Source organism: Capricornis sumatraensis, chromosome 14, assembly GCF_032405125.1.
Source record: "Capricornis sumatraensis isolate serow.1 chromosome 14, serow.2, whole genome shotgun sequence".
Lineage (NCBI taxonomy): Eukaryota > Metazoa > Chordata > Mammalia > Artiodactyla > Bovidae > Capricornis > Capricornis sumatraensis.
The window spans coordinates 1548207-1826453 of NC_091082.1; positions in this window are offsets into that span (position 1 = coordinate 1548207).

Consider the following 278247-nt stretch of genomic DNA (forward strand, 5'->3'; position numbering starts at 1 on the left):
AACTTCAGGGCTCCTCCTGCGGTTGCTTGACCGACCAGACTCTGTACAGCACGGAGAGCACAAGGCTCACAGGGCCCCTGGCTGGGGTCTGCAGCCCCACACAAGCGGAGGCTGACTCGGTGAGCGCCCAGAAGGTGCCTGACAGACGTCATTTCCCTAGTGCTCTCCTCCCCAGCAGAGACGTGTGCAGGTGGTTTGGGCCTGCCCCTGCGTGTCTGGGCTCCCGACCACAGCCCCAGCTCAGGGAAGCAGCTCCTCAGCCAAGACCTGTAGGAGGCGCGGGGCGCCCCCGCCTGGAAGCCTAGTGCACAGCATGCGGGAAGCGAGCCTCCTTGGGAGAGGTGGAGGCATCCCAGACCCGTGAGGCTGCAATCACTCCTTGGGCGGAGCCGAGTGCGCTTCCACTACGTCAGAGTTCCAGCTCTGCTCAGAGGCCCGATCTGGCAGAGTGCTTGCGTGAGGCTGCTCTGCTCTCAGCGAGCCTTGCCCAGACTTGCCTCGCGGCTAGGCTTCCAGTCCAGAACGGAGCGGGCTGCGTGAGACTGGGAGATGCTACTGGCGCCTTCCTGGCCTCAGCTCCACTCCTGCCTTGCCTTTGCACGTAGTCCCCAGGCATTCTTGTGGAGGGCTTAGTTGCCGGTGGGTTGCACACTGCCAAGCGCTCCAGCTTGAGGGCTCTATTAGAGGCAAAGTGAGGGCAACTGGAAGTCTATTCTTACGGTTGCTTGACCGCCCAGACTCAGCACAGCACGGAGAGCACAAGGCTCACATGGCCCCTGGCTGGGGTCTGCAGCCCCACACACCGGAGGGGAATTCCGGGAGCGCCCAGAAGGTGCCAGACAGACGTCATTTTCCTAGTGCTCTCCTCCCCAGCAGAGACGTGTGCAGGTGGTTGGGGCCTGCCCTTGAGTTTCTGGACTCCCTTCCACAGCCCCAGTTCAGGGAAGCAGTTCCTCAGCTAAGACCTGTAGGAGGCGCGGGGCGCCCCCGCCGGGAAGCCTAGTTTACAGCATGCCGGAAGCGAGCCTCCTCAGTACAAGAGAAGGCAGCCCAGCTGCGTGCGATTGCAATCAGTACTTTGGCGGAGCCGAGTGCCCCTCCAGTACGGCAGAGCTCCAGCTCTGTTCAAAGGTCCGATCTCTCATAGTTGCTGGCGTGAGCCTCCTGTGCCCTGGGCGAGCCTTGCCCAGACTTGCCTCGCGTAGGCTTCCTGTCCAGAAAGGAGCGGGCTGCGCGAGACTGGGAGATGCTACTGGCGCCTTCCTGGCTTCAGCTCCACTCCTGCCTTGCCTTTGCAGCTAGTCCCCAGGCGTTCTTGTGGAGGGCTTAGTTGCCGGTGGGTTGCACACTGCCAAGCGCTCCAGCAGTGAGGCCTCCATTAGAGGCAATGGGAAGGCAACTGCAGGGCTCCTCCAGCGGTTGCTTGACCGCCCAGACTCAGCACAGCACGGAGAGCACAAGGCTCTCAGGGCCCCTGGCTGGGGTCTACAGCCCCACACACGCGGAGGCTGACTCGGTGAGTGCCAAGAAAGTGCCTGACAGACATCATTTCCCTAGTGCTCTCCTCCCCAGCAGAGACGTTTGCAGGTGTTTGGGGCCTGCCCCTGTGTGTCTGGGCTCACGTCCACAGCCCCAGCTCAGGGAAGCAGCTCCTGAGCCAAGACCTGTGGGAGGTGCAGGGGGCCCCGCCTGGAAGCCTAGTTTACAGCATGCGGGAAGCGAGTCTCCTCGGGAGAAGAGGAGCCAGCCCAGCTGCGTGCGGCTGCAATCACTGCTTTGGCGGAGCCGAGTGCCCCTCCAGTACGGCAGAGCTCCAGCTCTGCTCAGAGGCCCGATCTGGCAGAGTTGCTCGCGTGAGGCTGCTCTGCCCAGGGCGAGCTTTGCCCAGACTTGCCTCGCGGCTAGGCTTCCAGTCCAGGAAGGAGCAGGCTGCGCGAGACTGGGAGATGCTACTGGCGCCTTCCTGGCCTCAGCTCCACTCCTGCCTTTCCTTTGCACCTAGTCCCCAGGCGTTCTTGTGGAGGGCTTAGTTGCCGGTGGGTTGCACACTGCCAAGCGCTCCAGCCGTGAGGGCTCTATTAGAGGCAAAGGGAGGGCTACTGCAAGTCGCCTCTTGCGTTTGCTTGACCGCCCAGACTCAGCACAGCACGGAAAGTACAAGGCTCACAGGGCCCCTGGCTGGGGTCTGCAGCCCCACACACCGGAGGGGAACTCCGGGAGCGCCCAGAAGGTGCCTGACAGACGTCATTTCCCTAGTGCTCTCCTCCCCAGCAGAGACGTGTGCAGGTGGTTGGGGCCTGCCCTTGAGTGTCTGGACTCCCTTCCACAGCCCCAGCTCAGGGAAGCAGCTCCTCAGCTAAGACCTGTAGGAGGTGCGGGGAGCCCCCGCCGGGAAGCCTAGTTTACAGCATGCCGGAAGCGAGCCTCCTCAGTACAAGAGAAGGCAGCCCAGGTGCGTGTGGCTGCAATAAGTACTTTGATGGAGCCGAGTGCCCCTCCAGTATGGCAGAGCTCCAGCTCTGCTCAAAGGCCCGATCTCTCAGAGTTGCTGGCGTGAGGCTGCTGTGCCCTGGGCGAGCCTTGCCCTGACTTGCCTCGCGTTAGGCTTCCAGTCCAGAAAGGACCGGGCTGCGCGAGACTGGGAGATGCTACTGGCGCCTTCCTGGCCTCAGCTCCACTCCTGCCTTGCCTCTGCACCTAGTCCCCAGGCGTTCTTGTGGAGGGGTTAGTTGCCAGTGGGTTGCACACTGACAAGCGCTCCAGCAGTGAGGGCTCTAGTAGAGGCAATGGGAGGGCAACTTCAGGGCTCCTCCAGCGGTGGCTTGACCGCCCAGACTCAGCACAGCACGGAGAGCACAAGGCTCACAGGGCCCCTGGCTGTGGTCTGCAGTCCAACACACGCGGAGGCTGACTCGGTGAGCGCCCAGAAGGTGCCTGACAGACGTCATTTCCCTAGTGCTCTCCTCCCCAGCAGAGACGTGTGCAGGTGGTTGGGGCCTGCCCTTGAGTGTCTGGACTCCCTTCCACAGCCCCAGCTCAGGGAAGCAGCTCCTCAGCTAAGACCTGTAGGAGGCGCGGGGCGCCCCCGCCGGGAAGCCTAGTTTACAGCATGCCGGATGCGAGCCTCCTCAGTACAAGAGAAGGCAGCCCAGGTGCGTGCGGCTGCAATCAGTACTTTGGCGGAGCCGAGTGCCCCTCCAGTATGGCAGAGCTCCAGCTCTGCTCAAAGGCCCGATCTCTCAGAGTTGCTGGCGTGAGGCTGCTGTGCCCTGGGCGAGCCTTGCCCAGACTTGCCTCGCGTTAGGCTTCCAGTCCAGAAAGGAGCAGGCTCCGCGAGACTGGGAGATGCTACTGGCGCCTTCCTGGCCTCAGCTCCACTCCTGCCTTTCATTTGCACCTAGTCCCCAGGCGTTCTTGTGGAGGGCTTAGTTGCCAGTGGGTTGCACACTGCCAAGGGCTCCAGCAGTGAGGGCTCTATTAGAGGCAATGGGAGGGCAACTGCAGGGCTCCTCCAGCGGTTGCTTGACCGCCCAGACTCAGCACAGCACGGAGAGCACAAGGCTCACAGGGCCCCTGGCTGGGGTCTGCAGCCCCACACACCGGAGGTGAACTCCGGGAGCGCCCAGAAGGTGCCTGAGTGCTGTCATTTCCCTAGTGCTCTCCTCCCAGGCAGAGACTTGTGCAGGTGGTTGGGGCCTGCCCCTGCGTGTCTGAGCTCCCGTCCACAGCCCCAGCTCAGGGAAGCAGCTCCTGAGCCAAGACCTGTGGGAGGCGCAGGGGGCCCCGCCTGGAAGCCTAGTTTACAGCATGCGGGAAGCGAGTCTCCTCGGGAGAAGAGGAGCCAGCCCAGCTGCGTGCGGCTACAATCACTGCTTTGGCGGAGCCGAGTGCCCCTCCAGTACGGCAGAGCTCCAGCTCTGCTCAGAGGCCCGATCTGGCAGAGTTGAAGGCGTGAGGCTGCTCTGCCCAGGGCGAGCTTTGCCCAGACTTGCCTCGCGGCTAGGCTTCCAGTCCAGGAAGGAGCAGGCTGCGCGAGACTGGGAGATGCTACTGGCGCCTTCCTGGCCTCAGCTCCACTCCTGCCTTGCATTTGCACCTAGTCCCCAGGCGTTCTTGTGAAAGGCTTAGTTGCCGGTGGGTTGCACACTGCCAAGCGCTCCAGCCGTGAGAGCTCTATTAGAGGCAAAGGGAGGGCTACTGCAAGTCGCCTCTTGCGTTTGCTTGACCGCCCAGACTCAGCACAGCACGGAAAGTACAAGGCTCACAGGGCCCCTGGCTGGGGTCTGCAGCCCCACACACCGGAGGTGAACTCCGGGAGTGCCCAGAAGGTGCCTGACAGACGTCATTTCCCTAGTGCTCTCCTCCCCAGCAGAGACGTGCGCAGGTGGTTGGGGCCTGCCCCTGCGTGTCTGGGCTTCCGTCCACAGCCCCAGCTCAGGGAAGCAGCTCCTGAGCCAAGACCTGTGGGCGGCGCAGGGGGCCCCGCCTGGAAGCCTAGTTTACAGCATGCGGGAAGCGAGCCTCCTAGGGAGAAGAGAAAACAGCCCTGCTGTGTGCGGCTGCATTCACTGCTTTTGCGGAGCCGATTGCGCCTCCAGTACGGCAGAGCTCCAGCTCTGCTCAAGGCCAGATCTGGCAGAGCTGCTGGCGTGAGGCTGCTCTGCCCTGGGCGAACCTTGCCCAGACTTGCCTCGCGGCTAGGCTTCCAGTCCAGGAAGGAGCAGGCTGCGCGAGACTGGGAGATGCTACTGGCGCCTTCTTGGCCTCAGCTCCACTCCTGCCTTGCCTTTGCACCTAGTCCCCAGGCGTTCTTGTGGAGGGCTTAGTTGCCGGTGGGTTGCACACTGACAAGCGCTCCAGCAGTGAGGGCTCTATAGAGGCAATGGGAGGGCAACTGCAGGGCTCCTGCAGCGGTTGCTTGACCGCCCAGACTCAGCACAGCACGGAGAGCCCAAGGCTCACAGGGCCCCTGGCTGGGGTCTGCAGCCCCACACACCGGAGGGGAATTCCAGGAGCGCCCAGAAGGTGCCAGACAGACGTCATTTTCCTAGTGCTCTCCTCCCCAGCAGAGACGTGTGCAGGTGGTTGGGGCCTGCCCTTGAGTGTCTGGACTCCCTTCCACAGCCGCAGCTCAGGGAAGCACCTCCTCAGCTAAGACCTGTAGGAGGCGCGGGGCGCCCCCGCCCGGAAGCCTAGTTTACAGCATGACAGAAGCGAGCCTCCTCAGTACAAGAGAAGGCAGCCCAGCTGCGTGCGGCTGCAATCAGTACTTTGGCGGAGCCGAGTGCCCCTCCAGTACGGCAGAGTTCCAGCTCTGCTCAAAGGCCCGATCTCTCAGAGTTGCTTTCGTGAGGCTGCTGTGCCCTGGGCGAGCCTTGCCCAGACTTGCCTCGCGTTAGGCTTCCAGTCCAGGAAGGAGCGGGTTGCGCGAGACTGGGAGATGCTACTGGCGCCTTCCTGGCCTCAGCTCCTCTCCTGCCTTGCCTTTGCACCTAGTCCCCAGGCGTTCGTGTGGAGGGCTTAGTTGCCTTTGGGTTGCAAACTGCCAAGCGCTCCAGCAGTGAGGGCTCTATTAGTCGTAATGGGAGGGCAACTGCACGGCTCCTCCAGCGGTTGCTTGACCGCCCAGACTCAGCACAGCACGGAAAGCACAAGGCTCACAGGGCCACTGGCTGGGGTCTGCAGCCCCACACACGTGGAGGCTGACTCGGTGAGTGCCCAGAAGTTGCCTGACAGACGTCATTTCCCTCGTGCTCTCCTCCCCAGCAGATACGTGTGCAGGTGGTTTCTTCCTGACCCTGCGTGTCTGGGCTCCCGTCCACAGCCCCAGCTCAGGGAAGCAGCTCCTCAGACAAGACCTGTAGGAGGCGCGGGGCGCCCCCGCCTGGAAGCCTAGTGCACAGCATGTGGGAAGAGAGCCTCCTGGGGATAAGAGGAGGCAGCCCAAATGCGTGCGGCTGCAATCACTGCTTTGGTGGAGCCGAGTGCACCTCCAGTACGGCAGAGCTCCAGTTCTGCTCAGAGGCCCGATCTGGCAGAGTGCTGGCGTGAGGCTGCTCTGCCCTGGGCGAGCCTTGCCCAGACTTGCCTCGCGGCTAGGCTTCTAGTCCAGAAAGGAGCGGGCTGTGCGAGACTGGGAGATGCTACTGGCGCCTTCCTGGCCTCAGCTCCACTCCTGCCTTGCCTTTGCATCTAGTCCCCAGGAGTTCTTGTGGAGGGTTTAGTTGCAAGTGGGTTGCACACTGCCAAGCGCTCCAGCTTGAGGGCTCTATTAGAGGCAAAATGAGGGCAACTGGAAGTCTATTCTTACGGTTACTTGACCGCCCAGACTCAGCACAGCTCGGAGAGCACAAGGCTCACAGGGACCCTGGCTGGGGTCTGCAGCCCCACACACCGGAGTTGAACTCCGGGAGCGCCCAGAAGGTGCCTGACAGACGTCATTTCCCTAGTGCTCTCCTCCCCAGCAGAGACGTGTGCAGGTGGTTGGGGCCTGCCCCTGCGTGTCTGGGCTCCCGTCCACAGCCCCAGCTCAGGGAAGCAGCTCCTGAGCCAAGAACTGTGGGAGGCGCAGGGGGCCCCGCCTGGAAGCCTAGTTTACAGCATGCGGGAAGCGAGCCTCCTCGGGAGAAGAGAAAGCAGCCCTGCTGTGTGCGGCTGCATTCACTGCTTTGGCGGAGCCGAGTGCGCCTCCAGTACGGCAGATCTCCAGCTCTGCTCAAGGCCAGATCTGGCAGAGCTGCTGGCGTGAGGCTGCTCTGCCCTGCCCGAGCCTTGCCCAGATTTGCCTCGCGGCTAGGCTTCCAGTCCAGGAAGGAGCAGGCTGCGCGAGACTGGGAGATGCTACTGGCGCCTTCCTGGCCTCAGCTCCACTCCTGCCTTTCCTTTGCACCTAGTCCCCAGGCGTTCTTGTGGAGGGCTTAGTTGCCGGTGGGTTGCACACTGCCAAGCGCTCCAGCCATGAGGGCTCTATTAGAGGCAAAGGGAGGGCTACTGCAAGTCGCCTCTTGCGTTTGCTTGACCGCCCAGACTCAGCACAGCACGGAAAGTACAAGGCTCACAGGGCCCCTGGCTGGGGTCTGCAGCCCCACACACCGGAGAGGAACTCTGGGAGCGCCCAGAAGGTGCCTGACAGACGTCATTTCCCTAGTGCTCTCCTCCCCAGCAGAGACGTGTGCAGGTGGTTGGGGCCTGCCCTTGAGTGTCTGGACTCCCTTCCACAGCCCCAGCTCAGGGAAGCAGCTCTTCAGCTAAGACCTGTAGGAGGCGCGGGGAGCCCCCGCCGGGAAGCCTAGTTTACAGCATGCCGGAAGCGAGCCTCCTCAGTACAAGAGAAGGCAGCCCAGGTGCGTGTGGCTGCAATAAGTACTTTGATGGAGCCGAGTGCCCCTCCAGTATGGCAGAGCTCCAGCTCTGCTCAGAGGCCCGATCTCTCAGAGTTGCTGGCGTGAGGCTGCTGTGCCCTGGGCGAGCCTTGCCCTGACTTGCCTCGCGTTAGGCTTCCAGTCCAGAATGGAGCAGGCTCCGCGAGACTGGGAGATGCTACTGGCGCCTTCCTGGCCTCAGCTCCACTCCTGCCTTGCATTTGCACCTAGTCCCCAGGCGTTCTTTTGGAGGGGTTAGTTGCCAGTGGGTTGCACACTGCCAAGCGCTCCTGCAGTGAGGGCTCTATTAGAGGCAATGGGAGGGCAACTGCAGGGCTCCTCCAGCGGCTGCTTGACCGCCCAGACTCAGCACAGCACGGAGAGCAGAAGGCTCACAGGGCCCCTGGCTCTGGTCTGCAGTCCAACACACGGGGAGGCTGACACGGTGAGCGCCCAGAAGGTGCCTGACAGACGTCATTTCCCTAGTGCTCTCCTCCCCAGCAGAGACATGTGCAGGTGGTTGTGGCCTGGCCCTGCGTGTCTGGGCTCCCGTCCACAGCCCCACCTCAGGGAAGCAGCTCCTCAGCCAAGACCTGTGGGAGGCGCAGGGGCCCCGCCTGGAAGCCCAGTTTACAGCATGCGGGAAGCGAGCGTCCTTGGGAGAAGGGGAGGCAGCACAGCTGCGTGCGGCTGCAATCACTTCTTTGGCGGAGCCGAGTGCCCCTCCAGTACGGCAGAGCTCCAGCTCTGCTCAGAGGCCCGATCTGGCAGAGTTGCAGGCGTGAGGCTGCTCTGCCCTTGGCGAGCCTTGCCCAGACTTGCCGCACGTTAGGCTTCCAGTCCAGAAAGGAGCGGGCTGCGTGAGACCTGGAGATGCTACTGGCGCCTTCCTGGCCTCAGCTCCACTCCTGCCTTGCCTTTGCACCTAGTCCCCAGGTGTTCTTGTGGAGGGCTTAGTTGCCGGTGGGTTGCACACTGCCAAGCGCTCCAGAAGTGAGGGCTCTATTAGAGGCAATGGGAGGGCAACTGCAGGGCTCCTCCAGCGGTTGCTTGACCGCCCAGACTCAGCACAACACGGAGAGCAAAACGCTCACAGGGCCCCTGGCTGGGGTCTGCAGCCCCACACTCCGGAGGTGAACTCCGGGAGAGCCCAGAAGGTGCCTGAGAGACGTCATTTCCCTAGTGCTCTCCTCCCCCGCAGAGACGTGTGCCGGTGCTTGGGGCCTGCCCCTGCGTGTCTGGGCTCCCGTCCACAGCCCCAGCTCAGGGAAGCAGCTCCTGAGCCAAGACCTGTGGGAGGCGCAGGGGGCCCCGCCTGGAAGCCTAGTTTAAAGCATGCGGGAAGTGAGCCTCCTCGGGAGAAGAGAAGGCAGCCCTGCTGTGTGGGGCTGCATTCACTGCTTTGGCGGAGCCGAGTGCGCCTCCAGTACGGCAGAGCTCCAGCTCTGCTCAGAGACCCGATCTGGCAGAGCTGCTGGCGTGAGGCTGCTCTGCCCTGGGCGAGCCTTGCCCAGACTTGCCTCGCGGCTAGGCTTCCAGTCCAGGAAGGAGCAGGCTGCGCGAGATTTGGAGATGCTGCTGGCGCCTTCCTGGCCTCAGCTCCACTCCTGCCTTGCCTTTGCACCTAGTCCCCAGGCGTTCTTGTGGAGGGCTTAGTTGCCGGTGGGTTGCACACTGCCAAGCGCTCCAACAGTGAGGGTCCTATTAGAGGCAAAGGGAGGGCTACTGCAAGTAGCCTCTTGCGTTTTCTTGACCGACCAGACTCAGCACAGCACGGAAAGTACAAGGCTCACAGGGCTCCTGGCTGAGGTCTGCAGCCCCACACACTGGATGTGAACTCCGGATGCGCCCAGAAGGTGCCTGACAGACGTCATTTCCCTAGTGTTCTCCTTCCCTGCAGAGACGTGGGAAGGTGGTTGGGGCCTGCCCCTGCGTGTCTGGGCTCCCGTCCACAGCCTCAGCTCAGGGAAGCAGCTCCTGAGTCAAGACCTGTGGGAGGCGCGGAGGGGCCCACCTGGAAGCCTAGTTTACAGCATGTGGGAAGCGAGCCTCCTCGGGAGAAGAGAAGGCAGCCTGGCTGCGTGCGGCTGCATTCACTGCTTTGGTGGAGCCGAGTGCGCCTCCAGTTCGGCAGAGCTCCAGCTCTGCTCAGAGTCCCGATCTGGCAGAGTTGCTGGCGTTAGGCTGCTCTGTCCTGGGCGAGCCTGGCCCAGACTTGCCTCGCACATAGGCTTCCAGTCCAGGAAGGAGCGGGCTGCGCAAGACTGGGAGATGCTACTGGCGCCTTTCTGGCCTCAGCTCCACTCCTGCCTTGCCTTTGCACCTAGTCCCCAGGCGTTCTTGTGGAGTGCTTAGTTGCCGGTGGGTTGCACACTGCCAAGCACTCCAGCAGTGAGGGCTCTATTAGAGGCAAAGGGAGGGCAACTGCAGGGCTCCTCAAGCGATTGCTTGACCGCCCAGACTCAGCACAGCACGGAGAGCACAAGGCTCACAGGACCCCTGGCTGGGGTCTGCAGCCCCACACACGCGGAGGCTGACTCGGTGAGCGCCTAGAAGGTGCCTGACAGACGTCATTTCCCTAGAGCTCTCCTCCCCAGCAGAGACGTGTGCAGGTGGTTAGGGCCTGCCCCTGCGTTTCTGGGCTCCCGTCCACAGCCCCAGCTCAGGGAAGCAGCTCCTCAGCCAAGACCTGTGGGAGGCGCAGGGGGCCCCGCCTGGAAGCCTAGTTTACAGCATGCGGGAAGCGAGTCTCCTCGGGAGAAGAGGAGCCAGCCCAGCTGGGTGCGGTTGCAATCACTGCTTTGGCGGAGCCGAGTGCTCCTCCAGTACGGCAGAGCTCCAGCTCTGCTCAGAGGCCCGATCTGGCAGAGTTGCTGGCGTGAGGCTGCTCTGCCCAGGGCGAGATTTGCCCAGACTTGCCTCGCGGCTAGGCTTCCAGTCCAGGAAGGAGCAGGCTGCGCGAGACTGGGAGATGCTACTGGCACCTTCCTGGCCTCAGCTCCACTCCTGCCTTGCCTTTGCACCTAGACCCCAGGCGTTCTTGTGAAAGGCTTAGTTGCCGGTGGGTTGCACACTGCCAAGCGCTCCAGCCATGAGGGCTCTATTAGAGGCAAAGGGAGGGCTACTGCAAGTCGCCTCTTGCGTTTGCTTGACCGCCCAGACTCAGCACAGCACGGAAAGTACAAGGCTCACAGGTCCCCTGGCTGGGATCTGCAGCCCCACACACCGGAGGGGAACTCCGGGAGTGCCCAGAAGGTGCCTGACATACGTCATTTCCCCAGTGCTCTCCTCCCCAGCAGAGACGTGTGCAGGTGGTTGGGGCCTGCCCTTGAGTGTCTGGACCTCCTTCCACAGCCCCAGCTCAGGGAAGCAGCTCCTCAGCTAAGACCTGTAGGAGGCGCGGGGCGCCCCCGCCGGGAAGCCTAGTTTACAGCATGCCGGATGCGAGCCTCCTCAGTACAAGAGAAGGCAGCCCAGGTGCGTGTGGCTGCAATAAGTACTTTGATGGAGCCGAGTGCCCCTCCAGTATGGCAGAGCTCCAGCTCTGCTCAAAGGCCCGATCTCTCAGAGTTGCTGGCGTGAGGCTGCTGTGCCCTGGGCGAGCCTTGCCCTGACTTGCCTCGCGTTAGGCTTCCAGTCCAGAAAGGACCGGGCTGCGCGAGACTGGGAGATGCTACTGGCGCCTTCCTGGCCTCAGCTCCACTCCTGCCTTGCCTCTGCACCTAGTCCCCAGGCGTTCTTGTGGAGGGGTTAGTTGCCAGTGGGTTGCACACTGACAAGCGCTCCAGCAGTGAGGGCTCTAGTAGAGGCAATGGGAGGGCAACTTCAGGGCTCCTCCAGCGGTGGCTTGACCGCCCAGACTCAGCACAGCACGGAGAGCACAAGGCTCACAGGGCCCCTGGCTGTGGTCTGCAGTCCAACACACGCGGAGGCTGACTCGGTGAGCGCCCAGAAGGTGCCTGACAGACGTCATTTCCCTAGTGCTCTCCTCCCCAGCAGAGACGTGTGCAGGTGGTTGGGGCCTGCCCTTGAGTGTCTGGACTCCCTTCCACAGCCCCAGCTCAGGGAAGCAGCTCCTCAGCTAAGACCTGTAGGAGGCGCGGGGCGCCCCCGCCGGGAAGCCTAGTTTACAGCATGCCGGATGCGAGCCTCCTCAGTACAAGAGAAGGCAGCCCAGGTGCGTGCGGCTGCAATCAGTACTTTGGCGGAGCCGAGTGCCCCTCCAGTATGGCAGAGCTCCAGCTCTGCTCAAAGGCCCGATCTCTCAGAGTTGCTGGCGTGAGGCTGCTGTGCCCTGGGCGAGCCTTGCCCAGACTTGCCTCGCGTTAGGCTTCCAGTCCAGAAAGGAGCAGGCTCCGCGAGACTGGGAGATGCTACTGGCGCCTTCCTGGCCTCAGCTCCACTCCTGCCTTTCATTTGCACCTAGTCCCCAGGCGTTCTTGTGGAGGGCTTAGTTGCCAGTGGGTTGCACACTGCCAAGGGCTCCAGCAGTGAGGGCTCTATTAGAGGCAATGGGAGGGCAACTGCAGGGCTCCTCCAGCGGTTGCTTGACCGCCCAGACTCAGCACAGCACGGAGAGCACAAGGCTCACAGGGCCCCTGGCTGGGGTCTGCAGCCCCACACACCGGAGGTGAACTCCGGGAGCGCCCAGAAGGTGCCTGAGTGCTGTCATTTCCCTAGTGCTCTCCTCCCAGGCAGAGACTTGTGCAGGTGGTTGGGGCCTGCCCCTGCGTGTCTGAGCTCCCGTCCACAGCCCCAGCTCAGGGAAGCAGCTCCTGAGCCAAGACCTGTGGGAGGCGCAGGGGGCCCCGCCTGGAAGCCTAGTTTACAGCATGCGGGAAGCGAGTCTCCTCGGGAGAAGAGGAGCCAGCCCAGCTGCGTGCGGCTACAATCACTGCTTTGGCGGAGCCGAGTGCCCCTCCAGTACGGCAGAGCTCCAGCTCTGCTCAGAGGCCCGATCTGGCAGAGTTGAAGGCGTGAGGCTGCTCTGCCCAGGGCGAGCTTTGCCCAGACTTGCCTCGCGGCTAGGCTTCCAGTCCAGGAAGGAGCAGGCTGCGCGAGACTGGGAGATGCTACTGGCGCCTTCCTGGCCTCAGCTCCACTCCTGCCTTGCATTTGCACCTAGTCCCCAGGCGTTCTTGTGAAAGGCTTAGTTGCCGGTGGGTTGCACACTGCCAAGCGCTCCAGCCGTGAGAGCTCTATTAGAGGCAAAGGGAGGGCTACTGCAAGTCGCCTCTTGCGTTTGCTTGACCGCCCAGACTCAGCACAGCACGGAAAGTACAAGGCTCACAGGGCCCCTGGCTGGGGTCTGCAGCCCCACACACCGGAGGTGAACTCCGGGAGTGCCCAGAAGGTGCCTGACAGACGTCATTTCCCTAGTGCTCTCCTCCCCAGCAGAGACGTGCGCAGGTGGTTGGGGCCTGCCCCTGCGTGTCTGGGCTTCCGTCCACAGCCCCAGCTCAGGGAAGCAGCTCCTGAGCCAAGACCTGTGGGCGGCGCAGGGGGCCCCGCCTGGAAGCCTAGTTTACAGCATGCGGGAAGCGAGCCTCCTAGGGAGAAGAGAAAACAGCCCTGCTGTGTGCGGCTGCATTCACTGCTTTTGCGGAGCCGATTGCGCCTCCAGTACGGCAGAGCTCCAGCTCTGCTCAAGGCCAGATCTGGCAGAGCTGCTGGCGTGAGGCTGCTCTGCCCTGGGCGAACCTTGCCCAGACTTGCCTCGCGGCTAGGCTTCCAGTCCAGGAAGGAGCAGGCTGCGCGAGACTGGGAGATGCTACTGGCGCCTTCTTGGCCTCAGCTCCACTCCTGCCTTGCCTTTGCACCTAGTCCCCAGGCGTTCTTGTGGAGGGCTTAGTTGCCGGTGGGTTGCACACTGACAAGCGCTCCAGCAGTGAGGGCTCTATAGAGGCAATGGGAGGGCAACTGCAGGGCTCCTGCAGCGGTTGCTTGACCGCCCAGACTCAGCACAGCACGGAGAGCCCAAGGCTCACAGGGCCCCTGGCTGGGGTCTGCAGCCCCACACACCGGAGGGGAATTCCAGGAGCGCCCAGAAGGTGCCAGACAGACGTCATTTTCCTAGTGCTCTCCTCCCCAGCAGAGACGTGTGCAGGTGGTTGGGGCCTGCCCTTGAGTGTCTGGACTCCCTTCCACAGCCGCAGCTCAGGGAAGCACCTCCTCAGCTAAGACCTGTAGGAGGCGCGGGGCGCCCCCGCCCGGAAGCCTAGTTTACAGCATGACAGAAGCGAGCCTCCTCAGTACAAGAGAAGGCAGCCCAGCTGCGTGCGGCTGCAATCAGTACTTTGGCGGAGCCGAGTGCCCCTTCAGTACGGCAGAGTTCCAGCTCTGCTCAAAGGCCCGATCTCTCAGAGTTGCTTTCGTGAGGCTGCTGTGCCCTGGGCGAGCCTTGCCCAGACTTGCCTCGCGTTAGGCTTCCAGTCCAGGAAGGAGCGGGTTGCGCGAGACTGGGAGATGCTACTGGCGCCTTCCTGGCCTCAGCTCCTCTCCTGCCTTGCCTTTGCACCTAGTCCCCAGGCGTTCGTGTGGAGGGCTTAGTTGCCTTTGGGTTGCAAACTGCCAAGCGCTCCAGCAGTGAGGGCTCTATTAGTCGTAATGGGAGGGCAACTGCACGGCTCCTCCAGCGGTTGCTTGACCGCCCAGACTCAGCACAGCACGGAAAGCACAAGGCTCACAGGGCCACTGGCTGGGGTCTGCAGCCCCACACACGTGGAGGCTGACTCGGTGAGTGCCCAGAAGTTGCCTGACAGACGTCATTTCCCTCGTGCTCTCCTCCCCAGCAGATACGTGTGCAGGTGGTTTCTTCCTGACCCTGCGTGTCTGGGCTCCCGTCCACAGCCCCAGCTCAGGGAAGCAGCTCCTCAGACAAGACCTGTAGGAGGCGCGGGGCGCCCCCGCCTGGAAGCCTAGTGCACAGCATGTGGGAAGAGAGCCTCCTGGGGATAAGAGGAGGCAGCCCAAATGCGTGCGGCTGCAATCACTGCTTTGGTGGAGCCGAGTGCACCTCCAGTACGGCAGAGCTCCAGTTCTGCTCAGAGGCCCGATCTGGCAGAGTGCTGGCGTGAGGCTGCTCTGCCCTGGGCGAGCCTTGCCCAGACTTGCCTCGCGGCTAGGCTTCTAGTCCAGAAAGGAGCGGGCTGTGCGAGACTGGGAGATGCTACTGGCGCCTTCCTGGCCTCAGCTCCACTCCTGCCTTGCCTTTGCATCTAGTCCCCAGGAGTTCTTGTGGAGGGTTTAGTTGCAAGTGGGTTGCACACTGCCAAGCGCTCCAGCTTGAGGGCTCTATTAGAGGCAAAATGAGGGCAACTGGAAGTCTATTCTTACGGTTACTTGACCGCCCAGACTCAGCACAGCTCGGAGAGCACAAGGCTCACAGGGACCCTGGCTGGGGTCTGCAGCCCCACACACCGGAGTTGAACTCCGGGAGCGCCCAGAAGGTGCCTGACAGACGTCATTTCCCTAGTGCTCTCCTCCCCAGCAGAGACGTGTGCAGGTGGTTGGGGCCTGCCCCTGCGTGTCTGGGCTCCCGTCCACAGCCCCAGCTCAGGGAAGCAGCTCCTGAGCCAAGAACTGTGGGAGGCGCAGGGGGCCCCGCCTGGAAGCCTAGTTTACAGCATGCGGGAAGCGAGCCTCCTCGGGAGAAGAGAAAGCAGCCCTGCTGTGTGCGGCTGCATTCACTGCTTTGGCGGAGCCGAGTGCGCCTCCAGTACGGCAGATCTCCAGCTCTGCTCAAGGCCAGATCTGGCAGAGCTGCTGGCGTGAGGCTGCTCTGCCCTGCCCGAGCCTTGCCCAGATTTGCCTCGCGGCTAGGCTTCCAGTCCAGGAAGGAGCAGGCTGCGCGAGACTGGGAGATGCTACTGGCGCCTTCCTGGCCTCAGCTCCACTCCTGCCTTGCCTTTGCACATAGTCCCCAGGCGTTCTTGTGGAGGGCTTAGTTGCCGGTGGGTTGCACACTGCCAAGGGCTCCAGCTTGAGGGCTCTATTAGAGGCAAAGTGAGGGCAACTGGAAGTCTATTCTTACGGTTGCTTGAACGTCCAGACTCAGCACAGCACGGAGAGCACAAGGCTCTCAGGGCCCCTGGCTGGTGTCTACAGCCCCACACACGCGGAGTCTGACTCGGTGAGTGCCCAGAAAGTGCCTGACAGACGTCATTTCCCTAGTGCTCTCCTCCCCAGCAGAGACGTGTGCAGGTGGTTGGGGCCTGCCCCTGTGTGTCTGGCTCCCGTCCACAGCCCAAGCTCAGGGAAGCAGCTCCTGAGCCAAGACCTGTGGGAGGTGCAGGGGGCCCCGCCTGGAAGCCTAGTTTACAGCATGAGGGACGCGAGTCTCCTCGGGAGAAGAGGAGCAGCCCAGCTGCGTGCTGCTGCAATCACTGCTTTGGCGGAGCCGAGTGCCCCTCCAGTACGGCAGAGCTCCAGCTCTGCTCAGAGGCCCGATCTGGCAGAGTTGCTCGCGTGAGGCTGCTCTGCCCAGGGCGAGCTTTGCCCAGACTTGCCTCGCGGCTAGGCTTCCAGTCCAGGAAGGAGCAGGCTGCGCGAGACTGGGAGATGCTACTGGCGCCTTCCTGGCCTCAGCTCCACTCCTGCCTTTCCTTTGCACCTAGTCCCCAGGCGTTCTTGTGGAGGGCTTAGTTGCCGGTGGGTTGCACACTGCCAAGCGCTCCAGCCATGAGGGCTCTATTAGAGGCAAAGGGAGGGCTACTGCAAGTCGCCTCTTGCGTTTGCTTGACCGCCCAGACTCAGCACAGCACGAAAAGTACAAGGCTCACAGGGCCCCTGGCTGGGGTCTGCAGCCCCACACACCGGAGAGGAACTCCGGGAGCGCCCAGAAGGTGCCTGACAGACGTCATTTCCCTAGTGCTCTCCTCCCCAGCAGAGACGTGTGCAGGTGGTTGGGGCCTGCCCTTGAGTGTCTGGACTCCCTTCCACAGCCCCAGCTCAGGGAAGCAGCTCCTCAGCTAAGACCTGTAGGAGGCGCGGGGAGCCCCCGCCGGGAAGCCTAGTTTACAGCATGCCGGAAGCGAGCCTCCTCAGTACAAGAGAAGGCAGCCCAGGTGCGTGTGGCTGCAATAAGTACTTTGATGGAGCCGAGTGCCCCTCCAGTATGGCAGAGCTCCAGCTCTGCTCAGAGGCCCGATCTCTCAGAGTTGCTGGCGTGAGGCTGCTGTGCCCTGGGCGAGCCTTGCCCTGACTTGCCTCGCGTTAGGCTTCCAGTCCAGAAAGGAGCGGGCTGCGCGAGACTGGGAGATGCTACTGGCGCCTTCCTGGCCTCAGCTCCACTCCTGCCTAGCCTCTGCACCTAGTCCCCAGGCGTTCTTGTGGAGGGGTTAGTTGCCAGTGGGTTGCACACTGACAAGCGCTCCAGCAGTGAGGGCTCTAGTAGAGGCAATGGGAGGGCAACTTCAGGGCTCCTCCAGCGGTGGCTTGACCGCCCAGACTCAGCACAGCTCGGAGAGCACAAGGCTCACAGGGCCCCTGGCTGTGGTCTGCAGTCCAACACACGCGGAGGCTGACTCGGTGAGCGCCCAGAAGGTGCCTGACAGACGTCATTTCCCTAGTGCTCTCCTCCCCAGCAGAGACGTGTGCAGGTGGTTGGGGCCTGCCCTTGAGTGTCTGGACTCCCTTCCACAGCCCCAGCTCAGGGAAGCAGCTCCTCAGCTAAGACCTGTAGGAGGCGCAGGGAGCCCCCACCGGGAAGCCTAGTTTACAGCATACCGGAAGCGAGCCTCCTCAGTACAAGAGAAGGCAGCCCAGCTGCGTGCGGCTGTAATCAGTACTTTGGCAGAGCCGAGTGCCCCTCCAGTATGGCAGAGCTCCAGCTCTGCTCAAAGGCCCGATCTCTCAGAGTTGCTTGCGTGAGGCTGCTGTGCCCTGGGGGAGCCTTGCCCAGACTTGCCTCGCGTTAGGCTTCCAGTCCAGAATGGAGCAGGCTCCGCGAGACTGGGAGATGCTACTGGCGCCTTCCTGGCCTCAGCTCCACTCCTGCCTTGCATTTGCACCTAGTCCCCAGGCGTTCTTTTGGAGGGGTTAGTTGCCAGTGGGTTGCACACTGCCAAGCGCTCCTGCAGTGAGGGCTCTATTAGAGGCAATGGGAGGGCAACTGCAGGGCTCCTCCAGCGGCTGCTTGACCGCCCAGACTCAGCACAGCACGGAGAGCAGAAGGCTCACAGGGCCCCTGGCTCTGGTCTGCAGTCCAACACACGGGGAGGCTGACACGGTGAGCGCCCAGAAGGTGCCTGACAGACGTCATTTCCCTAGTGCTCTCCTCCCCAGCAGAGACATGTGCAGGTGGTTGTGGCCTGGCCCTGCGTGTCTGGGCTCCCGTCCACAGCCCCACCTCAGGGAAGCAGCTCCTCAGCCAAGACCTGTGGGAGGCGCAGGGGCCCCGCCTGGAAGCCCAGTTTACAGCATGCGGGAAGCGAGCGTCCTTGGGAGAAGGGGAGGCAGCACAGCTGCGTGCGGCTGCAATCACTTCTTTGGCGGAGCCGAGTGCCCCTCCAGTACGGCAGAGCTCCAGCTCTGCTCAGAGGCCCGATCTGGCAGAGTTGCAGGCGTGAGGCTGCTCTGCCCTTGGCGAGCCTTGCCCAGACTTGCCGCACGTTAGGCTTCCAGTCCAGAAAGGAGCGGGCTGCGTGAGACCTGGAGATGCTACTGGCGCCTTCCTGGCCTCAGCTCCACTCCTGCCTTGCCTTTGCACCTAGTCCCCAGGTGTTCTTGTGGAGGGCTTAGTTGCCGGTGGGTTGCACACTGCCAAGCGCTCCAGAAGTGAGGGCTCTATTAGAGGCAATGGGAGGGCAACTGCAGGGCTCCTCCAGCGGTTGCTTGACCGCCCAGACTCAGCACAACACGGAGAGCAAAACGCTCACAGGGCCCCTGGCTGGGGTCTGCAGCCCCACACTCCGGAGGTGAACTCCGGGAGAGCCCAGAAGGTGCCTGAGAGACGTCATTTCCCTAGTGCTCTCCTCCCCCGCAGAGACGTGTGCCGGTGCTTGGGGCCTGCCCCTGCGTGTCTGGGCTCCCGTCCACAGCCCCAGCTCAGGGAAGCAGCTCCTGAGCCAAGACCTGTGGGAGGCGCAGGGGGCCCCGCCTGGAAGCCTAGTTTAAAGCATGCGGGAAGTGAGCCTCCTCGGGAGAAGAGAAGGCAGCCCTGCTGTGTGGGGCTGCATTCACTGCTTTGGCGGAGCCGAGTGCGCCTCCAGTACGGCAGAGCTCCAGCTCTGCTCAGAGACCCGATCTGGCAGAGCTGCTGGCGTGAGGCTGCTCTGCCCTGGGCGAGCCTTGCCCAGACTTGCCTCGCGGCTAGGCTTCCAGTCCAGGAAGGAGCAGGCTGCGCGAGATTTGGAGATGCTGCTGGCGCCTTCCTGGCCTCAGCTCCACTCCTGCCTTGCCTTTGCACCTAGTCCCCAGGCGTTCTTGTGGAGGGCTTAGTTGCCGGTGGGTTGCACACTGCCAAGCGCTCCAACAGTGAGGGTCCTATTAGAGGCAAAGGGAGGGCTACTGCAAGTAGCCTCTTGCGTTTTCTTGACCGACCAGACTCAGCACAGCACGGAAAGTACAAGGCTCACAGGGCCCCTGGCTGAGGTCTGCAGCCCCACACACCGGATGTGAACTCCGGGAGCGCCCAGAAGGTGCCTGACAGACGTCATTTCCGTAGTGCTCTCCTCCCCAGCAGAGACGTGTGCAGGTGCTTGGGGCCTGCCCCTGCGTTTCAGGGCTCCCGTCCAAAGCCCCAGCTCAGGGAAGCAGCTCCTGAGCCAAGACCTGTGGGAGGCGCAGGGGGCCCCGCCTGGAGGCCTAGTTTACAGCATGCGGGAAGCGAGCCTCCTTGGGAGAAGGGGAGCCAGCCCAGCTGCGTGCGGCTGCAATCACTGCTTTGGCGGAGTCGAGTGCCCCTCCATTACGGCAGAGCTCCAGCTCTGCTCAGAGGCCTGATATGGCAGAGTTGCTGGCGTGAGGCTGCTATGCCCTGGGCGAGCCTTGCCCAGACTTGCCGCACGTTAGGCTTCCAGTCCCGAAAGGAGCGGGCTGCATGAGACTGGGAGATGCTACTGGCGCCTTCCTGGCCTCAGCTCCACTCCTGCCTTGCCTTTGCACCTAGTCCCCAGGCGTTCTTGTGGAGGGCTTAGTTGCCGGTGGGTTGCACACTGCCAAGCGCTCCAGCAGTGTGGGCTCTATTAGAGGCAATGGGAGGGCAACTGCAGGACTCCTCCAGCGGTTGCTTGACCGCCCAGACTCAGCACAACACGGAGAGCACAAGGCTCACAGGACCCCTGGCTGGGGTCTGCGGCCCCACACACCTGAGGTGAACTCCGGGAGCGCCCAGAAGGTGCCTGAGTGCCGGCATTTCCCTAGTGCTCTCCTCCCAGGCAGAGACGTATGCAGGTGGTTGGGGCCTGCCCCTGCGTGTCTGATCTCCTGTCCACAGCCCCAGCTCAGGGAAGCAGCTCCTGAGCCAAGACCTGTGGGAGGCGCAAGTGGCCCCGCCTGGAAGCCTAGTTTACAGCATGCGGGAAGCGAGCCTCCTCCGGAGAAGAGAAGGCAGCCCTGCTGTGTGTGGCTGCATTCACTGCTTTGGCGCAGCCGAGTGTGCCTCCAGCACGGCAGAGCTCCAGCTCTGCTCAGAGGCCCGATCTGACAGAGTTGCTGGCGTTAGGCTGCTCTGTCCTGGGCGAGCCTTGCCCAGACTTGCTTCACACATAGGCTTCCAGTCCAGGAAGGAGCGGGCTGCGCGAGACTGTGAGATGCTCCTGGCGCCTTCCTGGCCTCAGCTCCACTCCTGCCTTGCCTTTGCACCTAGTCCCCAGGCGTTCTTGTGGAGGGCTTAGTTGCCGGTGGGTTGCACACTGCCAAGCGCTCCAGCAGTGAGGGCTCTATTAGAGGCAATGGGAGGGCAACTGCAGGGCTCCTCCAGCGGTTGCTTGACCGCCCAGACTCAGCACAGCACGGAGAGCACAAGGTTCACAGGGCCCCTGGCTGGGGTCTGCAGCCCCACATACGCGGAAACTGACTCGGTGAGGGCCCAGAAGGTGCCTGACAGACGTCATTTCCCTAGTGATCTCCTCCCCAGCAGAGACGTGTGCAGGTGCTTGGGGCCTGCCCCTGCGTGTCTGGGCTCCCATCCACAGCCCCAGCTCAGTGTAGCAGCTCCTGAGCCAAGACATGTGGGCGGCGAGGGGGGCCCCGCCTGGAAGGCTAGTTTACAGCATGCGGGAAGCGAGCCTCCTCGGGAGAAGAGAAGGCAGCCCTGCTGTGTGCGGCTGCATTCACTGCTTGGGCGGAGCCGAGGGTGCCTCCAGTACGGCAGAGCTCCAGCTCTGCTCAGAGGCCCGATCTGGCATAGTTGCTGGCGTGAGGCTGCTCTGCCCTGGGCGAGCCTTGCCCAGACTTGCCGCACGTTAGGCTTCCAGTCCAGATAGGAGCGGGCTGCTTGAGACTGGGAGATGCTACTGGCGCCTTCTTGTCCTCAGCTCCACTCCTGCCTTGCCTTTGCACCTAGTCCCCAGGCGTTCTTGTGAAAGGCGTAGTTGCCAGTGGGTTGCACACTGCCAAGCGCTCCAGCAGTGAGGGCTCTATTAGAGGCAATGGGAGGGCAACTGCAGGGCTCCTCCAGCGGTTGCTTGACCGCCCAGACTCAGCACAGCACGGAGAGCACAAGGCTCACAGGGCCCCTGGCTGGGGTCTGCAGCCCCACACACGCGAAAGCTGACTCGGTGAGCGCCCAGAAGGTGCATGACAGACGTCATTTCCCTATTGCTCTCCTCCCCAGCAGAGACGTGTGCAGGTTGTTTGGGCCTGCCCCTGCGGGTCTGGACTCACGTCCACAGCCCCAGCTCAGGGAAGCAGCTCCTGAGCCAAGACATGTGGGAGGCGCAGGTGGCCCCGCCTGGAAGCCTAGTTTACAGCATGCGGGAAGCGAGCCTCCTCGGGAGAAGAGAAGGCAGCCCTGCTGTGTGCGGCTGCAATCACTGCTTTGGCAGAGCCGAGTGCGCCTCCAGTACGGCAGAGCTCCAGCTCTGCTCAGAGGCCTGATCTGGCAGAGTTGCTGGCGTGAGGCTGCTCTGCCCTGGGCGAGCATTTCCCAGACTTGCCTCTCGGCTAGGCTTCCAGTCCAGGAAGGAGCAGGCTGCGCGAGACTGGGAGATGCTACTGGCGCCTTCCTGGCCTAAGCTCCACTCCTGCCTTGCCTTTGCACCTAGATCCCATGCGTTCTTGTGGAGGGCTTAGTTGCCGGTGGGTTGCACACTGCCAAGGGCTCCAGCAGTGACGGCTCTATTAGAGGCAATGGGAGGGCAACTGGAAGTCAATTCTTACGGTTGCTTGAACGCCGAGACTCAGCACAGCACGGAGAGCACAAGGATCACAGGGCCACTGGCTGGGGTCTGCAGCCCCACACACGCGGAAGCTGACTCGGTGAGCGCCCAGAAGGTGCCTGACAGACGTCATTTTCCTAGTGCTCTCCTCCCCAGCAGAGACGTGTGCAGGTGGTTAGGGCCTGCCCCTGCGTTTCTGGGCTCCCGTCCAAAGCCCCAGCTCAGGGAAGCAGCTCCTGAGCCAAGACCTGTGGGAGGCACAAGGGGGCCCTGCCTGGAAGCCTAGTTTACAGCATGCGGGAAGCGAGCCTCCTTGGGAGAAGGGGAGCCAGCCCAGCTGCGTGCGGCTGCAATCACTGCTTTGGCGGAGTCGAGTGCCCCTCCATTACGGCAGATCTCCAGCTCTGCTCAGAGGCCTGATATGGCAGAGTTGCTGGCGTGAGGCTGCTCTGCCCTGGGCGAGCCTTGCCCAGACTTGCCGCACGTTAGGCTTCCAGTCCCGAAAGTAGCGGGCTGCGTGAGACTGGGAGATGCTACTGGCGCCTTCCTGGCCTCAGCTCCACTCCTGCCTTGCCTTTGCACCTAGACCCCAGGCGTTCTTGTGGTGGGCTTAGTTGCCGGTGGGTTGCACACTTCCAAGAGCTCCAGCTTGAGGGCTCTATTAGAGGCAAAGTGAGGGCAAGTGGAAGTCTATTCTTACGGTTGCTTAACCGCCCAGACTCAGCACAGCACGGAGAGCACAAGGCTCACAGGGTCCCTGGATGGGGTCTGCAGCCCCACACACACGAAGGCTGCCTCGGTGAGCGACCAGAAGGTGCCTGACAGACGTCATTTCTCTAGTGCTCTCCTCCCCAGCAGAGACGTGTGCAGGTGGTTTGGGCCTGCCCCTGCGTGTCTGGGCTCCCGTCCACAGCCCCAGCTCAGGGAAGCAGCTCCTCAGCCAAGACCTGTGGTAGGCGCAGGGGACCCCGCCTGGAAGCCTAGTTTACAGCATGCGGGAAGCGAGCCTCCACAGGAGAAGAGAAGGCAGCCCTGCTGTGTGCGGCTGCATTCACTGCTTTGGCGGAGCTGAGTGCGCCTTCAGTACGGCAGAGCTCCAGCTCTGCTCTGAGTCCCAATCTGGCAGAGTTCCTGGCGTGAAGCTGCTCTGCCCTGGGCGAGCCATGCCCAGACTTGCCTCGCGTCTAGGTTTCCAGGCCAGGAAGGAGCAGGATGCGCGAGACTGGGAGATGCTACTGGCGCCTTCCTGGCCTCAGTTCCACTCCTGCCTTGCCTTTGCACCTAGTCCCCAGGCGTTCTTCTGGAGGGCTTAGTTGCCAGATGGTTGCACACTTCAAAGCGCTCCAGCAGTGAGGGCTCTATTAGAGGCAATTAGATGGCAACTGCAGGGCTCCTCCAGCTGTTGCTTGACCGCCCAGACTCAGCACAGCACGGAGAGCACAAGGCTCACAGGGCCCCTGGCTGTGGTCTGCAGCACCACACACCGGAGGTGAACTCGGGGGGGGCCCAGAAGGTGCCTGAGTGCCGGCATTTCCCTAGTGCTCTCCTCCCAGGCAGAGACGAGTGCAGGTGGTTGGGGCCTGCCCCTGCGTGTCTGATCTCCCGTCCACAGCCTCAGCTCAGGGAAGCAGCTCCTGAGCCAAGACCTGTGGGAGGCGCAGGGGGCCCAGTCTGGAAGCCTAGTTTACAGCATGCAGGAAGCGAGCCTCCTCCGGAGAAGAGAAGGCAGCACTGCTGTGTGCGGCTGCATTCACTGCTTTGGCGGAGCCGAGTGCGCCTCCAGTACGGCAGAGCTCCAGCTCTGCTCAGAGTCCCGATCTGACAGAGTTGCTGGCGTTAGGCTGCTCTGTCCTGGGCGAGCCTTGCCCAGACTTGCCTCACACATAGGCTTCCAGTCCAGGATGGAGCGGGGTTCGCGAGACTGGGAGATGCTACTGGCGCCTTCCTGGCCTCAGCTCCACTCCTGCTTTGCCTTTGCACCTAGTCCCCAGGCGTTCTTGTGGAGGGCTTAGTTGCCGGTGGGTTGCACACTGCCAAGCGCTCCAGCAGTGAAGGCTCTATTAGAGGCAATGGGAGGGCAACTGCAGGGCTCCTCCAGCGGTTGCTTGACTGACCAGACTCAGCACAGCACGGAGAACACAAGGCTCACAGGGCCCCTGGCTGGGGTCTTCAGCCCCACACACCGGATGTGAACTCCGGGAGCGCCCAGAAGGTGCCTGAGAGACGTCATTTCCCTAGTGCTCTTCTTCCCAGCAGAGACGAATGCAGGTGGTTGGGGCCTGATCCTGCGTGTCTGGGCTCCCGTCCACAGCTCCAGCTCAGGGAAGCAGCTCCTGAGCCAAGACCTGAGGGATGCGCAGGGGGCCCTGCCTGGAAGCCTAGTTTACAGCATGCGGGAAGCGAGACTCCTCGGGAGAAGAGGAGCCAGCCCAGCTGCGTGCGGCTGCAATCAATACTTTGGCGGAGCCGAGTGCCCCTCCAGTACGACAGTGCTCCAGCTCTGCTCAGAAGCCCGCTCTGGCAGAGTTGCTTGCATGAGTCTGTTCTGCCCTGGGCGAGCCTTGCCCAGACTTGCCGCACGTTAGGCTTCCAGTCCAGATAGTAGCGGGCTGCGTGAGACTGGGGATGCTACTGGCGCCTTCCTGGCCTCAGCTTCACTCCTGCATTGCCTTTGCACCTAGTCCCCAGGCGTTCTTGTGAAAGGCTTAGTTGCCGGTGGGTTGCACACTGCTAAGCGCTCCAGCCGTGAGGGCTCTATTAGAGGCAAAGGGAGGGCTACTGCAAGTCGCCTCTTGCGTTTGCTTGACCGCCCAAAATCTGCACAGCACGGAAAGCACAAGGCTCACAGGGACCCTGGCTGGGGTCTGCAGCCCCACACACCGGTGGGGAACTCCGGGAGCGCCCAGAAGGTGCCTGACAGACGTCATTTCCCTAGTGCTCTCCTCCCCAGCAGAGACGTGTGCAGGTGGTTGGGGCCTGCCCTTGAGTGTCTGGACTCCCTTCCACAGCCCCAGCTCAGGGAAGCAGCTCCTCAGCTAAGACCTGTAGGATGCGCGGGGCGCCCCCGCCTGGAAGCCTAGTTTACAGCATGCCGGAAGCGAGCCTCCTCAGTACAAGAGCAGGCAGCCCAGCTGCGTGCGGCGGCAATCACTACTTTGGCAGAGCCGAGTGCCCCTCCAGTACGGCAGAGCTCAAGCTCTGCTCAAAGGCCCGATCTCTCAGAGTTGCTGGCGTGAGGCTGCTGTGCCCTGGGCGAGCCTTGCCCAGACTTGCCGCACGTTAGGTTTCCAGTCCAGAAAGGAGCGGCCTGGGCGAGACTGGGAGATGCTACTGGCGCCTTCCTGGCCTCAGCTCCACTCCTGCCTTGCCTTTGCACCTAGTCCCCAAGCGTTCTTGTGGAGGGCTTAGTTGCCGGTGGGTTGCACACTGCCAAGCGCTCCAGCAGTGACGGCTCTATTAGAGGCAATGGGAGGGCAACTGGAAGTCAATTCTTACGGTTCCTTGAACGCCGAACTCAGCACAGCACGGAGAGCACAAGGATCACAGGGCCACTGGCTGGGGTCTGCAGCCCCACACACGCGGAGGCTGACTCGGTGAGCGCCCAGAAGGTGCCTGACAGACGTCATTTTCCTAGTTCTCTCCTCCCGAGCAGAGACGTGTGCAGGTGGTTAGGGCCTGCCCCTGCGTTTCAGGGCTCCCGTCCAAAGCCCCAGCTCAGGGAAGCAGCTCCTGAGCCAAGACCTGTGGGAGGCGCAGGGGGCCCCGCCTGGAGGCCTAGTTTGCAGCATGCGGGAAGCGAGCCTCCTTGGGAGAAGGGGAGCCAGCCCAGCTGCGTGCGGCTGCAATCACTGCTTTGGCGGAGTCGAGTGCCCCTCCATTACGGCAGAGCTCCAGCTCTGCTCAGAGGCCTGATATGGCAGAGTTGCTGGCGTGAGGCTGCTATGCCCTGGGCGAGCCTTGCCCAGACTTGCCGCACGTTAGGCTTCCAGTCCCGAAAGGAGCGGGCTGCATGAGACTGGGAGATGCTACTGGCGCCTTCCTGGCCTCAGCTCCACTCCTGCCTTGCCTTTGCACCTAGTCCCCAGGCGTTCTTGTGGAGGGCTTAGTTGCCGGTGGGTTGCACACTGCCAAGCGCTCCAGCAGTGTGGGCTCTATTAGAGGCAATGGGAGGGCAACTGCAGGACTCCTCCAGCGGTTGCTTGACCGCCCAGACTCAGCACAACACGGAGAGCACAAGGCTCACAGGACCCCTGGCTGGGGTCTGCGGCCCCACACACCTGAGGTGAACTCCGGGAGCGCCCAGAAGGTGCCTGAGTGCCGGCATTTCCCTAGTGCTCTCCTCCCAGGCAGAGACGTATGCAGGTGGTTGGGGCCTGCCCCTGCGTGTCTGATCTCCTGTCCACAGCCCCAGCTCAGGGAAGCAGCTCCTGAGCCAAGACCTGTGGGAGGCGCAAGTGGCCCCGCCTGGAAGCCTAGTTTACAGCATGCGGGAAGCGAGCCTCCTCCGGAGAAGAGAAGGCAGCCCTGCTGTGTGTGGCTGCATTCACTGCTTTGGCGCAGCCGAGTGTGCCTCCAGCACGGCAGAGCTCCAGCTCTGCTCAGAGGCCCGATCTGACAGAGTTGCTGGCGTTAGGCTGCTCTGTCCTGGGCGAGCCTTGCCCAGACTTGCTTCACACATAGGCTTCCAGTCCAGGAAGGAGCGGGCTGCGCGAGACTGTGAGATGCTCCTGGCGCCTTCCTGGCCTCAGCTCCACTCCTGCCTTGCCTTTGCACCTAGTCCCCAGGCGTTCTTGTGGAGGGCTTAGTTGCCGGTGGGTTGCACACTGCCAAGCGCTCCAGCAGTGAGGGCTCTATTAGAGGCAATGGGAGGGCAACTGCAGGGCTCCTCCAGCGGTTGCTTGACCGCCCAGACTCAGCACAGCACGGAGAGCACAAGGTTCACAGGGCCCCTGGCTGGGGTCTGCAGCCCCACATACGCGGAAACTGACTCGGTGAGGGCCCAGAAGGTGCCTGACAGACGTCATTTCCCTAGTGATCTCCTCCCCAGCAGAGACGTGTGCAGGTGCTTGGGGCCTGCCCCTGCGTGTCTGGGCTCCCATCCACAGCCCCAGCTCAGTGTAGCAGCTCCTGAGCCAAGACATGTGGGCGGCGAGGGGGGCCCCGCCTGGAAGGCTAGTTTACAGCATGCGGGAAGCGAGCCTCCTCGGGAGAAGAGAAGGCAGCCCTGCTGTGTGCGGCTGCATTCACTGCTTGGGCGGAGCCGAGGGTGCCTCCAGTACGGCAGAGCTCCAGCTCTGCTCAGAGGCCCGATCTGGCATAGTTGCTGGCGTGAGGCTGCTCTGCCCTGGGCGAGCCTTGCCCAGACTTGCCGCACGTTAGGCTTCCAGTCCAGATAGGAGCGGGCTGCTTGAGACTGGGAGATGCTACTGGCGCCTTCTTGTCCTCAGCTCCACTCCTGCCTTGCCTTTGCACCTAGTCCCCAGGCGTTCTTGTGAAAGGCGTAGTTGCCAGTGGGTTGCACACTGCCAAGCGCTCCAGCAGTGAGGGCTCTATTAGAGGCAATGGGAGGGCAACTGCAGGGCTCCTCCAGCGGTTGCTTGACCGCCCAGACTCAGCACAGCACGGAGAGCACAAGGCTCACAGGGCCCCTGGCTGGGGTCTGCAGCCCCACACACGCGAAAGCTGACTCGGTGAGCGCCCAGAAGGTGCATGACAGACGTCATTTCCCTATTGCTCTCCTCCCCAGCAGAGACGTGTGCAGGTTGTTTGGGCCTGCCCCTGCGGGTCTGGACTCACGTCCACAGCCCCAGCTCAGGGAAGCAGCTCCTGAGCCAAGACATGTGGGAGGCGCAGGTGGCCCCGCCTGGAAGCCTAGTTTACAGCATGCGGGAAGCGAGCCTCCTCGGGAGAAGAGAAGGCAGCCCTGCTGTGTGCGGCTGCAATCACTGCTTTGGCAGAGCCGAGTGCGCCTCCAGTACGGCAGAGCTCCAGCTCTGCTCAGAGGCCTGATCTGGCAGAGTTGCTGGCGTGAGGCTGCTCTGCCCTGGGCGAGCATTTCCCAGACTTGCCTCTCGGCTAGGCTTCCAGTCCAGGAAGGAGCAGGCTGCGCGAGACTGGGAGATGCTACTGGCGCCTTCCTGGCCTAAGCTCCACTCCTGCCTTGCCTTTGCACCTAGATCCCATGCGTTCTTGTGGAGGGCTTAGTTGCCGGTGGGTTGCACACTGCCAAGGGCTCCAGCAGTGACGGCTCTATTAGAGGCAATGGGAGGGCAACTGGAAGTCAATTCTTACGGTTGCTTGAACGCCGAGACTCAGCACAGCACGGAGAGCACAAGGATCACAGGGCCACTGGCTGGGGTCTGCAGCCCCACACACGCGGAAGCTGACTCGGTGAGCGCCCAGAAGGTGCCTGACAGACGTCATTTTCCTAGTGCTCTCCTCCCCAGCAGAGACGTGTGCAGGTGGTTAGGGCCTGCCCCTGCGTTTCTGGGCTCCCGTCCAAAGCCCCAGCTCAGGGAAGCAGCTCCTGAGCCAAGACCTGTGGGAGGCACAAGGGGGCCCTGCCTGGAAGCCTAGTTTACAGCATGCGGGAAGCGAGCCTCCTTGGGAGAAGGGGAGCCAGCCCAGCTGCGTGCGGCTGCAATCACTGCTTTGGCGGAGTCGAGTGCCCCTCCATTACGGCAGATCTCCAGCTCTGCTCAGAGGCCTGATATGGCAGAGTTGCTGGCGTGAGGCTGCTCTGCCCTGGGCGAGCCTTGCCCAGACTTGCCGCACGTTAGGCTTCCAGTCCCGAAAGTAGCGGGCTGCGTGAGACTGGGAGATGCTACTGGCGCCTTCCTGGCCTCAGCTCCACTCCTGCCTTGCCTTTGCACCTAGACCCCAGGCGTTCTTGTGGTGGGCTTAGTTGCCGGTGGGTTGCACACTTCCAAGAGCTCCAGCTTGAGGGCTCTATTAGAGGCAAAGTGAGGGCAAGTGGAAGTCTATTCTTACGGTTGCTTAACCGCCCAGACTCAGCACAGCACGGAGAGCACAAGGCTCACAGGGTCCCTGGATGGGGTCTGCAGCCCCACACACACGAAGGCTGCCTCGGTGAGCGACCAGAAGGTGCCTGACAGACGTCATTTCTCTAGTGCTCTCCTCCCCAGCAGAGACGTGTGCAGGTGGTTTGGGCCTGCCCCTGCGTGTCTGGGCTCCCGTCCACAGCCCCAGCTCAGGGAAGCAGCTCCTCAGCCAAGACCTGTGGTAGGCGCAGGGGACCCCGCCTGGAAGCCTAGTTTACAGCATGCGGGAAGCGAGCCTCCACAGGAGAAGAGAAGGCAGCCCTGCTGTGTGCGGCTGCATTCACTGCTTTGGCGGAGCTGAGTGCGCCTTCAGTACGGCAGAGCTCCAGCTCTGCTCTGAGTCCCAATCTGGCAGAGTTCCTGGCGTGAAGCTGCTCTGCCCTGGGCGAGCCATGCCCAGACTTGCCTCGCGTCTAGGTTTCCAGGCCAGGAAGGAGCAGGATGCGCGAGACTGGGAGATGCTACTGGCGCCTTCCTGGCCTCAGTTCCACTCCTGCCTTGCCTTTGCACCTAGTCCCCAGGCGTTCTTCTGGAGGGCTTAGTTGCCAGATGGTTGCACACTTCAAAGCGCTCCAGCAGTGAGGGCTCTATTAGAGGCAATTAGATGGCAACTGCAGGGCTCCTCCAGCTGTTGCTTGACCGCCCAGACTCAGCACAGCACGGAGAGCACAAGGCTCACAGGGCCCCTGGCTGTGGTCTGCAGCACCACACACCGGAGGTGAACTCGGGGGGGGCCCAGAAGGTGCCTGAGTGCCGGCATTTCCCTAGTGCTCTCCTCCCAGGCAGAGACGAGTGCAGGTGGTTGGGGCCTGCCCCTGCGTGTCTGATCTCCCGTCCACAGCCTCAGCTCAGGGAAGCAGCTCCTGAGCCAAGACCTGTGGGAGGCGCAGGGGGCCCAGTCTGGAAGCCTAGTTTACAGCATGCAGGAAGCGAGCCTCCTCCGGAGAAGAGAAGGCAGCACTGCTGTGTGCGGCTGCATTCACTGCTTTGGCGGAGCCGAGTGCGCCTCCAGTACGGCAGAGCTCCAGCTCTGCTCAGAGTCCCGATCTGACAGAGTTGCTGGCGTTAGGCTGCTCTGTCCTGGGCGAGCCTTGCCCAGACTTGCCTCACACATAGGCTTCCAGTCCAGGATGGAGCGGGGTTCGCGAGACTGGGAGATGCTACTGGCGCCTTCCTGGCCTCAGCTCCACTCCTGCTTTGCCTTTGCACCTAGTCCCCAGGCGTTCTTGTGGAGGGCTTAGTTGCCGGTGGGTTGCCACACTGCCAAGCGCTCCAGCAGTGAAGGCTCTATTAGAGGCAATGGAGGGCAACTGCAGGGCTCCTCCAGCGGTTGCTTGACTGACCAGACTCAGCACAGCACGGAGAACACAAGGCTCACAGGGCCCCTGGCTGGGGTCTTCAGCCCCACACACCGGATGTGAACTCCGGGAGCGCCCAGAAGGTGCCTGAGAGACGTCATTTCCCTAGTGCTCTTCTTCCCAGCAGAGACGAATGCAGGTGGTTGGGGCCTGATCCTGCGTGTCTGGGCTCCCGTCCACAGCTCCAGCTCAGGGAAGCAGCTCCTGAGCCAAGACCTGAGGGATGCGCAGGGGGCCCTGCCTGGAAGCCTAGTTTACAGCATGCGGGAAGCGAGACTCCTCGGGAGAAGAGGAGCCAGCCCAGCTGCGTGCGGCTGCAATCAATACTTTGGCGGAGCCGAGTGCCCCTCCAGTACGACAGTGCTCCAGCTCTGCTCAGAAGCCCGCTCTGGCAGAGTTGCTTGCATGAGTCTGTTCTGCCCTGGGCGAGCCTTGCCCAGACTTGCCGCACGTTAGGCTTCCAGTCCAGATAGTAGCGGGCTGCGTGAGACTGGGGATGCTACTGGCGCCTTCCTGGCCTCAGCTTCACTCCTGCATTGCCTTTGCACCTAGTCCCCAGGCGTTCTTGTGAAAGGCTTAGTTGCCGGTGGGTTGCACACTGCTAAGCGCTCCAGCCGTGAGGGCTCTATTAGAGGCAAAGGGAGGGCTACTGCAAGTCGCCTCTTGCGTTTGCTTGACCGCCCAAAATCTGCACAGCACGGAAAGCACAAGGCTCACAGGGACCCTGGCTGGGGTCTGCAGCCCCACACACCGGTGGGGAACTCCGGGAGCGCCCAGAAGGTGCCTGACAGACGTCATTTCCCTAGTGCTCTCCTCCCCAGCAGAGACGTGTGCAGGTGGTTGGGGCCTGCCCTTGAGTGTCTGGACTCCCTTCCACAGCCCCAGCTCAGGGAAGCAGCTCCTCAGCTAAGACCTGTAGGATGCGCGGGGCGCCCCCGCCTGGAAGCCTAGTTTACAGCATGCCGGAAGCGAGCCTCCTCAGTACAAGAGCAGGCAGCCCAGCTGCGTGCGGCGGCAATCACTACTTTGGCAGAGCCGAGTGCCCCTCCAGTACGGCAGAGCTCAAGCTCTGCTCAAAGGCCCGATCTCTCAGAGTTGCTGGCGTGAGGCTGCTGTGCCCTGGGCGAGCCTTGCCCAGACTTGCCGCACGTTAGGTTTCCAGTCCAGAAAGGAGCGGCCTGGGCGAGACTGGGAGATGCTACTGGCGCCTTCCTGGCCTCAGCTCCACTCCTGCCTTGCCTTTGCACCTAGTCCCCAAGCGTTCTTGTGGAGGGCTTAGTTGCCGGTGGGTTGCACACTGCCAAGCGCTCCAGCAGTGACGGCTCTATTAGAGGCAATGGGAGGGCAACTGGAAGTCAATTCTTACGGTTCCTTGAACGCCGAACTCAGCACAGCACGGAGAGCACAAGGATCACAGGGCCACTGGCTGGGGTCTGCAGCCCCACACACGCGGAGGCTGACTCGGTGAGCGCCCAGAAGGTGCCTGACAGACGTCATTTTCCTAGTTCTCTCCTCCCGAGCAGAGACGTGTGCAGGTGGTTAGGGCCTGCCCCTGCGTTCAGGGCTCCCGTCCAAAGCCCCAGCTCAGGGAAGCAGCTCCTGAGCCAAGACCTGTGGGAGGCGCAGGGGGCCCCGCCTGGAGGCCTAGTTTACAGCATGCGGGAAGCGAGCCTCCTTGGGAGAAGGGGAGCCAGCCCAGCTGCGTGCGGCTGCAATCACTGCTTTGGCGGAGTCGAGTGCCCCTCCATTACGGCAGAGCTCCAGCTCTGCTCAGAGGCCTGATATGGCAGAGTTGCTGGCGTGAGGCTGCTATGCCCTGGGCGAGCCTTGCCCAGACTTGCCGCACGTTAGGCTTCCAGTCCCGAAAGGAGCGGGCTGCATGAGACTGGGAGATGCTACTGGCGCCTTCCTGGCCTCAGCTCCACTCCTGCCTTGCCTTTGCACCTAGTCCCCAGGCGTTCTTGTGGAGGGCTTAGTTGCCGGTGGGTTGCACACTGCCAAGCGCTCCAGCAGTGTGGGCTCTATTAGAGGCAATGGGAGGGCAACTGCAGGACTCCTCCAGCGGTTGCTTGACCGCCCAGACTCAGCACAACACGGAGAGCACAAGGCTCACAGGACCCCTGGCTGGGGTCTGCGGCCCCACACACCTGAGGTGAACTCCGGGAGCGCCCAGAAGGTGCCTGAGTGCCGGCATTTCCCTAGTGCTCTCCTCCCAGGCAGAGACGTATGCAGGTGGTTGGGGCCTGCCCCTGCGTGTCTGATCTCCTGTCCACAGCCCCAGCTCAGGGAAGCAGCTCCTGAGCCAAGACCTGTGGGAGGCGCAAGTGGCCCCGCCTGGAAGCCTAGTTTACAGCATGCGGGAAGCGAGCCTCCTCCGGAGAAGAGAAGGCAGCCCTGCTGTGTGTGGCTGCATTCACTGCTTTGGCGCAGCCGAGTGTGCCTCCAGCACGGCAGAGCTCCAGCTCTGCTCAGAGGCCCGATCTGACAGAGTTGCTGGCGTTAGGCTGCTCTGTCCTGGGCGAGCCTTGCCCAGACTTGCTTCACACATAGGCTTCCAGTCCAGGAAGGAGCGGGCTGCGCGAGACTGTGAGATGCTCCTGGCGCCTTCCTGGCCTCAGCTCCACTCCTGCCTTGCCTTTGCACCTAGTCCCCAGGCGTTCTTGTGGAGGGCTTAGTTGCCGGTGGGTTGCACACTGCCAAGCGCTCCAGCAGTGAGGGCTCTATTAGAGGCAATGGGAGGGCAACTGCAGGGCTCCTCCAGCGGTTGCTTGACCGCCCAGACTCAGCACAGCACGGAGAGCACAAGGTTCACAGGGCCCCTGGCTGGGGTCTGCAGCCCCACATACGCGGAAACTGACTCGGTGAGGGCCCAGAAGGTGCCTGACAGACGTCATTTCCCTAGTGATCTCCTCCCCAGCAGAGACGTGTGCAGGTGCTTGGGGCCTGCCCCTGCGTGTCTGGGCTCCCATCCACAGCCCCAGCTCAGTGTAGCAGCTCCTGAGCCAAGACATGTGGGCGGCGAGGGGGGCCCCGCCTGGAAGGCTAGTTTACAGCATGCGGGAAGCGAGCCTCCTCGGGAGAAGAGAAGGCAGCCCTGCTGTGTGCGGCTGCATTCACTGCTTGGGCGGAGCCGAGGGTGCCTCCAGTACGGCAGAGCTCCAGCTCTGCTCAGAGGCCCGATCTGGCATAGTTGCTGGCGTGAGGCTGCTCTGCCCTGGGCGAGCCTTGCCCAGACTTGCCGCACGTTAGGCTTCCAGTCCAGATAGGAGCGGGCTGCTTGAGACTGGGAGATGCTACTGGCGCCTTCTTGTCCTCAGCTCCACTCCTGCCTTGCCTTTGCACCTAGTCCCCAGGCGTTCTTGTGAAAGGCGTAGTTGCCAGTGGGTTGCACACTGCCAAGCGCTCCAGCAGTGAGGGCTCTATTAGAGGCAATGGGAGGGCAACTGCAGGGCTCCTCCAGCGGTTGCTTGACCGCCCAGACTCAGCACAGCACGGAGAGCACAAGGCTCACAGGGCCCCTGGCTGGGGTCTGCAGCCCCACACACGCGAAAGCTGACTCGGTGAGCGCCCAGAAGGTGCATGACAGACGTCATTTCCCTATTGCTCTCCTCCCCAGCAGAGACGTGTGCAGGTTGTTTGGGCCTGCCCCTGCGGGTCTGGACTCACGTCCACAGCCCCAGCTCAGGGAAGCAGCTCCTGAGCCAAGACATGTGGGAGGCGCAGGTGGCCCCGCCTGGAAGCCTAGTTTACAGCATGCGGGAAGCGAGCCTCCTCGGGAGAAGAGAAGGCAGCCCTGCTGTGTGCGGCTGCAATCACTGCTTTGGCAGAGCCGAGTGCGCCTCCAGTACGGCAGAGCTCCAGCTCTGCTCAGAGGCCTGATCTGGCAGAGTTGCTGGCGTGAGGCTGCTCTGCCCTGGGCGAGCATTTCCCAGACTTGCCTCTCGGCTAGGCTTCCAGTCCAGGAAGGAGCAGGCTGCGCGAGACTGGGAGATGCTACTGGCGCCTTCCTGGCCTAAGCTCCACTCCTGCCTTGCCTTTGCACCTAGATCCATGCGTTCTTGTGGAGGGCTTAGTTGCCGGTGGGTTGCACACTGCCAAGGGCTCCAGCAGTGACGGCTCTATTAGAGGCAATGGGAGGGCAACTGGAAGTCAATTCTTACGGTTGCTTGAACGCCGAGACTCAGCACAGCACGGAGAGCACAAGGATCACAGGGCCACTGGCTGGGGTCTGCAGCCCACACACGCGGAAGCTGACTCGGTGAGCGCCCAGAAGGTGCCTGACAGACGTCATTTTCCTAGTGCTCTCCTCCCCAGCAGAGACGTGTGCAGGTGGTTAGGGCCTGCCCCTGCGTTTCTGGGCTCCCGTCCAAAGCCCCAGCTCAGGGAAGCAGCTCCTGAGCCAAGACCTGTGGGAGGCACAAGGGGGCCCTGCCTGGAAGCCTAGTTTACAGCATGCGGGAAGCGAGCCTCCTTGGGAGAAGGGGAGCCAGCCCAGCTGCGTGCGGCTGCAATCACTGCTTTGGCGGAGTCGAGTGCCCCTCCATTACGGCAGATCTCCAGCTCTGCTCAGAGGCCTGATATGGCAGAGTTGCTGGCGTGAGGCTGCTCTGCCCTGGGCGAGCCTTGCCCAGACTTGCCGCACGTTAGGCTTCCAGTCCCGAAAGTAGCGGGCTGCGTGAGACTGGGAGATGCTACTGGCGCCTTCCTGCCTCAGCTCCACTCCTGCCTTGCCTTTGCACCTAGACCCCAGGCGTTCTTGTGGTGGCTTAGTTGCCGGTGGGTTGCACACTTCCAAGAGCTCCAGCTTGAGGGCTCTATTAGAGGCAAAGTGAGGGCAAGTGGAAGTCTATTCTTACGGTTGCTTAACCGCCCAGACTCAGCACAGCACGGAGAGCACAAGGCTCACAGGGTCCCTGGATGGGGTCTGCAGCCCCACACACACGAAGGCTGCCTCGGTGAGCGACCAGAAGGTGCCTGACAGACGTCATTTCTCTAGTGCTCTCCTCCCCAGCAGAGACGTGTGCAGGTGGTTTGGGCCTGCCCCTGCGTGTCTGGGCTCCCGTCCACAGCCCCAGCTCAGGGAAGCAGCTCCTCAGCCAAGACCTGTGGTAGGCGCAGGGGACCCCGCCTGGAAGCCTAGTTTACAGCATGCGGGAAGCGAGCCTCCACAGGAGAAGAGAAGGCAGCCCTGCTGTGTGCGGCTGCATTCACTGCTTTGGCGGAGCTGAGTGCGCCTTCAGTACGGCAGAGCTCCAGCTCTGCTCTGAGTCCCAATCTGGCAGAGTTCCTGGCGTGAAGCTGCTCTGCCCTGGGCGAGCCATGCCCAGACTTGCCTCGCGTCTAGGTTTCCAGGCCAGGAAGGAGCAGGATGCGCGAGACTGGGAGATGCTACTGGCGCCTTCCTGGCCTCAGTTCCACTCCTGCCTTGCCTTTGCACCTAGTCCCCAGGCGTTCTTCTGGAGGGCTTAGTTGCCAGATGGTTGCACACTTCAAAGCGCTCCAGCAGTGAGGGCTCTATTAGAGGCAATTAGATGGCAACTGCAGGGCTCCTCCAGCTGTTGCTTGACCGCCCAGACTCAGCACAGCACGGAGAGCACAAGGCTCACAGGGCCCCTGGCTGTGGTCTGCAGCACCACACACCGGAGGTGAACTCGGGGGGGGCCCAGAAGGTGCCTGAGTGCCGGCATTTCCCTAGTGCTCTCCTCCCAGGCAGAGACGAGTGCAGGTGGTTGGGGCCTGCCCCTGCGTGTCTGATCTCCCGTCCACAGCCTCAGCTCAGGGAAGCAGCTCCTGAGCCAAGACCTGTGGGAGGCGCAGGGGGCCCAGTCTGGAAGCCTAGTTTACAGCATGCAGGAAGCGAGCCTCCTCCGGAGAAGAGAAGGCAGCACTGCTGTGTGCGGCTGCATTCACTGCTTTGGCGGAGCCGAGTGCGCCTCCAGTACGGCAGAGCTCCAGCTCTGCTCAGAGTCCCGATCTGACAGAGTTGCTGGCGTTAGGCTGCTCTGTCCTGGGCGAGCCTTGCCCAGACTTGCCTCACACATAGGCTTCCAGTCCAGGATGGAGCGGGGTTCGCGAGACTGGGAGATGCTACTGGCGCCTTCCTGGCCTCAGCTCCACTCCTGCTTTGCCTTTGCACCTAGTCCCCAGGCGTTCTTGTGGAGGGCTTAGTTGCCGGTGGGTTGCACACTGCCAAGCGCTCCAGCAGTGAAGGCTCTATTAGAGGCAATGGGAGGGCAACTGCAGGGCTCCTCCAGCGGTTGCTTGACTGACCAGACTCAGCACAGCACGGAGAACACAAGGCTCACAGGGCCCCTGGCTGGGGTCTTCAGCCCCACACACCGGATGTGAACTCCGGGAGCGCCCAGAAGGTGCCTGAGAGACGTCATTTCCCTAGTGCTCTTCTTCCCAGCAGAGACGAATGCAGGTGGTTGGGGCCTGATCCTGCGTGTCTGGGCTCCCGTCCACAGCTCCAGCTCAGGGAAGCAGCTCCTGAGCCAAGACCTGAGGGATGCGCAGGGGGCCCTGCCTGGAAGCCTAGTTTACAGCATGCGGGAAGCGAGACTCCTCGGGAGAAGAGGAGCCAGCCCAGCTGCGTGCGGCTGCAATCAATACTTTGGCGGAGCCGAGTGCCCCTCCAGTACGACAGTGCTCCAGCTCTGCTCAGAGGCCCGCTCTGGCAGAGTTGCTTGCATGAGTCTGTTCTGCCCTGGGCGAGCCTTGCCCAGACTTGCCGCACGTTAGGCTTCCAGTCCAGATAGGAGCGGGCTGCGTGAGACTGGGGATGCTACTGGCGCCTTCCTGGCCTCAGCTTCACTCCTGCATTGCCTTTGCACCTAGTCCCCAGGCGTTCTTGTGAAAGGCTTAGTTGCCGGTGGGTTGCACACTGCTAAGCGCTCCAGCCGTGAGGGCTCTATTAGAGGCAAAGGGAGGGCTACTGCAAGTCGCCTCTTGCGTTTGCTTGACCGCCCAAAATCTGCACAGCACGGAAAGCACAAGGCTCACAGGGACCCTGGCTGGGGTCTGCAGCCCCACACACCGGTGGGGAACTCCGGGAGCGCCCAGAAGGTGCCTGACAGACGTCATTTCCCTAGTGCTCTCCTCCCCAGCAGAGACGTGTGCAGGTGGTTGGGGCCTGCCCTTGAGTGTCTGGACTCCCTTCCACAGCCCCAGCTCAGGGAAGCAGCTCCTCAGCTAAGACCTGTAGGATGCGCGGGGCGCCCCCGCCTGGAAGCCTAGTTTACAGCATGCCGGAAGCGAGCCTCCTCAGTACAAGAGCAGGCAGCCCAGCTGCGTGCGGCGGCAATCACTACTTTGGCAGAGCCGAGTGCCCCTCCAGTACGGCAGAGCTCAAGCTCTGCTCAAAGGCCCGATCTCTCAGAGTTGCTGGCGTGAGGCTGCTGTGCCCTGGGCGAGCCTTGCCCAGACTTGCCGCACGTTAGGTTTCCAGTCCAGAAAGGAGCGGCCTGGGCGAGACTGGGAGATGCTACTGGCGCCTTCCTGGCCTCAGCTCCACTCCTGCCTTGCCTTTGCACCTAGTCCCCAAGCGTTCTTGTGGAGGGCTTAGTTGCCGGTGGGTTGCACACTGCCAAGCGCTCCAGCAGTGACGGCTCTATTAGAGGCAATGGGAGGGCAACTGGAAGTCAATTCTTACGGTTCCTTGAACGCCGAACTCAGCACAGCACGGAGAGCACAAGGATCACAGGGCCACTGGCTGGGGTCTGCAGCCCCACACACGCGGAGGCTGACTCGGTGAGCGCCCAGAAGGTGCCTGACAGACGTCATTTTCCTAGTTCTCTCCTCCCGAGCAGAGACGTGTGCAGGTGGTTAGGGCCTGCCCCTGCGTTTCAGGGCTCCCGTCCAAAGCCCCAGCTCAGGGAAGCAGCTCCTGAGCCAAGACCTGTGGGAGGCGCAGGGGGCCCCGCCTGGAGGCCTAGTTTACAGCATGCGGGAAGCGAGCCTCCTTGGGAGAAGGGGAGCCAGCCCAGCTGCGTGCGGCTGCAATCACTGCTTTGGCGGAGTCGAGTGCCCCTCCATTACGGCAGAGCTCCAGCTCTGCTCAGAGGCCTGATATGGCAGAGTTGCTGGCGTGAGGCTGCTATGCCCTGGGCGAGCCTTGCCCAGACTTGCCGCACGTTAGGCTTCCAGTCCCGAAAGGAGCGGGCTGCATGAGACTGGGAGATGCTACTGGCGCCTTCCTGGCCTCAGCTCCACTCCTGCCTTGCCTTTGCACCTAGTCCCCAGGCGTTCTTGTGGAGGGCTTAGTTGCCGGTGGGTTGCACACTGCCAAGCGCTCCAGCAGTGTGGGCTCTATTAGAGGCAATGGGAGGGCAACTGCAGGACTCCTCCAGCGGTTGCTTGACCGCCCAGACTCAGCACAACACGGAGAGCACAAGGCTCACAGGACCCCTGGCTGGGGTCTGCGGCCCCACACACCTGAGGTGAACTCCGGGAGCGCCCAGAAGGTGCCTGAGTGCCGGCATTTCCCTAGTGCTCTCCTCCCAGGCAGAGACGTATGCAGGTGGTTGGGGCCTGCCCCTGCGTGTCTGATCTCCTGTCCACAGCCCCAGCTCAGGGAAGCAGCTCCTGAGCCAAGACCTGTGGGAGGCGCAAGTGGCCCCGCCTGGAAGCCTAGTTTACAGCATGCGGGAAGCGAGCCTCCTCCGGAGAAGAGAAGGCAGCCCTGCTGTGTGTGGCTGCATTCACTGCTTTGGCGCAGCCGAGTGTGCCTCCAGCACGGCAGAGCTCCAGCTCTGCTCAGAGGCCCGATCTGACAGAGTTGCTGGCGTTAGGCTGCTCTGTCCTGGGCGAGCCTTGCCCAGACTTGCTTCACACATAGGCTTCCAGTCCAGGAAGGAGCGGGCTGCGCGAGACTGTGAGATGCTCCTGGCGCCTTCCTGGCCTCAGCTCCACTCCTGCCTTGCCTTTGCACCTAGTCCCCAGGCGTTCTTGTGGAGGGCTTAGTTGCCGGTGGGTTGCACACTGCCAAGCGCTCCAGCAGTGAGGGCTCTATTAGAGGCAATGGGAGGGCAACTGCAGGGCTCCTCCAGCGGTTGCTTGACCGCCCAGACTCAGCACAGCACGGAGAGCACAAGGTTCACAGGGCCCCTGGCTGGGGTCTGCAGCCCCACATACGCGGAAACTGACTCGGTGAGGGCCCAGAAGGTGCCTGACAGACGTCATTTCCCTAGTGATCTCCTCCCCAGCAGAGACGTGTGCAGGTGCTTGGGGCCTGCCCCTGCGTGTCTGGGCTCCCATCCACAGCCCCAGCTCAGTGTAGCAGCTCCTGAGCCAAGACATGTGGGCGGCGAGGGGGGCCCCGCCTGGAAGGCTAGTTTACAGCATGCGGGAAGCGAGCCTCCTCGGGAGAAGAGAAGGCAGCCCTGCTGTGTGCGGCTGCATTCACTGCTTGGGCGGAGCCGAGGGTGCCTCCAGTACGGCAGAGCTCCAGCTCTGCTCAGAGGCCCGATCTGGCATAGTTGCTGGCGTGAGGCTGCTCTGCCCTGGGCGAGCCTTGCCCAGACTTGCCGCACGTTAGGCTTCCAGTCCAGATAGGAGCGGGCTGCTTGAGACTGGGAGATGCTACTGGCGCCTTCTTGTCCTCAGCTCCACTCCTGCCTTGCCTTTGCACCTAGTCCCCAGGCGTTCTTGTGAAAGGCGTAGTTGCCAGTGGGTTGCACACTGCCAAGCGCTCCAGCAGTGAGGGCTCTATTAGAGGCAATGGGAGGGCAACTGCAGGGCTCCTCCAGCGGTTGCTTGACCGCCCAGACTCAGCACAGCACGGAGAGCACAAGGCTCACAGGGCCCCTGGCTGGGGTCTGCAGCCCCACACACGCGAAAGCTGACTCGGTGAGCGCCCAGAAGGTGCATGACAGACGTCATTTCCCTATTGCTCTCCTCCCCAGCAGAGACGTGTGCAGGTTGTTTGGGCCTGCCCCTGCGGGTCTGGACTCACGTCCACAGCCCCAGCTCAGGGAAGCAGCTCCTGAGCCAAGACATGTGGGAGGCGCAGGTGGCCCCGCCTGGAAGCCTAGTTTACAGCATGCGGGAAGCGAGCCTCCTCGGGAGAAGAGAAGGCAGCCCTGCTGTGTGCGGCTGCAATCACTGCTTTGGCAGAGCCGAGTGCGCCTCCAGTACGGCAGAGCTCCAGCTCTGCTCAGAGGCCTGATCTGGCAGAGTTGCTGGCGTGAGGCTGCTCTGCCCTGGGCGAGCATTTCCCAGACTTGCCTCTCGGCTAGGCTTCCAGTCCAGGAAGGAGCAGGCTGCGCGAGACTGGGAGATGCTACTGGCGCCTTCCTGGCCTAAGCTCCACTCCTGCCTTGCCTTTGCACCTAGATCCCATGCGTTCTTGTGGAGGGCTTAGTTGCCGGTGGGTTGCACACTGCCAAGGGCTCCAGCAGTGACGGCTCTATTAGAGGCAATGGGAGGGCAACTGGAAGTCAATTCTTACGGTTGCTTGAACGCCGAGACTCAGCACAGCACGGAGAGCACAAGGATCACAGGGCCACTGGCTGGGGTCTGCAGCCCCACACACGCGGAAGCTGACTCGGTGAGCGCCCAGAAGGTGCCTGACAGACGTCATTTTCCTAGTGCTCTCCTCCCCAGCAGAGACGTGTGCAGGTGGTTAGGGCCTGCCCCTGCGTTTCTGGGCTCCCGTCCAAAGCCCCAGCTCAGGGAAGCAGCTCCTGAGCCAAGACCTGTGGGAGGCACAAGGGGGCCCTGCCTGGAAGCCTAGTTTACAGCATGCGGGAAGCGAGCCTCCTTGGGAGAAGGGGAGCCAGCCCAGCTGCGTGCGGCTGCAATCACTGCTTTGGCGGAGTCGAGTGCCCCTCCATTACGGCAGATCTCCAGCTCTGCTCAGAGGCCTGATATGGCAGAGTTGCTGGCGTGAGGCTGCTCTGCCCTGGGCGAGCCTTGCCCAGACTTGCCGCACGTTAGGCTTCCAGTCCCGAAAGTAGCGGGCTGCGTGAGACTGGGAGATGCTACTGGCGCCTTCCTGGCCTCAGCTCCACTCCTGCCTTGCCTTTGCACCTAGACCCCAGGCGTTCTTGTGGTGGGCTTAGTTGCCGGTGGGTTGCACACTTCCAAGAGCTCCAGCTTGAGGGCTCTATTAGAGGCAAAGTGAGGGCAAGTGGAAGTCTATTCTTACGGTTGCTTAACCGCCCAGACTCAGCACAGCACGGAGAGCACAAGGCTCACAGGGTCCCTGGATGGGGTCTGCAGCCCCACACACACGAAGGCTGCCTCGGTGAGCGACCAGAAGGTGCCTGACAGACGTCATTTCTCTAGTGCTCTCCTCCCCAGCAGAGACGTGTGCAGGTGGTTTGGGCCTGCCCCTGCGTGTCTGGGCTCCCGTCCACAGCCCCAGCTCAGGGAAGCAGCTCCTCAGCCAAGACCTGTGGTAGGCGCAGGGGACCCCGCCTGGAAGCCTAGTTTACAGCATGCGGGAAGCGAGCCTCCACAGGAGAAGAGAAGGCAGCCCTGCTGTGTGCGGCTGCATTCACTGCTTTGGCGGAGCTGAGTGCGCCTTCAGTACGGCAGAGCTCCAGCTCTGCTCTGAGTCCCAATCTGGCAGAGTTCCTGGCGTGAAGCTGCTCTGCCCTGGGCGAGCCATGCCCAGACTTGCCTCGCGTCTAGGTTTCCAGGCCAGGAAGGAGCAGGATGCGCGAGACTGGGAGATGCTACTGGCGCCTTCCTGGCCTCAGTTCCACTCCTGCCTTGCCTTTGCACCTAGTCCCCAGGCGTTCTTCTGGAGGGCTTAGTTGCCAGATGGTTGCACACTTCAAAGCGCTCCAGCAGTGAGGGCTCTATTAGAGGCAATTAGATGGCAACTGCAGGGCTCCTCCAGCTGTTGCTTGACCGCCCAGACTCAGCACAGCACGGAGAGCACAAGGCTCACAGGGCCCCTGGCTGTGGTCTGCAGCACCACACACCGGAGGTGAACTCGGGGGGGGCCCAGAAGGTGCCTGAGTGCCGGCATTTCCCTAGTGCTCTCCTCCCAGGCAGAGACGAGTGCAGGTGGTTGGGGCCTGCCCCTGCGTGTCTGATCTCCCGTCCACAGCCTCAGCTCAGGGAAGCAGCTCCTGAGCCAAGACCTGTGGGAGGCGCAGGGGGCCCAGTCTGGAAGCCTAGTTTACAGCATGCAGGAAGCGAGCCTCCTCCGGAGAAGAGAAGGCAGCACTGCTGTGTGCGGCTGCATTCACTGCTTTGGCGGAGCCGAGTGCGCCTCCAGTACGGCAGAGCTCCAGCTCTGCTCAGAGTCCCGATCTGACAGAGTTGCTGGCGTTAGGCTGCTCTGTCCTGGGCGAGCCTTGCCCAGACTTGCCTCACACATAGGCTTCCAGTCCAGGATGGAGCGGGGTTCGCGAGACTGGGAGATGCTACTGGCGCCTTCCTGGCCTCAGCTCCACTCCTGCTTTGCCTTTGCACCTAGTCCCCAGGCGTTCTTGTGGAGGGCTTAGTTGCCGGTGGGTTGCACACTGCCAAGCGCTCCAGCAGTGAAGGCTCTATTAGAGGCAATGGGAGGGCAACTGCAGGGCTCCTCCAGCGGTTGCTTGACTGACCAGACTCAGCACAGCACGGAGAACACAAGGCTCACAGGGCCCCTGGCTGGGGTCTTCAGCCCCACACACCGGATGTGAACTCCGGGAGCGCCCAGAAGGTGCCTGAGAGACGTCATTTCCCTAGTGCTCTTCTTCCCAGCAGAGACGAATGCAGGTGGTTGGGGCCTGATCCTGCGTGTCTGGGCTCCCGTCCACAGCTCCAGCTCAGGGAAGCAGCTCCTGAGCCAAGACCTGAGGGATGCGCAGGGGGCCCTGCCTGGAAGCCTAGTTTACAGCATGCGGGAAGCGAGACTCCTCGGGAGAAGAGGAGCCAGCCCAGCTGCGTGCGGCTGCAATCAATACTTTGGCGGAGCCGAGTGCCCCTCCAGTACGACAGTGCTCCAGCTCTGCTCAGAAGCCCGCTCTGGCAGAGTTGCTTGCATGAGTCTGTTCTGCCCTGGGCGAGCCTTGCCCAGACTTGCCGCACGTTAGGCTTCCAGTCCAGATAGTAGCGGGCTGCGTGAGACTGGGGATGCTACTGGCGCCTTCCTGGCCTCAGCTTCACTCCTGCATTGCCTTTGCACCTAGTCCCCAGGCGTTCTTGTGAAAGGCTTAGTTGCCGGTGGGTTGCACACTGCTAAGCGCTCCAGCCGTGAGGGCTCTATTAGAGGCAAAGGGAGGGCTACTGCAAGTCGCCTCTTGCGTTTGCTTGACCGCCCAAAATCTGCACAGCACGGAAAGCACAAGGCTCACAGGGACCCTGGCTGGGGTCTGCAGCCCCACACACCGGTGGGGAACTCCGGGAGCGCCCAGAAGGTGCCTGACAGACGTCATTTCCCTAGTGCTCTCCTCCCCAGCAGAGACGTGTGCAGGTGGTTGGGGCCTGCCCTTGAGTGTCTGGACTCCCTTCCACAGCCCCAGCTCAGGGAAGCAGCTCCTCAGCTAAGACCTGTAGGATGCGCGGGGCGCCCCCGCCTGGAAGCCTAGTTTACAGCATGCCGGAAGCGAGCCTCCTCAGTACAAGAGCAGGCAGCCCAGCTGCGTGCGGCGGCAATCACTACTTTGGCAGAGCCGAGTGCCCCTCCAGTACGGCAGAGCTCAAGCTCTGCTCAAAGGCCCGATCTCTCAGAGTTGCTGGCGTGAGGCTGCTGTGCCCTGGGCGAGCCTTGCCCAGACTTGCCGCACGTTAGGTTTCCAGTCCAGAAAGGAGCGGCCTGGGCGAGACTGGGAGATGCTACTGGCGCCTTCCTGGCCTCAGCTCCACTCCTGCCTTGCCTTTGCACCTAGTCCCCAAGCGTTCTTGTGGAGGGCTTAGTTGCCGGTGGGTTGCACACTGCCAAGCGCTCCAGCAGTGACGGCTCTATTAGAGGCAATGGGAGGGCAACTGGAAGTCAATTCTTACGGTTCCTTGAACGCCGAACTCAGCACAGCACGGAGAGCACAAGGATCACAGGGCCACTGGCTGGGGTCTGCAGCCCCACACACGCGGAGGCTGACTCGGTGAGCGCCCAGAAGGTGCCTGACAGACGTCATTTTCCTAGTTCTCTCCTCCCGAGCAGAGACGTGTGCAGGTGGTTAGGGCCTGCCCCTGCGTTTCAGGGCTCCCGTCCAAAGCCCCAGCTCAGGGAAGCAGCTCCTGAGCCAAGACCTGTGGGAGGCGCAGGGGGCCCCGCCTGGAGGCCTAGTTTACAGCATGCGGGAAGCGAGCCTCCTTGGGAGAAGGGGAGCCAGCCCAGCTGCGTGCGGCTGCAATCACTGCTTTGGCGGAGTCGAGTGCCCCTCCATTACGGCAGAGCTCCAGCTCTGCTCAGAGGCCTGATATGGCAGAGTTGCTGGCGTGAGGCTGCTATGCCCTGGGCGAGCCTTGCCCAGACTTGCCGCACGTTAGGCTTCCAGTCCCGAAAGGAGCGGGCTGCATGAGACTGGGAGATGCTACTGGCGCCTTCCTGGCCTCAGCTCCACTCCTGCCTTGCCTTTGCACCTAGTCCCCAGGCGTTCTTGTGGAGGGCTTAGTTGCCGGTGGGTTGCACACTGCCAAGCGCTCCAGCAGTGTGGGCTCTATTAGAGGCAATGGGAGGGCAACTGCAGGACTCCTCCAGCGGTTGCTTGACCGCCCAGACTCAGCACAACACGGAGAGCACAAGGCTCACAGGACCCCTGGCTGGGGTCTGCGGCCCCACACACCTGAGGTGAACTCCGGGAGCGCCCAGAAGGTGCCTGAGTGCCGGCATTTCCCTAGTGCTCTCCTCCCAGGCAGAGACGTATGCAGGTGGTTGGGGCCTGCCCCTGCGTGTCTGATCTCCTGTCCACAGCCCCAGCTCAGGGAAGCAGCTCCTGAGCCAAGACCTGTGGGAGGCGCAAGTGGCCCCGCCTGGAAGCCTAGTTTACAGCATGCGGGAAGCGAGCCTCCTCCGGAGAAGAGAAGGCAGCCCTGCTGTGTGTGGCTGCATTCACTGCTTTGGCGCAGCCGAGTGTGCCTCCAGCACGGCAGAGCTCCAGCTCTGCTCAGAGGCCCGATCTGACAGAGTTGCTGGCGTTAGGCTGCTCTGTCCTGGGCGAGCCTTGCCCAGACTTGCTTCACACATAGGCTTCCAGTCCAGGAAGGAGCGGGCTGCGCGAGACTGTGAGATGCTCCTGGCGCCTTCCTGGCCTCAGCTCCACTCCTGCCTTGCCTTTGCACCTAGTCCCCAGGCGTTCTTGTGGAGGGCTTAGTTGCCGGTGGGTTGCACACTGCCAAGCGCTCCAGCAGTGAGGGCTCTATTAGAGGCAATGGGAGGGCAACTGCAGGGCTCCTCCAGCGGTTGCTTGACCGCCCAGACTCAGCACAGCACGGAGAGCACAAGGTTCACAGGGCCCCTGGCTGGGGTCTGCAGCCCCACATACGCGGAAACTGACTCGGTGAGGGCCCAGAAGGTGCCTGACAGACGTCATTTCCCTAGTGATCTCCTCCCCAGCAGAGACGTGTGCAGGTGCTTGGGGCCTGCCCCTGCGTGTCTGGGCTCCCATCCACAGCCCCAGCTCAGTGTAGCAGCTCCTGAGCCAAGACATGTGGGCGGCGAGGGGGGCCCCGCCTGGAAGGCTAGTTTACAGCATGCGGGAAGCGAGCCTCCTCGGGAGAAGAGAAGGCAGCCCTGCTGTGTGCGGCTGCATTCACTGCTTGGGCGGAGCCGAGGGTGCCTCCAGTACGGCAGAGCTCCAGCTCTGCTCAGAGGCCCGATCTGGCATAGTTGCTGGCGTGAGGCTGCTCTGCCCTGGGCGAGCCTTGCCCAGACTTGCCGCACGTTAGGCTTCCAGTCCAGATAGGAGCGGGCTGCTTGAGACTGGGAGATGCTACTGGCGCCTTCTTGTCCTCAGCTCCACTCCTGCCTTGCCTTTGCACCTAGTCCCCAGGCGTTCTTGTGAAAGGCGTAGTTGCCAGTGGGTTGCACACTGCCAAGCGCTCCAGCAGTGAGGGCTCTATTAGAGGCAATGGGAGGGCAACTGCAGGGCTCCTCCAGCGGTTGCTTGACCGCCCAGACTCAGCACAGCACGGAGAGCACAAGGCTCACAGGGCCCCTGGCTGGGGTCTGCAGCCCCACACACGCGAAAGCTGACTCGGTGAGCGCCCAGAAGGTGCATGACAGACGTCATTTCCCTATTGCTCTCCTCCCCAGCAGAGACGTGTGCAGGTTGTTTGGGCCTGCCCCTGCGGGTCTGGACTCACGTCCACAGCCCCAGCTCAGGGAAGCAGCTCCTGAGCCAAGACATGTGGGAGGCGCAGGTGGCCCCGCCTGGAAGCCTAGTTTACAGCATGCGGGAAGCGAGCCTCCTCGGGAGAAGAGAAGGCAGCCCTGCTGTGTGCGGCTGCAATCACTGCTTTGGCAGAGCCGAGTGCGCCTCCAGTACGGCAGAGCTCCAGCTCTGCTCAGAGGCCTGATCTGGCAGAGTTGCTGGCGTGAGGCTGCTCTGCCCTGGGCGAGCATTTCCCAGACTTGCCTCTCGGCTAGGCTTCCAGTCCAGGAAGGAGCAGGCTGCGCGAGACTGGGAGATGCTACTGGCGCCTTCCTGGCCTAAGCTCCACTCCTGCCTTGCCTTTGCACCTAGATCCCATGCGTTCTTGTGGAGGGCTTAGTTGCCGGTGGGTTGCACACTGCCAAGGGCTCCAGCAGTGACGGCTCTATTAGAGGCAATGGGAGGGCAACTGGAAGTCAATTCTTACGGTTGCTTGAACGCCGAGACTCAGCACAGCACGGAGAGCACAAGGATCACAGGGCCACTGGCTGGGGTCTGCAGCCCCACACACGCGGAAGCTGACTCGGTGAGCGCCCAGAAGGTGCCTGACAGACGTCATTTTCCTAGTGCTCTCCTCCCCAGCAGAGACGTGTGCAGGTGGTTAGGGCCTGCCCCTGCGTTTCTGGGCTCCCGTCCAAAGCCCCAGCTCAGGGAAGCAGCTCCTGAGCCAAGACCTGTGGGAGGCACAAGGGGGCCCTGCCTGGAAGCCTAGTTTACAGCATGCGGGAAGCGAGCCTCCTTGGGAGAAGGGGAGCCAGCCCAGCTGCGTGCGGCTGCAATCACTGCTTTGGCGGAGTCGAGTGCCCCTCCATTACGGCAGATCTCCAGCTCTGCTCAGAGGCCTGATATGGCAGAGTTGCTGGCGTGAGGCTGCTCTGCCCTGGGCGAGCCTTGCCCAGACTTGCCGCACGTTAGGCTTCCAGTCCCGAAAGTAGCGGGCTGCGTGAGACTGGGAGATGCTACTGGCGCCTTCCTGGCCTCAGCTCCACTCCTGCCTTGCCTTTGCACCTAGACCCCAGGCGTTCTTGTGGTGGGCTTAGTTGCCGGTGGGTTGCACACTTCCAAGAGCTCCAGCTTGAGGGCTCTATTAGAGGCAAAGTGAGGGCAAGTGGAAGTCTATTCTTACGGTTGCTTAACCGCCCAGACTCAGCACAGCACGGAGAGCACAAGGCTCACAGGGTCCCTGGATGGGGTCTGCAGCCCCACACACACGAAGGCTGCCTCGGTGAGCGACCAGAAGGTGCCTGACAGACGTCATTTCTCTAGTGCTCTCCTCCCCAGCAGAGACGTGTGCAGGTGGTTTGGGCCTGCCCCTGCGTGTCTGGGCTCCCGTCCACAGCCCCAGCTCAGGGAAGCAGCTCCTCAGCCAAGACCTGTGGTAGGCGCAGGGGACCCCGCCTGGAAGCCTAGTTTACAGCATGCGGGAAGCGAGCCTCCACAGGAGAAGAGAAGGCAGCCCTGCTGTGTGCGGCTGCATTCACTGCTTTGGCGGAGCTGAGTGCGCCTTCAGTACGGCAGAGCTCCAGCTCTGCTCTGAGTCCCAATCTGGCAGAGTTCCTGGCGTGAAGCTGCTCTGCCCTGGGCGAGCCATGCCCAGACTTGCCTCGCGTCTAGGTTTCCAGGCCAGGAAGGAGCAGGATGCGCGAGACTGGGAGATGCTACTGGCGCCTTCCTGGCCTCAGTTCCACTCCTGCCTTGCCTTTGCACCTAGTCCCCAGGCGTTCTTCTGGAGGGCTTAGTTGCCAGATGGTTGCACACTTCAAAGCGCTCCAGCAGTGAGGGCTCTATTAGAGGCAATTAGATGGCAACTGCAGGGCTCCTCCAGCTGTTGCTTGACCGCCCAGACTCAGCACAGCACGGAGAGCACAAGGCTCACAGGGCCCCTGGCTGTGGTCTGCAGCACCACACACCGGAGGTGAACTCGGGGGGGGCCCAGAAGGTGCCTGAGTGCCGGCATTTCCCTAGTGCTCTCCTCCCAGGCAGAGACGAGTGCAGGTGGTTGGGGCCTGCCCCTGCGTGTCTGATCTCCCGTCCACAGCCTCAGCTCAGGGAAGCAGCTCCTGAGCCAAGACCTGTGGGAGGCGCAGGGGGCCCAGTCTGGAAGCCTAGTTTACAGCATGCAGGAAGCGAGCCTCCTCCGGAGAAGAGAAGGCAGCACTGCTGTGTGCGGCTGCATTCACTGCTTTGGCGGAGCCGAGTGCGCCTCCAGTACGGCAGAGCTCCAGCTCTGCTCAGAGTCCCGATCTGACAGAGTTGCTGGCGTTAGGCTGCTCTGTCCTGGGCGAGCCTTGCCCAGACTTGCCTCACACATAGGCTTCCAGTCCAGGATGGAGCGGGGTTCGCGAGACTGGGAGATGCTACTGGCGCCTTCCTGGCCTCAGCTCCACTCCTGCTTTGCCTTTGCACCTAGTCCCCAGGCGTTCTTGTGGAGGGCTTAGTTGCCGGTGGGTTGCACACTGCCAAGCGCTCCAGCAGTGAAGGCTCTATTAGAGGCAATGGGAGGGCAACTGCAGGGCTCCTCCAGCGGTTGCTTGACTGACCAGACTCAGCACAGCACGGAGAACACAAGGCTCACAGGGCCCCTGGCTGGGGTCTTCAGCCCCACACACCGGATGTGAACTCCGGGAGCGCCCAGAAGGTGCCTGAGAGACGTCATTTCCCTAGTGCTCTTCTTCCCAGCAGAGACGAATGCAGGTGGTTGGGGCCTGATCCTGCGTGTCTGGGCTCCCGTCCACAGCTCCAGCTCAGGGAAGCAGCTCCTGAGCCAAGACCTGAGGGATGCGCAGGGGGCCCTGCCTGGAAGCCTAGTTTACAGCATGCGGGAAGCGAGACTCCTCGGGAGAAGAGGAGCCAGCCCAGCTGCGTGCGGCTGCAATCAATACTTTGGCGGAGCCGAGTGCCCCTCCAGTACGACAGTGCTCCAGCTCTGCTCAGAGGCCCGCTCTGGCAGAGTTGCTTGCATGAGTCTGTTCTGCCCTGGGCGAGCCTTGCCCAGACTTGCCGCACGTTAGGCTTCCAGTCCAGATAGGAGCGGGCTGCGTGAGACTGGGGATGCTACTGGCGCCTTCCTGGCCTCAGCTTCACTCCTGCATTGCCTTTGCACCTAGTCCCCAGGCGTTCTTGTGAAAGGCTTAGTTGCCGGTGGGTTGCACACTGCTAAGCGCTCCAGCCGTGAGGGCTCTATTAGAGGCAAAGGGAGGGCTACTGCAAGTCGCCTCTTGCGTTTGCTTGACCGCCCAAAATCTGCACAGCACGGAAAGCACAAGGCTCACAGGGACCCTGGCTGGGGTCTGCAGCCCCACACACCGGTGGGGAACTCCGGGAGCGCCCAGAAGGTGCCTGACAGACGTCATTTCCCTAGTGCTCTCCTCCCCAGCAGAGACGTGTGCAGGTGGTTGGGGCCTGCCCTTGAGTGTCTGGACTCCCTTCCACAGCCCCAGCTCAGGGAAGCAGCTCCTCAGCTAAGACCTGTAGGATGCGCGGGGCGCCCCCGCCTGGAAGCCTAGTTTACAGCATGCCGGAAGCGAGCCTCCTCAGTACAAGAGCAGGCAGCCCAGCTGCGTGCGGCGGCAATCACTACTTTGGCAGAGCCGAGTGCCCCTCCAGTACGGCAGAGCTCAAGCTCTGCTCAAAGGCCCGATCTCTCAGAGTTGCTGGCGTGAGGCTGCTGTGCCCTGGGCGAGCCTTGCCCAGACTTGCCGCACGTTAGGTTTCCAGTCCAGAAAGGAGCGGCCTGGGCGAGACTGGGAGATGCTACTGGCGCCTTCCTGGCCTCAGCTCCACTCCTGCCTTGCCTTTGCACCTAGTCCCCAAGCGTTCTTGTGGAGGGCTTAGTTGCCGGTGGGTTGCACACTGCCAAGCGCTCCAGCAGTGACGGCTCTATTAGAGGCAATGGGAGGGCAACTGGAAGTCAATTCTTACGGTTCCTTGAACGCCGAACTCAGCACAGCACGGAGAGCACAAGGATCACAGGGCCACTGGCTGGGGTCTGCAGCCCCACACACGCGGAGGCTGACTCGGTGAGCGCCCAGAAGGTGCCTGACAGACGTCATTTTCCTAGTTCTCTCCTCCCGAGCAGAGACGTGTGCAGGTGGTTAGGGCCTGCCCCTGCGTTTCAGGGCTCCCGTCCAAAGCCCCAGCTCAGGGAAGCAGCTCCTGAGCCAAGACCTGTGGGAGGCGCAGGGGGCCCCGCCTGGAGGCCTAGTTTACAGCATGCGGGAAGCGAGCCTCCTTGGGAGAAGGGGAGCCAGCCCAGCTGCGTGCGGCTGCAATCACTGCTTTGGCGGAGTCGAGTGCCCCTCCATTACGGCAGAGCTCCAGCTCTGCTCAGAGGCCTGATATGGCAGAGTTGCTGGCGTGAGGCTGCTATGCCCTGGGCGAGCCTTGCCCAGACTTGCCGCACGTTAGGCTTCCAGTCCCGAAAGGAGCGGGCTGCATGAGACTGGGAGATGCTACTGGCGCCTTCCTGGCCTCAGCTCCACTCCTGCCTTGCCTTTGCACCTAGTCCCCAGGCGTTCTTGTGGAGGGCTTAGTTGCCGGTGGGTTGCACACTGCCAAGCGCTCCAGCAGTGTGGGCTCTATTAGAGGCAATGGGAGGGCAACTGCAGGACTCCTCCAGCGGTTGCTTGACCGCCCAGACTCAGCACAACACGGAGAGCACAAGGCTCACAGGACCCCTGGCTGGGGTCTGCGGCCCCACACACCTGAGGTGAACTCCGGGAGCGCCCAGAAGGTGCCTGAGTGCCGGCATTTCCCTAGTGCTCTCCTCCCAGGCAGAGACGTATGCAGGTGGTTGGGGCCTGCCCCTGCGTGTCTGATCTCCTGTCCACAGCCCCAGCTCAGGGAAGCAGCTCCTGAGCCAAGACCTGTGGGAGGCGCAAGTGGCCCCGCCTGGAAGCCTAGTTTACAGCATGCGGGAAGCGAGCCTCCTCCGGAGAAGAGAAGGCAGCCCTGCTGTGTGTGGCTGCATTCACTGCTTTGGCGCAGCCGAGTGTGCCTCCAGCACGGCAGAGCTCCAGCTCTGCTCAGAGGCCCGATCTGACAGAGTTGCTGGCGTTAGGCTGCTCTGTCCTGGGCGAGCCTTGCCCAGACTTGCTTCACACATAGGCTTCCAGTCCAGGAAGGAGCGGGCTGCGCGAGACTGTGAGATGCTCCTGGCGCCTTCCTGGCCTCAGCTCCACTCCTGCCTTGCCTTTGCACCTAGTCCCCAGGCGTTCTTGTGGAGGGCTTAGTTGCCGGTGGGTTGCACACTGCCAAGCGCTCCAGCAGTGAGGGCTCTATTAGAGGCAATGGGAGGGCAACTGCAGGGCTCCTCCAGCGGTTGCTTGACCGCCCAGACTCAGCACAGCACGGAGAGCACAAGGTTCACAGGGCCCCTGGCTGGGGTCTGCAGCCCCACATACGCGGAAACTGACTCGGTGAGGGCCCAGAAGGTGCCTGACAGACGTCATTTCCCTAGTGATCTCCTCCCCAGCAGAGACGTGTGCAGGTGCTTGGGGCCTGCCCCTGCGTGTCTGGGCTCCCATCCACAGCCCCAGCTCAGTGTAGCAGCTCCTGAGCCAAGACATGTGGGCGGCGAGGGGGGCCCCGCCTGGAAGGCTAGTTTACAGCATGCGGGAAGCGAGCCTCCTCGGGAGAAGAGAAGGCAGCCCTGCTGTGTGCGGCTGCATTCACTGCTTGGGCGGAGCCGAGGGTGCCTCCAGTACGGCAGAGCTCCAGCTCTGCTCAGAGGCCCGATCTGGCATAGTTGCTGGCGTGAGGCTGCTCTGCCCTGGGCGAGCCTTGCCCAGACTTGCCGCACGTTAGGCTTCCAGTCCAGATAGGAGCGGGCTGCTTGAGACTGGGAGATGCTACTGGCGCCTTCTTGTCCTCAGCTCCACTCCTGCCTTGCCTTTGCACCTAGTCCCCAGGCGTTCTTGTGAAAGGCGTAGTTGCCAGTGGGTTGCACACTGCCAAGCGCTCCAGCAGTGAGGGCTCTATTAGAGGCAATGGGAGGGCAACTGCAGGGCTCCTCCAGCGGTTGCTTGACCGCCCAGACTCAGCACAGCACGGAGAGCACAAGGCTCACAGGGCCCCTGGCTGGGGTCTGCAGCCCCACACACGCGAAAGCTGACTCGGTGAGCGCCCAGAAGGTGCATGACAGACGTCATTTCCCTATTGCTCTCCTCCCCAGCAGAGACGTGTGCAGGTTGTTTGGGCCTGCCCCTGCGGGTCTGGACTCACGTCCACAGCCCCAGCTCAGGGAAGCAGCTCCTGAGCCAAGACATGTGGGAGGCGCAGGTGGCCCCGCCTGGAAGCCTAGTTTACAGCATGCGGGAAGCGAGCCTCCTCGGGAGAAGAGAAGGCAGCCCTGCTGTGTGCGGCTGCAATCACTGCTTTGGCAGAGCCGAGTGCGCCTCCAGTACGGCAGAGCTCCAGCTCTGCTCAGAGGCCTGATCTGGCAGAGTTGCTGGCGTGAGGCTGCTCTGCCCTGGGCGAGCATTTCCCAGACTTGCCTCTCGGCTAGGCTTCCAGTCCAGGAAGGAGCAGGCTGCGCGAGACTGGGAGATGCTACTGGCGCCTTCCTGGCCTAAGCTCCACTCCTGCCTTGCCTTTGCACCTAGATCCCATGCGTTCTTGTGGAGGGCTTAGTTGCCGGTGGGTTGCACACTGCCAAGGGCTCCAGCAGTGACGGCTCTATTAGAGGCAATGGGAGGGCAACTGGAAGTCAATTCTTACGGTTGCTTGAACGCCGAGACTCAGCACAGCACGGAGAGCACAAGGATCACAGGGCCACTGGCTGGGGTCTGCAGCCCCACACACGCGGAAGCTGACTCGGTGAGCGCCCAGAAGGTGCCTGACAGACGTCATTTTCCTAGTGCTCTCCTCCCCAGCAGAGACGTGTGCAGGTGGTTAGGGCCTGCCCCTGCGTTTCTGGGCTCCCGTCCAAAGCCCCAGCTCAGGGAAGCAGCTCCTGAGCCAAGACCTGTGGGAGGCACAAGGGGGCCCTGCCTGGAAGCCTAGTTTACAGCATGCGGGAAGCGAGCCTCCTTGGGAGAAGGGGAGCCAGCCCAGCTGCGTGCGGCTGCAATCACTGCTTTGGCGGAGTCGAGTGCCCCTCCATTACGGCAGATCTCCAGCTCTGCTCAGAGGCCTGATATGGCAGAGTTGCTGGCGTGAGGCTGCTCTGCCCTGGGCGAGCCTTGCCCAGACTTGCCGCACGTTAGGCTTCCAGTCCCGAAAGTAGCGGGCTGCGTGAGACTGGGAGATGCTACTGGCGCCTTCCTGGCCTCAGCTCCACTCCTGCCTTGCCTTTGCACCTAGACCCCAGGCGTTCTTGTGGTGGGCTTAGTTGCCGGTGGGTTGCACACTTCCAAGAGCTCCAGCTTGAGGGCTCTATTAGAGGCAAAGTGAGGGCAAGTGGAAGTCTATTCTTACGGTTGCTTAACCGCCCAGACTCAGCACAGCACGGAGAGCACAAGGCTCACAGGGTCCCTGGATGGGGTCTGCAGCCCCACACACACGAAGGCTGCCTCGGTGAGCGACCAGAAGGTGCCTGACAGACGTCATTTCTCTAGTGCTCTCCTCCCCAGCAGAGACGTGTGCAGGTGGTTTGGGCCTGCCCCTGCGTGTCTGGGCTCCCGTCCACAGCCCCAGCTCAGGGAAGCAGCTCCTCAGCCAAGACCTGTGGTAGGCGCAGGGGACCCCGCCTGGAAGCCTAGTTTACAGCATGCGGGAAGCGAGCCTCCACAGGAGAAGAGAAGGCAGCCCTGCTGTGTGCGGCTGCATTCACTGCTTTGGCGGAGCTGAGTGCGCCTTCAGTACGGCAGAGCTCCAGCTCTGCTCTGAGTCCCAATCTGGCAGAGTTCCTGGCGTGAAGCTGCTCTGCCCTGGGCGAGCCATGCCCAGACTTGCCTCGCGTCTAGGTTTCCAGGCCAGGAAGGAGCAGGATGCGCGAGACTGGGAGATGCTACTGGCGCCTTCCTGGCCTCAGTTCCACTCCTGCCTTGCCTTTGCACCTAGTCCCCAGGCGTTCTTCTGGAGGGCTTAGTTGCCAGATGGTTGCACACTTCAAAGCGCTCCAGCAGTGAGGGCTCTATTAGAGGCAATTAGATGGCAACTGCAGGGCTCCTCCAGCTGTTGCTTGACCGCCCAGACTCAGCACAGCACGGAGAGCACAAGGCTCACAGGGCCCCTGGCTGTGGTCTGCAGCACCACACACCGGAGGTGAACTCGGGGGGGGCCCAGAAGGTGCCTGAGTGCCGGCATTTCCCTAGTGCTCTCCTCCCAGGCAGAGACGAGTGCAGGTGGTTGGGGCCTGCCCCTGCGTGTCTGATCTCCCGTCCACAGCCTCAGCTCAGGGAAGCAGCTCCTGAGCCAAGACCTGTGGGAGGCGCAGGGGGCCCAGTCTGGAAGCCTAGTTTACAGCATGCAGGAAGCGAGCCTCCTCCGGAGAAGAGAAGGCAGCACTGCTGTGTGCGGCTGCATTCACTGCTTTGGCGGAGCCGAGTGCGCCTCCAGTACGGCAGAGCTCCAGCTCTGCTCAGAGTCCCGATCTGACAGAGTTGCTGGCGTTAGGCTGCTCTGTCCTGGGCGAGACTTGCCCAGACTTGCCTCACACATAGGCTTCCAGTCCAGGATGGAGCGGGGTTCGCGAGACTGGGAGATGCTACTGGCGCCTTCCTGGCCTCAGCTCCACTCCTGCTTTGCCTTTGCACCTAGTCCCCAGGCGTTCTTGTGGAGGGCTTAGTTGCCGGTGGGTTGCACACTGCCAAGCGCTCCAGCAGTGAAGGCTCTATTAGAGGCAATGGGAGGGCAACTGCAGGGCTCCTCCAGCGGTTGCTTGACTGACCAGACTCAGCACAGCACGGAGAACACAAGGCTCACAGGGCCCCTGGCTGGGGTCTTCAGCCCCACACACCGGATGTGAACTCCGGGAGCGCCCAGAAGGTGCCTGAGAGACGTCATTTCCCTAGTGCTCTTCTTCCCAGCAGAGACGAATGCAGGTGGTTGGGGCCTGATCCTGCGTGTCTGGGCTCCCGTCCACAGCTCCAGCTCAGGGAAGCAGCTCCTGAGCCAAGACCTGAGGGATGCGCAGGGGGCCCTGCCTGGAAGCCTAGTTTACAGCATGCGGGAAGCGAGACTCCTCGGGAGAAGAGGAGCCAGCCCAGCTGCGTGCGGCTGCAATCAATACTTTGGCGGAGCCGAGTGCCCCTCCAGTACGACAGTGCTCCAGCTCTGCTCAGAGGCCCGCTCTGGCAGAGTTGCTTGCATGAGTCTGTTCTGCCCTGGGCGAGCCTTGCCCAGACTTGCCGCACGTTAGGCTTCCAGTCCAGATAGGAGCGGGCTGCGTGAGACTGGGGATGCTACTGGCGCCTTCCTGGCCTCAGCTTCACTCCTGCATTGCCTTTGCACCTAGTCCCCAGGCGTTCTTGTGAAAGGCTTAGTTGCCGGTGGGTTGCACACTGCTAAGCGCTCCAGCCGTGAGGGCTCTATTAGAGGCAAAGGGAGGGCTACTGCAAGTCGCCTCTTGCGTTTGCTTGACCGCCCAAAATCTGCACAGCACGGAAAGCACAAGGCTCACAGGGACCCTGGCTGGGGTCTGCAGCCCCACACACCGGTGGGGAACTCCGGGAGCGCCCAGAAGGTGCCTGACAGACGTCATTTCCCTAGTGCTCTCCTCCCCAGCAGAGACGTGTGCAGGTGGTTGGGGCCTGCCCTTGAGTGTCTGGACTCCCTTCCACAGCCCCAGCTCAGGGAAGCAGCTCCTCAGCTAAGACCTGTAGGATGCGCGGGGCGCCCCCGCCTGGAAGCCTAGTTTACAGCATGCCGGAAGCGAGCCTCCTCAGTACAAGAGCAGGCAGCCCAGCTGCGTGCGGCGGCAATCACTACTTTGGCAGAGCCGAGTGCCCCTCCAGTACGGCAGAGCTCAAGCTCTGCTCAAAGGCCCGATCTCTCAGAGTTGCTGGCGTGAGGCTGCTGTGCCCTGGGCGAGCCTTGCCCAGACTTGCCGCACGTTAGGTTTCCAGTCCAGAAAGGAGCGGCCTGGGCGAGACTGGGAGATGCTACTGGCGCCTTCCTGGCCTCAGCTCCACTCCTGCCTTGCCTTTGCACCTAGTCCCCAAGCGTTCTTGTGGAGGGCTTAGTTGCCGGTGGGTTGCACACTGCCAAGCGCTCCAGCAGTGACGGCTCTATTAGAGGCAATGGGAGGGCAACTGGAAGTCAATTCTTACGGTTCCTTGAACGCCGAACTCAGCACAGCACGGAGAGCACAAGGATCACAGGGCCACTGGCTGGGGTCTGCAGCCCCACACACGCGGAGGCTGACTCGGTGAGCGCCCAGAAGGTGCCTGACAGACGTCATTTTCCTAGTTCTCTCCTCCCGAGCAGAGACGTGTGCAGGTGGTTAGGGCCTGCCCCTGCGTTTCAGGGCTCCCGTCCAAAGCCCCAGCTCAGGGAAGCAGCTCCTGAGCCAAGACCTGTGGGAGGCGCAGGGGGCCCCGCCTGGAGGCCTAGTTTACAGCATGCGGGAAGCGAGCCTCCTTGGGAGAAGGGGAGCCAGCCCAGCTGCGTGCGGCTGCAATCACTGCTTTGGCGGAGTCGAGTGCCCCTCCATTACGGCAGAGCTCCAGCTCTGCTCAGAGGCCTGATATGGCAGAGTTGCTGGCGTGAGGCTGCTATGCCCTGGGCGAGCCTTGCCCAGACTTGCCGCACGTTAGGCTTCCAGTCCCGAAAGGAGCGGGCTGCATGAGACTGGGAGATGCTACTGGCGCCTTCCTGGCCTCAGCTCCACTCCTGCCTTGCCTTTGCACCTAGTCCCCAGGCGTTCTTGTGGAGGGCTTAGTTGCCGGTGGGTTGCACACTGCCAAGCGCTCCAGCAGTGTGGGCTCTATTAGAGGCAATGGGAGGGCAACTGCAGGACTCCTCCAGCGGTTGCTTGACCGCCCAGACTCAGCACAACACGGAGAGCACAAGGCTCACAGGACCCCTGGCTGGGGTCTGCGGCCCCACACACCTGAGGTGAACTCCGGGAGCGCCCAGAAGGTGCCTGAGTGCCGGCATTTCCCTAGTGCTCTCCTCCCAGGCAGAGACGTATGCAGGTGGTTGGGGCCTGCCCCTGCGTGTCTGATCTCCTGTCCACAGCCCCAGCTCAGGGAAGCAGCTCCTGAGCCAAGACCTGTGGGAGGCGCAAGTGGCCCCGCCTGGAAGCCTAGTTTACAGCATGCGGGAAGCGAGCCTCCTCCGGAGAAGAGAAGGCAGCCCTGCTGTGTGTGGCTGCATTCACTGCTTTGGCGCAGCCGAGTGTGCCTCCAGCACGGCAGAGCTCCAGCTCTGCTCAGAGGCCCGATCTGACAGAGTTGCTGGCGTTAGGCTGCTCTGTCCTGGGCGAGCCTTGCCCAGACTTGCTTCACACATAGGCTTCCAGTCCAGGAAGGAGCGGGCTGCGCGAGACTGTGAGATGCTCCTGGCGCCTTCCTGGCCTCAGCCCCACTCCTGCCTTGCCTTTGCACCTAGTCCCCAGGCGTTCTTGTGGAGGGCTTAGTTGCCGGTGGGTTGCACACTGCCAAGCGCTCCAGCAGTGAGGGCTCTATTAGAGGCAATGGGAGGGCAACTGCAGGGCTCCTCCAGCGGTTGCTTGACCGCCCAGACTCAGCACAGCACGGAGAGCACAAGGTTCACAGGGCCCCTGGCTGGGGTCTGCAGCCCCACATACGCGGAAACTGACTCGGTGAGGGCCCAGAAGGTGCCTGACAGACGTCATTTCCCTAGTGATCTCCTCCCCAGCAGAGACGTGTGCAGGTGCTTGGGGCCTGCCCCTGCGTGTCTGGGCTCCCATCCACAGCCCCAGCTCAGTGTAGCAGCTCCTGAGCCAAGACATGTGGGCGGCGAGGGGGGCCCCGCCTGGAAGGCTAGTTTACAGCATGCGGGAAGCGAGCCTCCTCGGGAGAAGAGAAGGCAGCCCTGCTGTGTGCGGCTGCATTCACTGCTTGGGCGGAGCCGAGGGTGCCTCCAGTACGGCAGAGCTCCAGCTCTGCTCAGAGGCCCGATCTGGCAGAGTTGCTGGCGTGAGGCTGCTCTGCCCTGGGCGAGCCTTGCCCAGACTTGCCGCACGTTAGGCTTCCAGTCCAGAAAGGAGCGGGCTGCGTGAGACAGGGAGATGCTACTGGCGCCTTCCTGGCCTCAGCTCCACTCCTGCCTTGCCTTTGCACCTAGTCTCCAGGCGTTCTTGTGGAGGGCTTAGTTGCCGGTGGGTTGCACACTGCCAAGCGCTCCAGCAGTGAGGGCTCTATTAGAGGCAATGGGAGGGCAACTGCAGGGCTCCTCCAGCGGTTGCTTGACCGACCAGACTCAGCACAGCACGGAGAGCACAAGGCTCACAGGGCCCCTGGCTGGGGTCTGCAGCCCCACACACCGGAGGTGAACTCCGGGAACGCCCAGAAGGTGACTGACAGACGTCATTTCCCTAGTGCTCTCCTCCCCAGCAGAGACGTGTGCAGGTGGTTGGGGCCTGCCCCTGCGTGTCTGGTCTCCCGTCCACAGCCCCACCTCAGGGAAGCAGCTCCTCAGCCAAGACCTGTGGGAGGCGCAGGGGGCACCACCTGGAAGCCCAGTTTACAGCATGAGGGAAGCGAGCGTCCTTGGGAGAAGGGAGGCAGCCCAGCTGCGTGCGGCTGCAATCACTGCTTTGGCGGAGCCGAGTGCCCCTCCAGTACGGCAGAGCTCCAGCTATGCTGAAGGCCAGATCTGGAAGAGCTGCTGGCGTGAGGCTGCTCTGCCCTGGGCGAACCTTGCCCAGACTTGCCTCGCGGCTAGGCTTCCAGTCCAGGAAGGAGCAGGCTGTGCGAGACTGGGACATACTACTAGCGCCTTCCTGGCCTCAGCTCCACTCCTGCCTTGCCTTTGCACCTAGTCCCCAGGCGTTCTTGTGGAGGGCTTAGTTGCCGGTGGGTTGCACACTGCCAAGCGCTCCAGAAGTGAGGGCTCTATTAGAGGCAATGGGAGGGCAACTGCAGGGCTCCTCCAGCGGTTGCTTGACCGCCCAGACTCAGCACAGCACGGAGAGCACAAGGCTCACAGGTCCCCAGACTGGGGTCTGCAGCCCCACACAGGCGGAGGCTGACTCGGTGAGCGCCCAGAAGGTGCCTGACAGACGTCATTTCCCTAGGGCTCCCCACCCCAGCAGAGAAATGTGCAGGTGGTTTGGGCCTGCCCCTGCGTGTCTGGGCTCCCGTCCACAGCCCCAGCTCAGGGAAACAGCTCCTCAGCCAAGAACTGAAGGAGGCGCGCGGCGCCCCCGCCTGGAATCCTAGTGCACAGCATGCGGGAAGCGACCCTCCTTGGGAGAAGAGGAGGCAGCCCAGATGCCTGTGGCTGCAATCACTGCTTGGGCGGAGCCGAGAGTGCTTCCTGTACGGCAGAGCTCCAGCTCTGCTCAGAGGCCCGATCTGGCAGAGTTGCTGGCGTGAGGCTGCTGTGCCCTGGGCGAGCCTTGCCCAGACTTGCCTCTCGGCTAGGCTTCCAGTGCAGGAAGGAGCAGGCTGCGCGAGATTTGGAGATGCTACTGGCGTCTTCCTGGCCTCAGCTCCACTCCTGCCTTGCCTTTGCACCTAGTCCCCTGGCGTTCTTGTGGAGGGCTTGTTGCCAGTGGGTTGCACACTGCCAAGCGCTCCAGCAGTGAGGGCTCTATTAGAGGCAATGAGAGGGCAACTGCAGGGCTCCTCCAGCGGTTGCTTGACCGCCCAGACTCAGCACAGCACGGAGAGCACAAGGCTCACAGGGCCCCTGGCTGGGGTCTGCAGCCCCACACACTCGGAGGCTGACTCGATGAGCGCCCAGAAGATGCCTGACAGACGTCATTTCCCTAGTGCTCTCCTCCCAAGCAGAGACGTGTGCAGGTGGTTGGGGCCTGCCCCTGCGTGTCTGGGCTCCCGTCCACAGCCCCAGCTCAGGGAAGCAGCTCCTGAGCCAAGACCTGTGGGAGGCGCAGGTGGCCCCGCCTGTAAGCCTAGTTTACAGCATGCGGGAAGCGAGTCTCCTCGGGAGAAGAGGAGCCAGTCCAGCTGCGTGAGGCTGCAATCACTGCTTTGGCGGAGCCGAGTGCCCCTCCAGTGCGGCAGAGGTCCAGCTCTGCTCAGAGGCCCGATCTGGCAGAGTTGCTGGCTTGAGGCTGCTCTGCCCAGGGCGAGCGTTGCCCAGACTTGCCTCGCGGCTAGGCTTCCAGTCCAGGAAGGAGCAGGCTGCGCGAGACTAGGAGATGCTACTGGCGCCTTCCTGGCCTCAGCTCCACTCCTGCCTTGCCTTTGAACCTAGTCCCCATGTGTTCTTGTGAAAGGCTTAGTTGCCGGTGGGTTGCACACTGCCAAGCGCTCCAGCCGTGAGGGCTCTATTAGAGGCAAAGGGAGGGCTACTGCAAGTCGCCTCTTGGGTTTGCTTGACCGCCCAGACTCAGCACAGCACGGAAAGTACAAGGCTCACAGGGCCCCTGGCTGGGGTCTGCAGCCCCACACACCGTAGGTGAACTCCGGGAGCGCCCAGAAGGTGCCTGACAGACGACATTTCCCTATTTCTCTCCTCTCCAGCAGAGACGTGTGCAGGTGGTTGGGGCCTGCCCCTGCGTATCTGGGCTCCCGTCCACAGCCCCAGCTCAGGGAAGCAGCTCCTGAGCCAAGACCTGTGGGAGGCGCAAGTGGCCCCTCCTGGAACCCTAGTTTACAGCATAAGGGAAGCGAGCCTCCTCGGGAGAAGAGAAGCTGCCCTGCTGTGTGCGGCTGCATTCACTGCTTTTGCGGAGCCGAGTGCGCCTCCAGTACAGCAGAGCTCCAGCTCTGCTCAGAGTCCGGATATCGCAGAGTTGCTGGCGTTAGGCTGCTCTGTCCTGGGTGAGCCTTGCCCAGACTTGCCTCGCACCTAGGCTTCCAATCCAGGAAGGAACAGGCTGCGCGAGACTGGGAGATGCTGCTGGCGCCTTCCTGGCTTCAGCTCCACTCCTGCCTTGCCTTTGCACATAGTCCCCAGGCGTTCCTGTGGAGGGCTTTGTTGCCGGTGGGTTGCACACTGCCAAGCGCTCCAGCAGTGAGGGCTCTATTAGAGGCAATGGGAGGGCAACTGCAGGGCTCCTCCAGCGGTTGCTTGACCGCCCGGACAGCACAGCACGGAGAGCCCAAGGCTCACAGGGCCCCTGCCTGGGGTCTGCAGCCCCACACACGCGGAGGCTGACTCGGTGAGCGCCCAGAAAGTTCCTGACAGACGTCATTTTCCTAGTGCTCTCCTCCCCAACAGAGACGTGTGCAGGTGGTTGGGGCCTGCCCCTGGGTGTCTGGGCTCCCGTCCACAGCCCCAGCTCAGTGTAGCAGCTCCTGAGCCAAGACCTGTGGTAGCCGCAGGGGCGCCGCCTGGAAGCCTAGTTTACAGCATGCGGGAATCGTGCCTCCTCGGGGGAAGAGGAGCCAGCCGAGCTGCGTGCGGCTGCAATCACTGCTTTGGCGGAGCCGAGTCCCCCTCCAGTACGGCAGAGCTCCAGCTCTGCTCAGAGGCCCGATCTGGCAGAGTTGCTGGCGAGAGGTTGCTCTGCCGTGGGCGAGCCTTGCCCAGACTTGCCTCGCGGCTAGGCTTCCAGTCCAGGAAGGAGGAGGCTGCGCGAGACTGGGAGATGCTACTGGCGCCTTCCTGACCTCAGCTCCACTCCTGCCTTGCCTTTGCACCTAGTCCCCAGGCGTTCTTGTGGAGGGCTTAGTTGCCGGTGGGTTGAACACTGCCAAGCGCTCCAGCAGTGAGGGCTCTATTAGAGGCAATGGGACGGCAACTGCAGGGCTCTTCCAGCGTTTGCTTTACCGCCCAGAATCAGCACAGCACGGAAAGCACAAGGCTCACAGGGCCCCTGGTTGGGGTCTGCAGCCCCACACACCGGAGGCGAACTCCGGGAGCGCCCAGAAGGTGCCTGAAAGACGTCATTTCCCTAGTGCTCTCCTCCCCTGCAGAGACGTGTGCAGGTGGTTGGGGCCTGCCCCTGCGTGTCTGGGCTTCCGTCCAAAGCCCCAGCTCAGGGACGGAGTTCCTGAGCCAAGACCTGTGGGAGGCGCATGGGGCTCCGCCTTGAAGACTAGTTTACAGCATGCGGGAAGCGAGCCTCCTCGGGAGAAGAAAGGCAGGCCGGCTGCATGCGGCTGCATTCACTGCTTGGGCGGAGCCGAGTGCGCTTCCAGTACGGCAGAGCTCCAGCACTGCTCAGAGGCCCGATCTGACAGAGTTGCTGGCGTGAGGCTGCTCTGCCCTGGGCGAGCCTTGCCCAGACTTGCCTCGCACATAGGCTTCCAGTCCAGAAAGGAGCAGGCTGCGCGAGACTAGGAGATGCTACTGGCGCCTTCCAGGCCTAAGCTCCACTCCTGCCTTGCCTTTGCACCTAGTCCCCAGGCGTTCTTGTGAAGGGCTTAGTTGCCAGTGGGTTGCACACTGCCAAGCGCTCCAGCAGTGAGGGCTCTATTAGAGGCAATGGGAGGGCAACTGCAGGGCTCCTCCAGCGGTTGCTTGAACGCACAGACTCAGCACAGCACGGAGAACACAAGGCTCACAGGGTCCCTGGTTGGGGTCTGCAGCCCCACACACGCGGAGGCTGACTCGGTGAGCGCCCAGAATGTGCCTGACAGACGTCATTTCCCTAGTGCTCTCCTCCACAGCAGAGACGTGTGCAGGTGGTTGGGGCCTGCCCCTGCGTGTCTGGGAACCCGTCCACAGCCCCAGCTCAGGGAAGCAGCTCCTCAGCCAAGACCTGTGGGAGGTGCAGGGGGCCCCGCCTGGAAGCATAGTTATAGCATGCAGGAAGCGAGTCTCCTCGGGAGAAGAGGAGTCAGCCCAGCTGCTTGTGGCTGCAATCACTGCTTTGGCGGAGCCGAGTGCCCCTCCAGTACGGCAGAGCTCCAGCTCTGCTCAGAGGCCCTATCTGGCAGAGTTGCTGGCGTGAGGCTGCTCTGCCCAGGGCGAGTTTCGCCCAATCTTGCCTCGCGGCTAGGCTTCCAGTCCAGGAAGAAGCTGGCTGCGCGAGACTGGGAGATGCTACTGGCGCCTTCCTGGCCTCAGCTCCACTCTTGCCTTGCCTTTGCACCTAGTTCCCAGGCGTTCTTGTGGAGGGCTTAGTTGCCGGTGGGTTGCACACTGCCAAGCGCTCCAGCAGTGAGGGCTCTATCAGAGGCAAAGGGAGGGCTACTGCAAGTCGCCTCTTTCGTTTGCTTGACCGCCCAGACTCAGCACAGCACGGAAAGCACAAGGCTCACAGGGCCCATGGCTGGGGTCTGCAGCCCCACACACCGAAGGCGAACTCCGGGAGCGCCCAGAAGGTGCCTGACAGACGTCATTTCCCTAGTGCTCTCCTCCCCAGCAGAGACGTGTGCAGGTGCTTGGGGCCTGCCCCTGCGTGTCTGGGCTCCTGTCCACAGCCCCTGCTCAGGGAAGCAGCTCCTGAGCCAAGACCTGTGGGAGGCGCAGGGGGCCCCGCCTGGAAGCCTAGTTTACAGCAGGGGGGAAGCGAGACTCCTCGGGAGAAGAGGAGCCAGCCCAGATGCGTGCGGCTGCAATCAATACTTTGGCGGAGCCTAGTGCCCCTCCAGTACGGCAGTGCTGCAGCTCTGCTCAGAGGCCCGATCTGGCAGAGTTGCTGGCGTGAGGCTGCTCTGCCCTGGGCGAGCCTTGCCCAGACCTGCCTCGCGGCTAGGCTTCCAGTCCAGGAAGGAGCAGGCTGCGTGAGAATGGGAGATGCTACTGGCGCCTTCCTGGCCTCAGCTCCACTCCTGCCTTGCCTTTGCACCTAGTCCCCAGGCTTTCTTGTGGAGGGCTTAGTTGCCGGTGGGTTGCACACTGCCAAGCGCTCCAGCAGTGAGGGCTCCATTAGAGGCAATGGGAGGGCAACTGCAGGGCTCCTCCAGAGGTTGCTTGACCGCCCAGACAGCACAGAACGGAGAGCCCAAGGCTCACAGGGCCCCTGGCTGGGGTCTGCAGCCCCACACACCGGAGGGGAATTCCGGGAGCGCCCAGAAGGTGCCAGACAGACGTCATTTTCCTAGTCCTCTCCTCCCCAGCAGAGACGTATGCAGGTGGTTGGGGCCTGCCCTTGAGTGTCTGAACTCCCTTCCACAGCCCCAGCTCAGGGAAGCAGCTCCTCAGCCAAGACCTGTAGAAGGCGCCGGGCGCCCCCGCCGGGAACCCTAGTTTACAGCATGCCGGAAGCGAGCCTCCTCAGTACAAGAGAAGGCAGCCCAGCTGCGTGCGGATGCAATCAGTACTTTGGCGGAGCCGAGTGCCCCTCCAGTACGGCAGAGCTCCAGCTCTGCTCAAATGCCCGATCTCTCATAGTTGCTGGCGTGAGCCTCCTGTGCCCTGGGCGAGCCTTGCCCAGACTTGCCTCGCGTTAGGCTTCCAGTCCAGAAAGGAGAGGGCTGCGCGAGACTGGGAGATGCTACTGGCGCCTTCCTGGCCTCAGCTCCACTCCTGCCTTGCCTTTGCACCTAGTCCCCAGGCGTTCTTGTGGAGGGCTTAGTTGCCGGTGGGTTGCACACTGCCAAGCGCTCCAGCAGTGAGGGCTCTATCAGAGGCAAAGGGAGGGCTACTGCAAGTCGCCTCTTTCGTTTGCTTGACCGCCCAGAATCAGCACAGCACGGAAAGCACAAGGCTCACAGGGCCCCTGGCTGGGGTCTGCAGCCCCACACACCGGAGGCGAACTCTGGGAGCGCCCAGAAGGTGCCTGAAAGACGTCATGGCCCTAGTGCTCTCCTCCAGAGCAGAGACGTGTGCAGGTGGTTGGGGTCTGCCCCTGCGTGTCTGGGCTCCCGTCCACATCCCCAGCTCAAGGAAGGAGTTCCTGAGCCAAGACCTGTGGGAGGCGCAGGGGTCCCCGCCTGCAAGCCTAGTTTACAGCATGCGGGAAGCGAGCCTCCTCGGGAGAAGTGAAGGCAGGCCGGCTGCGTGCGGCTGCATTCACTGCTTGGGCGGAGCCGAGTGCGCTTCCAGTACGGCAGAGCTCCAGCACTGCTCAGAGGCCCGATCTGGCAGAGTTGCTGGCGTGAGGCTGCTCTGCCCTGGGCGAGCCTTGCCCAGACTTGCCTCGCACATAGGCTTCCAGTCCAGAAAGGAGCAGGCTGCGCGAGACTGGGAGATGCTACTGGCGCCTTCCTGGCCTCAGCTCCACTCCTGCCTTTCCTTTGCACCTAGTCCCCAGGCGTTCTTGTGGAGGGCTTAGTTGCCGGTGGGTTGCACACTGCCAAGCGCTCCAGCAGTGAGGGCTCTATTAGAGGCAAAGTGAGGGCAACTGGAAGTCTATTCTTACGGTTGCTTGACCACCCAGACTCAGCACAGCACTTAGAGCACAAGGCTCACAGGGTCCCTGGCTGGGGTCTGCAGCCCCACACACGCGGAGGCTGACTCGGTGAGCGCCCAGAATGTGCCTGACAGACGTCATTTCCCTAGTGCTCTCCTCCACAGCAGAGACGTGTGCAGGTGGTTGGGGCCTGCCCCTGCGTGTCTGGGAACCCGTCCACAGCCCCACCTCAGGGAAGCAGCTCCTCAGCCAAGACATGTGGGAGGTGCAGGGGGCCCCGCCTGGAAGCCTAGTTTACAGCATGCAGGAAGCGAGTCTCCTCGGGAGAAGAGGAGTCAGCCCAGCTGCTTGTGGCTGCAATCACTGCTTTGGCGGAGCCGAGTGCCCCTCCAGTACGGCAGAGCTCCAGCTCTGCTCAGAGGCCCTATCTGGCAGAGTTGCTGGCGTGAGGCTGCTCTGCCCAGGGCGAGCTTGGCCCAATCTTGCCTCACGGCTAGGCTTCCAGTCCAGGAAGAAGCAGGCTGCGCGAGATTCGGAGATGCTACTGGCGCCTTCCTGGCCTCAGCTCCACTCTTGCCTTGCCTTTGCACCTAGTTCCCAGGCGTTCTTGTGGAGGGCTTAGTTGCCGGTGGGTTGCACACTGCCAAGCGCTCCATCAGTGAGGGCTCTATCAGAGGCAAAGGGAGGGCTACTGCAAGTCGCCTCTTTCGTTTGCTTGACCGCCCAGACTCAGCACAGCACGGAAAGCACAAGGCTCACAGGGCCCCTGGCTGGGGTCTGCAGCCCCACACACCGGAGGCGAACTCCGGGAGCGCCCAGAAGGTGCCTGACAGACGTCATTTCCCTAGTGCTCTCCTCCCCAGCAGAGACGTGTGCAGGTGCTTGGGGCCTGCCCCTGCGTGTCTGGGCTCCCGTCCACAGCCCCACCTCAGGGAAGCAGCTCCTCAGCCAAGACCTGTGGGAGGCGCAGGGGGCCCTTACTGGAAGCCTAGTTTACAGCATGCGGGAAGCGAGCCTACTCGGGAGAAAAGAAGGCAGCCCTGCTGCGTGTGGCTGCATTCACTGCTTTGGCGGAGCCGAGTGCGCCTCCAGTACGGCAGAGCTCCAGCTCTGCGCAGAGGCCCGATCTGGCAGAGCTGCTGGCGTGAGGCTGCTCTGCCCTGGGCGAGCCTTGCCCAGACTTGCCTCGCGGCTAGGGTTCCAGTCCAGGAAGGAGCAGGCTGTGCGAGACTGGGAGATTCTACTGGCGCCATCCTGGCCTCATCTCCACTCCTGCCTTGCCTTTGCACCTAGTCCCCAGGCGTTCTTGTGGAGGGCTTAGTTGCCGGTGGGTTGCACACTGCCAAGCGCTCCAGCAGTGAGGGCTCTATTAGAGGCAATGGGAGGGCAACTGCAGGGCTCCTCCAGCGGTTGCTTGACCGCCCAGACTCAGCACAGCACGGAGAACATAAGGTTCACAGGGCCCCTGGCTGGGGTCTGCAGCCCCACACACGCGGAGGCTAACTCAGTTAGCGCCCAGAAGGTGCCTGACAGACGTCATTTCCCTAGTGCTCTCCTCCCCAGCAGAGACGTGTGTAGGTGGTTGGGGCCTGCCCCTGCGTGTCTGGGCTCCAGTCCACAGCCCCAGCTCAGGGAAGCAGCTCCTGAGCCAAGACCTGTGGGAGGCGCAGGGGGCCCCGCCTGGAAGCCTAGTTTACAGCATGCAGGAAGCGAGTCTCCTCGGGAGAAGAGGAGTCAGCCCAGCTGCTTGTGGCTGCAATCACTGCTTTGGCGGAGCCGAGTGCGCCTCCAGGACTGCCGAGCTCCAGCACTGCTCAGAGGCCCGATCTGGCAGAGTTGCTGGCGTGAGGCTGCTCTGCCCTGGGCGAGCCTTGCCCAGACTTGCCTCGCACATAGGCTTCCAGTCCAGAAAGGAGCAGGCTGCGCGAGACTGGGAGATGCTACTGGCGCCTTCCTGGCCTCAGCTCCACTCCTGCCTTTCCTTTGCACCTAGTCCCCAGGCGTTCTTGTGGAGGGCTTAGTTGCCGGTGGGTTGCACACTGCCAAGCGCTCCAGCAGTGAGGGCTCTATTAGAGGCAAAGTGAGGGCAACTGGAAGTCTATTCTTACGGTTGCTTGACCGCCCAGACTCAGCACAGCACTTAGAGCACAAGGCTCACAGGGTCCCTGGCTGGGGTCTGCAGCCCCACACACGCGGAGGCTGACTCGGTGAGCGCCCAGAATGTGCCTGACAGACGTCATTTCCCTAGTGCTCTCCTCCACAGCAGAGACGTGTGCAGGTGGTTGGGGCCTGCCCCTGCGTGTCTGGGAACCCGTCCACAGCCCCACCTCAGGGAAGCAGCTCCTCAGCCAAGACATGTGGGAGGTGCAGGGGGCCCCGCCTGGAAGCCTAGTTTACAGCATGCAGGAAGCGAGTCTCCTCGGGAGAAGAGGAGTCAGCCCAGCTGCTTGTGGCTGCAATCACTGCTTTGGCGGAGCCGAGTGCCCCTCCAGTACGGCAGAGCTCCAGCTCTGCTCAGAGGCCCTATCTGGCAGAGTTGCTGGCGTGAGGCTGCTCTGCCCAGGGCGAGCTTGGCCCAATCTTGCCTCGCGGCTAGGCTTCCAGTCCAGGAAGAAGCAGGCTGCGCGAGATTCGGAGATGCTACTGGCGCCTTCCTGGTCTCAGCTCCACTCTTGCCTTGCCTTTGCACCTAGTTCCCAGGCGTTCTTGTGGAGGGCTTAGTTGCCGGTGGGTTGCATACTGCCAAGCGCTCCATCAGTGAGGGCTCTATCAGAGGCAAAGGGAGGGCTACTGCAAGTCGCCTCTTTCGTTTGCTTGACCGCCCAGACTCAGCACAGCACGGAAAGCACAAGGCTCACAGGGCCCCTGGCTGGGGTCTGCAGCCCCACACACCGGAGGCGAACTCCGGGAGCGCCCAGAAGGTGCCTGACAGACGTCATTTCCCTAGTGCTCTCCTCCCCAGCAGAGACGTGTGCAGGTGCTTGGGGCCTGCCCCTGCGTGTCTGGGCTCCCGTCCACAGCCCCACCTCAGGGAAGCAGCTCCTCAGCCAAGACCTGTGGGAGGCGCAGGGGGCCCTTACTGGAAGCCTAGTTTACAGCATGCGGGAAGCGAGCCTACTCGGGAGAAAAGAAGGCAGCCCTGCTGCGTGTGGCTGCATTCACTGCTTTGGCGGAGCCGAGTGCGCCTCCAGTACGGCAGAGCTCCAGCTCTGCGCAGAGGCCCGATCTGGCAGAGCTGCTGGCGTGAGGCTGCTCTGCCCTGGGCGAGCCTTGCCAAGACTTGCCTCGCGGCTAGGCTTCCAGTCCAGGAAGGAGCAGGCTGCGCGAGACTGGGAGATTCTACTGGCGCCATCCTAGCCTCAGCTCCACTCCTGCCTTGCCTTTGCACCTAGTCCCCAGGCGTTCTTGTGGAGGGCTTAGTTGCCGGTGGGTTGCACACTGCCAAGCGCTCCAGCAGTGAGGGCTCTATTAGAGGCAATGGGAGGGCAACTGCAGGGCTCCTCCAGCGGTTGCTTGACCGCCCAGACTCAGCACAGCACGGAGAGCATAAGGTTCACAGGGCCCCTGGCTGGGGTCTGCAGCCCCACACACGCGGAGGCTAACTCAGTTAGCGCCCAGAAGGTGCCTGACAGACGTCATTTCCCTAGTGCTCTCCTCCCCAGCAGAAACGTGTGTAGGTGGTTGGGGCCTGCCCCTGCGTGTCTGGGCTCCAGTCCACAGCCCCAGCTCAGGGAAGCAGCTCCTGAGCCAAGACCTGTGGGAGGCGCAGGGGGCAACGCCTGGAAGCCTAGTTTACAGCATGCCGGAAGCGAGCCTCCTCAGTACAAGAGAAGGCAGCCCAGCTGCGTGCGAAGGCAATCAGTACTTTGGCGGAGCCGAGTGCCCCTCCAGTACGGCAGAGCTCCAGCTCTGCTCAAAGTTCCGATCTCTCATAGTTGCTGGCGTGAGCCTCCTGTGCCCTGGGCGAGCCTTGCCCAGACTTGCCTCGCGTAGGCTTCCTGTCCAGAAAGCAGCGGGCTGCGCGAGACTGGGAGATGCTACTGGCGCCTTCCTGGCCTCAGTTCCACTCCTGCCTTGCATTTGCAGCTAGTCCCCAGGCGTTCTTGTGGAGGGCTTAGTTGCCGGTGGGTTGCACACTGCCAAGCGCTCCAGCAGTGAGGGCTCTATTAGAGGCAATGGGAGGGCAACTGCAGGGCTCCTGAAGCGGTTGCTTGACCGCCCAGACTCAGCACAGCACGGAGAGCACAAGGCTCACAGGGCCCCTGGCTGGGGTTTGCAGCCCCACACTCCGGAGGTGAACTCCGGGAGAGCCCAGAAGGTGCCTGAGAGACGTCATTTCCCTAGTACTCTCCTTCCCAGCAGAGACATGTGCAGGTGGTTGGGGCCTGCCCCTGCGTGTCTGGGCTCCCGTCCACAGCCCCAGCTCAGGGAAGCAGCACCTGAGTCAAGACCTTTGGGAGGCGCGGGGGGCCTCGCCTGGAAGCCTAGTTTACAGCATGCGGGAAGCGAGCCTCCTCGGGAGAACAGAAGGCAGCCCGGCTGCGTGCGGCTGCATTCACTGCTTGGGCGGAGCCGAGTGCGCTTCTAGTACGGCAGAGCTCCAGCACTGCTCAGAGGCCCGATCTGGCAGAATTGCTGGCGTGAGGCTGCTCTGCCCTGGGCGAGCCTTGCCCAGACTTGCCTCGCGTAGGCTTCCTGTCCAGAAAGGAGCGGGCTGCGCGAGACTGGGAGATGCTACTGGCGCCTTCCTGGCCTCAGCTCCACTCCTGCCTTGCCTTAGCACCTAGTCCCCAGGCATTCTTGTGGAGGGCTTAGTTGCCGGTGTGTTGCACACTGCCAAGCGCTCCAGCAGTGAGGGCTCTATTACAGGCAAAGTGTGGGCAACTGCAAGTTTCCTCTTGCGGTTGCTTGACCGCCCAGACTCAGCACAGCACGGAGAGCCCAAGGCTCACAGGGCCCCTGGCTGGGGTCTGCAGCCCCACCCACGTGGAAACTGACTCGGTGAGCGCCCAGAAGGTGCCTGACAGACGTCATTTCGCTAGTGCTCTCCTCCCCAGCAGAGACGTGTGCAGGTGCTTGGGGCCTGCCCCTGCGTGTCTGGGCTCCCGTCCACATCCCCAGCTCAGGGATGCAGCTCCTGAGCCAAGACCTGTGGGAGGCGCAGGGGGCCCTGCCTGGAAGCCTAGTTTACAGCATGCGGGAAGCGAGCCTCCTCGGGAGAAGAGAAGACAGCCCTGCTGCGTGTGGCTGCATTCACTGCTTTGGCGGAGACGAGTGCGCCTCCAGTACGGCAGAGCTCCAGCTCTGCTCAGAGGCCCGATCTGGCAGAGCTGCTGGCGTGAGGCTGCTCTGCCCTGGACGAGCCTTGCCCAGACTTGCCTCGCGGCTAGGCTTCCAGTCCAGGAAGGAGCAGGCTGCGTGAGACTGGGAGATACTACTGGCGCCGTCCTGGCCTCAGCTCCACTCCTGCCTTGCCTTTGCACCTAGTACCCAGGCGTTCTTGTGGAGGGCTTAGTTGCCGGTGGGTTGCACACTGCCAAGCGCTCCAGCAGGGAGGGCTCTATTAGAGGCAATGGGAGGGCAACTGCAGGGCTCCTCCAGCGGTTGCTTGACCGCCCAGACTCAGCACAGCACGGAGAGCACAAGGCTCACAGGGCCCCTGGCTGGGGTCTGCAGCTCCACACACGCAGAGGCTAACTCAGTTAGCGCCCAGAAGGTGCCTGACAGATGTCATTTCCCTAGTGCTCTCCTCCCCAGCAGAGACGTGTGTAGGTGGTTGGGGCCTGCCCCTGCGTGTCTGGGCTCCAGTCCACAGCCCCAGCTCAGGGAAGCAGCTCCTGGGCCAAGACATGTGGGAGGCGCAGGGGACCCCTCCTGGCAGCCTAGTTTACAGCATGCGGGAAGCCAGCCTCCTCGGGAGAAGAGAAGGCAGCCCTGCTGTGTGCGGCTGCATTCCCTGCTTTGGCGGAGCCGAGTGCGCCTCCAATACGGCAGAGCTCCAGCTCTGCTCAGAGTCCGGATCTGGCAGAGTTGCTTGAGTTAGGCTGCTCTTTCCTGGGCGAGACTTGCCCAGATTTGCCTCGCACATAGGCTTCCAGTCCAGGAAGGAGCGGGCTGCTCCAGACTGGGAGATGCTGCTGGCGCCTTCCTGGCCTCAGCTCCACTCCTGCCTTGCCTTTGCACCTAGTTCCCAGGCGTTCCTGTGGAGGGCTTAGTTGCCGGTGGGTTGCACACTGCCAAGCGCTCCAGCAGTGAGGGCTCTATTAGAGGCAATGGGAGGGCAACTGCAGGGCTCCTCCAGCGGCTGCTTGACCGCCCAGACTCAGCACAGCACGGAGAGCACAAGGCTCACAGGGCCCCTGGCTGGGGTCTGCAGCCCCACACACGCGGAGGCCGAGTCGGTGAGCGCGTAGAAGGTGCCTGACAGACGTCATTTCCCTAGTGCTCTCCTCCCCAGCAGAGACTTGTGCAGGTGGCTGGGGCCTGCCCCTGCGTGTCTGGGCTCCTGTCCACATCCCCAGCTCAGGGAAGCAGCTCCTGAGCCAAGACCTGTGGGAGGCGCAGGGGGCCCCGCCTGGAAGCCTAGTTTACAGCATGCGGGAAGCGAGACTCCTCGGGAGAAGAGGAGCCAGCCCAGCTGCGTGCGGCTGCAATCAATACTTTGGCGGAGCCGAGTGCCCCTCCAGTACGGCAGTGCTCCAGCTCTGCTCAGAGGCCCGATCTGGCAGAGTTGCTTGCGTGAGGCTGCTCTGCCCTGGGCGAGCCTTGCCCAGACTTGCCTCGCGGCTAGGCTTCCAGTCCAGGAAGGAGCAGGCTGCGTGAGACTGGGAGATGCTACTGGCGCCTTCCTGGCCTCAGCTCCACTCCTGCCTTGCCTTTGCACCTAGTCCCCAGGCATTCTTGTGGAGGGCTTAGTTGCCGGTGGGTTGCACACTGCCAAGCGCTCCCGCAGTGAGGGCTCTATTAGAGGCAATGGGAGGGCAACTGCAGGGCTCCTCCAGCGGTTGCTTGACCGCCCAGACAGCACAGCACGGAGAGCCCAAGGCTCACAGGGCCCCTGGCTGGGGTCTGCCGCCCCATACACCGGAGGGGAATTCCGGGAGCGCCCAGAAGGTGCCAGACAGACGTCATTTTCCTAGTGCTCTCCTCCCCAGCAGAGACGTGTGCAGGTGGTTGGTGCCTGCCCTTGAGTGTCTGGACTCCCTTCCACAGCCCCAGCTCAGGGAAGCAGCTCCTCAGCTAAGACCTGCAGGAGGCGCGGGGCGCCCCCGCCGGGAAGCCTAGTTTACAGCATGCCGGAAGCGAGCCTCCTCAGTACAAGAGAAGGCAGCCCAGCTGCGTGTGAAGGCAATCAGTACTTTGGCGGAGCCGAGTGCCCCTCCAGTACGGCAGAGCTCCAGCTCTGCTCAAAGGTCCGATCTCTCATAGTTGCTGGCGTGAGCCTCCTGTGCCCTGGGCGAGCCTTGCGAAGACTTGCCTCGGGTAGGCTTTCTGTCCAGAAAGGAGCGGGCTGCGCGAGACTGGGAGATGCTACTGACGCCTTCCTGGCCTCAGTTCCACTCCTGCCTTGCATTTACAGCTAGTCCCCAGGCGTTCTTGTGGAGGGCTTAGTTTTCGGTGGGTTGCACACTGCCAAGCGCTCCAGCAGTGAGGGCTCTATTAGAGGCAATGGGAGGGCAACTGCAGGGCTCCTCCAGCGGTTGCTTGACAGACCAGACTCAGCACAGCACGGAGAGCACAAGGCTCAGAGGGCCCCTGGCTGGGGTCTGCAGCCCCACACTCCGGAGGTGAACTCCGGGAGAGCCCAGAAGGTGCCTGAGAGACGTCATTTCCCTAGTACTCTCCTTCCCAGCAGAGACGTGTGCAGGTGGTTGGGGCCTGCCCCTGCGTGTCTTGGCTCCCGTCCACAGCCCCAGCTCAGGGAAGCAGCTCCTGAGTCAAGAACTTTGGGAGGCGTGGGGGGCCTCGCCTGGAAGCCTAGTTTACAGCATGCGGGAAGCGAGCCTCCTCGGGAGAAGAGAAGGCAGCCCGGCTGCGTGCGGCTGCATTCCCTGCTTGGGCGGAGCCGAGTGCGCTTCTAGTACGGCAGAGCTCCAGCACTGCTCAGAGGCCCGATCTGGCAGAGTTGCTGGCGTGAGGCTGCTGTGTCCTGGGCGAGCCTTGCCCAGACTTGCCTCGCGGCTAGTCTTCCAGTCCAGGATGGAGCAGGCTGCGCGAGACTGGGAGATGCTACTGGTGCCTTCCTGGCCTCAGCTCCACTCCTGCCTTGCCTTTGCACCTAGTCCCCAGGCGTTCTTGTGGAGGGCTTAGTTGCCGGTGGGTTGCACACTGCCAAGCGCTCCAGCAGTGAGGGCTCTATTAGAGGCAATGGGAGGGCAACTGCAGGGCTCCTCCAGCGGTTGCTTGACCGCCCAGACTCAGCACAGCACGGAAAGTACAAGGTTCACAGGGCCCCTGGCTGGGGTCTGCAGCCCCACACACGCGGAGGCTAACTCAGTTAGCGCCCAGAAGGTGCCTGACAGACGTCATTTCCCTAGTGCTCTCCTCCCCAGCAGAGACGTGTGTAGGTCGTTGGGGCCTGCCCCTGCGTGTCTGGGCTCCAGTCCACAGCCCCAGCTCAGGGAAGCAGCTCCTGAGCCAAGACCTGTGGGAGGCGCAGGGGGCCCCGCCTGGAAGCCTAGTTTACAGCATGCAGGAAGCGAGTCTCCTCGGGAGAAGAGGAGTCAGCCCAGCTGCTTGTGGCTGCAATCACTGCTTTGGCGGAGCCGAGTGCGCCTCCAGGACTGCCGAGCTCCAGCACTGCTCAGAGGCCCGATCTGGCAGAGTTGCTGGCGTGAGGCTGCTCTGCCCTGGGCGAGCCTTGCCCAGACTTGCCTCGCACATAGGCTTCCAGTCCAGAAAGGAGCAGGCTGCGCGAGACTGGGAGATGCTACTGGCGCCTTCCTGGCCTCAGCTCCACTCCTGCCTTTCCTTTGCACCTAGTCCCCAGGCGTTCTTGTGGAGGGCTTAGTTGCCGGTGGGTTGCACACTGCCAAGCGCTCCAGCAGTGAGGGCTCTATTAGAGGCAAAGTGAGGGCAACTGGAAGTCTATTCTTACGGTTGCTTGACCGCCCAGACTCAGCACAGCACTTAGAGCACAAGGCTCACAGGGTCCCTGGCTGGGGTCTGCAACCCCACACACGCGGAGGCTGACTCGGTGAGCGCCCAGAATGTGCCTGACAGACGTCATTTCCCTAGTGCTCTCCTCCACAGCAGAGACGTGTGCAGGTGGTTGGGGCCTGCCCCTGCGTGTCTGGGAACCCGTCCACAGCCCCACCTCAGGGAAGCAGCTCCTCAGCCAAGACATGTGGGAGGTGCAGGGGGCCCCGCCTGGAAGCCTAGTTTACAGCATGCAGGAAGCGAGTCTCCTCGGGAGAAGAGGAGTCAGCCCAGCTGCTTGTGGCTGCAATCACTGCTTTGGCGGAGCCGAGTGCCCCTCCAGTACGGCAGAGCTCCAGCTCTGCTCAGAGGCCCTATCTGGCAGAGTTGCTGGCGTGAGGCTGCTCTGCCCAGGGCGAGCTTGGCCCAATCTTGCCTCGCGGCTAGGCTTCCAGTCCAGGAAGAAGCAGGCTGCGCGAGATTCGGAGATGCTACTGGCGCCTTCCTGGTCTCAGCTCCACTCTTGCCTTGCCTTTGCACCTAGTTCCCAGGCGTTCTTGTGGAGGGCTTAGTTGCCGGTGGGTTGCACACTGCCAAGCGCTCCATCAGTGAGGGCTCTATCAGAGGCAAAGGGAGGGCTACTGCAAGTCGCCTCTTTCGTTTGCTTGACCGCCCAGACTCAGCACAGCACGGAAAGCACAAGGCTCACAGGGCCCCTGGCTGGGGTCTGCAGCCCCACACACCGGAGGCGAACTCCGGGAGCGCCCAGAAGGTGCCTGACAGACGTCATTTCCGTAGTGCTCTCCTCCCCAGCAGAGACGTGTGCAGGTGCTTGGGGCCTGCCCCTGCGTGTCTGGGCTCCCGTCCACAGCCCCACCTCAGGGAAGCAGCTCCTCAGCCAAGACCTGTGGGAGGCGCAGGGGGCCCTTACTGGAAGCCTACTTTACAGCATGCGGGAAGCGAGCCTACTCGGGAGAAAAGAAGGCAGCCCTGCTGCGTGTGGCTGCATTCACTGCTTTGGCGGAGCCGAGTGCGCCTCCAGTACGGCAGAGCTCCAGCTCTGCGCAGAGGCCAGATCTGGCAGAGCTGCTGGCGTGAGGCTGCTCTGCCCTGGGCGAGCCTTGCCCAGACTTGCCTCGCGGCTAGGCTTCCAGTCCAGGAAGGAGCAGGCTGCGCGAGACTGGGAGATTCTACTGGCGCCATCCTGGCCTCAGCTCCACTCCTGCCTTGCCTTTGCACCTAGTCCCCAGGCGTTCTTGTGGAGGGCTTAGTTGCCGGTGGGTTGCACACTGCCAAGCGCTCCAGCAGTGAGGGCTCTATTAGAGGCAATGGGAGGGCAACTGCAGGGCTCCTCCAGCGGTTGCTTGACCGCCCAGACTCAGCACAGCACGGAGAGCATAAGGTTCACAGGGCCCCTGGCTGGGGTCTGCAGCCCCACACACGCGGAGGCTAACTCAGTTAGCGCCCAGAAGGTGCCTGACAGACGTCATTTCCCTAGTGCTCTCCTCCCCAGCAGAGACGTGTGTAGGTGGTTGGGGCCTGCCCCTGCGTGTCTGGGCTCCCGTCCACAGCCCCAGCTCAGGGAAGCAGCTCCTGAGCCAAGACCTGTGGGAGGCGCAGGGGGCAACGCCTGGAAGCCTAGTTTACAGCATGCCGGAAGCGAGCCTCCTCAGTACAAGAGAAGGCAGCCCAGCTGCGTGCGAAGGCAATCAGTACTTTGGCGGAGCCGAGTGCCCCTCCAGTACGGCAGAGCTCCAGCTCTGCTCAAAGTTCCGATCTCTCATAGTTGCTGGCGTGAGCCTCCTGTGCCCTGGGCGAGCCTTGCCCAGACTTGCCTCGCGTAGGCTTCCTGTCCAGAAAGCAGCGGGCTGCGCGAGACTGGGAGATGCTACTGGCGCCTTCCTGGCCTCAGTTCCACTCCTGCCTTGCATTTGCAGCTAGTCCCCAGGCGTTCTTGTGGAGGGCTTAGTTGCCGGTGGGTTGCACACTGCCAAGCGCTCCAGCAGTGAGGGCTCTATTAGAGGCAATGGGAGGGCAACTGCAGGGCTCCTGAAGCGGTTGCTTGACCGCCCAGACTCAGCACAGCACGGAGAGCACAAGGCTCACAGGGCCCCTGGCTGGGGTTTGCAGCCCCACACTCCGGAGGTGAACTCCGGGAGAGCCCAGAAGGTGCCTGAGAGACGTCATTTCCCTAGTACTCTCCTTCCCAGCAGAGACATGTGCAGGTGGTTGGGGCCTGCCCCTGCGTGTCTGGGCTCCCGTCCACAGCCCCAGCTCAGGGAAGCAGCACCTGAGTCAAGACCTTTGGGAGGCGCGGGGGGCCACGCCTGGAAGCCTAGTTTACAGCATGCGGGAAGCGAGCCTCCTCGGGAGAACAGAAGGCAGCCCGGCTGCGTGCGGCTGCATTCACTGCTTGGGCGGAGCCGAGTGCGCTTCTAGTACGGCAGAGCTCCAGCACTGCTCATAGGCCCGATCTGGCAGAATTGCTGGCGTGAGGCTGCTCTGCCCTGGGCGAGCCTTGCCCAGACTTGCCTCGCGTAGGCTTCCTGTCCAGAAAGGAGCGGGCTGCGCGAGACTGGGAGATGCTACTGGCGCCTTCCTGGCCTCAGCTCCACTCCTGCCTTGCCTTAGCACCTAGTCCCCAGGCATTCTTGTGGAGGGCTTAGTTGCCGGTGTGTTGCACACTGCCAAGCGCTCCAGCAGTGAGGGCTCTATTACAGGCAAAGTGTGGGCAACTGCAAGTTTCCTCTTGCGGTTGCTTGACCGCCCAGACTCAGCACAGCACGGAGAGCCCAAGGCTCACAGGGCCCCTGGCTGGGGTCTGCAGCCCCACCCACGTGGAAACTGACTCGGTGAGCGCCCAGAAGGTGCCTGACAGACGTCATTTCACTAGTGCTCTCCTCCCCAGCAGAGACGTGTGCAGGTGCTTGGGGCCTGCCCCTGCGTGTCTGGGCTCCCGTCCACAGCCCCAGCTCAGGGATGCAGCTCCTGAGCCAAGACCTGTGGGAGGCGCAGGGGGCCCTGCCTGGAAGCCTAGTTTACAGCATGCGGGAAGCGAGCCTCCTCGGGAGAAGAGAAGACAGCCCTGCTGCGTGTGGCTGCATTCACTGCTTTGGCGGAGACGAGTGTGCCTCCAGTACGGCAGAGCTCCAGCTCTGCTCAGAGGCCCGATCTGGCAGAGCTGCTGGCGTGAGGCTGCTCTGCCCTGGACGAGCCTTGCCCAGACTTGCCTCGCGGCTAGGCTTCCAGTCCAGGAAGGAGCAGGCTGCGTGAGACTGGGAGATACTACTGGCGCCGTCCTGGCCTCAGCTCCACTCCTGCCTTGCCTTTGCACCTAGTACCCAGGCGTTCTTGTGGAGGGCTTAGTTGCCGGTGGGTTGCACACTGCCAAGCGCTCCAGCAGAGAGGGCTCTATTAGAGGCAATGGGAGGGCAACTGCAGGGCTCCTCCAGCGGTTGCTTGACCGCCCAGACTCAGCACAGCACGGAGAGCACAAGGCTCACAGGGCCCCTGGCTGGGGTCTGCAGCTCCACACACGCAGAGGCTAACTCAGTTAGCGCCCAGAAGGTGCCTGACAGATGTCATTTCCCTAGTGCTCTCCTCCCCAGCAGAGACGTGTGTAGGTGGTTGGGGCCTGCCCCTGCGTGTCTGGGCTCCAGTCCACAGCCCCAGTTCAGGGAAGCAGCTCCTGGGCCAAGACATGTGGGAGGCGCAGGGGACCCCTCCTGGCAGCCTAGTTTACAGCATGCGGGAAGCCAGCCTCCTCGGGAGAAGAGAAGGCAGCCCTGCTCTGTGCGGCTGCATTCCCTGCTTTGGCGGAGCCGAGTGCGCCTCCAATACGGCAGAGCTCCAGCTCTGCTCAGAGTCCGGATCTGGCAGAGTTGCTTGAGTTAGGCTGCTCTTTCCTGGGCGAGACTTGCCCAGACTTGCCTCGCACATAGGCTTCCAGTCCAGGAAGGAGCGGGCTGCTCCAGACTGGGAGATGCTGCTGGCGCCTTCCTGGCCTCAGCTCCACTCCTGCCTTGCCTTTGCACCTAGTTCCCAGGCGTTCCTGTGGAGGGCTTAGTTGCCGGTGGGTTGCACACTGCCAAGCGCTCCAGCAGTGAGGGCTCTATTAGAGGCAATGGGAGGGCAACTGCAGGGCTCCTCCAGCGGCTGCTTGACCGCCCAGACTCAGCACAGCACGGAGAGCACAAGGCTCACAGGGCCCCTGGCTGGGGTCTGCAGCCCCACACACGCGGAGGCCGAGTCGGTGAGCGCGTAGAAGGTGCCTGACAGACGTCATTTCCCTAGTGCTCTCCTCCCCAGCAGAGACGTGTGCAGGTGGCTGGGGCCTGCCCCTGCGTGTCTGGGCTCCTGTCCACAGCCCCAGCTCAGGGAAGCAGCTCCTGAGCCAAGACCTGTGGGAGGCGCAGGGGGCCCCGCCTGGAAGCCTAGTTTACAGCATGCGGGAAGCGAGACTCCTCGGGAGAAGAGGAGCCAGCCCAGCTGCGTGCGGCTGCAATCAATACTTTGGCGGAGCCGAGTGCCCCTCCAGTACGGCAGTGCTCCAGCTCTGCTCAGAGGCCCGATCTGGCAGAGTTGCTTGCGTGAGGCTGCTCTGCCCTGGGCGAGCCTTGCCCAGACTTGCCTCGCGGCTAGGCTTCCAGTCCAGGAAGGAGCAGGCTGCGTGAGACTGGGAGATGCTACTGGCGCCTTCCTGGCCTCAGCTCCACTCCTGCCTTGCCTTTGCACCTAGTCCCCAGGCGTTCTTGTGGAGGGCTTAGTTGCCGGTGGGTTGCACACTGCCAAGCGCTCCCGCAGTGAGGGCTCTATTAGAGGCAATGGGAGGGCAACTGCAGGGCTCCTCCAGCGGTTGCTTGACCGCCCAGACAGCACAGCACGGAGAGCCCAAGGCTCACAGGGCCCCTGGCTGGGGTCTGCCGCCCCATACACCGGAGGGGAATTCCGGGAGCGCCCAGAAGGTGCCAGACAGACGTCATTTTCCTAGTGCTCTCCTCCCCAGCAGAGACGTGTGCAGGTGGTTGGTGCCTGCCCTTGAGTGTCTGGACTCCCTTCCACAGCCCCAGCTCAGGGAAGCAGCTCCTCAGCTAAGACCTGTAGGAGGCGCGGGGCGCCCCCGCCGGGAAGCCTAGTTTACAGCATGCCGGAAGCGAGCCTCCTCAGTACAAGAGAAGGCAGGCCAGCTGCGTGCGAAGGCAATCAGTACTTTGGCGGAGCCGAGTGCCCCTCCAGTACGGCAGAGCTCCAGCTCTGCTCAAAGGTCCGATCTCTCATAGTTGCTGGCGTGAGCCTCCTGTGCCCTGGGCGAGCCTTGCCAAGACTTGCCTCGCGTAGGCTTCCTGTCCAGAAAGGAGCGGGCTGCGCGAGACTGGGAGATGCTACTGACGCCTTCCTGGCCTCAGTTCCACTCCTGCCTTGCATTTGCAGCTAGTCCCCAGGCGTTCTTGTGGAGGGCTTAGTTTCCGGTGGGTTGCACACTGCCAAGCGCTCCAGCAGTGAGGGCTCTATTAGAGGCAATGGGAGGGCAACTGCAGGGCTCCTCCAGCGGTTGCTTGACAGACCAGACTCAGCACAGCACGGAGAGCACAAGGCTCACAGGGCCCCTGGCTGGGGTCTGCAGCCCCACACTCCGGAGGTGAACTCCGGGAGAGCCCAGAAGGTGCCTGAGAGACGTCATTTCCCTAGTACTCTCCTTCCCAGTAGAGACGTGTGCAGGTGGTTGGGGCCTGCCCCTGCGTGTCTTGGCTCCCGTCCACAGCCCCAGCTCAGGGAAGCAGCTCCTGAGTCAAGACCTTTGGGAGGCGTGGGGGGCCTCGCCTGGAAGCCTAGTTTACAGCATGCGGGAAGCGAGCCTCCTCGGGAGAAGAGAAGGCAGCCCGGCTGCGTGCGGCTGCATTCCCTGCTTGGGCGGAGCCGAGTGCGCTTCTAGTACGGCAGAGCTCCAGCACTGCTCAGAGGCCCGATCTGGCAGAGTTGCTGGCGTGAGGCTGCTTTGCCCTGGGCGAGCCTTGCCCAGACTTGCCTCTCGGCTAGGCTTCCAGTCCAGGAAGGAGCAGGCTGCGCGAGACAGAGAGATGCTACTGGCGCCTTTCTGGCCTAAGCTCCACTCCTGCCTTGCCTTTGCACCTAGTCCCCAGGCGTTCTTGTGGAGGGCTTAGTTGCCGTTGGGTTGCACACTGTCAAGCCCTCCAGCAGTGAGGGCTCTATTAGTGGTAATGGGAGGGCAACTGCAGGGCTCCTCCAGCGGTTGCTTGACCGCCCTGACTCAGCACAGCACGGAGAGCACAAGGCTCACAGGGCCCCTGGCTGGGGTTTGCAGCCCTACACACGCGGAGGCTGACTCCGTGAGCGCCCAGAAGGTGCCTGACAGACGTCATTTCCCTAGTGCTCTTCTCCACAGCAGAGACGTTGCAGGTGTTTGGGGCCTGCCCCTTCGTGTCTGGGCTCCCGTCCACAGCCCCAGCTCATGAAAGCAGATCCTAAGCCAAGACCTGTGGTAGGCGCAGGGGGCCCCGCCTGGAAGCCTAGTTTACAGCTTGCGGGAAGCGAGCCTCCTTGGGAGAAGAGAAGGCAGCCTTGCTGTGCGCAGCTGCATTCACTGCTTTGGCGGAACCGAGTGCGCCTCCAGTACGGCAGAGCGCCAGCTCTGCTCAGAGGCCCGATCTGGCAGAGTTGCTGGCGTGAGGCTGCTCTGCACTGGGCGAGCCATGCCCAGAATTGCCTCGCGGCTAGGTTTCCAGTCCAGGAAGGAGCAGGATGCGCGAGACTGGGAGATGCTACTGGCGCCTTCCTGGCCTCAGTTCCACTCCTGCCTTGCCTTTGCACCTAGTCCCCAGGCGTTCTTGTGGAAGGTTTAGTTGCCAGTGGGTTGCACACTGCCAAGCGCTCCAGCAGTGAGGGCTCTATTAGAGGCAATGGGAGGGCAACTGCAGGGCTCCTCCAGCGGTTTCTTTACCGCCCAGACTCAGCACAGCACGGAGAGCACAAGGCTCACAGGGCCCCTGGCTGGGGTCTGAAGCCCCACACACACGGATTCTGACTCGGTGAGTGCCAAGAAGGTGCCTGAGAGATGTCATTTCCCTAGTGCTCTCCTCCCCAGCAGAGACGTTTACACGTGGTTTGGGCCTGCCCCTGCGTGTCTGGGCTCCCGTTCACAGCCCCAGCTCAGGGAAGCAGCTCCTGAGCCAAGACCTGTGGGAGGCACAGGGGGCCCCGACTGGAAGGCTAGTTTACAGCATGCAGGAAGCGAGCCTCCTCGGGAGAAGAGAAGGCAGCCCTGCTGTGTGCGGCTGCATTCACTGCGTTGGCGGAGCCGAGTGTGCCTCCAGTATGGCAGAGCTCCAGCTCTGCTCAGAGGCCTGATCTGGCAGAGTTGCTGGCGTGAGGCTGCTCTGCCCTGGGCGAGCCTTGCCCAGACTTGCCTCGAGGCTCGACTTCCAGTCCAGAAAGGAGCGGGCTGCGCGAGACTGGGAGATGCAACTGGCGCCTTCCTGGCCTCAGCTCCACTCCTGCCTTGCCTTTGCACCTAGTCTCCAGGCGTTCCTGTGGAGGGCTTAGTTGCTGGTGGGCTGCACAGTGCCAAGCGCTTCAGCAGTGAGGGCTCTATTAGAGGTAATGGGAGGGCAACTGCAGGGCTCCTCAAGCGGTTGCTTGACCCACCAGAGTCAGTACAGTACGTAGAGCACAAGGCTCACAGGGCCCCTGGCTGGGGTCTGCAGCCCCACACACGCGGATGCTGACTCGGTGAGCGCCCAGAAGTTGCCTGACAGACGTCATTTCCCTAGTGCTCTCCTCCCCAGCAGAGACGTGTGCAGGTGGTTGGGGCCTGCCCCTGCGTGTCTGGGCTCCCGTCCACAGCCCCAGCTCAGGGAAGCAGCTCCTCAGCCAAGACCTGTAGGAGGCGCGGGGCGCCCCCGCCTGGAAGCCTAGTGCACAGCATGCGGGAAGCGAGCCTCCTTGGGAGAAGAGAAGGCAGCCCTGCTGTGTGCAGCTGCATTCACTGCTTTGGCGGAACCGAGTGCGCCTCCAGTACTGCAGAGCTCCAGCTTTGCTCAGAGGCCCGATCTGGCAGAGTTGCTGGCGTGAGGCTGCTCTGCACTGGGCGAGCCATGCCCAGAATTGCCTCGCGGCTAGGTTTCCAGTCCAGGAAGGAGCAGGATGCGCGAGACTGGGAGATGCTACTGGCGCCTTCCTGGCCTCAGTTCCACTCTTGCCTTGCCTTTGCACCTAGTCCCCAGGCGTTCTTGTGGAGGGTTTAGTTGCCAGTGGGTTGCACACTGCCAAGCGCTCCAGCAGTGAGGGCTCTATTAGAGGCAATGCGAGGGCAACTGCAGGGCTCCTCCAGCGGTTTCTTTACCGCCCAGACTCAGCACAGCACGGAGAGCACAAGGCTCACAGGGCCCCTGGCTGGGGTCTGCAGCCCGACACAAGTGGAGGCTGACTCAGTGAGCGCCCAGAAGGTGCCTGACAGACGTCATTTCCCTAGTGCTCTCCTCCCCAGCAGAGACGTGTGCAGGTGGTTTGGGCCTGCCCCTGCGTGTCTGGGCTCCTGTCCACAGCCCCAGATCAGGGAAGCAGCTCCTCAGCCAAGAACTTTAGGAGGCGCGGCGCGCCACCGCCTGGAAGCCTAGTGCACAGCATGCGGGAAGCGAGCCTCCTCGAGAGAAGAGAAGGCAGCCCTGCTGTGTGCGGCTGCATTCACTGCTTTTGCGGAGCCGAGTGCGCCTCCAGTACGGCAGAGCTCCAGCTCTGCTCAGAGGCCTTATCTGGCGTAGTTGCTGGCGTGAGGCTGCTTTGCCCTGGGCGAGCCTTGCCCAGACTTGCCTCTCGGCTAGGCTTCCAGTCCAGGAAGGAGCAGGCTGCGCGAGACAGAGAGATGCTACTGGCGCCTTCCTGGCCTAAGCTCCACTCCTGCCTTGCCTTTGCACCTAGTCCCCAGGCGTTCTTGTGGAGGGCTTAGTTGCCGTTGGGTTGCACACTGTCAAGCCCTCCAGCAGTGAGGGCTCTATTAGTGGTAATGGGAGGGCAACTGCAGGGCTCCTCCAGCGGTTGCTTGACCGCCCAGACTCAGCACAGCACGGAGAGCACAAGGCTCACAGGGCCCCTGGCTGGGGTCTGCAGCCCTACACACGCGGAGGCTGACTCCGTGAGCGCCCAGAAGGTGCCTGACAGACGTCATTTCCCTAGTGCTCTTCTCCACAGCAGAGACGTTGCAGGTGTTTGGGGCCTGCCCCTTCGTGTCTGGGCTCCCGTCCACAGCCCCAGCTCAGGGAAGCAGATCCTAAGCCAAGACCTGTGGTAGGCGCAGGGGGCCCCGCCTGGAAGCCTAGTTTACAGCTTGCGGGAAGCGAGCCTCCTTGGGAGAAGAGAAGGCAGCCTTGCTGTGCGCAGCTGCATTCACTGCTTTGGCGGAACCGAGTGCGCCTCCAGTACGGCAGAGCGCCAGCTCTGCTCAGAGGCCCGATCTGGCAGAGTTGCTGGCGTGAGGCTGCTCTGCACTGGGCGAGCCATGCCCAGAATTGCCTCGCGGCTAGGTTTCCAGTCCAGGAAGGAGCAGGATGCGCGAGACTGGGAGATGCTACTGGCGCCTTCCTGGCCTCAGTTCCACTCCTGCCTTGCCTTTGCACCTAGTCCCCAGGCTTTCTTTTGGAGGGTTTAGTTGCCAGTGGGTTGCACACTGCCAAGCGCTCCAGCAGTGAGGGCTCTATTAGAGGCAATGGGAGGGCAACTGCAGGGCTCCTCCAGCGGTTTCTTTACCGCCCAGACTCAGCACAGCACGGAGAGCACAAGGCTCACAGGGCCCCTGGCTGGGGTCTGAAGCCCCACACACACGGATTCTGACTCGGTGAGTGCCAAGAAGGTGCCTGAGAGATGTCATTTCCCTAGTGCTCTCCTCCCCAGCAGAGACGTTTGCACGTGGTTTGGGCCTGCCCCTGCGTGTCTGGGCTCCCGTCCACAGCCCCAGCTCAGGGAAGCAGCTCCTGAGCCAAGACCTGTGGGAGGCACAGGGGGCCCCGACTGGAAGGCTAGTTTACAGCATGCAGGAAGCGAGCCTCCTCGGGAGAAGAGAAGGCAGCCCTCCTGTGTGCGGCTGCATTTACTGCGTTGGCGGAGCCGAGTGTGCCTCCAGTATGGCAGAGCTCCAGCTCTGCTCAGAGGCCTGATCTGGCAGAGTTGCTGGCGTGAGGCTGCTCTGCCCTGGGCGAGCCTTGCCCAGACTTGCCTCGAGGCTCGGCTTCCAGTCCAGAAAGGAGCGGGCTGCGCGAGACTGGGAGATGCAACTGGCGCCTTCCTGGCCTCAGCTCCACTCCTGCCTTGCCTTTGCACCTAGTCTCCAGGCGTTCTTGTGGACGGCTTAGTTGCCGGTGGGTGGCACACTGCCAAGTGCTCCTTCCGTGAGGGCTCTATTAGAGGCAATGGGAGGGCAACTGCAGGGCTCCTCCAGCGGTTGCTTGACCGCCCAGACTCAGCACAGCACGGAGAGCACAAGGCTCACAGGGCCTCTGGCTGGGGTCTGCAGCCCCACACACGCGGAGGCTGACGCGTTGAGCTCCCAGAAGGTGCCTGACAGACGTCATTTCCCGAGTGCTCTCCTCCCCAGCAGAGACGTGTGCAGGTGGTTGGGGCCGAACCCTGCGTGTCTGGGCTCCCGTCCACAGCACCAGCTCAGGGAAGCAGCTCCTCAGCCAAGACCTGTAGGAGGCGCGGGGCGCCCCCTCCTGAAGCCTAGTGCACAGCATGCGGGAAGGGAGCCTCCTTGGGAGAAGAGGAGGCAGCCCAGACGCGTTGGGCTGCAATCACTGCTTGGGCGGAGCCAAGTGCGCCTCCAGTACCGCAGAGCTCCAGCTCTGCTCAGAGGCCCGATCTGGCAGAGTGCTGGCGCAAGGCTGCTCTGCCCTTGGCGAGCCTTGCCCAGACTTGCCTCGCGGCTAGGCTTCCAGTCCAGAAAGGAGCGGGCTGCGCGAGACTGGGAGATGCTACTGGCGCCTTCCTGGCCTCAGCTCCACTCCTGCCTTGCCTTTGCACCTTGTCCCCAGGCGTTCTTGTGGAGGGCTTAGTTGCCGGTGGGTTGCACACTGCAAAGAGCTCCAGCTTGAGGGCTCTATTAGAGGCAAAGGGAGGGCTACTGCAAGTCGCCTCTTGCGTTTGCTTGACCGCCCAGAGTCAGCACAGCACGGAAAGTACAAGGCTCACAGGGCCCCTGGCTGGGGTCTGCAACCCTACACACCGGAGGGGAACTCCGGGAGCGCCCAGAAGGTGCCTGACAGACGTCATTTCCCTAGTGCTCTCCTCCCCAGCAGAGACGTGTGCAGGTGGTTTGGGCCTGCCCCTGCGTGTCTGGGCTCCCGTCCACAGCCCCAGCTCAGGGAAGCAGCTCCTCAGCCAAGACCTGTGGTAGGCACAGGGGGCCCCGCTGGGAGCCTAGTTTAGAGCATGCGGGAAGCGAGCCTCCTCAGGAGAAGAGAAGGCAGCCCTGCTGTGTGCGGCTGCATTCACTGCTTTGGCGGAACCGAGTGCGCCTCCAGTACGGCAGAGCTCCAGCTCTGCTCAGAGGCCCGATCTGGCAGAGTTGCTGGCGTGAGGCTGCTCTGCCCTGGGCGAGCCATGCCCAGAATTGCCTCGCGGCTAGGTTTCCAGTCCAGGAAGGAGCAGGATGCGCGAGACTGGGAGATGCTACTGGCGCCTTCCTGGCCTCAGTTCCACTCCTGCCTTGCCTTTGCACCTAGTCCCCAGGCTTTCTTGTGGAGGGCTTAGTTGCCGGTGGGTTGCACACTGCCAAGCGCTCCAGCAGTGAGGGCTCTATTAGAGGCAATGGGAGGGCAACTGCAGGGCTCCTCCAGCGGTTGCTTGACCGCCCAGACTCAGCACAGCACGGAGAGCACAAGGCTCACAGGGCCCCTGGCTGGGGTCTGCAGCCCCACACACCGGAGGTGAACTCCGGGAGCGCCCAGAAGGTGCCTGAGTGCCGTCATTTCCCTAGTGCTCTCCTCCCAGGCAGAGACGTGTGCAGGTGGTTGGGGCCTGCCCCTGCGTGTCTGAGCTCCCGTCCACAGCCCCAGCTCAGCGAAGCAGCTCCTGAGCCAAGACCTGTGGGAGGCGCAGGGGGCCCCGCCTGGAAGCCTAGTTTACAGCATGCGGGAAGCGAGCCTCCTCCGGAGAAGAGAAGGCAGCCCTGTTGTGTGCGGCTGCATTCACTGCTTTGGAGGAGCCGAGTGCGCCTCCAGTACGGCAGAGCTCCAGCTCTGCGCAGAGGCCCGATCTGGCAGTGTTGCTGTTGTGAGGCTGCTCTGCCCAAGGCAATTTTGCCCAGACTTGCCTTGCGGATAGGCTTCCAGTCCAGTAAGTTGCAGGCTGCGCGAGACTGGGAGATGCTACTGGCGCCTTCCTGGCCTCAGCTCCACTCCTGCCTTGCCTTTGCACCTAGTCCCCAGGCGTTCTTGTGAAAGGCTTAGTTGCCGGTGGGTTGCACACTGCCAAGCGCTCCAGCAGCGAAGGCTCTATTAGAGCAAAGGGAGGGCAACTTCAAGTTTCCTTGTGTGGTTGCTTGACCGCCCAGACTCAGCACAGCACGGAGAACACAAGGCTCACAGGGCCCCTGGCTGGGGTCTTCAGCCCCACACACCGGATGTGAACTCCGGGAGCGCCCAGAAGGTGCCTGAGAGACGTCATTTCCCTAGTGCTCTTCTTCCCAGCAGAGACGAATGCAGGTGGTTGGGGCCTGATCCTGCGTGTCTGGGCTCCCGTCCACAGCTCCAGCTCAGGGAAGCAGCTCCTGAGCCAAGACCTGTGGGATGCGCAGGGGGCCCCGCCTGGAAGCCTAGTTTACAGCATGCGGGAAGCGAGCCTCCTTGGGAGAAGGTGAGGCAGCCCAGCTGCGTGCGGCTGCAATCACTGCTTTTGCGGATACGAGTGCCCCTCCATTACGGCAGAGCTCCAGCTCTGCTCAGAGGCCCGCTCTGGCAGAGTTGCTTGCATTAGTCTGCTCTGCCCTGGGCGAGCCTTGCCCAGACTTGCCGCACGTTAGGCTTCCAGTCCAGATAGGAGCGGGCTGCGTGAGACTGGGGATGCTACTGGCGCCTTCCTGGCCTCAGCTTCACTCCTGCATTGCCTTTGCACCTAGTCCCCAGGCGTTCTTGTGAAAGGCTTAGTTGCCGGTGGGTTGCACACTGCTAAGCGCTCCAGCCGTGAGGGCTCTATTAGAGGCAAAGGGAGGGCTACTGCAAGTCGCCTCTTGCGTTTGCTTGACCGCCCAAAATCTGCACAGCACGGAAAGCACAAGGCTCACAGGGACCCTGGCTGGGGTCTGCAGCCCCACACACCGGTGGGGAACTCCGGGAGCGCCCAGAAGGTGCCTGACAGACGTCATTTCCCTAGTGCTCTCCTCCCCAGCAGAGACGTGTGCAGGTGGTTGGGGCCTGCCCTTGAGTGTCTGGACTCCCTTCCACAGCCCCAGCTCAGGGAAGCAGCTCCTCAGCTAAGACCTGTAGGATGCGCCGGGCGCCCCCGCCTGGAAGCCTAGTTTACAGCATGCCGGAAGCGAGCCTCCTCAGTACAAGAGCAGGCAGCCCAGCTGCGTGCGGCGGCAATCACTACTTTGGCAGAGCCGAGTGCCCCTCCAGTACGGCAGAGCTCAAGCTCTGCTCAAAGGCCCGATCTCTCAGAGTTGCTGGCGTGAGGCTGCTGTGCCCTGGGCGAGCCTTGCCCAGACTTGCCGCACGTTAGGTTTCCAGTCCAGAAAGGAGCGGCCTGGGCGAGACTGGGAGATGCTACTGGCGCCTTCCTGGCCTCAGCTCCACTCCTGCCTTGCCTTTGCACCTAGTCCCCAAGCGTTCTTGTGGAGGGCTTAGTTGCCGGTGGGTTGCACACTGCCAAGCGCTCCAGCAGTGACGGCTCTATTAGAGGCAATGGGAGGGCAACTGGAAGTCAATTCTTACGGTTCCTTGAACGCCGAACTCAGCACAGCACGGAGAGCACAAGGATCACAGGGCCACTGGCTGGGGTCTGCAGCCCCACACACGCGGAGGCTGACTCGGTGAGCGCCCAGAAGGTGCCTGACAGACGTCATTTTCCTAGTTCTCTCCTCCCGAGCAGAGACGTGTGCAGGTGGTTAGGGCCTGCCCCTGCGTTTCAGGGCTCCCATCCAAAGCCCCAGCTCAGGGAAGCAGCTCCTGAGCCAAGACCTGTGGGAGGTGCAGGGGGCCCCGCCTGGAGGCCTAGTTTACAGCATGCGGGAAGCGAGCCTCCTTGGGAGAAGGGGAGCCAGCCCAGCTGCGTGCGGCTGCAATCACTGCTTTGGCAGAGTCGAGTGCCCCTCCATTACGGCAGAGCTCCAGCTCTGCTCAGAGGCCTGATATGGCAGAGTTGCTGGCGTGAGGCTGCTATGCCCTGGGCGAGCCTTGCCCAGACTTGCCGCACGTTAGGCTTCCAGTCCCGAAAGGAGCGGGCTGCATGAGACTGGGAGATGCTACTGGCGCCTTCCTGGCCTCAGCTCCACTCCTGCCTTGCCTTTGCACCTAGTCCCCAGGCGTTCTTGTGGAGGGCTTAGTTGCCGGTGGGTTGCACACTGCCAAGCGCTCCAGCAGTGTGGGCTCTATTAGAGGCAATGGGAGGGCAACTGAAGGACTCCTCCAGCGGTTGCTTGACCGCCCAGACTCAGCACAACACGGAGAGCACAAGGCTCACAGGACCCCTGGCTGGGGTCTGCGGCCCCACACACCTGAGGTGAACTCCGGGAGCGCCCAGAAGGTGCCTGAGTGCCGGCATTTCCCTAGTGCTCTCCTCCCAGGCAGAGACGTATGCAGGTGGTTGAGGCCTGCCCCTGCGTGTCTGATCTCCCGTCCACAGCCCCAGCTCAGGGAAGCAGCTCCTGAGCCAAGACCTGTGGGAGGCGCAAGTGGCCCCGCCTGGAAGCTAGTTTACAGCATGCGGGAAGCGAGCCTCCTCCGGAGAAGAGAAGGCAGCCCTGCTGTGTGTGGCTGCATTCACTGCTTTGGCGCAGCCGAGTGTGCCTCCAGCACGGCAGAGCTCCAGCTCTGCTCAGAGGCCCGATCTGACAGAGTTGCTGGCGTTAGGCTGCTCTGTCCAGGGCGAGCCTTGCCCAGATTTGCTTCACACATAGGCTTCCAGTCCAGGAAGGAGCGGGCTGCGCAAGACTGTGAGATGCTCCTGGCGCCTTCCTGGCCTCAGCTCCACTCCTGCCTTGCCTTTGCACCTAGTCCCCAGGCGTTCTTGTGGAGGGCTTAGTTGCCGGTGGGTTGCACACTGCCAAGCGCTCCAGCAGTGAGGGCTCTATTAGAGGCAATGGGAGGGCAACTGCAGGGCTCCTCCAGCGGTTGCTTGACCGCCCAGACTCAGCACAGCACGGAGAGCACAAGGTTCACAGGGCCCCTGGCTGGGGTCTGCAGCCCCACATACGCGGAAACTGACTCGGTGAGGGCCCAGAAGGTGCCTGACAGACGTCATTTCCCTAGTGATCTCCTCCCCAGCAGAGACGTGTGCAGGTGCTTGGGGCCTGCCCCTGCGTGTCTGGGCTCCCGTCCACAGCCCCAGCTCAGTGTAGCAGCTCCTGAGCCAAGACCTGTGGGCGGCGAGGGGGGCCCCGCCTGGAAGGCTAGTTTACAGCATGCGGGAAGCGAGCCTCCTCGGGAGAAGAGAAGGCAGCCCTGCTGTGTGCGGCTGCATTCACTGCTTGGGCGGAGCCGAGGGTGCCTCCAGTACGGCAGAGCTCCAGCTCTGCTCAGGGGCCCGATCTGGCAGAGTTGCTGGCGTGAGGCTGCTCTGCCCTGGGCGAGCCTTGCCCAGACTTGCCGCACGTTAGGCTTCCACTCCAGAAAGGAGCGGGCTGCGTGAGACAGGGAGATGCTACTGGCGCCTTCCTGGCCTCAGCTCCACTCCTGCCTTGCCTTTGCACCTAGTCTCCAGGCGTTCTTGTGGAGGGCTTAGTTGCCGGTGGGTTGCACACTGCCAAGCGCTCCAGCAGTGAGGGCTCTATTAGAGGCAATGGGAGGGCAACTGCAGGGCTCCTCCAGCGGTTGCTTGACCGACCAGACTCAGCACAGCACGGAGAGCACAAGGCTCACAGGGCCCCTGGCTGGGGTCTGCAGCCCCACACACCGGAGGTGAACTCCGGGAACGCCCAGAAGGTGCCTGACAGACGTCATTTCCCTAGTGCTCTCCTCCCCAGCAGAGACGTGTGCAGGTGGTTGGGGCCTGCCCCTGCGTGTCTGGTCTCCCTTCCACAGCCCCACCTCAGGGAAGCAGCTCCTCAGCCAAGACCTGTGGGAGGCGCAGGGGGCCCCACCTGGAAGCCCAGTTTACAGCATGAGGGAAGCGAGCGTCCTTGGGAGAAGGGAGGCAGCCCAGCTGCGTGCGGCTGCAATCACTGCTTTGGCGGAGCCGAGTGCCCCTCCAGTACGGCAGAGCTCCAGCTATGCTGAAGGCCAGATCTGGAAGAGCTGCTGGCGTGAGGCTGCTCTGCCCTGGGCGAACCTTGCCCAGACTTGCCTCGCGGCTAGGCTTCCAGTCCAGGAAGGAGCAGGCTGTGCGAGACTGGGACATACTACTAGCGCCTTCCTGGCCTCAGCTCCACTCCTGCCTTGCCTTTCCACCTAGTCCCCAGGCGTTCTTGTGGAGGGCTTAGTTGCCGGTGGGTTGCACACTGCCAAGCGCTCCAGAAGTGAGGGCTCTATTAGAGGCAATGGGAGGGCAACTGCAGGGCTCCTTCAGCGGTTGCTTGACCGCCCAGACTCAGCACAGCACGGAGAGCACAAGGCTCACAGGGCCCCAGACTGGGGTCTGCAGCCCCACACAGGCGGAGGCTGACTCGGTGAGCGCCCAGAAGGTGCCTGACAGACGTCATTTCCCTAGGGCTCCCCACCCCAGCAGAGAAATGTGCAGGTGGTTTGGGCCTGCCCCTGCGTGTCTGGGCTCCCGTCCACAGCCCCAGCTCAGGGAAGCAGCTCCTCAGCCAAGAACTGAAGGAGGCGCGCGGCGCCCCCGCCTGGAATCCTAGTGCACAGCATGCGGGAAGCGACCCTCCTTGGGAGAAGAGGAGGCAGCCCAGATGCGTGCGGCTGCAATCACTGCTTGGGCGGAGCCGAGAGTGCTTCCTGTACGGCAGAGCTCCAGCTCTGCTCAGAGGCCCGATCTGGCAGAGTGCTGGCGTAAGGCTGCTCTGCCCTTGGCGAGCCTTGCCCAGACTTGCCTCGCGGCTAGGCTTCCAGTCCAGAAAGGAGCGGGCTGCGCGAGACTGGGAGATGCTACTGGCGCCTTCCTGGCCTCAGCTCCACTCCTGCCTTGCCTTTGCACCTAGTCCCCAGGCGTTCTTGTGGAGGGCTTAGTTGCCGGTGGGTTGCACACTGCAAAGGGCTCCAGCTTGAGGGCTCTATTAGAGGCAAAGGGAGGGCTACTGCAAGTCGCCTCTTGCGTTTGCTTGACCGCCCAGAGTCAGCACAGCACGGAAAGTACAAGGCTCACAGGGCCCCTGGCTGGGGTCTGCAGCCCTACACACCGGAGGGGAACTCCGGGAGCGCCGAGAAGGTGCCTGACAGACGTCATTTCCCTAGTGCTCTCCTCCCCAGCAGAGACGTGTGCAGGTGGTTTGGGCCTGCCCCTGCGTGTCTGGGCTCCCGTCCACAGCCCCAGCTCAGGGAAGCAGCTCCTCAGCCAAGACCTGTGGTAGGCACAGGGGGCCCCGCTGGGAGCCTAGTTTAGAGCATGCGGGAAGCGAGCCTCCTCACGAGAAGAGAAGGCAGCCCTGCTGTGTGCGGCTGCATTCACTGCTTTGGCGAAACCGAGTGCGCCTCCAGTACGGCAGAGCTCCAGCTCTTCTCAGAGGCCCGATCTGGCAGAGTTGCTGGCGTGAGGCTGCTCTGCCCTGGGCGAGCCATGCCCAGAATTGCCTCGCGGCTAGGTTTCCAGTCCAGGAAGGAGCAGGATGCGCGAGACTGGGAGATGCTACTGGCGCCTTCCTGGCCTCAGTTCCACTCCTGCCTTGCCTTTGCACCTAGTCCCCAGGCTTTCTTGTGGAGGGCTTAGTTGCCGGTGGGTTGCACACTGCCAAGCGCTCCAGCAGTGAGGGCTCTATTAGAGGCAATGGGAGGGCAACTGCAGGGCTCCTCCAGCGGTTGCTTGACCGCCCAGACTCAGCACAGCACGGAGAGCACAAGGCTCACAGGGCCCCTGGCTGGGGTCTGCAGCCCCACACACCGGAGGTGAACTCCGGGAGCGCCCAGAAGGTGCCTGAGTGCCGTTATTTCCCTAGTGCTCTCCTCCCAGGCAGAGACGTGTGCAGGTGGTTGGGGCCTGCCCCTGCGTGTCTGAGCTCCCGTCCACAGCCCCAGCTCAGGGAAGCAGCTCCTGAGCCAAGACCTGTGGGAGGCGCAGGGGGCCCCGCCTGGAAGCCTAGTTTACAGCATGCGGGAAGCGAGCCTCCTCCGGAGAAGAGAAGGCAGCCCTGTTGTGTGCGGCTGCATTCACTGCTTTGGCGGAGCCGAGTGCGCCTCCAGTACGACAGAGCTCCAGCTCTGCTCAGAGGCCCGATCTGGCAGAGTTGCTGGCGTGAGGCTGCTCTGCCCAGGGCAATTTTGCCCAGACTTGCCTTGCGGCTAGGCTTCCAGTCCAGGAAGGAGCAGGCTGCGCGAGACTGGGAGATGCTACTGGCGCCTTCATGGCCTCAGCTCCATTCCTGCCTTGCCTTTGCACCTTGTCCCCAGGCGTTCTTGTGAAAGGCTTAGTTGCCGGTGGGTTGCACACTGCCAAGCGCTCCAGCAGTGAAGGCTCTATTAGAGGCAAAGGGAGGGCAACCTCAAGTTTCCTTGTGCTGTTGCTTGACCGCCCAGACTCAGCACAGCACGGAGAGGACAAGGCTCACAGGACCCCTGGCTGGGGTCTGCAGCCCCAAACACCGGAGGCGAACTCCGGGAGCGCCCAGAAGGTGCCTGACAGACGTCATTTCCCTAGTGCTCTCCTTCCCTGCAGAGACGTGGGCAGGTGGTTGGGGCCTGCCCCTGCGTGTCTGGGCTCCCGTCCACAGCCTCAGCTCAGGGAAGCAGCTCCTGTGTCAAGACCTGTGGGAGGCGCGGAGGCCCCCACCTGGATGCCTAGTTTACAGCATGCGGGAGGCGAGCCTCCTCGGGAGAAGAGAAGGCAGCCCTGCTGTGTGCGGCTGCATTCACGGCTTTGGCGGAGCCGAGTGTGCCTCCAGTACGGCAGAGCTCCAGCTCTGCTCAGAGGCCCGATCTGGCAGAGTGCAGGCGTGAGGCTGCTCTGCCCTGGGCGAGCCTTGCCCAGACTTGCCTCGAGGCTCGGCTTCCAGTCCAGAAAGGAGCGGGCTGCGCGAGACTGGGAGATGCTACTGGCGCCTTCCTGGCCTCAGCTCCACTCCTGCCTTGCCTTTGCACCTAGTCCCCAGGCGTTCTTGTGGAGGGCTTAGTTGCCGGTGGGTTGCACACTGCCAAGGGCTCCAGCTTGAGGGCTCTATTAGAGGCAAAGTGAGGGCAACTGGATGTCTATTCTTACGGTTGCTTGAACGCCCAGACTCAGCACAGCACGGAGAGCACAAGGCTCTCAGGGCCCCTGGCTGGGGTCTACAGCCCCACACACGCGGAGGCTGACTCGGTGAGTGCCCAGAAAGTGCCTGACAGACGTCATTTCCCTAGTGCTCTCCTTCCCTGCAGAGACGTGGGAAGGTGGTTGGGGCCTGCCCCTGCGTGTCTGTGCTCCCGTCCACAGCCTCAGCTCAGGGAAGCAGCTCCTGAGTCAAGACCTGTGGGAGGCGCGGAGGGGCCCACCTGGAAGCCTAGTTTACAGCATGTGGGAAGCGAGCCTCCTCGGGAGAAGAGAAGGCAGCCTGGCTGCGTGTGGCTGCATTCACTGCTTTGGTGGAGCCGAGTGCGCCTCCAGTTCGGCAGAGCTCCAGCTCTGCTCAGAGGCCCGATCTGGCAGAGTTGTTGGCGTTAGGCTGCTCTGTCCTTGGCGAGCGTGGCCCAGACTTGCCTCGCACATAGGCTTCCAGTCCAGGAAGGAGCGGGCTGCGCGAGACTGGGAGATGCTACTGGCGCCTTTCTGGCCTCAGCTCCACTCCTGCCTTGCCTTTGCAACTAGTCCCCAGGCGTTCTTGTGGAGTGCTTAGTTGCCGGTGGGTTGCACACTGCCAAGCACTCCAGCAGTGAGGGCTCTATTAGAGGCAAAGGGAGGGCAACTGCAGGGCTCCTCAAGCGATTGCTTGACCGCCCAGACTCAGCACAGCACGGAGACCACAAGGCTCACAGGGCCCCTGGCTGGGGTCTGCAGCCCTACACACGCGGAGGCTGACTCCGTGAGCGCCCAGAAGGTGCCTGACAGACGTCATTTCCCTAGTGTTCTTCTCCCCAGCAGAGACGTGTGCAGGTGTTTGGGGCCTGCCCCTTCGTGTCTGGGCTCCCGTCCACAGCCCCAGCTCAGGGAAGCAGCTCCTAAGCCAAGACCTGTGGTAGGCGCAGGGGGCCCCGCCTGGAAGCCTAGTTTACAGCTTGCGGGAAGCGAGCCTCCTTGGGAGAAGAGAAGGCAGCCCTGCTGTGTGCAGCTGCATTCACTGCTTTGGCGAAACCGAGTGCGCCTCCAGTACGGCAGAGCTCCAGCTCTGCTCAGAGGCCCGATCTGGCAGAGTTGCTGGCGTGAGGCTGCTCTGCACTGGGCGAGCCATGCCCAGAATTGCCTCGCGGCTAGGTTTCCAGTCCAGGAAGGAGCAGGATGCGCGAGACTGGGAGATGCTACTGGCGCCTTCCTGGCCTCAGTTCCACTCCTGCCTTGCCTTTGCACCTAGTCCCCAGGCGTTCTTGTGGAGGGTTTAGTTGCCGGTGGGTTGCACACTGCCAAGCGCTCCAGCAGTGAGGGCTCTATTAGAGGCAATGGGAGGGCAACTGCAGGGCTCCTCCAGCGGTTTCTTTACCGCCCAGACTCAGCACAGCACGGAGAGCACAAGGCTCACAGGGCCCCTGGCTGGGGTCTGCAGCCCGACACACGCGGAGGCTGACTCAGTGAGCGCCCAGAAGGTGCCTGACAGACGTCATTTCCCTAGTGCTCTCCTCCGCAGCAGAGACGTGTGCAGGTGGTTTGGGCCTGCCCCTGCGTGTCTGGGCTCCCGTCCACAGCCCCAGCTCAGGGAAGCAGCTCCTCAGCCAAGAACTTTAAGAGGCGCGGCGCGCCACCGCCTGGAAGCCTAGTGCACAGCATGCGGGAAGCGAGCCTCCTCGAGAGAAGAGAAGGCAGCCCTGCTGTGTGCGGCTGCCTTCACTGCTTTGGCGGAGCCGAGTGCGCCTCCAGTACGGCAGAGCTCCAGCTCTGCTCAGAGGCCTGATCTGGCATAGTTGCTGGCGTGAGGCTGCTCTGCCCTGGGCGAGCCTTGCCCAGACTTGCCTCTCGGCTAGGCTTCCAGTCCAGGAAGGAGCAGGCTGCGCGAGACAGAGAGATGCTACTGGCGCCTTCCTGGCCTAAGCTCCACTCCTGCCTTGCCTTTGCACCTAGTCCCCTGGCGTTCTTGTGGAGGGCTTAGTTGCCGGTGGGTTGCACACTGTCAAGCGCTCCAGCAGTGAGGGCTCTATTAGTGGTAATGGGAGGGCAACTGCAGGGCTCCTCCAGCGGTTGCTTGACCGCCCAGACTCAGCACAGCACGGAGGGCACAAGGCTCACAGGGCCCCTGGCTGGGGTCTGCAGCCCTACACACGCGGAGGCTGACTCCGTGAGCGCCGAGAAGGTGCCTGACAGACGCCATTTCCCTAGTGCTCTCCTCCCCAGCAGAGACGTGTGCAGGTGGTTTGGGCCTGCCCCTGCGTGTCTGGGCTCCCGTCCACAGCCCCAGCTCAGGGAAGCAGCTCCTCAGCCAAGACCTGTGGTAGGCACAGGGGGCCCCGCTGGGAGCCTAGTTTAGAGCATGCGGGAAGCGAGCCTCCTCAGGAGAAGAGAAGGCAGCCCTGCTGTGTGCGGCTGCATTCACTGCTTTGGCGAAACCGAGTGAGCCTCCAGTACGGCAGAGCTCCAGCTCTTCTCAGAGGCCCGATCTGGCAGAGTTGCTGGCGTGAGGCTGCTCTGCCCTGGGCGAGCCATGCCCAGAATTGCCTCGCGGCTAGGTTTCCAGTCCAGGAAGGAGCAGGATGCGCGAGACTGGGAGATGCTACTGGCGCCTTCCTGGCCTCAGTTCCACTCCTGCCTTGCCTTTGCACCTAGTCCCCAGGCTTTCTTGTGGAGGGCTTAGTTGCCGGTGGGTTGCACACTGCCAAGCGCTCCAGCAGTGAGGGCTCTATTAGAGGCAATGGGAGGGCAACTGCAGGGCTCCTCCAGCGGTTGCTTGACCGCCCAGACTCAGCACAGCACGGAGAGCACAAGGCTCACAGGGCCCCTGGCTGGGGTCTGCAGCCCCACACACCGGAGGTGAACTCCGGGAGCGCCCAGAAGGTGCCTGAGTGCCGTTATTTCCCTAGTGCTCTCCTCCCAGGCAGAGACGTGTGCAGGTGGTTGGGGCCTGCCCCTGCGTGTCTGAGCTCCCGTCCACAGCCCCAGCTCAGGGAAGCAGCTCCTGAGCCAAGACCTGTGGGAGGCGCAGGGGGCCCCGCCTGGAAGCCTAGTTTACAGCATGCGGGAAGCGAGCATCCTCCGGAGAAGAGAAGGCAGCCCTGTTGTGTGCGGCTGCATTCACTGCTTTGGCGGAGCCGAGTGCGCCTCCAGTACGACAGAGCTCCAGCTCTGCTCAGAGGCCCGATCTGGCAGAGTTGCTGGCGTGAGGCTGCTCTGCCCAGGGCAATTTTGCCCAGACTTGCCTTGCGGCTAGGCTTCCAGTCCAGGAAGGAGCAGGCTGCGCGAGACTGGGAGATGCTACTGGCGCCTTCCTGGCCTCAGCTCCACTCCTGCCTTGCCTTTGCACCTTGTCCCCAGGCGTTCTTGTGAAAGGCTTAGTTGCCGGTGGGTTGCACACTGCCAAGCGCTCCAGCAGTGAAGGCTCTATTAGAGGCAAAGGGAGGGCAACCTCAAGTTTCCTTGTGCTGTTGCTTGACCGCCCAGACTCAGCACAGCACGGAGAGGACAAGGCTCACAGGACCCCTGGCTGGGGTCTGCAGCCCCAAACACCGGAGGCGAACTCCGGGAGCGCCCAGAAGGTGCCTGACAGACGTCATTTCCCTAGTGCTCTCCTTCCCTGCAGAGACGTGGGCAGGTGGTTGGGGCCTGCCCCTGCGTGTCTGGGCTCCCGACCACAGCCTCAGCTCAGGGAAGCAGCTCCTGTGTCAAGACCTGTGGGAGGCGCGGAGGCCCCCACCTGGAAGCCTAGTTTACAGCATGCGGGAGGCGAGCCTCCTCGGGAGAAGAGAAGGCAGCCCTGCTGTGTGCGGCTGCATTCACGGCTTTGGCGGAGCCGAGTGTGCCTCCAGTACGGCAGAGCTCCAGCTCTGCTCAGAGGCCCGATCTGGCAGAGTGCAGGCGTGAGGCTGCTCTGCCCTGGGCGAGCCTTGCCCAGACTTGCCTCGAGGCTCGGCTTCCAGTCCAGAAAGGAGCGGGCTGCGCGAGACTGGGAGATGCTACTGGCGCCTTCCTGGCCTCAGCTCCACTCCTGCATTGCCTTTGCACCTAGTCCCCAGGCGTTCTTGTGGAGGGCTTAGTTGCCGGTGGGTTGCACACTGCCAAGGGCTCCAGCTTGAGGGCTCTATTAGAGGCAAAGTGAGGGCAACTGGAAGTCTATTCTTACGGTTGCTTGAACGCCCAGACTCAGCACATCACGGAGAGCACAAGGCTCTCAAGGGCCCTGGCTGGGGTCTACAGCCCCACACACGCGGAGGCTGACTCGGTGAGTGCCCAGAAAGTGCCTGACAGACGTCATTTCCCTAGTGCTCTCCTTCCCTGCAGAGACGTGGGAAGGTGGTTGGGGCCTGCCCCTGCGTGTCTGGGCTCCCGTCCACAGCCTCAGCTCAGGGAAGCAGCTCCTGAGTCAAGACCTGTGGGAGGCGCGGAGGGGCCCACCTGGAAGCCTAGTTTACAGCATGTGGGAAGCGAGCCTCCTCGGGAGAAGAGAAGGCAGCCTGGCTGCGTGCAGCTGCATTCACTGCTTTGGTGGAGCCGAGTGCGCCTCCAGTTCGGCAGAGCTCCAGCTCTGCTCAGAGGCCCGATCTGGCAGAGTTGTTGGCGTTAGGCTGCTTGTCCTTGGCGAGCCTGGCCCAGACTTGCCTCGCACATAGGCTTCCAGTCCAGGAAGGAGCGGGCTGCGCGAGACTGGGAGATGCTACTGGCGCCTTTCTGGCCTCAGCTCCACTCCTGCCTTGCCTTTGCACCTAGTCCCCAGGCGTTCTTGTGGAGTGCTTAGTTGCCGGTGGGTTGCACACTGCCAAGCACTCCAGCAGTGAGGGCTCTATTAGAGGCAAAGGGAGGGCAACTGCAGGGCTCCTCAAGCGATTGCTTGACCGCCCAGACTCAGCACAGCACGGAGAGCACAAGGCTCACAGGACCCCTGGCTGGGGTCTGCAGCCCCACACACGCGGAGGCTGACTTGGTGAGCGCCCAGAAGGTGCCTGACAGACGTCATTTCCCTAGAGCTCTCCTCCCCAGCAGAGACGTGTGCAGGTGGTTAGGGCCTGCCCCTGCGTTTCTGGGCTCCCGTCCACAGCCCCAGCTCAGGGAAGCAGCTCCTCAGCCAAGACCTGTGGGAGGCGCAGGGGTCCCCGCCTGGAAGCCTAGTTTACAGCATGCGGGAAGCGAGCCTCCTTGGGAGAAGGTGAGGCAGCCCAGCTGCGTGCGACTGCAATCACTGCTTTGGCGGATCCGAGTGCCCCTCCATTACGGCAGAGCTCCAGCTCTGCTCAGAGGCCCGCTCTGGCAGAGTTGCTGGCGTGAGGCTGCTCTGCCCTGGGCGAGCCTTTCCCAGACCTGCCGCACGTTAGGCTTCCAGTCCAGATAGGAGCGGGCTGCGTGAGACTGGGAGATGCTACTGGCGCCTTCCTGGCCTCAGCTTCACTCCTGCATTGCCTTTGCACCTAGTCCCCAGGCGTTCTTGTGAAAGGCTTAGTTGCCGGTGGGTTGCACACTGCCAAGCGCTCCAGCCGTGAGGGCTCTATTAGAGGCAAAGGGAGGGCTACTGCAAGTCGCCTCTTGCGTTTGCTTGACCGCCCAGAATCTGCACAGCACGGAAAGCACAAGGCTCACAGGGCCCCTGCCTGGGGTCTGCAGCCCCACACACCGGAGGGGAACTCCGGGAGCGCAAAGAAGGTGCCTGACAGACGTCATTTCCCTAGTGCTCTCCTCCCAAGCAGAGACGTGTACAGGTGGTTGGGGCCTGCCCTTGAGTGTCTGGACTCCCTTCCACAGCCCCAGCTCAGGGAAGCAGCTCCTCAGCTAAGACCTGTAGGACGCGTGGGGCGCCCCCGCCTGGAAGCCTAGTTTACAGCATGCCGGAAGCGAGCCTCCTCAGTACAAGAGAAGGCAGCCCAGCTGCGTGCGGCTGCAATCAATACTTTGGCGGAGCCGAGTGCCCCTCCAGTACGGCAGTGCTCCAGCTCTGCTCAGAGGCCCGATCTGGCAGAGTTGCTTGCGTGAGGCTGCTCTGCCCTGGGCTAGCCTTGCCCAGACTTGCCTCGCGGCTAGGCTTCCAGTCCAGGAAGGAGCAGGCTGCGTGAGATTGGGAGATGCTACTGGCGCCTTCCTGGCCTCAGCTCCACTCCTTCCTTGCCTTTGCACCTAGTCCCCAGACGTTCTTGTGGAAGGCTTAGTTGCCGGTTGGTTGCACACTGCCAAGCGCTCCAGCAGTGAGGGCTCTATTAGAGGCAATGGGAGGGCAACTGCAGGGCTCCTCCAGCGGTTGCTTGACCGCCCAGACAGCACAGCACGGAGAGCCCAAGGCTCACAGGGCCCCTGGCTGGGGTCTGCAGCCCCACACACCGGAGGGGAATTCCGGGAGCGCCCAGAAGGTGCCAGACACACGTCATTTTCCTAGTGCTCTCCTCCCCAGCAGAGACGTGTGCAGGTGGTTGGGCCTGCCCTTGAGTGTCTGGACTCCCTTCCACAGCCCCAGCTCAGGGAAGCAGTTCCTCAGCTAAGACCTGTAGGAGGCGCGGGGCGCCCCCGCCGGGAAGCCTAGTTTACAGCATGCCGGAAGCGAGCCTCCTCAGTACAAGAGAAGGCAGCCCAGCTGCGTGCGATTGCAATCAGTACTTTGGCGGAGCCGAGTGCCCCTCCAGTACGGCAGAGCTCCAGCTCTGCTCAAAGGTCCGATCTCTCATAGTTGCTGGCGTGAGACTCCTGTGCCCTGGGCGAGCCTTGCCCAGACTTGCCTCGCGTAGGCTTCCTGTCCAGAAAGGAGCGGGCTGCGCGAGACTGGGAGATGCTACTGGCGCCTTCCTGGCTTCAGCTCCACTCCTGCCTTGCCTTTGCAGCTAGTCCCCAGGCGTTCTTGTGGAGGGCTTAGTTGCCGGTGAGTTGCACACTGCCAAGCGCTCCAGCAGTGAAGCCTCTATTTGAGGCAATGTGAGGGCAACTGCAGGGCTCCTCCAGCGGTTGCTTGACCGCCCAGACTCAGCACAGCACGGAGAGCAAAAGGCTCACAGGGCCCCTGGCTGGGGTCTGCAGCCCCACACTCCGGAGGTGAACTCCGGGAGAGCCCAGAAGGTGCCTGAGAGACGTCATTTCCCTAGTACTCTCCTTCCCAGCAGAGACGTGTGCAGGTGGTCAGGGCCTGCCCCTGCGTATCTGGGCTCCGGTCCACAGCCCCAGCTCAGGGAAGCAGCTCCTGAGTCAAGACCAGTGGGAGTCGCGGGGGCCCTCCCCTGGAAGCCTAGTTTACAGCATGCGGGAAGCGAGCCTCCTCGGGAGAAGAGAAGGCAGCCCGGCTGTGTGCGGCTGCATTCACTGCTTGGGCGGAGCCGAGTGCGCCTCCTGTACGGCAGAGCTCCAGCTCTGCTCAGAGTCCGGATCTGGCAGAGTTGCTTGCGTTAGGCTGCTCTGTCTGAGCGAGCCTTGCTCAGACTTGCCTCGCACATAGGCTTCCAGTCCAGGAAGGAGCGGGCTGCGCGAGACTGGGAGATGCTTCTGGCGCATTCCTGGCCTCAGCTCCACTCCTGCCTTGCCTTTGCACCTAGTTCCCAGGCGTTCCTGTGGAGGGCTTAGTTGCCGGTGGGTTGCACACTGCCAAGCGCTCCAGCAGTGAGGGCTCTATTAGAGGCAATGGGAGGGCAACTGCAGGGCTCCTCCAGCGGCTGCTTGACCGCCCAGACTCAGCACAGCACGGAGAGCACAAGGCTCACAGGGCCCCTGGCTGGGGTCTGCAGCCCCACACACCGGAGGTGAACTCCGGGAGCGCCCAGAAGGTGCCTGAGTGCCCTCATTTCCCTAGTGCTCTCCTCCCAGGCAGAGACGTGTGCAGGTGGTTGGGGCCTGCCCCTGCGTGTCTGAGCTCCCGTCCACAGTCCCAGCTCAGGGAAGCAGCTCCTGAGCCAAGACCTGTGGGAGGCACAGGGGGCCCCACCTGGAAGACTAGTTTACAGCATGCGGGAAGCGAGCCTCCTCGGGAGAAGAGAAGGCAGCCCTGCTGTGTGCGGCTGCATTCACTGCTTTGGCGGAGCCGAGTGCGCCTCCAGTACGGCAGAGCTCCAGCTCTGCTCAGAGGCCCGATCTGGCAGTGTTGCTGGTGTGAGCCTGCTGTGCACAGGGCAAGTTTGCCCAGACTTGCCTTGCGACTAGGCTTCCAGTCCAGGAAGGAGCAGGCTGCGCGAGACTGGGAGATGCTACTGGCGCCTTCCTGGCCTCAGCTCCACTCCTGCCTTGCCTTTGCACCTAGTCCTCAGGCGTTCTTGTGAAAGGCTTAGTTGCCGGTGGGTTGCACACTGCCAAGCGCTCCAGCAGTGAAGGCTCTATTAGAGGCAAAGGGAGGGCAACTGCAGGGCTCCTCCAGCGGTTGCTTGACCGCCCAGACTCAGCACAGCACGGAGAGCACAAGGCTCACAGGGCCCCTGGCTGGGGTCTGCAGCCCCACACAAGCGGAGGCTGACTCGTTGAGCGCCCAGAAGTTGCCTGACAGACGTCATTTCCCTAGTGCTCTCCTCCCCAGCAGAGACGTGTGCAGGTGGTTGGGGCCTGACCCTGCGTGTCTGGGCTCCCGTCCACAGCCCCAGCTCAGGGAAGCAGCTCGTCAGCCAAGACCTGTAGGAGGCGCGGGGCGCCCCCTCCTGGAAGCCTAGTGCACAGCATGCGGGAAGCGAGCCTCCTTGTGAGAAGAGGAGGCAGCCCGGATGCGTGGGGCTGCAATCACTGCTTGGGCGGAGCCGAGTGCGCCTCCAGTACCGCAGAGCTCCAGCTCTGCTCAGAGGCCCGATCTGGCAGAGTGCTGGCGTAAGGCTGCTCTGCCCTTGGCGAGCCTTGCCCAGACTTGCCTCGCGGCTAGGCTTCCAGTCCAGAAAGGAGCGGGCTGCGCGAGACTGGGAGATGCTACTGGCGCCTTCCTGGCCTCAGCTCCACTACTGTCTTGCCTTTGCACCTAGTCCCCAGGCGTTCTTGTGGAGGGCTTAGTTGCCGGTGGGTTGCACACTGCAAAGGGCTCCAGCTTGAGTGCTCTTTTAGAGGCAAAGTGAGGGCAACTGGAAGTCTATTCTTACGGTTGCTGACCGCCCAGACTCAGCACAGCACGGAGAGCACAAGGCTCACAGGGCCCCTGGCTGGGGTCTGCAGCCCCACACACCGGAGGTGAACTCCGGATGCGCCCAGAAGGTGCCTGAGAGACGTCATTTCCCTAGTGCTCTCCTCCCCAGCAGAGACGTGTGCAGATGGTTTGGGCCTGCCCCTGCGTGTCTGGGCTCCCGTCCACAGCCCCAGCTCAGGGAAGCACCTCCTGAGCCAAGACCTGTGGGAGGCGCAGGAGGCCCCTCCTGGAAGCCTAGTTTACAACATGCGGGAAGCGAGCCTCCTCGGGAGAAGAGAAAGCAGCCCTGCTGTGTGCGGCTGCATTCACTGCTTTGGCGGAGCCGAGTGCGCCTCCAGTACGGCAGAGCTCCAGCTATGCTAAAGACCAGATCTGGCAGAGCTGCTGGCGTGAGGCTGCTCTGCCCTGGGCGAACCTTGCCCAGACTTGCCTCACGGCTAGGCTTCAAGTCCAGGAAGGAGCAGGCTGCGCGAGAGTGGGAGATGCTACTGGCGCCTTCCTGGCCTCAGCTCCACTCCTGCCTTGCCTTTGCACCTAGTCTCCAGGCGTTCTTGTGGAGGGCTTACTTGCCGGTGGGTTGCACACTGCCAAGCGCTCCAGCAGTGAGGGCTCTATTAGAGGCAATGGGAGGGCAACTGCAGGGTTCCTACAGCGGTTGCTAAACCGACCAGACTCAGCACAGCACGGAGAGCACAAGGCTCACAGGGCCCCTGGCTGGCGTCTGCAGTCCCACACACGCGGAGGCTGACTCGGTGAGTGCCCAGAAGGTGCCTGACAGACGTCCTTTCCCTAGTGCTCTCCTCCCCAGCAGAGACATGTGCAGGTGGTTGGGGCCTGCCCCTGCGTGTCTGGGCTCCCGTCCACAGCCCCACCTCAGGGAAGCAGCTCCTGAGCCAAGACCTGTGGGAGGCGCAGGGGGCCCCGCCTGGAAGCCTAGTTTACAGCATGCGGGAAGCGAGCCTCCTTGGGAGAAGGTGAGGCAGCCCAGCTGCGTGCGGCTGCAATCACTGCTTTGGCGGATCCGAGTGCCCCTCCATTATGGCAGAGCTCCAGCTCTGCTCAGAGGCCCGCTCTGGCAGAGTTGCTGGCGTGAGGCTGCTCTGACCTGGGCGAGCCTTGCCCAGACTTGCCGCACGTTAGGCTTCCAGTCCAGATAGGAGCGGGCTGCGTGAGACTGGGAGATGCTACTGGCGCCTTCCTGGCCTCAGCTTCACTCCTGCATTGCCTTTGCACCTAGTCCCCAGGCGTTCTTGTGAAAGGCTTAGTTGCCGGTGGGTTGCACACTGCCAAGCGCTCCAGCCGTGAGGGCTCTATTAGAGGCAAAGGGAGGGCTACTGCAAGTCGCCTATTGCGTTTGCTTGACCGGCCAGAATCTGAACAGCACGGAAAGCACAAGGCTCACAGGGCCCCTGGCTGGGGTCTGCAGCCCCACACACCGGAGGGCAACTCCGGGAGCTTCCAGAAGGTGCCTGAAAGACGTCATTTCCCTAGTGCTCTCCTCCCCAGCATAGACGTGTGCAGGTGGTTGGGGCCTGCCCTTGAGTGTCTGGACTCCCTTCCACAGCCGCAGCTCAGGGAAGCAGCTCCTCAGCAAAGACTTGTAGGACGCGCGGGGCGCCCCCGCCTGGAAGCCTAGTTTACAGCATGCCGGAAGCGAGCCTCCTCAGTACAAGAGAAGGCAGCCCAGCTGCGTGCGGCTGCAATCACTACTTTGGCAGAGCCGAGTGACCCTCCAGTACGGCAGAGCTCCAGCTCTGCTCAAAGGCCCGATCTCTAAGAGTTGCTGGCGTGAGGCTGCTGTGCCCTGGGCGAGCCTTGCCCAGACTTGCCGCACGTTAGGCTTCCAGTCCAGAAAGGAGCGGGCTGTGCGAGACTGGGAGATGCTACGGGCGCCTTCCTGGCCTCATCTCCACTCCTGCCTTGCCTTTGAATCTAGTCCCCAGGCGTTCTTGTGGAGGGCTTAGTTGCCGGTGGGTTCCACACTGCCAAGCGCTCCAGCAGTTAGGGCTCTATTAGAGGCAATGGGAGGGCAACTGGAAGTCTATTCTTACGGTTGCTTGAACGCCGAAACTCAGCACAGCACGGAGAGCACAAGGATCACAGGGCCACTGGCTGGGGTCTGCAGCCCCACACACGCGGAGGCTGACTCGGTGAGCGCCCAGAAGGTGACTGACAGACGTCATTTCCCTAGTGCTCTCCTCCCCAGCAGAGACGTGTGCAGGTGGTTAGGGCCTGCCCCTGCGTATCCGGACTCCCGTCCAAAGCCCCAGCTCAGGGAAGCAGCTCCTCAGCCAAGATCTGTGGGAGGCGCAGGGGGCCCCGCCTGGAAGCCTAGTTTACAGCAAGCGGGAAGCGAGCCTCCTTGGAAGAAGGGGAGCCAGCCCAGCTGCGTGCAGCTGCAATCACTGCTTTGGCGGAGTCGATTGCCCCTCCATTACGGCAGAGCTCCAGCTCTGCTCAGAGGCCAGATCTGTCAGAGTTGCTGGCGTGAGGCTGCTCTTCCCTGGGCGAGCCTTGCCCAGACTTGGCGCACGTTAGGCTTCCAGTCCAGAAAGGAGCGGGCTGCGTGAGACTGGGAGATGCTACTGGCGCCTTCCTGGCCTCAGCTACACACCTGCCTTGCCTTTGCACCTAGTCCCCAGGCGTTCTTGTGGAGGGCTTAGTTGCCGGTGGGTTGCACACTGCCAAGCGCTCCAGCAGTGAGGGCTCTATTAGAGGAAATGGGAGGGCAACTGCAGGGCTCCTCCAGCGGTTGCTTCACAGCCCAGACAGCACAGCACGGAGAGCCCAAGGCTCACAGGGCCCCTGGCTGGGGTCTGCAACCCCACACACCGGAGGGGAATTCCGGGAGCGCCCAGAAGGTGCCAGACAGACGTCATTTTCCTAGTGCTCTCCACCCCAGCAGAGACGTGTGCAGGTGGTTGAGGCCTGCCCTTGAGTGTCTGGACTCCCTTCCACAGCCCCAGCTCAGGGAAGCAGCTCCTCAGCTAAGACCTGTAGGAGGCGCGGGGCGCCCCCGCCGGGAAGCCTAGTTTACAGCATGCCGGAAGTGAGCCTCCTCAGTACAAGAGAAGGCAGCCCAGCTGCGTGCGAATGCAATCAGTACTTTGGCGGAGCCGAGTGCCCCTCCAGTACGGCAGAGCTCCAGCTCTGCTCAAAGGTCCGATCTCTCATAGTTGCTGGCGTGAGCCTCCTGTGCCCTGGGCGAGCCTTGCCCTGACTTGCCTCACGTTCGGCTACCAGTCCAGAAAGGAGTGGGCTGCGAGAGACTGGGAGATGCTACGGGCGCCTTTCTGGCCTCAGCTCCACTCCTGCCTTGCCTTTGCACCGAGTCCCCAAGCGTTCTTGTGGACGGCTTAGTTGCCGGTTTGCTGCACACTGCCAAGCGCTCCAGCCGTGAGGGCTCTATTAGAGGCAAAGGGAGGGCAACTGCAAGTTTCCTCTTGCGGTTGCTTGACCGCCCAGACTCAGCACAGCACGGAGAGCCCAAGGCTCACAGGGCCCCTGGCTGGGGTCTGCAGCCCCACACACGCGGAGGTTAACTCAGTTAGCGCCCAGAAGGTGCCTGACAGACGTCATTTCCCTAGTGCTCTCCTCCCCAGTAGAGACGTGTGCAGGTGGTTGGGGCCTGCCCCTGCGTGTCTGGGCTCCCGTCCACAGCCCCAGCTCAGGGAAGGAGTTCCTGAGCCAAGACCTGTGGGAGTCGCAGAGGGCCCCGCCTGGAAGCCTAGTTTACAGCATGCGGGAAGCGAGCCTCCTCGGGAGAAGAGAAGGCAGGCCGGCTGCGTGCGGCTGCATTCACTGCTTGGGCGGAGCCGAGTGCGCTTCCAGTACGGCAGAGCTCCAGCACTGCTCAGAGGCCCGATCTGGCAGAGTTGCTTGCGTGAGGCTGCTCTGCCCTGGGCGAGCCTTGCCCAGACTTGCCTCGCGGCTAGGCTTCCAGTCCAGGAAGGAGCAGGCTGCGCGAGACTGGGAGATGCTACTGGCGCCTTCCTGGCCTCAGCTCCACTCCTGCCTTGCCTTTGCACCTAGTCCCCTGGCGTTCTTGTGGAGGGCTTAGTTGCCGGTGGGTTGCACACTGCCAATCGCTCCAGCAGTGAGGGCTCTATTAGAGGCAATGGGAGGGCAACTGCAGGGCTCCTCCAGCGGTTTCTTGACCTCCCAGACTCAGCACAGCACGGAGAGCCCAAGGCTCACAGGGCCCCTGGCTGGGGTCTGCAGCCCCACACACGCGGAGGTTAACTCAGTTAGCGCCCAGAAGGTGCCTGACAGACGCCATTTCCCTAGTGCTCTCCTCCCCAGCAGAGACGTGTGCAGGTGGTGGGGGCCTGCCCCTGCGTGTCTGGGCTCCCGTCCACAGCCCCAGCTCAGGGAAGCAGCTCCTCAGCCAAGACCTGTAGGAGGCGCGGGGCGCCCCCGCCTGGAAGCCTAGTGCACAGCATGCGGGAAGCGAGCCTCCTTGGGAGAAGAGGAGGCAGCCCAGATGCCTTGGGCTGCAATCACTGCTTGGGCGGAGCCGAGTGTGCCTCCAGTACGGCAGAGCTCCAGCTCTGCTCAGAGACCCGATCTGGCAGAGTGCTGGCGTGAGGCTGCTCTGCCCTGGGCGAGCCTTGCCCAGACTTGCCTCGCGGCTAGGCTTCCAGTCCAGGAAGGAGCAGGCTGCGCGAGACTGGGAGATGCTACTGGCGCCTTCCTGGCCTCAGCTCCACTCCTGCCTTGCCTTTGCACCTAGTCCCCAGGCATTCTTGTGGAGGGCTTAGTTGCCGGTGGGTTGCACACTGCCAAGCGCTCCAGCCGTGAGGGCTCTATTAGAGGCAAAGGGAGGGCTACTGCAAGTCGCCTCTTGCGTTTGCTTGACCGCCCAGACTCAGCACAGCACGGAATGTACAAGGCTCACAGGGCCCCTGGCTGAGGTCTGCAGACCCACACACCGGAGGGGAACTCCGGGAGCGCCCAGAAGGTGCCTGACAGACGTCATTTCCCTAGTGCTCTCCTCCCCAGCAGAGACGTGTGTAGGTGGTTGGGGCCTGCCCTTGAGTGTCTGGACTCCCTTCCACAGCCCCAGCTCAGGGAAGCAGCTCCTCAGCTAAGACCTGTAGGAGGCGCGGGGCGCCCCCGCCGGGATGCCTAGTTTACAGCATGCCGGAAGCGAGCCTCCTCAGTACAAGAGAAGGCAGCCCAGGTGCGTGCGGCTGCAATCAGTACTTTGGCGGAGCAGAGTGCCCCTCCAGTATGGCAGAGCTCCAGCTCTGCTCAAAGGCCCGATCTCTCAGAGTTGCTTGCGTGAGGCTGCTGTGCCCTGGGCGAGCCTTGCCCAGACTTGCCTCGAGTTAGGCTTCCAGTCCAGAAAGGAGCAGGCTCCGCGAGACTGGGAGATGCTACTGGCGCCTTCCTGGCCTCAGCTCCACTCCTGCCTTGCCTTTGCACCTAGTCCCCAGGCGTTCATGTGGAGGGCTTAGTTGCCGGTGGGTTGCACACTGCCAAGCGCTCCAGCAGTGAGGGATCTATTAGACTCAATGGGAGGGCAACTGCAGGGCTCCTCCAGCGTTTCCTTGACCGCCCAGACTCAGCACAGCTCGCAGAGCACAAGGCTCACAGGGCCCCTGGCTGGGGTCTGCAGCCCCACACACGCGGAGGCTGACTCGGTGAGCGCCCAGAAGGTGCCTGACAGACCTCATTTCCCTAGTGTTCTCCTCCCCAGCAGAGACATGTGCAGGTGGTTGGGGCCTGCCCCTGGGTGTCTGGGCTCCCGTCCACAGCCCCACCTCAGGGAAGCAGCTCCTCAGCCAAGACCTGTGGGAGGTGCAGGGGGCCCCGCCTGGAAGCCCAGTTTACAGCATGCGGGAAGTGAGCCTCCTTGGGAGAAGGGGAGGCAGCCCAGCTGCGTGCGGCTGCAATCACTGCTTTGGCGGAGCCGAGTGCCCCTCCAGTACAGCAGAGCTCCAGCTCTGCTCAGAGGCCCGATCTGGCAGAGTTGCTGGCGTGAGGCTGCTCTGCCCTTGGTGAGCCTTGCCCAGACTTGCCGCCCGTTAGGCTTCCAGTCCAGAAAGGAGCGGGCTGCGTGAGACCTGGAGATGCTACTGGCGCCTTCCTGGCCTCAGCTCCACACCTGCCTTGCCTTTGCACCTAGGCCCCAGGCGTTCTTGTGGAGGGCTTAGTTGCCTGTGGGTTGCACACTGCCAAGCGCTCCAGCAGTGAGGGCTCTATTAGAGGCAATGGGAGGGCAACTGCAGGGCTCCTCCAGCGGTTGCTTGACCGCCCAGACTCAGCACAACATGGAGAGCAAAACGCTCACAGGGCCCCTGGCTGGGGTCTGCAGCCCCACACTCCAGAGGTGAACTCCGGGAGAGCCCAGAAGGTGCCTGAGAGACATCATTTCCCTAGTACTCTCCTTCCCAGCAGAGACGTGTGCAGGTGGTTGGGGCCTGCCCCTGCGTGTCTGGGCTCCCGTCCAGAGCCCCAGCTCAGGGAAGCAGCTCCTGAGTCAAGACCTGTGGGAGGCGCGGGGGGCCTCGCCTGGAAGCCTAGTTTACATCATGAGGGAAGCGAGCCTCCTCGGGAGAAGAGAAGTCAGCCCGTCTGCGTGCGGCTGCATTCACTGCTTGGGCGGAGCCGAGTGCGCTTCCAGTACGGCAGAGCTTCCGCACTCTCAGAGGCCCGATCTGGCAGAGTTGCTGGCGTGAAGCTGCTCTGCCCTGGGCGAGCCTTGCCCAGACTTGCCTCGCGGCTAGGCTTCCAGTCCAGAAAGGAGCAGGCTGCCCGAGACTGGGAGATGCTACTGCCGCCTTCCTGGCCTCAGCTCCACTCCTGCTTGCCTTTGCACCTAGTCCCCAGGCGTACTTGTGGAGGGCTTAGTTGCCGGTGGGTTGCACACTGCCAAGCGCTCCAGCAGTGAGGGCTCTATTAGAGGCAATGGGAGGGAAACTACAGGGCTCCTCCAGCGGTTGCTTCACCTACCAGACTCAGCACAGCACGGAGAGCCCAAGGCTCACAGGGCCCCTGGCTGGGGTCTGCAGCCCCAAACACGTGGAAGCTGACGTGGTGAGCGCCCAGAAGTTGCCTGACAGACGTCATTTCCCTAGTGCTCTCCTCCCCAGCAGAGACGTGTGCCGGTGCTTGGGGCCTGCCCCTGGGTGTCTCGGCTCCCGTCCACAGCCCCAGCTCAGGGAAGCAGCTCCTGAGCTAAGACCTGTGGGAGGTGCAGGGGGCCCCGCCTGGAAGCCTAGTTTACAGCATGCGGGAAGTGAGCCTCCTCGGGAGAAGAGAAGGCAGCCCTGCTGTGTGGGGCTGCATTCACTGCTTTGGCGGAGCCGAGTGCGCCTCCAGTACGGCAGAGCTCCAGCTCTGCTCAGAGACCCCATCTGGCAGAGCTGCTGGCGTGAGGCTGCTCTGCCCTGGGCGAGCCTTGCCCAGACTTGTCTCGCACATAGGCTTCCAGTCCAGGAAGGAGCAGGCTGCGCGAGACTGGGAGATGCTACTGGCGCCTTCCTGGCTTCAGCTCCACTCCTGCCTTGCCTTTGCACCTAGTCGCCAGGCGTTCTTGTGGAGGGCTTAGTTGCCGGTGGGTTGCACACTGCCAAGCGTTCCAGTAGTGAGGGCTCTATTAGAGGCAATGGGAGGGCAACTGCAGGGCTCCTCCAGCGGTTGCTTGACCGCCCAGACTCATCACAGCACGGAGAGCACAAGGCTCACAGGGCCCCTGGCTGGGGTCTGCAGCCCCATACACGCCGAGGCTGACTCGGTGAGCGCCCAGAAGTTGCCTGACAGACGTCATTTCCCTAGGGCTCTCCTCCCCAGCAGAGACATGTGCAGATGGTTGGGGCCTGCCCCTGCGTGTCTGGGCTCCCGACCAAAGCCCCACCATAGGGAAGCAGCTCCTCAGCCAAGACCTGTGGGAGGCACAGGGGGCCTCGCCTGGAAGCCTAGTTTACAGAATGCTGGAAGCGAGCCTCCTCGGGAGGAGAGAAGGCAGCCCTGTTGTGTGCGGCTGCATTCACTGCTTTGGCGGAGCCGAGTGGGCCTCCAGTACGGCAGAGCTCCAGCTCTGCTCAGAGGCCCGATCTGGCAGAGTTGCTGGCGTGAGGCTGCTCTGCCCTGGGCGAGCCTTGCCCAGACTTGCCTCGCGGCAAGGCTTCCAGTCCAGGAAGAAGCATGCTGTGCAAGACTGGGAGATGCTACTGGCGCCTTCCTGGCCTCAGCTCCACTCCTGCCTTGCCTTTGCACCTAGTCCCCATGCGTTCTTTTGAAAGGCTTAGTTGCCGATGGGTTGCACACTGCCAAGCGCTCCAGCAGTGAGAGCTCTATTAGAGGCAAAGGGAGGGATACTGCAAGTCGCCTCTTGCATTTGCTTGACCGCCCAGACTCAGCACAGCACGGAGAGCACAAGGCTCACAGGGCCCCTGGCTGGGGTCTGCAGTCCAACACACGCGGAGGCTGACTCGGTGAGCGCCCAGAAGGTGCCTGACAGACGTCATTTCCCTAGTGCTCTCCTCCCCAGCAGAGATATGTGCAGATGGTTGGGGCTTGGCCCTGCGTGTCTGGGCTCCCGTCCACAGCCCCACCTCAGGGAAGCAGCTCCTCAGCCAAGACCTGTGGGAGGCGCAGGGGGCCCCGCCTGGAAGCCCAGTTTACAGCATGCGGGAAGCGAGCGTCCTTGGGAGAAGGGGAGGCAGCCCAGCTGTGTGCGGCTGCAATCACTGCTTTGGCGGAGCCAAGTGCCCCTCCAGTACGGCAGAGCTCCAGCTATGCTCAAGACCAGATCTGGCAGAGCTGCTGGCGTGAGGCTGCTCTGCCCTGGGCGAACATTGCCCAAACTTGCCTCGCGGCTAGGCTTACCGTCCAGGAAGGAGCAGGCTGTGCGAGACTGGGAGATGCTACTGGCGACTTCCTGGCCTGAGCTCCACTCCTGCCTTGCCTTTGCACCTGGTCCCCAGGCTTTCTTGTGGAGGGCTTAGTTGCCGGTGGGTTGCACACTGCCAAACGCTCCAGCAGTGAGGGCTCTATTAGAGGCAATGGGAGGGCAACTGGAAGTCTATTCTTACGGTTGCTTGACCGCCGAGACTCAGCACAGCACGGAGAGCACAAGGATCACAGGGCCACTGGCTGGGGTCTGCAGCCCCACACACGCGGAGGCTGACTCTGTGAGCGCCCTTAAGGTGCCTGAGTGCCGGCTTTTCCCTAGTGCTCTCCTCCCAGGCAGAGACGTGTGCAGGTGGTTGAGGCCTGCCCCTGCGTGTCTGATCTCCCGTCCACAGCCCCAGCTCAGGGAAGCAGCTCCTGAGCCAAGACCTGTGGGAGGCGCAGGGGGCCCCGCCTGGAAACCTAGTTTACAGCATGCGGGAAGCGAGCTTCCTCGGGAGAAGAGAAGGCAGCCCTGCTGTGTGCGGCTGCATTCATTGCTTTGGCGGAGCCGAGTGCGCCTCCAGTACAGCAGAGCTCCATCTCTGCTCAAGGCCAGATCTGGCAGAGCTGCTGGCGTGAGGCTACTCTGCCCTGGGCGAACCTTGCCCAGACTTGCCTCGCGGCTAGGCTTCCAGTCCAGGAAGGAGCAGGCTGCGCGAGACTTGGAGATGCTACTGGCGCCTTCCTGGCCTCAGCTCCACTCCTGCCTTGCCTTTGCACCTAGTCCCCAGGCGTTCTTGTGGAGGGCTTAGTTGCCGGTGGGTTGCACACTGCCAAGCGCTCCAGCAGTGAGGGTTCTATTAGAGGCAAAGGGAGGGCTACTGCAAGTAGCCTCTTGCGTTTTATTGGCCGACCAGACTCAGCACAGCAGGGAAAGTACAAGGCTCACAGGGCCCCTGGCTGGGGTCTGCAGCCCCACACACCGGAGGTGAACTCCGGATGCGCCCAGAAGGTGCCTGACAGACGTCATTTCCCTAGTGCTCTCCTTCCCTGCAGAGACGTGGGAAGGTGGTTGGGGCCTGCCCCTGCGTGTCTGGGCTCCCGTCCACAGCCTCAGGTCAGGGAAGCAGCTCCTGAGTCAAGACCTGTGGGAGGCACGGAGGGGCCCACCTGGAAGCCTAGTTTACAGCATGCGGGAAGCGAGCCCCCTTGGGAGAAGGTGAGGCAGCCCAGCTGCGTCCGACTGCAATCACTGCTTTGGCGGATCCGAGTGCCCCTCCATTACGGCAGAGCTCCAGCTCTGCTCAAGGCCAGATCTGGCAGAGCTGCTGGCGTGAGGCTACTCTGCCCTGGGCGAACCTTGCCCAGACTTGCCTCGCGGCTAGGCTTCCAGTCCAGGAAGGAGCAGGCTGCGCGAGACTTGGAGATGCTACTGGCGCCTTCCTGGCCTCAGCTCCACTCCTGCCTTGCCTTTGCACCTAGTCCCCAGGCGTTCTTGCGGAGGGCTTAGTTGCCGGTGTGTTGCACACTGCCAAGCGCTCCAGCAGTGAGGGCTCTATTAGAGGCAATGGGAGGGCAACTGCAGGGCTCCTCCAGCGGTTGGTTGACCGCCCAGACTCAGCACAGCACGGAGAGCAAAAGGCTCACAGGGCCCCTGGCTGGGGTCTGCATCCCCACACTCCGGAGTTGAACTCCGGGAGAGCCCAGAAGGTGCCTGAGAGACGTCATTTCCCTAGTACTCTCCTTCCCAGCAGAGACGTGTGCAGGTGGTTGGGGCCTGCCCCTGCGTGTCTGGGCTCCCGTCCACAGCCCCAGCTCAGGGAAGCAGCTCCTGAGTCAAGACCTGTGGGAGGCGCTGGGGGCCTCGCCTGGAAGCCTAGTTTACAGCATGCGGGAAGCGAGCCTCCTCGGGAGAAGAGAAGGCAGCCCGGCTGCGTGCGGCTGCATTCACTGCTTGGGCGGAGCCGAGTGCGCTTCCAGTACGGCAGAGCTCCAGCACTGCTCAGAGGCCCGATCTGGCAGAGTTGCTGGCGTGAAGCTGCTCTGCCCTGGGCGAGCCTTGCCCAGACTTGCCTCGCGGCTAGGCTTCCAGTCCAGAAAGGAGCAGGCTGCCCGAGACTGGGAGATGCTACTGGGGCCTTCCTGGCCTCAGCTCCACTCCTGCCTTGCCTTTGCACCTAGTCCCCAGGTTCTTGTGCAGGGCTTAGTTGCCGGTGGGTTGCACACTGCTAAGCGCTCCAGCAGTGAGGGCTCTATTAGAGGCAATGGGAGGGCAACTGCAGGGCTCCTACAGCGGTTGCTTCACCTACCAGACTCAGCACAGCATGGAGAGCCCAAGGCTCCCAGGGCCCCTGGCTGGGGTCTGCAGCCCCAAACACGTGGAAGCTGACTCGGTGAGCGCCCAGAAGGTGCCTGACAGATGTCATTTCCCTAGTGCTCTCCTCCCCAGCAGAGACGTGTGCCGGTGCTTAGGGCCTGCCCCTGCGTGTCTGGGCTCCCGTCCACAGCCCCAGCTCAGGGAAGCAGCTCCTGAGTCAAGACCTGTGGGAGGCGCAGGGGGCCCCGCCTGGAATCCTAGTTTACAGCATGCGGGAAGCGAGCCTCCTCGGGAAAAGAGAAGACAGCCCTGCTGTGCGGGGCTGCATTCACTGCTTTGGCGGAGTCGAGTGCGCCTCCAGTACGGCTGAGCTCCAGCTCTGCTCAGAGGCCCGATCTGGCAGAGTTGCTGGCGTGAGGCTGCTCTGCCCTGGGAGAGCCTTGCTCAGACTTGCCTCGCGGCTAGGCTTCCTGTCCAGGAAGAAGCATGCTGTGCAAGACTGGGAGATGCTACTGGCGCCTTCCTGGCCTCAGCTCCACTCCTGCCTTGCCTTTGCACCTAGTCCCCATGCGTTCTTGTGGAGGGCTTAGTAGTCGGTGTGTTGCACACTGCCAAGCGCTCCAGCAGTGAGGGCTCTTTTAGAGGGAAAGGGAGGGCTACTGCAAGTCGCTTCTTGCGTTTGCTTGACCGGCCAGACTCAGCACAGCACGGATAGCACAAGGCTCACAGGGCCCCTGGCTGGGGTCTGCAGCCCCACACACGCGGAAACTGACTCGGTGAGCGCCCAGAAGGTGCCTGACAGACGTCATTTCGCTAGTGCTCTCCTCCCCAGCAGAGACGTGTGCAGGTGCTTGGGGCCTGCCCCTGCGTGTCTGGGCTCCCGTCCACATCCCCAGCTCAGGGAAGCAGCTCCTGAGCCAAGACCTGTGGGAGGCGCAGGGGGCCCCGCCTGGAAGCCTAGTTTACAGCATGTGGTAAGCGAGCCTCCTCGGGAGAAGGGAAGGTAGCCCTGCTGCGTGTGGCTGCATTCACTGCTTTGACGGAGCCGAGTGCTCCTCCAGTACTGCAGAGCTCCAGCTCTGCTCAGATGCCCGATCTGGCAGAGCTGCTGGCGTGAGGCTGCGCTGCCCTGGGCGAGCCTTGCCCAGACTTGCCTCGCGGCTAGGCTTCCAGTCCAGGAAGGAGCAGGCTGCGCGAGACTGGGAGATTCTACTGGCTCCATCCTGGCCTCAGCTCCACTCCTGCCTTGCCTTTGCACCTAGTCCCCAGGCGTTCTTGTGGAGGGCTTAGTTGCCGGTGGGTTGCACACTGCCAAGCGCTCCAGCAGTGAGGGCTCTATTAGAGGCAATGGGAGGGCAACTGCAGGGCTCCTCCAGCGGTTGCTTGACCGCCCAGACTCAGCACAGCACGGAGAGCACAAGGCTCACAGGGCCCCTGGCTGGGGTCTGCAGCCCCACCCACGCGGAGGTTAACTCAGTTAGCGCCCAGAAGGTGCCTGACATACGTCATTTCCCTAGTGCTATCCTCCCCAGCAGAGACGTTTGTAGGTGGTTGGGGCCTGCCCCTGCGTGTCTGGGCTCAAGTCCACAGCCCCAGCTCAGGGAAGCAGCTCCTTAGCCAAGACCTGTGGGAGGCGCAGGGGGCCCCTCCTGGAAGCCTAGTTTACAGCATGCGGGAAGCCAGTGTCCTCGGGAGAAGAGAAGGCAGCCCTGCTGTGTGCGGCTGCATTCACTGCTTTGGCGGAGCCGAGTGCGCCTCCAGTACGGCAGAGCTCCAGCTTTGCTCAGAGTCCGGATCTGGCAGAGTTGCTTGCGTTAGGCTGCTCTGTCCTGGGCGAGCCTTGCCCAGACTTGCCTCGCACATAGGCTTCCAGTCCAAGAAGGAGCGGGCTGCGCGAGACTGGGAGATGCTGCTGGCGCCTTCCTGGCCTCAGCTCCACTCCTGCCTTGCCTTTGCACCTAGTTCCCAGGCGTTCCTGTGGAGGGCTTAGTTGCCGGTGGGTTGCACACTGCCAAGCGCTCCAGCAGTGAGGGCTCTATTAGAGGCAATGGGAGGGCAACTGCAGGGCTCCTCCAGCGGCTGCTTGACCGCCCAGACTCAGCACAGCACGGAGAGCCCAAGGCTCACAGGGCCCCTGGCTGGGGTCTGCAGCCCCACACACCGGAGGGGAATTCCGGGAGCGCCCAGAAAGTGCCAGACAGACGTCATTTTCCTAGTGCTCTCCTCCCCAGCAGAGACGTGTGCAGGTGGTTGGGGCCTGTCCTTGAGTGTCTGGACTCCCTTCCACAGCCCCAGCTCAGGGAAGCAGCTCCTCAGCTAAGACCTGTATGAGGCGCGCGGCGCCCCCGCCGGGAAGCCTAGTTTATAGCATGCCGGAAGCGAGCCTCCTCAGTACAAGAGAAGGCATCCCAGCTGCGTGCGGATGCAATCAGTACTTTGGCGGATCCGAGTGCCCCTCCAGTACGGCAGAGCTCCAGCTCTGCTCAAAGGCCCGATCTCTCATAGTTGCTGGCGTGAGCCTCCTGTGCCCTGGGCGAGCCTTGCCCAGACTTGCCTCGCGTTAGGCTTCCAGTCCAGAAAGGAGCGGGCTGCGCGAGACTGAGAGATGCTACTGGCGCCTTCCTGGCCTCAGCTCCACTCCTGCCTTGCCTTTGCACCTAGTCCCCAGGCGTTCTTGTGGAGGGCTTAGTTGCCGTTGGGTTGCACACTGCCAAGCGCTCCAGCTGTGAGGGCTCTATTAGAGGCAATGGGAGGGCAACTGCCGGGCTCCTCCAGCGGTTGCTTGACCGCCCAGACTGAGCACAGCATGGAGAGCCCAAGGCTCACAGGGCCCCTGGCTGGGGTCTGCAGCCCCACACACCAGAGGCGAACTTCGGAAGCGCCCAGAAGGTGCCTGACTGTCGTCATTTCCCTCGTGCTCTCCTCCCCAGAAGAGAGTTGTGCAGGTGGTTGGGGCCTGCACTTGCGTCTCTGATCTCCTGCCCACAACCCAGCTCAGGGGATGCAGACCCTAAGCCAAACCTGCAGGAGGCGAGGGTCGGCTCGCCTGGAAGCGGAGTGCACAGCATGTGGGGAATCGAGCCTCCTCGGAGGTAGATGAGACAGCATAGCCGCGTGGCGCTACAAGCCCTGGTTGGTCAGAGTCAAGTGCTCCTCCTCTAGGGCATAGCTCCAGGTCTGCTCAGAGGCCCGATCTGGCAGAGTTCCTGGAGCGAGGCTGCTCTGCCCTGGGCAAGCCTTTCCGAGACGTGCCTCGCTGCTAGGCTCTTGCCCATGAAGGAGCAGGCTGTGCGAGGCTGGTATATCCCACGGGCACCTTCCTTGCCTCAGCTCTGATCCTGCCTTGCCTTTGCAGGTAGGCCCCAAGCGTCCTTGGGGAGGAGTTAGGGGCCGATGGGTTCCACATTGCCACGGGCTAGAGCAGTGAGAGCTCTGTCAGAGGGAATGGAAGGGCAACTGCTTGGCTCCTTCAGTTGTTGCTTGGCTGCCCAGACATGTGCCGCACGGAGAGCACCATACACCCAGGGCCCCTGGCTGGGATCTGCAGTCCCCAGACTCGGAGACTCACTCCGTGGGCGCCCTGCAGGTGCCTGACAGATGTATATTCCCTAGCGCTCTCGTCCCCAGCAGAGACGTGTGCAGGTGGTTGGGGCCTGCCCCTGCGTGTCTGGGCTCCCGCCCACAGCCCCAGCTCAGGGGAAGCAGCCCCTGAGGTAAGACCTGTAGGAGAAGCAGGAGGCCCCTGCCTGGAAGCCAAGTGCGCAGCATGAGGGGAAACGAGCCTCCTCGGGGGAAATGAGGCAGCCCAACCGCGTGCAGCTGCAAGCCCAGTTTGGGCGGAGTCGAGTGCGCCTCCACTACTGCAGAGCTTCAGCTCTGCTCAGAGGCCCGATCTGGCAGAGTTCCTGGCGTGAGGCTGCTCTGCTCTGGGCGAGCGTTGCCCAGACTTGCCTCGCTGCTAATGTTAGTTCCCAGGAAGGAGCAGGCTGCGCGAGGCTCGGAGACACCACTGGCGCCTTCCTGGCCTCAGCTCCGCTCCTGCCTTGCCTTTGCACCTAGGCCGCAGGCGTCCTTGTGGAGGTTTTAGGGGCTGGTGTGTTTCACACTGCCAAGGGCTCCAGCAGTGAGAGCTCTGTTCGAGGGAAGCGAAGGGTATATTTGGAGTACAATCCTTTATCAGATATGAGGCCCACACCCTCAGCCTGAACCCTCACCCCGAACCCTTACCCTCACCCACACCCTCACCCTGAACCCTCACGCCTCACCCCTCACCCTAACAAGTTGGGGGGCTCTTCCCCAAACTCTAACCTTAACCCTACTGCCGGGGTCCAGCCCCAGTGGATAGAGGGTGATTTGAAGTTGGGGGCGGAGCCGGCGTCTTTAGAAAAATACATATTTAATCACAGATATAGAGAGATTAGAAATGGTTAGTGCAGTAGGAAGATTAGTGAAGAAAAGGAGGCTGAATAACTTAGATTACGTGGAATAGCATCCATGCTCCAGATGGGAATTCAGCCAGAAAAATGGGAGCAAGAAAGAAGTGACATGGGGGAATCAGTCTTTCCGGAAACTGATCCGATTTCTTTATTTTTGGGTTTGCTTATATACCTTTTGTTACACATAGGGATGAATACAGAGTCACGTGGGGGTCAGCAGTCCTGACCTTTATCAAAATCACGTGCTTCACATAAATGTATAAAAAAAGGTCTTAGGGATACTACATCATCTTCTGGCCATGAGTGAGACCTGCTGACATTTTATGATCCTTTCTTTCTGATAACCAAAAAACTTATTTTTTCCAAGTGTGTTTTTTCTCAAACCAGGCACCACCCTCCAAATAAAGCTGCATTCCTATAGGGTGTGGGTGTAGTGAGTTACAATCAAGAAAGGAATTTACTTAACCCAAGGTTAACAGGATTCATCTTAAAGGTTAATACTTATTTCTCCTATATGTTAGTTATATTCATTAGAAGGGTAGGGAACATGGAGATTTAGCAGCAAACATCAGCCCAACAAATGAAAATCCTTTCACCAATGCTCCCCTTAAGATCTATTTAGTCTTAAGATATGATAAAGTTACATTCTTACATAGCAAGGATACAGTGATTTGTAGCAAAGTCCAGTGGTCTATTACAAAAGAGAAAATCCATTAGCGAAAAAGTCTAGTATTGCTAACATCAAAAACGACTGTATTTCCTTTTCTATATTCCAAATACATTGATTAATATATTCCCAAGTGCCTAAGGATATGGAGGCCTGGCGGCAATCATTGACTCAACAAGAAGAAAAAGCCCTATGCTAATTAAGACTCTCCAAAACTCTGTGCTGTTTATGGTTAAGAGGTAGTAAACAATCATGTGGCAGGAGTATGGATAATCCTGTCACACAAGCTAGTCTGTCAGCAGAGAGGTTTGACCTGAGACATCCTTGTCCCACCCAGAGCAGGGAATTAGCAGCAATTATTGACACAACAAATGAAAAAACCCTTCACCAATATAATTCCTAACCAACCCATTATACTAATAATTTCTAACTCCCCAAAATAATTTGCCTTTAGTAAGTCCAAAACATCTCGTGCCTCTCAGATTGGGAGGCTGTAAATCACATGTGGCTGGACTAACCTAAACAGGTGGGCTAGATAACCTTCAGAGCAGTCCGGAAGCTGAAACACTCTTGTCACGCCCAAGAATTTTTATTGCCTTGGAGCTGCAGGTTTACTCCTTCTCCGAGAGAAACGGTTATTGGGGAGAGCCCCCTGTAAAGTCAGAGGTGTAGGTGAGAGCATAAAACAGAGTCTGGTTTTGGGGTAGATGCTCAGGAACAGGGGGTTTCCTGAGGCTTGATCACGCCTTTGCATATGCCAAGCCTTCTTCCTCATGACCTTTGCCATGGGCGGAGTTCCTCACGCTGGCCCCCGACACCCTATCCACATCCTAAACCTAACCCACATCATAGTCACGCCCTCAACCCTATACTTACCCTTGAAGCACGTACCCGCCTCATCTTCATTTTTGACACTTCCCATGCATAACAAAAGACAAGGTCGTAATGTTTCAAACATGGATCCAAGACCCATTATCCACATAAAAAGAATATACATACTCTGATCACATCATTTAAATCTCTTGCATCACCAAAATACCTCTCCACCACGTATCCAATCGCCATTGATGGATCACATCTATCTCATACATTTCATAACTTAGCAATCAAATACGCAGCAGTAATCTGGGTAATTATATACACAAGATATATTTATACCATAAATATTTCAACACATTCCACTTTCTACGATGAATTCAATCTTCACAAAAGTAGGATGAACAGCACCTGTTTCCACTAGGATCCATATCATTGCACAAAGTGACAGTGAGCGTGAAAATCTTAATGATGACCACCAGTAAGAAGGTCAGCACGGTTGATATCACAGATTTTTCAGTGTTCCAATACAAGTTCTACCCAAATCCATAAGGAGAGACGTACGCATAGGAAACTACACATTGAAAGCAAGTCTATTGAGATAAATATTGGACATCAATTGTGTGAATCTTTAAGGCATAACTGCAGACATTCTTCAGACATTCTTCAAATTCATAAAATGACAACAAAGTATGGCTATGTACAATCCATTCGGTTTTATAAACCACTCATGAATAACCTCACAAGCCATTGAAAACCAGATGACAATTTCAAATAGCTTTGATCTACAAACAAGGCTGTAAGACAGAAAGTCAAAATCGAAATACATGAAGTAAATCCTCAATAGACAGGAAAACATCCCATGGTAGTGAAGTCAATTAACATTAGTTATTAGGGCTTTCATGCACAGACTCATTTCCGATCGATGTGATCTCAATTCATATTTGGCAAAATATACGAAAGCTGATCTTAACAGTCATATTATTTTTCTTTGTACCCCTAAAAAGAAAAATGAACATGAAACACTAAATTAAACTTGGAGACTCACATTTCCCAATCGGTATACAAAGCAACGGCATGTCAAACTTTCTAATTCACATATGCATTTAAATGAAATTGGATGAAATACCCCTAAATTAACACATACTTCTATGCCCAATGTTTCACAAGGCAGAAAACACTCAATGAATGAAACTGAGAGGGTAACAGCCAGGAAGGCCAGGGGTCTCCAAAGGGAGGAAACGGGGTGCAAGTGTCAGACAGTTGTTATCTGTCACTTCCCAGGCAGGAGGAAACAAGCTGTTCTCTTTCTTCCCCTTCTCGATACAAATTTAAAAAGAGGTTTTCTCTTACAATTCTGTGTTGCTATAATGACACCTGGTTCCACCTGAACTTCACTTTTCTCATACTTTGAGCTGACCAAGGCATTTTTCTTATGGAAAGGTTTGCCTTAAGCTATGTGAATGTACTATGTATTTACCCTAGACTCTATCTTCAAGGAGGTTCTGCCTAAAGGCTCAGAACTGACTTGACAAACCAATTAGCTTTACTCATACATGGTTCTCCTGATCTATGTGAATGAAGCTATCTATTTGCTCATATCAATCATTTTATGGCCCAGGATGACTGACCTGGTGCCACGGTCATCTCCATATATCTTGTGGGTGAGGGGTCTGCTGCCATTCCTTTCTCTAATGAGTAGACTGCTAGTAGCTAGATAACATGCAGCTAAAGATGAGTAGGGGGGCACTCTTTCTGCCCCCTTCTGATGTCTATGTCAGAAGCTTTCTCTCTTTTATACTTTCATAAAACGTTGCGACACAAAAGCTCTGAGTGATCAAGCCTCATCACTGGCCCCGGGTTGAATTCTTCCTCTAAGGAGCCCAAGAATTCAAGCATCTTTCCCGGTTAGACAACAACCTTTAAAAACAATGGTCTTTTCAAAAAAAAATGATGATAAGTGATGAGTATGCAGATGTCTACGAATGAAATGGGACCCATATGTCAAACCACATAAAAATATATCTTCCCTCAACATACATATAACACAATCAGGCCTTCATATGCATCGATTCGCCAACTATCAACTCATACAAATATGGATGTAAAATATCACAATACATTCCAAAGTTGAAAAGTGATGGATATTGACTTTCGCCCGCTGGTGATTCTTTTTATGTCATCTCCATTATATTAGCTATGACAATGAAGCATGTGCTGTGCTAAGTCACTTACATTGTGTCCAACTCTTTGGGATCATATGGACTAGGCCCCACCAGGCTCCTCTCTCCATGAGATTCTCTAGGCAAGGATACTGGAGTGGGTTGCCATGCTCTCCCTCAGGAGATCTTCCTGCCCCAGGGATCGAATCCATATCTCCTATGTCTCCTGCATGGGTATGTTCCGCATGTTCTTTACCACTAGAACCACCTGGGAAGCCCCAAGACACATGAACATCAGTGGATTTGGGGATCCACGGGCCATATACAGAACCATTCCTCCAACAAAACTGAAGAATGACTTTAAAATCTCAAACAAAACATGAGTGTATGTGTTCACAAACTTCACGGAGCAAGGGTTTCTTCGATCTGAAAACTGGCATCGATGAAGGATTGTGTGAAGAATGCTTCCAAGTCTATTTGGCAAACACAACCTAAGTTGGCTATATTTAGTCCTCAGATGAATGGAATGTCATGAGTACTGGTCGTTTCAAATAAGTAGCATGTGAAGCTGTTTACACTTATTGGGACGCGTGGTAGGCCACATTCACACATTTCAGTAGCATTGGTGCCAAAACGATACATTTCTCAGGGGAAGCTTCTACATGGACTCTTGGGATCAGAGCTCTAACTCATACACACATGCTTTTCCTTTTAAAATGATCCTGCATGATACGCAAACAAAACACTGGATGAACACCTAGACGGTGAGCTCTGTACTAAATGATTTTAAAGCCAGTAGATGGAATGAGCTCATGAGGAAGACTACAAACGAGTCATCTTCTTCAACTTGGTCAAACTGCTCATAGTCATACAAGTGAATGAAAAGTTGAGCCTGTTGTCATTCAATCTGTTTAAAAGAAATAGAATAATACAACAAATTAGTAAATCTTATTTTCTTAATAAACATTGTATGATTTCTGCACAGCTTTGTTACTGGCATGAATAGAATATCTACAATAATAATTTGTCACAGTGAAATGGATTCACATTCGCTATCGAGTCACATCTATAATTGATGCCATAGCTGTTTGATACTATTGCTTGAATGAATGCAACTTATGTGACTTCACAAACTACAAACAGGACTAACATAATAGCTATTATAAAACCTTGAGTGACATGAGCGTGAAGACGTAGTAGAGTTGCTCTCAAGAATAATGATACTATTATTCACTGCAGCCATAGTACTGGAATCTGTACATTCACACCCCTGCAAAAGAGACGGAAAGGATAGAATAATAATAAAGGAACTTCATAACTATATTCCTACTGTAAACATTCAACACGACGTTTTCTTTTAAACTGACTCTCATATTTGGTCTACTGTAACCTCTTCTGTGTTCATTTTATGCTAAACTTATTGCTAACAGTAAAATTACCATATGAGCTCTAATTAATTTTTTTTTACTTGCAAAGCTAGTGATAGAACCAAAGGCCAATATCTACATCAAACAGGAGGAACGGAATAGAAACTGTAAACAATTTTATGGAATAACATTTCCGTGCTCCTACTCAGTCAAACAGACATTCAAAAGGATGTGATTTTTCTGACAGTTTATTTCGGAAACTTGGAAGTGGATGACTGCAAACAATAAAACGAATAATATATTGATACATAATATTAATAATATACACTGGGTCATTCTTTTTTCTGTTCTGCCACAGCTAACTGACTGGAAGTCAGTTGTCGTAACTACTACTAACATAAGACCCTCACCGATAAGTGAAGATATATAGGAAAATCCATAATAGATCCAAAAACCATCAAAGATAGAATGGTAATAAAAAAATACAGTGACAGTTTAGTTGGTATAAGAAACAGGATGATTATGAAAGCAAAGCCAACAATCATGGATAGGCCATGGAAGCCCGTGGCTGTCACGAGTGTTGACTTGGATCCTTCATCTCAGGTTGTTAAAAGTGCATGGTAAAATCCAGAGGTTTGCAGCAGTGGTAACCTCCTGAACAGACTGAAATAAACAGGGTTTCCAGAATATCCTGACGATTTCCATCTACTAGGCTGTGGTGAGCTCAAGCAATACATACTCCTGAGGACAGAAGACAGACAGGTTGGGAACACGTCTACTGCACTTAGGGAGAAAGGGAATGTTGCTACTCAGCCTAGTCCAAGTGTAGAAGCAACACCTCGGTGATTCGACCTTTAAAGACTCGATACATATGAGAACGACTGGTATGAAGAAACCTTCAGAAGTGCCTTCTCAGACCTCCTCCCATCATAAGCACAAGCATAATGAAAACACTGAGTTTTCATGGTCTCACGCAAAATTAGACTCACTTATGACTTTGCTTTGAGAAGAGTTGAACTACTCATTGTTAAAGAGAAATGATCCTTTCTTCTCTGAAGATCTGTGAATCATTCATAGGGTGTGGTGAATAAACTACTTACGGATCTAATACATAAAAATGCAATAGGCTAAGCACAGAGATGTTTTTCTCCCTTTCTCAAAGGACGGAACATTTTGTATTTGCACTGATTTTATGTCTTGACTTCATGTACAATTATACAGTGATTTTTTTAGTTGACATACAATAGGACTAAAAATATTGTTATAATACTAATAACTCATGTTGGTATGTGTGGTTGTCACATAGGATACACAGGAGATTTAAATTCACAGTTGTCAATGTAAAGGATGAATGCTATTTAGCTTCTTCGTGAATCTAGACCACGAATGAAGAGTTTTCCTCAACATATTTCACTGAGGGAAATACAAGGATGATAGGCATAATACTATGCTTCGACTCATGGATATCTAAGCATTGCTCACAATACAGATCTGATTTTCGAAATCAGGGTTCTTTCAGTGTCCTTGAACAGCATTTGTTTTTCTGTATACAGAAGAAAAAAACTCCTGAGTATCAAACTTGTTCACATAAAACATGTGTATGAATTGTTACCTTCCTGAAACAGGGATCAAACCCACATCACTTCCACCTCCTGCACTGGTAGGCAGATTATTTATTTATCAACTGCGCCACCTGGGAATCGACATACATTTCAAGGACCACTGCCATCAGCTTCTACTGTTCATGACCAAAGTAGGAGAAACAACATTGGAAGAAGTACTCAAAAGGGTACTCATAGGAAGTACTTGTAAGTCAAGGAACTGTTATACGGGGTACTCTCGTTATTACTCGGACAAGTCAGTTCCTCCGATGATGATGGCTATAACTGAAAAATTACTACAAATGCATGGGATGCGATGTCTACATGATAAATGTGTTCCTCTTACACTATTGCTTCAGGGATGCCTACTCCAGCATGAAGGACTGCACTTCAAGGGACGCCTGCTATTCCAGCTCAAGCAACAGATAGTGAAGTGCAGATCATTGTCCTTTGTTGAAAATAATCAGCAGTTTGTCAACACAGGGAACATGCCGGAGGAACCCTCGGGATGGAACTCTGAAAACAGGTTGGGCCCTCTTTTTGCCAAGCCCTGCGATAAAATACAAAGCAGAAAAAGAAAAATAGCATCGGTTTGGTCAGGACTTCCTCATCTTTTCTTTCTCGGTAGCAGGAAGCAGACATTGAGGCCAGAGGACGGCAGGGTTTCACTGTGAACTAACGTTGGGTGGGGTGGAAGCTCATCTCTCTAGTAAGAATGTGGCTCAATAAAACGGAATTTCATTCGCTTCATGGACATAGAGTTCTACAATCCTTCATTAAGGAATTCAATAAGTTATATTTCCTTCTACCTTCACAATCTCTTGGTTTACAAGAATGTCAATTGCTAGTCCAGCACTTATACGATGAGCGTTACAGGTAGTATTAGTGTATAAACGAGGAGGAGCAATGGCAGGAAGTTTACTTATTCTCTGTTTGAATTCTTGATTTTTTATATAATTTTTTATAACATCCTTACAGATGTGGATATTTTAGTGACATGTATAAATACACGTTGAGTAGTGCTATGAAAACTCATAGTGTTGGCACAATAAATATCATGCTTACTATGTGCTTTTCATATATTCCTTTTGAGATTCTCTTCCATTATACATTATCAAAAGATATTTAATAGTTTCCTAAACTGTACAGTAGGTCCTTGTGGCTTCTTTTATATATAGGAATGTATTTGTTAATAATTCAAACAAAAACTGGTACACAGATATTCACAGTTACATTCACAATAGCTCAAAGGTAGAACTCATTCAAGTGTCCGTTGGTGGGAGACTGAATATGCCACACAAGGTATATTCAGAAGCTTGAACGGTATTCCACCATACAAAAAAGTACATGAAATGGTGCTGCCACTCTGCAAGACATTACAGAAATGACTCCAAAAGGAACACATGGAATAAATACATAGTTTGATTCCAATTCATGCTATGTACCCAAAAGGATTGGGAAAGGGGGCTGAAAAAATGGATACTTCTTCAGTCATACTGACAACAGCATGATTCACACTGGCAAACAAACAGAAGTAATCTAAGTGTCCATGGCAACCAATTCCATAAACAAACTGTGGTATACCCACAATGGAATCTGATTCGGCCCTTCAAAGTCAGTAATTCTGACAATGCGACAATGTGGACAAACCTTATGGTCATTAGATTCAGTGAAATAAACCAGACCAAGAAAAAGACAAACGTTCTGTGATTCCACTCATATGAGATATCCAAACGAGTCAAATCTGTCAGAAATAGCAGAAAGTGATTCCGACCGATCAAAGAGAGTTCATGTTTCATGGACCTCAGTTTCCCTTGGAAAAACTGACTTCCCGTGATATCTCCAAAACCAATTAGACAAATAATTGGAAGCTATATCCAGTCAAATGAACGTAGACGTAATGTTACAGTGTACACCAAACTCACTCAAACTTCTCAACAGACAAAAGGCAAAACTGTATCTATGGTACTTCAGCTTAGCTTAAAACTGTATCTACAGTACCTCACTTCTGCTTTTAAAATGTAATAACAGCAACAACACACTAAAGTCTATCCAAAAAAGGATATAAAACATATATCACCTCAACTTTAAACCATTAGAAATTTAAACTGTGAAAAACCTTATTCACAAAACTTAAACACAAGCCACAGGAAAATATATTGATAAAATACATATCTGATAAAGGATTGTACTCTAAATATACCAAAAAATCTAGAACAATCTGGTAAACAATGTATACACCTAAACACCTGGCCTACAGAAATATCAAGATAGTAAATAAGCCTATCAAAAAGACTCAAAATCACATATCATGAGGAAATGACAAACTAAAATAACAGGGAGGTAGCACTGCACACCTATTAGATCCAGTAAACTCAAAAAAGGGGGTAGGGCACAGCTTCTCCGGCGGCTCAGTGGTGAAGAATCTGCCTGACAATGCAAGACATGCTAGTTCGATCCCTTACCCCAGAAGATCCCACATGCCACAGAGAAACATAGCTGGATTTTTCCACAGCTAAACAAGGCTCACCTGTGATCTGAATACTACATGTCTAGCACTTACTAAACAGCTTTGAAAACATGTCCAGAAAAAAAGTATCACATGATTATATACAACATCTCTACTTGTAATAACTAAACACTTTCAAAGATCAGGATGTCTTCAGTAGATGACAGTGTAAACAAATGGGGATACATCCGAAGTGAAGGGGAGCAAATGCTACCACAAAATATACCACCTCAGCATGAGAATTAGTTGGACCCAATTAACTTTTATTGTTTAGAGGACACATGATCGTCTCTGAAACCCAAGTTCAAGACAGCTCTTCTGTGAGTCACATTTACCACAGAAATCTCATTTCAAAGGAATCCTCTCTATATGCCAGATAGAAGGATGAGACACAGTCTTTTGAAACTCTTTTTTCTTTTCTATCCATAGGGAAAGCTAAGCCATAAATCTGCACAACAACCATACCCTTCCTTTCCTTTGGTTGTATTTTTTAAATATTTGTTTCTTTTTTAATTTGCCTGCACCAGGTCAACCTTCATTGAGGCAAGCCAGATATTTAGCTACAGCATGCAAATTCTCCACTGTGGCATGGGAGATCTAGTTCTTGGATCAGGGAATGAACCTGGGCCTCCTTCTTTGGGAGTGTCCAGTCTCAGCCACTGGACCACCAGGAAGTGCCTGTTTTGTTTTTAGATGAAGGTGGAATCTAAGGTGATATCTTGGGCCATTTCAGTCACTGACTCAGTTTCCTGAGTTTCTCCAAAGCACGCAAAAGGTGCACATTATTAAACTGGTTTGCAAAACAAGAAAAGGTTGTCTGCTACAACACTGTATGCTTACAAATATCTAAACGGTAAATGGCATATTATTTATTTTTAATTACTATGGGGGGAGAAAGAATGCAGGATTCATACATGTTACAACAGGAAGAAATATTAAAACCATCTTCAGTGAAAAAAAATCCATATAGGAAAGGCCACCCAGAACCCTTATTCACCATGTCTGCTTTCAATCCATCAAGTTTGTCCAAATAACTGAAAATCTCGGTAACACTCTAAATAACGAAAAAAGGATGAAGATGGAAACAAAAGATATACTCATACACTTGAACAATTGCTAAAAGTGGAAGCGGGGCTGTGGATTACATTATAATGTAGATACCATATGATTTCCTGATTTTGGAGATTATGTGCTGGTTCTGCAGAAGGTACCCATTTTGGATAAAAGACAGAGAGTATTTTAGATGATGTGGCAAATGCTAGCACTTGTTCCCATTGCTAGGCATTTTCTGTACATTTTAAATGACTGGAAAGTATACTAGGTTTCAAAACAACCATGCCAATACCACAAAAGACATTTAGAGTAGACAGGCAGGAAACTTTCTTACACAGGCCAAGACTTACCCAGACGAAGTTCAAGGGAAGCTGCGATGCTCACTGCCCTTGAAGGAGTCCACGTGGAATGAAGAAGTACTGTGGGAAGTCTATTAGTAACCACCATGTCTTGGGTCCTCTGGATGACCTACTGCAGGAGAAACAGATTTGACAGATAAAATGCTCCACATAACTTCACAAAAAGTTGTTAGACTACATTCAGTAAAGCTGAATCATTTCGGATCAATTTACAATCCTATAAAATACTACCATTTACAGTCCAAAAATCACTTGCATTTCTATACACTAATAACAATCAGAAAAAAAAATTAAGAAAATCCCACTTAAATAAAACATCTAGCAACAAACTTAATCAAGAACATGAAAGACCAGTAGTCAGAAAACTAGAAAGCACTCATAAAGAAACCAAAGAAAACACAAATACACAGAAAATTATCCCACGCTCATGCACTGGAACAGTGAGGAATTAAAAGGTCCATTCCAACCAAAGTCATCAACAAATACAGTGACTGCAATCACAAAATAATATTCGATGGCATTTTTCACAGAAATAGAAATAGTCCTAATATTAGACTGCTAATGTTGAACAGGACCTTAAATGGCCAAAAAGACTCTGAGAAAGAGGAACACAGCTGGAGGCATCTTCCTATCCCTCTTCAAACTACATCACGGAGCTGGAGTGACCACCACAGTGAGGAACTGGCAGGAACACAGACACATGGACTCCAGGAGAGAAGAGAGAGCCCAGAAATGAACCCACGTGTACATGGTCAATTCCTGAAAATCAAACCAGGAACGAGCAAAGAGGAAAGGACAGTCTTCTCAAGAAACAGTGACAGGAAAACGGCCACCTACACGGAAGAACATCAGTGTTCATCCTCTACATCATCTAACGCAAATCTAACTAAAAACCCACCGTTTTGCACACGGAGCTCTTTCCCCCTGAGTCCTCTGAGATGGACCTCCAGTCAGCCCTCAGCTGGACACAGGAAACGTCTACTCGGTCCTCATTTTTCGCTCTGGCAGCGCCTCCCTGCTGGTGGGCACTGAGGCAACCCTGCTCCTCTCAGCCTGGATGCAGCCCTGTTATCCAGAAGCCTGAGCCCTGATGGTCCTGAGGAGACAAAGCTCCCGCCAGCTGCTCACGGAGCAGAGTCTAAAGGCAAAGCTTCCTGTGCCCGCGGGTCAGAAGGGGGTTTGGCGCCCCCTGCGGGCCACAAGAGAAGAGCGGGCAGCCCGGCGCTCACAGACCTCAGAGGGCTCACCCAGAAGCAGCTCTGCTGCGAGCACTCAGACTGGAAGCCCAAACTGAAATGGAGCAGAATAGCCCCATGACCCTCCGCAAAACATGGCTAAGGAACAATCAGAGCCTGTATGGAATGCAGCCATAAAAAGGAACACATTTGAGTCTGTTCTAATAAAGGGGAGGGAGTCAGTCAAAGAGAGAAAAACATGGAATCTAGAAGGATGGTACTGACGAGTCTGTTCACAGAGCAGCAATGGAGATCCAGACATGGAGAACAGATTTACAGACAAGGGTGGGGAACAAGAAGGAGAGGGTGAGATGAATGGAGAGCGCAGCATGGATGCAGGTACACCAACATTTGTAAATAGACAACCAATGGGAATTTGCTGTATGATTCAGGGAACTCAAACTGGGGCTCTGTAGTGACCTAGAGAGGTGGGAATGGGTGTGAAGTGGGAGGGAGATTCAAGAGCAAGAGGACATAGGTACACCTAATGTGGATGCATGACAAATCAAACCAATATTGTAAAGCAATGATCAATCAACTAAAAAGTAATAACTCTTTAAAAAAATATGAACATAAACACAAACTTTGCAACAAGGTAACTCCATTTTAAAAACTATAGAAATTTTAGAAAACTACAAAAGTTCTACATGAACTTTGGTCTGGTGATCAGGTCTAACATACACACAAAAAGGCAACTTACCAAATTATGAATATAAATTATTTAAAACATTGCCTTTTATCATTTCATACATTTACCCTGTGGAGGACCTTACTCGAGAGAACCAAAAACAAACGGTTAAATGAACCACAGACCACCCACCCTGGCCAGGCGACAGAGAAAAGAAAACACTTGCAGGAGTCATCTTACAACAGGAGGTCCTGGGAAGGAACAAGGAACGAACAAGCTACCACCAAGCAGAATTCTGGAGAGGTCAGGTGATGGGAGGCTCCAGTTCAGAGGTCCTACCAACCTCCCAGGATCCACTTCGCTGGAATCCATCTTGGCTGAGTGGTGGGTGTGCCCCCAAGAAGGATCCCAATTCAGAATGCCTGGCAAGAGACAAACCAGAAATGAACCCAATGACCATAAAACCTGAGACTGTGAGCCACGTGACAGAGTGGTTCTCTCCGTTTCCCTCACCCTCCTGCCCTCCACCCCGGCAGCCCTTCCCAAGAAAGCCTCTCGCTTGGACAGCACTCCTCTCCTCAGACAACTCATTGCCCAGTGTCAGACAAGAACTCACTCTCAAGCCCTGGAAGGGATCCCCCTTCCTTCATCAAAAGCAATATCCAGGAGAAAATATCTTCAAAACGCTATCTTGTAGAGAAGGAAATGGCAATGGCAGCCGCTCCAGTACCATTGCCTGGAGAATCCCATGGACAGAGGAGCCTGGTAGGCTGCAACCCCGGGGTCACTAAGAGTCGGACACGACTTCACTGAGTGACTTCACTTTCACTTTTCACTTTCCTGCACTGGAGAAGGACATGGCAGCCCACTCCAGGGTTCTGGCCTGGAGAATCCCGGGGACAGAGGAGCCTGGTAGGCTGCTGTCTATGGGGTCACGCACAGTCAGGCACGACTGAAGCGACACAGCAGCAGCAGCAGAGAAGGAAATGGCACTACCTGCAGTACTCTGGTCTCAGAAATTCCAGGGACAGAGGAGCTTGGTGGGTACAGTCCAAAAGCAGGGCATTTCTGATGGCAGGAAACAGTCCCAGGGAAGCTGAGGTGCTCACCAAAGGCCCCAGAGCTTTGGATAGCACACCAGAGCTGTGGCTGAGGATTCCCAGCTGCCATGCCTCTTGATCCTGGCCTCCTTCACTAGATACATGTGTGGAAAATGAGAATCTAAAATATGCCCTGGTGGTTCCATAGTAAAGAATCCACCTGCCAGTGCTGGAGATGCATGTGCGATCCCTAGGATGGGAAGATCCCACATCCAATGGAGTCTGTGTGCCACAACTGCCGAGCCTGTGCTCTAGATCCTGGAAGCCACGATGCTGAGTTCACATGCTGCAGCCACTGAAGCCCGTGAGCCTGTGCCCCTCAACAAGAGGAGACACTGCAGTGAGAAGCCTGCAAACCACTAGTTATGGCCCATGCTCACCAAAACTAGAGAAAAGCCCACACACAAAGATGCAACACAGCCAACAATAAATAAAACTCTTTTCCTAAAAAAAGGCATATCTGACAAAGAAACTGTACTCGAATTGTCCAAGAACACTAGAGCAAACAAGCCCATTCATAATTGGTAGCGACTGAAATAGACACCTGGCCACTGAGGGTATACAGATAGTAAACTATCATACAAAAACATCCTCAAGATACTGGTGCCATGCACGCAGAGCCCCCTTTGAAAGACAATCTGACAGTTTTTTTTCAGTAACCACGTGGGACAAGCACTGAATTCTGTGTATGACAAGCGGTGGAAGCCAGGTATCTTACCATTGGAATGCAAAGTTACAGATAAACAAAAGGAAACGTTACAATGTCCATGTCGTGGTGGATCGGGCTGGAGACATCATCACAAATTACCTTTAACTGAATATGTTCAAAGGTGAGCTGGAATACATGTATATATATATCCATGTATTGTCAGCTGAGCATATTGAGCTCCTACATGTATGTTTTAAATATCATTCTCTAATAAAAGGGAACAGAAAACATCTCCGATGGCCCGGTGGTAAAGAATCTGCCTACCGATGCAGGGAACACGGGTTCAATCCCTGTGTAGAAGATTCCACACGCCCACGGACAACGAAGCCTTTGAACAACTCTTGAAGTTTGCATGCTCCAGAGCCCAAGTTCTGCAAACAGAGAAAGCACTGCAATGAGAAGCCATGGCACAGCAACTAGAGGGTTGCCTCTGCTCACTACAACTAGACAAACTAGCAATAAAGACCCAGCACAGTCAAAAATAATGTAATGTTAAAAAAAGGGACAGTTCTTTGAAGAAATGACTGAGACTAGGGGTGAGACTGTAAAAATATGAGCCAGGGTCATCTTAAATTATGAGAAATTAAAGAAATTAAAGACAACTATCAAGCTGTCCAAACTGATAAAAATGAACGATGACACAGTGTTATCTGTATACACCAGCAAATAACAATCTGAAAAGGAAGTTAAACAAACAATTCCCTTTCAATCATGTCAACATTAATAAAAGACTTTGCTATGGACAGAATGAGGATGACAAGACTGGCACACTGCAAATGATACATGATTGCGGAAAAATACCCTAAAGACATGGACAGATACTCCATAGCGATGAGAAGACTTCAGTTGGCAATACCGTGGAATGCATCTTCAATCTGAAATGAAGATTCAATATGAATTACAAAAGGCTGAAAGGTGGTTGCTAAACCACAAAAGATGCCAGCATTCTTGGCCTCCAGAGGAGAATTCAATCCAGGGCAAGTGACGAAGCTTGATGGCTCAGAGGTTTTCTGTTATAAAGTTTTATTAAAGTATAAAAGAGATTGAGAGAGCTGCTGACGTAGACATTAAAAGGGGGAAGAAAGAGGACCCCCTGCTAGTCTTTAGCCAGATGTTATACAGCCACTAGCATGAAAGAAAAGACAATGTCTCAGAGAATGGCACCAGGCCCCTCACCCACAGCATGCATTGAGATAACACTGGCAGCAGATGAGTCGTCCCAGGCCATAAAATGATGGACATGAATCTTGAAGAAAGGCAGATTTCCAAGCAAATATATAGTTTCATTCACATAGATTAAGAGAACAAGGTATGAGTAAACATACTGGTTTGTCAAGTCGTTTCTGAGCCTTTAGGGGGAACTGACCTGAAGACAGAGCCTTGGGTAAATAGTACATTAACATAACTTAAGACAAACATTTCCATACCTTAAGACAAACATTTCCATAAGAAAAAGGCATTGCTTAGTTCAAGGTTTGAGAAAAGTTAAATTCAGGTGGAGCCAGGAGTTGTCCTGGCAACACAGAATTTTCCGAGAAACCTCCTTTTAAATTTGTATCAAGATGGAGAAAAAAAAATGCAACACTGTTTTGTCTCCTCCTGCCTCTTAAGAGAGAGAAAAAAACGTCTGACACTTGCAGTCTATTTTCTCTGTCTGGAGACCCCTGGCCTTCCTGCCTGGTATCCGCTCCAGGCCTTTAGGAAGCAATACACTAAGCTGCTTGGGAAAACCGCGCGGGTCTGAGCTTTATGCAAAGGGGTAAAGCGGTAAAACCGTTGGCCCCAAAGGCGAGGCTTTTCTGCGACCGCCATGTTAGTCGGCTCCGAGACTGCAAACAAAGAGGGCAGAATACATGGTTCCCTGCTCCGCCGAGTCCGAGTTCCCTTACCTGTGGTCCACAGCCCTCCGCTCTGCTCGCTGGCTGCCGATCGACGGGGACCCAGGAGCCCACGAAACGAGCATTCCCAGCTGCGATGGCGAGCCCTGAGAGCACAACCGGGAACCCCTGGCCCCGACGCGCCGCCATGGTCATCCCGCCCCAGACCCGCTCACGTGAGCCGCGCTCCTGACCAGCCGCCCAGGTTCGCCCCGCCCCCGACGCGCGCACGGTGCGCCCCGCCCCCACGCCCCCTTCCAGGACGGGCCGGCGGGACCGCGACTGCCTCCAGGTGAAACACAGGACAAGCAAATCCACCCCACCGAGACAATCCAAGCTTTTTCTCAGCTGATCTGTCTATGATTTGGGGATAAAACTATGACTACAGAAAGCAAAGATGACCTAGGACAGCCATGATATTCTACAGAACCAGACCCTGGCGGGCAGAGGCTTGAAGAGGGCCCGGGAGCGCTGCCAGCAACAGGAAACCTCTGTAGCGTAGCGGTTAGGCAGGCTGGGGAGCAGGCAGACTGTGGCCTGTAAGTCAGGAGTTCAAGTCTCCAACGTTACCCTTTTGCTCTTAGGGGGCGGGGGACCGCAAGAGGCGGGGCTTAGACTAGAAAAGTTTATTTTTATTTTAGAGGTTTATTGTTATGTTTAGGGTTAGGGTTCGGGCAACCCCCCCACTTGTTAGGGTTCAGGTTCGGGTTCGGGGTTAGGGTTAGAATTCGGGGACCCCCTCTTCTTATAGTTTGGATTTGGGTTAGGGTTCAGGTCAGGGTCAGGGTTCGGGTTACAGTTAGGGTTGGCATTAGTGTTAGGGATATGGCTTAAAGTGAGCGCTAATAGGGCCCATAGTGCTTTATTAGCCTGCCCTGGTGGGCCGAGGCTTGAAGAGTGCCTGGGAGCAACCTCTAACCCCGTGAATCTGGGTAGCATAGCGGTTAGGTGGACAGCCGAATAAACAGGCAATCCGGCTCCGTGGGTCAGAAGTTCAAGCCCAGGCTTATCTCTTCTGCCTTTAGGGTGGGGGACCGCAAGGGGCGGGGCTTAGGGCAGAAAAGTTTCTTTTTACTTTAGAGTTTTATTGTGAGGGTTAGGGTTAGGATTCCGGCATCCCCTCAACTTGTTAGGGTTCAGGTTCAGAGTTCGGGTTCGGGGAATCCCCTCTCTTCTTAGGGTTTGGATTCGGGTTCGGGTTAGAGTTCAGGGTTCGGGTTTGCAGTACGCGGTTCGTGTTTGGGGTTTGGAGTTCAGGGTTTGGGGTTAGGGCTTCGCGGTTCTAGTTTGGGGTTTGGGGTTCCGATTAGGGGTTCAAGGTCCAGCACAGGGGCTTGGGATTTGGGGTTCGGGTGAGGGGTTCGCGGTTCGGGTTTGGGATTTGAGGATCGGGTTAAGGGTTTGGGGTTTGGGGTTTGGGGATCAGGTTAGGGGTTCTTGGTTTGGGTTAGGGGTTCGCAGTTCGGGTTTGGGGTTTGAGGTTAGGGTTAGGGGTTTGGGGTTTGTGGTTTGGGTTGGGGGTTTGGGATTGGGGTTAAGGGTTTTGGGTTTGGGATTCGGGTTAGGGGTTTGGGGTTTGGGCTTCGCGGTTTGGGTTTGGGGTTTGGGGTTTGGGTTAGGGGTTCGCGGTTAGGGTTTGGGGTTTGGGGTTCGGGTTAGGGGTTCTCAGTTCGGGTTAGGGGTTCGCGGTTTAGGGGTTTGGGGTTTGGAGTTTGGGATTTGGGTCAGGGGTTCGCGATTTGGGGTTCCTGTTATGGGTTTGGGATTTGGGTTCAGGGTTGGGGTTTGGGGGTTTTGGGATTTGGGTTTGGGGTTCGGGGATTGGGGTTCGAGGTTCCGATTAGGGGTTCAGTATGTGAGGTTTGTGTTTCGGGGGTCGAGATTTGAGGTTTGGGGTTTGGGGTTCGGGGGTTTGGGTTCATGGTTTGGGGTTGGGGGTGTGAGGTGCAGTTTAGAGTTTCGCTGTTCGGGTTAGGAGTTAGGGGTTGGCGGTTTGGGGTTTGGCTTAGGGGTTTGGGGTGTGCGGTTTGGGGTTTGAGGTTTGGGGTTCCGGTTAGGGGTTTGGGGTTTGGGGTTCGGGTTAGGGGTTTGGAGTTTGGGTTTGGAGGTTTGGGTTTTGGGGGTTGGGTTTCGGGTTTTAGGGTTCAGTTTCGGTGTTCGCGGTTGGGCTTTGGGGTTCAGGTTAGGGGTTTGCGATTGGGGTTAGGGGTTTGGGTTTGGGTTCGGGGTTTGGGGTGTGGGGTACAGGTTAGGGGTTTTGGTTCAGGGTTTAGGGTTCGGTTTAGGGGTTTGCGGTTCCAGTAAGGGATTAGGGCTGTGCGGTTTGGGTTTGGGTTTAGGTTTGGGGTTCGGGTTAGCGGTTTGGGGTTCGGGGTTTGGGTTCTGGATTTGGGGTTCGGGGTTCGAGTTATGGATTCGGGGTTTGGGCTACGTGGATCAGTGTTTGCGGTTTGGGGTATGGGGGTCGGGGTTTGGGTTTGGGGTTTGGGGCTCGGGTTAGGGTTCGGGTTCGGGTTAGGGTTAGGGGTTCACGGTTCGGTTTAGGGGTTTGGGGTTCCCGGTTCGGGGTTTGGGGTTTGCAGTTGGGATAGGGGTTCGGATTCAGGGTATGGGGTTTGGGGTTCGGGTTCCATGTTTGGGGTATGTGGTTCGGGGTTTGGGGTACGTGGTTCATTGTTTGGGGTATGGGGTTCCGGTTAGGGTTTTGCAGTTTGGACTTTGGGGTATGAGTTAGGAGTTTGGGGTCAAGGGTTTAGGTTTTGGGGTTTCGATTCAGTTTAGAGGTTAGCGCTTTGGGTTTGGCATCAGGCTTTGGGGTTTGGGGTTTGGGGCTCAAGGTTCGGGATTCATGGATTGGGGTTCAGTTTAGGGGTTCGCTGATCAGGTTAGGGGTTAGTGATTGGGGTTGGTGTTTTAAGGTAGGGGTTTGCAGTTCAGGTTATGGGTTAGGGGTTTGGTGCTTGGTTTTCGGGTTTGGATTAGGGGTTCAGTTAGGGGTTTGGGTTAGGGGATCCTGATTCAGGTTGGAAGTTCGGTCCTTGGGGTTCGAGATTTGGATTCGGTATAAGGGTTGGGGTACACGGTTTGGTGTTTGGGTTAGGGGTTTGGGGTTCGGAGTTTGGGGTTTCTGGTTCTGACTATGGGCTTGGGGTTTGGGGTATGGGGTTCGGCTGAGGGTTAGAGGTTCGCGCTTTGGGGTTTTGCTTTAGAGAATGGACTTTGGGTTTGGGATTTAGGGGTCGGTGTTTGGGTTCGGGGTTGGGTTAGGGTTCAGGTTCACGGTTTGGAGACTGGAGCTCGGGATTCAGTTTCTGGGTTCGGGATATAGGGTTTTGAAGTCAGGGTGGAGTTCGTGGTTTGGACTCGCGGTTAGGGGATAGTGAGTGACACATGGCCAAGGGATCCAGCAATACGAGCTCTGTCAGAGGGAAGGTAAGGGCAACTGCAGGGCTTCTCCAGCTGTAGCTTGGCCTCCCAGACTCAGCACAGCGCGGAGAGCACAAGATTCCCAGGGCCCCTGGCTGCAGTCTGCAGCCCCACACACCGGGGGCTGAATCCGTGAGCGCCCAGAAGGTGGCTGACAGACGTAGTTTCCCTAGCGCTCTCCTCCACAGCAGAGACGTGTGCAGGTGGTTGGGGCCTGCCCCTGCGTGTCTGGGCTCCCGTCCACAGCCCCAGCTCAGGGAATCAGGCCCTGAGCCAAGACCTGTAGTAGGCGCAGGGCTACCCCGCCTGGAAGCCTAGTGCACAACATGCGAGAAGAGAGCCTCCTTGGGAGAAGAGGAGGCAGCCCAGATGCGTGCGGCTGCAATCACTGCTTGGGCGGAGCCGAGTGCGCCTCCATTACTGCATAGCTCCAGCTCTGCTCAGAGGCCTGACCTGGCAGAGTGCTGGCGTGAGGCTACTCTGCCCTGGGCGAGCCTTGCCCAGACTTGCCTCGAGGCTAGGCTTCCAGTCCAGAAAGGAGCGGGCTGCGCGAGACAGGGAGATGCTACTGGCGCCTTCCTGGCCTCAGCACCACTCCTTCCTTGCCTTTGCACCTAGTCCCCCGGCGTTCTTGTGGAGGGCTTAGTTGCCGGTGGGTTGCACACTGCCAAGCGCTCCAGCAGTGAGGGCTCTATTAGAGGCAAAGTGAGGGCAACTGGAAGTCTATTCTTACGGTTGCTTGACCGCCCAGACTCAGCACAGCACGGAGAGCACAAGGCTCACAGGGCCCCTGGCTGGGGTCTGCAGCCCCACACACGCGGAGGCTGACTCGGTGAGTGCCCAGAAGGTGCCTGACAGACGTCATTTCCCTAGTGCTCTCCTCCCCAGCAGAGACGTGTGCAGGTGGTTGGGGCCTGCCCCTGCGTGTCTGGGCTCCCGTCCACAGCCCCAGCTCAGGGAAGCAGCTCCTCAGCCAAGACCTGTAAGAGGCGCGGGGCGCCCCCGCCTGGAAGCCTAGTGCACAGCATGCGGGAAGCGAGCCTCTTCAGGAGAAGAGAAGGCAGCCCTGCTGTGTGCGGCTGCGTTCACTGCTTTGCCGAGCCGAGTGCGCCTCCAGTACGGCAGAGCTCCAGCTCTGCTCAGAGGCCCGATCTGGCAGAGTTGCTGGCGTGAGTCTGCTCTGCCCTGGGCGAGCCTTGCCCAGACTTGCTGCGGCTAGGCTTCCAGTCCAGGAAGGAGCGGGCTGCGCGAGACTGGGAGATGCTACTGGCGCCTTCCTGGCCTCAGCTCCACTCCTGCCTTGCCTTTGCACCTAGTCCTCAGGCGTTCTTGTGGAGGGCTTAGTTGCCGGTGGGTTGCACACTGCCAAGCGCTCCAGCAGTAAGGGCTCTATTAGAGGCAATAGGAGGGCAACTGCAGGGCTCCTCCAGCGGTTGCTTGACCGCCCAGACTCAGCACAGCACGGAGAGCACAAGGCTCACAGGGCCCCTGGCTGGGGTCTGCAGCCCCACACACGCGGAGGCTGACTCGGTGAGCGCCCAGAAGGTGCCTGACCGACGTCATTTCCCTAGTGCTCTTCTCCCCAGCATAAACGTGTGCAGGTGGTTTGGGCCTCCCCCTGCGTGTCTGGGCTCCCGACCACAGCCCCAGCTCAGGGAAGCAGCTCCTCAGCCAAGACCTGTAGGAGGCGCGGGGCGCCCCCGCCTGGAAGCCTAGTGCACAGCATGCGGGAAACGAGCCTCCGTGGGAGAGGAGGAGGAATCCCAGACCCGTGCGGCTGCAATCACTGCTTGGGCGGAGCCGAGTGCGCCTCCACTACGGCAGAGTTCCAGCTCTGCTCAGAGGCCCATCTGGCAGAGTGCTGGCGTGAGGCTGTCTGCCCTTGGCGAGCCTTGCCCAGACTTGCCTCGCGGCTAGGCTTCCAGTCCAGAACGGAGCGGGCAGCGTGAGACTGGGAGATGCTACTGGCGCCTTCCTGGCCTCAGCTCCACTCCTGCCTTGCCTTTGTACCTAGTCCCCAGGCGTTTTTGTGGAGGGATTAGTTGCCGGTGGGTTGCACACTGCCAAGCGCTCCAGCAGTGAGGGCTCTATTAGAGGCAATGGGAGGGCAACTGCAGGGCTCCTCCAGCGGTTGCTTGACCGCCCAGGCTCAGCACAGCATGGAGAGCACAAGGCTCAGAGGGTCCCTGGCTTGGGTCTGCAGCCCCACACACGTGGAGTCTGACTCGGGGAGCGCCCAGAAGGTGCCTGACAGACGTCATGTCCCTAGGGCTCCCCACCCCAGCAGAGAAATGTGCAGGTGGTTTGGGCCTGCCCCTGCGTGTCTGGGCTCCCGTCCACAGCCCCAGCTCAGGGAAGCAGCTCCTCAGCCAAGACCTGAAGGAGGCGCGCGGCGCACCCGCCTGGAAGCCTAGTGCACAGCATGCGGGAAGCGACCCTCCTTGGGAGAAGAGGAGGCAGCCCAGATGCGTGCGGCTGCAATCACGGCTTGGGCGGAGCCGAGAGCGCCTCCAGTAAGGCAGAGCTCCAGCTCTGCTCAAAGGTCCGATCTCTCATAGTTGCTGGCGTGAGCCTCCTGTGCCCTGGGCGAGCCTTGCCCAGACTTGCCTCTCGTAGGCTTCCTGTCCAGAACGGAGCGGGCTGCGCGAGACTGGGAGATGCAACTGGCGCCTTCCTGGCTTCAGCTCCACTCCTGCCTTGCCTTTGCAGCTAGTCCCCAGGCGTTCTTTTGGAGGGCTTAGTTGCCGGTGGGTTGCACACTGCCAAGCGCTCCAGCAGTGAGGGCTCTATTAGAGGCAATGGGAGGGCAACTGCAGGGCTCCTCCAGCGGTTGCTTGACCGCCCAGACTCAGCACAGAACGGAGAGCAAAAGGCTCACAGGGCCCCTGGCTGGGGTCTGCAGCCCCACACTCCGGAGGTGAAATCCCGGAGAGCCCAGAAGGTGCCTGAGAGACGTCATTTCCCTAGTACTCTCCTTCCCAGCAGAGACGTGTGCAGGTGGTTGGGGCCTGCCCCTGCGTGTCTGGGCTCCCGTCCACAGCCCCAGCTCAGGGAAGCAGCTCCTGAGTCAAGACCTGTGGGAGACGCGGGGGGCCTCCCCTGGAAGCCTAGTTTACAGCATGTGGGAAGAGAGCCTCCTCGGGAGAAGAGAAGGCAGCCCAGCTGCGTGCGGCTGCATTCACTGCTTGGGCAGAGCCGAGTGCGCTTCCAGTACGGCAGAGCTCCAGCACTGCTCAGAGGCCCGATCTGGAAGAGTTGCTGGCGTGAGGCTGCTCTGCCCTGGGCGAGCCTTGCCCAGACTTGCCTCGCGTAGGCTTCCTGTCCAGAAAGGAGCAGGCTGCGCGAGACTGGGAGATGCTACTGGCGCCTTCCTGGCCTCAGCTCCACTCCTGCCTTGCCTTTGCACCTAGTCCCCAGGCGTTCTTGTGGACGGCTTAGTTGCCGGTGTGTTGCACACTGCCAAGCGCTCCAGCAGTGAGGGCTCTATTAGAGGCAAAGGGAGGGCAACTGCAAGTTTCCTCTTGCGGTTGCTTGACCGCCCAGACTCAGCACACCACGGAGAGCTCAAGGCTCACAGGGCCCCTGGCTGGGGTCTGAAGCCCCACACACGCGGAAACTGACTCGGTGAGCGCCCAGAAGGTGCCTGACAGACGTCATTTCCCTAGTGCTCTCCTCACCAGCAGAGACGTGTGCAGGTGCTTGGGGCCTGCCTCTGCGTGTCTGGGCTCCCGTCCACAGCCCCAGCTCAGGGAAGCAGCTCCAGAGCCAAGACCTGTGGGAGGCGCAGGGGGCCCTGCCAGGAAGCCTAGTTTACAGCATGCAGGAAGCAGGCCTCCTTGGGAGAAGAGAAGGCAGCCCTGCTGCGTGTGGCTGCATTCACTGCTTTGGCGGAGCCGAGTGCGCCTCCAGTACGGCAGAGCTCCAGCTCTGCTCAGAGGCCCGATCTGGCAGAGCTGCTGGCGTGAGTCTGCTCTGCCCTGGGCGAGCCTTGCCCAGACTTGCCTCGCGGCTAGGCTTCCAGTCCAAGAAGGAGCAGGCTGCGCGAGACTGCGAGATTCTACTGGCGCCATCCTGGCCTCAGCTCCACTCCTGCCTTGCCTTTGCACCTAGTCCCCAGGCGTTCTTGTGGAGGGCTTAGTTGCCGGTGGGTTGCACACTGTCAAGCGCTCCAGCCGTGAGGGCTCTATTAGAGGCAATGGGAGGGCAACTGCAGGGCTCTTCCAGCGGTTGCTTGACTGCCCAGACAGCACAGCACGGAGAGCCCAAGGCTCACAGGGCCCCTGGCTGGGGTCTGCAGCCCCACACACCGGAGGGGAATTCCGGGAGCGCCCAGAAGGTGCCAGACAGACGTCATTTTCCTAGTGCTCTCCTCCCCAGCAGAGACGTGTGCAGGTGGTTGGGGCCTGCCCTTGAGTGTCTGGACTCCCTTCCACAGCCCCAGCTCAGGGAAGCAGCTCCTCAGCTAAGACCTGTAGGAGGCGCGGGGCGCCCCCGCCGGGAAGCGCAGTTTACAGCATGCCGGAAGCGCGCCTCCTCAGTACAAGAGAAGGCAGCCCAGCTGCATGCGGATGCAATCTGTACTTTGGCGGAGCCGAGTGCCCCTACAGTACAGCAGAGCTCCAGCTCTGCTCAAAGGCCCGATCTCTCATAGTTGCTGGCGTGAGCCTCCTGTGCCCTGGGCGAGCCTTGCCCAGACTTGCCTCGCGTTAGGCTTCCAGTCCAGAAAGGAGCGGGCTACGCGAGACTGGGAGATGCTACTGGCGCATTCCTGGCCTCAGCTCCACTCCTTCCTTGCCTTTGCACCTAGTCCCCAGGCGTTTTGTGGAGGGCTTAGTTGCCGGTGGGTTGCACACTGCCAAGCGCTCCAGCAGTGAGGGCTCTATCAGAGGCAAAGGGAGGGCTACTGCAAGTCGCCTCTTTCGTTTGCTTGACCGCCCAGACTCAGCACAGCACGGAAAGCACAAGGCTCACAGGGCCCCTGGCTGGGGTGTGCAGCCCCACACACCAGAGGCGAACTCCGGGAGCGCCCAGAAGGTGCCTGAAAGACGTCATTTCCCTAGTGCTCTCCTCCCCAGCAGAGACGTGTGCAGGTGGTTGGGGCCTGCCCCTGCGTGTCTGGGCTCCCGTCCACAGCCCCAGCTCAGGGAAGGAGTTCCTGAGCCAAGACCTGTGGGAGGCGCAGGGGGCTCCGCCTGGAAGCCTAGTTTACAGCATGCGGGAAGCGAGCCTCCTCGGGAGAAGAGACGGCAGGCCGGCTGCGTGCGGCTGCATTCACTGCTTGGGCGGAGCCGAGTGCGCTTCCAGTACGGCAGAGCTTCAGCCCTGCTCAGAGTCCCGATCTGACAGAGTTGCTGGCGTGAGGCTGCTCTGCCCTGGGCGAGCCTTGCCCAGACTTGCCTTGCACATAGGCTTCCAGTCCAGAAAGGAGCGGGCTGCACGAGACTGGGAGATGCTACTGGCGCCTTCCTGGCCTAAGCTCCACTCCTGCCTTGCCTTTGCATCTAGTCCCCAGGCGTTCTTGTGGAGGGCTTAGTTGCCGGTGGGTTGCACACTGCCAAGCGATCCAGCAGTGAGGGCTCTATTAGAGGCAATGGGAGGGCAACTGCAGGGCTCCTCCAGCGGTTGCTTGACCGCCCAGACTCAGCACAGCACGGAGAGCACAAGGCTCACAGGGCCCCTGTCTGGGGTCTGCAGCCCCACACACGCGGAGGCTAACTCAGTTAGCGCCCAGAAGGTGCCTGACAGACGTCATTTCCCTAGTGCTCTCCTCCCCAGCAGAGACGTGTGTAGGTGGTTAGGGCCTGCCCCGGCGTGTCTGGGCTTCAGTCCACAGCCCCAGCTCAGGGAAGCAGCTCCTGAGCCAAGACCTGTGGGAGGCGCAGGGGGCCCCTCCTGGAAGCCTAGTTTACAGCATGCGGGAAGCCAGCCTCCTCGGGAGAAGAGAAGGCAGCACTGCTGTGTGCGGCTGCATTCACTGCTTGGGCGGAGCCGAGTGCGCCTCCAGTACGGCAGAGCTCCAGCTCTGCTCAGAGTCCGGATCTGGCAGAGTTGCTTGCGTTAGGCTGCTCTGTCCTGAGCGAGCCTTGCCCAGACTTGTCTCGCACATAGGCTTCCAGTCCAGGAAGGAGCGGGCTGCGCGAGACTGGGAGATGCTGCTGGCGCCTTCCTAGCCTCAGCTCCACTCCTGCCTTGCCTTTGCACCTCGTTCCCAGGCGTTCTTGTGGAGGGCTTAGTTGCCGGTGGGTTGCACACTGCCAAGCGCTCCAGCAGTGAGGGCTCTATTAGAGGCAATGGGAGGGCAACTGCAGGGCTCCTCCAGTGGCTGCTTGACCGCCCAGACTCAGCACAGCACGGAGAGCACAAGGCTCACAGGGCCCCTGGCTGGGGTCTGCAGCCCCACACACGCGGAGGCCGAGTCGGTGAGCGCGCAGAAGGTGCCTGACAGACGTCATTTTCCTAGTGCTCTCCTCCCCAGCAGAGACGTGTGCAGGTGCTTGGGGCCTGCACCTGCGTGACTGGGCTCCTGTCCACAGCCCCAGCTCAGGGAAGCAGCTCCTGAGCCAAGACCTGTGGGAGGCGCAGGGGGCCCCGCCTGGAAGCCTAGTTTACAGCAGGCGGGAGGCGAGACTCCTCGGGAGAAGAGAAGGCAGCCCTGCTGCGTGTGGCTGCATTCACTGCTTTGGCGGAGCCGAGTGCGCCTCCAGTACGGCAGAGGTCCAGCTCTGCTCAGAGGCCCGATATGGCAGAGCTGCTGGCGTGAGTCTGCTCTGCCCTGGGCGAGCCTTGCCCAGACTTGCCTCGCGGCTAGGCTTCCAGTCCAGGAAGGAGCAGGCTGCGTGAGACTGCGAGATTCTACTGGCGCCATTCTGGCCTCAGCTCCACTCCTTCCTTGCCTTTGCACCAAGTCCCCAGGCGTTCTTGTGGAGGGCTTAGTTGCCGGTGGGTTGCACACTGCCAAGCGCTCCATCAGTGAGGGCTCTATTAGAGGCAAAGGGAGGGCAACTGCAGGGCTCTTCCAGCGGTTGCTTGACCGCCCAGACAGCACAGCATGGAGAGCCCAAGGCTCACAGGGCCCCTGGCTGGGGTCTGCAGCCCCACACACCGGAGGGCAATTCCGGGAGCGCCCAGAAGGTGCCAGACAGACGTCATTTTCCTAGTGATCTCCTCCCCAGCAGAGACGTGTGCAGGTGGTTGGGGCCTGCCCTTGAGTGTCTGGAGTCCCTTCCACAGCCCCAGCTCAGGGAAGCAGCTCCTCAGCTAAGACCTGTAGGAGGTGCGGGGCGCCCCCGCCGGGAAGCCTAGTTTACAGCATGCCGGAAGCGCGCCTCCTCAGTACAAGAGAAGGCAGCCCAGCTGCGTGCGGATGCAATCAGTACTTTCCCGGAGCCGAGTGCCCCTACAGTACGGCAGAGCTCCAGCTCTGCTCAAAGGCCCGATCTCTAATAGTTGCTGGCGTGAGCCTCCTGTGCCCTGGGCGAGCCTTGCCCAGACTTGCCTCTCGTAGGCTTCCTGTCCAGACGGAGCGGGCTGCGCGAGACTGGGAGATGCTACTGGCGCCTTCCTGGCTTCAGCTCCACTCCTGCCTTGCCTTTGCAGCTAGTCCCCATGCGTTCTTTTGGAGGGCTTAGTTGCCGGTGGGTTGCACACTGCCAAGCGCTCCAGCCGTGAGGGCTCTATTAGAGGCAATGGGAGGGCAACTGCAGGGCTCCTCCAGCGGTTGCTTGACCGCCCAGACTCAGCAAAGAACGGAGAGCAAAAGGCTCACAGGGCCCCTGGCTGGGGTCTGCAGCCCCACACTCCGGAGGTGAACTCCGGGAGAGCCCAGAAGGTGCCTGAGAGACGTCATTTCCCTAGTACTCTCCTTCCCAGCAGAAACGTGTGCAGGTGGTTGGGGCCTGCCCCTGCGTGTCTGGGCTCCCGTCCACAGCCCCAGCTCAGGGAAGCAGCTCCTGAGTCAAGACCTGTGGGAGACGCGTGGGGCCTCCCCTGGAAGCCTAGTTTACAGCATGTGGGAAGCGAGCCTCCTCGGGAGAAGAGAAGGCAGCCCAGCTGCGTGCGGCTGCATTCACTGCTTGGGCAGAGCCGAGTGCGCTTCCAGTACGGCAGAGCTCCAGCACTGCTCAGAGGCCCGATCTGGCAGAGTTGCTGGCGTGAGGCTGCTCTGCCCTGGGCGAGCCTTGCCCAGACTTGCCTCGCGTAGGCTTCCTTTCCAGAAAGGAGCGGGCTGCGCAAGACTGGGAGATGCAACTGGCGCCTTCCTGGCCTCAGCTCCACTCCTGCCTTGCCTTTGCACCTAGTCCCCAGGCGTTCTTGTGGACGGCTTAGTAGCCGGTGTGTTGCACACTGCCAAGCGCTCCAGCAGTGAGGGCTCTATTAGAGGCAAAGGGAGGGCAACTGCAAGTTTCCTCTTGCGGTTGCTTGACCGCCCAGACTCAGCACAGCACGGAGAGCTCAAGGCTCACAGGGCCCCTGGCTGGGGTCTGCAGCCCCACACACGCGGAAACTGACTCGGTGAGCGCCCAGAAGGTGCCTGACAGACGTCATTTCCCTAGTGCTCTCCTCACCAGCAGAGACGTGTGCAGGAGCTTGGGGCCTGCCTCTGCGTGTCTGGGCTCCCGTCCACAGCCCCAGCTCAGGGAAGCAGCTCTAGAGCCAAGACCTGTGGGAGGCGCAGGGGGCCCTGCCAGGAAGCCTAGTTTACAGCATGCGGGAAGCGAGCCTCCTCGGGAGAAGAGAAGGCAGCCCTGCTGCGTGTGGCTGCATTCACTGCTTTGGCGGAGCCGAGTGCGCCTCCAGTACGGCAGAGCTCCAGCTCTGCTCAGAGGCCCGATCTGGCAGAGCTGCTGGCGTGAGTCTGCTCTGCCCTGGGCGAGCCTTGCCCAGACTTGCCTCGCGGCTAGACTTCCAGTCCAGGAAGGAGCAGGCTGCGCGAGACTGTGAGATTCTACTGGCGCCATCCTGGCCTCAGCTCCACTCCTTCCTTGCCTTTGCACCAAGTCCCCAGGCGTTCTTGTGGAGGGCTTAGTTGCCGGTGGGTTGCACACTGCCAAGCGCTCCAGCAGTGAGGGCTCTATTAGAGGCAATGGGAGGGCAACTGCAGGGCTCTTCCAGCGGTTGCTTGACCGCCCAGACAGCACAGCACGGAGAGCCCAAGGCTCACAGGACCCCTGGCTGGGGTCTGCAGCCCCGCACAAAAGAGGCGAACTCCGGGAGCGCCCAGAAGGTGCCTGAGAGACGTCATTTCCCTAGTGCTCTCCTCCCCAGCAGAGACGTGTGCAGGTGGTTGGGGCCTGCCCCTGCGTGTCTGGGCTCCCGTCCACAGCCCCAGCTCAGGGAAGGAGTTCCTGAGCCAAGACCTGTGGGAGGCGCAGGGGGCTCCGCCTGGAAGCCTTGTTTACAGCATGCGGGAAGCGAGCCTCCTCGGGAGAAGAGACGGCAGGCCGGCTGCGTGCGGCTGCATTCACTGCTTGGGCGGAGCCTAGTGCGCTTCCAGTTCGGCAGAGCTCCAGCCCTGCTCAGAGTCCCGATCTGACAGAGTTGCTGGCGTGAGGCTGCTCTGCCCTGGGCGAGCTTTGCCCAGACTTGCCTCGTGGCTAGGCTTCCAGTCCAGGAAGGAGCAGGCTGCGTGAGACTGGGAGATGCTACTGGCGCCTTCCTGGCCTCAGCTCCACTCCTGCCTTGCCTTTGCACCTAGTCCCCAGGCGTTCTTGTGGAGGGCTTAGTTGCCGGTGGGTTGCACACTGCCAAGCGCTCCAGCCGTGAGGGCTCTATTAGAGGCAATGGGAGGGCAACTGCAGGGCTCCTCCAGCGGTTGCTTGACCGCCCAGACAGCACAGCACGGAGAGCCCAAGGCTCACAGGGCCCCTGGCTGGGGTCTGCAACCCCACACACCGGAGGGGAATTCCGAGAGCGCCCAGAAGGTGCCAGACAGACGTCATTTTCCTAGTGCTCTCCTCCCCAGCAGAGACGTGTGCAGGTGGTTGGGGACTGCCTTTGAGTGTCTGGACTCCCTTCCATAGCCCCAGCTCAGGGAAGCAGCTCCTCAGCTAAGACCTGTAGTAGGCGCGGGGCGCCCCCGCCGGGAAGCCTAGTTTACAGCATGCCGGAAGAGAGCCTCCTCAGTACAAGAGACGGGAGCCCAGGTGCGTGCGGCTGCAATCAGTACTTTGGCGGAGCCGAGTGCCCCTCCAGTATGGCAGAGCTCCAGCTCTGCTCAAAGGCCCGATCTCTCAGAGTTGCTGTCGAGAGGCTGCTGTGCCCTGGGTGAGCCTTGCCCAGACTTGCCTCGCGTTAGGCTTCCAGTCCAGAAAGGAGCAGGCTGCGCGAGACTGGGAGAAGCTACTGGCGCCTTCCTGGCCTCAGCTCCACTCCTGCCTTGCCTTTGCACCTAGTCCCCAGGCGTTCTTGTGGAGGGCTTAGTTGCCAGTGGTTTGCACACTGCCAAGGGCTCCAGCAGTGAGGGCTTTATTAGAGGCAATGGGAGGGTCACTGCAGGGCTCCTCCAGCGGTTGCTTGACCGCCCAGACTCAGCACAGCACGGAGAGCACAAGGCTCACAGGGCCCCTGGCTGGGGTCTGCAGCCCCACACACCGGAGGTGAACTCCGGGAGCGCCCAGAAGGTGCCTGAGTGCCGTCATTTCCCTAGTGCTCTCCTCCCAGGTAGAGACGTGTGCAGGTGGTTGGCGCCTGCCCCTGCGTGTCTGAGCTCCCGTCCACAGCCCCAGCTCAGGGAAGCAGCTCCTGAGCCAAGACCTGTTGGAGGCGCAGGGGGCCCCGCCTGGAAGCCTAGTTTACAGCATGTGGGAAGCGAGCCTCCTCGGGAGAAGGTGAAGCAGCCCAGCTGCGTGCGGCTGCAATCACTGCTTTGGCAGATCCGAGTGACCCTCCATTACGGCAGAGCTCCACCTCTGCTCAGAGGCCCGATCTGGCAGAGTTGCTGGGGTGAGGCTGCTCTGTCCTGGGCGAGGCTTGCCCAGACTTGCCGCAAGTTAGGCTTCGAGTCCAGATAGGAGCGGGCTGCGTGAGACTGGGAGATGCTACTGGCGCCTTCCTGGCCACAGCTCCCCTCCTGCCTTGCCTTTGCACCTAGTCCCCAGGCGTTCTTGTGGAGGGCTTAGTTGCCGGTGGGTTGCACACTGCCACGCGATCCAGCAGTGAGGGCTCTATTAGTGGTAATGGGAGGGCAACTGCAGGGCTCCTCCAGCGGTTGCTTGACCGCCCAGACTCAGCACAGCACGGAGAGCACAAGGCTCACAGGGCCACTGGCTGGGGTCTGCAGCCCCACACACGCGGAGGCTGACTCGGTGAGCGCCCAGAACGTGCCTGACAGACGTCCTTTCCCTAGTAATCTCCTCCCCAGCAGAGACATGTGCAGGTGTTTGGGGACTGCCCCTGCGTATCTGGGCTCCCGTCCACAGCCTCAGCTCAGGGAAGCAGCTCCTGAGTCAAGACCTGTGGGAGGCGCGTGGGGCCCAACCTGGAAGCCTAGTTGACAGCATGTGGGAAGCGAGCCTCCTCGGAAGAAGAGAAGGCAGACTGGCTGCGTGCGGAGGCATTCACTGCTTTGGCGGAGCCGTGTGCGCCTCCAGTACGGCAGAGCTCCAGCTCTGCTCAGAGGCCCGATCTGGCAGAGTTGCTGGCGTTAGGCTGCTCTGTCCTGGGCGAGCCTTGCCCAGACTTGCCTCGCACATACGCTTCCAGTCCAGGAAGGAGCGGGCTACGCAACACTGGTAGATGCTACTGACGCCTTCCTGGCCTCAGCTCCACTCCTGTCTTGCCTTTGCACCTAGTCCCCAGGCGTTCTTGTGGAGGGCTTAGTTGCCGGTGGGTTGCACACTGCCAAGCGCTCCAGCAGTGAGGGCTCTATTAGAGGCAATGGGAGGGCAACTGCAGGGCTCCTCCAGCGGTTGCTTGACCGCCCAGACTCAGCACAGCAAGGAGAGCACAAGGCTCACAGGACCCCTGGCTTGGGTCTGCAGCCCCACACACGCGGAGGCTGACTCGGTGAGCGCCCAGAATGTGCCTGACAGACGTCATTTCCCTAGTGCTCTCCTCCCGAGCAGAGACGTGTGCAGGTTGTTAGGGCCTGCCCCTGCGTTTCTGGGCTCCCGTCCACAGCCCCAGCTCAGGGAAGCATCTCCTGAGCCAAGACCTGTTGGAGGCGCAGGGGGCCCCGCCTCGAAGCCTAGTTTACAGCATGTGGGAAGCGAGCCTCCTCGGGAGAAGAGAAGGCAGCCCTGCTGTGTGCGGCTGCATTCACTGCTTTGGCGGAGCCGAGTGGGCCTCCAGTACGGCAGAGCTCCAGCTCTGCTCAGAGGCCTGATCTGGCAGAGTTGCTGGCGTGAGGCTGCTGTGCCCTGGGCGAGCCTTGCCCAGACTTGCCGCACGTTAGGCTTCCAATCCAGATAGGAGCAGGCTGCGTGAGACTGGGAGATGCTACTGGCGCCTTCCTGGCCTCAGCTCCACTCCTGCCTTGCCTTTGCACCTAGTCCCCAGGCGTTCTTGTGAAAGGCTTAGTTGCCGGTGGGTTGCACACTGCCAAGCGCTCCAGCCGTGAGGGCTCTATTAGAGGCAATGGGAGGGCAACTGCAGGGCTCCTCCAGCGGTTGCTTGACCGCCCAGACTCAGCACAGCACGGAGAGCACAAGGCTCACAGGGCCCCTGGCTGGGGTCTGCAGCCCCACACAAGCGGAGGCTGACTCGTTGAGCGCCCAGAAGTTGCGTGACAGACGTCATTTCCCTAGTGCTCTCCTCCCCAGCAGAGACGTGTGCAGGTGGTTGGGGCCTGACCCTGCGTGTCTGGGCTCCCGTCCACAGCCCCAGCTCAGGGAAGCAGCTCCTCAGCCAAGACCTGTAGGAGGCGCGGGGCGCCCCCTCCTGGAAGCCTAGTGCACAGCATGCGGGAAGCGAGCCTCCCTGTGAGAAGAGGAGGCAGCCCAGATGCGTGGGGCTGCGATCACTGCTTGGGCGGAGCCGAGTACGACTCCAGTACCGCAGAGCTCCAGCTCTGCTCAGAGGCCCGATCTGGCAGAGTGCTGGCGTAAGGCTGCTCTGCCCTTGGCGAGCCTTGCCCAGACTTGCCTCGTGGCTAGGCTTCCAGTCCAGAAAGGAGCGGGCTGCGCGAGACTGGGAGATGCTACTGGCGCCTTCCTGGCCTCAGCTCCACTCCTGCCTTGCCTTTGCACCTAGTCCCCAGGCGTTCTTGTGGAGGGCTTAGTTGCCGGTGGGTTGCACACTGCCCAGGGCTCCAGCTTGAGGGCTCTATTAGAGGCAAAGTGAGGGCAACTGGAAGTCTATTCTTACAGTTGCTTGACCGCCCAGACTCAGCACAGCACGGAGAGCACAAGGCTCTCAGGGCCCCTGGCTGGGGTCTATGGCCCCACACACGCGGAGGCTGACTCGGTGAGTGCCCAGAAAGTGCCTGACAGACGTCATTTCCCTAGTGCTCTCCTCCTCAGCAGAGACGTGTGCAGGTGGTTGGGGCCTGCCCCTGGGTGTCTGGGCTCCCGACCACAGCCCCAGCTCAGGGAAGCAGCTCCTGAGCCAAGACCTGTGGGAGGTGCAGGGGGCCCCGCTTGGAAGCCTAGATTACAGCATTCGGGAAGCGAGTCTCCTCGGGAGAAGAGGAGCCCGCCCAGCTGCGTGCGGCTGCAATCACTGCTTTGGCGGAGCCGAGTGCCCCTCCAGTACGGCAGAGCTCCAGCTCTGCTCAGAGGCCCGATCTGGCAGAGTTGCTGGCGTTAGGCTGCTCTGCCCAGGGCGAGCTTTGCCCAGACTTGCCTCGCGGCTAGGCTTCCAGTCCAGGAAGGAGCAGGCTGCGCGAGACTGGCAGATGCTACTGGCGCCTTCCTGGCCTCAGCTCCACTCCTGCCTTGCCTTTGCACTTAGTCCCCAGGCGTTCTTGTGAAAGGCTTAGTTGCCGGTGGGTTGCACACTGCCAAGCGTTCCAGCCGTGAGGGCTCTATTAGAGGCAATGGGAGGGCTACTGCAAGTCGCCTCTTGCGTATGCTTGACCGCCCAGACTCAGCACAGATCGGAAAGTACAAGGCTCACAGGGCCCCTGGCTGGGGTCTGCAGCCCCACACACCGGAGGGGATCTCCGGGAGCGCCCAGAAGGTGCCTGACAGACGTCATTTCCCTAGTGCTCTCCTCCCCAGCAGAGACGTGTGCAGTTGGTTGGGGCCTGCCCTTGAGTGTCTGGACTCCCTTCCACAGCCCCAGCTCAGGGAAGCAGCTCCTCAGCTAAGACCTGTAGGAGGAGCGGGGCGCCACCGCCGGGATGCCTAGTTTACAGCATGCCGGAAGCGAGCCTCCTCAGTACAAGAGAAGGCAGCCCAGGTGCGTGCGGCTGCAATCAGTACTTTGGCGGAGCCGAGTACCCCTCCAGTATGGCAGAGCTCCATCTCTGCTCAAAGGCCCGATCTCTCAGAGTTGCTGGCGTGAGGCTACTGTGCCCTGGGCGAGCCTTGCCCAGACGTGCCTCGCGTTAGGCTTCCAGTCCAGAAAGGAGCGGGCTGCGCGAGACTGGGAGATGGTACTGGCGCCTTCCTGGCCTCAGCTACACTCCTGCCTTGCCTTTGCACCTAGTTCCCAGGCGTTCTTGTGGAGGGCTTAGTTGCCGGTGGGTTGCACACTGCCAAGCGCTCCAGCAGTGAGGGCTCTATTAGAGGCAATGGGAGGGCAACTGCAGGGCTCCTCCAGCGGTTGCTTGACCGCCCAGACTCAGCACAGCACGGAGAGCACAAGGCTCACAGGGCCCCTGGCTGGGGTCTGCAGCCCCACAAACCGGATGTGAACTCCGGGAGCGCCCAGAAGGTGCCTGAGAGACGTCATTTCCCTAGTGCTCTCCTTCCCAGCAGAGACGAGTGCAGGTGGTTGGGGCCTGATCCTGCGTGTCTGGGCTCCCGTCCACAGCTCCAGCTCAGGGAAGCAGCTCCTGAGCCAAGACCTGTGGGAGGCGCAGGAGGCCCCGCCTGGAAGCCTAGTTTACAGCATGCGGGAAGCGAGCCTCCTTGGGAGAAGGTGAGGCAGCCCAGCTGCGTGCGGCTGCAATCACTGCTTTGGCGGATACGAGTGCCCCTCCATTACGGCAGAGCTCCAGCTCTGCTCAGGGGCCCGCTCTGGCAGAGTTGCTTGCGTGAGTCTGCTCTGCCCTGGGCGAGCCTTGTCCAGACTTGCCGCACGTTAGGCTTCCAGTCCAGATAGGAGCGGGCTGCGTGAGACTGGGAGATGCTACTGGCCCCTTACTGGCCTCAGCTTCACTCCTGCGTTGCCTTTGCACCTAGTCCCCAGGCGTTCTTGTGAAAGGCTTAGTTGCCGGTGGGTTGCACACTGCCAAGCGCTCCAGCCGTGAGGGCTCTATTAGAGGCAAAGGGAGGGCTACTGCAAGTTGCCTCTTGCGTTTGCTTGCCCGCCCAAAATCTGCACAGCACGGAAAGCACAAGGCTCACAGGGCCCCTGGCTGGGGTCTGCAGCCCCACACACCGGTGGGGAACTCCGGGGGCGCCCAGAAGGTGCCTGACAGACGTCATTTCCCTAGTGCTCTCCTCCCAAGCAGAGACGTGTGCAGGTGGTTGGGGCCTGCCCTTGAGTGTCTGGACTCCCTTCCACAGCCCCAGCTCAGGGAAGCAGCTCCTCAGCTAAGACCTGTAGGACGCGCGGGGCGCCCCCGCCTGGAAGCCTAGTTTACAGCATGCCGGAAGCGAGCCTACTCAGTACAAGAGCAGGCAGCCCAGCTGCGTGCGGCGTCAATCACTACTTTGGCAGAGCCGAGTGCCCCTCCAGTACGGCAGATCTCCAGCTCTGCTCAAAGGCCCGATCTCTCAGAGATGCTGGCGTGAGGCTGCTGTGCCCTGGGCGAGCCTTGCCCAGACTTGCCGCACGTTAGGCTTCCAGTCCAGAAAGGAGCGGGCTGCGCGAGACTGGGAGATGCTACTGGCGCCTTCCTGGCCTCAGCTCCACTCCTGCCATGCCTTTGCACCTAGTCCCCAGGCGTTCTTGTGGAGGGCTTAGTTGCCGGTGGGTTGCACACTGCCAAGCGCTCCAGCAGTGAGGGTTCTATTAGAGGCAATGGGAGGGCAAATGGAAGTCAATTCTTACGGTTGCTTGAACGCCGAGACTCAGCACAGCACGGAGAGCACAAGGCTCACAGGGTCCCTGGCTGGTGTCTGCAGCCCCACACACGCGAAGGCTGCCTCGGTGAGCGACCAGAAGGTGCCTGACAGACGTCATTTCTCTAGTGCTCTTCTCCCCAGCAGAGACGTGTGCAGGTGGTTTGGGCCTGCCCCTGCGTGTCTGGGCTCCCGTCCACAGCCCCAGCTCAGGGAAGCAGCTCCTCAGCCAAGACCTGTGGTAGGCGCAGGGGGCCCCGCCTGGAAGCCTAGTTTACAGCATGCGGGAAGCGAGCCTCCTCAGGAGAAGAGAAGGCAGCCCTGCTGTGTGCGGCTGCATTCACTGCTTTGGCGGAGCCTAGTGCGCCTCCAGTACGGCAAAGCTCCAGCTCTGCTCAGAGGCCCGATCTGGCAGAGATGCTGGAGTGAGGCTGCTCTGCCCTGGGCGAGCCTTGCCCAGACTTGCCTCTCGGCTAGGCTTCCAGTCCAGGAAGGAGCAGGCTGCGCGAGACAGGGAGATGCTACTGGCGCCTTCCTGGCCTCAGCTCCACTCCTGCCTTGCCTTTGCACCTAGTCCCCAGGCGTTCTTGTGGAGGGCTTAGTTGCCCGTGGGTTGCACACTGCCAAGCGCTCCAGTAGTGAGGGCTCTATTAGTGGTAATGGGAGGGCAACTGCAGGGCTCCTCCAGCGGTTGCTTGACCGCCCAGACTCAGCAGAGCACGGAGAGCACAAGGCTCACAGGGCCCCTGGCTGGGGTCTGCAGCCCCACACACGCGGAGGCTGACTCGGTGAACGCCCAGAAGGTGCCTGACAGACGTCATTTACCTAGTGCTCTCCTCCCCAGCAGAGACGTGTGCAGGTGGTTGTGGCTTGCCCCTGCGTGTCTGGGCTCCCGTCCACAGCCCCAGCTCAGGGAAGAAGCTCCTCAGCCAAGACCTGTACGAGGCGCGGGGCGCCCCCGCCTGAAAGCCTAGTGCACAGCATGCGGGAAGCGAGCCTCCTCGGGGGAAGAGAAGGCAGCCCTGCTGTGTGCGGCTACATTCACTGCTTTGGCGGAGCCGAGTGCCCCTCCAGTACGGCAGAGCTCCAGCTCTGCTCAGAGGCCCGATCTGGCAGAGTTGCTGGCATGAGGCTGCTCTGCCCTGGGCGAGCCTTGCCCAGACTTGCCTCACGTTAGGCTTCCAGTCCAGAAAGGAGCGGGCTTCGCGAGACTGAGAGATGCTACTGGCGCCTTCTTGGCCTCAGCTCCACTCCTGCCTTGCCTTTGCACCTAGTCCCCAGGCATTCTTGTGGAGGGCTTACTTGCCGGTGGGTTGCACACTGCCACGCGCTCCAGCAGTGAGGGCTGTATTAGAGGAAAAGGAGAGCAATTGCAAGTCTCCTCTTGCGGTTGCTTGACCGCCCAGAATCAGCACAGCACGGAGAGCACAAGGCTCACAGGGCCCTTGGCTGGGGTCTGCAGCCCCACACAACGGAGGCGAACTCCGGGAGCGCCCATAAGGTGCCTGACAGACGTCATTTCTCTAGTGCTCTCCTCCCCAGCAGAGACGTATAGAGGTGGTTGGGGCCTGCCCCTGCGTGTCTGGGCTCCCGTCCACAGCCCCAGCTCAGTGTAGCAGCTCCTGAGCCAGGACATGTGGGCGCCGAGGGGGGCCCCGCCTGGAAGACTAGTTTACAGCATGAGGGAAGCGAGCCTCCTCGGGAGAAGAGAAGGCAGCCCTGCTGTGTGCGGCTGCATTCACTGCTTGGGCGGAGCCGAGGGTCCTCCAGTACGGCAGAGCTCCAGGTCTGCTCAGAGGCCGGATCTGGCAGAATTGCTGGCGTGAGGCTGCTCTGCCCTGGGCGAGCCTTGCCCAGACTTGCTGCACGTTAGGCTTCCAGTCCAGAAAGGAGCGGGCTGCGTGAGCCTGGGAGATGTTACTGGCGCCTTCCTGGCCTCAGCTCCACTCCTGCCTTGCCTTTGCACCTAGTCCCCAGGCGTTCTTGTGGAGGGCTTAGTTTCCGGTGGGTTGCACACTGCCAAGCGCTCCAGCAGTGAGGGCTCTATTAGAGGCAATGGGAGGGCAACTGCAGGGCTCCTCCAGCGGTTGCTTGACCGCCCAGACTCAGCACAGCACGGAGAGCACAAGGCTCACAGGGCCCCTGGCTGGCGTCTGCAATCCCACACACGCGGAGGCTGACTCGGTGAGCGCCCAGAAGGTGCCTGAGAGACGTCATTTCCCTAGTGCTCTCCTCCCCAGCAGAGACATGTGCAGGTGGTTGGGGCCTGCCCCTGCGTGTCTGGGCTCCCGTCCACAGCTCCACCTCAGGGAAGCAGCTCCTCTGCCAAGACCTGTGGGAGGCGCAGGGGGCCCCGCCTGGAAGCCCAGGTTACAGCATGCGGGAAGCGAGCGTCCTTGGGAGAAGGGGAGGCAGCCCAGCTGCGTGCGGCTGCAATCACTGCTTTGGCGGAGCCGAGTGCCCCTCCAGTACGGCAGAGCTCCAGCTATGCTCAAGGCCAGATCTGGCAGAGCTGCTGGCGTGAGGCTGCTCTGCCCTGGGCGAATCTTGCCCAGACTTGCCTCGCGGCTAGGCTTCCAGTCCAGGAAGGAGCAGGCTGCGCGAGACTGGGAGATGCTACTGGCGCCTTCCTGGCCTCAGCTCCACTCCTGCCTTGCGTTTGCACCTAGTCCCCATGCGTTCTTGTGGAGGGCTTAGTTGCCGGTGGTTTGCACACTGCCAAGCGCTCCAGAAGTGAGGGCTCTATTAGAGGCAATGGGAGGGCAACTGCAGGGCTCCTCCAGCGGTTGCTTCACCTACCAGACTCAGCAAAGCACGGAGAGCCCAAGGCTCACAGGGCCCCTGGCTGGGGTCTGCAGCCCCACACACCGGAGGTGAACTCCGGGAGCGCCCAGAAGGTGCCTGAGTGCCGTCATTTCCCTAGTGCTCTCCTCCCAGGCAGAGACGTGTGCAGGTGGTTGGGGCCTGCCCCTGCGTGTCTGATCTCCCATCCACAGCCCCAGCTCAGAGAAGCAGCTCCTGAGCCAAGACCTGTGGGAGGCGCAGGGGGCCCCGCCTGGAAGGCTAGTTTACAGCATGCAGGAAGCGAGCCTCCTCCGGAGAAGAGAAGGTAGCCCTGCTGTGTGCGGCTGCATTCACTGCTTTGTCGGAGCCGAGTGCGCCTCCAGTACGGCAGAGCTCCAGCTCTGCTCAGAGGCCCGATCTGGCAGTGTTGCTGGCGTGAGGCTGCTCTGCCCTGGGCGAGCCTTGCCCAGACTTGCCTCGCGGCTAGGCTTCCAGTCCAGGAAGGAGCAGGCTGCGCGAGACTGGGAGATGCTACTGGCACCTTCCTGGCCTCAGCTCCACTCCTGCCTTGCCTTTGCACCTAGTCCCCAGGCGTTCTTGTGGAGGGCTTAGTTGCCGGTTGGTTGCACACTGCCAAGTGCTCCAGCAGTGAGGGCTCTATTACAGGCAATGGGAGTGCAACTGCAGGGCTCCTTCAGCGGTTGCTTGACCGCCCAGACTCAGCACAGCATGGAGAGCACAAGGCTCACAGGGCCCCTGGCTGGGGTCTGCAGCCCCACACAGGCGGATGCTGACTCGGTGAGCGCCCAGAAGGTGCCTGACAGACGTCATTTCCCTAGGTCTCCCCACCCCAGCAGAGAAATGTGCAGGTGGTTTGGGCCTGCCCCTGCGTGTCTGGGTTCCCGTCCACAGCCCCAGCTCAGGGAAACAGCTCCTCAGCCAAGAACTGAAGGAGGCTCGCGGCGCCCCCGCCTGGAAGCCTAGTGCACAGCATGCGGGAAGCGACCCTCCTTGGGAGAAGAGGAGGCAGCCCAGATGCCTGCGGCTGCAATCACTGCTTGGGCGGAGCCGAGTGCGCCTCCAGTACGGCAGAGCTCCAGCTCTGCTCAGAGGCCCGATCTGGCAGAGTTGCTGGCGTGAGGCTGCTTTGCCCTGGGCGAGCCTTGCCCAGACTTGCCTCTCGGCTAAGCTTCCAGTACAGGAAGGAGCAGGCTGCGCGATATTTGGAGATGCTACTGGCGCCTTCCTGGCCTCAACTCCACTCCTGCCTTGCCTTTGCACCTAGTCCCCTGGCGTTCTTGTGGAGGGCTTAGTTGCCGGTGGGTTGCACACTGCCAAGCGCTCCAGCAGTGAGGGCTCTATTAGAGGCAATGGGAGGGCAACTGCAGGGCTCCTCCAGCGGTTGCTTGACCGCCCAGACTCAGCACAGCATGGAGAGCACAAGGCTCACAGGGCCCCTGGCTGGGGTCTGCAGCCCCACACACCGGATGTGAACTCCGGGAGCGCCCAGAAGGTGCCTGAGAGACGTCATTTCCCTAGTGCTCTCCTTCCCAGCAGAGACGAGTGCAGGTGGTTGGGGCCTGATCCTGCGTGTCTGGGCTCCCGTCCACAGCTCCAGCTCAGGGAAGCAGCTCCTGAGCCAAGACCTGTGGGAGGCGCAGGAGGCCCCGCCTGGAAGCCTAGTTTACAGCATGCGGGAAGCGAGCCTCCTTGGGAGAAGGTGAGGCAGCCCAGCTGCGTGCGGCTGCAATCACTGCTTTGGCGGATACGAGTGCCCCTCCATTACGGCAGAGCTCCAGCTCTGCTCAGGGGCCCGCTCTGGCAGAGTTGCTTGCGTGAGTCTGCTCTGCCCTGGGCGAGCCTTGCCCAGACTTGCCGCACGTTAGGCTTCCAGTCCAGATAGGAGCGGGCTGCGTGAGACTGGGAGATGCTACTGGCCCCTTACTGGCCTCAGCTTCACTCCTGCGTTACCTTTGCACCTAGTCCCCAGGCGTTCTTGTGAAAGGCTTAGTTGCCGGTGGGTTGCACACTGCCAAGCGCTCCAGCCGTGAGGGCTCTATTAGAGGCAAAGGGAGGGCTACTGCAAGTTGTCTCTTGCGTTTGCTTGCCCGCCCAAAATCTGCACAGCACGGAAAGCACAAGGCTCACAGGGCCCCTGGCTGGGGTCTGCAGCCCCACACACCGGTGGGGAACTCTGGGGGCGCCCAGAAGGTGCCTGACAGACGTCATTTCCCTAGTGCTCTCCTCCCAAGCAGAGACGTGTGCAGGTGGTTGGGGCCTGCCCTTGAGTGTCTGGACTCCCTTCCACAGCCCCAGCTCAGGGAAGCAGCTCCTCAGCTAAGACCTGTAGGACGCGCGGGGCGCCCCCGCCTGGAAGCCTAGTTTACAGCATGCCGGAAGCGAGCCTACTCAGTACAAGAGCAGGCAGCCCAGCTGCGTGCGGCGTCAATCACTACTTTGGCAGAGCCGAGTGCCCCTCCAGTACGGCAGATCTCCAGCTCTGCTCAAAGGCCCGATCTCTCAGAGATGCTGGCGTGAGGCTGCTGTGCCCTGGGCGAGCCTTGCCCAGACTTGCCGCACGTTAGGCTTCCAGTCCAGAAAGGAGCGGGCTGCGCGAGACTGGGAGATGCTACTGGCGCCTTCCTGGCCTCAGCTCCACTACTGCCTTGCCTTTGCACCTAGTCCCCAGGCGTTCTTGTGGAGGGCTTAGTTGCCGGTGGGTTGCACACTGCCAAGCGCTCCAGCAGTGAGGGTTCTATTAGAGGCAATGGGAGGGCAAATGGAAGTCAATTCTTACGGTTGCTTGAACGCCGAGACTCAGCACAGCACGGAGAGCACAAGGCTCACAGGGTCCCTGGCTGGTGTCTGCAGCCCCACACACGCGAAGGCTGCCTCGGTGAGCGACCAGAAGGTGCCTGACAGACGTCATTTCTCTAGTGCTCTTCTCCCCAGCAGAGACGTGTGCAGGTGGTTTGGGCCTGCCCCTGCGTGTCTGGGCTCCCGTCCACAGCCCCAGCTCAGGGAAGCAGCTCCTCAGCCAAGACCTGTGGTAGGCGCAGGGGGCCCCGCCTGGAAGCCTAGTTTACAGCATGCGGGAAGCGAGCCTCCTCAGGAGAAGAGAAGGCAGCCCTGCTGTGTGCGGCTGCATTCACTGCTTTGGCGGAGCCTAGTGCACATCCAGTACGGCAAAGCTCCAGCTCTGCTCAGAGGCCCGATCTGGCAGAGATGCTGGAGTGAGGCTGCTCTGCCCTGGGCGAGCCTTGCCCAGACTTGCCTCTCGGCTAGGCTTCCAGTCCAGGAAGGAGCAGGCTGCGCGAGACAGGGAGATGCTACTGGCGCCTTCCTGGCCTCAGCTCCACTCCTGCCTTGCCTTTGCACCTAGTCCCCAGGCGTTCTTGTGGAGGGCTTAGTTGCCCGTGGGTTGCAAACTGCCAAGCGCTCCAGTAGTGAGGGCTCTATTAGTGGTAATGGGAGGGCAAATGCAGGGCTCCTCCAGCGGTTGCTTGACCGCCCAGACTCAGCAGAGCACGGAGAGCACAAGGCTCACAGGGCCCCTGGCTGGGGTCTGCAGCCCCACACACGCGGAGGCTGACTCGGTGAACGCCCAGAAGGTGCCTGACAGACGTCATTTACCTAGTGCTCTCCTCCCCAGCAGAGACGTGTGCAGGTGGTTGTGGCTTGCCCCTGCGTGTCTCAGCTCCCGTCCACAGCCCCAGCTCAGGGAAGAAGCTCCTCAGCCAAGACCTGTACGAGGCGCGGGGCGCCCCCGCCTGAAAGCCTAGTGCACAGCATGCGGGAAGCGAGCCTCCTCGGGGGAAGAGAAGGCAGCCCTGCTGTGTGCGGCTACATTCACTGCTTTGGCGGAGCCGAGTGCCCCTCCAGTACGGCAGAGCTCCAGCTCTGCTCAGAGGCCCGATCTGGCTGAGTTGCTGGCATGAGGCTGCTCTGCCCTGGGCGAGCCTTGCCCAGACTTGCCTCACGTTAGGCTTCCAGTCCAGAAAGGAGCGGGCTTCGCGAGACTGAGAGATGCTACTGGCGCCTTCTTGGCCTCAGCTCCACTCCTGCCTTGCCTTTGCACCTAGTCCCCAGGCATTCTTGTGGAGGGCTTAGTTGCCGGTGGGTTGCACACTGCCACGCGCTCCAGCAGTGAGGGCTGTATTAGAGGAAAAGGAGAGCAATTGCAAGTCTCCTCTTGCGGTTGCTTGACCGCCCAGAATCAGCACAGCACGGAGAGCACAAGGCTCACAGGGCCCTTGGCTGGGGTCTGCAGCCCCACACAACGGAGGCGAACTCCGGGAGCGCCCATAAGGTGCCTGACAGACGTCATTTCTCTAGTGCTCTCCTCCCCAGCAGAGACGTATAGAGGTGGTTGGGGCCTGCCCCTGCGTGTCTGGGCTCCCGTCCACAGCCCCAGCTCAGTGTAGCAGCTCCTGAGCCACGACATGTGGGCGCCGAGGGGGGCCCCGCCTGGAAGACTAGTTTACAGCATGAGGGAAGCGAGCCTCCTCGGGAGAAGAGAAGGCAGCCCTGCTGTGTGCGGCTGCATTCACTGCTTGGGCGGAGCCGAGGGTCCTCCAGTACGGCAGAGCTCCAGGTCTGCTCAGAGGCCGGATCTGGCAGAATTGCTGGCGTGAGGCTGCTCTGCCCTGGGCGAGCCTTGCCCAGACTTGCTGCACGTTAGGCTTCCAGTCCAGAAAGGAGCGGGCTGCGTGAGCCTGGGAGATGTTACTGGCGCCTTCCTGGCCTCAGCTCCACTCCTGCCTTGCCTTTGCACCTAGTCCCCAGGCGTTCTTGTGGAGGGCTTAGTTGCCGGTGGGTTGCACACTGCCAAGCGCTCCAGCAGTGAGGGCTCTAGTAGAGGCAATGGGAGGGCAACTGCAGGGCTCCTCCAGCGGTTGCTTGACCGCCCAGACTCAGCAGAGCACGGAGAGCACAAGGCTCACAGGGCCCCTGGCTGGCGTCTGCAATCCCACACACGCGGAGGCTGACTCGGTGAGCGCCCAGAAGGTGCCTGAGAGACGTCATTTCCCTAGTGCTCTCCTCCCCAGCAGAGACATGTGCAGGTGGTTGGGGCCTGCCCCTGCGTGTCTGGGCTCCCGTCTACAGCTCCACCTCAGGGAAGCAGCTCCTCTGCCAAGACCTGTGGGAGGCGCAGGGGGCCCCGCCTGGAAGCCCAGGTTACAGCATGCGGGAAGCGAGCGTCCTTGGGAGAAGGGGAGGCAGCCCAGCTGCGTGCGGCTGCAATCACTGCTTTGGCGGAGCCGAGTGCCCCTCCAGTACGGCAGAGCTCCAGCTATGCTCAAGGCCAGATCTGGCAGAGCTGCTGGCGTGAGGCTGCTCTGCCCTGGGCGAATCTTGCCCAGACTTGCCTCGCGGCTAGGCTTCCAGTCCAGGAAGGAGCAGGCTGCGCGAGACTGGGAGATGCTACTGGCGCCTTCCTGGCCTCAGCTCCACTCCTGCCTTGCGTTTGCACCTAGTCCCCATGCGTTCTTGTGGAGGGCTTAGTTGCCGGTGGTTTGCACACTGCCAAGCGCTCCAGAAGTGAGGGCTCTATTAGAGGCAATGGGAGGGCAACTGCAGGGCTCCTCCAGCGGTTGCTTCACCTACCAGACTCAGCAAAGCACGGAGAGCCCAAGGCTCACAGGGCCCCTGGCTGGGGTCTGCAGCCCCACACACCGGAGGTGAACTCCGGGAGCGCCCAGAAGGTGCCTGAGTGCCGTCATTTCCCTAGTGCTCTCCTCCCAGGCAGAGACGTGTGCAGGTGGTTGGGGCCTGCCCCTGCGTGTCTGATCTCCCATCCACAGCCCCAGCTCAGAGAAGCAGCTCCTGAGCCAAGACCTGTGGGAGGCGCAGGGGGCCCCGCCTGGAAGGCTAGTTTACAGCATGCAGGAAGCGAGCCTCCTCCGGAGAAGAGAAGGTAGCCCTGCTGTGTGCGGCTGCATTCACTGCTTTGTCGGAGCCGAGTGCGCCTCCAGTACGGCAGAGCTCCAGCTCTGCTCAGAGGCCCGATCTGGCAGTGTTGCTGGCGTGAGGCTGCTCTGCCCTGGGCGAGCCTTGCCCAGACTTGCCTCGCGGCTAGGCTTCCAGTCCAGGAAGGAGCAGGCTGCGCGAGACTGGGAGATGCTACTGGCGCCTTCCTGGCCTCAGCTCCACTCCTGCCTTGCCTTTGCACCTAGTTCCCAGGCGTTCCTGTGGAGGGCTTAGTTGCCGGTGGGTTGCACACTGCCAAGCGCTCCAGCAGTGAGGGCTCTATTAGAGGCAATGGGAGGGCAACTGCAGGGCTGCTCCAGCGGCTGCTTGACCGCCCAGACTCAGCACAGCACGGAGAGCACAAGGCTCACAGGGCCCCTGGCTGGGGTCTGCAGCCCCACACACGCGGAGGCCGAGTCGGTGAGGGCGCAGAAGGTGCCTGACAGACGTCATGGACCTAGTGCTCTCCTCCCCAGCAGAGACGTGTGCAGGTGGTTGGGGCCTGCCCCTGCGTGTCTGGGCTCCCGTCCAAAGCCCCAGCTCAGGGAAGGAGTTCCTGAGCCAAGACCTGTGGAAGGCGCAGGGGGCTCCGCCTGGAAGCCTAGTTTACAGCATGCGGGAAGCGAGCCTCTTCGGGAGAAGAGAAGGCAGGCCGGCTGCATGCGGCTGCATTCACTGCTTGGCTGGAGCCGAGTGCGCTTCCAGTACGGCAGAGCTCCAGCACTGCTCAGAGGCCCGATCTGGCAGAGTTTCTGGCGTGAGGCTGCTCTGCCCTGGGCGAGCCTTGCCCAGACTTGCCGCACGTTAGGCTTCCAGTCCAGATAGGAGCGGGCTGCGAGAGACTGGGAGATGCTACTGGCGCCTTCCTGGCCTCAGCTTCACTCCTGCATTGCCTTTGCACCTAGTTCCCAGGCGTTCTTGTGAAAGGCTTAGTTGCCGGTGGGTTGCACACTGCCAAGCGCTCCAGCCGTGAGTGCTCTATTAGAGGCAAAGGGAGGGCTACTGCAAGTCGCCTCTTGCGTTTCTTGACCGCCCAGAATCTGCACAGCACGGAGAGCACAAGGCTCACAGGGCCCCTGGCTGGGGTCTGCAGCCCCACACACCGGAGGTGAACTCCGGGAGCGCCCAGAAGGTGCCTGACAGACGTCATTTCCCGAGTGCTCTCCTTCCCAGCAGAGACTAGTGCAGGTGGTTGGGGCCTGATCCTGCGTGTCTGGGCTCCCTTCCAGAGCCCCAGCTCAGGGAAGCAGCTCCTGAGCCAAGACCTGTAGGACGCGCGGGGCGCCCCCGCCTGGAAGCCTAGTTTACAGCATGCCGGAAGCGAGTCTCCTCAGTACAAGAGAAGGCAGCCCTGCTGCGTGCGGCTGCAATCACTACTTTGGTAGAGCCGAGTGCCCCTCCAGTACGGCAGAGCTCCAGCTCTGCTCAAAGGTCCGATCTCTCAGAGTTGCTGGCGTGAGGCTGCTGTGCCCTGGGCGAGCCTTGCCCAGACTTGCCGCACGTTAGGCTTCCAGACCAGAAAGGAGCAGGCTGCGCGAGACTGGGAGATGCTACTGGCGCCTTCCTGGCCTCAGCTCCACTCCTGCCTTGCCTTTGCACCTAGTCCCCTGGCGTTCTTGTGGAGGGCTTAGTTGCCGGTGGGTTGCACACTGCCAAGCGCTCCAGCAGTGAGGGCTCTATTAGAGGCAATGGGAGGGCAACTGCAGGGCTCCTCCAGCGGTTGCTTGACCGCCCAGACACAGCACAGCACGGAGAGCACAAGGCTCACAGGGCCCCTGGCTGGGGTCTGCAGCCCCACACACCGGAGGGGAATTCCGGGAGTGCCCAGAAGGTGCCAGACTGAAGTCATTTTCCTAGTCCTCTCCTCCCCAGCAGAGACGTATGCAGGTGGTTGGGGCCTGCCCTTGAGTGTCTGAACTCCCTTCCACAGCCCCAGCTCAGGGAAGCAGCTCCTCAGCTAAGACCTGTAGGAGGCGCGGGGCGCCCCCGCCGGGAACTCTAGTTTACAGCATGCCGGAAGCGAGCCTCCTCAGTACAAGAGAAGGCAGCCCAGCTGCGTGCGGATGCAATCAGTACTTTGGCGGAGCCGAGTGCCCCTCCACTACGGCAGAGCTCCAGCTCTGCTCAAAGGCCCGATCTCTCATAGTTGCTGGCGTGAGCCTCCTGTGCCCTGGGCGAGCCTTGCCCAGACTTGCCTCGCGTTAGGCTTCCAGTCCAGAAAGGAGCGGGCTGCGCGAGACTGGGAGATGCTACTGGCGCCTTCCTGGCCTCAGCTCCACTCCTGCCTTGCCTTTGCACCTAGTCCCCAGGCGTTCTTGTGGAGGGCTTAGTTGCCGGTGGGTTGCACACTGCCAAGCGCTCCAGCAGTGAGGGCTCTATCAGAGGCAAAGGGAGGGCTACTGCAAGTCGCCTCTTTCGTTTGCTTGACCGCCCAGAATCAGCACAGCACGGAAAGCACAAGGCTCACAGGGCCCCTGGCTGGGGTCTGCAGCCCCACACACCGGAGGCGAACTCCGGGAGCGCCCAGAAGGTGCCTGAAAGACGTCATTTCCCTAGTGCTCTCCTCCCCAGCAGAGACGTGTGCAGGTGGTTGGGGCCTGCCCCTGCGTGTCTGGGCTACCGTCCACATCCCCAGCTCAGGGAAGGAGTTCCTGAGCCTAGAACTGTGGGAGGCGCAGGGGGCCCCGCCTGCAAGCCTAGTTTACAGCATGCGGGAAGCGAGCCTCCTCGGGAGAAGTGAAGGCAGGCCGGCTGCGTGCGGCTGCATTCACTGCTTGGGCGGAGCCGAGTGCGCTTCCAGTACGGCAGAGCTCCAGCACTGCTCAGAGGCCCGATCTGGCAGAGTTGCTGGCGTGAGGCTGCTCTGCCCTGGGCGAGCCTTTCCCAGACTTGCCTCGCACATAGGCTTCCAGTCCAGAAAGGAGCGGGCTGCGCGAGACTGGGATATGCTATTGGCGCCTTCCTGGCCTCAGCTCCACTCCTGCCTTTCCTTTGCACCTAGTCCCCAGGCGTTCTTGTGGAGGGCTTAGTTGCCGGTGGGTTGCACACTGCCAAGCGCTCCAGCAGTGAGGGCTCTATTAGAGGCAATGGGAGGGCAACTGTAGGGCTCCTCCAGCGGTGGCTTGACCGCCCAGACTCTGCACAGCACGGAGAGCACAAGGCTCACAGGGCCCCTGGCTGGGGACTGCAGCCCCACACACGCGGAGGCTAACTCAGTTAGCGCCCAGAAGGTGCCTGACAGACGTCATTTCCCTAGTGCCCTCCTCCCCAGCAGAGACGTGTGTAGGTGGTTGGGGCCTGCCCCTGCGTGTCTGGGCTCCAGTCCACAGCCCCAGCTCAGGGAAGCAGCTCCTGAACCAAGACCTGTGGGAGGCGCGGGGGCCTCGCCTGGAAGCCTAGTTTACAGCATGCGGGAAGCGATCCTCCTCGGGAGAAGAGAAGGCAGCCCGGCTGCGTGCGGCTGCATTCACTGCTTGGGCGGAGCCGAGTGCGCTTCCAGTATGGCAGAGCTCCAGCACTGCTCAGAGGCCCGATCTGGCAGAGTTGCTGGCGTGAGGCTGCTCTGCCCTGGGCGAGCCTTGCCCAGACTTGCCTCGCGTAGGCTTCCTGTCCAGAAAGGAGCGGGCTGCGCGAGACTGGGAGATGCTACTGGCGCCTTCCTGGCCTCAGCTCCACTCCTGCCTTGCCTTTGCACCTTGTCCCCAGGCGTTCTTGTGGACGGCTTAGTTGCCAGTGTGTTGCACACTGCCAAGCGCTCCAGCAGTGAGGGCTCTATTAGAGGCAAAGGGAGGGCAACTGCAAGTTTCCTCTTGCGGTTGCTTGACCGCCCAGACTCAGCACAGCACGGAGAGCCCAAGGCTCACAGGGCCCCTGGCTCGGGTCTGCAGCCCCACACACGCGGAAACTGACTCGGTGAGCGCCCAGAAGGTGCCTGACAAACGTCATTTCGCTAGTGCTCTCCTCCCCAGCAGAGACGTGTGCAGGTGCTTGGGGCCTGCCCCTGCGTGTCTGGGCTCCCGTCCACAGCCCCAGCTCAGGGAATCAGCTCCTGATCCAAGACATGTGGGAGGCGCAGGGGGCCCTGCCTGGAAGCCTAGTTTACAGCATGCGGGAAGCGACCCTCCTCGGGAGAAGAGAAGGCAGCCCTGCTGCGTGTGGCTGCATTCACTGCTTTGGCGGAGCCGAGTGCGCCTCCAGTACGGCAGAGCTCCAGCTCTGCTCAGAGGCCCGATCTGGCAGAGCTGCTGGCGTGAGGCTGCTCTGCCCTGGGCGAGCCTTGCCCAGACTTGCCTCGCGGCTAGGCTTCCAGTCCAGGAAGGAGCAGGCTGCGCGAGACTGGGAGATTCTACTGGCACCATCCTGGCCTCAGCTCCACTCCTGCCTTGCCTTTGCACCTAGTCCCCAGGCGTTCTTCTGGAGGACTTAGTTGCCGGTGGGTTGCACACTGCCAAGCGCTCCAGCAGTGAGGGCTCTATTAGAGGCAATGGGAGGGCAACTGCAGGGCTCCTCCAGCGGTTGCTTGACCGCCCAGACTCAGCACAGCACGGAGAGCACAAGGCTCACAGGGCCCCTGGGTGGGGTCTGCAGCCCCACACACGCGTAGGTTAACTCAGTTAGCGCCCAGAAGGTGCCTGACAGACGTCATTTCCCTAGTGCTCTCCTCCCCAGCAGAGACGTGTGCAGGTGGTTGGGGCCTGCCCCTGCGTGTCGGGGCTCCAGTTCACAGCCCCAGCTCAGGGAAGCAGCTCCTGAGCTAAGACATGTGGGAGGCGCAAGGGGCCCCTCCTGGCAGCCTAGTTTACAGCATGCGGGAAGCCAGCCTCCTCGGGAGAAGAGAAGGCAGCCCTGCTGTGTGCGGCTGCATTCACTGCTTTGGCGGACCCGAGTGCGCCTCCAATACGGCAGAGCTCCAGCTCTGCTCAGAGTCCGGATCTGGCAGAGTTGCTTGAGTTAGGCTGCTCTTTCCTTGGCGAGCCTTGCCCAGACTTGCCTCGCACATAGGCTTCCAGTCCAGGAAGGAGCGGGTTGCGCGACACTGGGAGATGCTGCTGGCGCCTTCCTGGCCTCAGCTCCACTCCTGCCTTGCCTTTGCACCTAGTTCCCAGGCGTTCCTGTGGAGGGCTTAGTTGCCGGTGGGTTGCACACTGCCAAGCGCTCCAGCAGTGAGGGCTCTATTAGAGGCAATGGGAGGGCAACTGCAGGGCTCCTCCAGCGGCTGCTTGACAGCCCAGACTCAGCACAGCACGGAGAGCACAAGGCTCACAGGGCCCCTGGCTGGGGTCTGCAGCCCCACACACCGGAGGGGAATTCCGGGAGCGCCCAGAAGGTGCCAGACAGACGTCATTTTCCTAGTGCTCTCCTCCCCAGCAGAGACGTGTTCAGGTGGTTGGGGCCTGCCCTTGAGTGTCTGGACTCCCTTCCACAGCCCCAGCTCATGGAAGCAGCTCCTCAGCTAAGACCTGTAGGAGGCGCGGGGCGCCCCCGCCGGGAAGCCTAGTTTACAGCATGCCGGAAGCGAGCCTCCTCAGTACAAGAGAAGGCAGCCCAGCTGCGTGCGGATGCAATCAGTACTTTGGCGGAGCCGAGTGCCCCTCCAGTACGGCAGAGCTCCAGCTCTGCTCAAAGGACCGATCTCTCATAGTTGCTGGCGTGAGCCTCCTGTGCCCTGGGCGAGCCTTGCCCAGATTTGCCTCGCGTTAGGCTTCGAGTCCAGAAAGGAGCGGGCTGTGCGAGACTGGGAGATGCTACTGGCGCCTTCCTGGCCTCAGCTCCACTCCTGCCTTGCCTTTGCACCTAGTCCCCAGGCGTTCTTGTGGAGGGCTTAGTTGCCGGTGGGTTGCACACTGTCAAGCGCTCCAGCAGTGAGGGCTCTATCAGAGGCAAAGGGAGGGCTACTGCAAGTCGCCTCTTGCGTTTGCTTGACCGCCCAGACTCAGCACAGCACGGAAAGCACAAGGCTCACACGGCCCCTGGCTGGGGTCTGCAGCCCCACACACCAGAGGCGAACTTCGGGAGCGCCCAGAAGGTGCCTGACAGACGTCATTTCCCTAGTGCTCTCCTCCCCAGCAGAGACGTGTGCAGGTGGTTTGGACCTGCCCCTGCGTGTCTGGGCTCCCGTCCACAGCCCCAGCTCAGGGAAGCAGCTCCTCAGCCAAGACCTGTAGGAGGCGCGGGGCGCCCCCGCCTGGAAGCCTAGTGCACATCATGCGGGAAGCGAGCCTCCTTGGGAGAGGTGGAGGCATCCCAGACCAGTGAGGCTGCAATCACTGCTTGGGCGGAGCCGAGTGCGCTTCCACTACGGCAGAGTTCCAGCTCTGCTCAGAGGCCCGATCTGGCAGAATGCTGGCGTGAGGCTGCTCTGCTCTCGGCGAGCCTTGTCCAGACTTGCCTCACGGCTAGGCTTCCAGTCCAGGAAGGAGCAGTCTGCGCGAGACTGGTAGATGCTACTGGCGCCTTCCTGGCCTCAGCTCCACTCCTGCCTTGCCTTTGCACCTAGTCCCCAGGCGTTCTTGTGAAAGGCTTAGTTGCCGGTGGGTTGCACACTGCCAAGCGCTCCAGCCGTGAGGGCTCTATTAGAGGCAAAGGGAGGGCTACTGCAAGTCGACTCTTGCGTTTGCTTGAACGCCCAGACTCAGCACAGCACGGAAAGTACAAGGATCACAGGGCCCCTGGCTGGGGTCTGCAGCCCCACACACCGGAGGGGAACTCCGGCAGCGCCCAGAAGGTGCCTGACAGACGTCATTTATCTAGTGCTCTCCTCCCCAGCAGAGACGTGTGCAGGTGATTGGGGCCTGCCCTTGAGTGTCTGGACTCCCTTCCACAGCCCCAGCTCAGGGAAGCAGCTCCTCAGCTAAGACCTGTAGGAGGCGCGGGGCGCCCCCGCCGGGAAGCCTAGTTTACAGCATGCCGGAGCGAGCCTCCTCAGTACAAGAGAAGGCAGCCCAGGTGCGTGTGGCTGCAATCAGTACTTTGGCGGAGCCGAGTGCCCCTCCAGTATTGCAGAGCTCCAGCTCTGCTCAAAGGCCCGATCTCTCAGAGTTGCTGGCGTGAGGCTGCTGTGACCTGCGTGAGCCTTGCCAAGACTTGCCTCGAGTTAGGCTTCCAGTCCAGAAAGGAGCGGGCTGCGCGAGACTGGGAGATGCTACTGGCGCCTTCCTGGCCTCAGCTCCATTCCTGCCTTGCCTTTGCACCTAGTCCCCAGGCGTTCTTGTGGAGGGCTTAGTTGCCGGTGGGTTGCACACTGCCAAGCGCTCCAGCAGTGAGGGCTCTATTAGAGGCAATGGGAGGGCAACTGCAGGGCTCCTCCAGCGGTTGCTTGACCGCCCAGACTCAGCACAGCACGGAGAGCACAAGACTCACAGGGCCCCTGGCTGGGGTCTGCAGCCCCACACACGCGGAGGCTGACTCGTTGAGCGCCCAGAAGGTGTCTGACAGACGTCATTTCCCTAGTGCTCTCCTCCCCAGCAGAGACGTGTGCAGGTGGTTGGGGCCTGACCCTGCGTGTCTGGGCTCCCGTCCACAGCCCCAGCTCAGGGAAGCAGCTCCTCAGCCAAGACCTGTAGGAGGCGCGGGGCGCCCCCTCCTGGAAGCCTAGTGCACAGCATGCGGGAAGCGAGACTCCTTGGGAGAAGGTGAGGCAGCCCCGCTGCGTGCGGCTGCAATCACTGCTTTGGCGGATCCGAGTGCCCCTCCATTACGGCAGAGCTCCAGCTCTGCTCAGAGGCCCGCTCTGGCAGAGTTACTGGAGTGAGGCTGCTCTGCCCTGGGCGAGCCTTGCCCAGACTTGCCGCACGTTAGGCTTCCAGTCCAGATAGGAGCGGGCTGCGAGAGACTGGGAGATGCTACTGGCGCCTTCCTGGCCTCAGCTTCACTCCTGCATTGCCTTTGCACCTAGTTCCCAGGCGTTCTTGTGAAAGGCTTAGTTGCCGGTGGGTTGCACACTGCCAAGCGCTCCAGCCGTGAGTGCTCTATTAGAGGCAAAGGGAGGGCTACTGCAAGTCGCCTCTTGCGTTTCTTGACCGCCCAGAATCTGCACAGCACGGAGAGCACAAGGCTCACAGGGCCCCTGGCTGGGGTCTGCAGCCCCACACACCGGAGGTGAACTCCGGGAGCGCCCAGAAGGTGCCTGACAGACGTCATTTCCCGAGTGCTCTCCTTCCCAGCAGAGACGTGTGCAGGTGGTTGGGGTCTGATCCTGCGTGTCTGGGCTCCCTTCCAGAGCCCCAGCTCAGGGAAGCAGCTCCTGAGCCAAGACCTGTAGGACGCGCGGGGCGCCCCCGCCTGGAAGCCTAGTTTACAGCATGCCGGAAGCGAGTCTCCTCAGTACAAGAGAAGGCAGCCCAGCTGCGTGCGGCTGCAATCACTACTTTGGTAGAGCCGAGTGCCCCTCCAGTACGGCAGAGCTCCAGCTCTGCTCAAGGCCAGATCTAGAAGAGCTGCTGGCGTAAGGCTACTCTGCCCTTGGCGAGCCTTGCCCAGACTTGCTAAACGTTAGGCTTCCAGTCCAGAAAGGAGCGGGCTGCGCGAGACTGGGAGATGCTACTGGCGCCTTCCTGGCCTCAGCTCCACTCCTGCCTTGCCTTTGCACCTAGTCCCCAGGCGTTCTTGTGGAGGGCTTAGTTACCGGTGGGTTGCACACTGCCAAGCGCTCCAGCCGTGAGGGCTCTATCAGAGGCAAAGGGAGGGCTACTGCAAGTCGCCTCTTTCGTTTGCTTGACCGCCCAGACTCCGCACAGCACGGAAAGCACAAGGCTCACAGGGCCCCTGGCTGGGGTCTGCAGCCCCACACACCGGAGGCGAACTCCGGGAGCGCCCAGAAGGTGCCTGAAAGACGTCATTTCCCTAGTGCTCTCCTCCCCAGCAGAGACGTGTGCAGGTGGTTGGGGCCTGCCCCTGCGTGTCTGGGCTCCCGTCCACAGCCCCAGCTCAGGGAAGAAGTTCCTGAGCCAAGACCTGTGGGAGGCGCAGTGTGCCCCGCCTGGAAGCCTAGTTTACAGCATGCGGGAAGCGAGCCTCCTCGGGAGAAGAGAAGGCAGGCCGGCTGCGTGCGGCTGCATTCACTGCTAGGGCGGAGCCGAGTGCGCTTCCAGTACGGCAGAGCTCCAGCACTGCTCAGAGGCCCGATCTGGCAGAGTTGCTTGGGTGAGGCTACTCTGCCCTGGGCGAGCCTTGCCCAGACTTGCCTGTCACATAGGCTTCCAGTCGAGAAAGGAGCAGGCTGCGCGATACTGGGAGATGCTACTGGCGCCTTCCTGGCCTCAGCTCCACTCCTGCCTTGCCTTTGCACCTAGTCCCCAGGCGTTCTTGTGGAGGGCTTAGTTGCCGGTGTTTTGCACACTGCCAAGCGCTCCAGCAGTGAGGGCTCTATTAGAGGCAATGGGAGGGCAACTGCAGGTCTCCTCCAGCGGTTGCTTGACCGCCAAGACTCAGCACAGCACGGAGAGCACAAGGCTCACAGGGCCCCTGGCTGGGGTCTGCAGCCCCACACACGCGGAGGCTAACTCAGTTAGCGCCCAGAAGGTGCCTTACAGACGTCATTTCCTTAGTGCTCTCCTCCCCCGCAGAGACGTGTGTAGGTGGTTGGGGCCTGCCCCTGCGTGTCTGGGCTCCAGTCCACAGCCCCAGTTCAGGGAAGCAGCTCCTGAGCCAAGACCTGTGGGAGGCGCAGGGGGCCAATCCTGGAAGCCTAGTTTGCAGCATGCGGGAAGCCAGCCTCCTCGGGAGAAGAGAAGGCAGCCCTGCTGTGTGCGGCTGCATTCACTGCTTTGGCGGAGCCGAGTGCGCCTCCAGTACGGCAGAGCTCCAGCTCTGCTCAGAGTTCGGATCTGGCAGAGTTGCTTGCGTTAGGCTGCTCTGTCCTGGGCGAGCCTTGCCCAGACTTGCCTCGCACATAGGCTTCCAGTCCAGGAAGGGGCGGGCTGCGCGAGACTGGGAGATGCTGCTGGCGCCTTACTGGCCTCAGCTCCACTCCTGCCTTGCCTTTGCACCCAGTTCCCAGGCGTTCCTTTGGAGGGCTTAGTTGCCGGTGGGTTGCACACTGCCAAGCGCTCCAGCAGTGAGGGCTCTATCAGAGGCAAAGGGAGGGCTACTGCAAGTCGCCTCTTGGGTTTGCTTGACCGCCCAGACTCAGCACAGCACGGAAAGCACAAGGCTCACAGGGCCCCTGGCTGGGGTCTGCAGCCCCACACACCAGAGGCGAACTTCGGGAGCTCCCAGAAGGTGCCGGACAGACGTCATTTCCCTAGTGCTCTCCTCCCCAGCAGAGACGTGTGCAGGTGGTTGGGGCCTGCCCCTGCGTGTCTGGGCTCCCGTCCACAGCCCCAGCTCAGGGAAGCAGCTCCTCAGCCAAGACCTGTGTGAGGCGCAGGGAGCGCCCCATGGAAGCCTAGTTTACAGCATGCGGGAAGAGAGCCTCCTCTGGAGAAGAGGAGGCAGATCTGCTGTGTGCGGCTGCATTCACTGCTTTGGCGGAGCCGAGTGCGCCTCCAGGACGGCCGAGCTCCAGCTCTGCTCAGAGACCCGATCTGGCAGAGTTGCTGGCCTGAGGCTGCTCTGCCCTGGGCGAGCCTTGCCCAGACTTGGCTCGCGGTAGGCTTCCAGTCCAGGAAGGAGCAGGCTGCGCGAGACTGAGAAATGCTACTGGCGCCTTCCTGGCCTCAGCTCCACTCCTGCCTTGCCTTTGCACCTAGTCCCCAGGCGTTCCTGTGGAGGGCTTATTTGCCGGTGGGTTGCACGCTGCCAAGCGCTCCAGCAGTGAGGGCTCTATTAGAGGTAATGGGAGGGCAACTTCAGGGCTCCTCCAGCGGTTGCTTGACCGACCAGACTCAGTACAGCACGGAGAGCCCAAGGCTCACAGGGCCCCTGGCTGGAGTCTGCAGCCCCACACACGCGGAGGCTGACTCGGTGAGCGCCCAGAAGGTGCCTGACAGACGTCATTTCCCTAGTGCTCTCCTCCCCAGCAGAGACGTGTGCAGGTGGTTTGGGCCTGCCCCTGCGTGTCTGGGCTCCCGACCACAGCCCCAGCTCAAGGAAGCAGCTCCTCAGCCAAGACCTGTAGGAGGCGCGGGGCGCCCCCGCCTGGAAGCCTAGTGCACAGCATGCGGGAAGCGAGCCTCCTTGGGAGAGGTGGAGGCATCCCAGACCCGTGAGGCTGCAATCACTCCTTGGGCGGAGCCGAGTGCGCTTCCACTACGTCAGAGTTCCAGCTCTGCTCAGAGGCCCGATCTGGCAGAGTGCTGGCGTGAGGCTGCTCTGCTCTCAGCGAGCCTTGCCCAGACTTGCCTCGCGGCTAGGCTTCCAGTCCAGAACGGAGCGGGCTGCGTGAGACTGGGAGATGCTACTGGCGCCTTCCTGGCCTCAGCTCCACTCCTGCCTTGCCTTTGCACCTAGTCCCCAGGCTTTCTTGTGGAGGGCTTACTTGCCGGTGGGTTGCACACTGCCAAGCGCTCCAGCAGTGAGGGCTCTATTAGAGGCAATGGGAGGGCAACTGCAGGGCTCCTCCAGCGGTTGCTTGACCGCCCAGACTCAGCACAGCATGGAGAGCACAAGGCTCACAGGGCCCTTGGCTGGGGTCTGCAGCCCCACACACGCGGAGGCTGACTCGGTGAGCGCCCAAAAGGTGCCTGACAGACGTCATTTCCCTAGTGCTCTCCTCCCCAGCAGAGACGTGTTCAGGTGGTTGGCGCCTGCCCCTGCGTGTCTGGGCTTCCAAACACAGCCCCAGCTCAGGGAAGCAGCTCCTCAGCCAAGACTTGTAGGAGGCGTGTGGCGCCCCCGCCTGGAAGCCTAGTGCACAGCATGCGGGATGCGAGCCTCCTTGGGAGAAGAGGAGGCAGCCCAGATGCGTGCGGCTGCATTCACTGCTTGGGCGGAGCGGAGTGCGCCTCCAGTACGAGAGAGCTCCAGCTCTGCTCAGAGACCCGATCTGGCAGAGTTGCTGGCCTGAGGCTGCTCTGCCCTGGGCGAGCCTTGCCCAGACTTCCTCGCGGCTAGGCTTCCAGTCCAGAAAGGAGCGGGCTGCGCGAGACTGGGAGATGCTACTGGCGCCTTCCTGGCCTCAGCTCCACTCCTGCCTTGCCTTTGCACCTAGTCCCCAGGCATTCTTGTGGAGGGCTTAGTTGCCGGTGGGTTGCACACTGCCAATCACTCCAGCTTGAGGGCTCTATTAGAGGCAAAGTGAGGGCAACTGGAAGTCTATTCTTACGGTTGCTTGACCGCCCAGACTCAGCACAGCACGGAGAGCACAACGTTCACAGGGCCCCTGGCTGGGGTCTGCAGCCCCACACACGCGGAGGCTGACTCGGTGAGCGCCCAGAAGTTGCCTGACAGACGTCATTTCCCTAGTGCTCTCCTCCCCAGCAGAGACATGTGCAGGTGGTTGGGGCCTGCCCCTGCGTGTCTGGGCTCCCGTCCACAGCCTCAGCTTAGGAAAGCAGATCCTAAGCCAATACATGAGGGATGCGCACGGGGCCCCGCCTGGAAGCCTAGTTTACAGCTTGCGGGAAGCGAGCCTCCTCGGGAGAAGAGAAGGCAGCCCTGCTGTGTGTGGCGGCATTCACTGCTTTGGCGGAGCCAAGTGCGCCTCCAGTACTGCAGAGCTCCAGCTCTGCTCAGAGGCCCGATCTGGCAGAGTTGCTGGCGTGAGGTTGCTCTACCCTGGGCGAGCCTTTCCCAGACTTGCCTTGCGGATAGGCTTCCAGTCCAGGAAGGAGCAGGCTGCGCGAGACTGGGAGATGCTACTGGCGCCTTCCTGGCCTCAGCTCCACTCCTGCCTTGCCGTTGCACCTAGTCCCCAGGCGTTCTTGTGGAGGGCTTAGTTGCCGGTGGGTTGCACACTTCCAAGCGCTCCAGCTTGAGGGCTCTATTAGAGGCAAAGTGAGGGCAACTGGAAGTCTATTCTTATGGTTGCTTGACCGCCCAGACTCAGCACAGCACGGAGAGCACAAGGCTCACAGGGCCCCTGGCTGGGGTCTGCAGCCCCACACACGCGGAGGCTGACTCGGTGAGCGCCCAGAAGGTGCCTGACAGACGTCATTTCCCTAGTGCTCTCCTCGTCAGCAGAGACGTGTGCAGGTGGTTGGGGCCTGCCCTTGAGTGTCTGGACTCCCTTCCACAGCCCCAGCTCAGGGAAGCAGCTCCTCAGCTAAGACCTGTAGGAGGCGCGGGGCGCTCCCGCCGGGAAGCCTAGTTTACAGCATGCCGGAAGCGAGCCTCCTCAGTACAAGAGAAGGCAGCCCAGCTGCGTGCGGATGCAATCAGTACTTTGGCGGAGCCGAGTGCCCCTCCAGTACGGCAGAGCTCCAGCTCTGCTCAAAGGCCCGATCTCTCATAGTTGCTGGCGTGAGCCTCCTGTGCCGTGGGCGAGCCTTGCCCAGACTTGCCTCGCGTTAGGCTTTCAGTACAGAAAGGAGCAGGCTGCGCGAGACTGGGAGATGCTACTGGCGCCTTCCTGGCCTCAGCTCCACTCCTGCCTTGCCTTTGCACCTAGTCCCCAGGCGTTCTTGTGGAGGGCTTAGTTGCCGGTGGGTTGCACACTGCCAAGCGCTCCAGCAGTGAGGGCTCTATCAGAGGCAAAGGGAGGGCTACTGCAAGTCGCCTCTTGCGTTTGCTTGACCGCCCAGACGCAGCACAGCACGGAAAGCACAAGGCTCACAGGGCCCCTGGCTGGGGTCTGCAGCCCCACACACGCGGAGGCTGACTCCTTGAGCGCCCAGAAGGTGCCTGACAGACGTCAATTCCGTAGTGCTCTCCTCCCCAGCAGAGACATGTGCAGGTGGTTGGGGCCTGCCCCTGCGTGTCTGGGCTACCGTCCACAGCCACACCTCAGGAAAGCAGCTCCTGAGCCAAGACCTGTGGGAGGCGCAGGGGTCTCCGCCTGGAAGCCCAGTTTACAGCATGCGGGAAGCGAGCCTCCTTGGGAGAAGGGGAGGCAGCCCAGCTGCGTGCGGCTGCAATCACTGCTTTGGCGGATCCGAGTGCCCCTCCATTACGGCAGAGCTCCAGCTCTGCTCAGAGGCCCGATCTGGCAGAGTTGCTGGCGTGAGGCTGCTCTGCCCTGGGCGAGCCTTGCCCCGACTTGCCTCAGGTTAGGCGTCCAGTCCAGAAAGGAGCTGGCTGCGTGAGACTGGGAGATGCTACTGGCGCCTTCCTGGCCTCAGCTCCACTCCTGCCTTGCCTTTGCACCTAGTCCCCAGGCGTTGTTGTGGAGGGCTTAGTTGCCGGTGGGTTGCACACTGCCAAGCGCTGCAGCAGTGTGGGCTCTATTAGCGGCAATGGGAGGGCAACTGCAGGGCTCCTCCAGCGGTTGCTTGACCGCCCAAACTCAGCACAGCACGGAGAGCACAAGGCTCACAGGGCCCCTGCCTGGGGTCTGCAGCCCCACACACGCGGAGGCTGACTCGGTGAGCGCCCAGAAGGTGCCTGACAGACGTCATTTCCCTAGTGCTCTCCTCCCCAACAGAGACGTGTGCAGGTGGTTGGGGCCTGCCCTTGAGTGTCTGGACTCCCTTCCACACCCCCATCTCAGGGAAGCAGCTCCTCAGCTAAGACTTGTAGGAGGAGCGGGGCGCCCCCGCCTGGAAGCCTGGTGCACAGCATGCGGGAAGCGAGCCTCCTCGGTAGAAGAGAAGGCAGCCCAGCTGCGTTTGGCTGCAATCACTGCTTTGGCGGAGCCGAGTGCCCTTCCAGTACGGCAGAGCTCCAGCTCTGCTCAAAGGCCCGATCTGGCAGAGTTGCTGGCGTGAGGCTGCTGTGCCCTGGGCGAGCCTTGCCCAGACTTGCCTCGCATAGGCTTCCTGTCCAGAAATGAGCGGGCTGCGCGAGACTGGGAGATGCTACTGGCGCCTTCCTGGCCTCAGCTCCACTCCTGCGTTGCCTTTGCACCTAGTCCCCAGGCGTTCTTGTGGACGTCTTAGTTGCCGGTGTGTTGCACACTGCCAAGCGCTCCAGCAGTGAGGGCTCTACTAGAGGCAAAGGGAGGGCAACTGCAAGTTTCCACTTGCGGTTGCTTGACCGCCCAGACTCAGCACAGCACGGAGAGCCCAAGGCTCACAGGGCCCCTGGCTGGGGTCTGCAGCCCCACACACGCGGAGGCTGACTCGGTGAGCGCCCAGAAGGTGCCTGACAGACGTCATTTCCCTAGTGCTCTCCTCCCCAGCAGAGACGTGTGCAGGTGGTTGGGGCCTGCCCCTGCGTGTCTGGGCTTCCGTCCACAGCCCCACCTCAGGGAAGCACCTCCTCAGCCAAGACCTGTGGGAGGTGCAGGGGGCCCCGCCTGGAAGCCTAGTTTACAGCATGCAGGAAAGCGAGTCTCCTCGGGAGAAGAGGTGCCAGCCCAGCTGCGTGCGGCTACAATCACTGCTTTGGCGGATCCGAGTGCCCCCCCAGTACAGCAGAGCTCCAGCTCTGCTCAGAGGCCCTATCTGGCAGAGTTGCTGGCGTGAGGCTGCTCTGCCCTGGGCGAGCTTTGCCCAGACTTGCCTCGCGGCTAGGCTTCCAGTCCAGGAAGGAGCACGCTGCGCGAGACTGGGAGATGCTACTGGCGCCATCCTGGCCTCAGCTCCACTCCTGCCTTGCCTTTGCACCTAGTCCCCAGGCGTTCTTGTGAAAGGCTTAGTTGCCGGTGGGTTGCACACTGCCAAGCGCTCCAGCTTGAGGGCTCTATTACAGGCAAAGTGAGGGCAACTGGAAGTCTATTCTTATGGTTGCTTGACCGCCCAGACTCAGCACAGCACGGAGAGCACAAGGCTCACCGGGCCCCTGGCTGGGGTCTGCAGCCCCACACGCGGAGGCTGACTCGGTGAACGTCCAGAAGGTGCCTGACAGACGTCATTTCCCTAGTGCTCTCCTCGCCAGCAGAGACGTGTGCAGGTGGTTGGGGCCTGCCCTTGAGTGTCTGGACTCCCTTCCACAGCCCCAGCTCAGGGAAGCAGCTCCTCAGCTAAGACCTGTAGGAGGCGCGGGGCGCTCCCGCCGGGAAGCCTAGTTTACAGCATGCCGGAAGCGAGCCTCCTCAGTACAAGAGAAGGCAGCCCAGCTGTCTGCGGATGAAATCAGTACTTTGGCGGAGCCGAGTGCCCCTCCAGTAGGGCAGAGCTCCAGCTCTGCTCAAAGGCCCGATCTGGCAGAGTTGCTGGCGTGAGGCTGCTCTGCCCAGGGCGAGCTTTGCCCAGACGTGCCTCGCGTTAGGCTTCCAGTCCAGGAAGGAGCAGGCTGCGCAAGACTGGGAGATGCTACTGGCGCCTTCCTGGCCTCAGAACCACTCCTGCCTTGCCTTTGCACCTAGTCCCCAGGCGTTCTTGTGGAGGGCTTAGTTGCCGGTGGGTTGCACACTGCCAAGCGCTCCAGCAGTGAGGGCTCTATTAGAGGCAATGGGAGGGCAACTGCAGGGCTCCTCCAGCGGTTGCTTGACCGCCCAGACAGCACAGCACGGAGAGCCCAAGGCTCACAGGGCCCCTGGCTGGGGTCTGCAGCCCCACACACCAGAGGGGAATTCCGGGAGCGCCCAGAAGGTGCCAGACAGACGTCATTTTCCTAGTGCTCTCCTCCCCAGCAGAGACGTGTGCAGGTGGTTGGGGCCTGCCCTTGAGTGTCTGGACTCCCTTCCACAGCCCCAGCTCAGGGAAGCAGCTCCTCAGCTAAGACCTGTAGGAGGCGCGGGACGCCCCCGCCGGGAAGCCTAGTTTACAGCATGCCGGAAGCGAGCCTCCTCAGTACAAGAGAAGGCAGCCCACCTGCGTGCGGATGCAATCAGTACTTTGGCGGAGCCGAGTGCCCCTCCAGTACGGCAGAGCTCCAGCTCTGCTCAAAGGTCCGATCTCTCATAGTTGCTGGCGTGAGCCTCCTGTGCCCTGGGCGAGCCTTGCCCAGACTTGCCTCGCGCAGGCTTCCTGTCAAGAAAGGAGCGGGCTGCGCGAGACTGGGAGATGCTACTGGCGCCTTCCTGGCCTCAGTTCCACTGCTGCCTTGCATTTGCAGCTAGTCCCCAGGCGTTCTTGTGGAGGGCTTAGTTGCCGGTGGGTTGCACACTGCCAAGAGCTCCAGCAGTGAGGGCTCTATTAGAGGCAATGGGAGGGCAACTGCAGGGCTCCTCCAGCGGTTGCTTGACCGCCCAGACTCAGCACAGCACGGAGAGCACAAGGTTCACAGGGCCCCTGGCTGGGGTCTGCAGCCCCACACTCCGGAGGTGAACTCCGGGAGAGCCCAGAAGGTCCCTGAGAGACGTCATTTCCCTAGTACTCTCCTTCCCAGCAGAGACGTGTGCAGGTGGTTGGGGCCTGCCCCTGCGTGTCTGGGCTCCCGTCCACAGCCCCAGCTCAGGGAAGCAGCACCTGAGTCAAGACCTTTGGGAGGCGCGGGGGGCCTCGCCTGGAAGCCTAGTTTACAGCATGCGGGAAGCGAGCCTCCTCGGGAGAAGAGAAGGCAGCCCGGCTGCGTGCGGCTGCATTCACTGCTTGGGCGGAGCCGAGTGCGCTTCTAGTACGGCAGAGCTCCAGCACTGCTCAGAGGCCCGATCTGGCAGAATTGCTGGCGTGAGGCTGCTCTGCCCTGGGCGAGCCTTGCCCAGACTTGCCTCGCGTAGTCTTCCTGTCCAGAAAGGAGCGGGCTGCGCGAGACTGGGAGATGCTACTGGCGCCTTCCTGGCCTCAGCTCCACTCCTGCCTTGCCTTAGCACCTAGTCCCCAGGCGTTCTTGTGGACGGCTTAGTTGCCGGTGTGTTGCACACTGCCAAGCGCTCCAGCAGTGAGGGCTCTATTAGAGGCAAAGTGTGGGCAACTGCAAGTTTCCTCTTGCGGTTGCTTGACCGCCCAGACTCAGCACAGCACGGAGAGCCCAAGGCTCACAGGGCCCCTGGCTGGAGTCTGCAGCCCCACCCACGTGGAAACTGACTCGGTGAGCGCCCAGAAGGTGCCTGACAGACGTCATTTCGCTAGTGCTCTCCTCCCCAGCAGAGACGTGTGCAGGTGCTTGGGGCCTGCTCCTGCGTGTCTGGGCTCCCGTCCACAGCCCCAGCTCAGGGATGCAGCTCCTGAGCCAAGACGTGTGGGAGGCGCAGGGGGCCCTGCCTGGAAGCCTAGTTTACAGCATGCGGGAAGCGAGCCTCCTCGGGAGAAGAGAAGACAGCCCTGCTGCGTGTGGCTGCATTCACTACTTTGGCGGAGACGAGTGCGTCTCCAGTACGGCAGAGCTCCAGCTCTGCTCAGAGGCCCGATCTGGCAGAGTTGCTGGCGTGAGGCTGCTCTGCCCTGGGCGAGCCTTGCCCAGACTTGCCGCACGTTAGGCTTCCAGTCCAGATAGGAGCGGGCTGCGTGAGACTGGGATGTGCTACTGGAGCCTTCCTGGCCTCAGCTCCACTCCTGCCTTGCCTTTGCACCTAGTCCCCAGGCGTTCTTGTGAAAGGCGTAGTTGCCAGTGGGTTGCACACTGCCAAGCGCTCCAGCAGTGAGGGCTCTATTAGTGGCAATGGGAGGGCAACTGCAGGGCTCCTCCAGCGGTTGTTTGACTGCCCAGAATCAGCACAGCACGGAGAGCACAAGGCTCACAGGGCCCCTGGCTGGCGTCTGCAGCCCCACACACGCGGAGGCTGACTCGGTGAGCGCCCAGAAGGTGCCTGACAGACGTCATTTCCCTATTGCTCTCCTCCCCAGCAGAGACGTGTGCAGGTTGTTTGGGCCTGCCCCTGCAGGTCTGGACTCACGTCCACAGCCCCAGCTCAGGGAAGCAGCTCCTGAGCCAAGACATGTGGGAGGCGCAGGGGGCCCCGCCTGGAAGCCTAGTTTACAGCATGCGGGAAGCGAGCCTCCTCGGGAGAAGAGAAGGCAGCCCTGCTGTGTGCGGCTGCATTCACTGCTTTGGCGGAGCCGAGTGCGCCTCCAGTACGGCAGAGCTCCAGCTCTGCTCAGAGGCCTGATCTGGCAGAGTTGCTGGCGTGAGGCTGCTCTGCCCTGGGCGAGCATTTCCCAGACTTGCCTCTCGGCTAGTCTTCCAGTCCAGGAAGGAGCAGGCTGCGCGAGACTGGGAGATGCTACTGGCAACTTCCTGGCCTCAGCTCCACTCCTGCCTTGCCTTTGCACCTAGTCCCCAGGCGTTCTTGTGGAGGGCTTAGTTGCCGGTGGGTTGCACACTGCCAAGCGCTCCAGCAGTGAGGGCTCTATTAGAGGCAATGGGAGTGCAACTGCAGGGCTCCTCCAACGGTTGCTTGACCGCCCAGACTCAGCACAGCATGGAGAGCACAAGGCTCACAGGGCCCCTGGCTGGGGTCTGCAGCCCCACACACGCGAAATCTGACTCGGTGAGCGCCCAGAAGGTGCCTCACAGATGTCATTTCCCTAGGGCTCCCCACCCCAGCAGAGAAATGTACAGGTGGTTTGGGCCTGCCCCTGCGTGTCTGCGCTCCCGTCCACAGCCCCAGCTCAGGGAAGCAGCACCTGAGTCAAGACCTTTGGGAGGCGCGGGGGGCCTCGCCTGGAAGCCTAGTTTACAGCATGCGGGAAGCGAGCCTCCTCGGGAGAAGAGAAGGCAGCCCGGCTGCGTGCGGCTGCATTCACTGCTTGGGCGGAGCCGAGTGCGCTTCTAGTACGGCAGAGCTCCAGCACTGCTCAGAGGCCTGATCTGGCAGAATTGCTGGCGTGAGGCTGCTCTGCCCTGGGCGAGCCTTGCCCAGACTTGCCTCGCGTAGTCTTCCTGTCCAGAAAGGAGCGGGCTGCGCGAGACTGGGAGATGCTACTGGCGCCTTCCTGGCCTCAGCTCCACTCCTGCCTTGCCTTAGCACCTAGTCCCCAGGCGTTCTTGTGGACGGCTTAGTTGCCGGTGTGTTGCACACTGCCAAGCGCTCCAGCAGTGAGGGCTCTATTAGAGGCAAAGTGTGGGCAACTGCAAGTTTCCTCTTGCGGTTGCTTGACCGCCCAGACTCAGCACAGCACGGAGAGCCCAAGGCTCACAGGGCCCCTGGCTGGGGTCTGCAGCCCCACCCACGTGGAAACTGACTCGGTGAGCGCCCAGAAGGTGCCTGACAGACATCATTTCGCTAGTGCTCTCCTCCCCAGCAGAGACATGTGCAGGTGGTTGGGGCCTGCCCCTGCGTGTCTGGTCTCCCGTCCACAGCCCCAGCTCAGGGAAGCAGCTCCTCAGCCAAGACCTGTAGGAGGCGCGGGGCGCCCCCTCCTGAAAGCCTAGTGCACAGCATGCGGGAAGCGAGCCTCCTTGGGAGAAGAGGAGGCAGCCCAGATGCGTGGGGCTGCAATCACTGCTTGGGCGGAGCCGAGTGCGCCTCCAGTACGGCAGAGCTCCAGCTCCGCTCAGAGGCCCGATCTTACAGAGTTGCTGGCGTGAGGCTGCTCTGCCCTTGGCGAGCCTTGGCCAGACTTGCCTCGTGGCTAGGCTTCCATTCCAGAAAGGAGCGGGCTGCGCGAGACTGGGAGATGCTACTGGCGCCTTCCTGGCCTCAGCTCCACTCCTGCCTTGCCTTTGCACCTAGTCCCCAGGCATTCTTGTGGAGGGCTTAGTTGCCGGTGGGTTGCACACTGCCAAGGGCTCCAGCTTGAGGGCTCTATTAGAGGCAAAGTGAGGGCAACTGGAAGTCCATACTTACGGTTGCTTGACCGCCCAGAATCAGCACAGCACGGAGAGCACAACGCTCACAGGGCCCCTGGCTGGGGTCTGCAGCCCCACACACGCGGAGGCTGACTCGGTGAGCGCCCAGAAGGTGCCTGACAGACGTCATTTCCCTAGTGATCTCTTCCCCAGCAGAGACGTCTGTATGTGGTTGGGGCCTGCCCCTGCGTGTCTGGGCTCCCGTCCACAGCCCCAGCTCAGGGAAGCAGCTCCTGAGCCAAGACCTGTGGGAGGCGCAGGGGGCCCCGCCTGGAAGCCTAGTTTACAGCATGCGGGAAGCGAGCCTCCTCGGGAGAAGAGAAGGCAGCCCTGCTGTGTGCGGCTACATTCACTGCTTTGGCGGAGCCGAGTGCGCCTCCAGAACGGCAGAGCTCCAGCTCTGCTCAGAGGCCCGATCTGGCAGAGTTGCTGGCGTGAGGCTGCTCTGCCCTGGGCGAACCTTGCCCAGACTTGCCTCGCGGCTACGCTTCCAGTCCAGGAAGGAGCAGGCTGCGCGATCCTGGGAGATGCTCCTGGCGCCTTCCTGGCCTAAGCTTCACTCCTGCCTTGCCTTTGCACCTAGTCCCCAGGCGTTCTTGTGGAGGGCTTAGTTGCCGGTGGGTTGCACACTGCCAAGCGCTCCAGCAGTGAGGGCTCTATTAGAGGCAATGGGAGGGCAACTGCAGGGCTCCTTCAGCGGTTGCTTGACCGACCAGACTCAGCACAGCACGGAGAGCACAAGGCTCACAGGGCCCCTGGCTGGGGTGTGCAGCCCCACACACGCGGAGGCTGACTCGGTGAGCGCCCAGAAGATGCCTGACAGACGTCATTTCCCTAGTGCTCTCCTGTCCAGCAGAGACGTGTGCAGGTTGTTTGGGCCTGCCCCTGCGGGTCTGGACTGCCGTCCACAGCCCCAGCTCAGGGAAGCAGCTCCTGAGCCAAGACATGTGGGAGGCGCAGGTGGCCCCGTCTGGAAGCCTAGTTTACAGCATGCGGGAAGCGAGCCTCCTCCGGAGAAGAGGAGGCAGCCCAGATGCGTGGGGCTGCAATCACTGCTTGGGCGGAGCCGAGTGCGCCTCCAGTACGGCAGAACTTCAGCTCTGCTCAGAGGCCTGATCTGGCAGAGTGCTGGCGTGAGGCTGCTCTGCCCTTGGCGAGCCTTGCCCAGACTTGCCTCGTGGCTAGGCTTCCATTCCAGAAAGGACCGGGCTGCGCGAGACTGGGAGATGCTACTGGCGCCTTCCTGGCCTCAGCTCCACTCCTGCCTTGCCTTTGCACCTAGTCCCCAGGCGTTCTTGTGGAGGGCTTAGTTGCCGGTGGGTTGCACACTGCCAAGGGCTCCAGCTTGAGGGCTCTATTAGAGGCAAAGGGAGGGCAACTGGAAGTCCATACTTACGGTTGCTTGACCGCCCAGAATCAGCACAGCACGGAGAGCACAACGCTCACAGGGCCCCTGGCTGGGGTCTGCAGCCCCACACACCGGAGGTGAACTCCGGGAGCGCCCAGAAGGTGCCTGACAGACGTCATTTCCCTAGTGCTCTCCTCCCCAGCAGAGACGTGTGCCGGTGCTTGGGGCCTGCCCCTGCGTGTCTGGGCTCCCGTCCACAACCCCAGCTCAGGCAAGCAGCTCCTCAGCCAAGATCTGTGGGAGGCGCAGGGGGCCCCGCCTGGAAGCCTAGTTTACAGCATGCGAAACGCGAGCCTCATTGGGAGAAGGGGAGCCAGCCCAGCTGCGTGCGGCTGCAGTCACTGCTTTGGCGGAGTCGAGTGCCCCTCCATTACGGCAGAGCTCCAGCTCTGCTCAGAGGCCCGATCTGGCAGAGTTGCTGGCGTGAAGCTGCTCTGCCCTGGGCGAGGATTGCCCAGACTTGCCGCACGTTAGGCTTCCAGTCCAGAAATGAGCGGGCTGCGTGAGACTGGGAGATGCTACTGGCGCCTTCCTGGCCTCAGCTCCACTCCTGCCTTGCCTTTGCACCTAGTCCCCAGGCGTTCTTGTGGAGGGCTTAGTTGCCGGTGGGTTGCACACTGCCAAGCGCTCCAGCAGTGAGGGCTCTATTAGACGCAATGGGAGGGCAACTGCAGGCTCCTCCAGCGATTGCTTGACCGCCCAGACTCAGCACAGCACGGAGAGCACAAACCTCACAGGGCCCCTGGCTGGGGTCTGCAGCCCCACACACGCGGAGGCTGACTCGGTGAGCACCCAGAATGTGCCTGACAGACGTCATTTCCCTAGTGCTTTCCTGTCCAGCAGAGACGTGTGCAGGTGGTTGGGGCCTGCCCCTGCGTGTCTCAGCTCCCGTCCACAGCCCCAGCTCAGGGAAGCAGCTCCTGAGCCAAGACCTGTAGGAGGCGCAGGTGGCCCCGCCTGGAAGCCTAGTTTACAGCATTTGGGAAGCGAGCCTCCTCGGGAAAAGAGAAAGCAGCCCTGCTGTGTGCGGCTGCATTCACTGCTTTGTCAGAGCGGAGTGCGCCTCCATTACGGCAGAGCTCCAGTTCTGCTCAGAGGCCCGATCGGGCATAGTTGCTGGCGTGAGGCTGCTCTGCCCTGGGCGAGCCTTGCCCAGACTTGCCACGCGTTAGGCTTCCAGTCCAGAAAGGAGCGGGCTGCGCGAGACTGGGAGATGCTACTCGCGCCTTCCTGGCCTCAGCTCCACTCCTGCCTTGCCTTTGCACCTAGTCCCCAGGCGTTCTTTTGGAGGGCTTAGTTGCCGGTGGGTTGCACACTGCCAAGCGCTCCAGCAGTGAGGGCTCTATTAGTGGTAATGGGAGGGCAACTGCAGGGCTCCTCCAGCGGTTGCTTGACCGCCCAGACTCAGCACAGCACGGAGAGCACAAGGCTCACAGGATCACTGGCTGGGGTCTGCAGCCCCACACACGCGGAGGCTGACTCGGTGAGCGCCCAGAAGGTGCCCGACAGACGTCATTTCCCTAGTGCTCTCCTCCCCAGCAGAGACGTGTGCAGGTGGTTAGGGCCTGCCCCTGCGTTTCTGGGCTCCCGTCCACAGCCCAACCTCAGGGAAGCAGCTCCTTAGCCAAGACCTGTGGGAGGCGCAGGGGGCCCCGCCTGGAAGCCTAGTTTACAGCATGCGGGAAGCGAGCCTCCTTGGGAGAAGGGGAGGCAGCCCAGCTGCCTGCGGCTGCAATCACTGATTTGGTGGAGCCTAGTGCACCTCCAGTACGGCAGAGCTCCAGCTCTGCTCAGAGGCCCGATCTGGCAGAGTTGCTGGCGTGAGACTGCTCTGCCCTGGGCGAGCCTTGCCCAGACTTGCCTCACGTTAGGCTTCCAGTCCAGGAAGGAGAAGGCTGCGCGATACTGGGAGATGCTACTGGCGCCTTCCTGGCCTAAGCTCCACTCCTGCCTTGCCTTTGCACATAGTCCCCAGGCGTTCTTTTGGAAGGCTTAGTTGCCGGTGGGTTGCACACTGCCAAGCGCTCCAGCAGTGAGGGCTCTATTAGAGGCAATGGGAGGGCAACTGCAGGGCTCCTCCACCGGTTGCTTGACCGCCCAGACTCAGCACAGCACGGAGAGCACAAGGCACACAGGGCCCCTGGCTGGGGTCTGCAGCCCCACACACGCGGAGGCTGACTCGGTGAGCGCCCAGAAGGTGCCTGACAGACGTCATTTCCCTAGGGCTCTCCTCCCCAGCAGAGACGTGTGCAGGTGGTTGGAGCCTGCCATTGAGTGTCTGGACTCCCTTCCACAGCCCCAGCTCAGGGAAGCAGCTCATGAGCCAAGACCTGTAGGAGGCGCAGGGGGCCCCGCCTGGAAGCCTAGTTTACAGCATTTGTGAAGCGAGCCTCCTCGGGAGAAGAGAAGGCAGCCCTGCTGTGTGCGGCTGCATTCACTGCTTTGCCAGAGCCGAGTGCGCCTCCATTACGGCAGAGCTCCAGCTCTGCTCAGAGGCCCGATCTGGCAGAGTTGCTGGCGTGAGGCTGCTCTGCCCTGGGCGAGCATTGTCCAGACTTGCCTCGCGGTTAGGCTTCCAGACCAGGAAGGAGCAGGCTGCGCGAGACTGGGAGATGCTCCTGGCACCTTCCTGGCGTCAGCTCCACTCCTGCCTTACCTTTGCACCTAGTCCCCAGACGTTCTTGTGGAGGGCTTAGTTGCCGGTGGCTTGCACACTGCCAAGCGCTCCAGCAGTGAGGGCTCTATTAGAGGCAATGGAAGTGCAACTGCAGGGCGCCTCCAGCGGTTGCTAACCGCCCAGACTCAGCACAGCATGGAGAGCACAAGGCTCACAGGGCCCCTGGCTGGGGTCTGCAGCCCCACACACGCGGAGGCTGACTCGGTGACCGCCCAGAAGGTGCCTGACAGACGTCATTTCCCTAGGGCTCCCCAACCCAGCAGAGAAATGTGCAGGTGGTTTGGGCCTGCCCCTGCATGTCTGGGCTCCCGTCCACAGCCCCAGCTCAGGGAAGCATCTCCTCAGCCAAGACCTGAAGGAGGCGCGCGGCGCCCTCTCCTGGAAGCCTAGTGCACAGCGTGCGGGAAGCGACCCTCCTTGGGAGAAGAGGAGGCAGCCCAGATGCGTGCGGCTGCAATCACTGCTTGGGCGGAGCCGAGAGCGCCTCCAGTGCGGCAGAGATCCAGTTCCGCTCAGAGGCCCGATCGGGCAGAGTTGCTGGCGTGAGGCTGCTTTGCCCTGGGCGAGCCTTGCCCAGACTTGCCTCGTGACTAGGCTTCCAGTCCAGGAAGGAGAAGGCTGCGTGAGACTGGGAGATGCTACTGGCGCCTTCCTGGCCTCAGCTCCACTCCTGCCTTGCCTTTGCACCTAGTCCCCAGGCGTTCTTGTGAAAGGCTTAGTTGCCGGTGGGTTGCACACTGCCAAGCGCTCCAGCAGTGAGGGCTCTATTAAAGGCAAAGGGAGGCCTACTGCAAGTCGCCTCTTGCGTTTGCTTGACCGCCCAGACTCTGCACAGCACGGAAAGCACAAGGCTCACAGGGCCCCTGGCTGGGGTCTGCAGCCCCACACACGCGGAGGATGACTCGGTGAGCGCCCAGAAGGTGCCTGACAGACGTCATTTCGCTAGTGCTCTCCTCCCCAGCAGAGACGTGTGCAGGTGGTTGGGGCCTGCCCTTGAGTGTCTGGACTCCCTTCCACAGCCCCAGCTCAGGGAAGCAGCTCCTCAGCTAAGACCTGTAGGAGGCGCGGGGCGCCCCCGCCTGGAAGCCCAGTTTATAGCATGCCGGGAGCGAGCCTCCTCAGTACAAGAGATGGCAGCCCAGCTGCGTGCGGCTGCAATCAGTACTTTGGCGGAGCCGAGTGCTCCTCCAGTAAGGCAGAGCTCCAGCTCTGCTCAGAGGCCCGATCTGGCAGAGTTGCTGGCGTGAGGCTGCTCTGCCCTGGGCGAGACTTGCCCAGACTTGCCGCACGTTAGGCTTCCAGTCCAGAAATGAGCGGGCTGCGTGAGACTGGGAGATGCTACTGGCGCCTTCCTGGCCTCAGCTCCACTCCTGCCTTGCCTTTGCACCTAGTCCCCAGGCGTTCTTGTGGAGGGCTTAGCTGCCGGTGGGTTGCACACTGCCAAGCGCTCCAGCAGTGAGGGCTCTATTAGAGGCAAAGTGAGGGCAAATGGAAGTCTTTTCTCACGGTTGCTTGACCGCCGAGACTCAGCACAGCACGGAGAGCACAAGGATCACAGCGCCACTGGCTGGGGTCTGCAGCCCCACACACGCGGAGGCTGACTCGGTGAGCGCCCAGAAGGTGCCTGACAGACGTCATTTCCCTAGTGCTCTCCTCCCCAGCAGAGACGTGTGCAGGTGGTTAGGGCCTGCCCCTGCATTTCTGGGCTCCCGTTCACAGCCCCAGCTCAGGGAAGCAGCTACTCAGCCAAGACCTGTGGGAGGCGCAGGGGGCCCCGCCTGGAAGCCTAGTTTACAGCATGCGGAAAGCGAACCTCATTGGGAGAAGGGGAGCCAGCCCAGCTGCGTGCGGCTGCAATCACTGCTTTGGTGGAGTCGAGTGCCCCTCCATTACGGCAGAGCTCCAGCTCTGCTCAGAGGCCCGATCTGGCAGAGTTGCTGGCGTGAGGCTGCTCTGCCCTGGGCGTGCCTTGCCCAGACTTGCCGCACGTTAGGCTTCCAGTCCAGATAGGAGCGGGCTGCGTGAGACTGGGAGATGCTCCTGGCGCCTTCCTGGCCTCAGCTCCCCTCCTGCCTTGCCTTTGCACCTAGTCCCCAGGCGTTCTTGTGAAAGGCTTAGTTGCCGGTGGGTTGCACACTGCCAAGCGCTCCAGCAGTGAGGGCTCTATTAAAGGCAAAGGGAGGCCTACTGCAAGTCGCCTCTTGCGTTTGCTTGACCGCCCAGACTCTGCACAGCACGGAAAGCACAAGGCTCACAGGGCCCCTGGCTGGGGTCTGCAGCCCCACACACGCGGAGGATGACTCGGTGAGCGCCCAGAAGGTGCCTGACAGACGTCATTTCCCTAGTGCTCTCCTCCCCAGCAGAGACGTGTGCAGGTGGTTGGGGCCTGCCCTTGAGTGTCTGGACTGCCTTCCTCAGCCCCAGCTCAGGGTAGTAGCTCCTCACCTAAGACCTGTAGGAGGCGCGGGGCGCCCCCGCCTGAAAGCCCAGTTTATAGCATGCCGGAAGCGAGCCTCCTCAGTACAAGAGAAGGCAGCCCAGCTGCGTGCGGCTGCAATCAGTACTTTGGCGGAGCCGAGTGCCCCTCCAGTACGGCAGAGCTCCAGCTCTGCTCAGAGGCCCGGTCTGGCAGAGTTGCTGGCGTGAGGCTGCTCTGCCCTGGGCGAGCCTTGCCCAGACTTGCTGCACGTTAGGCTTCCAGTCCAGAAATGAGCGGGCTGCGTGAGACTGGGAGATGCTACTGGCGCCTTCCTGGCCTCAGCTCCACTCCTGCCTTGCCTTTGCACCTAGTCCCCAGGCGTTCTTGTGGAGGGCTTAGTTGCCGGTGGGTTGCACACTGCCAAGCGCTCCAGCAGTGAGGGCTCTAATAGAGGCAAAGTGAGGGCAACTGGAAGTCTATTCTTACGGTTGCTTGACCGCCGAGACTCAGCACAGCACGGAGAGCACGAGGATCACAGCGCCACTGGCTGGGGTCTGCAGCCCCACACACGCGGAGGCTGACTCGGTGAGCGCCCTGAAGGTGCCTGACAGACGTCATTTCCCTAGTGCTCTCCTCCCCAGCAGAGACGTGTGCAGGTGGTTAGGGCCTGCCCCTGCATTTCTGGGATCCCGTCCACAGCCCCAGCTCAGGGAAGCAGCTCCTCAGCCAAGATCTGTGGGAGGCGCAGGGTCCCCGCCTGGAAGACTAGTTTACAGCATGCGGGAAGCGAGCCTCCTTGGTAGAAGGGAAGGCAGCCCAGCTGCGTGCAGCTGCAATCACTGCTTTGGCGGAGCCGAGTGCCCCTCCATTTCGGCGGAGCTCTAGCTCTGCTCAGAGGCCAGATCTGGCAGAGTTGCTGGCGTGAGGCTGCTCTGAACAGGGCAAGCTTTGCCCAGACTTGCCTTGAGGTTAGGCTTCCAGTCCAGGAAGGAGCAGGCTGCGCGAGACTGGGAGATGCTACTAGCGCCTTCCTGGCCTCAGCTCCACTCCTGCCTTGCCTTTGCACCTAGTCCCCAGGCGATCTTGTGAAAGGCTTAGTTGCCGGTGGGTTGCACACTGCCAAGCGCTCCAGCAGTGAGGGCTCTATTAGAGGCAAAGGGAGGGCAACTTCAAGTTTCCTTGTGCGGTTGCTTGACTGCCCAGACTCAGCACAGCTCGGAAAGCACAAGGCTCACAGGGCCCCTGGCTGGGGTCTGCAGCCCCACACACGCGGAGGATGACTCGGTGAGCGCCCAGTAGGTGCCTGACAGACGTCATTTCCCTAGTGCTCTCCTCCCCAGCAGAGACGTGTGCAGGTGGTTTGGGCCTGCCCCTGCGTGTCTGGGCTCCCGTCCACAGCCCCAGCTCAGGGAAGCAGCTCCTGAGCCAAGACCTGTGGGAGGCGCAGGGGGCCCCGCCTGGAAGCCTAGTTTACAGCATGCGAGAAGCGAGGCTCATCGGGAGAAGAGGAGGCAGCCCTGCTGTGTGCGGCTGCATTCACTGCTTTGGAGGAGCCGAGTGCGCCTCCAGTACGGCAGAGCTCCAGCTCTGCTAAGAGGCCCGATCTGGCAGAGGTGCTGGCGTGAGGCTGCTCTGCCTTGGGCGAGCCTTGCCCAGACTTGCCGCACGTTAGGCTTCCAGTCCAGATAGGAGCGGGTTGCTTGAGGCTGGGAGATGCTACTGGCGCCTTCCTGGCCTCAGCTCCACTCCTGCCTTGCCTTTGCACCTAGTCCCCAGGCGTTCTTGTGAAAGGCTTAGTTGCCGGTGGGTTGCACACTGCCAAGCGCTCCAGCAGTGAGGGCTCTATTAAAGGCAAAGGGAGGCCTACTGCAAGTAGCCTCTTGCTTTTGCTTGACCGCCCAGACTCTGCACAGCACGGAAAGCACAAGGCTCACAGGGCCCCTGGCTGGGGTCTGCAGCCTCACACACCGGAGGGGAACTCCGGGAGCGCCCAGAAGGCGCCTGACAGACGTTATTTCCCTAGTGCTCTCCTCCCCAGCAGAGACGTGTGCAGGTGGTTGGGGCCTGCCCTTGAGTGTCTGGACTCCCTTCCACAGCCCCAGCTCAGGGAAGCAGCTCCTCAGCTAAGACCTGTAGGAGGCGCGGGGCGCCCCCGCCTGGAAGCCCACTTTATAGCATGCCGGAAGCGAGCCTCCTCAGTACAAGGGAAGGCAGCCCTGCTGTGTGCAGCCGCATTCACTGCTTTGGCGGAGCCGAGTGTGCCTCCAGTACAGCAGAGCTCCAGCTCTGCTCAAGGCCAGATATGGCAGAGCTGCTGGCGTGAGGCTGCTCTGCCCTGGGCGAACCTTGCCCAGACTTGCCTCGCGGCTAGGCTTCCAGTCCAGGAAGGAGCAGGCTGCGCGAGACTGGCAGATGCTGCTGGCTCCTTCCGGGCCTCAGCTCCACTCCTGCCTTGCCTTTGCAGCTAGTCCCCGTGCGTTCTTGTGGAGGGCTTAGTTGCCGGTGGGTTGCACACTGCCAAGCGCTCCAGCAGTGAGGGCTCTATTAGAGGCAATGGGAGGGCAACTGCAGGGCTCCTCCAGCGGTTGCTTGACCGCCCAGACTCAGCACAGCACGGAGAGCACAAGGCTCACAGGGCCCCTGGCTGGGGTCTGCAGCCCCACACACGCGGAGGCTGACTCGGTGAGCGCCCAGAAAGTGCCTGAGAGACGTCATTTCCCTAGTGCTCTTCTGCCCAGCAGAGACGTGTGCAGGTGTTTGGGGCCTGCCCCTTCGTGTCTGCGCTCCCGTCCACAGCCCCAGCTGAGGGAAGCAGCTCCGAAGCCAAGACCTGTGGTAGGCGCAGGGGGCCCCGCCTGGAAGCCTAGTTTACAGCTGGCGGGAAGCGAGCCTCCTCGAGAGAAGAGAAGGCAGCCCTGCTGTGTGCGGCTGCATACACTGCTTTGGCGGAGCCGAGTGCGCCTCCAATACGGCAGAGTCCCAGCTCTGCTCTGAGTCCCAATCTGGCAGAGTTGCTTGCGTGAGGCTGCTCTGCCCTGGGCGAGCCTTGCCCAGACTTGCCTCGCGGCTAGGTTTCCAGTCCAGGAATGATCAGGCTTCGTGAGACTGGGAGATGCTACTGGCGGCTTCCTGGCCTCAGTTCCACTCCTGCCTTACCTTTGCACCTAGTCCCCAGGCGTTCTTGTGGAGGGCTTAGTTGCCGGTGGGTTGCACACTGCCAAGAGCTCCAGCAGTGAGGGCTCTATTAGAGGCAAAGGGAGGACAACTGCAGGGCTCCTCCAGCGGTTGCTTGACCGCCCAGACTCAGCACAGCATGGAGAGCACAACGCTCACAGGGCCCCTGGCTGGGGTCTGCAGCCCCACACACGCGGAGGCTGACTCGGTGACCGCCCAGAAGGTGCCTGACAGACGTCATTTCCCTAGGGCTCCCCAACCCAGCAGAGAAATGTGCAGATGGTTTGGGCCTGCCCCTGCATGTCTGGGCTCCCGTCCACAGCCCCAGCTCAGGGAAGCAGCTCCTCAGCCAAGACCTGAAGGAGGCGCGCGGCGCCCTCTCCTGGAAGCCTAGTGCACAGCATGCGGGAAACGACCCTCCTTGGGAGAAGAGGAGGCAGCCCAGATGCGTGCGGTTGCAATCACTGCTTGGGCGGAGCCGAGAGCGCCTCCAGTACGGCAGAGATCCAGTTCCGCTCAGAGGCCCGATCGGGCAGAGTTGCTGGCGTGAGGCTGCTTTGCCCTGGGCGAGCCTTGCCCAGACTTGCCTCGTGACTAGGCTTCCAGTCCAGGAAGGAGAAGGCTGCGTGAGACTGGGAGATGCTACTGGCGCCTTCCTGGCCTCAGCTCCACTCCTGCCTTGCCTTAGCACCTAGTCCCCAGGCGTTGTTGTGAAAGGCTTAGTTGCCGGTTGGTTGCACACTGCCAAGCGCTCCAGCAGTGAGGGCTCTATTAAAGGCAAAGGGAGGCCTACTGCAAGTCGCTTCTTGCGTTTGCTTGACCGCCCAGACTCTGCACAGCACGGAAAGCACAAGGCTCACAGGGCCCCTGGCTGGGGTCTGCAGCCCCACACACGCGGAGAATGACTCGGTGAGCGCCCAGAAGGTGCCTGACAGACGTCATTTCGCTAGTGCTCTCCTCCCCAGCAGAGACGTGTGCAGGTGGTTGGGGCCTGCCCTTGAGTGTCTGGACTCCCTTCCACAGCCCCAGCTCAGGGAAGCAGCTCATGAGCCAAGACCTGTAGGAGGCGCAGGGGGCCCCGCCTGGAAGCCTAGTTTACAGCATTTGTGAAGCGAGCCTCCTCGGGAGAAGAGAAGGCAGCACTGCTGTGTGCGGCTGCAATCAGTACTTTGGCGGAGCCGAGTGCTCCTCCAGTACGGCAGAGCTCCAGCTCTGCTCAGAGGCCCGATCTGGCAGAGTTGCTGGCGTGAGGCTGCTCTGCCCTGGGCGAGACTTGCCCAGACTTGCCGCACGTTAGGCTTCCAGTCCAGAAATGAGCGGGCTGCGTGAGACTGGGAGATGCTACTGGCGCCTTCCTGGCCTCAGCTCCACTCCTGGCTTGCCTTTGCACCTAGTCCCCAGGCGTTCTTGTGGAGGGCTTAGTTGCCGGTGGGTTGCACACTGCCAAGCGCTCCAGCAGTGAGGGCTCTATTAGAGGCAATGGGAGGGCAACTGCAGGGCTCCTCCAGCGGTTGCTTGACCGCCCAGACTCAGCACAGCACGGAGAGCACAAGGCTCACAGGGCCCCTGGCTGGGGTCTGCAGCCCCACACACCGGAGGTGAACTCCGGGAGCGCCCAGAAGGTGCCTGACAGACGTCATTTCCCTAGTGCTCTCCTCCCCAGCAGAGACGTGTGCCGGTGCTTGGGGCCTGCCCCTGCGTGTCTGGGCTCCCGTCCACAACCCCAGCTCAGGCAAGCAGCTCCTCAGCCAAGATCTGTGGGAGGCGCAGGGGGCCCCGCCTGGAAGCCTAGTTTACAGCATGCGAAACGCGAGCCTCATTGGGAGAAGTGGAGCCAGCCCAGCTGCGTGCGGCTGCAATCACTGCTTTGGCGGAGTCGAGTGCCCCTCCATTACGGCAGAGCTCCAGCTCTGCTCAGAGGCCCGATCTGGCAGAGTTGCTGGCGTGAGGCTGCTCTGCCCTGGGCGAGGATTGCCCAGACTTGCCGCACGTTAGGCTTCCAGTCCAGAAATGAGCGGGCTGCGTGAGACTGGGAGATGCTACTGGCGCCTTCCTGGCCTCAGCTCCACTCCTGCCTTGCCTTTGCACCTAGTCCCCAGGCGTTCTTGTGGAGGGCTTAGTTGCCGGTGGGTTGCACACTGCCAAGCGCTCCAGCAGTGAGGGCTCTATTAGACGCAATGGGAGGGCAACTGCAGGCTCCTCCAGCGATTGCTTGACTGCCTAGACTCAGCACAGCACGGAGAGCACAAGCCTCACAGGGCCCCTGGCTGGGGTCTGCAGCCCCACACACGCGGAGGCTGACTCGGTGAGCACCCAGAATGTGCCTGACAGACGTCATTTCCCTAGTGCTTTCCTGTCCAGCAGAGACGTGTGCAGGTGGTTGGGGCCTGCCCCTGCGTGTCTCAGCTCCCGTCCACAGCCCCAGCTCAGGGAAGCAGCTCCTGAGCCAAGACCTGTAGGAGGCGCAGGTGGCCCCGCCTGGAAGCCTAGTTTACAGCATTTGGGAAGCGAGCCTCCTCGGGAAAAGAGAAAGCAGCCCTGCTGTGTGCGGCTGCATTCACTGCTTTGTCAGAGCCGAGTGCGCCTCCATTACGGCAGAGCTCCAGTTCTGCTCAGAGGCCCGATCGGGCATAGTTGCTGGCGTGAGGCTGCTCTGCCCTGGGCGAGCCTTGCCCAGACTTGCCACGCGTTAGGCTTCCAGTCCAGAAAGGAGCGGGCTGCGCGAGACTGGGAGATGCTACTCGCGCCTTCCTGGCCTCAGCTCCACTCCTGCCTTGCCTTTGCACCTAGTCCCCAGGCGTTCTTTTGGAGGGCTTAGTTGCCGGTGGGTTGCACACTGCCAAGCGCTCCAGCAGTGAGGGCTCTATTAGTGGTAATGGGAGGGCAACTGCAGGGCTCCTCCAGCGGTTGCTTGACCGCCCAGACTCAGCACAGCACGGAGAGCACAAGGCTCACAGGATCACTGGCTGGGGTCTGCAGCCCCACACACGCGGAGGCTGACTCGGTGAGCGCCCAGAAGGTGCCGGACAGACGTCATTTCCCTAGTGCTCTCCTCCCCAGCAGAGACGTGTGCAGGTGGTTAGGGCCTGCCCCTGCGTTTCTGGGCTCCCGTCCACAGCCCAACCTCAGGGAAGCAGCTCCTTAGCCAAGACCTGTGGGAGGCGCAGGGGGCCCCGCCTGGAAGCCTAGTTTACAGCATGCGGGAAGCGAGCCTCCTTGGGAGAAGGGGAGGCAGCCCAGCTGCGTGCGGCTGCAATCACTGATTTGGTGGAGCCTAGTGCACCTCCAGTACGGCAGAGCTCCAGCTCTGCTCAGAGGCCCGATCTGGCAGAGTTGCTGGCGTGAGACTGCTCTGCCCTGGGCGAGCCTTGCCCAGACTTGCCTCACGTTAGGCTTCCAGTCCAGGAAGGAGAAGGCTGCGCGATACTGGGAGATGCTACTGGCGCCTTCCTGGCCTAAGCTCCACTCCTGCCTTGCCTTTGCACATAGTCCCCAGGCGTTCTTTTGGAAGGCTTAGTTGCCGGTGGGTTGCACACTGCCAAGCGCTCCAGCAGTGAGGGCTCTATTAGAGGCAATGGGAGGGCAACTGCAGGGCTCCTCCACCGGTTGCTTGACCGCCCAGACTCAGCACACCACGGAGAGCACAAGGCACACAGGGCCCCTGGCTGGGGTCTGCAGCCCCACACACGCGGAGGCTGACTCGGTGAGCGCCCAGAAGGTGCCTGACAGACGTCATTTCCCTAGGGCTCTCCTCCCCAGCAGAGACGTGTGCAGGTGGTTGGAGCCTGCCATTGAGTGTCTGGACTCCCTTCCACAGCCCCAGCTCAGGGAAGCAGCTCATGAGCCAAGACCTGTAGGAGGCGCAGGGGGCCCCGCCTGGAAGCCTAGTTTACAGCATTTGTGAAGCGAGCCTCCTCGGGAGAAGAGAAGGCAGCACTGCTGTGTGCGGCTGCATTCACTGCTTTGCCAGAGCCGAGTGCGCCTCCATTACGGCAGAGCTCCAGCTCTGCTCAGAGGCCCGATCTGGCAGAGTTGCTGGCGTGAGGCTGCTCTGCCCTGGGCGAGCATTGTCCAGACTTGCCTCGCGGCTAGGCTTCCAGACCAGGAAGGAGCAGGCTGCGCGAGACTGGGAGATGCTCCTGGCACCTTCCTGGCGTCAGCTCCTCTCCTGCCTTACCTTTGCACCTAGTCCCCAGACGTTCTTGTGGAGGGCTTAGTTGCCGGTGGGTTGCACACTGCCAAGCGCTCCAGCAGTGAGGGCTCTATTAGAGGCAATGGAAGTGCAACTGCAGGGCGCCTCCAGCGGTTGCTAACCGCCCAGACTCAGCACAGCATGGAGAGCACAAGGCTCACAGGGCCACTGCCTGGGGTCTGCAGCCCCACACACGCGGAGGCTGACTCGGTGAGCGCCCAGAAGGTGCCTGACAGACGTAATTTTCCTAGTGCTCTCCTCCCCAGCAGAGACATGTGCAGGTGGTTGGGGCCTGCTCCTGCGTGTCTGGGCTACCGACCACAACCACACCTCAGGGAAGCAGCTCCTCAGCCAAGACCTGTGGGAGGCGCAGGGGGCCCCGCATGGAAGCCCAGTTTACAGCATGCGGTAAGCGAGCCTCCTTGGGAGAAGGGGAGCCAGCCCAGCTGCGTGCGTCTGCAATCACTGCTTTGGCGGATCCGAGTGACCCTCCATTACGGCAGAGCTCCAGCTCTGCTCAGAGGCCCGATCTGGCAGAGTTGCTGGCGTGAGGCTGCTCTGCCCTGGGCGAGCCTTGCCCAGACTTGCCTCACGTTAGGCTTCCAGTCCAGAAAGGAGCGGGCTGCGTGAGACTGGGAGATGCTACTGGCGCCTTCCTGGCCTCAGCTCCACTCCTGCCTTGCCTTTGCACCTAGTCCCCAGGCGTTCTTGTGGAGGGCTTAGTTGCTGGTGGCTTGCACACTGCCAAGCGCTCCAGCAGTGAGGGCTCTATTAGAGGCAATGGGAGTGCAACTGCAGGGCGCCTCCAGCGGTTGCTTGACCGCCCAGACTCAGCACAGCATGGAGAGCACAACGCTCACAGGGCCCCTGGCTGGGGTCTGCAGCCCCACACACGCGGAGGCTGACTCGGTGACCGCCCAGAAGGTGCCTGACAGACGTCATTTCCCTAGGGCTCCCCAACCCAGCAGAGAAATGTGCAGGTGGTTTGGGCCTGCCCCTGCATGTCTGGGCTCCCGTCCACAGCCCCAGCTCAGGGAAGCAGCTCCTCAGCCAAGACCTGAAGGAGGCGCGCGGCGCCCTCTCCTGGAAGCCTAGTGCACAGCGTGCGGGAAGCGACCCTCCTTGGGAGAAGAGGAGGCAGCCCAGATGCGTGCGGCTGCAATCACTGCTTGGGCGGAGCCGAGAGCGCCTCCTGTACGGCAGAGATCCAGTTCCGCTCAGAGGCCCGATCGGGCAGAGTTGCTGGCGTGAGGCTGCTTTGCCCTGGGCGAGCCTTGCCCAGACTTGCCTCGTGACTAGGCTTCCAGTCCAGGAAGGAGAAGGCTGCGTGAGACTGGGAGATGCTACTGGCGCCTTCCTGGCCTCAGCTCCACTCCTGCCTTGCCTTTGCACCTAGTCCCCAGGCGTTCTTGTGAAAGGCTTAGTTGCCGGTGGGTTGCACACTGCCAAGCGCTCCAGCAGTGAGGGCTCTATTAAAGGCAAAGGGAGGCCTACTGCAAGTCGCCTCTTGCGTTTGCTTGACCGCCCAGACTCTGCACAGCACGGAAAGCACAAGGCTCACAGGGCCCCTGGCTGGGGTCTGCAGCCCCACACACGCGGAGGATGACTCGGTGAGCGCCCAGAAGGTGCCTGACAGACGTCATTTCGCTAGTGCTCTCCTCCCCAGCAGAGACGTGTGCAGGTGGTTGGGGCCTGCCCTTGAGTGTCTGGACTCCCTTCCACAGCCCCAGCTCAGGGAAGCAGCTCCTCAGCTAAGACCTGTAGGAGGCGCGGGGCGCCCCCGCCTGGAAGCCCAGTTTATAGCATGCCGGGAGCGAGCCTCCTCAGTACAAGAGAAGGCAGCCCAGCTGCGTGCGGCTGCAATCAGTACGTTGGCGGAGCCGAGTGCTCCTCCAGTAAGGCAGAGCTCCAGCTCTGCTCAGAGGCCCGATCTGGCAGAGTTGCTGGCGTGAGGCTGCTCTGCCCTGGCCGAGACTTGCCCAGACTTGCCGCACGTTAGGCTTCCAGTCCAGAAATGAGCGGGCTGCGTGAGACTGGGAGATGCTACTGGCGCCTTCCTGGCCTCAGCTCCACTCCTGCCTTGCCTTTGCACCTAGTCCCCAGGCGTTCTTGTGGAGGGCTTAGCTGCCGGTGGGTTGCACACTGCCAAGCGCTCCAGCAGTGAGGGCTCTATTAGAGGCAAAGTGATGGCAAATGGAAGTCTTTTCTCACGGTTGCTTGACCGCCGAGACTCAGCACAGCACGGAGAGCACAAGGATCACAGCGCCACTGGCTGGGGTCTGCAGCCCCACACACGCGGAGGCTGACTCGGTGAGCGCCCAGAAGGTGCCTGACAGACGTCATTTCCCTAGTGCTCTCCTCCCCAGCAGAGACGTGTGCAGGTGGTTAGGGCCTGCCCCTGCATTTCTGGGCTCCCGTTCACAGCCCCAGCTCAGGGAAGCAGCTACTCAGCCAAGACCTGTGGGAGGCGCAGGGGGCCCCGCCTGGAAGCCTAGTTTACAGCATGCGGAAAGCGAACCTCATTGGGAGAAGGGGAGCCAGCCCAGCTGCGTGCGGCTGCAATCACTGCTTTGGTGGAGTCGAGTGCCCCTCCATTACGGCAGAGCTCCAGCTCTGCTCAGAGGCCCGATCTGGCAGAGTTGCTGGCGTGAGGCTGCTCTGCCCTGGGCGTGCCTTGCCCAGACTTGCCGCACGTTAGGCTTCCAGTCCAGATAGGAGCGGGCTGCGTGAGACTGGGAGATGCTCCTGGCGCCTTCCTGGCCTCAGCTCCCCTCCTGCCTTGCCTTTGCACCTAGTCCCCAGGCGTTCTTGTGAAAGGCTTAGTTGCCGGTGGGTTGCACACTGCCAAGCGCTCCAGCAGTGAGGGCTCTATTAAAGGCAATGGGAGGCCTACTGCAAGTCGCCTCTTGCGTTTGCTTGACCGCCCAGACTCTGCACAGCACGGAAAGCACAAGGCTCACAGGGCCCCTGGCTGGGGTCTGCAGCCCCACACACGCGGAGGATGACTCGGTGAGCGCCCAGAAGGTGCCTGACAGACGTCATTTCCCTAGTGCTCTCCTCCCCAGCAGAGACGTGTGCAGGTGGTTGGGGCCTGCCCTTGAGTGTCTGGACTGCCTTCCTCAGCCCCAGCTCAGGGAAGTAGCTCCTCACCTAAGACCTGTAGGAGGCGCGGGGCGCCCCCGCCTGAAAGCCCAGTTTATAGCATGCCGGAAGCGAGCCTCCTCAGTACAAGAGAAGGCAGCCCAGCTGCGTGCGGCTGCAATCAGTACTTTGGCGGAGCCGAGTGCCCCTCCAGTACGGCAGAGCTCCAGCTCTGCTCAGAGGCCCGATCTGGCAGAGTTGCTGGCGTGAGGCTGCTCTGCCCTGGGCGAGCCTTGCCCAGACTTGCTGCACGTTAGGCTTCCAGTCCAGAAATGAGCGGGCTGCGTGAGACTGGGAGATGCTACTGGCGCCTTCCTGGCCTCAGCTCCACTCCTGCCTTGCCTTTGCACCTAGTCCCCAGGCGTTCTTGTGGAGGGCTTAGTTGCCGGTGGGTTGCACACTGCCAAGCGCTCCAGCAGTGAGGGCTCTAATAGAGGCAAAGTGAGGGCAACTGGAAGTCTATTCTTACGGTTGCTTGACCGCCGAGACTCAGCACAGCACGGAGAGCACGAGGATCACAGCGCCACTGGCTGGGGTCTGCAGCCCCACACACGCGGAGGCTGACTCGGTGAGCGCCCAGAAGGTGCCTGACAGACGTCATTTCCCTAGTGCTCTCCTCCCCAGCAGAGACGTGTGCAGGTGGTTAGGGCCTGCCCCTGCATTTCTGGGATCCCGTCCACAGCCCCAGCTCAGGGAAGCAGCTCCTCAGCCAAGATCTGTGGGAGGCGCAGGGGGCCCCCCTGGAAGACTAGTTTACAGCATGCGGGAAGCGAGCCTCCTTGGTAGAAGGGAAGGCAGCCCAGCTGCGTGCAGCTGCAATCACTGCTTTGGCGGAGCCGAGTGCCCCTCCATTTCGGCAGAGCTCTAGCTCTGCTCAGAGGCCAGATCTGGCAGAGTTGCTGGCGTGAGGCTGCTCTGAACAGGGCAAGCTTTGCCCAGACTTGCCTTGAGGTTAGGCTTCCAGTCCAGGAAGGAGCAGGCTGCGCGAGACTGGGAGATGCTACTAGCGCCTTCCTGGCCTCAGCTCCACTCCTGCCTTGCCTTTGCACCTAGTCCCCAGGCGATCTTGTGAAAGGCTTAGTTGCCGGTGGGTTGCACACTGCCAAGCGCTCCAGCAGTGAGGGCTCTATTAGAGGCAAAGGGAGGGCAACTTCAAGTTTCCTTGTGCGGTTGCTTGACCGCCCAGACTCAGCACAGCTCGGAAAGCACAAGGCTCACAGGGCCCCTGGCTGGGGTCTGCAGCCCCACACACGCGGAGGATGACTCGGTGAGCGCCCAGAAGGTGCCTGACAGACGTCATTTCCCTAGTGCTCTCCTCCCCAGCAGAGACGTGTGCAGGTGGTTTGGGCCTGCCCCTGCGTGTCTGGGCTCCCGTCCACAGCCCCAGCTCAGGGAAGCAGCTCCTGAGCCAAGACCTGTGGGAGGCGCAGGGGGCCCCGCCTGGAAGCCTAGTTTACAGCATGCGAGAAGCGAGGCTCATCGGGAGAAGAGGAGGCAGCCCTGCTGTGTGCGGCTGCATTCACTGCTTTGGAGGAGCCGAGTGCGCCTCCAGTACGGCAGAGCTCCAGCTCTGCTAAGAGGCCCGATCTGGCAGAGGTGCTGGCGTGAGGCTGCTCTGCCCTGGGCGAGCCTTGCCCAGACTTGCCGCACGTTAGGCTTCCAGTCCAGATAGGAGCGGGTTGCTTGAGGCTGGGAGATGCTACTGGCGCCTTCCTGGCCTCAGCTCCACTCCTGCCTTGCCTTTGCACCTAGTCCCCAGGCGTTCTTGTGAAAGGCTTAGTTGCCGGTGGGTTGCACACTGCCAAGCGCTCCAGCAGTGAGGGCTCTATTAATGGCAAAGGGAGGCCTACTGCAAGTAGCCTCTTGCTTTTGCTTGACCGCCCAGACTCTGCACAGCACGGAAAGCACAAGGCTCACAGGGCCCCTGGCTGGGGTCTGCAGCCTCACACACCGGAGGGGAACTCCGGGAGCGCCCAGGAGGTGCCTGACAGACGTCATTTCCCTAGTGCTCTCCTCCCCAGCAGAGACGTGTGCAGGTGGTTGGGGCCTGCCCTTGAGTGTCTGGACTCCCTTCCACAGCCCCAGCTCAGGGAAGCAGCTCCTCAGCTAAGACCTGTAGGAGGCGCGGGGCGCCCCCGCCTGGAAGCCCAGTTTATAGCATGCCGGAAGCGAGCCTCCTCAGTACAAGGGAAGGCAGCCCTGCTGTGTGCAGCCGCATTCACTGCTTTGGCGGAGCCGAGTGTGCCTCCAGTACAGCAGAGCTCCAGCTCTGCTCAAGGCCAGATCTGGCAGAGCTGCTGGCGTGAGGCTGCTCTGCCCTGGGCGAACCTTGCCCAGACTTGCCTCGCGGCTAGGCTTCCAGTCCAGGAAGGAGCAGGCTGCGCGAGACTGGCAGATGCTGCTGGCTCCTTCCGGGCCTCAGCTCCACTCCTGCCTTGCCTTTGCAGCTAGTCCCCGTGCGTTCTTGTGGAGGGCTTAGTTGCCGGTGGGTTGCACACTGCCAAGCGCTCCAGCAGTGAGGGCTCTATTAGAGGCAATGGGAGGGCAACTGCAGGGCTCCTCCAGCGGTTGCTTGACCGCCCAGACTCAGCACAGCACGGAGAGCACAAGGCTCACAGGGCCCCTGGCTGGGGTCTGCAGCCCCACACACGCGGAGGCTGACTCGGTGAGCGCCCAGAAAGTGCCTGAGAGACGTCATTTCCCTAGTGCTCTTCTGCCCAGCAGAGACGTGTGCAGGTGTTTGGGGCCTGCCCCTTCGTGTCTGCGCTCCCGTCCACAGCACCAGCTGAGGGAAGCAGCTCCGAAGCCAAGACCTGTGGTAGGCGCAGGGGGCCCCGCCTGGAAGCCTAGTTTACAGCTGGCGGGAAGCGAGCCTCCTCGAGAGAAGAGGAGGCAGCCCTGCTGTGTGCGGCTGCATACACTGCTTTGGCGGAGCCGAGTGCGCCTCCAATACGGCAGAGTCCCAGCTCTGCTCTGAGTCCCAATCTGGCAGAGTTGCTTGCGTGAGGCTGCTCTGCCCTGGGCGAGCCTTGCTCAGACTTGCCTCGCGGCTAGGTTTCCAGTCCAGGAATGATCAGGCTTCGTGAGACTGGGAGATGCTACTGGCGGCTTCCTGGCCTCAGTTCCACTCCTGCCTTACCTTTGCACCTAGTCCCCAGGCGTTCTTGTGGAGGGCTTAGTTGCCGGTGGGTTGCACACTGCCAAGAGCTCCAGCAGTGAGGGCTCTATTAGAGGCAATGGGAGGGCAACTGCAGGGCTCCTCCAGCGATTGCTTGACCGCCCAGACTCAGCACAACACGGAGATCACAAGGCTCACAGGGCCCCTGGCTGGGGTCTGCAGCCCCACACACGCGGAGGCTGACTCGGTGAGCGCCCCAAAGGTGCCTGACAGACGTCATTTCCCTAGTGCTTTCCTGTCCAGCAGAGACGTTTGCAGGTGGTTGGGGCCTGCCCCTGCGTGTCTGGGCTCCCGTCCACAGCCCCAGCTCAGGGAAGCAGCTCCTGAGCCAAGACCTGTAGGACGCGCAGGGGGCCCCGCCTAGAAGCCTAGTTTACAGCATTTGGGAAGCGAGCCTCCTCGGGAGAAGAGAAGGCAGCCCTGCTGTGTGCGGCTGCATTCACTGCTTTGTCAGAGCCGAGTGCGCCTCCATTACGGCAGAGCTCCAGCTCTGCTCTGAGGCCCGATCGGGCAGAGTTGCTGGCGTGAGGCTGCTCTGCCCTGGGCGAGCCTTGCCCAGACTTGCCTCGGGCTAGGCTTCCAGTCCTGGAAGGAGCAGGCTGCGCGAGACTGGGAGATGCTACTGGCACCTGCCTGGCCTCAGCTCCACTCCTGCCTTGCCTTTGCACCTAGTCCCCAGACGTTCTTGTGGTGGGCTTAGTTGCCGATGGGTTGCACACTGCCAAGCGCTCCAGCAGTGAGTGCTCTATTAGAGGCAATGGGAGTGCAACTGCAGGGCGCCTCCAGCGGTTTCTTGACAGCCCAGACTCAGCACAGCATGGAGAACACAACGCTCACAGGGCCCCTGGCTGTGGTCTGCAGCCCCACACACGCGAAGGCTGACTTGGTGAGCGCCCAGAAGGTGCCTGACAGACGTCATTTCCCTAGGGCTCCCCACCCCAGCAGAGAAATGTGGAGGTGGTTGGGGCCTCTCCCTGCGTGGCTGGGCTCCCGCCCACAGCCCCAGCTCAGGGAAGCAGCTCCTCAGCCAAGACCTGTAGGAGGCGTGGCGCGCCCCCTTCTGAAAGCCTAGTGAACAGCATGCGGGAAGCGAGCCTCCTTGGGAGAAGAGGAGGCAGCCCAGATGCTTGGGGCTGCAATCACTGCTTAGGCGGAGCCGAGTGCGCCTCCAGTACGGCTGAGCTTCAGCTCTGCTCAGAGGCCTGATTTGGCAGAGTGCTGGCGTGAGGCTGCTCTGCCCTTGGCGAGCCTTGCCCAGACTTGCCTCGTGGCTAGGCTTCCAGTCCAGAAAGGAGCGGGCTGCATGAGACTGGGAGATGCTACTGGCGCCTTCCTGGCCTCAGCTCCACTCCTGCCTTGCCTTTGCACCTAGTCCCCAGGCGTTCTTGTGGAGGGCTTAGTTGCCGGTGGGTTGCACACTGCCAAGCGCTCCAGCAGTGAGGGCTCTATTAGAGGCAATGGGAGGGCAACTGCAGGGCTCCTCCAGCGGTTGCGTGACCGCCCAGACTCAGCACAGCACGGAGAGCACAAGGCTCACAGGGCCCCTGGCTGCGGTCTGCAGCCCCACACACGCGGAGGCTGACTCGGTGAGCGCCCAGAAGATGCCTGACAGACGTCATTTCCCTAGTGCTCTCCTCTCCAGCAGAGATGTGTGCAGGTGGTTTGGGCCTGCCCCTGCGTGTCTGGGCTCCCGTCCAGAGCCCCAGCTCAGGGAAGCAGCTCCTGAGCCAAGATGTTTGGGAGGCGCAAGGGGCCCCGCCTGGAAGACTAGATTACAGCATGCGGGAAGCGAGCCTCCTCGGGAGAAGAGAAGGCAGCCCTGCTGTGTGCGGTTGCATTCACTGCTTTGGCGGAGCCTAGTATGCCTCCAGTACAGCAGAGCTCCAGCTCTGCTCAAGGCCAGATCTGGCAGAGCTGCTGGCGTGAGGCTGCTCTGCCCTGGGCGAACATTGCCCAGAATTGCCTCCCGGCTAGGCTTCCAGTCCAGGAAGGAGCAGGCTGCGCGAGACTGGGAGATGCTACTGGCACCTTCCTGGCCTCAGCTCCACTCCTGCCTTGCCTTTGCACCTAGTCCTCAGGCGTTCTTGTGGAGGGCTTAGTTGCCGGTGGGTTGCACACTGCCTAGCGCTCCAGCAGTGAGGTCTCTATTAGAGGCAATGGGAGGGCAACTGCAGGGCTCCTCCAGTGGTTGCTTGACCGCCCAGACTCAGCAAAGCACGGAGAGCACAAGGCTCACAGGGCCCCTGGCTGGGGACTGCAGCCCCACACACGCAGAGGCTGACTCGGTGAGCGCCCAGAAGGTGCCTCACAGACGTCATTTCCCTAGTGCTCTCCTCCCCAGCAGAGACATGTGCAGGTGGTTGGGGCCTGCCCCTGCGTGTCTAGGCTCCTGTCCACAGCCTCAGCTCAGGGAAGCAGCTCCTGAGCCAAGACCTGTGGGAGGCGCAGAGGACCCCTCCTGGAAGCCTAGTTTACAGCATGCGGGAAGCCAGCCTCCTCGGGAGAAGAGAAGGCAGCTCTGCTGTGTGCGGCTGCATTCACTGCTTTGGCGGAGCCGAGTGCGCCTCCAGTACGGCAGAGCTCCAGCTCTGCTCAGAGTCCGGATCTGGCAGAGTTGCTTGCGTTAGGCTGCTCTGTCCTGAGCGAGCCTTGCCCAGACTTGCCTTGCACATAGGTTTCCAGTCCAGTAAGGAGCGGGCTGCGCGAGACTGGGAGATGCTGCTGGCGCCTTCCTGGCTTCAGCTCCACTCCTGCCTTGCCTTTGCACCTAGTTCCCAGGCGTTCCTGTGGAGGGCTTAGTTGCCGGTGGGTTGCACACTGCCAAGCGCTCCAGCAGTGAGGGCTCTATTAGAGGCAAAGTGAGGGCAAATGGAAGTCTATTCTTACGGTTGCTTGACCGCCGAGACTCAGCACATCAAGGAGAGCACAAGGATCACAGGGCCACTGGCTGGGGTTTGCAGCCCCACACACGCGGAGGCTGACTCGGTGAGCGCCCAAAGGTGCCTGACAGACGTCAGTTCCCTAGTGCTCTCCTCCCCAGCAGAGACGTGTGCAGGTGCTTAGGGCCTGCCCCTGCATTTCTGGGCTCCCGTCCACAGCCCCAGCTCAGGGAAGCAGGTCCTCTGCCAAGACCTGTGGGAGGCGCAGGGGGCCCCGCCTGGAAGCCTAGTTTACAGCATGCGGAAAGCGAGCCTCATTGGGAGAAGGGGAGCCAGCCCAGCTGCGTGCGGCTGGAATCACTGCTTTGGCGGAGTCGAGTGCCCCTCCATTACGGCAGAGCTCCAGCTCTGCTCAGAGGCCCGATCTGGCAGAGTTGCTGGCGTGAGGCTGCTCTGCCCTGGTCGAGCCTTGCCCAGACTTGCCGCACGTTAGGTTTCCAGTCCAGAAAGGAGCGGGCTGCGTGAGACTGGGAGATGCTACTGGCGCCTTCCTGGCCTCAGCTCCACTCCTGCCTTGCCTTTGCACCTAGTCCCCAGGCGTTCTTGTGGAGGGCTTAGTTGCCGGTGGGTTGCACACTGCCAAGCGCGCCAGCAGTGAGGGCTCTATTAGAGGCAAAGGGAGGACAACTGCAGGGCTCCTCCAGCGGTTGCTTGACCGCCCAGACTCAGCACAGCACGGAGAGCACAAGGCTCACAGGGCCCCTGGCTGGGGTCTGCAGCCCCACACACCGGAGGTGAACTCCGGGAGCGCCCAGAAGGTGTCTGAATGCCGTCATTTCCCTAGTGCTCTCCTCCCAGGCAGAGAGGTGTGCAGGTGGTTGGGCACTGCCCCTGCGTGTCTCAGCTCCCGTCCACAGCCCCAGCTCAGGGAAGCAGCTCCTGAGCCAAGACCTGTGGGAGGCGCAGGTGGCCCCGCCTGGAAGCCTAGTTTACAGCATGCGGGAAGCGAGCCTCCTCCGGAGAAGAGAAGGCAGCCCTGCTGTGTGCGGCTGCATTCACTGCTTTGGCGGAGCCGAGTGCGCCTCCAGTACGGCAGAGCTCCAGCTCTGCTCAGAGGCCCGATCTGACAGAGTTGCTGGCGTTAGGCTGCTCTGTCCTGGGCGAGCCTTGCCCACACTTGCCTCACACATAGGCTTCCAGTCCAGGAAGGAGCGGGCTGCGCGAGACTGGGAGATGCTACTCGCGCCTTCCTGGCCTCAGCTCCACTCCTGCCTTGCCTTTGCACCTAGTCCCCAGGCGTTCTTGTGGACGGCTTAGTTGCCGGTGGGTTGCACACTGCCAAGCGCTCCAGCCGTGAGGGCTCTATTAGAGGCAAAGGGAGGGCTACTGCAAGTCGCCTCTTGCGTTTGCTTGACCGCCCAGACTCTGCACAGCACGGAAAGCACAAGGCTCACAGGGCCCCTGGCTGGGGTCTGCAGCCCCACACACACGGAAGCTGACTCGGTGAGCGCCCAGAAGGTGCCTGACAGACGTCATTTCCCTAGTGCTCTCCTCCCCAGCAGAGACGTGTGCAGGTGGTTGGGGCCTGCCCCTGCGTGTCTGGGCTCCCGTCCACAGCCCCAGCTCAGGGAAGCAGCTCCTGAGCCAAGACCTGTGGGAGGCGCAGGGGGCCCCGCCTGGAAGCCTAGTGCACAGCATGCGGGAAGCGAGCCTCCTTGGGAGAGGAGGAGGCATCCCATACCCGTGCGGCTGCATTCACTGCTTTGGTGGAGCCGAGTGCGCATCCAGTACGGCAGAGCTCCAGCTCTGCTCAGAGGCCCGATCTGGCAGAGTTGCTGGCCTGAGGCTGCTCTGCCCTGGGCGAGCCTTGCCCAGACTTGCCTCGCGGTAGGCTTCCAGTCCAGGAAGGAGCAGGCTGCGCGAGACTGAGAGATGCTACTGGCGCCTTCTTGGCCTCAGCTCCACTCCTGCCTTGCCTTTGCACCTAGTCCCCAGGCGTTCTTGTGGAGGGCTTAATTGCCCGTGGGTTGCACACTGCCAAGTGCTCCAGGAGTGAGGGCTCTATTAGAGGCAATGGGAGGGCAACTGCAGGGCTCCTCCAGCGGTTTCTTGACCGCCCAGACTCAGCACAGCACGGAGAGCACAAGGCTCACAGGGCCCCTGGCTGGGGTCTGCAGCCCCACACACGCTGAGGCTGACTCGGTGAGCGCCCAGAAGGTGCCTGACAGACGTCATTTCCCTAGGGCTCCCCACCCCAGCAGAGAAATGTGCAGGTGGTTTGGGCCTGCCCCTGCATGTCTGGGCTCCCGTCCACAGCCCCAGCTCAGGGAAGCAGCTCCTCAGCCAAGACCTGAAGGAGGCGCGTGGCGCCCTCGCCTGGAAGCCTAGTGCACAGCATGCGGGAAGCGACCCTCCTTGGGAGAAGAGGAGGCAGCCCAGATGTGTGCGGCTGCAATCACTGCTTGGGCGGAGCCGAGAGCGCCTCCAGTACGGCAGAGCTCCAGTTCCGCTCAGAGGCCCGATCGGGCAGAGTTGCTGGCGTGAGGCTGCTTTGCCCTGGGCGAGCCTTGCCCAGACTTGCCTCGTGACTAGGCTTCCAGTCCAGGAAGGAGAAGGCTGCGTGAGACTGCGAGATGCTACTGGCGCCTTCCTGGCCTCAGCTCCACTCCTGCCTTACCTTTGCACTTAGTCTCCAGGCGTTCTTGTGGAGGGCTTATTTGCCAGTGGGTTGCACACTGCTAAGCGTTCCAGCAGTGAGGGCTCTATTAGATGCAATGGGAGGGCAACTACAGGGCTCCTCCAGCGGTTGCTTGACCGCCCAGACTCAGCACAGCACGGAGAGCACAAGATTCATAGCGCCACTGGCTGGGGTCTGCAGCCCCACACACGCGGAGGCTGACTCGGTGAGCGCCCAGAAAGTTCCTGACAGACGTCATTTCCCTAGTGCTCTCCTCCCCAGGAGAGACGTGTGCAGGTGGTTGGGGCCTGCCATTGAGTGTCTGGACTCCCTTCCACAGCCCCAGCTCAGGGAAGCAGCTCCTCAGCTAAGACCTGTAGGAGGCGCGGGGCGCCCCCCCCCCGGGAAGCCTAGTTTACAGCATGCCGGAAGCGAGCCTCCTCAGTACAAGAGAAGGCAGCCAAGCTGCGTGCGGCTGCAATCAGTACTTTGGCGGAGCCGAGTGCCCCTCCATTTCGGCAGAGCTCCAGCTCTGCTCAGAGGCCCGATCTGGCAGAGTTGCTGGCGTGAGGCTGCTCTGCCCAGGGCAAGCTTTACCCAGACTTGCCTTGCGGTTAGTCTTCCAGTCCAGGAAGGAGCAGGCTGCGCGAGACTGGGAGATGCTACTGGCGCCTTCCTGGCCTCAGCTCCACTGCTGCCTTGCCTTTGCACCTAGTCCCCAGGCGATCTTGTGAAAGGCTTAGTTGCCGGTGGGTTGCACACTGCCAAGCGCTCCAGCAGTGAGGGCTCTATTAGAGTCAATGGGAGGGCTACTGCAGGGCTCCTTCAGCGGTTGCTTGACCGCCCAGACTCAGCACAACACGGAGAGCCCAAGGCTCACAGGGCCCCTGGCTGGGGTCTGCAGCCCCACACACGCGGAGGCTGACTCGGTGAGCGCCCAGAAGGTGCCTGACAGACGTCATTTTCCTAGTGCTCTCCTGTCCAGCAGAGACGTGTGCAGGTTGTTTGGGCCTGCCCCTGCGGGTCTGGACTCCCGTCCACAGCCCAAGCTAAGGGAAGCAGCTCCTGAGCCAAGACATGTGGGAGGCGCAGGTGGCCCCGCCTGGAAGCCTAGTTTACAGCATGCGGGAAGCGAGCCTCCTCGGGAGAAGAGAAGGCAGCCCTGCTGTGTGCGGCTGCATTCACTGCTTTGGCGGAGCCGAGTGCCCCTCCATTACGGCAGAGCTCCAGCTCTGCTCAGAGTCCGGATCTAGCAGAGTTGCTTGCGTTAGGCTGCTCTGTCCTGGGCGAGCCTTGCCCAGACTTGCCTCGCACATAGGTTTCCAGTCCAGGAAGGAGCGGGCTGCGCGAGACTGGGAGATGCTGCTGGCGCCTTCCTGGCTTCAGCTCCACTCCTGCCTTGCCTTTGCACCTAGTTCACAGGCGTTCCTGTGGAGGGCTTAGTTGCCGGTGGGTTGCACACTGCCAAGCTCTCCAGCAGTGAGGGCTCTATTAGAGGCAAAGTGAGGGCAAATGGAAGTCTATTCTTACGGTTGCTTGACCGCCGAGACTCAGCACAGCAAGGAGAGCACAAGGATCACAGGGCCACTGGCTGGGGTCTGAAACCCCACACAGGCGGAGGCTAACTCTGTGAGCGCCCAGAAGGTGCCTGACAGACGTCATTTCCCTAGTGCTCTCCTCCCCAGCAGAGACGTGTGCAGGTGCTTAGGGCCTGCCCCTGCATTTCTGGGCTCCCGTCCACAGCCCCAGCTCAGGGTAGCAGCTCCTCAGCCAAGACCTGTGGGAGGCGCAGGGGGCCCCGCCTGGAAGCCTAGTTTACAGCATGCGGAAAGCGAGCCTCATTGGGAGAAGGGGAGCCAGCCCAGCTGCGTGCGGCTGGAATCACTGCTTTGGCGGAGTCGAGTGCCCCTCCATTACGGCAGAGCTCCAGCTCTGCTCAGAGGCCCGATCTGGCAGAGTTGCTGGCGTGAGGTTGCTCTGCCCTGGTCGAGCCTTGCCGAGACTTGCCGCACGTTAGGCTTCCAGTCCAGAAAGGAGCGGGCTGTGTGAGACTGGGAGATGCTACTGGCGCCTTCCTGGCCTCAGCTCCACTCCTGCCTTGCCTTTGCACCTAGTCCCCAGGCGTTCTTGTTGAGGGCTTAGTTGCCGGTGGGTTGCACACTGCCAAGCGCTCCAGCAGTGAGGGCTCTATTAAGGCAAAGGGAGGACAACTGCAGGGCTCCTCCAGCGGTTGCTTGACCGCCCAGACTCAGCACAGCACGGAGAGCACAAGGCTCACAGGGCCCCTGGCTGGGGTCTGCAGCCCCACACACCGGAGGTGAACTCCGGGAGCGCCCAGAAGGTGCCTGACAGACGTCATTTTCCTAGTGCTCTCCTCCCCAGCAGAGACATGTGCAGGTGGTTGGGGCCTGCCCCTGCGTGTCTGGGCTACCGTCCACAGCCCCAGCTCAGGGAAGCAGCTCCTGAGCCAAGACCTGTGGGAGGCGCAGGGGGCCCCGCCTGGAAGCCCAGTTTACAGCATGCGGGAAGCGAGCCTCCTTGGGAGAAGGGGAGGAAGCCCAGCTGCGTGCGGCTGCAATCACTGCTTTGGAGGATCCGAGTGCCCCTCCATTACGGCAGAGCTCCAGCTCTGCTCAGAGGCCCGATCTGGCAGAGTTGCTGGCGTGAGGCTGCTCTGCCCTGGGCGAGCCTTGCCCAGACTTGCCTCACGTTAGGCTTCCAGTCCAGAAAGGAGCGGGCTGCGTGAGACTGGGAGATGCTACTGGCGCCTTCCTGGCCTCAGCTCCACTCCTGCCTTCCCTTTACACCTAGTCCCCAGGCGTTCTTGTGGAGGGCTTAGTTGCCGGTGGGTTGCACACTGCCAAGCGCTCCAGCAGTGTGGGCTCTATTAGAGGCAATGGGAGGGCAACTGCAGGGCTCCTCCAGCGGTTGCTTGACCGCCCAGACTCAGCACAGCACGGAGAGCACAAGGCTCACAGGGCCCCTGGCTGGGGTCTGCAGCCCCACACACCGGAGGTGAACTCTGGGAGCGCCCAGAAGGTGCCTGAATGCCGTCATTTCCCTAGTGCTCTCCTCCCAGGCAGAGAGGTGTGCAGGTGGTTGGGCACTGCCCCTGCGTGTCTGGGCTCCCGTCCACAGCCCCAGCTCAGGGAAGCAGCTCCTGAGCCAAGACCTGTGGGAGGCGCAGGTGGCCCCGCCTGGAAGCCTAGTTTACAGCATGCGGGAAGCGAGCCTCCTCCGGAGAAGAGAAGGCAGCCCTGCTGTGTGGGGCTGCATTCACTGCTTTGGCGGAGCTGAGTGCGCCTCCAGTACGGCAGAGCTCCAGCTCTGCTCAGAGGCCCGATCTGACAGAGTTGCTGGCGTTAGGCTGCTCTGTCCTGGGCGAGCCTTGCCCAGACTTGCCTCACACATAGGCTTCCAGTCCAGGAAGGAGCGGGCTGCGCGAGACTGGGATATGCTACTCGCGCCTTCCTGGCCTCAGCTCCACTCCTGCCTTGCCTTTGCACCTAGTCCCCAGGCGTTCTTGTGGACGGCTTAGTTGCCGGTGGGTTGCACACTGCCAAGCGCTCCAGCCGTGAGGGCTCTATTAGAGGCAAAGGGAGGGCTACTGCAAGTCGCCTCTTGCGTTTGCTTGACCGCCCAGACTCTGCACAGCATGGAAAGCACAAGGCTCACAGGGCCCCTGGCTGGGGTCTGCAGCCCCACACACACGGAGGCTGACTCGGTGAGCGCCCAGAAGGTGCCTGACAGACGTCATTTCCCTAGTGCTCTCCTCCCCAGCAGAGACGTGTGCAGGTGGTTGGGGCCTGCCCCTGCGTGTCTGGGCTCCCGTCCACAGCCCCAGCTCAGGGAAGCAGCTCCTGAGCCAAGACCTGTGGGAGGCGCAGGGGGCCCCGCCTGGAAGCCTAGTTTACAGCATGCGGGAAGCGAGCCTCCTCGGGAGAAGAGGAGGCAGCCCTGCTGTGTGCGGCTGCATTCACTGCTTTGGCGGAGCCGAGTGCGCCTCCAGTACGGCAGAGCTCCAGCTCTGCTCAGAGGCCCGATCTGGCAGAGTTGCTGGCGTGAGTCTGCTCTGCCCTGGGCGAGCCTTGCCCAGACTTGCTGCGGCTAGGCTTCCAGTCCAGGAAGGAGCGGGCTGCGCGAGACTGGGAGATGCTACTGGCGCCTTCCTGGCCTCAGCTCCACTCCTGCCTTGCCTTTGCACGTAGTCCCCAGGCGTTCTTGTGGAGGGCTTAGTTGCCGGTGTGTTGCATACTGCCAAGCGCTCCAGCAGTGAGGGCTCTATTAGAGGCAATGGGAGGGCAACTCCAGGGCTCCTCCAGCGGTTGCTTGACCGCCCAGACTCAGCACAGCACGGAGAGCACAAGGCTCACAGGGCCCCTGGCTGGGGTCTGCAGCCCCACACACCGGAGGTGAACTCCGGGAGCACCTAGAAGGTGCCTGACAGACGTCATTTCCCTAGTGCTCTCCTCCCCAGCAGAGACGTGTGCAGGTGGTTGGGGCCTGCCCCAGCGTGTCTGGGCTCCCGTCCACAGCCCCAGCTGAGCGAAGCTGCTCCTGAGCCAAGACCTGTAGGAGGCGCAGGGGGCCCCGCCTGGAAGCCTAGTTTACAGCATGCGGGAAGCGAGCCTCCTCGGGAGAAGAGGAGGCAGCCCAGATGAGTGCGGCTGCAATCACTGCTTGGGCGGAGCCGAGTGCGCCTCCAGTACGAGAGAGCTCCACCTCTGCTCAGAGGCCCGATCTGGCAGAGTTGCTAGCCTGAGGCTGCTCTGCCCTGGGCGAGCCTTGCCCAGACTTGCCTCGCGGTAGGCTTCCAGTCCAGGAAGGAGCAGGCTGCGCGAGACTGGGAGATGCTACTGGCGCCTTCCTGGCCTCAGCTCCACTCCTGCCTTGCCTTTGCACCTAGTCCCCAGGCGTTCTTGTGGAGGGCTTAATTGCCCGTGGGTTGCACACTGCCAAGTGCTCCAGCAGTGAGGGCTCTATTAGAGGCAATGGGAGGGCAACTGCAGGGCTCCTCCAGCGGTTGTATTGACCGCCCAGACTCAGCACAGCACGGAGAGCACAAGGCTCACAGGGCCCCTGGCTGGGGTCTGCAGCCCCACACACCGGAGGTGAACTCCGGGAGCGCCCAGAAGGTGCCTGAATGCCGTCATTTCCCTAGTGCTCTCCTCCCAGGCAGAGAGGTGTGCAGGTGGTTGGGCACTGCCCCTGCGTGTCTCAGCTCCCGTCCACAGCCCCAGCTCAGGGAAGCAGCTCCTGAGCCAAGACCTGTGGGAGGCGCAGGTGGCCCTGCCTGGAAGCCTAGTTTACAGCATGCGGGAAGCGAGCCTCCTCCGGAGAAGAGAAGGCAGCCCTGCTGTGTGCGGCTGCATTCACTGCTTTGGCGGAGCCGAGTGCGCCTCCAGTACGGCAGAGCTCCAGCTCTGCTCAGAGGCCCGATCTGACAGAGTTGCTGGCGTTAGGCTGCTCTGTCCTGGGCGAGCCTTGCCCAGACTTGCCTCACACATAGGCTTCCAGTCCAGGAAGGAGCGGGCTGCGCGAGACTGGGAGATGCTACTCGCGCCTTCCTGGCCTCAGCTCCACTCCTGCCTTGCCTTTGCACCTAGTCCCCAGGCGTTCTTGTGGACGGCTTAGTTGCCGGTGGGTTGCACACTGCCAAGCGCTCCAGCCGTGAGGGCTCTATTAGAGGCAAAGGGAGGGCTACTGCAAGTCGCCTCTTGCGTTTTCTTGACCGCCCAGACTCTGCACAGCATGGAAAGCACAAGGCTCACAGGGCCCCTGGCTGGGGTCTGCAGCCCCACACACACGGAGGCTGACTCGGTGAGCGCCCAGAAGGTGCCTGACAGACGTCATTTCCCTAGTGCTCTCCTCCCCAGCAGAGACGTGTGCAGGTGGTTGGGGCCTGCCCCAGCGTGTCTGGGCTCCCGTCCACAGCCCCAGCTGAGCGAAGCTGCTCCTGAGCCAAGACCTGTAGGAGGCGCAGGGGGCCCCGCCTGGAAGCCTAGTTTACAGCATGCGGGAAGCGAGCCTCCTCGGGAGAAGAGGAGGCAGCCCAGATGCGTGCGGCTGCAATCACTGCTTGGGCGGAGCGGAGTGCGCCTCCAGTACGAGAGAGCTCCACCTCTGCTCAGAGGCCCGATCTGGCAGAGTTGCTAGCCTGAGGCTGCTCTGCCCTGGGCGAGCCTTGCCCATACTTGCCTCGAGGTAGGCTTCCAGTCCAGGAAGGAGCAGGCTGCGCGAGACTGGGAGATGCTACTGGCGCCTTCTTGGCCTCAGCTCCACTCCTGCCTTGCCTTTGCACCTAGTCCCCAGGCGTTCTTGTGGAGGGCTTAATTGCCCGTGGGTTGCACACTGCCAAGTGCTCCAGCAGTGAGGGCTCTATTAGAGGCAATGGGAGGGCAACTGCAAGGCTCCTCCAGCGGTTGCTTGTCTTCCCAGACTCAGCACAGCACGGAGAGCACAAGGCTCACAGGGCCCCTGGCTGGGGTCTGCAGCCCCACACACGCGGAGGCTGACTCAGTGAGCGCCCAGAAGGTGAGTGACAGACGTCATTTCCCTAGTGCTCTCTTCCCCAGCAGAGACGTGTGCAGGTGGTTTGGGCCTGCCCCTGCGTATCTGGGCTCCCGTCCACAGCCCCAGCTCAGGGAAGCAGCTCCTGAGCCAAGACATGTGGGAGGCGCAGGGAGCGCCGCCTGGAAGCCTAGTTTACAGCGTGCGGGAAGCGAGCCTCCTCGGGAGAAGAGAAGGCAGCCCTGATGTGTGCGGCTGCATTCACTGCTTTGGCGGAGCCGAGTGCGCCTCCAGTACGGCAGAGCTCCAGCTCTGCTCACAGGCCCGATCTGGCAGAGTTGCTGGCGTGAGTCTGCTCTGCCCTGGGCGAGCCTTGCCAAGACTTGCCTCGCGGCTAGGCTTCCAGTCCAGGAAGGAGCAGGCTGCGCGAGACTGGGAGATGCTACTGGCGCCTTCCTGGCCTCAGCTCCACTCCTGCCTTGCCTTTGCACCTAGTCCCCAGGCGTTCTTGTTGAGGGCTTAGTTGCCGGTGGGTTGCACACTGCCTAGCGCTCCAGCAGTGAGGGCTCTATTAGAGGCAAAGGGAGGACAACTGCAGGGCTCCTCCAGCGGTTGCTTGACCGCCCAGACTCAGCACAGCACGGAGAGCACAAGGCTCACAGGGCCCCTGGCTGGGGTCTGCAGCCCCACACACCGGAGGTGAACTCCGGGAGCACCCAGAAGGTGCCTGACAGACGTCATTTTCCTAGTGCTCTCCTCCCCAGCAGAGACATGTGCAGGTGGTTGGGGCCTGCCCCTGCGTGTCTGGGCTACCGTCCACAGCCCCAGCTCAGGGAATCAGCTCCTGAGCCAAGACCTGTGGGAGGCGCAGGGGGCCCCGCCTGGAAGCCCAGTTTACAGCATGCGGGAAGCGAGCCTCCTTGGGAGAAGGGGAGGAAGCCCAGCTGCGTGCGGCTGCATTCACTGCTTTGGCGGAGCCGAGTGCGCCTCCAGTACGGCAGAGCTCCAGCTCTGCTCAGAGGCCCGATCTGGCAGAGTTGCTGGCGTGAGTCTGCTCTGCCCTGGGCGAGCCTTGCCCAGACTTGCTGCGGCTAGGCTTCCAGTCCAGGAAGGAGCGGGCTGCGCGAGACTGGGAGATGCTACTGGCGCCTTCCTGGCCTCCGCTCCACTCCTGCCTTGCCTTTGCACCTAGTCCCCAGGCGTTCCTGTAGAGGGCTTAGTTGCCGGTGGTTTGCACACTGCCAAGCGCTCCAGCAGTGAGGGCTCTATTAGAGGCAATGGGAGGGCAACTGCAGGGCTCCTCCAGCGGTTGCTTGACCGCCCAGACTCAGCACAGCACGGAGAGCACAAGGCTCACAGGGCCCCTGGCTGGGGTCTGCAGCCCCACACACGCGGAGGCTGACTCGGTGAGCGCCCAGAAGGTGCCTGACAGACGTCATTTCCCTAGTGCTCTCCTCCCCAGCAGAGACGTGTGCAGGTGGTTGGGACCTGCCCCTGCGTGTCTGGGCTCCCGTCCACAGCCCCAGCTCAGGGAAGCAGCTCCTCAGCCAAGACCTGTAGGAGGCGCGGGGCGCCCCCTTCTGAAAGCCTAGTGAACAGCATGCGGGAAGCGAGCCTCCTTGGGAGAAGAGGAGGCAGCCCAGATGCGTGGGGCTGCAATCACTGCTTGGGCGGAGCCGAGTGCGCCTCCAGTACGGCTGAGCTTCAGCTCTGCTCAGAGGCCTGATCTGGCAGAGTGCTGGCGTGAGGCTGCTCTGCCCTTGGCGAGCCTTGCCCAGACTTGCCTCGTGGCTAGGCTTCCAGTCCAGAAAGGAGCGGGCTGCGCGAGACTGGGAGATGCTACTGGCGCCTTCCTGGCCTCAGCTCCACTCCTGCCTTGCCTTTGCACCTAGTCCCCAGGCGTTCTTGTGGAGGGCTTAGTTGCCGGTGGGTTGCACACTGCCAAGCGCTCCAGCAGTGAGGGCTCTATTAGAGGCAATGGGAGGGCAACTGCAGGGCTCCTCCAGCGGTTGCGTGACCGCCCAGACTCAGCACAGCACGGAGAGCACAAGGCTCACAGGGCCCCTGGCTGCGGTCTGCAGCCCCACACACGCGGAGGCTGACTCGGTGAGCGCCCAGAAGATGCCTGACAGACGTCATTTCCCTAGTGCTCTCCTCTCCAGCAGAGACGTGTGCAGGTGGTTTGGGCCTGCCCCTGCGTGTCTGGGCTCCCGTCCAGAGCCCCAGCTCAGGGAAGCAGGTCCTGAGCCAAGACGTTTGGGAGGGGCAAGGGGCCCCGCCTGGAAGACTAGATTACAGCATGCGGGAAGCGAGCCTCCTCGGGAGAAGAGAAGGCAGCCCTGCTGTGTGCGGCTGCATTCACTGCTTTGGCGGAGCCGAGTGTGCCTCCAGTTCAGCAGAGCTCCAGCTCTGCTCAAGGCCAGATCTGGCAGAGCTGCTGGCGTGAGGCTGCTCTGCCCTGGGCGAACCTTGCCCAGAATTGCCTCGCGGCTAGGCTTCCAGTCCAGGAAGGAGCAGGCTGCGCGAGACTGGGAGATGCTACTGGCGCCTTCCTGGCCTCAGCTCCACTCCTGCCTTGCCTTTGCACCTAGTCCCCAGGCGTTCTTGTGGAGGGCTTAGTTGCCGGTGGGTTGCACACTGCCTAGCGCTCCAGCAGTGAGGTCTCTATTAGAGGCAATTGGAGGGCAACTGCAGGGCTCCTCCAGTGGTTGCTTGACCGCTCAGACTCAGCACAGCACGGAGAGCACAAGGCTCACAGGGCCCCTAGCTGGGGTCTGCAGCCCCACACACGCGGAGGCTGACTCGGTGAGCGCCCAGAAGGTGCCTGACAGACGTCATTTCCCTAGTGCTCTCCTCCCCAGCAGAGACATGTGCAGGTGGTTGGGGCCTGCCCCTGCGTGTCTAGGCTCCTGTCCACAGCCTCAGCTCAGGGAAGCAGCTCCTGAGCCAAGACCTGTGGGAGGCGCAGGGGGCCCCTCCTGGAAGCCTAGTTTACAGCATGCGGGAAGCCAGCCTCCTCGGGAGAAGAGAAGGCAGCTCTGTTGTGTGCGGCTGCATTCACTGCTTTGGCGGAGCCGAGTGCGCCTCCAGTACGGCAGAGCTCCAGCTCTGCTCAGAGTCCGGATCTGGTAGAGTTGCTTGCGTTAGGCTGCTCTGTCCTGGGCGAGCCTTGCCCAGACTTGCCTCGCACATAGGTTTCCAGTCCAGGAAGGAGCGGGCTGCGCGAGACTGGGAGATGCTGCTGGCGCCTTCCTGGCTTCAGCTCCACTCCTGCCTTGCCTTTGCACCTAGTTCCCAGGCATTCCTGTGGAGGGCTTAGTTGCCGGTGGGTTGCACACTGCCAAGCGCTCCAGCAGTGAGGGCTCTATTAGAGGCAAAGTGAGGGCAAATGGAAGTCTATTCTTACGGTTGCTTGACCGCCGAGACTCAGCACAGCAAGGAGAGCACAAGGATCACAGGGCCACTGGCTGGGGTCTGCAGCCCCACACAGGCGGAGGCTCACTCGGTGAGCGCCCAGAAGGTGCCTGACAGACGTCATTTCCCTAGTGCTCTCCTCCCCAGCAGAGACGTGTGCAGGTGCTTAGGGCCTGCCCATGCATTTCTGGGCTCCCGTCCACAGCCCCAGCTCAGGGAAGCAGCTCCTGAGCCAAGACCTGTGGGAGGCGCAGGGGGCCCCGCCTGGAAGCCTAGTTTACAGCATGCGGAAAGCGAGCCTCATTGGGAGAAGGGGAGCCAGCCCAGCTGCGTGCGGCTGGAATCACTGCTTTGGCGGAGTCGAGTGCCCCTCCATTACGGCAGAGCTCCAGCTCTGCTCAGAGCCCCGATCTGGCAGAGTTGCTGGCGTGAGGCTGCTCTGCCCTGGTCGAACCTTGCCCAGACTTGCCGCACGTTAGGCTTCCAGTCCAGAAAGGAGCGGGCTGCGTGAGACTGGGAGATGCTACTGGCGCCTTCCTGGCCTCAGCTCCACTCCTGCCTTGCCTTTGCACCTAGTCCCCAGGCGTTCTTGTGGAGGGCTTAGTTGCCGGTGGGTTGCACACTGCCAAGCGCTCCAGCAGTGAGGGCTCTATTAGAGGCAAAGGGAGGACAACTGCAGGGCTCCTCCAGCGGTTGCGTGACCGCCCAGACTCAGCACAGCACGGAGAGCACAAGGCTCACAGGGCCCCTGGCTGTGGTCGGCAGCCCCACACACGCGGAGGCTGACTCGGTGAGCGCCCAGAAGGTGCCTGACAGACGTCATTTCCCTAGTGCTCTCCTCCCAGGCAGAGAGGTGTGCAGGTGGTTGGGAACTGCCCCTGCGTGTCTCAGCTCCCGTCCACAGCCCCAGCTCAGGGAAGCAGCTCCTGAGCCAAGACCTGTGGGAGGCGCAGGTGGCCCCGCCTGGAAGCCTAGTTTACAGCATGCGGGAAGCGAGCCTCCTCCGGAGAAGAGAAGGCAGCCCTGCTGTGTGCGGCTGCATTCACTGCCTTGGCAGAGCCGAGTGCGCCTCCAGTACGGCAGAGCTCCAGCTCTGCTCAGAGGCCCGATCTGACAGAGTTGCTGGCGTTAGGCTGCTCTGTCCTGGGCGAGCCTTGCCCAGACTTGCCTCACACATAGGCTTCCAGTCCAGGAAGGAGCGGGCTGCGCGAGACTGGGAGATGCTACTGGCGCCTTCCTGGCCTCAGCTCCACTCCTGCCTTGCCTTTGCACCTAGTCCCCAGGCGTTCTTGTGGAGGGCTTAGTTGCCGGTGGGTTGCACACTGCCAAGCGCTCCAGCCGTGAGGGCTCTATTAGAGGCAAAGGGAGGGCTACTGCAAGTCGCCTCTTGCGTTTGCTTGACCGCCCAGACTCTGCACAGCATGGAAAGCACAAGGCTCACAGGGCCCCTGGCTGGGGTCTGCAGCCCCACACACACGGAGGCTGACTCGGTGAGCGCCCAGAAGGTGCCTGACAGACGTCATTTCCCTAGTGCTGTCCTCCCCAGCAGAGACGTGTGCAGGTGGTTGGGGCCTGCCCCTGCGTGTCAGGGCTCCCGTCCAGAGCCCCAGCTCAGGGAAGCAGCTCCTGAGCCAAGACGTTTGGGAGGCGCAAGGGGCCCCGCCTGGAAGACTAGATTACAGCATGCGGGAAGCGAGCCTCCTCGGGAGAAGAGAAGGCAGCCCTGCTGTGTGCGGCTGCATTCACTGCTTTGGCGGAGCCGAGTGTGCCTCCAGTACAGCAGAGCTCCAGCCTGCTCAAGGCCAGATCTGGCAGAGCTGCTGGCGTGAGGCTGCTCTGCCCTGGGCGAACCTTGCCCAGAATTGCCTCGCGGCTAGGCTTCCAGTCCAGGAAGGAGCAGGCTGCGCGAGACTGGGAGATGCTACTGGCGCCTTCCTGGCCTCAGCTCCACTCCTGCCTTGCCTTTGCACCTAGTCCCCAGGCGTTCTTGTGGAGGGCTTAGTTGCCGGTGGGTTGCACACTGCCTAGCGCTCCAGCAGTGAGGTCTCTATTAGAGGCAATTGGAGGGCAACTGCAGGGCTCCTCCACCGGTTGCTTGACCGCCCAGACTCAGCACAGCACGGAGAGCACAAGGCTCACAGGGCCCCTGGCTGGGGTCTGCAGCCCCACACACGCGGAGGCTGACTCGGTGAGCGCCCAGAAGGTGCCTGACAGACGTCATTTCCCTAGTGCTCTCCTCCCCAGCAGAGACATGTGCAGGTGGTTGGGGCCTGCCCCTGCGTGTCTAGGCTCCTGTACACAGCCTCAGCTCAGGGAAGCAGCTCCTGAGCCAAGACCTGTGGGAGGCGCAGGCGGCCCCTCCTGGAAGCCTAGTTTACAGCATGCGGGAAGCCAGCCTCCTCGGGAGAAGAGAAGGCAGCTCTGCTGTGTGCGGCTGCATTCACTGCTTTGGCGGAGCCGAGTGCGCCTCCAGTACGGCAGAGCTCCAGCTCTGCTCAGAGTCCGGATCTGGCAGAGTTGCTTGCGTTAGGCTGCTCTGTCCTGGGCGAGCCTTGCCCAGACTTGCCTCGCACATAGGTTTCCAGTCCAGGAAGGAGCGGGCTGCGCGAGACTGGGAGATGCTGCTGGCGCCTTCCTGGCTTCAGCTCCACTCCTGCCTTGCCTTTGCACCTAGTTCCCAGGCATTCCTGTGGAGGGCTTAGTTGCCGGTGGGTTGCACACTGCCAAGCGCTCCAGCAGTGAGGGCTCTATTAGAGGCAAAGTGAGGGCAAATGGAAGTCTATTCTTACGGTTGCTTGACCGCCGAGACTCAGCACAGCAAGGAGAGCACAAGGATCACAGGGCCACTGGCTGGGGTCTGCAGCCCCACACAGGCGGAGGCTGACTCGGTGAGCGCCCAGAAGGTGCCTGACAGACGTCATTTCCCTAGTGCTCTCCTCCCCAGCAGAGACGTGTGCAGGTGCTTAGGGCCTGCCCCTGCATTTCTGGGCTCCCGTCCACAGCCCCAGCTCAGGGAAGCAGCTCCTCAGCCAAGACCTGTGGGAGGCGCAGGGGGCCCCGCCTGGAAGCCTAGTTTACAGCATGCGGAAAGCGAGCCTCATTGGGAGAAGGGGAGCCAGCCCAGCTGCGTGCGGCTGGAATCACTGCTTTGGCGGAGTCGAGTGCCCCTCCATTACGGCAGAGCTCCAGCTCTGCTCAGAGGCCCGATCTGGCAGAGTTGCTGGCGTGAGGCTGCTCTGCCCTGGTCGAGCCTTGCCCAGACTTGCCGCACGTTAGGCTTCCAGTCCAGAAAGGAGCGGGCTGCGTGAGACTGGGAGATGCTACTGGCGCCTTCCTGGCCTCAGCTCCACTCCTGCCTTGCCTTTGCACCTAGTCCCCAGGCGTTCTTGTGGAGGGCTTAGTTGCCGGTGGGTTGCACACTGCCAAGCGCTCCAGCAGTGAGGGCTCTATTAGAGGCAAAGGGAGGACAACTGCAGGGCTCCTCCAGCGGTTGCTTGACCGCCCAGACTCAGCACAGCACGGAGAGCACAAGGCTCACAGGGCCCCTGGCTGGGGTCTGCAGCCCCACACACCGGAGGTGAACTCCGGGAGCACCCAGAAGGTGCCTGACAGACGTCATTTTCCTAGTGCTGTCCTCCCCAGCAGAGACATGTGCAGGTGGTTGGGGCCTGCCCCTGCGTGTCTGGGCTCGGTCCACAGCCCCAGCTCAGGGAAGCAGCTCCTGAGCCAAGACCTGTGGGAGGCGCAGGGGGCCCCGCCTGGAAGCCCAGTTTACAGCATGCGGGAAGCGAGCCTCCTTGGGAGAAGGGGAGGAAGCCCAGCTGCGTGCGGCTGCAATCACTGCTTTGGAGGATCCGAGTGCCCCTCCATTACGGCAGAGCTCCAGCTCTGCTCAGAGGCCCGATCTGGCAGAGTTGCTGGCGTGAGGCTGCTCTGCCCTGGGCGAGCCTTGCCCAGACTTGCCTCACTTTAGGCTTCCAGTCCAGAAAGGAGCGGGCTGCGTGAGACTGGGAGATGCTACTGGCGCCTTCCTGGCCTCAGCTCCACTCCTGCCTTGCCTTTACACCTAGTCCCCAGGCGTTCTTGTGGAGGGCTTAGTTGCCGGTGGGTTGCACACTGCCAAGCGCTCCAGCAGTGTGGGCTCTATTAGAGGCAATGGGAGGGCAACTGCAGGGCTCCTCCAGCGGTTGCTTGACCGCCCAGACTCAGCACATCACGGAGAGCACAAGGCTCACAGGGCCCCTGGCTGGGGTCTGCAGCCCCACACACCGGAGGTGAACTCCGGGAGCGCCCAGAAGGTGCCTGAATGCCGTCATTTCCCTAGTGCTCTCCTCCCAGGCAGAGAGGTGTGCAGTTGGTTGGGCACTGCCCCTGCGTGTCTCAGCTCCCGTCCACAGCCCCAGCTCAGGGAAGCAGCTCCTGAGCCAAGACCTGTGGGAGGCGCAGGTGGCCCCGCCTGGAAGCCTAGTTTACAGCATGCGGGAAGCGAGCCTCCGCCGGAGATGAGAAGGCAGCCCTGCTGTGTGCGGCTGCATTCACTGCTTTGGCGGAGCCGAGTGCGCCTCCAGTACGGCAGAGCTCCAGCTCTGCTCAGAGGCCCGATCTGACAGAGTTGCTGGCGTTAGGCTGCTCTGTCCTGGGCGAGCCTTGCCCAGACTTGCCTCACACATAGGCTTCCAGTCCAGGAAGGAGCGGGCTGCGCGAGACTGGGAGATGCTACTCGCGCCTTCCTGGCCTCAGCTCCACTCCTGCCTTGCCTTTGCACCTAGTCCCCAGGCGTTCTTGTGGACGGCTTAGTTGCCGGTGGGTTGCACACTGCCAAGCGCTCCAGCCGTGAGGGCTCTATTAGAGGCAAAGGGAGGGCTACTGCAAGTCGCCTCTTGCGTTTGCTTGACCGCCCAGACTCTGCACAGCATGGAAAGCACAAGGCTCACAGGGCCCCTGGCTGGGGTCTGCAGCCCCACACACACGGAGGCTGACTCGGTGAGCGCCCAGAAGGTGCCTGACAGACGTCATTTCCCTAGTGCTCTCCTCCCCAGCAGAGACGTGTGCAGGTGGTTGGGGCCTGCCCCTGCGTGTCTGGGCTCCCGTCCACAGCCCCAGCTCAGGGAAGCAGCTCCTGAGCCAAGACCTGTGGGAGGCGCAGGGGGCCCCGCCTGGAAGCCTAGTTTACAGCATGCGGGAAGCGAGCCTCCTCGGGAGAAGAGGAGGCAGCCCTGCTGTGTGCGGCTGCATTCACTGCTTTGGCGGGGCCGAGTGCGCCTCCAGTACGGCAGAGCTCCAGCTCTGCTCAGAGGCCCGATCTGGCAGAGTTGCTGGCGTGAGTCTGCTCTGCCCTGGGCGAGCCTTGCCCAGACTTGCTGCGGCTAGGCTTCCAGTCCAGGAAGGAGCGGGCTGCGCGAGACTGGGAGATGCTACTGGCGCCTTCCTGGCCTCAGCTCCACTCCTGCCTTGCCTTTGCACCTAGTCCCCAGGCGTTCTTGTGGAGGGCTTAGTTGCCGGTGGGTTGCACACTGCCAAGCGCTCCAGCAGTGAGGGCTCTATTAGAGGCAATGGGAGGGCAACTGCAGGGCTCCTCCAGCGGTTGCTTGACCGCCCAGACTCAGCACAGCACGGAGAGCACAAGGCTCACAGGGCCCCTGGCTGGGGTCTGCAGCCCCACACACGCGGAGGCTGACTCGGTGAGCGCCCAGAAGGTGCCTGACAGACGTCATTTCCCTAGTGCTCTCCTCCCCAGCAGAGACATGTGCAGGTGGTTTGGGCCTGCCCCTGCGTGTCTGGGCTCCCGACCACAGCCCCAGCTCAGGGAAGCAGCTCCTCAGCCAAGACCTGTAGGAGACGCGGGGCGCCCCCGCCTGGAAGCCTAGTTTACAGCATGCGGGAAGCGAGCCTCCTTGGGAGATGTGGAGGCATCCCAGACCCGTGAGGCTGCAATCACTTTTTGGGCGGAGCCGAGTGCGCTTCCACTATGGCAGAGTTCCAGCTCTGCTCAGAGGCCCGATCTGGCAGAGTGCTGGCGTGAGGCTGCTCTGCTCTCGGCGAGCCTTGCCCAGACTTGCCTCTAGGCTAGGCTTCCAGTCCAGAACGGAGCGGGCTGCGTGAGACTGGGAGATGCTACTGGCGCCTTCCTGGCCTCAGCTCCACTCCTGCCTTGCCTTTGCACCTAGTCCCCAGGCGTTCTTGTGGAGGGCTTAGTTGCCGGTGGGTTGCACACTGCCAAGGGCTCCAGCAGTGAGGGCTCCATTAGAGGCAATGGGAGGGCAACTGCAGGGCTCCTCCAGCGGTTGCTTGACCGCGCAGACTCAGCACAACACGGAGAGCTCAAGGCTCACAGGGCCCCTGGCTGGGGTCTGCAGCCCCACACACGCGGAGGCTGACTCAGTGAGCGCCCAGAAGGTGCCTGACAGACGTCATTTCCCTAGTGCTCTCCTCCCCAGCAGAGACGTGTGCAGGTGGTTGGGGCCTGCCCCTGTGTATCTGGGCTCCCGTCCACAGCCCCAGCTCAGGGAAGCAGCTCCTGAGCCAAGACCTGTGGGAGGCGCAGGTGGCCCCGCCTGGAAGCCTAGTTTACAACATGCGGGAAGCGAGCCTCCTCCGGAGAAGAGAAGGCAGCCCTGCTGTGTGCGGCTGCATTCACTGCTTTGGCGGAGCCGAGTGCGCCTCCAGTACGGCAGAGCTCCAGCTCTGCTCAGAGGCCCGATCTGACAGAGTTGCTGGCGTTAGGCTGCTCTGTCCTGGGCGAGCCTTGCCCAGACTTGCCTCACACATAGGCTTCCAGTCCAGGAAGGAGCGGGCTGCGCGAGACTGGGAGATGCTACTCGCGCCTTCCTGGCCTCAGCTCCACTCCTGCCTTGCCTTTGCACCTAGTCCCCAGGCGTTCTTGTGGACGGCTTAGTTGCCGGTGGGTTGCACACTGCCAAGCGCTCGAGCCGTGAGGGCTCTATTAGAGGCAAAGGGAGGGCTACTGCAAGTCGCCTCTTGCGTTTGCTTGACCGCCCAGACTCTGCACAGCATGGAAAGCACAAGGCTCACAGGGCCCCTGGCTGGGGTCTGCAGCCCCACACACACGGAGGCTGACTCGGTGAGCGCCCAGAAGGTGCCTGACAGACGTCATTTCCCTAGTGCTCTCCTCCCCAGCAGAGACGTGTGCAGGTGGTTGGGGCCTGCCCCTGCGTGTCTGGGCTCCCGTCCACAGCCCCAGCTCAGGGAAGCAGCTCCTGAGCCAAGACCTGTGGGAGGCGCAGGGGGCCCCGCCTGGAAGCCTAGTTTACAGCATGCGGGAAGCGAGCCTCCTCGGGAGAAGAGGAGGCAGCCCTGCTGTGTGCGGCTGCATTCACTGCTTTGGCCGCGCCGAGTGCGCCTCCAGTACGGCAGAGCTCCAGCTCTGCTCAGAGGCCCGATCTGGCAGAGTTGCTGGCGTGAGTCTGCTCTGCCCTGGGCGAGCCTTGCCCAGACTTGCTGCGGCTAGGCTTCCAGTCCAGGAAGGAGCGGGCTGCGCGAGACTGGGAGATGCTACTGGCGCCTTCCTGGCCTCAGCTCCACTCCTGCCTTGCCTTTGCACCTAGTCCCCAGGCGTTCTTGTGGAGGGCTTAGTTGCCGGTGGGTTGCACACTGCCAAGCGCTCCAGCAGTGAGGGCTCTATTAGAGGCAATGGGAGGGCAACTGCAGGGCTCCTCCAGCGGTTGCTTGACCGCCCAGACTCAGCACAGCACGGAGAGGACAAGGCTCACAGGGCCCCTGGCTGGGGTCTGCAGCCCCACACACGCGGAGGCTGACTCGGTGAGCGCCCAGAAGGTGCCTGACAGACGTCATTTCCCTAGTGCTCTCCTCCCCAGCAGAGACATGTGCAGGTGGTTTGGGCCTGCCCCTGCGTGTCTGGGCTCCCGACCACAGCCCCAGCTCAGGGAAGCAGCTCCTCAGCCAAGACCTGTAGGAGACGCGGGGCGCCCCCGCCTGGAAGCCTAGTTTACAGCATGCGGGAAGCGAGCCTCCTTGGGAGATGTGGAGGCATCCCAGACCCGTGAGGCTGCAATCACTTTTTGGGCGGAGCCGAGTGCGCTTCCACTACGGCAGAGTTCCAGCTCTGCTCAGAGGCCCGATCTGGCAGAGTGCTGGCGTGAGGCTGCTCTGCTCTCGGCGAGCCTTGCCCAGACTTGCCTCTAGGCTAGGCTTCCAGTCCAGAACGGAGCGGGCTGCGTGAGACTGGGAGATGCTACTGGCGCCTTCCTGGCCTCAGCTCCACTCCTGCCTTGCCTTTGCACCTAGTCCCCAGGCGTTCTTGTGGAGGGCTTAGTTGCCGGTGGGTTGCACACTGCCAAGCGCTCCAGCAGTGAGGGCTCCATTAGAGGCAATGGGAGGGCAACTGCAGGGCTCCTCCAGCGGTTGCTTGACCGCGCAGACTCAGCACAACACGGAGAGCTCAAGGCTCACAGGGCCCCTGGCTGGGGTCTGCAGCCCCACACACGCGGAGGCTGACTCAGTGAGCGCCCAGAAGGTGCCTGACAGACGTCATTTCCCTAGTGCTCTCCTCCCCAGCAGAGACGTGTGCAGGTGGTTGGGGCCTGCCCCTGTGTATCTGGGCTCCCGTCCACAGCCCCAGCTCAGGGAAGCAGCTTCTGAGCCAAGACCTGTGGGATGCACAGGGAGCGCCGCCTGGAAGCCTAGTTTACAGCATGCGGGAAGCGATCCTCCTCGGGAGAAGAGGAGGCAGCCCTGCTGTGTGCGGCTGCATTCACTGCTTTGGCGGAGCCGAGTGCACCGCCAGAACGGCAGAGCTCCAGCTCTGCTCAGAGGCCCGATCAGGCAGAGTTGCTGGCGTGAGGCTGCTCTGCCCTGGGAGACTTGCCCAGATTTGCCTCGCGGCTAGGCTTCCAGTCCAGGAAGGAGCAGGCTGCGCGATACTGGGAGATGCTACTGGCGCCTTCCTGGCCTCAGCTCCACTCCTGCCTTGCCTTTGCAGCTAGTCCCCAGGCGTTCCTGTGGAGGGCTTAGTTGCCGGTCGGCACAGCACAGAGAGCACAAGGCTCACAGGGCCCCTGGCTGCGGCCTGCAGCCCCACACACCGCAGGCGAACTCTGTGAGTGCCCAGAAGGTGCCTGACAGATGTCATTCCCTTGTGCTCTCCTCCCCAGCAGAGAGGTGTGCAGGTCGTTGGGGCCTGCACTTGCGTCTCTGAGGTCCTGCCCACAACCCAGCTCAGGGAATGCAGACCATAAGCCAAACCTGCAGGAAGCGAGGGTCGGCTCGCCTGGAATCCGAGTGCACAGCATGTGGGGAATGGAGCCTCCTCGGAGGTAGATGAGGCAGCACAGCCGCCTGCCGCTACAAGCCCTGGTTGGTGAGAGTCAAGTGCGCCTCCTCTAGGGTTTATCTCCAGGTCTACTCAGAGGCCCGATATGGCAGAGTTCCTGGAGCGAGGCTGCTCTGCCTTGGGCGAGCCTTGCCGAGACGTGCCTCGCTGCTAGGCTCTTGCCCATAAAGGAGCAGGCTGTGCGGGGCTGGTATACCCCACGGACGCCTTCCTTGCCTCAGCTCTGATCCTGCCTTGCCTTTGCAGGTAGGCCCCTGGCGTTCTTGGGGACGAGTTAGGGGCCGGTGGGTTCCACATTGCCACGGGCTAGAGCAGTGAGAGCTCTGTCAGAGGGAATGGAAGGGCAACTGCTGGGCTCCTTCAGTTGTTGCTTGGCTGCCCAGACATGTGCCACACGGAGAGCACCATACACCCAGGGCCCCTGGCTGGGATCTGCAGTCCCCAGACTCGGAGACTCACTCCGTGGGCGCCCAACAGGTGCCTGACAGATGTATATTCCCTAGCGCTCTCGTCCCCAGCAGAGTCGTGTTCAGGTGGTTGGGGCCTGCCCCTGCGTGTCTGGGCTCCCGCCCACAGCCCCAGCTCAGGGGAAGCAGCCCCTGAGGTAAGACCTGTAGGAGAAGCAGGAGGCCCCTTCCTGGAAGCCGAGTGCGCAGCATGAGGTGAAACGAGCCTCCTCGGGGGAAATGAGGCAGCCCAACCGCGTGCAGCTGCAAGCCCAGTTTGGGCGGAGTCGAGTGCGCCTCCACTACTGCAGAGCTTCAGCTCTGCTCAGAGGCCCGATCTGGCAGAGTTCCTGGCGTGAGGCTGCTCTGCTCTGGGCGAGCGTTGCCCAGACTTGCCTCGCTGCTAATGTTAGTTCCCAGGAAGGAGCAGGCTGCGCGAGGCTCGGAGACACCACTGGCGCCTTCCTGGCCTCAGCTCCGCTCCTGCCTTGCCTTTGCACCTAGGCCCCAGGCATCCTTGTGGAGGTTTTAGGGGCTGGTGTGTTTCACACTGCCAAGGGCTCCAGCAGTGAGAGCTCTGTTCGAGGGAAGCGAAGGGTATATTTGGAGTACAATCCTTTATCAGATATGAGGCCCACACCCTCAGCCTGAACCCTCACCCTCACCCTCACCCCGAACCCTTACCCTCACCCTGAACCCTCACCGTCACCCCGAACCCTTATCCTCACCCACACCCTCACCCCGAACCCTGACCCTGAACCCTCACGCCTCACCCCTCACTCTAACAAGTTGGGGGGCTCTTCCCCAAACTCTAACCTTAATCCTACTGCCGGGGTCCAGCCCCGGTGGATCCAGGGTGATTTGAAGTTGGGGGCAGAGCCGGCATCTTTAGAAAAATAAATATTTAATCACAGATATAGAGAGATTAGAAATGGTTAATGCAGTAGGAAGATTAATGGAGAAAAGGAGGCTGAATAACTTAGATTACGTGGAATAGCATCCATGCTCCAGATGGGAATTCAGCCATAAAAATGGGAGCAAGAAAGAAGTGACATGGGGGAATCAATCTTTCCGGAAACTGATCCGATTTCTTTATTTTTGGGTTTGCTTATATACCTTTTGTTACACATAGGGATGAATACAGAGTCACGTGGGGGTCAGCAGTCCTGACCTTTATCAAAATCACGTGCTTCACATAAATGTATAAAAAAGGGTCTTAGGGATATTACATCATCTTCTGGCCATGAGTGAGACCTGCTGACATTTTATGATCCTTTCTTTCTGATAACCAAAAAACTTATTTTTTCCAAGTGTGTTTTTTCTCAAACCAGGCACCACCCTCCAAATAAAGCTGCATTCCTATAGGGTGTGGGTGTAGTGAGTTACAATCAAGAAAGGAATTTACTTAACCCAAGGTTAACAGGATTCATCTTAAAGGTTAATACTTATTTCTCCTATATGTTAGTTATATTCATTAGAAGGGTAGGGAACATGGAGATTTAGCAGCAAACATCAGCCCAACAAATGAAAATCCTTTCACCAATGCTCCCCTTAAGATCTATTTAGTCTTAAGATATGATAAAGTTACATTCTTACATAGCAAGGATACAGTGATTTATAGCAAAGTCCAGTGGTCTATTACAAAAGAGAAAATCCATTAGCTAAAAAGTCTAGTATTGCTAACATCAAAAACTACTGTATTTCCTTTTCTATATTCCAAATACATTGATTAATATATTCCCAAGTGCCTAAGGATATGGAGGCCTGGCGGCAATCATTGACTCAACAAGAAAAAGCCCTATGCTAATTAAGACTCTCCAAAACTCTGTGCTGTTTATGGTTAAGAGGTAGTAAACAATCATGTGGCAGGAGTATGGATAATCCTGTCACACAAGCTAGTCTGTCAGCAGAGAGGTTTGACCTGAGACATCCTTGTCCCACCCAGAGCAGGGAATTAGCAGCAATTATTGACACAACAAATGAAAAAACACTTCACCAATATAATTCCTAACCAACCCATTATACTAATAATTTCTAACTCCCCAAAATAATTTGCCTTTAGTAAGTCTAAAACATCTCGTGCCTCTCAGATTGGGAGGCTGTAAATCACATGTGGCCGGACTAACCTATACAGGTGGGCTAGATAACCTTCAGAGCAGTCCGGAAGCTGAAACACTCTTGTCACGCCCAAGAATTTGTATTGCCTTGGAGCTGCACGTTTACTCCTTCTCTGAGAGAAATGGTTATTGGGGAGAGCCCCCTGTAAAGTCAGAGGTGTAGGTGAGAGCATAAAACAGAGTCTGGTTTTGGGGTAGATGCTCAGGAACAGGGGGTTTCCTGAGGCTTGATCACGCCTTTGCATATGCCAAGCCTTCTTCCTCATGACCTTTGCCATGGGCGGAGTTCCTCACGCTGGCCCCCGGCACCCTATCCACATCCTAAACCTAACCCACATCATAGTCACGCCCTCAACCCTATACTTACCCTTGAAGCACGTACCCACCTCATCTTCATTTTTGACACTTCCCATGCATAACAAAAGACAAGGTCGTAATGTTTCAAACATGGATCCAAGACCCATTATCCACATAAAAAGAATATACATACTCTGATCACATCATTTAAATCTCTTGCATCACCAAAATACCTCTCCACCACGTATCCAATCGCCATTGATGGATCACATCTATCTCATACATTTCATAACTTAGCAATCAAATACGCAGCAGTAATCTGGGTAATTATATACACAAGATATATTTATACCATAAATATTTCAACACATTCCACTTTCTACGATGAATTCAATCTTCACAAAAGTAGGATGAACAGCACCTGTTTCCACTAGGATCCATCGCATTGCACAAAGTGACAGTGAGCGTGAAAATCTTAATGATGACCACCAGAAAGAAGGTCAGCACGGTTGATATCACAGATTTTTCAGTGTTCCAATACAAGTTCTACCCAAATCCATAAGGAGAGACGTACGCATAGGAAACTACACATTGAAAGCAAGTCTATTGAGATAAATATTGGACATCAATTGTGTGAATCTTTAAGGCATAACTGCAGACATGCTTCAGACATTCTTCAAATTCATAAAATGACAACAAAGTATGGCTATGTACAATCCATTCGGTTTTATAAACCACTCATGAATAACCTCACAAGCCATTGAAAACCAGATGACAATTTCAAATAGCTTTGATCTACAAACAAGGCTGTAAGACAGAAAGTTAAAATCGAAATACATGAAGTAAATCCTCAATGGATAGGAAAACATCCCATGGTAGTGAAGTCAATTAACATTAGTTATTAGGGCTTTCATGCACAGACTCATCTCCGATCGATGTGATCTCAATTCATATTTGGCAAAATATACGAAAGCTGATCTTAACAGTCATATTATTTTTCTTTGTACCCCTAAAAAGAAAAATGAACATGAAAAACTAAATTAAACTTGGAGACTCACATTTCCCAATCGGTATACAAAGCAACGGCATGTCAAACTTTCTAATTCACATATGCATTTACATGAAATTGGATGAAATACCCCTAAATTAACACATACTTCTATGCCCAATGTTTCACAAGGCAGAAAACACTCAATGAATGAAACTGAGAGGGTAACCGCAAGGAAGGCCAGGGGTCTCCAAAGGGAGGAAACGGGGTGCAAGTGTCAGACAGTTGTTATCTGTCACTTCCGAAGCAGGAGGAAACAAGCTGTTCTTTCTTCCCCTTCTCGATACAAATTTAAAAAGAGGTTTTCTCTTACAATTCTGGGTTGCTATAATGACACCTGGGTCCACCTGAACTTCACTTTTCTCATACTTTGAGCTGACCAAGGCATTTTTCTTATGGAAAGGTTTGCCTTAAGCTATGTGAATGTACTATGTATTGACCCTAGACTCTATCTTCAAGGAGGTTCTGCCTAAAGGCTCAGAACTGACTTGACAAACCAATTAGCTTTACTCATACATGGTTCTCCTGATCTATGTGAATGAAGCTATCTATTTGCTCATATCAATCATTTTATGGCCCAGGATGACTGACCTGGTGCCACGGTCATCTCCATATATCTTGTGGGTGAGGGGTCTGCTGCCATTCCTTTCTCTAATGAGTAGACTGCTAGTAGCTAGATAACATCCAGCTAAAGATGAGTAGGGGGGCACTCTTTCTGCCCCCTTCTGATGTCTATGTCAGAAGCTTTCTCTCTTTTATACTTTCATAAAACGTTGAGACACAAAAGCTCTGAGTGATCAAGCCTCATCTCTGGCCCCGGGTTGAATTCTTCCTCTAAGGAGCCCAAGAATTCAAGCATCTTTCCTGGTTAGACAACAACCTTTAAAAGCAATGGTCTTTTCAAAAAAAAATGATGATAAGTGATGAGTATGCAGATGTCTACGAATGAAATGGGACCCATATGTCAAACCACATAAAAATATATCTTCCCTCAACATACATATAACACAATCAGGCCTTCATATGCATCGATTCGCCAACTATCAAGTCATACAAATATGGACCTAAAATATCACAATACATTCCAAAGTTGAAAAGTGATGGATATTGACTCTCGCCCACTGGTGCTTCTTTTTATGTCATCTCCATTATATTAGCTATGACAATGAAGCATGTGCTGTGCTAAGTCACTTACATTGTGTCCAACTCTTTGGGATCATATGGACTAGGCCCCACCAGGCTCCTCTCTCCATGAGATTCTCTAGGCAAGGATACTGGAGTGGGTTGCCATGCTCTCCCTCAGGAGATCTTCCTGCCCCAGGGATCAAATCCATATCTCCTATGTCTCCTGCATGGGTATGTTCCGCATGTTCTTTACGACTAGAACCACCGGGGAAGCCCCACTGGGCATATACAGAAACATTCCTCCAACAAAACTGAAGAATGACTTTAAAATCTCAAACAAAACATGAGTATATGTGTTCACAAACTTCACGGAGCAAGGGTTTCTTCGATCTGAAAACTGGCATCGATGAAGGACTGTGTGAAAAATGCTTCAAAGTCTATTTGGCAAACACAGCCTAAGTTGGCTATATTTAGTCCTCAGATGAATGGAATGTCATGAGTACTGGCCGTTTCAAATAAGTAGCATGTGAAGCTGTTTACACTTATTGGGATGCGTGGTATGCCACATTCACACATTTCAGTAGCATTGGTGCAAAAACGATACATTTCTCAGGGGGAGCTTCTACATGGACTCTTGGGATCAGAGCTCTAACTCTTCTTCAACTTGGTCAAACTGCTCATAGTCATACAAGTGAATGAGAAGTTGAGCCTGTTGTCATTCAATCTGTTTAAAAGAAATAGAATAATACAACAAATTAGTAAATCTTATTTTCTTAATAAACATTGTATGATTTCTGCACAGCTTTGTTACTGTCATGAATAGAATATCTACAATAATAACTTGTCACAGTGAAATGGATTCACATTCGCTATCGAGTCACATCTATAATTGATGCCATAGCTGTTTGATACTATTGCTTGAATGAATGCAACTTATGTGACTTCACAAACTACAAGCACGACTAACATAATAGCTATTAAAAAACCTTGAGTGACATGAGCGTGAAGACGTAGTAGAGTTGCTCTCAAGAATAATGATACTATTATTCACTGCAGCCATAGTACTGGAATCTGTACATTCACACCCCTGCCAAAGAAACGGAAAGGATAGAATAATAATAAAGGAACTTCATAACTATATTCCTACTGTAAACATTCACCACGACGTTTTCTTTTAAACTGACTCTCATATTTGGTCTACTGTAACCTCTTCTGTGTTCATTTTATGCTAAACATTGCTAACAGTAAAATTACCATACGAGCTCTGATTAATTTTTTTTTTTTTTACTTGCAAAGCTAGTGATAGAACCAAAGGCCAATATCTACATCAAACAGGAGGAACGGAATGGAGACTGTAAACAATTTTATGGAATAACATTTCCGTGTTCCTATTCAGTCAAACGGACATTCGAAAGGATGTGATTTTTCTGAAAGTTTATTTCGGAAACTTGGAATTGGATGACTGCAAACAATAAAAACGAATAATATATTGATACATACTATTAATAATATACACTGGGTCATTCTTTTTTCTGTTCTGCCACAGCTAACTGACTGGAAGTCAGTTGTCGTAACTTCTACTAACATAAGACCCTCACCGATAAGTGAAGATATATAGGAAAATCCATAATAGATCTAAAAACCATCAAAGATAAAATGGCCATAAAAAAATACAGTGACAGTTTAGTTGGTATAAGAAACAGGATGATTATGAAAGCAAAGCCAACAATCATGTATAGGCCATGGAAGCCCGTGGCTGTCACGAGTCTTGACTTGGATCCTTCCTCTGAGGTTGTGAAAAGTGCGTGGTAAAATCCAGAGGTTTGCAGCAGTGGTAACCTCCTGAACAGACTGAAATAAAAAGGGTTTCCAGAATATCCTGACGATTTCCATCTACTAGGCTGTGGTGAGCTCAAGCAATACATACTCCAGAGGACAGAAGACAGACAGGTTGGGAACATGTCTACTGCACTTAGGGAGAAAGGGAATGTTGCTACTCAGCCTAGTCCAAGTGTAGAAGCAACACCTCGGTGATTCGACCTTTAAAGACTCGATACATATGAGAACGACTGGTATGAAGAAACCTTCAGAAGTGCCTTCTCAGACCTCCTCCCATCATAAGCACAAGCATAATGAAAACACTGAGTTTTCGTGGTCTCACACAAAATTAGACTCACTTATGACTTTCCTTTGAGAAGAGTTGAACTACTCATTGTTAAAGAGAAATGATCCTTTCTTCTCTGAAGATTTGCGAATCATTCATAGGGTGTGGTGAATAAAATACTTAAGGATCTAATACATAAAAATGCAATAGGCTAAGCACAGAGATGTTTTTCTCCCTTTCTCAAAGGATGGAACATTTTGTATTTGCACTGATTTTATGTCTGGACTTCATGTACAATTATATACCGATTTTTTTTTTTTTAGTTGACATACAATAGGACTAAAAATATTGAAATAATACTAATAACTCATGTTGGTATGTGTGGTTGTCACATAGGATTCACAGGAGATTTAAATCCACAGTTGTCAACGTAAAGGATGAATGCTATTTAGCTTCTTCGTGAATCTAGACCACGAATGAAGAGTTTTCCTCAACATATTTCACCGAGGGAAATACAAGGATGATAGGCATAATACTATGCTTCGACTCATGGATATCTAAGCATTGCTCACAATACAGATCTGATTTTCGAAATCAGGGTTCTTTCAGTGTCCTTGAACGGCATTTGTTTTTCTGTATACGGAAGAAAAAAACTCATGAGTATCCAACTTGTTCACATAAAACATGTGTATGAATTGTTATCTTCCTGAACCAGGGACCAAACCCACATCACTTCCACCTCCTGCACTGGTAGGCAGATTATTTATTTATCAACTGCGCCACCTGGGAATCGACATACATTTCAAGGACCACTGCCATCAGCTCCTACTGTTCATGACCAAAGTAGGAGAAACAACATTGGAAGAAGTACTCATAAGGGTACTCATAGGAAGTACTCATAAGTCAAGGAACTGTTATACTGGGTACTCTCGTTGTTACTGGGACAAATCAGTTCCTCCGATGATGATGGCTATAACTGAAAAATTATTACAAATGCATGGGATGCGATGTCTACATGATAAATGTGTTCCTCTTACACTATTGCTTCAGGGATGCCTACTCCAGCATGAAGGACTGCACTTCAAGGGACGCCTGCTATTCCAGCTCAAGCAACAGATAGTGAAGTGCAGATCATTGTCCTTTGTTGAAAATAATCAGCAGTTTGTCAACACAGGGAACATGCCGGAGGAACCCTCGGGATGGAACTCTGAAAACAGGTTGGGCCCTCTTTTTGCCAAGCCCTGCGATAAAATACAAATCAGAAAAAGAAAAATAGCATCGGTTTGGTCAGGACTTCCTCATCTTTTCTTTCTCGGTAGCAGGAAGCAGACATTGAGGCCAGAGGACGGCAGGGTTTCATTGTGAACTAACGTTGGGTGGGGTGGAAGCTCATCACTCTAGTAAGAATGTGGCTCAATAAAACGGAATTTCATTCGCTTCATGGACATAGAGTTCTACAATCCTTCATTAAGGAATTCAATGAGTTACATTTCCTTACACCTTCACAATCACTCGGTTTACAAGAATGTCAATTGCTAGTCCAGCACTTATACGATGAGTGTTACAGGTAGTATTAGTGTATAAACGAGGAGGAACAATGGCAGGAAGTTTGTTTATTCTCTGTTTGAATTCTTGATTTTTTATATAATTTTTTATAATATCCTTACAGATGTGGATATTTTAGTGACATGTATAAATACACGTTGAGTAGTGCTATGACAACTCATAGTGTTGGCACACTGAATATCATGCTTACTATGTGCTTTTCATATATTCCTTTTGAGATTCTCTTCCATGATACATTATCATAAGATATTTAATAGTTTCCTAAACTGTACAGTAGGTCCTTGTGGCTTCTTTTATATATAATGTATTTGTTAATAATTCAAACAAAAACTGGTACACAAATATTCACAGTGACATTCACAATAGTTCAAAGGTGGAACTCATTCAAGTGTCCATTGGTGGGAGACTGAATATGCAACACAAGGTATATTCAGAAGCTTGAACGGTATTCCCCCATACAAAAAAGTACATGAAATGGTGCTGCCACTCTGCAAGACATTACAGAAATGACTCCAAAAGGAACACACGGAATAAATACATAGTTCGAATCCTATTCATGCTATGTACCCAAATGGTTTGGGAAAGGGGGCTGAAAAAATGGATACTTCTTCAGTCATACTCACAACGGCATGATTCACACTGCCAAACAAACAGAAGTAATCTAAGTGTCCATGGCAGCCAATTCCATAAACAAACTGTGGTATACCCACAATGGAATCTGATTCGGCCCTTCAAAGTCAGTAATTCTGACAATGCGACAATGTGGACAAACCTTATGGTCATTAGATTCAGTGAAATAAACCAGACCAAGAAAAAGACAAACGTTCTGTGATTCTACTCATATGAGATATCCAAACGAGTCAAATCTGTCAGAAATAGCAGAAAGTGATTCCGACCGATCAAAAAGAGTTCATGTTTCATGCACCTCAGTTTCCCTTGGAAAAACTGACTTCCCGTGATATCTCCAAAACCAATTAGACAAATAATTGGAAGCTATATCCAGTCAAATGAACGTAGACGTAATGTTACAGTGTACACCAAACTCACTCAAACTTCTCAACAGACAAAAGGCAAAACTGTATCTATGGTACCTCAGCTTAGCTTGAAACTGTATCTATGGTACCTCACTTCTGCTTATAAAATGTAACAACAACAACAACGACACACTAAAGTCTATCCCAAAAAGGATATAAAACATATATCACCTCAACTTTAAACAATTAGAAATTTAAACTGTGAAAAACCTGATTCACAAAACTTAAACACAAGCCACAGGAAAATATATTGATAAAATACATATCTGATAAAGGATTGTACTCCAAATATACCAAAAAACCTAGAACAATCTCGTAAACAATGTATACACCTAAACACCTGGCCTACAGAAATATCAAGATAGTAAATAAGCCTATCAAAAAGACTCAAAATCACATATCACGAGGAAATGACAAACTAAAATAACAGGGAGGTAGCACTGCACACCTATTAGATCCAGTAAACTCAAAAAAGGGGGGGTAGGGCACAGCTTCTCCTGTGGCTGCAAGACACTCTAGTTTGATCCCTTACCCCAGAAGATCCCGCATGCCACAGAGAAACATAGCTGGATTTGTCCACAGCTAAGCAAGGCTCACCTCTGACCTGAATACTACATGTATAGCACTTACTAAACAGCTTTGCAAACGTCCAGACAAAACGTATCACATGATTATATACAACAGCTCTACTTGTAATAACTAAACACTTTCAAAGATCAGGATGTCTTCAGTAGATGACAGTGTAAACAAATGGGGATACATCCAAAGTGAAGGGGAGCAGATGCTACCACAAAATATACCACCTCAGCTTTTCTATCCATAGGGAAAGCTAAGCTGTAAATCTGCACAACAACCATACCCTTCCTTTCCTTTTGGTTGTATTTTTTAAATATTTGTTTCTTTTTTAATTTGGCTGCGCCAGGTCAACCTTCCTTGAGGCAAGCCAGATATTTAGCTACAGCATGCAAATTCTCCGTTGTGGCATGGGAGATCTACTTCTCAGATCAGAGAATGAACCTGGGCCTCCTTCTTTGGGAGTGTCCAGTCTCAGCCATTGGACCACCAGGAAGTGCCTGTTTTGTTTTTAGATGAAGATGGAATCTAAGGTGATATCTTGGGCCATTTCAGTCACTGACTCAGTTTCCTGAGTTTCTCCAAAGCACGCACAAGGTGCACATTATTAAACTGGTTTGCAAAACAAGAAAAGGTTGTCTGCTACAACACTGTATGCTTACAAATATCTCAATGGTAAATGGCACATTATTTAATTACTATGGGGGGAGAAAGAATGCAGGATTCATACATGTTACAACATGAAGAAATATTAAAACCATCTTCAGTGAAAAAAAAAAATCCACATAGAAAAGGCCACCCAGAACCCTTGTTCACCATGTCTGCTTTCAATCCATCAAGTTTGTCCAAATAACTGAAAATCTCAGTAACACTCTAAATAATGGAAAAAGGATGAAGATGGAAACAAAAGATATACTCATACACTTGAACAATTGCTAAAAGTGGAAGCGGGGCTGTGGATTACATTATAATGTAGATACCATATGGTTTCCTGATTTTGAAGATTATGTGCTGGTTCTGCAGAAGGTACCCATTTTGGATAAAAGACAGAGAGTATTTTAGATGATGTGGCAAATGCCAGCACTTGTTCCCATTGCTAGGCATTTTCTGTACATTTTAAATGACTGGAAAGTATACTAGGTTTCAAAACAACCATGTCAATACCACAAAAGACTTTTAGAGTAGACAGGCAGGAAACTTTCTTACACAGGCCAAGACTTACCCAGACGAAGTTCAAGGGAAGCTGCGATGCTCACTGCCCTTGAAGGAGTCCACGTGGAATGAAGAAGTACTGTGGGAAGTCTATTAGTAACCACCATGTCTTGGGTCCTCTGGATGACCTACTGCAGGAGAAACAGATTTGACAGATAAAATGCTCCACATAACTTCACAAAAAGTTGTTAGACTACATTCAGTAAAGCTGAATCATTTCGGATCAATTTACAATCCTATAATACTACCATTTACAGTCCAAAAATCACTTGCATTTCTATACACTAATAACAATCAGAAAAAAAAAATTAAGAAAATCCCACTTAAATAAAACATCTAGCAACAAACTTAATCAAGAACATGAAAGACCAGTAGTCAGAAAACTAGAAAGCACTCATAAAGAAACCAAAGAAAACACAAATACACAGAAAACTATTCCATGCTCATGCACTGGAACAGTGAGGAATTAAAAGGTCCATTCCAACCAAAGTCATCAACAAATACACTGACTGCAATCACAAAATAATATTCAATGGCATTTTTCACAGAAATAGAAATAGTCCTAATATTAGCCTGCTAATGTTGAACAGGACCTTAAACGGCCAAAAAGACTCTGAGAAAGAGGAACACAGCTGGAGGCATCTTCCTATCCCTCTTCAAACTACATCACGGACCTGGAGTGACCACCACAGTGAGGAACTGGCAGGAACACAGACACATGGACTCCAGGAGAGAAGAGAGAGCCCAGAAGCGAACCCACGTGTTCATGGTCAATTCCTGAAAATCAAACCAGGAACGAGCGAAGAGGAAAGGACAGTCTTCTCAAGAAACAGTGACAGGAAAACGGCCACCTACACGGAAGAACATCAGTGTTCATCCTCTACATCATCTAACGCAAATCTAACTAAAAACCCACCGTTTTGCACACGGAGCTCTTTCCCCCTGAGTCCTCTGAGATGGACCTCCAGTCAGCCCTCAGCTGGACACAGGAAACGTCTACTCGGTCCTCATTTTTCACTCTGGCAGTGCCTCCCTGCTGGTGGGCACTGAGTCAGCCTGGATGCAGCCCTGTTATCCAGAAGCCTGAGCCCTGATGGTCCTGAGGAGACAAAGCTCCCGCCAGCTGCTCACGGAGCAGAGTCTAAAGGCAAAGCGTCCTGCGCCCGCGGGTCAGAGGGGGGTGGGGGGGTTTGGCGCCCCCTGTGGGCCACAAGAGAAGAGCGGGCAGCCCGGCACTCACAGACCTCAGAGGGCTCACCCAGAAGCAGCTCTGCTGCGAGCACTCAGACTGGAAGTCCAAACTGAAATGGAGCAGAATAGCCCCATGACCCTCCGCAAAACATGGCTAAGGAACAATCAGAGCCTGTATGGAATGCAGCCATAAAAAAGAACACGTTTGAGTCTGTTCTAATAAAGGGGAGGGAAGTCAGTCAAAGAGAGAAAAACATGCAATCTAGAAGGATGGTACTGACGAGTCTGTTCACAGAGCAGCAATGGAGGTGCAGACATAGGGAACAGACTTACAGACGAGGGTGGGGAACAAGACGGAGAGGGTGAGCTATGCCAATATTTGTAAATAGACAACCAATGGGAATTTGCTGTATGATTCCGGGAACTCAAACTGGGGCTCAGGAGTAACCTAGAGAGGTGGGAATGGGTGCGAGGTGGGAGGGAGATTCAAGAGCAAGAGGACAGTGGTACACCTATGGTTAATTCATGTGGATGTATGACAAATCCAACCAATATTTTAAAGGAAGGAACAATCAACTAAAAAGAAATAACTGTTAAAAAAATATGAACATAAACACAAACCAACAAGGTAATTCCATTTTAAAAACTATAGAAATTTCAGAAAACTACAAAAGTTCTACATGACCTTCGGTCTGGGGATCAGGTCTAACATACACACAAAAAGCCAACTTACTAAATTATGAATATAAATTATGTAAAAGATTGCCTTTTATCATTTCATACATTTACCCTGTGGAGGACCTTACTCGAGAGAACCAAAAACAAACGGTTAAATGAACCACGGACCACCCACTCTGGCCAGGCAACAGAGAAAAGAAAACACTTGCAGGAGTCATCTTACAACAGGAGGTCCTGGGAAGGAATAAGGAACGAACAAGCTACCACCAACCAGAATTCTGGAGAGGTCAGGAGATGGGAGGCTCCAGTTCAGAGGTCCTATCAACCTCCCAGGATGCACTTCGCTGGAATCCATCTCGGCTGAGTGATGCGTGTGCCCCCAAGAAGGATCCCAATTCAGAATGCCCGGCAAGAGACAAACCAGAAATGAACCCGATGAGCATAAAACCTGAGACTGTGAGCCACGTGACGGAGTGGTTCTCTCCGTTTCCCTCACCCTCCTGCCCTCCACCCCGGCAGCCCTTCCCAAGAAAGCCTCTCGCTTGGACAGCACTCCTCTCCTCAGACAACTCATTGCCCAGTGTCAGACAAGAACTCACTCTCAAGCCCTGGAAGGGATCCCCCTTCCTTCATCAAAAGCAATATCCAGGAGAAAATATCTTCAAAACGCTATCTTGCAGAGAAGGAAATCAGAGAAGGCAATGACAGCCCGCTCCAGTACCATTGCCTGGAGAATCCCACGGACAGAGGAGCCTGGTAGGCTGCAACCCCGGGGTCACTAAGAGTCGGACACGACTTCACTGAGTGACTTCACTTTCACTTTTCACTTTCCTGCACTGGAGGAGGACATGGCAACCCACTCCAGGGTTCTTGCCTGGAGAATCCCAGGGACAGAGGAGCCTGGTAGGCTGCTGTCTCTGGGGTCGCGCAGAGTCAGGCACGACTGAAGCGACGCAGCAGCAGCAGCAGAGAAGGAAATGGCACCACCTGCAGTACTCTGGTCTCACAAATCCCAGGGACAGAGGAGCTTGGTGGGCTACAGTCCAAAAGCAGGGCATTTCTGACGGCAGGAAACAGTTCCAGGGAAGCTGAGCTGCTCACCAAAGGCCCCAGAGCTTTGGATAGCACACCAGAGCTGTGGCTGAGGATTCCCAGCTGCCATGCCTCTTGATCCTGGCCTCTTTCACTAGATACATGTGTGGAAAACGAGAATCTAAAATATGCCCTGGTGGTTCCATAGTAAAGAATCCACCTGCCAGTGCTGGAGATGCATGTGCGATCCCTAGGATGGGAAGATCCCACATCCTCTGGAGCCCGTGTGCCACAACTGCCCAGCCTGTGCTCCACATCCTGGAAGCCACGATGCTGAGTTCACATGCTGCAGCCACTGAAGCCCGTGAGCCTGTGCCCCTCAACAAGAGGAGACACTGCAGTGAGAAGCCTGCAAACCACTAGTTATGGCCCATGCTCACCAAAACTAGAGAAAAGCCCACACACAAAGATGCAACACAGCCAACAATAAATAAAACTCTTTTCCTTAAAAAAGGCATATCTGACAAAGAAACTGTACTCAAATTGCCCAAGAACACTAGAGCAAACAAGCCCATTCATAATTGGTAGCGACTGAAATAGACACCTGGCCACTGAGGGTATACTGATAGTAAACTATCATACAAAAACATCCTCAAGATACTGGTGCCATGCACGCAGAGCCCCCTTTGAAAGACAATCTGACAGTTTGTTTTCAGTAACCACGTGGGACAAGCACTGAATTCTGGGTATGACAAGCGGTGGAAGCCAGGTATCTTACCATTGGAATGCAAAGTTACAGATAAACAAAAGGACACGTTACAATGTCCATGTCGTGGTGGATTGGGCTGGAGACATCATCACAAATTACCTTTAACTCAATATGTTCAAAGGCGAGCTGGAATACATGCATATATATATCCATGTATTGTCAGCTGAGCATATTGAGCTCCTACATGTATGTTTTAAATATCATTCTCTAATAAAAGGGAACAGAAAACATCTCCGATGGCCCGGTGGTAAAGAATCTGCCTACCGATGCAGGGAACACGGGTTCAATTCCTGTGTAGAAGATTCCACACGCCCAGGGGCAACGAAGCCCTTGAACAACTCTTGAAGTTTGCATGCTCCAGAGCCCAAGTTCTGCAAACAGAGAAAGCACTGCAACGAGAAGCCATGGCACAGCAACTAACTAGAGGGTAGCCTCTGCTCACTACAACTAGACAAACCAGCAATAAAGACCCAGCACAGTCAAAAATAATGTAATGTTTAAAAAAAAAAAAAAAAAAGGACAGTTCTTTGAAGAAATGACTGAGACTAGGGGTGAGACTGTAAATATATGAGCCAGGGTCATCTTAAATTATGAGAAATTAAAGAAACTAAAGACAACTATCAAGCTGTCCAAACTGATACAAATGAATGTTGACACAGTGTTATCTGTATACACCAGCAAATAACAATCTGAAAAGGAATTTAAACAAACAATTCCCTTTCAATCATGTCAACATTAATAAAAGACTTTGCTATGGACGGAATGAGGATTACAAGAATGGCACACTGGAAATGATACATGATTGCTGAAAAATACCCTAAAGACATGGACAGATGCTCCATAGAGATGAGAAGACTTCAGTTGGAAATACCGTGGAATGCATCTTCAATCTGAAATGAAGATTCAATATGAATTACAAAAGGCTGAAAGGGGGTTGCTAAACCACAAAAGATGCCAGCATTCTTGGCCTTCAGAGGAGAATTCCATCCAGGGCAAGTGACGAAGCTTGATGGCTCAGAGGTTTTCTGTTATAAAGTTTTATTAAAGTATAAAAGAGATCGAGAGAGCTGCTGACGTAGACATTAAAAGGGGGAAGAAAGAGGACCCCCTGCTAGTCTTTAGCCAGATGTTATACAGCCACTAGCAGTCTGCTAATGAAAGAAAGACAATGTCTCAGAGAATGGCACCAGGCCCCTCACCCACAGCATGCATTGAGATAACACTGGCAGCAGATGAGTCGTCCCAGGCCATAAAATGATGGACATGAATCTTGAAGAAAGGCAGATTTCCAAGCACATATATAGTTTCATTCACATAGATTAAGAGAACAAGGTATGAGTAAAACATGCTGGTTTGTCAAGTCGTTTCTGAGGCTTTAGGGGGAACTGACCTGAAGACAGAGCCTTGGGTGAATACCTAGTACATTAACATACCTTAAGACAAACATTTCCATAAGAAAAATGCATTGCTTAGTTCAAGGTTTGAGAAAAGTGACATTCAGTTGGAGCCAGGAGTTGTCATGGCAACACAAAATTTTCAGAGAAACCTCTTTTTAAATTTGTATCAAGATGGAGAAAAAAAAATGCAACACTCTTTTGTCTCCTCCTGCCTCTTAAGAGAGAGAAAGAAACGTCTGACACTTGCAGTCTATCTTCTCTGTCTGGAGACCCCTGGCCTTCCTGCCTGGTATCCTCTCCAGGCGTGTAGGAAGCAATACATAGGCTGCTTGGGAAAACCGCGCGGGTCTGAGCTTTATGCAAAGGGGTAAAGCGGTAAAACCGTTGGCCCCAAAGGCGAGGCTTTTCTGCGACCGGCATGTTAGTCGGCTCCGAGACTGCAAACAAAGAGGGCAGAATACATGGTTCCCTGCTCCGCCGAGTCCGAGTTCCCTTACCTGTGGTCCACAGGCCTCCGCTCTGCTCGCTGGCTGCCGATCGACAGGGACCCAGGAGCCCACAAAACGAGCATTCCCAGCTGCGATGGCGAGCCCTGAGAGCACAACCGGGAACCCCTGGCCCCGACGCGCCGCCATGGTCATCCCGCCCCAGACCCGCTCACGTGAGCCGCGCTCCTGACCAGCCGCCCAGGTTCGCCCCGCCCCCGACGCGCGCACGGGGCGCCCCACCCCGACGCCCCCTTCCAGGACGGGCCGGCGGGACCGCGACTGCCTCCGTGTGAAACACAAGGACAAGCAAATCCACCCCACCGAGGCAATCCAAGCTTTTTCTCAGTTGATCTGTCTATGATTTTGGGATAAAACTATGACTACAGAAAGCAAAGATGACCTAGGACAGCCATGATATTCTACAGAACCAGACCCTGGCGGGCAGAGGCTTGAAGAGGGCGCGGGAGCCCTATCAGCAACAGGAAGCCTCTGTAGCGTAGCGGTTAGGCAGGCTGGTGAGCAGGGAGACTATGGTGTGCAAGTTAGGAGTTCAAGTCCCCTATCTAACCCTTTTGCTTTTAGGGGGTGGGGGACCGCAAGAGGCAGGGCTTAGACCAGAAAAGTTTATTTTTATTTTAGAGGTTTATTGTTAAGCTTAGGGTTAGGGTTCGGGCAACCCCCCAACTTGTTTGGGTTCGGGTTCAGGGTTAGGGATAGAATTCGAGGAACCCCCCTCCTCTAAGAGTTCGTGCCAGAAGGCAGTGTGAGGAATCCCGCCCGTGACAAGGTCATGAGGAAGGAAGCTGACATACGCAAGGCGTGCTCAGACTTCAGGGACCCCTCTGAAAATTCCTAAGCATGTACCCCAACAAAAATCTGCCGGCTTTTGTGCTCTGCTTTTCCACTCTTCTGACATTTTCTGGAAAAAGTCAATTCAGGGCTTTAGTCTTCTGCATTTGAAAGAGTGTTTCAATCCAAAATACCCTCTGATGGCTTTCTAGCCTGCCTGCAGGACTCGCATAGCTGTGCATGTGATTGTTTGAGGCCTCCTGACCGCAGGAGGCACAGGAAGCTTAAAACATCCTAGAAATGTAGGGGCTTCCGAACAGTCAAAATCTTTAGAATAGGACTGATTAAAAGTTTCATTTGTTGAGTCAATGCTTGCTGCCAAATTTTCATATCCTTTGTTTTTAGATATAGTTGGTATATAGAAAAACAAGTAGTAGACATTGTGTTAGCAACATTAGATCTGTGAGTTAAGTACAATTTTTGTTATAACCCACTGTGCCTTTGTTCTATACAGATGTAACATTAGTGCTTTAAGGAGATGCAGTTTAAAGAAAAACACTTCAGGGGAAACAAAAATAACATCCATTAAGGAAGAGAGCCAAAAAGTGTTAACAAGCCTCTTGGCCAGAAGATAATGTCAATCACCTGAGACCTCTTGTATACAAAATGATATATGGAAAGAATCTGGGTTGCGAACGCTACATAATTTTATGTTACCCATTGATCTCCATGTTTTATCAAAAGTATAAAAGGCCTTCTGAACAATAAAGGATGGGACCAGCTTCTCGGACCAGTTTCTCGAACTAGTCTCTCGGCCTGGTTTCTTGAGAATCTGGCTCCCCCCGTGTCTTTCTCTCTCTCTTCTTCTCTCCCTTTCCCTCTCTCTGCTCTTTACTTTAATTTCAGGCTGAATCTCCACCTGGGGCGCAGAGGCTCGCCAGGTCTACTTACTTGCCGCGGCTGTAAAGACCCGCGCAAAAGGGAGCTTAAGGCGAGGCACCCTTAGATATTCAAGCAGGCGCCGGTGCCCCAACGTAGATGGTACAAATTCCTTGTCTGGAATTTTATTGGTCTTCCGTGTAAACCAAGCCATTCAGCCCTCTTCCTCCACTTAATCTCCCTGCTACGCTATAGTTTCTTAATCTAATCTTATATTAATAAATAAACAAGTCTATCCACGCCAACGCCGTCCACCCTTCAAATTCCCTGGATCCACCGGGGCTGGACCCTGGCAAGTGGCGCCCAGAACAGGCTATTCGAAGGTAGGTTCCTCGGAGCAAAAGCTCCCCCCGGAGCACTCTCTGCTGCTCCCCCCGGAGTGACTTAATCACTCCCTCCAGAGTACTTTCGGGTACTCCCCCAGTGTTGAGTGTTTGGGACGGCTCGGACCCCACTCAGGGTGCCGCGGACCCGCCTGTAGGATAGACAGGGTGAGGAGGAGTGGGAAGTGTTCAAGGTTTTAAGAGAAACCTGGTGCTCTAGAGGTTGAAAACAAACCTGCTATCCTAGGGTTGAAAACAAAACCCCCCTCGCCAAAGGTAAAACCTTTTTGTTAAGATAGACTTCTCTATAAGACTTAATTTTCTGACATGGGTAACAGTGAATCAAAAGAAAGACAGCTTTTTATAGGAGTCATCTTGCAGTTACTAACTAAACGAGGAATTAAAGTTAAAAAGTCCAATATTCATTCATTTTTTTTCCTTTGTACAAGAACAGGGTCCCTGGTTTCCAGAAGAAGGCACTGTTAACTTAGACACCTGGGAGAGAGTAGGAAGACAACTAAAAACTTACCATGCTGAGCATGGCTCACAAAAGGTGCCTACTGACGCCTTTTCCTTATGGAATATAATTAGGGACGCTCTAGACCCTGCCCCTGAATCTGAAAAGGTACATCTTAAAGAGGAAAGTGCAGAGAAAAAGGTATCTATCCAAGAGGAGAGTGATGAAAAGGAGGCTACACCTAACTATCGGCAGTTGAGTCAAATGATAGCTGCAATGACTGCCGAAGAAAAGGTAATAGATAGAGATGACAAAAAAGAGCAGCTTTCAGATGAGGAAGATTTGGAAGAGGAAGTAAGTCAAGATCATTCTGATGAGGACTGGTCTTTATTAAATAAAGATGCTCCAAGGAGTTTAAGAGAAACTTCTCCAATTAGATTATCTGCTCCAAAGAGCTTAATAAAAACTTCCCCAACCAGACCACCTGCTTCCAGGAATTCAAGCGAAATTTCCTTAATTAAGCCTTCTGCTTCCAGAGGCTCAAGACAAATGTCCCCCATCAGGTTATATGCACCTGAGAGCTTAAGGCAGACATCCCTAGATAAAACATCCGTAAGACCTAAACACAAAACGGATAAAAAATTCCCAAAGTAGGAAGAAAGTGACATAGGACACCCCTTGCCCCCCCCCATAAGGGTGAGGGGCCTCCACTAGAAGCTCCCCGAAGAAGGGTTTTCTCTAGCCCAGATGATGAACTTGATCCCCACCTTGAGGCTTGTTTCCCCATAATACTTGGTGGAAGTGGTGGGAGAACAGCCCCCCACTGGGAACCCATTCCAATGAAAATGATTAAAGAACTCAAACAGGCTTGTGCTTTGTATGGGCCTAAAGCCCCGTACACTGTATCATTGGTGGAGGCTTTAGCGGGCAGATGGATGACACCCCATGACTGGAAGACAGTCGCTAAAGCTTGTCTGTCTGGAGGTCAATATGTACTTTGGAGAAGTGAATATGAAGATCTTGCCCCAAAACAGGCTGATGCTAACCAAAAATATGGCCCAAGATATATTATAAAAAGTATGTTGGCAGGGACTAATGATTTCGGAACACTTAGAGATCAAATGGGATTAGACAAAACCACTTTAGATCAAGTAACCGCCTGCGCCCTTGGGGCTTGGCGTTTGTTGCCTGAAGGGAAAGAATCTACCTCTTCCTTCTCAAATGTTAAACAAAAACCAGAAGAGCCATATGAAGACTTTATATCAAGACTTGCAGCAGCAGTCAACAGAGTAATTTCCAATACTGAGGCAGCTAGTATATTGATAAAACAACTGGCATTTGAAAATGCTAATTCTACCTGCCAGGCCATTTTACGTCCTATTAAAAAAACTGGGGAAATAATAGATTATATCAGGCAATGTGCAGATGTAGGACCAGCAATGATGCAGGGCGTTGCCATAGCTGCAGCCATAAAGGGAAATTCTTACCAGCAGGCAGTACAGTCCTTTTTTACAAATAAAAATAACCCGTCAAAGAGTCATTCCAGTAGTCCAGGCCAGAATATTGGTTTATCCAAGGCCTGCTTCTCTTGCGGACGGGAAGGGCACTTTATGCGAGCTTGTCCCCAAAAAGCAACCGGTTCTTCTCTGCCGAATTCTCCCTCCCCGGCTGTGCCTACTAATCTCCCTAGATCTCTTCTGCCCTCGTTGTCAAAAAGGATATCATTGGGCAAAAGAATGTAGGTCACAATTCCATAGAAATGGAGCCTTTCTGGGCCCCGACCAGCTGTCGGGAAATGGATTGAGGCGCCAGCCTCAGGCACCGACAACAATTGGGGCAGCCTCACCAAACCCATTCATTCCCTTCGTCCTGTCGCAGAACTCATCAGAGCAACCCCAGGCAGCGCAGGACTGGACCTCAGTTCCACCACCTCAGCAATATTAACACCAGATAGCCCCACTGTAAAAATCCCTACAGGAGTTAAAGGCCCATTACCAACAGGTTTAGTAGGAATTATACTAGGCAGAAGTTCCTTAGCTATGCAAGGTCTCACAATCATCCCTGGAGTAATTGACTCAGATTATACAGGAGAAATCCAGATAATGATTTCACCCCCAATTAAAACTTTCCAAATACATCAGGGACAAAGAATAGCCCAACTTTTGCTTTTGCCTTACCACACTGCAATTGGGCACACAGCTACTCAGAATGAAAGGCAGGATAAAGGATTTGGGTCTAGTGATATGGTTTTTTGGATAACAAAAATTACTCAGAAACGGCCTATGAAAACTATTCTGATTAATGGCCAGTCTATTGTGGGGTTATTAGACACAGGAGCAGACGTTTCTTGCATTTCAGGAAAAGACTGGCCCAGCTCCTGGCCCACACATACTACTGAAAATAACTTGGTGGGGATAGGAAGAGCCCCCACAGTAGCCAAAAGTGCAAAAACTTTAGATTGGCAATTTGAGGATACCCGTGGAACTTTCCAACCTTATGTCGTTCCTTCGCTCCCCCTTACCCTGTGGGGGAGGGACGTGCTATCTCAAATGGGAGGGTTACTTTTTAGCCCTGATGATAAAGTGACCTCTCAGATGTTGCAGATGGGCTATGATCCATCAAAAGGATTGGGTAAACAACAGACAGGAATAATTGAGCCAATTTGCCCAACTCCTCGCAAGCTACGTGCTGGATTAGGATATCCAAATTTATAATTGAGTGCGGGGGACGGCCCGTGAAGAGTTAAGTCCTGGGAGCTGCTCCGCAGGTATGCAGAGCCTTAGGCGTTGTCCTAAGCTCCCTGTCCCGCCACCCTCAAGAATTCTTGTAGCCCTTAAGGCTCCAGGTCGTCTTGCTCCAGGATGTCTTGTTCCTGCAACATGTCTTAGAAGATTGATTATCCTATACACGTATCATAAAAGATAGATTATCTTATTGAAATTCTGTACACAATGGTAGGGGTCTGGTGATTGTATTTTGAGATTAAAGAATAACCTTGTACATGTCTTAAATCACGTACTTTACCCTATAAATACCGTGGCCTAATAAAGGAAGGCATCAGACATAGTGGGTCTGATCCTCTCAACCCCATCTTTTGTCTCTCTCTCTTATTTTTCCACGCGGGGACGCTCCGTTTCTCTCCCCTTGCAGGTGCGACTCTTGCTTGTGCTGGCCGCGGCAATTGAGGCCATTGTTTTTGCTGCCGACCCCATCACATGGAAATCTCAAGATCCGGTGTGGGTAGAACAATGGCCTCTGCATAAGGAAAAATTACTGGCAGCTAAAGCATTAATCTTTGAACAATTAGAATTGGGACATATTGAGCCCTCCAATAGCCCCTGGAACACTCCTATTTTTGTCATTAAGAAAAAATCTGGTAAATGGCGACTTTTACAGGATTTGAGAGCTATTAATGCCACCATGGAGGACATGGGGGCCTTACAGCCTGGGCTCCCTTCCCCAGTAGCCGTTCCAGAGGGATATAATATAACTGTTATTGATTTACAAGACTGTTTTTTCACTATTCCCTTAAATCCTGAGGATAAAAAGCGATTTGCCTTTAGTCTGCCATCAGAAAATCTTAAACAGCCTTACTTACGGTTTCAGTGGAAGGTTTTGCCTCAGGGAATGAAAAATAGCCCTACCTTATGCCAAAAATTTGTTAATGCCGCTCTAGAAGATACTAGGGCTAAATATGAACACTTATATATGATTCACTATATGGATGATATTTTAATAGCTCATCCTGATAGAGTTCACCTGCAAACTGTCCTCCAGGACCTGACCCAGGCATTGACAGACAGAGGCCTAAAAATTGCCCCAGAAAACATTCAAATCAATCCGCCCATAACTTACTTAGGAAGAGTCATAAATTCGGAAACGGTGACTCATACCCCGCTGCAATTGAGAAAAGACTATCTTATTACTTTCAATGATTATCAAAAACTCTTAGGTGATATTAATTGGATTAGACCATATTTAAAATTAACCACTGCCGAATTAAAACCTCTTTTTAACATTTTACGCGGGGATCCTGATCCAACCTCTAAAAGACAATTAACAGCTGAGGCTCAAGAAGCCCTAGGCAAAATAGAAGCAGCTTTATCGAATAGCTATGTAAAAAGAATTGATTTGACGATGACTTGGCAGTTCCTTTGCCTAGCTACTCCAACGGCGCCTACGGGAGTTCTGTGGCAAAGCGGCCCTTTAGAATGGATCCATCTTCCTACCCAAGCTAAAAAAGTCGTGGCTTCTTATCCTGGTTTAATTGCCACATTAATGCTAAAAGGAAGGAAGCGGAGCATTGAATTGTTTGGTAAAGAGCCATCAGAGATTGTAATTCCATACAATAAGGAGCAGCTTGATGCTCTTCTAATGTTTGATGAAGACTGGCAGATTGCCATAGGGAATTACTGTGGTCAAATTTTGCATCATTTACCCTCGCATATTTTGCTAAATTTTATGTCTAACCATCCAGTTATTTTTCCTGTCCGGTGTAAACAGTTCCCTATTTCAGATGCTCAGGTAGTCCTTACTGATGGATCGGCTAACGGTAGAGCCTCTATAGTCACAAGAGATCATCAGAAACTTTTGGAAACACAAGAAACTTCAGCTCAAAGAGCTGAAATCACAGCTGTTATTGAGGCCTTTGTTATGTTTGCAGAGAAAGAATTTAACCTTTATTCTGACTCTCAGTATGTGGTCAGGCTGTTTCCACACATTGAGACTGCAGTTTTGCCCAAAAACAAAACCGCTATCTTCCATTTGTTAACTAGACTGCAGCAGCAAATTTGGAAAAGAAATCGGGCGTTCTTTATCGACCACATTCGGGCTCATTCCGGCCTGCCTGGCCCTTTAAATGCTCTCAATGAATTGGCAGATTCGTTAACCAGGATTTCAGTAGCTTCTGTTTTTGAAGAAGCTCGAGCTTCTCACTCACTTCATCATCAGAATGCCACTTCCTTACGATACCTGTTTCAAATTCCTCGAGAATCTGCCCGAGAGATTGCTCGTTCTTCTTCACATTGTCCTACTACCGTGAATGCTTTGCCTCTGGGAGTTAACCCTCGCAGTCTCAAACCTAATGCACTCTGGCAAATGGATGTAACCCATGTCTCTTCATTTGGAAAACTGTCTTTTGTTCATGTAACTGTAGATACCTTCTCTCATGTTATTATTGCCACTGCTCGTACAGGGGAAGCAGTTAAAGATGTAATACAACATCTTTTTACATGCTTTTCCTATCTGGGCTTGCCAAAAGCTTTAAAAACTGATAATGCTCCTGCTTACACTTCTAAATCTTTTCAGCAATTCTGTACAAGATTTCAAATTAAACATAACACCGGCATCCCTTATAACCCGCAAGGACAAGCCATTGTGGAAAGAGCACATCAAACACTGAAAATCCATATTCAAAAACTAAAAGAAGGTGAATTTAAATATAGTTCCCCCCATCAGATTTTGCAACATGCTCTTTTCGTAATAAATAACTTAAATGCTGATTCATCTGGAAACACTGCAATGCTTTGCCATTGGTGCCCAGAGCAATTGAATGCGAAACCATTAGTAAAATGGAGGGACCTTCTCTCCGGACAATGGAAAGGTCCTGACCCCTTATTAACCAGTGGGAGAGGGTATGCTTGTGTTTTTCCACAGGACGCGGACGCTCCGATTTGGGTTCCAGACAGACTAATTCGCCATGTCTCAGCTCCCCGGATACCAGAATCCCCCGCCACCGCGATCTCTAAAAAGGAAGAAACTCCCTCTTCCCCCGCTCCCTCCGCCAGCACGGGAAACGCCGCTGACCCCAGGACAGCTGACATTGGAGATCCCGGATAGGCGAGGAGCGGAGCCACCCACTGGACAGATGTCATGACTTCAGATACAGGATATTGCGCCCCCTGATTTTTTGCCTCGCAGGAATCCATTAGGACGCCCAACTCAGTCAACCCAACAAGCCTCCTTACCCACCTGGGGACAGATTAAAGCTCTCTGTCGCCAGGCACAGGGGATAGCTACCCTACAGGGATTGCCAGTCTCTCCTGAAAAGGTGTTTATTGCCATGCTTGCCTTGCTCTCTTGCCAGGTAAGCGCTGCTCCCATTCCAACCAAATATTGGGCGTTTCTCCCGGATCCTCCAACTTTCCAAGTTGTTACTTGGAACAGTGACCCCATACGAGTTAGTACAGACCAGCCTCGCCTTTTGGGAGGATCTTATACTTCCTATACAAAAGACCAATACCCTATTAATTTCAATTATACCTTTAAAGGACTAGCAGATGATTTTCCTGTTTGCTTTAATTTTCCTCCTGGCCTTACAGGAGATTTTTTTACCAAGACAGGATGCATTGGAGCCTCCACAAAAGCAGTTATGACAGATTCCCCAACCTCTAAATTTGCATCTAAAGGGGATCGGTCTGCTTGGATATTACGAGCCTGTATGCCTGGGGTCCTTGGCCCCTATAAGTCCTTGTCTCTCAAAACTCCATCAGAATATCCAAATTGTGACGATGTTGCTCCCTCAGATGTTATTTGGAAAACTATAGACGATCATTCAGGATATCTGATTTGGAAGTCTTGTATTTATAATTCGAGAATAGATTACAATATGCCGGGAGGAAGAAATTGTGCAATTCAGGACTGGAGCAACCCAAATCCAGGTCAAGACCCTGAGTCTGACGATGGCTTTATCAATAGATTGGATAATTGGAAAAAATATTCAGTTTCTTGGCCGTTAGTTGCCACCAGATGGCATCATAACCAATTTGTTCCCCCTATGCTGTCTTATACGACTAGAGGTAAAACCTTTTGGCAGCCAGAAATTTGGAGAGCCCTTGCAGCTACCGCCCCTATTATATTAATCCGACCAAAAAATACCTCTACCTACTCTATTTTAGCTTGTTTACCCTCTCCTTATGTTTTTCTTTTCACTAATGATTCTGAAAGACTTAACATACAATTGAATTATACAGGTGGACCCCATGTAGTGTCTTGTGAACAATGTATGCTTTCATCCTGTTTAACTCCTCAATATAAAGTTTGCTCTTTCATGGTTTTAAAACGTCCGCCCTATCTCATGGTACCTGTAACTGTAGCCACGTATTGGTATGATAACCATGGCCTAGCTGTACTGCAACAGCTACAAGATTTAATGCGGACACAACGGTTTGTGGGCTTACTTGTTTTGGGAATATCAGCTTTGATAACTGCAATTACTTCTGTTACTGTGGCGGCATTATCATTGTCTCAACAAGTGCATACTGCCCAATATGTTGATACCGTATCCAAAAATGTTTCTTTAACGCTGGCAACCCAGGAAATTGTAGATAGGAAGCTAGAAATAAGGGTTGATGCCTTAGAAGAAGCAGTAATGCATATTGGGACTGAATCACAGAGTCTGAAAGTGAAAATGGCTCTTTCATGTCATGCCGATTACCAGTGGATATATGTTACATCCCTGAAAGTAAATGAGACAGATTTTGAATGGGAGAGAGTGAAAAATCATATTTTAGGTGTTTGGAATAGCTCAGATATTAGTTTAGACTTAGGGAAACTTCATAATCAGATTTCAGACCTTGGAACACTCCCGATTAGATTTTACCACCGCAGGAGAAGCCAATGACTTTTCCCACACCTTCCCTGACTTCATTTCTGGAAAAACTCTTCTGACTACTGTTTCTAGCTATGCTGCTGTGGGTGCCATAATCCTGCTCCTTGTAATCGTGCTTCCTTGTGTTGTCAGGACTCTTCGGCAGAGCATTCAGAATCTCGCGACTGAACTGCACCTAATTTTTTAAAAAAATAATAAAGAAGGGGGAGATGCCGGAAGCCAGTGTGAGGAATCCTGCCCGTGACAAGGTCATGAGGAAGGAAGCTGACATACGCAAGGCGTGCTCAGACTTCAGGGACCCCTCTGGAAATTCCTAAGCATGTACCCCAACAAAAATCTGCCGGCTTTTGTGCTCTGCTTTTCCACTCTTCTGACATTTTCTGGAAAAAGTCAATTCAGGGCTTTAGTCTTCTGCATTTGAAAGAGTGTTTCAATCCAAAAAACCCCTCTGATGGCTTTCTAGCCTGCCTGCAGGACTTGTACAGCTGCACATGTGATTGTTTGACACCTCCTGACCGCAGGAGGCACAGGAAGCTTAAAACATCCTAGGAATGTAGGGGCTTCCGAACAGTCAAAATCTTTAGAATAGGACTGATTAAAAGTTTCATTTGTTGAGTCAATGCTTGCTGCCAAATTTTCATATCCTTTGTTTTTAGATATAGTTGGTATATAGAAAAACAAGTAGTAGACCTTGTATTAGCAACATTAGATCTTTGAGTTAAGTACATTTTTTATTATAACCCACTGCGCCTTTGTTCTATAGAGATGTAACATTAGCGCTTTAAGGAGATGTAGATTAAAGAAAAACACTTCAGGGGAAACAAAAATAACATTCATTAAGGAAGAGAGCCAAAAAGTGTTAACAAGCCTCTTGGCCAGAAGATAATGTCAATCACCTGAGACCTCTTGTATACAAAATGATATATGGAAAGAATCTGGGTTGCGAACGCTACATAATTTTATGTTACCCATTGATCTCCATGTTTTATCAAAAGTATAAAAGGCCTTCTGAACAATAAAGGATGGGACCAGCTTCTCGGACCAGTTTCTCGAACTAGTCTCTCGGCCTGGTTTCTTGGGAACCTGGCTCCCCCCGTGTCTTTCTCTCTCTCTTCTTCTCTCCCTTTCCCTCTCTCTGCTCTTTACTTTAATTTCAGGCTGAATCTCCACCTGGGGCGCAGAGGCTCGCCAGGTCTACTTACTTGCCGCGGCTGTAAAGACCCGCGCGAAAGGGAGCTTAAGGCGAGGCACCCTTAGATATTCAAGCGGGCGCCGGTGGCCCAACGTAGATGGTGTAAATTCCTTGTCTGGAACTTTATTGGTCTTCCTCATAAACCAAGCTATTCAGCCCTCTTCCTCCACTTAATCTCCCTACTACGCTATAGTTTCTTAATCTAATCTTATATTAATAAATAAACAAGTCTTTCCACGCCAACGCCGTCCACCGTTCGAATTCCCTGGATCCACCGGGGCTGGACCCCGGCAAGTTCGGGTTTGGGTTAGGGTTCAGGTCAGGGTCAGGGTTCAGGTTACGGTTAGTGTTGGCATTAGCCTTAGGGTTACAGCTTAAAGTGAGCCCTAATAGGGCCCATAGTTCTTTATTGGCCTGCCCTGGCGGGCCGAGGCTTGAAGAGGGTCCGGGAGCCCTGTCAGAAACAGCAAACCTCTGTAGCATTGCGGTTCGGTGGGCCATTAGGCAGGCAGACTATGGTCTGTAAGATAGGAGTTCAAGCCTCCAGTCTAACCCTTTTGCTTTTAAGGGGCAGGGGACTGCAAGAGGCGGGGCTTAGACCAGAAAAGTTTTTTTATTTTAGAGGTTTATTGTTACGTTTATGGTTAGGGTTCCGGCAACCCCCCCACTTGTTAGGGTTCGGGGTTAGGGTTAGGATTCGGGGACCCCCCTCTTCTTAGAGTTCGGGATCAGGTTAGGGTTCAGGTCAGGGTCAGGGTTCGGGTTATGGTTAGGGTTGGCATTAGCGTTAGGGTTACACCTTAAAGTGAGCGCTAATAGGGCCCATAGTTCTTTATTAGCCTGCCCTGGTGGGCCGAGGCTTGAAGAGTGCCTGGGAGCAACATGAAACCCAGTTAGCCTCTACAGCATAGTGGTTAGGCCGACAGCTGGGTGAGTGGGCAATCTGGGTCCGTAGGTCAGGCATTCAAGTCCCAGGTTTGCCTCTTTTGCTTTTAGGGGGTGGGGGGGCCACAAGGGGCGGGGCTTAGGCCAGAAAAGTTTATTTTTATTTTAGAGTTTTATTGAGAAGGTTAGGTTTAGGGTTCCGGCATACCCCCAACTTGTTAGGGTTCAGGTTCAGAGTTCAGGTTCGCGGAATCCCCTCTATTCTTAGGGTTCGGATTCGGGTTCAGGTTAGGGTTCAGGGTTCGTGTTTGGGGTTTGGGGTTCAGGGTTTGGGGTTAGGGGTTTGCGGTTCTAGTTTGGGGTTTGGGGTTCTGATTAGGGGTTCAAGGTTCAGCTTAGGGGTTGGGGGGTTGGGGTTCGGGTTAGGGGTTCACGGCTCTGGTTTGGGGGTTGAGGATCAGGTTATAGGTTCTCGGTTCGGGTTAGGGGTTCACTGTTCGGGTTAGGGGTTAGTGATTGGGGTTTGTGTTTTAGGGTAGGGGTTCACAGTTCAGGTTATGGGTTAGGGGTTTGGTGTCTGGATTTCGGGTTCGGGTTAGGGGTTCTGGTAGGGGTTTGGGTTAGGGGATTCTGGTTCAGGTTGGGAGTTCGAGATTTGGATTCGGTATATGAGTTGGGGTTCATGGTATGGTGTTCGCGTTAGGGGTTTGGGGTTCGGGGTTTGGGGTTTCTGGTTCCGATTAGGGGCTTGGGGTTTGGGGTATGGGGTTCGGCTTAGGGGTTAGAGGTTTGCGGTTTGGATTTGGGTTTGGAGATTGGAGTTTGGGTTTGGGATTTAGGGGTCGGTGTTCGGGTTTAGGGTTGGGTTAGGGTTACGGTATCACGGTTCAGGCTCACGGTTTGGGGATTGGAGCTCGGCGTTCAGTTTACGGGTTCGGGATATAGGGTTTTGAGGTCAGGGTCGACTTCGGGGTTTGGAGTCGCGGTTAGGGGCTAGTAAGTGCCACACGGCCAAGGGCTCCAGCAGTGAGAGCTCTGTCAGAGGAAAGGGAAGGGCAAGTGCAGGGCTCCTCCAGCAGTTGCTTGGCCGCCCAGACTCAGTGCCGCATGGAGAGCACCAGGCTCCCAGGGCCCCTGGCTGGGGTCTGCAACACCGCATACCCAGAGGCTGACTCTGTGGGCGCCAAGCAGGTGCCTGACAGACGTAGGTTGCCTAGCGCTCTCCTCCCCAGCAGAGATGTGTGCCGGTGGTTGGGGCCTGCCCCTGCGTGTCTGGGCTCCCGCCCACAGCCCCAGCTCAAGGGAAACAGCCCCTGAGCCAAGACCTGCAGGAGGCGCGGGGCGCCCCAGCCAGGAAGCGAGTGTACAGCATGCGGGGAAGTGAGCCTCCTCGGGGGAAGACGAGGCAGCCCAGCCGCGTGTGGCTGCAAACCCTGCCAGGGCAGAGCCTAGTTCGCCTCCAGTACGGCAGAGCTCCAGCACTATTCACAGGACCGATCTGGCAGAGGTCCGGGGGCGAGGCTACTCTGCCCTGGGCGAGCATTGCCCAGACTTTCCTTGCTGTTCGTCTTCCTGCCCAGGAAGGAGCAGGCGGCACGAGGCTGGGAGATGCCACTGGAGCCTTCCTGGCCTCAGCTCCGCTCCTGCCTTGCCTTTGCACCTAGGCCCCAGGCGTCCTTGCGGAGAGCTTAAGGGCCGGTGGGTTGCACACTGCCAAGGGCTCCAGCAGTGAGAGCTCTGTCAGAGGGAAGGGAAGGGCCAGTGCAGGGCTCCTCCAGCGGTTGCTTGGCCGCCCAGACTCAGCGCCGCACTGAGAGCACCAGGCTCCCTGGGCCCCTGGCTGGGGTCTGCAGCACCGCACGCCCGGAGGCTGACTCCGTGGGTGCCCAGCAGGTGCCTGACAGACATAGGTCCCTTAGCACTCTCCTCCCCAGAAGAGACATGTGCAGGTGGTTGGGGCCTGCCCCTGCGTGTCTGGGCTCCCGCCCACAGCCCTAGCTCAGGGGAAGCAGCCCCTGAGCCAAGACCTGCAAGAGGCGCGGAGCGCCCCCTCCTGGAAGCCCAGTGCACAGCATGTGGGGAAGCGAGCCTCCTCGGGGGAAGACGAGGCAGCCCAGCCGCGTGCGGCTGCAAGCCCTGCTTGGGCGGAGACGAGTGTGCCTCCAGAACGGCAGAGCTCTAGCTCTGCTCCGAGGCCCGATCTGGCAGAGTTCCTGGTGCGAGGCTGCTCTGCCCTGTGTGAGCCTTGCTCAGACTTGTCTTGCTGCTAGGCTTCCTGCCCAGGAAGGAGTATGCTGCACGAGGCTTTGAGACACCACTGGCGCCTTCCTGGCCTCAGCTCCCCTCCTGCCTTTCCTTTGCACCTAGGCCTCAGGCGTCCTAGGTGAGGGCTTAGGGGTTGGTGTGTTGCAAACTGCCACGGGCTCCAGCAGTGAGAGCTCTGTCAGAGGGAAGGGAAGGACAACTGCAGGGCTCCTCGATCGGTTGCTTGTCGCCCAGACTCAGCGAAGCACGGAGAACACCAGGCTCACAGGGCCCCTAGCTGGAGTCTCCAGCCCCGCACACCAGAAAGCTGAGTCTGTAGGCGACCAGCAGGTGCCTGAAAGACGTAGGTTCCCTAGAGCTCTCCTCCCCAGCAGAGACGTGTGCAGGTGGTTGGGGCCTGTCCCTGCGTGTCTGGGCTCCCGCCCACAGCCCCAGCTCACGGGAAGCAGCCCCTGAGCCAAGACCTGCAGGAGGCGCGGGGCGCCCCCGCCTGGAAGCCCAGTGCACAGCATGCGGGGAAGTGAGCCTCCTCGGGGGAAGACGAGGCAGCCCAGCCGCGTGTGGCTGCAAGCCCTACTTGGGCATAGCCGAGTGTGCCTCCAGTACGCAGAGCTCCAGCTCTGCTCAGAGGCCCCATCTGGCAGAGTTCCTGGTGCCAGGCTGCTCTGCCCTGGGCGAGCGTTGCCCAGATTTGCCTCGCTACTAGGCTTCCTGACCAGGAAGGAGCAGGCTGCACAAGGCTGGGAGACGCCGCTGGCGCCCTCCTGGCCTCAGCCTGCTCCTGACTTGCCTTTGCACCTAGGCCCCAGGAGTCCTTGGGGAGGGCGTAGGGGCTGTTGGGTAGCACACTGCCAAGGGCTCCAGCAGTGAGAGCTCTGTCAGAGGGAAGGGATGGGCAAGTGCAGGGCTTCTCCATCGGTTGCTTGGCCGCCCAGACTCAGTGACCCACGGAGAGCTGCAGACTCCCAGGACCCCTGGCTGGGGTCTGCAACACCGCACACCCGAGGCTGACTCCGTGGGTGCCCAGCAGGTGCCTGAAAGAGGTAAGTTCCCTAGCGCTATCCTCCCCAGCAGAATCATATGCCGTTGGTTGGGGCTTGCCCCTGCGTGTCTGGGCGCCCGCCCACAGCCTCAGCTCAAGGGACCCAGCCCATGAGACAAGACCTGCAGGAGGCGCGGGGCGCCCCAGCCAGGAAGCGAGTGCACAGCATGCGGGGAAGTGAGCCTCCTCGGGGGAAGACGAGGCAGCCCAGCCGCGTGCGGCTGCAAGCCCTGCCTGGACAGAGCCTAGTTCACCTCCAGTACGGCAGAGCTCCAGCACTATTCACAGGACCGATCTGGCAGAGGTCCGGGCACGAGGCTACTCTGCCCTGGGCGAGCCTTGCCCAGACTTGCCTCACTGTTCGTCTTCCTGCCCAGGAAGGAGCAGGCTGCACAAGGCTGGGAGACGCCGCTGGCGCCCTCCTGGCCTCAGCCCGCTCCTGCCTTGCCTTTGCACCTAGGCCCCAGGCGTCCTTGGGGAGAGCTTAGGGCCCGGTGGGTTGCACACTGCCAAGGGCTCCAGCAGTGAGAGCTCTGTCAGAGGGAAGGGAAGGGCAAGTGCAGGGCTCCTCCAGCGGTTGCTTTGCCACCCAGACTCAGCGACACATGGAGAGCACCAGGCTCCCAGGGCCTCTGGCTAGGGTCTGCATCCCCCCACACTGGAGGCTGACTCCGTGGGCGCCCAGCAGGTGCCTGACAGACGTAGGTTCCCTAGAGCTCTCCTCCCCAGCAGAGACGTGTGCAGGTGGTTGGGGCCTGCCCCTGCGTGTCTGGGCTCCCATCCACAGCCCCAGCTCAGGGAAGCAGCCCCTGAGCCAAGACCTGCAGGAGGCGCGTGGTGACCCTGCCTGCAAGCTGAGTGCACAGCATGCGGGAAGCGAGCCTCCACGGCGGAAGAGGAGGCAGCCCAGCTGCGTGCGGCTGCAATCCCTGTTTGGGTGGAGCCGAGTGCGCCTCCAGTACGGCAGAGCTCCAGCTCTGCTCAGAGGCCTGATCTAGTAGAGTTCCTGTCGTGATTCTGCTCTGCGCTGGGCGTGCCTCACCCAGATTTTCCTCGCTGCTAGGCTTCCTGCCCAGGAAGGTGCAGGCTGCGGGAGACTGGGAGACGCCACTGGCGCCTTCCTGGACGCAGCTCCACTCAGGCATTGCGTTTGCACCTAGGCCCCAGGCGTCCTTGTGGAGGGCTTAGGGGTCGGTAGGTTGCACACTGCCAAAGGCTCCAGCAGTGAGAGCTCCGTCAGAGGGAAGGGAAGGGCAAATGCAGGGCTCCTTCAGTGGTTGCTTGGCCGCCCGGACTCAGCGCCGCACTGAGAGCACCAGGCACCCAGGGCCCCTATCTGGCATCTGCAGCCCCCAGACAGGGAGACTCACTCCGTGGCTACCCAGCAGGTGCCTGACAGACGTAGATTCCCTAGTGCTGTCCTCCCCTGCAGAGACGTGTGCATGTGGTTGGGGCCTGAACCTGCGTGTCTGGGCTCCCACCCACAGCCCAAGGTCAGGTGAAACAGCCCCTGAACCAAGACTTGTAGGAGGCGAGGGGCGGCTCCGCCTGGAAGCCAAGTGCACAGTACGCTGGTAAGCGTGCCTCTTTGGAGAGGATGAAGCAGCCCAGCCGCGTGCGGCTGCAAGCCCTGGTTGGGCGGAGCCGAGTGCGCCTCCAGTTCGGAAGAGCTCCACCTCTGCTCAGAGGCCCGATCTGGCAGAGTTCCTGGCGCGAGGCTGCTCTGCCCTGGGCGTGCCTTGCTGAGACGTGTCTCGCTGCTAGGCTTCGTGCCCAGGAAGGAGCAGACTGCGCCAGGCTGGGAGAAGCCACTGGCGCTTTCCTGCCCTAGCTCCGCTCCTGCCTTGCCTTTGCACCTAGGCCCCAGGCGTCCTCAGGGAGGGTTTAGGGGCGAGTGGGTTCCAGACTGACAAGGGCTCCAGCAATAAGATCTCTGTAAGAGGGATGGGAAGGGCAACAGCAGAGCTATTCAGCTGTTGCTTGGTTGCTCAGACTCAGCGCCGCACTGAGAGCACCAGGTACCCAGGGCCCCTGGTTGGGGTCGACAGTCCCCACAACTGAAGACTCACTCTGTGGGCTCCAAGCAGGTCCCTGACAGACGTAGTTTCCCTAGCGCTGTCCTCCCCAGCAGAGATGTGTGCATGTGGTTGGCGCCTGCACCTGCCTGTCTGGGCTCCCGTCCACAGCCCTAGCTCAGGGGAAACAGCCCCTGAGCCAAGACTTACAGGAGGCGAGGTGTGGCTACTCCTGGAAGCTGAGTGCACAGCTTGCGGGGAAGCGAGCCTCCTCGGGGGAGGATGAGGCAGCCCAGCCGCGTTAAGCTGCAAGCCCTGGTTTGGCGGAGCTGAGTGCGCCTCCAGTATGGCAGAGCTCCAGCTCTGCTCAGAGGCCTGATCTGGCAGAGTTCCTGGCGCGAGGCTCCTCCGCCCTGGGAGAGCCTTGCCCAGAATTGCCTCACTTCTTGGCTTACTGCCCAGGAAGAAGCATGGTGCGCGAAGCTGCGAGATGACACTGGCGCCTTCCTGGCCTCAGCTCTGCTCCTGCCTTGCCTTGGCACCCAGGCCCCTGGCGACCTTAGGGAGGCGTTATGGCCGGTGGGTTCCACACTGCCAATCGCTCCTGCAGTGAGAGCTCTGTGAGAGGGAAGGGAAGGGCAACTGCAGGGATCCTTCTGTAGTTGCTTAGCCACCCACACTCAGCGCCACACTGAAAGCACCAGACTCCCAAGGTCCCTGGCTGGGGTCTGTAGTCCCCACACCCGGAAACTCACTCTGTGGGCTCTAAGCAGGTGCCTGACAGACGTAGGTTCCCTAGCGCTCTCCTACCAAGGAGAGATGTGTGAAGGTGTTTGGGTGCTGCCCCAGCATGTCTGGGCTCCCGCCCAAAGCCCCAGCTCAGGGGAATCGGACATTGAGCCAATACTTGTAGGAGGAGTGGAGTGCCCCCACCTGGAAGCTGAGTGCACATTATGCGGGGAAGCGAACCTCCTCGGGGGAAGACGAGGCAGCCGAGCCGCGTGTGGCTGAAAGCCCTTCTTGGATGTAGCGAGTGTGCCTCCAGTATGGCAGAGCTCCAGCTCTGCTCATAGGCCCGATGTGGCAGAGTTCCTGGCGCGAGGCTCCGCTGCACTGGGCGAGCTTGCCCAGACTTGCCTCGCTGCTAGGCTTCTTTCCCAGGAAGGAGCAGTCTGCACGAGGCTGGCAGATGCCACTGGCGCCTTCCTGGCCTCAGCTCTGCTCTAGTCTTGCCTTTGCACATAGGCCCCTGGCGACTTGGGGAGTGGTTAGGGGCCGATGGGTTCCACACTGCTAAGGGCTCCAGCAGTGAGAGCTCTGTCAGAGGGAAGGGAAAGGCAACTGGAGGGCTCCTCTAGATGTTGCTTGGCCGCCCAGACTCAGCGTCCCAAGGAGAGCACCAGGCACCCTGGGCCCTGGCTGGGGTCTGCAATTCCCACACCCAGAGACTGACTCCGTGGGCGCCCAGCAGGTGCCTGACAGACGTAGGTTCCCCAGTGCTCTCCTCCTCAGCAGAGATGCATGCAGGTGGTTGGGTCCTGCCCCTGTGTGTCTGGGCTCCCTCCCACAGCCCCAGCTCAGGGGAAGCACACCCTGAGCCAAGACTTGCAGGAGGCTTTGGGCACTCCCGCCTGGAAGCCGAGTGCACAGCATGCAGGGAATCGAGACTCCAAGGGGGAACCCAGGGCAGCCCAGCTGCATGCAGCTGCAAGGTCTCGTTGGGAGTAGCCGAGTTTAGCTCCTGTATGGCATAGCTCCAGCTGTGCTCAGAGGCCCGATTTGGCAGAGTTACTGGCGCGACGCTGCTCTGCCCTGGGCGAGCCTTGCCCAGATTTGGCTCACTGCTAGGCTTAGTGCACAGGAAGGAGCAGGCTGCGCGAGGCTGGGAGACGCCACTGGCGCGTTTCTGGCCTCAGCTCCATTCCTGCCTTGCCTTTGCACCTATGCCCCAAGCGTCCTTATGGAGAGGTTAGGGGCCGGTGGGTTCCACACTGCCAAGGGCTCCAGCAGCTAGAGCTCTGTCAGAGGGAAGGGAAGGGAACTACAGGGCTCCTCCAGCTGTTGCTTGGCTGCCCAGACTCAGCGCCACTAGGAGAGCACCAGGCTCCCAGGGCCCCAGGCTGGGGTCTGCATCCCCCAGACACGGAGACTCACACTGTGGGCACCCAGAAGGTGCATGACAGACGTAGGTTCCCTAGCGCTCTCCTCTCCAGCCGAGACATATGCAGGTGATTGGAGCCTTCCCCTGCTTGTTGGGCTCCCGCCCACAGCCCTAGCTCAGGGGAAGCAGCCCCTGAGCCAAGACCTGCGGGAAGCCAGGGGCGGCTCCGACTGGAAGCCGAGTGCATAGCACGCGGGGAAGCGACCCTCTTCGGGGGAAGATGAGGTAGCCCAGGCTCCTGCGGCTGTAAGTCCTGGTTGGGCGGAGCTGAGTGGGGCTCCAGGATGGCAGAACTCGAGCTTTGCTCAGAGGCCCAATATGGCAGAGTTCCTGGCACGAGGCTGCTGTGTCCTGGCCGAGACTAGCCGAGACTTGCCTTGCTGCTAGGCTTACTGTCCAGGAAGGAGTAGGCTGCGCGAGGCTGGGAGACGGCACTGGCGCCTTCCTGGCCTCAGTTCCGCTCCTGCCTTGCCTTTGAACTTAGGCCCCCGGGTCCTTCGGGAGGGGTTAGGGGCCTTTGCCTTCACACTGCCAAGGGCTCCGGCAGTGAGAGCTCGGTCAGAGGGAAGGGAAGGGCAACTGCAGAGCTCCTTCAGCTCTTGCTTGGCTGCCCAGACTCAGCGCCGCACTGAGAGCAGCAGGAACGCAGGGCCCCTGGCTGGCGTCTGCAGCCCCCAGACCCGAGAGTCACTCCTTGGGCGCCCAGCAGGTGCCTGACAGATGTAGGCTCCCTAGCGCTCTCCTCCCCAGCAGAGATGTATGCAGGTGGTTGGGGCCTGCACTTGCGCGTCTGGGCTCCCACCTACAGCCCCAGCTCAGGGGAAGCAGCCCCTGAGCCAAGACCAGCAGGAGGTGACGGTCGGCTCCACCTGGAAGCCGAGTGCACAGCATGCGGGGAAGCGAGCCTCCTTGGGGGAAGATGAGGCAGCCCAGCCGCGTGCGCCGGCAAGCCCTGGCTCGGCGGAGCCGAGCACGCCTCCAGTACGGCAGAGCTCCAGCTTTGCTCAGAGTCCCGATCTGATAGAGTTCCTGGCGCGAGGCTTCTCTGCTCTGGTCGAGCCTTGCTGAGACGTGGCTCACTGCTCGGCTTCCTACCCAGGAAGGAGCAGACTGTGCGAGGCTACCAGACGACACTGGCGCCTTCCTGGCCTCAGCTCTGCTCCTGCCTTTCCTTTGCACCTAGGCCCCAGGCGTCCTTTGGGAGGGGTTAGGGGCCGGTGGGTTCCAATCTGCAAAGGGCTCCAGCAGTGAGAGCTATGTCAGAGTGAAGGGAAAGGCAAATACAAGGATCCTCCAGCTATTGCTTGGTGGCCCGACTCAGCGCCGCACGTAGAGCACCATGTACACTGGGCCCCTGGCTGGGATCTGCAGCCCCCACACCCAGAGTCTCACTCCGTTGGTGCCCAGCAGCTGCTTGGCAGACGTTGGTTTACTAGCACTCTCCTCCCCAGCAGAGACGTGTGCAGGTGGTTGGGGCCTGCCCCTGCGTGTCTGGGCTCCGGCTCACAGCCCCAGCTTAAGGGAAGTAGCCCCTGAGCTAAGACCTGCAGGAGGAGCGGGGCACCCCAGCATGGAAGCCGAGTGCAGAACATGCGGGGAAGCATTCCTCCTCGGGGTATGACGAGGCAGCCCAGCCGCGTGCGGCTGCAAGCCTTGGTTGGGCGGAGCCAAGTGCGCCTCCTGTATGGCAGAGCCCCAGCTCTGCTCAGAGGCACGATCTGGCAGTGTTCCTGGCGTGACGCTGCTCTGCCCTGGGCGAGCCTTGCCTAGACTTGCCTCCCTGCTATCCTGTAGTGCCCAGGAAGGAGCAGGCTCTTTGAGGCTGGGAGATGCCACTGGCGCCTTCCTGGCCTCAGCTCCGCTCCTGCCTTGCCTGTGCAACTAGGTCCCAGGCGTCCTTTTGGAGGGGTTAGGGGCCGGTGGGTTCCACTCTGCCAAGAGCTCCAGCAGTGAGAGCTCTGTCAGAGGGAAGGGAAGAGCAACTACAGGGCTCCTTCAGCTGTTGCTTGTCTGCCAGACTCAGCGCTGAACTGAGTTCCAGGCACACTGGGCCCCTGCCTGGGGTCTGCAGTCCCCACTACCAGAGACTCACTCGGTGTGCTCCAAGCAGGTGCCTGTCAGACGTAGGTTCCCTAGTGCTTTCCTCCCCAGCAGAGACCTGTGCAGGTGGTTGGGGCCTGCAGCTGCGTGTCTGGTCCCCACCCACAGCCACAGATCAGGGGAAGCAGCCCCTGAGCTAAGACCTGCAGGAGGAGCTGGGCGCCCCAGCCTGGAAGCCGAGTGGACAGCATGCGGGGATGGAGCCTCCTCGGGGGAAGATGAGCCAGCCCAGCCGCGTGTGGCTGCAAGCCCTGCTTGGTCAGAGCCGAGTGCGCCTCCAGTATGGCAGAGCTCCAGCTCGGCTCAGAGTCCCGATTTGGCACAACCCAGGGCGCGAGGCAGTTTTGTCCTGGGCGAGCCTTTCCCAGACTTGCCTCGATGCTAGGCTTACTGCCCAGGAAGGAGCAGGCTGCGCGAGGTTGGGAGATGCCGCTGGTGCCTTCCTGGCCTCAGCTACGCTCCTTCTTTGCCTTTGAACCTATTCCCCAGGCGTCCTTGTGGATGGGTTAGGGGCCAGTGGGTTCCAACCTGCCGAGGGCTACAGCAGTTAGAGGTCTGTCAGATGGAAGGGAAGTGAAACTGCAGGGCTTCTACAGCCTTTATTTGGTCGCCCAGACTCACCGCTGCACGGAGAGCACCAGGCTCCCTGGGGCTGTGGATGGGGTCTGCAGCCCCCAACACCCGGAGGCTGACTCTGTGGGCGCCAAGCAGGTGCCTGAGAAACGTGGGTTCCCGAGCGCTCTCTTCCCATCAGAGACGTGTACAGGTGGTTTCGGCCTGGCCCTGCATGTCTGGGTTCCGGCCCACAGCCACAGCTCAGCGGAAGCAGCCCCTGAGACAAACACGCTGGAGGCGTCCAGGAGAGATGAGGCCCTTTAATGCTGAGGCATATCCTGGCAAAACGCACCTTCCCTCTAGGACTTCCAAATGGTCCTTCACATTTTTGCTGCAACTCAGGAAGTTCACCAACAATCCCATCTCCACTCAAGAGGAAGAAAGAGGGCTCAGGAAACATCAGGAAGAGCCTTGTTTCCACCTCATAATCGAGATGAGGGATCCTTTCTCTGCTTCGTCAGAAAAGGATTCCTGGCGTTCCCGTCGCATCTCAAGAGTAGGCGGTCTAAATGAGAAAGTCGAGAGGAACTACAGGGTTTGTGCCCCAGTGCAAAAGTCCCCCAAATGTCTCAACCCACTCCGAGGGACCTGATTTCCCTGCACTGCCTCGAATTTCACGCCGAGTATCGATTCACACATGGTGTCACGTGTGACAGACCTGTGCGAAAGACACGTGGGAAAACCTCAAGGGAAAGCCACAGATCCCTTGATCCACATGACGGGAAGCCTGACACAGCAGCTACAGCTCGGGAGGAAAGTGTACCTGCATGTCCCCTTCAGGACCAGGACGGAAACCCCTGGGAAGACTCCAGAAGAACACCAAGATCCATGTCAGCACTGGAGAGGAATCCTCAGGTTCTGGACCAACATCACACAAGGTTTTAGGCCCTGGCATCGATTGGAGAGAAATCACGAGGGGCCCAATAGCAACTCGCATGGGGACTGGCCATTTCTGAGGCCAACAGAGCGGGTCCTTGAGGTCCCCATCGTAACTCGAGTGCACCTGCTGCAACTCGAGAAACTCCAGGAGATTCTCCACTCCAGGCGAGATGAGGCCCATTTCCGCTGAGGCGTCTCGAGGCTAATCACACCTTCCCTCTGGAACTTTGAAAGGGTCCTTCACACCCTTGCTGCAACTTAAGAAGTTCCCCGACATACCCGTCTCCACTGGAGAGGAAGCACGAGGCTCCCGCCCACATCCAGAGGAGCAACGATTCCGCCTCGGAGCTCGAGATGAGGGATCCTTTCCGTGCTCTGTCGGGAAAGAATTCCCGGCGTTCCCATCGCATCTCAAGAGGAGGCGCTCTCAACAGGAAAGGCGAGAGGAACTCCAGGATTGAGCCACCATTCCAAGACTCCCCCAGATGTCTCAGTCCATTCCAGAGGAACCTGTTTTTCATGAACTGCCTCGACTTTCATGCCGAGAATCTATTCACACCACGGTGGCACGTGGAACAGCCCTGTGAGAAAGCCTCGAGGGAAAGCCAGAGATCCCTTGATCCACGCGACATCAAGCGTGACACAGCTGCTACAGCTGGGGAGGAATGCGGACGTGCATGCCCCAACCCGAGACGAGGACTGACTCCCCTGTGGAGACTCCAGAAGTACCCCAAGATCCATGTCAGCACTGGAGAAGAATCCTCAGGTTCCGGTCCGACACCACACAAGTTCTTAGGCCCTGGCATCGACTGGAGAGGAATCCCGAGGGGCCCCCTAGCAACTCGCATGGTGACTGGCCTTTCCTGAGGCCACCAGAGAGGTTCCCCGAGGTCCCCGTCGTAAGTCGAGAGCACCTGCCCCAACACGAGAAAATCCAGGAGGTTCGCCCCTCTGGGGGAGATGAGGCCCATTTCCACTGAGGCGTCTCGAGGCTGATCACACCTTCCCTCTGGAACCTCGAAAGGGTCCTTCACACCCTTACTGCAACTCAAGAAGCACCCTGACATACCCATCTCCATTCGAGAGAAAGCACGAGGGTCCCTCCCATATCCAGAGGAACCCAGTTTTGGCCTCGTATCTTGAGATGAGCAATCCTGTCTCTGCTTCATCGGGAAAGAATTCCCGGCATTCCAGTCGCATCTCAAGAGGAGCTGCTCTCAACAGGAAAGGCGAGAGGAAATCCAGAGTCGTGCCAACATTCCAAGAGTACTCCAGATGTCTCAGTCCATTCCAGAAGAACCTGTTTTCCCTGAACTGCCTCGACTTTGACGCTGAGGATCGACTCACACAACGGTGGCACGTGGAACAGCGCTGTGGGAATGCCCCGTGGGAAAGCCTCGAGGGAAAGCCACAGATCCCTTGATCCACGCGACGGGAAGTGTGACACTGTTTCTACAGCTTGGGAGGAAAGCGGACGTGCATGCCCCCACTCGAGACGACGACTGACTCCCCTGTGGAGCCTCCAGAAGTGAGCCAAGATTCATGTCAGCACTGGAGAGGAATCCTCAGGTTCCGGTCCCGAGGCCACACAAGGTCTTAGGGCCCGGCCTCGACTGGAGAGGAATCCCGAAGGGTCCCATAGCGAATTGCATGGGGATTGGTCTTTCCTTAGGCCACCAGAGGGGTTCTCTGATGTCCCCATTGTAACTAGAGAGCACCTGCCCCAACTCGAGATAATCCAGGAGGTTATCCCCTTAAGGCGCGATGAGGTCCATTTCCGCTGAGGCGACTCGAGGCTAATCACACCTAACCTCTGGAATTTCGAAAGGGTCCTTCACACCTTTCCGGCAACTCAAGAAGTTCCCTGTCATACCCGTCTCCCCTCGAGAGGAAGCCCAAGGGTCCCGTCCACATTCAGAGGAGCCCCGTTTCCACCTCGTAGCTCGAGATGTGGGATCCTTTCCCTGCTTCGTCGGGAAAGAATTCCCGGTGTTCCCGTCGCAACTCAAGAGGAGGCGAGCTCAACAGGAATGGGGAGAGGAACTCCAGGGTCGTGTCACCATCCGAGTCCCCCAGATGTCTCAGTCCATTCCAGCGGCACCTTTTTTCCCTGCACAGCCAAGACTTTCTCGCCAAGGATCGAGTCACATCACGGTGGAACGTGGGACATCTCTGTGGGAAATCCTCGTGGGAAAGCCTCGAGGGAAGACCACAGATCCCTTGGTCCACGCGACGGGAAGCGTGTGACTGCTGCTACAGCTCGGGAGGAAAGCGGACGTGCATGTCCCCACTCGAGACGACGAGTGACTCCCCTGTGTAGACTCCAGAATTACCCAAGATTCATGTCAGCACTGGAAAGGAATCCTCAGGTTCCTGTCCCGAGTCCACACAAGGTCTTAGGCCTCGGCCTCGACTGGAGAGGAATCCCGAGGGGCCCCCTAGCAACTCGCACGGGTACTGGCCTTTCCTGAGGCCACCAGAGCGGGTCCCTGAGGTCCCCGTAATAACTGGAGAGCACCTGCCGCATCTCGAGAAAATCCAGGAGGTTCTCCCCTTCAGGCGAGATGAGGCCCATTTCCGCTGACACCGCTCGAGGCTAATCACACCTAAACTCTGGAACTTCGAAAGGGTCCTTCACACCCTTGCTGCACCTCACGAAGTTTCCCGAAATATCCGTCTCCACTCGAGAGGAAGCCCGAGTGTCCCGCCTACATCCAGAGGAGCCCCATTGCCGCCTCATTGCTCGGGATGAGGAATCCTTTCCCTGCTTCGTCGGGAAAGAATTCCCAGCCTTCCCGTCGAATCTGAAGAGGAGGCCCGCTCAACAGGAAAGGTGAGAGGAACTCCAGGCTTGTGCGACCATTCCGAGTCCCCCAGATTTCTCAGTCCATTCCAGAGGAACCTCTTTTCTCTGCACTGCCTCGACTTTCACGCCGAGGATCGACTGACACCACGGTGGCACGTGGGACAGCCCTGTAGGAAATCCTCATGGGAAAGCCTCGCGGGAAAGCCACAGATCCCTTGATCCACCCAAAGGGAAGCATGAAACTGGTGCCACTGCTCGAGAGGAAAGCGGACGGGCAAGCCCCCACTCGAGACGACGACTGACTCCCCTGTGGAGACTCCAGAAGTGCCCCATCATCCATGTCAGCACTGGCAAGGAATCCTCAGATTTCGGCCCCGACTCCACACAGGTTTTAGGCCCTGGCATCCACTGGAGAGGAATCCCGCGGGCCTCCTAGCAACTCGTTTGGGGACTGGCCTTTCCTGAGGCCACCAGAGCGGGTCGCTGAGGTCCCCGTCGTAACTCGAGAGTACGTGCCACAAATCGAGAAAATCCAGTGCCGGGAGCCAGTGTGAGGAATCACGCCCGTGACAAGGTCATCAGGAAGGAAGCTACATACGCAAGGCGTGCTCAGACTTCAGGAACCCCTCTGGAAATTCCTAAGCATGTACCCCAACAAAAATCTGCCGGCTTTTGTGCTCTGCTTTTCCACTCTTCTGACATTTTCAGGAAAAAGTCAATTTAGGGCTTTAGTCTTCTACATTTGAAAGAGTGTTTCAATCCAAAAAACCCCTCTGATGGCTTTCTAGCCTGCCTGCAGGACTCATACAGCTGCGCATGTGATTGTTTGAGGCCTCCTGACCGCAGGAGGCACAGGAAGCTTAAAACATCCTAGGAATGTCGGGGCTTCTGAAGAGTCAAAATCTTTAGAATAGGACCAATGAAAGGTTTCATTTGTTGAGTCAATGCTTGCTGCCAAATTTTCATATCCTTTGTTTTTAGATATAGTTGGTATATAGAAAAACAAGTAGTAGGCCTTGTATTAGCAACATTAGATCTTTGAGTTAAGTACCTTCTTTGTTATAACCCACTGTGCCTTTGTTCTATAGAGATGCAACTTTAGCGCTTTTGAGGAGATGCAGATTAAAGAAAAACACTTCATGGGAAAAAAAAAAAATAACATTCATTAAGGAAGAGAGCCAAAAAGTGTTAACAAGCCTCTTGGCCAGAAGATAATGTAAATCACCTGAGACCTTTTGTACACAAAATGATGTATAGAAAGAGTCTGGGCTGCGAACGCTACATAATTTTGTGTTACCCATTGATCTCCATGTTTTATCAAAAGTATAAAAGGCCTTCTGAACAATAAAGGAGCGGACCAGCTTCTCGGACCAGATTCTCGAACTGGGCTCTCGGCCTGGTTTCTTGGGAATCTGGCTCCCCCCGTGTCTTTCTTTCTCTCTTCTGCTCTCCCTTTCCCTCTCTGCTCTTTACTTTAATTTCAGGCTGAATCTCCACCTAGGGTGCAGAGGCTCGCCAGGTCTACTTACTTGCCCTGGCTGTTAAGACCCGCGCGAAAGGGAGCTTAAGGAGAGGCACCCTTAGATATTCAAGTGGGCGCCGGTGCCCCAACGTAGATGGTGCAAATTCCTTGCTGGAATTTTATTGGTCTTCCGCATAAAGCAAGCTATTCAGCCCTCTTCCTCCACTTAATCTTCTTACTACACGATAGTTTCTTACTATAATCTTATATTAATAAATAAACAAGTCTTTCCACGCCAACGCCATCCACCCTTCAAATTCTCTGGATCCACCGGGGCTGGACCCTGGCAATCCAGGAGGTTCTCCCCTCCAGGCGAGATGAGACCCATTTCCACTGAGGCATCTCGAGGCTAATCACACCTAACCTCTGGAACTTCGAAAGGGTCCTTCACACCCTTGCTGCAACTCAAAAAGTTCCGTGACATACCGGTGTCCACTGACGAGGAAGCACGAGGGACCCGCCCACATCCAGAGGAGCCCCGTTTCTGCACCTTTGCTCGAGATGAGGGATCCTTTCCCTGCTTCTTCTGGAAAGAATTCCCGGCATTCTGGTCGCATCTCAAGAGGAGGCGTGCTCAACAGGAAAGGTGAGAGGAACTCCAGCATCGTGCTTCCATCCGAGTCCCCCGGATGTCTCAGTCAATTCCAGAGGAATCTGTTTCCCTGCACTGCCTCGACTTTCACGACAAGGATCGACCTACACCACGGTGGCATGTGGGACAGCCCTGTGGAAAATCCTCGTGGGAAAGCCTGGAGGGAAGGCCACAGATCCCTTGATCCACGCGACGGGAAGCGTGACACTGCTGCTACATCTCGGGAGGATAGCGGACGTGCATGCCCCCACTCGAGATGACGACTTACTCCCTTGTGGAGACTCCAGAATTACCCAAGATTCATGTCAGCAATGGAGACGTATCCTCAGGTTCTGGCCCTGACTCCTCACAAGGTCCTAGGCCCGGCATCGACTGGAGAGGAATCCCGATGGTCCCCCGAGCAACTCGCATGGGGATTGGCCTTTCCTGAGGCCACCAGAGTGGGTCCCTGAGGTCCCCGTCGTAACTCGTGAGCACCTGCCACAACTCGAGAACATCCAGGAGGTTCTCCCCTCCAGGCGAGATGAGGCCCATTTCCGCTGAGGCGTCTCAAGGCTAATCACACCTAACCTCTGGAACTTCGAAAGGGTCCTTCACACCCTTGCTGCAACTCAAGAAGTTCCCTGACATATCCGTCTCCCCTCGAGAGGAAGCACGAGGATCCCGCTCACATCCAGAGGAGCCTCGATTCCACCTCGTAGCTTGAGATGAGGGATCCTTTCCCTGCTTCGTCAGGAAAGAATTCCCGGCATTCTGGTCACATCTCAAGAGGAGGCCCGCTCAACAGGAAAGGCGAGAGTAACTCCAGGGTCGTGTCACCATCTGAATCCCCCAGATGTCTCAGTTCATTCCAGAGGCACCTATTTTCCGGCACTGCCAAGACTTTCTCGCCGAGGATCGAGTCACATCACGGTGGAACGTGGGATAGTCCTGTGGGAAATCCTCATGAGAAAACCTCGAGGGAAGGCCACAGATCCTTTGATCCACGCGACGGGAAACGTGTGACTGCTGCTACAGCTCAGGAGGAAAGCGGACATGCATTCCCCCACTCGAGACGACGACTGACTCCCCTGTGTAGTCTCCAGAATTACCCAAGATTCATGTCATCACTGGAGAGGAATCCTTCGGTTCCGGTCCCGAGTCCACACAGGGTCTTAGGCCCCGGCCTCGACTGGAGAGGAATCCCGAGGGGCCTCCTAGCAACTCGCACGGCTACTGGCCCTTCCTGAGGCCAACAGAGTGGGTCCCTGAGGTCCCCATAGTTACTGGAGAGCACCTGCCGCATCTCGAGAAAATCCAGGAGGTTCTCCCCTCCAGGCGAGATGAGGCCCATTTCCGCTGACGCCGCTTGAGGCTAATCACACCTAACTTCTGGAACTTCGAAAGGGTCCTTCACACCTTTCCGGCAACTCAAGAAGTTCCCCGACATACCCGTCTCCACTCGAGAGGAAGCCCGAGTGTCCCGCCCACATCCAGAGGAGCCTCGTTGCCGCCTCGTAGCTCGAGATGAGGGATCCTTTCCCTGCTTCGTCGGGAAAGAATTCCCGGCCTTCCCGTCGAATCTGAAGAGGAGGCGCACTCAACAGGAAAGATGAGAGGAACTCCAGGCTCGTGCGACCATTCCGAGTCCCCCAGATTTCTCAGTCCATTCCAGAGGAACCTCTTTTCTCTGCACTGCCTCGACTTTCACGCTGATCATCGAGTCACATCACGGTGGCACGTGGGACAGCCCTGTGGGAAATCCTCGTGGGAAAGCCTCGAGGGACAGCCACAGATCCCTTGATCCACGCAACAGGAAGCGTGAAACTGCTGCTATAGCTCGGGAGGAAAGTGGACGTGCATGCCTCAACTCGAGACGACGACTGACTCCCCTGTGGAGACTCCAGAAGTGCCCCATCATCCATGTCAGCACTGGCGAGGAATCCTCAGGTTTCGGCCCCGACTCCACACAGGTTTTAGGCCCCGGCATCGACTGGAGAGGAATCCCGCGGGCCTCCTAGCACTTCGTATGGGGACTGGCCTTTCCTGAGGCCACCAGAGCGGTCCCCTGAGGTCCCCTTAGTAACTGGAGAGCACTTGCTGCATCTCGAGAAAATCCAGTAGGTTCTCCCCTCCAGGCGAGATGAGGCCCATTTCCACTGACGCCACTCGAGGCTAATCACACCTAAACTCTGGAACTTCGAAAGGGTCCTTCACACCCTTGCCGCACCTCATGAAGTTCCCCGAAATACCCGTCTCCACTCGAGAGGAAGCCCGAGTGTCCCTCCCACATCCAGAGGAGCCCCGTCGCCGCCTTGTAGCTTGAGATGAGGGATCCTTTCCCTGCTTCGTCGGGAAAGAATTCCCGGCCTTCCTGTCGAATCTGAAGAGGAGGCCCGCTCAACAGGAAAGGTGAGAGGAACTCCAGGCTCGTCGACCATTCCGAGTCCCCCAGATTTCTCAGTCCATTCCAGAGGAATCTCTTTTTTCTGCACTGCCTCGACTTTCACGCCGAGGATCGACTGACACCACGGTGGCACGTGGGACAGCCCTGTAGGAAATCCTCATGGGAAAGCCTCGCGGGAAAGCCACAGATCCCTTGATCCACCCAAAGGGAAGCATGAAACTGGTGCCACTGCTCGGGAGGAAATCGGACGGGCAAGCCCCCACTCGAGACGACGACTGACTCCCCTGTGGAGACTCCAGAAGTGCCCCATCATCCATGTCAGCACTGGCAAGGAATCCTCAGGTTTTGGCCCCGACTCCACACAGGTTTTAGGCCCCGACATCGACTGGTGAGGAATCCCGTGGGCCTCCTAGCAACTCGTTTGGGGACTGGCCTTTCCTGAGGCCACCAGTTCGGGTACCTGAGGTCCCCGTCATAACTCAAGAAAATCCACAACTCGAGAAATGCCACAACTTGAGAAAATCCAGTGCCGGGAGCCAGTGTGAGGGATCCCGCCCATGACAAGGTCATCAGGAAGGAAGCTACATACGCAAGGCGTGCTCAGACTTCAGGGACCCCTCTGGAAATTCCTAAGCATGTACCCCAACAAAAATCTGCCGGCTTTTGTGCTCTGCTTTTCCACTCTTCTGACATTTTCAGGAAAAAGTCAATTTAGGGCTTTAGTCTTCTACATTTGAAAGAGTGTTTCAATCCAAAAAACCCCTCTGATGGCTTTCTAGCCTGCCTGCAGGACTCATACAGCTGCGCATGTGATTGTTTGAGGCCTCCTGACCGCAGGAGGCACAGGAAGGTTAAAACATCCAAGGAATGTAGGGGCTTCCGAAGAGTCAAAATGTTTAGAATACGACTGATTAAAAGTTTCATTTGTTGAGTCAATGCTTGCTGCCAAATTTTCATATCCTTTGTTTTTAGATATAGTTGGCATATAGAAAAACAAGTTGTAGACCTTGTATTAGCAACATTAGATCTTTGAGTTAAGTACCTTCTTTGTTATAACCCACTGCATCTTTGTTCTATAGAGATGCAACTTTAGCGCTTTTAAGGAGACACAGATTAAAGAAAAACACTTCAGGGGAAACAAAAATAACATTCATTAAGGAAGAGAGCCAAAAAGTGTTAACAAGCCTCTTGGCCAGAAGATAATGTAAATCACCTGAGACCTTTTGTACACAAAATGATGTATAGAAAGAGTCTGGGCTGCGAACGCTACATAATTTTGTGTTACCCATTGATCTCCATGTTTTATCAAAAGTATAAAAGGCCTTCTGAACAATAAAGGAGCAGACCAGCTTCTCGGACCAGCTTCTCTGACCAGATTCTCAGACCAGATTCTCGAACTGGGCTCTGGGCCTGGTTTCTTGAGAATCTGGCTCCCCCCGTGTGTTTCTCTCTCTCTTCTTCTCTCCCTTTCCCTCTCTGCTCTTTACTTTAATTTCAGGCTGAATTTCCACATTGGGGCCCGGAGGCTCGCCAGGTCTACTTACTTGCCCTGGCTGTTAAGACCCGCACGAAACGGAGCT